The sequence below is a fragment of the Oryctolagus cuniculus genome, chromosome 1 (assembly GCF_051225735.1).
Source record: "Oryctolagus cuniculus isolate XC-2025 breed Fujian yellow rabbit chromosome 1, ASM5122573v1, whole genome shotgun sequence".
Lineage (NCBI taxonomy): Eukaryota > Metazoa > Chordata > Mammalia > Lagomorpha > Leporidae > Oryctolagus > Oryctolagus cuniculus.
The window spans coordinates 113694216-113982573 of NC_142867.1; the positions used below are offsets into that span (position 1 = coordinate 113694216).

The 288358-nt window shown below is 45.6% G+C and overlaps 2 protein-coding genes and 1 long non-coding RNA gene across 6 annotated transcripts; 2 read left to right on the top strand and 1 right to left on the bottom strand.

The window, feature by feature from the left end:
• Nucleotides 1-864: 864 nt before the first annotated feature.
• On the top strand, nt 865-69652 carry TECTA (tectorin alpha). The gene is made up of 22 exons (XM_051819395.3): nt 865-981; nt 3640-3927; nt 7867-8004; nt 8357-8522; nt 12593-13005; nt 18847-19417; nt 21383-21975; nt 23277-23850; nt 29559-30160; nt 38676-39237; nt 45510-45709; nt 49097-49480; nt 51983-52269; nt 54063-54343; nt 58153-58263; nt 59488-59690; nt 60626-60789; nt 61229-61477; nt 66722-66884; nt 67912-67999; nt 68279-68395; nt 68951-69652. Exons 1-22 carry the CDS (start codon nt 865-867, stop codon nt 69049-69051), a joined length of 6372 nt encoding a protein of 2123 aa, XP_051675355.3. The 3' UTR covers nt 69052-69652.
• A 7708-nt stretch (nt 69653-77360) lies between these two features.
• On the bottom strand, nt 77361-202310 carry LOC103349194 (uncharacterized). 4 transcript variants are annotated; one of them, XR_016221282.1, is made up of 8 exons: nt 202166-202310; nt 201160-201287; nt 188543-188643; nt 105961-106087; nt 87516-94763; nt 83122-83242; nt 79918-80268; nt 77361-78595 (listed from the first exon to the last, which is right to left on the bottom strand). It is a non-coding gene; the product is annotated as an uncharacterized LOC103349194 (long non-coding RNA). The 4 variants fall into 4 exon arrangements; XR_016221289.1 differs by having other exon boundaries at nt 202003-202310; XR_016221283.1 differs by lacking the exons at nt 83122-83242; nt 87516-94763; nt 105961-106087 and having other exon boundaries at nt 77363-78595.
• An 83-nt stretch (nt 202311-202393) lies between these two features.
• On the top strand, nt 202394-221824 carry SC5D (sterol-C5-desaturase). The gene is made up of 5 exons (XM_008260441.5): nt 202394-202458; nt 215083-215300; nt 217027-217159; nt 219869-219969; nt 220296-221824. The coding sequence occupies exons 2-5, from the start codon at nt 215091-215093 to the stop codon at nt 220749-220751; spliced, it is 900 nt and encodes a 299-aa protein (XP_008258663.5). The 5' UTR covers nt 202394-202458; nt 215083-215090; the 3' UTR covers nt 220752-221824.
• Nucleotides 221825-288358: the final 66534 nt, after the last annotated feature.

Genomic DNA, 288358 nt, shown 5'->3' on the forward strand with positions numbered 1-288358 from the left:
GGTCACACCTTGCAACGGTTTGGATGGGAAATGTCCAAGGAACAAGCTGGGTTGCCCGTAGAAGAGGTGGCACTGTCCAGGTGGGGTGCTGGCTGTGTTTTGGGGGTGGCTCCCGCCTTGGACTGGGAGGGCAAACAAGAGCCCTGTACCCTCTTGAGGAGTTCTCAAGGGCCCCCATCCCCCGGACAAGCTCCTGTCTGTCTTTTGCCAACTGGAGCTGGACAGACGGCCTCTTGCCAGGCAGGCCCTCCGTCGATCAAGGTCACTCAGGGGCCGGTGACCAACAGACCCTCTCCTCCCACTTTTGTCCCGGCTCCAGCTGGTGTTTATCTCCTTCTGGGATCTCGGTCTCCTCCTACTGTGTGGCAGGAGGGAGGGGACTCCTTTCAGGAAAAGGCACCACAGGAGTCTTCCTCGGCGAGCAGGGAGCACGTAGCTGTGGCACCTGCTCCTCACCTTGCCATCGAAGGAGGAGCCAAGTCCTCCCAAGCCAGGCCGGCCGTGGAGGTTGCCTCTCGGTCCTCTGCGAACTCCAGGCTGTGGGGGTGTCATGATGTTCCCACCATTGCCACCACTGCTCCTTTCAAAATGCATGCATGCATAGGGAGGAAGCATAAGGAACTCTGCCCTAAGGACAAACGGTATCACGCCCATCCCTGCCTGTCCTGGGGCGGGAGATAAGGCACTGTGTGTGTGTGTGTGTGTGTGTGTGTGTGTGGCTCAGGGTTAGGATGAATGAAGAGTCAGCTGCGCACTCAGCTTTCGAGCCTTGAGACCGTGGGAGGGAAGTGGCTGGCCAAACGGAAGAGGGAGCCGCCATCTATCTAACCCCCATCTCTCTCGACAGCTCAGCCCAGGGAGCTCATGTATCCGTTTTGGCAGAATGACACCAAAACCCCTAAAGTAGACGATGGAAGCTCATCTGAGATTAAGTTGGCCATCCCAGTTTTCTTCTTTGGCGTTCCTTACCGCACTGTCTATGTAAGTGGAGAAGCAGCCCAGCTGTTGCCCTGTGGCTCTCCCTTTTGTTTGTCATCAAGGAAAGCGTTTTAAATACTCTATTCCGGGGCTCTGGGAATGGAGGATTTATCAGCAGCCAAAACGACAACTTCTAAGACTTCATGAGCTGATAGGTTTTATGATTAAGAAAGTCAAAGGTATATTTAATGGCTAATGTTCATAGTAGAGGAGTATACAGGCAATAAATTGCTTTTGTGGGTGATTAAACACAGAAGTGAAGCAGAGGCCCCAATGCCATGAACATTATTTCTGCTACTCGACAAGATAAAAAGATACAATGAACCACAATAGGAGCAATATCATTTTTCTTTCCCTTCTGGGGGTGTGAAAAGTTTAGGCATCTGCTGTTCTTGGGCTTCCTACCAATTCAGAGCGGAGCTGGAGCACAGTAGAGGGACAATCAACTATTATCACATAAAAGTTGTTTGCAGAATTGGCCGCCCTCCTTGGGTCGGCAGCTATGCCAGAGGGTCCCGTTGTCGAGCCTGTGCCAAGCGATGGCACCGTTTGCCATCGGAGCGCTCCTGGGCACCTGTGTTCGCAGGTTATTTCTTTGGCTCATTGGATTTGTCGCTAGCGAGATTTGCATACCGAGAGCCAGGCTCAGAGCAGCTGGGCCCCTTGGTAGCTTTGGCCTTCACAGATTAGGGGAGACATATGGATTATACCATATCCCATCCTAGTGCGTGTCCTGCGTAGGGGAGGTAGGTGGTACCTCTGCCTCAGGCCACCTCCTCCTCTGGAACCCCTTCCTTCCCCACTGTCTGATTTACAGCCCAGGGTTGCATCCCACCAGAAAACAGTTCCCTCTTCCATTACTGACCGGTGGTCCCCGGACCTACTGGCAGTGTCACCTGGACATGTGTTAACAGTGTCTTGTCCCAGGCCCCAACCTGTCTGGGAGGGGAGAGGCTAAGGAGCCCTTCAGGTGACTCCAATGCCCACAAAAGTTGGAGAGCCACGAATCTAAGCCATAGAATATAATCAAAGCACATGTGAGTCATCGCCAGCTTCCTCTGCTAGTCTGTGTGTTTTAATTACACCTATTATTCCCTAGCAAACACATTGCTCTGGCATCCTAAAACGCCTTTTATGTGTTTCTCCCAGCAGGGCCTCCCTAGTCTGTGTTTGTGAGAGCTGCCCATAAGTCTCGGAATATTTTGACCTGATTTTGGAGAAGAGAGGATAGGACTTCCATTCTAAAAGCCTTAGCTTTCTAGGCCTCTAGGATACATGTACTAGGGTACTACAGAAAGTTCATGGAAAAGGAGATTCGAACATGAGTTTGTCTTAGTGCAAAATAATTCTGAAACCCATGAATGCGAGGGGTCTTCAAAAAAGTTCATAGAAACGCTTTTTATGGAAAAGCTATGCAAAAAAAATTTGACTTATCCCCCGACCTATTGTTTGAAGACACTAGATGCTCAGTGTCCTTGTTGCCTGGTCTCTGGCTCTCTTTCCACACCCCTACATCCTGGCTTTCAAACTTGGCCAAGGTGTCCCTCGTCAAGTACAGATAATTGCTTTTAGGATCTGGGTCACTGTGTCCATATGTTATTGATTGCTGGGAACGTAACTAACAGTGGGAAGATCTAGGAAAAGGATCTCCAGTTTTCCCGTGTCCAGGAACTGCAAGTATGTCCACCACAGACATTTCAGCTGCTGAATCCGTGAAAGCCACGAGGTTAAGTCAGGTCATCACTCTTGAACGTGCATACAGAGCCGCAGGTGCAGGCACAGGCCGCTTCTGTGCAGGTCCTGTGTAAGCAGGGGGAACGTACTGGCCTGTGATTTGCAGTAAGATTTCATAATGTAATAAGTTTACTAAGCCACTTACAAATCATGAAGAAATCACCATAAGCTAGTCATTTACATACACGGTGTAAAGCGTTCGTGTCCTGATTTTTATGCAGTGATGGTACAAAGCTATCGAACTACAAGAGCCAGAATGGAATTGGTCATCTCTAGGTCTTGACCTTGTTCTTGTTCTGAGTACAGGAGTGGTTGTGACATCAATAGCAGTCTTTTACATGCCCCGTCTGGAGCAGCAGACGGTTCAGCCTGCGATCTGAGTTCAGTGAAGGAGGCTTTGATTTCTCTTTCTCTGATGCTCCTGGTTGGTCATCAGATAGGAATCAAGGTCTGAGTTAGAGCTCCTCCATTTTAAAATTTAACTTTGCTTCCTCGTTCGCCTATTTCTTCCTGTCTACTTTACATCTGGGACTCTGGATCTGTCTTTATCGCTGTCATTACCCCTGGCTGGTCTAGTTTGTATGCACCTACGCACATATAATGCACACACATTCACACACATGCACACCACAATGCCGTAGCATTGGATAACTATAAATGGAGATAGGACAGAGAACATGAAAATGAGACTGATGATTAATAAGCAACTAAGCTGACGACAAATTGAAAGTGAAAGGAAACCAATGAGTTTGTCTGGAAGTAAACGAACCTCCCCGTTTGAACAATAGAAGCTGATGTTAGGGGCTCAAAGTCAGAGGCTTGAAAGTTGTTCTCGTTCATACAATTAGGCAAACGTCCATCTCGGTTTGTGTCTTTGATGCTGTCATCGTGTCAGAGCCACTGTGCGAGCCTCTCCTGTTTTTGTAGGTCAACAACAACGGAGTCGTTTCCTTCAATGTGCTGGTGAGCCAGTTCACGCCAGAATCCTTTCCCCTGACGGATGGGAGGGCCTTCATCGCCCCGTTCTGGGCAGACGTGCACAATGGGATTCGAGGGGAGATCTACTACAGAGAGACCATGGATCCTGTCATCTTGAAAAGAGCCACCAAGGACATCAGGAAGTATTTCAAAGACATGGCGACCTTCTCTGCCACTTGGGTCTTCATTGTGACGTGGGAGGAAGTCACGTTTTACGGAGGCAGCAGCACCACACCTGTAATCATTCAAACTTTCCACTTTCCACTTCATATCCTGACGTCTAATTCCTGTCCATCCTCAGTACCGTGAAGGAGTCTAGCTGTTAGAGCAGAGACATGTCAGCTCCCCTGAGTTAAACTGACGGGTCTTGCCGCCCACTCTCCGGGAAACAGAGGCAAATATCAGAGCCAGCCGGCCCAGGCAGCTGTCATGTGGCAGAAGATGTCTCACCCCAATCACAGCTCATTACGGGCGTCTAGGAAGGAGCCTTCCACAGGTTCCTTGCAGCAGGTAGCATTCCCATTTCTCGGGAGAGTGACTGAGGCAGTAAGACCTGGTCCGAGCCACGCCGTTAGGGGGCCCATCTAAGATCAGAGGCACAATATCTCTATCAATAGCTCCCTCCCCCCTCCAAAAAAAAATCTGCTGGGAAGAGGAAAATGGTGCTAAATTTGGGTACAAATGGCCCCGCTCATTTTATTATATTATGGTATTTTTTAAAATTGTGACCAGGGCTGAAATTATTCATATCTGATGTTAATTAGAGTGGGCAGTTAAAGCATTTCATGGATAAAGTTTCAACATCTGCTCTGAAATCCCAAATGGGCAGTCAAATAAAAGTCAAATAAGAAAGATTATCACTGGCATTATCACGGAGATAATCAACTTTCTCCATGAAGGGACAGAATGCGGTTTTCCCGAAAGCCTGGTTTTTTTTTTTTTTTTTTTTCCAGGTGACTTTAGCTGTGGGGGTGTTAGAAGCAGAACACGTAGGCATCTTCAACTCTAAAATTCCCAGTAAGCAAAGGCACTCAAAAGCCTGCCCTCTGCTTTCTGAGGCTTACCTCCAGTTCCATCTGTTTTCCACTCGCCCTGGCAATGAGTCCGTTGTTTAGGGGTGGAACTGGAACCCCGAGTTAGAGAGACGGGAGGAAGTGCTAGCCTTGCAGTCCAGGGCTGTGACACAGTGAGCACTCGCAGCTCGAGAACCTTCTGGCCAGGGCGTCACGAAGCACTTTATTGCTAAGAGGTTCTGCAGGACAGAAAGACACTGGTTTAAACAGTGGATGCACTGGCTCGAAATAACCTCTAAAGAAGCATCCGTTTCCCTCTGTCACATTATGGATGGCTAACAACTCCTTGGGTGATGTTTTATGGCCTTTAAGCCTCGTATCTTACAGCATTAGAATGCAGGATGCCAGCAATCCATAAATTTTAGTGTCAGTGGGGGAAGAAAAGAGAAGGAATGCCCATCAAGTGCTGACCACCATTTTTTCAAAGAAACTTCCATTGGCAATAAAAATGGCAAGATAATTTAGATACTTTCTGGTTTGTGCTTTGGAGTAAATTTCTGAGCTAGGTGAGCACTCTTTCTATGAGGATGAATGAGGGAGCATCTAAGTGCTTTGAGCTCCTTGGAGGCAACAGATGATACAGTTTTCTACAGCTCTGCAGTATCCATCCACCCCCAGCCTTGTGACTGGCTCCACCTGTTCCAAACAAGAACGCATACCATCAAGCCAACTGCACGCTGGGCTGGACAGAATTTTTAGAGGCAGAAAGTTCACGGAAGTCCAACAGATAGGAGGTGGGGAGGGTCGTGTGGGCTTCCAGGCAGTATAAAAGCTGTATGAACTGTGGACTTAGCACGCATCCCATGCAGTGATAGGCTACTCCAGGTTTATCACTTATCTCTCACAAAAACCTTTCCTTACAAGTACAATTTCCACTTTCAGGGTAATGGAGAAAACCCAGAGAGGGGCAATAACTTGCCCAAGCAGGAAGAAGGGAGATTTGAACCCCCAGGAGGCAGACAGAGTGGTGGTTCAAAGAAAATCTGCTAACTTTGAATCTTGAACTTTACTCAGCGACCTCCACCAGGGATCGTTGCAAGTCCTTTAGGGGCACAAAAGAGTTTACAAGAATATTAAAAAAATTTTAAAAAGCCCCATGTTTTTGCAAAAACAGACTCAGAAGGATCTTGAAATGAATGTTTAAAAAATATATGCATGTAGGGGGCTGGCGCCGCGGCTCAATAGGCTAATCCTCCACCTTGCGGCGCCTGCACACTGGGTTCTAGTCCCGGTCAGGGCGCCGGATTCTGTCCCGGTTGCCCCTCTTCCAGGCCAGCTCTCTGCTGTGGCCAGGAGTGCAGTGGAGGATGGCCCAAGTGCTTGGGCCCTGCATCCGCATGGGAGACCAGGAGAAGCACCTGGCTCCTGGCTTTGGATCAGCCCAGCGCGCCAGCCACAGCAGCCATTGGAGGGTGAACCAATGGCAAAGGAAGACTTTCTCTCTGTATCTCTCTCTCACTGTCCACTCTGCCTGTCTATATATATATATATATATATATATGCATGTAGGGGTGTGTGAGAGTGTGCGTGGGGGTGAGCCGGCACACCTGTGCATGGCACGCAGCTTCTGGGCATCATTAGCATGGCTGCTTGGTTTGGGTGTGACTTTTGGGTCAGAAACTGGTTGCTCTCAATGTCTGCTTGGGCATGGATGTTTCCAACTTTATTTTGGAGAGGAAATTCACTTCTTGGTCCAGGGTTAGTCCTTTATTTGACCTTGATGTTGCACCTATTCCCTTAAACCTGACCCTGCTAGCGACCTCGGCGCAATCTTGAGCTGATTGCTTGTTCACCTCTGTGTCCCATTTTCTTCTTTTGCTGAATGGGGCCAAAGGATGAAGGCATATCCCTAGGCACCTCTATCGTAAACGCCATCAGCTGTGGCAAGCGCAAGACTGAAGGAGAAAGTTCATTACAAAAAGGGCTTTTCTTTATTTGCACCTTGTGCCTCCCTGGGACTGTATGGGATGGAGAGATTTGGGGCCTCCAAGATCCTCTACCCCAGTTTGATTACACAGGATAAGGGTCTGGGCCTTCCTCTGTGTCAGACAGAATGTTAACTGGGATGGCACCGGGCAGCTGGGGAAAGCGCTGGGTTTGAATAGAGAAAGGTCAATGCAGCCTCTCCTTTTAACTCTATTTTTATTTGAATTTCCTGAAAACACATGTCAAGGGGCTAGGGATTAGCAAGGAGAAATTGTAAAGGATAAATTCGCTACCGATTATGTCTGAGCACTGTTTGCAAGGTTTGTTTGAATTTATATAACATCTCTGTCCCCAAAAGCATCAAATGAAGACAGTGTGTAGTGACAGAGCATAGAGAGAGAGACTGGGAGCCTTGGTGCTGATCCTGGACCACTGAGATTTCCAGTGACTCATTTCCATTAGTCTTCAGTTTTCTTAGCTATACGATGGGAATTGCTCCCCAACAACGCCCTGCCCCCCTACAAAGAAAACTCACTTGTTATAGCATTGGGCTGGGGTGCGGATGAATGCTGAGAATTCTGCAGATATAAAGTGGCACATAAATGCTCAATTAGAGGAGCGATTTCTCCTGCAAACGCTTTTTAAAAATCGCTTCCCAGCTTCCTTTCTAAAAGGAGAGACATCTGTCAAGATTCGTGTTGTCCAGAAACGGCGAAAGCACAGCGCACAGGACCACTTAAGTCACACTGTCCTGCCTTGGCTCGCCTTCCCCTCCCGGTGTCACCCCACCCACCCAGCTGTGGGAACAGGTAGCCTTGGCCTGGGCCTGGTGTGACGGTGCCTATAGTTTATGCTCGTGCTGCCATCTATAGGCGCTCTTGTGTCATCACATGCTTAGCAGAGCCTCCGCATTTTCTCTGGTTGAAGTTAGAGATGTGAGCAGGGGCTGAGTCAGACTCTAGGTTTATCTCAGGCAATTTGTCTTTTAGAGGCACAATGCCACATGTCTTGTTTTTCCCAGTCGAGGCGAGAACAAATTCAGAGAGGAGGCAGAGCGTGAGGGCTGGCTGTAGAGCAGCTCTGAGCTGCTTGGGAGTGGGGAGGCACAGGGGAAGGGGAGATGCCCCCATGGGGTGGAGGACCGTAAGTTATGAGACCATCTTTTCCATTCTTCCAGGTGAACACCTTCCAGGCCGTCCTGGTGTCTGATGGCTCCTATACATTCACACTCTTCAATTATTATGAAATCAACTGGACCACTGGGACAGCGAGTGGTGGGGACCCCCTGACAGGTCTTGGTGGAGTGATGGCGCAGGTACTCGGTTCTCCCCACAACCTCCCTGCAGGTTTAAATCACTGCACTTTGCTTCTATTATGCAGCATCCTGGAGAGAATCCTGCCGGCAGCTCCTAACTAGAGAAGCCAGTCTGATCTGGCAAGTGCCTTCAATGGCTAGTCTCACCCCTGGCAGGTGCATTAAGGGGCTAGTCTCACCCATCGTGGACCTTGGACATGGGTGGGACGAACCAGGCAGGCCTTTCTCATCTGGAATGGCGGCCCCCTGACTGCAGGCAAGGGGCCGCCTGATTTTGAAAATAAGGTGATTGGGCCAGTTAACCAAGGAGGGTGTGGTTTGCTCAAAAGTCTTGTCTTCTTTCCTATTCCAGGCAGGATTTAATGGTGGAAACCTCACCAATTTCTTCAGCCTCCCAGGGTCAAGAACCCCTGAGATTGTGAATATCCAAGAGACCACAAATGTCAATGTCCCGGGGCGCTGGGCATTTAAGGTTGACGGGAAGGAAATTGACCCAGCCAACGGCTGCACTTCCAGGGGTAAAAGCCTTTCTTTTTCTCTATAGCAAAGCAGGGTTTGTTTGGTTTAGATTGACAGGCGAGCTTTTCAGCCATGGGGGCGGACTCATTCCTGATGCCTTACTCTTTTGACATCTCTCAGCTGGGTAATGGAGATCAAGGTAATTTTAGCATGCACATTCATCACCCTGGGAGCTGAAACCTGCAGTTGCTACCCAGCGGCTGCAGAAGCCCCTGCCTGGGGTGCAAGTGCGTGATCAGCGCTGAACAACGGTGTAGTGGACCAGGCTCTTGAGTGATGTCTCAGCCAGAGGGACAGAAGGGAGCCCTCCTGTTGAACATTATTTTTGTTGTTGTTGTCAGCCCTCCCCCCGCCCCTCTGTAAGTTTTTCTTCTCATCCTTACTCTGTCTCTGCCATCTGCACTTTGTAAATCCACCGGAGTGGGCGAATCTGGAGCCCAGCCAAGTCCCTGCGAGGGTAAATCAGTCCTTGCTAGTACTACGAGAGAGAAACAAACAGTGGCACCGTCTTCAGGGTAACTTCTGAAACCCTCCTTGCAGCAGCCGAACCTGCAGGAGCTGGGGAGAGTCCAGGCTGGCTTTCAGGGCTCTGCGAACGAGCTGCAGGTGCACAACGGTGGGCTTCCTTTACAACGACAGCCAACGTTTGGAGCCTTCTGGAACCTTCGACACCTCTTTGGATGTGCAAAGCAGCTCTGGAGTCTCACAGGATCATCCTCATTTATAGAATTCTTGCTTTTGTGTGTGCAGAAGCATTCAGAAAAAGGATTTCTGTCAATATTTCAGGTTGCAGGAATGGAGGACATGGCAGTAAGTAGGAAATTGTCCACATGTCCATCTGTCCCACCATCCAAGCACAAACCCACCCCTACCCTTCCATCTCCCCTTCCGCCCATCTCTCTACCCAACCAGCCATACCCCTACCCACCCATACACCTACCCACCCGTCCATCTACTTCGACCCACTCATCCATCTCTACCAAACCGCCCATCTCTCCATACACTCACTCACCCATTCAGCAGTTGTGTCTTCCCAAAGAACATTTGGGGAGCCCCAGTGGGGTGCCAGTCACTCTGTGAGGAGCTGGAGATGAGGGTGCTGCAGCTTCTGTAACTCTAACATAGTGAAAGAGACGGCCCTGGGGGCAGTGAGGACGCAACCAAGGGAATCGTAGCAGAGCCGTGAGTGCCGGATGCTGTGGAAGTACGGAGGGTTACCCTGGGCTGGCGTTCCAGATCTCCAAGAAAGCCTGGCCTGGACGCTGCGGTCTCTTCCCTCCCTCCGATGGCCTGCATGTTTTGGCAGCCTGGGGAAGCCTGAGGCCTCTCTCTTGGCTCAGCTTCGACTTGTTCAATCTCCAGAAGAAGCTACGTTCACGCGCTCTGGCAGGCCCATGCCCTGAGCCCCCATTCCTGCCCTGTGGTCAGGCTTGTTAGCCCTCCCTCTTTGTGCCAAGGAAAGGTCACGTGTGAAGATGGTCTGTCTGGGCATGCTTACCTCTGTGGGCTCAGTGACGTCGCCCATGTTCAGAATAGCATGAAAAATGTTTTGGAGCTTAGCTGGTATTAAACTGGATAGGAAAGAATCCAGTCCCAAAGCTCACTAGGATTTCTTTCTTTCTTTTTTAAAAAAGATTTATTTATTTATTTGAAAGTCAGAGTTACACACAGAGAGAAGCAGAGACAGGGAGAGAGAGAGAGGTCTTCCATCCACTGGTTCACTCCCCAACTGGCCACAACGGCTAGAGCTGCGCCGATCCAAAGCCAGGAGCCAGGAGCTTCTTCTGGAAGAAGAAGCACTCACATGGGTGCAGGGGCCCAAGGACTTGGGCCATCTTCTCCTGCTTTCCCAGGCCACAGCAGAGAGCTGGATCAGAAGTGGAGCAGCAGGGACTTGAACTGGCGCCCATATGGGATACTGGCGATGCAGGTGGCGGCTTTACCTACTATTCTACAGCACTAGCCCCTCACTAGGATTTCTGAACTAGTGTCCTCCTCCCTTGCACAGCATAAACACAGCATCATTTAAGGTCCATGAACAATACCAACCCCATGCCACATTACCTCCTACCCCTTTCTGGCTGGGGCTACGGCCCTGATAAGTTACAGACTTACCAAAACACTTCTCCTCTTGGTGCCAGCATGACACAGCTGACGGCTGTGCACATGCCATCAAGTGCCCAGTGACAGCCTCTCTCCAAGTCCTAGGGATGGCTTCTATGACCATGGAAAACCCTGGTTTGCAGAGCCGTGGGGTTGATCACATGCCAGCTGTGTACAGGGTCCTCACTTCAACCTCATTCTTTTCCTTCTGAATTATGGGTTTGGGTTTCAAATAGGGGACAAATTCAATATCTTTCTCCAGACCGCTGTGCATTTTCATGTGCCACTGGACATATATCAATCTAATGAGATTGGGGTTTGGCCTGGGTTAGGGCAGGCGAAGCAGCTCTGTAGAGCTGGTTTATTATATCATCATTTCACAAACAGAATTAGCTCAGAGAGGCTACCTTTTGGTCCAAACCTCCCCTCTTCAAAGGCACTTTCCCATCCTTTATCGGGAGCCTGAAAAAGCAGAGACTGGAAACGATGCTGAGTAGAGGCTGTTACAATATATGCAGCTCTGAACTAGTGCCAAAGTGTGTCGAGGACGGAGGGCCTGTTTTCAGGCTGACGCGTCTGACCTACTGGGAAAGTGAATAAATCTATTATCTCATTTTGGAGCTCTGTTCTCAACAGGCAGAGAACATAATTGCCTGTTGAGACATGGGTCCTGTTGGACAGATGTGGAGAGGACTGGGACCGAGGCGGCAGCCATGCCTTCTGCTTGGGCTAACCTCGCAACCTCGTGCTACTCACTAGACACCCGGCAGCACAAAAACCCGAGAAATCTCTGCCAATCCTTTCTCAAACAACAGTGCGTGATGTTATTTGTGTTTCTTAATTTTGTGTCTTTGATGCTTTCCCTTTCAGACTCTGTCGGTTTGCAAATGCTTCCAGCAACCCGTGTCGGCGTGCCACGGCGTCCCTGTCCACATTGTGCAGGTTAACATAGGGAGACATGCGGACATTAGATCAGTCATCTTGGGAGCTTACCGCGGCCTTGAGACCACTGTCCAGTTCTTTTGACCCCAACCCTCAACCCAGAACTGTGTCCCAGCTCCTAACTCAGAGCTGTTTCTCTTGTACTTGGTGGTCGATGCTGGCAGCTGCCAAATTTCAGATATTTTGTGGAGAGAGGTCATTTATGTAGAGAAATGGTTTTAAAGACAGCATGTCTACCAAGTAGTCAGTGAATACATTTTTTCTAAATTGACGCATCCCTTAGCGGTAGTCCCCTCTCTCCACCTCATTCTTCTCTTTCTGACTGAGATCTGTCAAGAAGATAAAACTACTCTCTGTCCAAGGGGCAAGGAGAGGGGCGTCTCAGACTCGGACAGCACTTAGAGAGGGAGAGAAGGCAACCTGTGTGGGTCTGAGTCCTGCCTGAGCAGTGTCTGCAGGATTTACAAGGCTTTGAAAGCGCCAGGCAAGCAGTCAGCGCTTTCCAGAACCTTCCCAGCGAGTCTGGGATTTATATTTGTGCATCTGATGCCTGATTTGTGCTATTGACCTCTACTGGCACTCACTTGGCCCTCAACAAATGTGTTTTGGATGAATGAACAAATTAGCCAGTACACATACAGGATTGCTCAGTTGCCTGGATACATTGGGTCTTCTTTCAGAATACCCTTCCTGCAGTGACTCTGGAGTGTCCCAGCCGTTCCTGTGGATTAAAAACCGTGTCTTTCCTTGGAATGGGTATGCTCCCCAGCTGTGGCAACAGTAAGGCCAAAGGGCTTAGGCCAGGTTCACACAGACTCAACTTGGAATCTGGCCTCACCGCTGAGTTGCTGGGTGACAGTGGGCAAATGTGAGGCTCTTGAGGCCCAGTGTTCTCGTTTGTCAGTGTGGTGACAACACCTGCCCAACAGGGACCTTGTATAATGGAAGTGATCCGTATAGTCCGGTGTCCGGCACAGAGGAGGGGTACTCAAGAAATGTAAGCTCTGATGTCGTTCCTCCCCAGGACAGTTCCTTCGGCGAGGGGAGGTGTTTTGGGACGACCTGAACTGCACCATCAAGTGCCGCTGTCTGGACTTCAACAACGAGATCTACTGCCAGGAGGCCTCTTGCAGCCCCTACGAGGTGTGCGAACCCAAAGGCAAATTCTTCTCCTGCAACCCGGTGGAGACCAGCACGTGCGTGGTGTTTGGGGAGCCGCACTACCACACTTTTGATGGCTTCCTCTTCCACTTCCAAGGCTCCTGTGCCTACCTGTTGGCCCGGCAGTGTTTGCAGACTTCCAGCCTCCCCTTCTTCAGTGTGGAGGCCAAGAATGAGCACCGTGGGGGCTCAGCAGTCTCCTGGGTGAAGGAGCTCTCCGTGGAGGTGAATGGCTACAAGATCCTCATCCCCAAAGGAAGCTACGGGAAAGTCAAGGTGAGAGGGACATGGAGAAGCCGGAGCTTCCCACACTTACCGGTTCTGCTGCTTGTCTCTCTGCCATACCAAAGGGACATGTGGCTCTTCCTACCCGGTGAATGTCTCGCAAAATGCTTGACTAGGCTGACGTATACCTGGCTCCGCAACATGTCTAGCTACTTTTTAATGTCTGCTATACACACACAGTCCCATTTCCCTCAAGAACACCCGTAGGCATGCACACACGTGCACACACACATGCACAGCTCAGAAGTAACCAGAAAGAAAAGGGAGCTTAGTTTTCCACACACCTGCCCTGCAATGGTTGGCCATGGTGCAAACCTAAAGTACAGTACCCCTAATTCTGTGCAGCCTTGCATTAGTCATCCTCACCCCGCCCCACAGTGCTGCTTCACATTCGGAGACAGCATCACAGGGGCTGATGTCTCCTAAGGCACTCCCCGTTCCAGCGCCTGGAGCAACCACACCGACTTCCTTAGAGGAGCCTGGACAGGGAAAGGCCCCTGAAAGTCTCACCCAAACACTTTCTATCAGAATCTCTAATCCCTGCCTAGAATAATGGAGAAAAATATGGGTCTCTGTTGGCCTGTTAAGCATATGAAAATGATGTCTGTCCCTGTCCACCTGCATTTCAAGCAGGGATGTTGTCAAAAGACAGAGAGCAAAAAGCCACTAGCAATTACTCAATTTATGGAGGCCTCAATTTTCATAATATTAACAAAGACCTTGTTGCAAACCATGTATTTATTCAAGCAGTAATCACCAGGACCACAAGGGCTTGATCGTTACAACCCATGCAGTCCTTAATCCCCACACATGGAGGTCATTGCCAAGATGACAAACCAGAACCAATGCCAAGGCAGGGATTTCTTTCTTATTTAAAAAACTAACGTGTTGTAGTTTTAATTGATGTAGCATGTCCAACAAAAGACAGGACCAGGGAACTAATTCTACTTTTTTTCTGGCTCTGCCCTTCTTGGTTCTGTGTAGCTTATCAGTCTCATAATTAGGAAAGTGAGCTATTACTGCAGTTGAAATGCCAATTTGCTTGTTATTTGGTTAGTCTCTCTAGGGATAGAGCTGTATATCAAATCAAGCTAAGAGTTCGGGTACAGAAGTTTGGAGTTCTTCCAATTTAAATTTATATTGTGCTGTTGAACACTATACTTAGCCTTTTAGATAGATGCTAGCATTTCAAGCTAGAAACATTTTCACCAGCTTCCCTCTCCTTGCCTGAATTATGCGGACGATAGGTATGATATCAGCATTTGAAAAAGAAAGCCTGTGCTCTATTCCTACTTTCCATTTTGATTAAAATTCCTTTTCACTCACTCAGAATGTTTTTTTTGAAAGAAAGGGACACTGTCATTTCTTTCAGGCCCAGCAGCTCTGCTAATTTTGCGTGGCTGTGTTCCATCGTCCAGGCGCAGGGCACGGATTCCTCAATTTTCTGTAGCGACAGGAGATGTGGCTCTGAATGTAAATGTTTCAGAAAGAAAAGGTTATGTGACTCCAACTGCAAGCTAACAATGGCTTCCTTTTTCTTTGGCCAAATGGTTTCCAAGTATCTTTGAATACACCTGCTCTGCTGAAGAGAGTGGCTCGATGGACAGCAGAGGTCCAGCCCCGGGTGACTTGGGGACAGGCGGGAGAGGGCTGGGAGGTAACTGACTTCTCCAGTCACTCCGTGCCAGGCCACAAACGGCCACTGAGGTCCACTCTGCCCAGCCATAGACTGCCCTCCTCCAACCGGTCTCCAGAGGCTGGGGTTGGGAACAGTTCTATCTAGGGATTTTTCTCCCCATTAAACTACTCTCAAATAGCAAAGAATGTAGGCTTGTTATTATGTTAGTGGCCCCTCCCCCAAAAAGCTAGGATAATTACAAATTCCCAAATAGTAATCTCTCCTTTTAAATAATGTCAGTTTTCCTATTTCTTCCCCACGAACCTAAGTAGTTTTGGGTGCTCCAGTGACCAAGGTGCCAAGGACAACTAGTATAGGGTGCCAACCAGCTCAGATTCCAGGATGGGGCCTCTCACATCCCTGAGCCACTACTGCCAGTGGGGTGGCCTTGCTAAACCTCATTTTCTCCATCTGTGAGATGGGATGGCAGTGTCTTGCAGACAGGGTACCTGGGCACCCTGGGTGCTGGCACAGGGGAGAGAACAGGGCTCTGGAGCCGGACTGATAGGGGCCAGGCCTGGACACCTGCAAGTGCCAGCAGTCGTCATCCCTCAGCTGTCGTGAGGACTGAGGACCGACCGGGAGGGGTTGGGGTAGGACTTCTCTGGGAGCTCCTGCTCCAGGGCCTTGGGTCACAGCCCAATGACTTTATAATTTGTGGTGAGACCAGAAGGGGGAGCGACAAACAGTCCTGCCAGGAAGCAAGGTGTCCACAGGAACATTACCGGCATCCACAGGAAGGTCGGCCAGAATGGGGCAAGAACAAATGCTGAGGGACGTCCAGAGCAGATGACCCCGTGGTTTCCGCTGTAGGACACGTGGAGTTTGCCCCTTGTCAGCACACCTTGAAGTGAGAGAGAACACTTGGGCATGGATGTATTTGGCATTTAAAATCACACCAAACTTAGGAAGACCCCTTCCCACATCCTAGCACAGAACACGGGTAAGGATTGTTCAGTATTCGTTCTAGTTGACCTTTCTTATAGTATGGCTTTTCTCACCTCTGTGGGCTAACCTTGAACTTGGCAGATAAGGACAAATTAGTCAACTCCTTGGGTTTTTCTCTGCTCTTCTAGTAGCAGGATTTTTTTTTTTTTCTCAAGGCCTCTTTTCCATGTCCCCTTCCTGCACTGTTATGAACTGAATGTCTGTGTCCTCCAGGGGTCAGATGTTGAAGTCCTAACCCTCACGGTGCTGGTTTTAGGAGTGGGGCTTGCGGAGGTCCTGAATGGGGAGCCCCCATGGGTGGGATTAGCACCCAGCTTGTTTGCTCCTCTCACCATGTGAGGACATGGCGGGAAGGTGCCCTCTGTGGGCCAGAAAGTTGGCCCTTAGACGCCAAATCCACCAATACCTTGACCTTGACCTTGGGCGTCCCAGTCTCCAGAACCATAAGAAAGAAATTCCTGTGCCTTATGGTGTTTTGTTACGAAGGACAGGTAGTAGGAGTTGGCTGCTGCTCTAACAAATGCTTAAACATGTGCTAGCTGCATTGGCACTGGGGGAATGGGCAGAGGCTGGAAGAGTTTTGAGGTGCATGCCAGCAAAACCTGCACTGCCATGAACAGCCCACTAAAGGCGAGTCTGGTGCGGGTCGGTGGCTGATCTCTAGAGATGGAGAGCAGCACGTGGCAACTGCCATGGTAAATCTGGGTGCAGTGCTCAGGCCGTCAGTTGCCTTAGCTCCTAGACCACTTGGAGAGTTGCAACAATGGTAGCAGGTAAGATCATTGTCCTTCCAATGTGCCAGAAACCAGGATGGGTGTGAGGCAGCCTGGAAAGTCTAAGTGCACTTACAGCCAAGCCCACTGAGGGCTGTTCTGGGACTATTCATTCATCCCAGTCCACGAAGATGTCTGTAGGTGCCTGGCTTGGAAGTGTGGCAAGAAAATGACCTCTCTCTTTTGGAGGCTCATCAAGCCCCCTACTCATGTGAGCTAAGCGAGTTTCTGCCCACTGCTCACTCCTCGTTACAGAACCCACCAGGGCCAGCTGAGTGGGCGCCGCCAGCTCACGCTACCCTTGGTTGCTGCATCCAGCCTCACCCCTTGGCCTTGTGGCTCCCTGGATTCCTCCTGCCGCAGCTGCCTGTCTGGTTTCTTTGCCTGTAACCTTGATTCACTTTAGTAAGTCCTTCACACTGGCCAGAACCGACTTTCTAAAATGCAGATCTGACAATGTCATTCCCTCCAGAATAGAAATCCAAGTATTGTTTTGTTTTGTTTTTAACATGGCTTAAAAGGCCCTCCAAGATCTGTTCTCGACACAGAAGCCAAAGTGATTCTTTTGAAGCGGAAGTCAAATCCTGTCGATCTTTGCTCTAAACATCCCCTTGGCACTTTGTCATGCTCAGAGTCAAAGCCAAAGTCCTTAGGGTGGCTGACAGACTACTGTTCTTTCTCTGACATTGTCCGCCACTGCCCGCTGTCACCTTCTTCCCCAGCCGCACTGGCCCCTGCAGTTCTGGGAGTGCACAGTCCGGTTCCCACTCAAAGGCTGGCTGTTCCCTCTTGTAAGCCACCATCAACCTAGGCAATGGCTGCTTCTTCATCTCAAATGTGCCCTTCTCTTTTTTCTCAAATGTTATTCTTAAAATTTATTTTCATCTACTTGAAAGACAGAATGACAGGGAGGAGAGAGACAAAAAGGGAGGAGAGAGGGAGGGAGAAGGGAGGTGGAAGAGAGAGAGAGAGAGAGAGAGAGAGAGTTTATTTATATCTGTTGGTGCACTCCCCAAATGCACACAACAGCCAGCACCGGATCAGGTTGAAGCCAGGAGCTCAGTACTCCATCTGTGTCTCCCACATGGGCAGCAGGGCCCCAAGTACTTGGACCATCTTCCACTGCTTTTCCAGGCACCGTAAGCATGAAGCTGGCCCCAAAGCAGAGGAGCCAGGACTTGAACAGTTGCTCCAATATGGGATGCAGGCATCCCCAGCAGCTCTCAACCATCGCACCACAGAGCCTGCCCTGCTCCTCCCCTGCTGAACGTTAGAAACCCCCTTTCCTGACACTTTTGATCCATATTCTCCACTTTCTTTTTCTATGTAACACTGATCTGATGTAGGTAAATATTTTATCACCTTCTGCTTGATTGTTGGTTTCCCCAGCTTACGTAGAAGTTCCATGAGACAAGGGTTTTTGTCTGTCTCACTCGTGGCTAATCCCCACGTGTGGGATCAGCGCTCGCTCGGCACACAGAAAGGCCCGCGTGGATATTGGTGGAATGAGCGGGTCTCGCTACACCTCCAGTTCACGTCCAGCTGCCCCTGCCCTCTGTGCCCAGCGACCTGGGTCCTTGCTCCCCAACCTCATGCTGCTGCTTCTAACCCCCTGCTTTGCTTTTCTTGTTCTGGAATCCTGTGCCCCTCACTCTTGCTTTGGACATTTCTGTTTATCTCTGAAGACCCCGGTCAGATGGAGCTGCCTGTAAAAACCTTCTATGACTCCCCAGGCTGGATTAAGTGCTCATGTACTGTTCTCCTAGTGTGTCATCTATCGATTCCCATTTAAAACAGTGCACTATAAATATCAGTTTGTGTCCCCTTTCTCTGGCAGGCTGGGAGCTCCTTGAGGGGAGCTCTCAAAATCCAAATCCTTTACTTCTTAGCTCCTGACATGGTGCTTGGTGCCTAGCAGGTGCTCAGACTTGCTGTTGTTGAATGCCAGCAAGGGACAGGGCAAATCACATATGAGCTCAAAGCTTAGCTGTGCGGCACACACTTCTGCCAGCTGGAGGACCAGGGAGGGCTGATGGTAGCAAGGGGTTCAAGGAAAATTTGGAATCTAAGCTGAGACTTAAAGAATGGATATTTGGAGGAGAAGCGAGTGGACTGTGTTTTCAAGAGAAGACTTGAAGCTAGCCTAGAGACAGTCAGGGCGGGCTGACAATTGCCCGATTCCCAGAGGAGCTGGCGTGGTACCAGCGATGCCACAGCTATCTTGGCTCAAATGCACAGTGCTGTTCAAAAATTCCCGCCCCCACCCCGCCAGGCCTTGGCCTTCGTAAGAGGTAAGCCCGCTGGAGCCTGGACATTTTGGGTGGCTGTTCTCTCTGGAGCACTGAATTACTTTGCCTTCTTTCCCTGAGCTCTGCTGGAACTCATTGCCCGGGCACCTGCTCACTGGCCCTTTGCTGTTGCTGTTGTTGGCAGGTGAATGACCTAGTGACCTCTTTGCCCGTCACCTTAGACTTGGGGGCAGTGAGAATCTACCCGAGTGGCATGTCTACTGCCGTGGAAACAGATTTTGGGCTCTTAGTGACGTTTGATGGCCAGCATTACGCCTCCATCTCCATCCCAGGCTCCTACATAAACTCCACCTGTGGGCTCTGTGGGAACTACAACAAAAACCCACTGGACGACTTCCTCCGCCCCGACGGTCGGCCCGCCATGTCCGTCCTGGATCTGGGAGAGAGCTGGCGTGTCTACCACGCAGACTGGAAGTGTGACTCGGGCTGCGTGGACAACTGCACCCAGTGCGATGCCACCACCGAAGCCCTCTACTTTGGCTCCGACTACTGTGGCTTTCTCAACAAGACGGACGGTCCCCTGTGGGAGTGTGGCACCGTTGTGGACCCCACGGCCTTTGTGCACAGCTGTGTTTATGACTTGTGCAGTGTGAGGGACAATGGCACGCTTCTCTGTCAAGCCATCCAAGCCTATGCACTTGTGTGCCAAGCCCTTGGCATCCCCATTGGAGACTGGCGAATCCAGACTGGGTGTGGTAAGCTGGCATCCCATCCCTATGAGAGATCTCTTGGGCAGGGGGCAGGGACTGGGTGTCAGGGCTCCTCCAAATGTCTTCGTTAACACTCCTGGCCCCAGAGTCGGGTAAGGCTGAGCTATCACACTTTATAAAGAATGAACTGCAGCAGTCTTTATCCTCCCTTCCCCCAAACCCCACCCCAACCCAATATCCTAGCCAGGAAATAAGAATCCACTGGTGAGCATGAGTGGTCTGGAAATATGCTGTACGCGCAGGACGCACTTGGCTGGAGGAAGACTCTGTAGCCGGGATGGATGGCGGCCCCAGGGCTGAGAGAGGCAGGGGCAGGAGGAGCTGTGTTTGTGGCTATGGAGTCAGGGCAGATGCTGGCCTGGGTGATGAAAACCGGCCTTCAGGAAAACAGTCAGCTCCTGGGTGGAAACTCCAGCCACTGCTCGGGGGTTCTTCACTCTCCACTTTCAGACGCGTTAGGGTTTGTGCGCGTCACTGACCCACTGTTGCTGATTGGAGACGTGGCTGCAGACAGGCAGTGCCCCAGGCTCATCAAGAAGCCCTCTTGTTCTGGAGTGCAAGCAGTGACTAGGAAAAGCCCTGACTCTGGGGGCGTCCAGGCTCTTTTGCTTTGTTGTCCTTTAGTTACCTCCTCAGTTTCTCCTTCTCAGCTGCTAACATCTCTTGTCCTGTTTATCTAAAATTTTACAACGACAAAAAAAAAAAAAAAAAAAAAAAAAGCAGGCAATTTCTCTGAAGCTTGCTTTCTTCCTGGTCCTTGGTTTTCTCTACGTGAATAAACCAGAAATTATAACCCGTGCATTTGAGAGTGCTTTGGAGGTGAGAAGATTTAGAACTTTCTTTGAAGCCCGAGACCAGAGGGAGATTTTTCCCTCTGTAACTATCGGTCTGATTCACATAAAATCATCATGTATTGGATTCAAATCTCAGAGCATTGGTCAAACTGCTGCACCACAGTGTATTTTTCTTACTGTGGGATTGAACAGCCTTTATTATACCCAGAGCAGCCATATCATGATTCAAGTTGAGGTTCAATGTGGCTTCTCTTTGATCCTGACAGATTCCAAGAGCATCCAAATTGCCCAAGGAAAATTTTTCCTATAATAGCTATGTATTTTTTTTCTAATGGTAATACTCTCTCGTCTGCTACATTTCTCTCTCCTCCCTCCTCTCTCTCTTCCTCCCTTGCTCCCCCATCCCATTAGTGGATGAATTATATTTAATTCAGAAAGGTAGTTTACTGAGCTCTGCCTGTTGGATTCAAATGTATGTGTAGACTCAGATGTTCTTAAAATAGGAGTTGCCGGTTCCTAAGGCAAGACAGACATTCAGAAGGCATCTAATTCCAGCCCCTTCTTCCAGTGGAACAAGCACACAGTCTCCTCAGACAGGAGGGTCCTTTCTTCTACTTGGATGTCTCAGTGAATTCGTCCCCAGAGTTCTCTCTTGGCTGCTCTTGTGTATTTCAAGTTCCTCTCACATAGAAATTTCCGATTTTCCAAGCTCCTCCTCCAACAGTTGCCTTTCCCACTTCTCCTGGAAGTTGGATTGAGTTTCTCCTTGGAATGGGCTAGGCTCTTTTAACTCAGATCACCTTGTGTGTTCATCGGTTGAAGACCACTACACATGCTGATGGTTGCAGATAACCAAATTACAAAAAAAAAAAAAAAAAATTGGGTAACAGATCTTGTCAAGTTAGATAGCGACCTGAAGTTTACTTTCAGTCAAGATGATCAAATTCAAGTACAAGTTCATCATCCAACTGCTTCGTAGTCATAGGCAAGTAAGCAAGTGGAAGTTTTTTTTCTGCCCCACCTCAAGCCTCAGCTTGGCCCTCACTCCCAGAAGGAGGCTTCTTTTCTCCCGGGCCCTGTGCTAGTTGATTCTGGCCATTTAGCACGCGGGGTCCACTCACCTTGTGACCACACTCTCTTCCTTTCCCCGCGCCAGTGTCCACCGTGCAGTGCCCGAGCTTCAGCCACTACTCCGTGTGCACCAGCAGTTGCCCCGACACGTGCTCAGACCTGACAGCCTCTCAGAACTGCGCCACGCCGTGCACGGAAGGCTGCGAGTGTAACGAGGGCTTCGTGCTCAGCACCAGCCAGTGCGTGCCGCTGCACAAGTGCGGCTGTGACTTTGACGGCCACTACTACACCATGGGGGAGTTCTTCTGGGCCACGGCCAACTGCACGGTGCAGTGCCTGTGCGAGGAGGGCGGGGACATCTACTGCTTCAACAAGACCTGCCGCAGTGGGGAGGTGTGCGCAGTGGAGGACGGCTACCAGGGCTGCTTCCCCAAGCGGGAGACCGTGTGCCTGCTCAACCAGAACCAGGTGCTGCATACCTTTGACGGCGCCGCCTATGCCTTCCCCTCCGAGTTTTCCTACACGCTCCTGAAGACCTGCCCCGACCGCCCGGAGTACCTGGAGATAGATATCAACAAGAGGAAGCCTGACATAGGGCCTGCCTGGCTGCGAGGTCTTCGGATCCTGGTGGCCGACCAGGAGGTCAAGATAGGAGGAGTCGGGGCTTCAGAAGTCAAGGTAAGCGTCCTCGCTCCCCTGGAGGGTGTTTGGATGAGTCTCGCCAAGTGAAGGAGCTTGCCAGTCTCTGCAGGTGTGTCGTCTGCCTCCTCCGGCAAGTGGATTCTAGGAAGGCGAGAACTCGGAAATGGGAGTGTTTTCTAACCATGTGCCTGGACTGAGATTCTGCCGTGGAGACTCGGAATGAAGCTGGAATTTCCCTAATTAGATAGGCAGAGTGCGAGTAGCCCTCCCTCATGGCCAACACTCACCGACAGCTTCCTGTGTGCCGAGCACTGTCCCAAGTCACACTCAGTCTTCTTAGACAAGATCATTGTCCTCGCTCTATAGATGAGAAAACTGAGTCACAGAGAAGTCACGGTGACTTCCTCAGGGATACACAGCCACAAAGCAGGATGCAAGCCCAGGCAGTCCGGCGCGAGAATCTGTGCTCCTAACCTTTGTCCTAACTAACTCCTCCCTGTAGATGAGAACCCACGTGGGGTAGTGCATGGGGCGCCTCTCACCTCTCTAACCTGCCCTAATAGAGACCTGTCATTAGGCACCCATACCTGTAGACGGTAGTTCTAGGAAGACTATTGGAGATCATCTGGTGCAATTCCTTGTTTCCACATGAACACTCCAAAGGGCTGGTGAATAAGCCCCCATTAACTGTGCTGGCGCTTGGGTGTGGCAGGGGGGAGCTCCCCTATCCCAGTCCAGTGGGCACTTCAATGGTATCACACGACTCCTGTGCAGAGAAACAAAAGTCAGCCCATTTGACTGTCCAGAGCGATCACAAAACACAGAGCCAAAAACTGAAAGGATCGTTTTTGCTCCCATGGATGCATGGACAGAGATGCACTCATTAAAGGAGTAGTGAGACGCAGCTGGGTAGCTGGGCAGTTGGATCATGATAAGTGAACTGTGTGTCTGCAAGGCATAGGGCTCGGGAAAGCAAGTGTTGAAGGGAAAAGAAGGGGCCGGAAGGGTGGGGCCGACAGGGAGCTGTCTGGAAAAAGCTACTGAAATGGAGCTGTAGGGCACAGGAAGCAAACATTCAGAATGATCATTGCGCACATTTTAATTTCGTTTGCTCTGGGCTACCCTAGGGTCTTGAACACACACAAGTAAGTGGGAGTCCCACACGAAAGGAGGAGATGCTTGACAAAACATCTGGTATTTGTGTGCTTCCCCTGGACCGACAGCTTTTCCACATTGCTCAAAGGGCTAATCAGGGGCAGGACCGCCCAGGAAGTGGTGGGGATTGTGTGTCTCCAGAATTCACGCGCGTGATTTGTTTACTTATTTATTTTTTCCAGTTGAATGGTCAGGAAGTGGAATTACCTTTTTTCCATCCTTTGGGGAAGCTGGAAATTTACCGGGACAAAAACAGTACGACGGTGGAGTCCAAGGGCATCGTGACTGTGCAGTACTCAGACACAGGCCTGCTGTACATCCGACTGTCCACCATCTACTTCAACTGCACCGGGGGCTTGTGTGGCTTCTTCAACGCAAACGCCAGCGACGAGTTCTGCCTCCCCAATGGCAAGTGCACGGACAACCTGGCCGTGTTCCTGGAGAGCTGGACGACGTTCGAGGAGATCTGCAACGGGGAGTGTGGGGACCTGCTGAAGGCCTGCAACAATGATTCGGAGCTGCTCAAGTTCTACCGCAGCCGCTCCAGGTGCGGCATCATCAACGACCCCTCCAACAGCTCCTTCCTCGAGTGCCATGGGGTGGTCAATGTCACCGCCTACTACCGCACCTGCCTTTTCCGCCTCTGCCAGAGTGGCGGCAACGAATCGGAACTCTGTGACTCTGTGGCCCGGTATGCCAGCGCCTGCAAGAACGCAGACGTGGAGGTGGGCCCCTGGCGCACCTATGACTTCTGCCGTAAGTGGGGGCTGCGTTGTGGGGGAGGCCGCCTGGGGGAGGAATTGATGCCACACTACGCTTTCTTACTCAGAACTTGGCCCTCTGGTGGGACTGCGCTTACAGCAGACCCTTTATATCCAGGTTCTGCATCTGTGGGATACAACCAATTGTGGATTGAAAATATCCTCCCTCCCCAAAAAAATTACATCTGTATTGAACACATGCAGATTTTTTCCATGTCATTATTCCCAAAGCAATACAGTATAACAACTATTTACATTATATTAGGTATTATAAGTGATCTGGAGATGATTTCAAATGTATGAGAAGATGTGTATAAGTCATTTGCAATTACTATGCCGTTTTTCAAGATTTATTTATTTGTTTGAAAGGCAGCGTGATAGAGAGAGAGGGACACACACACACACACACAATCTCCTATCCACTGGTTCATTCCCAAAATGACCACCCCAGCCGGATCTGGCCAAAGTCAGGAGCCAAGAACTCCCTCCTGTTTTCAACACAGGTGGCAGGAGTCCAAGCACTTGGGCCATCTTCCAGTGCCTTACCAGGTGCACTAGCACAAGCTGGATCAGAAGTGAGTAGCCAGGATTAGGACAGGCACTCTGATATGGGGTGCTGCTGTCACAAGTGGTGGCAGCTTAACCCACTGCAACACAGCACAGTTATGGCCCCTGCTATGATCTTTGATGTAAGGGGCTTGAGCATCCGTGGATTTTGGTATCCACAGGGGATCCTGGAACCAATCTCCATTGGTTACTTGAGGACAATTGCATTGTGGATCCCTTCCCTAGTCTCATGCTTCTTCTAGAAGGCTCAAACCAGAAAGTTTTTCACCTATGTTTTCATTTCTAGTTATACAATAACTTTTTAAAAGATTTACATATGTATTTATTTGACAGGCAGAGTTACAGAGAGTAGGGGAGAGAGAGAGGGAGAGAGAGATCTTCCATCTGCTGTTTCACTCCCCAAATGGCCGCAACAGCCAGAGTTGGGCTGATCTAAAGCCAGGATCCAGGAAATTCTTCTGGGTCTCCCTCATGGGTGCAGGGGCCCAAGGACTTGAGCCATCCTCCACTGCTTTCCCAGGTGCATCAACAGGGAGCTAGGTGGGAAGTGGAGCAGCTGGGACTTGAACCAGTGCCTGCCCATATGGGATGTCAGCACTGCAGGCGACAGCTTTACCCATTACTCCAAAGCGTCAGCTCCTATACAATAACTTTTAATTGAAGGGCAATTAGCCATCCCATTGACTTGTTGTTTTATCTAGCAGAGGTACAAACTCTGTATCAAAGGACTAGAAACCTTTGTGTTGGCTCCATAGGTACCTTCTCCTTTGGCCAAAAGGGCTCTCTTCATTCTGATAGGAGACAACCAGCCAGGGAGCTTTCCAGGCTGTAGAGATTAGCAAGCTAGACAGGGCCACTAAGAGAGCCCCATGCTGCAGGTTTTTCATTTTGTCCCCACAGTTACCTCGTCTCTCTCTGCAGGGCTGTGGCAGCACCAGTAGCCACTAGGATGGCTGCTGGCTGGGGAGGGTTGAGGCAGCCTGGCTCTTGGGAGCAGAGCACAGGGAAGAGCAATCGGGGTGGGCAGAAGGAGAAGGAGTGGCTGAGAGGGTGGGACCCGAGCCTGGAGCACCAAACCCCTCACCTGGATCCATGGACCCAGCCCCTAAACCAAACCGAACGTCGCCATTAGATTGCATCCTGCTCGGCTCTTTTTTTTTTTTTTAAGATTTATTTTATTATTTGAAAGACAGAGTTACAGAGAGAGGTAGAGACAGAAAGAGAAAGATCTTCCATTCGCTGGTTTACTCCCCAGATGGCTGCAACGGCCGGAGCTGTGCCAATCTGAAGCCAGGAGCCAGGAGCTTCCTCTGGGTCTCCCACACTGGTGCAGGGACCCAAGCACTCGGTCCATCTTCTACTGCTTCCCCAGGCCATAGCAGAGAGCTGGATCAGAAGAGGAGCAGCTGGGACTCGAACCAGCACCCATGTGGGATGCTGGCACTTCAGGCCAGGGCATTGGCCCCCTGCACAGCTCTTAAGCTCTGTCCTTTTACCTTGCTTCTGAACTTAGTTTGCTTGACTTTTATTTCAAAGTAATTTAAAAGTTGCCAGAGCACTCACGCACCCATTCCCTGGATTAACACAAGTTATCCCGTTGGCTTTCTCCTCCCCTTGCCCCCTTCTCCCTAAAACCTGCAAGTGTGCTTCCTACAATAAGCACACCCACTCACGTAGCCACGGTACAGCCGTCAGTCTTTGGAGACAGACCCGCATGCAATAAGTGAGCATGCATGCCCCACTGCTGCCAGCTGACACAGGAACATCCCTCGGGGTGCTATGTGGGTATTTTCTTCCCTTCAGTAGAGATCCAGTCCAGGACCACACGCTGTTGCATTGCGTCGCTATGTCGTTTCCGTCTCCCTTAGGAGAAGGGTCCCTGAGCCTTCTTTGTCTTTCACGACCTTGGCATTTGGAGGAAGGCAGCATCCCCCACTCGGTGGCCCTCACCGGCGTCTGACGTCTCCCCGGGACGAGCTTCAGCCATGCACACCCGCTCAGCCTCCTGCCTAGGCTCTGTTGGGTTTCTCATGGGGTCCTGCCCATGGTGATGCGCACACTGGTCCCCTGCTCTACAGTCACCGTATTTCCCCTTACAGATAATGAGCTGGCTGTGTGGATACTTTAGGATTGTACAAGTATCCTGTTCTTCATCAAAACTGCCCTCCTGGATCCAGCGCCCAGCATTGATTTTTGCTTTGCTTCAGTCTTGTGCGTGAGGATCACACACAGACAGTTCCCAGGCCAGCCCCTTCCCCACTGCCACCAGGCAGCAGTTGTCATTCTACTGTAAGCGAGAGCCCTCCCTTCGTCTGCCTATCACTCGATCCGTCCATCCTATGCTTCTCTCTCATCTTATCAATGTGGACGGGGATTCCTATTTTTCCAATGACTTCATATTATACTTGTTGACTACTTTTGGCATTAATACATTGTTTCAGGTTTGGCCTGTTGGAGCCCCTCAAGCCAGCTCTTGTGTCTCTTGGGCACACTTCTGTCATTGTTTCTGAATACTTTCTTACTTTCTGGTGTAATAAGATGCTTCACACTCACCTCTTGACCTTCTTTGCCCAAGAATGGAATGAACATTACTCCAAGAAGCCCCAGTATATGCTGGGGGAGGGAGCAGATCTTATTAGAAACCAAGATCTGGGTGAAGGGAACCCCTTGCTCTTGGAGTGTCTTGCTTTGCCACTATATTTTCTCTCTCTCTCTCTCTCACACACACACACACACACACATTTTTAAATCTATTATTTCTAGCTTGGTAAGTCCAAAGGCTTGGTGGCTGTCATCTCAGAGGAGGGCAGCTATGCACCGGGGAAGGGAACAGCAGAAGCTATGGATCCTACAGCTGGAATTCTGGGAGCCCTTGTAAATAGTCACCAGCAGGGGGAGCGCTTCCGTGGTCTCTGTTGACCACCACATCCAATGGGACCATATCATACCTTCCCAAATCCTTCTTTTCAGTCCACTTCTCAGCATCTTCCTTTGTCCTATCCCTGGCTTACCCAACGCGATCTCTACTCCTGCCTTCACACCCAGCTTTCTAGTTGTATTTCATAGGATGCAGAATGACCACGTCTCCCCCATACCAAGTCTGTTTCGTTGCTGGGCCATTCCTTAGGACTAGTCATTCCTGGCCAGCGAGGCTTGTTTCTGGATTTTCTTTGCACAGTTTGGTGGCAGCATGCGTGCCCAGTTACAGTGACACAGTGCCGATGCTCCTCCATCCCCTGGCTGTTGAGGAGAGCTTCTCACTCCGCCCCATCTGGGCCAGCAGAGCGGGAGCAAGTGCTTGGAAGTGCCTGTCTTAGAGACGGCTTGGGCAGAAGCAGCCGCGTAGAACAGGGCTTCCTCAGATGGAGGGCCAGGCTTCACGCTTGGGATGCTCCCTAGGACGTCTCATCGAGACTTGGTATCCTTGGGTCCGGTGACGATGGGTGCATCGAGATTTGATTAATCATGTCTCCAGGTACAAGGGGGTTAATCTGGCCAGGGGCTTTTGGAGTGAGAATTGGATTGGGCAACAGCTGTCAATCAGGCACGCGACCTCCTTTGAACCTAGAGCCACAACCACTGCTTTTCAGTTTTTTTTTTTTTTTTCAGTTATTTTTAACCAGCCCTCCCATTGGCAGAGTCAGGCTGCCCAATTAAATGATTTTACAGAGGCATTTCAGGGGCTGGGGGAAGTTTTATTACTCCATGTCTGCATGTTCCAGACTTTGAGACAAATTCAGACAACACAATAAGTCATAAAGCGAGAGCCGTTTAAATAAGTCATGTTATTTGCTATCACCATAAACCTGCAGTCAGTGTTACAACATTCATAATTTAGAGACAAATGTGAAAATCCCTCTATACAGACGTATATAATCAGTGCTGAACTAGCCTTCAACTCCAACGCCGTACAGTATTGTAGTCAATGGGAAGGGAGATAGTCCTTTAGCCCAGAGGAAAAAAAGATTGGCTTCCAGTACACAGTGCAGAACTATTGAGTCGGTACTCGTGGGCAGAGCTATTACTGCCGTGCAATTTATTTCTCTGTAGTGTCCTCCGTGTCCTTGGATTATAAAACACTATTAAGGCCTGATGGTATGTACAAGAACCAGAGGAAGTTTTAAAGGAAAGATCTTATCTTTCCGGAAGGTGGTGGGCACCTTGGCGGATCCGTAGGTTACAAGGACCTGTAGGTTGATTTCTTCTGTGCTCCTGTCCCTGCCCCCTTCACGCCGGGACCAACCTGCGTCGGGGAGACAAGTGGGAAGTGTACCCCGAACCCCATGCCGTGCCAGTGCATGGGCTCTGCTTTTTGGTACAGAGACTTGATCTAGCAAGGAGGGCTTCTAGTGCAGTCTGAAAGGAATCTTTAAGGATGGGTGGGAAGCGGCTTTGCAGAGGGCCATCAGGAGTGCAAGTGCAGGTGGTGCGGGTGAGTGTGTGCAGAGGATGGTGAGGAGGTGCAGGAGGCCCGAGGGCAACAGCAGCAGAGAAAGGACCACAGAGGCCACGACACTGGGCCGGCTTGCAGAGTCAAGACCCCTCCGTTCGGCCTCTCCGTGTGATAGAAGGAAGCGCTGAGAGGGGGCAGGGAGTGCTGTGTGTTGAGACTCCAGGGCCTCATGCCAGCAGTCAGTGTTCAGAACAACACTAGTCGGTAAATACGCTCCCTGCTGAAAGAAGGAAAACCCGGAGCTCAGAGATGTTAAATACCGCGGCCGATTTAAGGGCGTGGTGCAGGCTCCCTGACCCGGAAGCGCTTGCCCCTTCCCGCACAGCCCGCTCTCCAGAGCCTGCCTCCTTCTCTGCGTTAAATCGCTGAACTGCAGGTTCCTCACGCAAAGATAGGGCTGGTGAGATCTGCCTTACTTTCCTGGTTCTTGAGCTAAGGTACACAGGGACTCAGCACCCGCACCAGCCGGGCACGCGAGTGAGGGGTTCGCTGGACGAGGTCAGTCTCCCTGCCTAAGGAGGACGCCAGTGGTTCCAGCCACACGGCACTCACAGAGCATCCTGTGCTGTACACACTCACGTGCACGCTCACACACACGCACACAATGTACACACACATGCACACACATTCTCTCTCTGACCTCTGCCGCTTACTAATGTCCGTCTTTTCCTTGGCCACTGTAGCTCTGGAATGCCCGGAGAACAGCCATTTTGAGGAGTGCGTGACGTGCACGGAGACCTGTGAAACCCTGGCCCTGGGGCCCATCTGTGTGGACAGCTGCTCCGAGGGGTGCCAGTGTGACGAGGGCTATGCCCTGCAGGGCAGCCAGTGTGTCCCCCGGAGCGAGTGTGGCTGCAACTTTGAGGGGCACCAGCTTGCTACCAACGAGAGCTTCTGGGTGGACCAGGACTGCCAGATCTTCTGCTATTGCAACGGCACGGACAACAGCGTCCACTGTGAGACCATCCCCTGTAAGGAGGATGAATACTGCATGGAGGGCAGCAGCCTGTACCACTGCCAGGCCCGCACTGACGCCTCCTGCATCGTCTCCGGCTACGGCCACTACCTCACCTTCGATGGCTACCCGTTTGACTTCCAGACCAGCTGCCCGCTCATCCTCTGCACCACAGGGAGCAGGCCAACTTCAGACTCTTTCCCCAAGTTCATGGTCACAGCCAAGAATGAGGACCGGGACCCGTCATTGGCCTTGTGGGTCAAGCAGGTGGACGTGACTGTATTTGGCTACAGTATTGTGATTCACCGGGCCTACAAGCACACGGTGCTGGTGAGTAGTCACGGGCTGATCTCAAGGAGAGTCTAGGGCGTGAGGATGGGGCGCCTGGGTCGGCAAGACAGGTTGTAGCTGAAACCAAGAAAATCTTAGCTTGGTAAAGCAGAGAGAGACCCTGGGGTTATTTCTTTGACTGTATCTCACAGTAAGGGAAACTGAGGCTGAAAGAGGAAGATTTGCCCGAGTTGCAGGAACAGAGTCGGTGGCAGAAATGACACCTGTTGTATTGTAGCGGGCTGTGCTGGAGGTGGGCCACCACGTGCAACCTCAGGCAGTCACGTCACATCCCAGTTCGGTTCATCTGTCCATGGGAACTCACGCCTGGCACGGTCTAAACCTCTCTAAGTGTCCTCTCTGTTGTCCCAATCCACCCCTTTTCCATTTTGGAGATCAGAATGACAGGAGCCTGCTCTGGCTTCCCCTCCCTCTCCCAGTCTCCGTGCTGGTCCCATGGGACCCAGAATTCAAGAGCCACTCCCCTATCAGGAGCACTCGGGATTTCTTGACTCACCTGGACTTTGGGTCCCTCTTCCTACCTCTGCCACCCCTTCAACCAAAGAGCACTGCCCTGCCTGTGAAGAGAGGGGAGCAGGCCTGGGAGTCGTCTGTGTCTGCCTGAGCAGGCTGACAGCGGCCGCCCCGCAGCTTGGAGGAGGCCCGCAGCCTCTGGCCCCGCAGCTCGGAGCAGCTGATTTAGGGCGCTGGCCTTCTCGACATTACACTCACAGACCTGCATCAGCATCTATCTGTCTCTGAGGGGACTCTTTTTCATTTTGTGTACATTCTCTTTAAAATTCTGAGCCAAACGGAGCTAAACTAAGTACGCCGAACTAAAGAGATCCCTGGGCAGTGCTACTGTGCTCTCCTCTTCCTTGGGATTTCCTTAACCTTCTTCTCCGACAGAGAGAGCTTTGCACGCTCCTTAAATTATCTTCCTTTTCAGGTTTATTGGAAGGTCTGCCTTCTTAGCATGGAAGGTAGAAGGCTCACCACACTCATTTTCTTCCCCTCTCAGAGAGTATGAACCTGTATCCCAATCCCAGTTGTTTTCCTCTATGCTTCTCATAACAGTTTATTCCTGTATTTATTGTTGCATTGATCATATTGTATTTTTCCCTCCATCTCCCTAACTCCCTCATTTCTAATTGTGGGCTTCTCAGGGGCAGGGACCATACCTCGTTCCCCTTCATGTTGGATGAATGTGCGGTGCTCTGCACATAGCAACACTCAAAACACTTGTCAAGTGAATGAATGTGATGACATCATAACCCTTTCTCCCAAGGTGCCTGTGACTTTCCTGTAACTGCCGGTGGCCTCTTTGGTGATCTGAGAGACTGAATTAACAAAGAGGCGAGTTGGGGATTCGGCAGATGCCCTGCTTGCCGTCACTCGGGCTATGTAGCAGATGCCTGAATGGTCAAGGCTGCCCTTCAGGGCGACTTCCCTCGACTCCGTTTTCATCCCAGGTTAAAACCAATCCATCCGGCCGGCGCCGTGGCTCACTAGGCTAATCCTCCGCCTTGCGGCGCCAGCACACCGGGTTCTAGTCCCGGTCGGGGTGCTGGATTCTGTCCCGGTTGCACCTCTTCCAGGCCAGCTCTCTGCTGTGGCCCGGGAGTGCAGTGGAGGATGGCCCAAGTCCTTGGGCCCTGCACCCCATGGGAGACCAGGAGAAGCACCTGGCTCCTGCCTTCGGATCAGTGCGGTGCGCTGGCCACAGCGCGCTGGCCGCGGCGGCCATTGGAGGGTGAACCAATGGCAAAAAGGAAGACCTTTCTCTCTGTCTCTCTCTCTCACTGTCCACTCTGTCAAAAAACAAAAAAAAAAAAACAACAAACAAAAAACAAACCAATCCATCCATCATTGTGTCCATGGGCTTGCGTCATGCGTGTCCTTGTCTCCTCACCTGATCTGTTTCCACCCTGAGATCGACACATTTTCATGAAGTCACTTGACGTGCAATACTCTGCCATCTTTCAGATTTTCTTCCTTCCTTAAAGAACAGGATCTCGTCATGGAGCCTGCTTATTCTGAACCCCACTCCCTGCCTTGCGTTGCCTGCTCTCAGCCGCTGGGTAGATAGCTAGCTGAGGGTACACATGTAGCTTTCTGGCTCCTTCCTGGCTGTTTCTGCATGGAGGCCGATGGATCTCAGCTTAGCCCTTCCTTCTCCTTCATGGTAATCGATTCCCCAGTCTTTCTGGATGTTTCCTTCCCTTTCCCTCCCCGTCAGGCTTAAGACCCTAATAGGTCAGCTCACCTTGCAGGCATGTGCCCTGGCCAGCTTCCTGAGACTGCCTCATTGCTCAAGCCGAAGGTCGCAAGAATCACACAGCTCATTTCTTCCTCACGTGGAGAGGGAGGGCGTGTATGTATTTCTTAAAGTTGCCAGAACAAAATACTGCAGACTGGGTGGCTTAAACAACAGAAACTTAGTTGCTCTCAGCTCTGGAGACGCAAAGTCCAGGGTCAAGGTGCTGGCAGGGTCCTGTTCTCTGAGATGCTGGAGCGGCATCTGTCCCTTGTCGCTCTCCTAGCTTCTTGGTGATCGTAGGCAGGCCTTGGCATACCTTGACTTGTGGCTGCAAAACTGCAGTTTGTGCTGCCATCTTGACATGGCTTTCTCCTGCCTGGGTCCAAGTGTCCTTGTCCTTTGAGGACACCAGTCACTGGATTTAGGGCCTACCTAATCCAGTATGACCTCACTTGATTACATTTATGTATAGCTGATTTCCAAATAAGGCTGTATTCACAAGTACTGGTGGTTAGGACCTCAGCATACCTTTGGGGTGGGGGGCACAATCGAAGCCACAGAACAGGGTCAGGAGAACACAGTGGCCATTGTGGGGGAAAGTACTGAAGTGGCCAGGGCCCTTCTTTCCATGTCACCTAGAAGCACCAAGTGCCCAAGCTGGGAACAGAACGCATTGCTTTGTAATGCCTGCCGAGAAGAGCGAGAGCAGGGTGCACAATGTTCTTCTCTCCTTCTGGGACCTGGGGGGTAGATGTAGCAGTTACTTTGAATTATTAATATGTGGTACAGGATCTGCTTATTCGATGATTTGCATTTGTTTTTCCCATGATGTTATTATTAGTCACCCTCCACCCGTGAGCCTGAAGAATAATAGCTGTTGTAATAACAGGGTGAGTGAAGTGCAGGGCAAAGCCAGAGCCCAGAGCTCCAGGTCACTGCTGGGGCCTGCAGAAGTGGAGGGGGCCGTGGGAGGGATTTCTTGGGACACAGGGTGCTTGCTTCTATGACTCTGACCTTACTCTGCACTAAGCAGCCCTGCAGGATGTGGGAATATCCACCAAGCCAAAAGACGCTGAAAATAAACACACTATCTATAGACCAGACAGGGTTATGGGGGTGAGCGACAGAAAGCGAGCCACTCCCGGGGGGCACTGCTGAGCCCAGTCTCAGCGGCCAGCGCCGGAGCTCAGCAGAGACGGCCTCTCTCCTGCCACCACTCCCAGCCGCCAGCACGCCACAGCCTTTACAGACAAGCCAACAGGAAGGATTTCAGGGCCTTTACCGTCTGTATCTTTGTTCTGAGCATGAGCCTGGCACAGTCTTGTTCCGTAAGCCTGAACAGATGCCGACTTTGTGGCAAGAGATGAGGAGTTTTGGAAAAATGGTATCAAACATGAAAAAATAAATAAAGGAGGCCGGCGCCGTGGCTCACTAGGCTAATCTTCCGTCTTGCGGCGCCGGCACACCGGGTTCTAGTCCCAGTCGGGGCGCCGGATTCTGTCCCGGTTGCCCCTCTTCCAGGCCAGCTCTCTGCTGTGGCCCGGGAGTGCAGTGGAGGATGGCCCAGGTGCTTGGGCCCTGCACCCCATGGGAGACCAGGAGAAGCACCTGGCTCCTGGCTCCTGCCATCGGATCAGCGCGGTGCGCTGGCTGCAGCGCGCTGGCCGCGGCGGCCATTGGAGGGTGAACCAACGGCAAAGGAAGACCTTTCTCTCTGTCTCTCTCTCTCACTGTCCACTCTGCCTGTCAAAAAATAAATAAATAAAATAAATAAATAAATAAAGGAACCAACACAGCTTCTGTATTAGTTAGCTTTCCATTGCTACAGGGGAATCCTGGAGGCACCTAACTTTGTAATGAGAACAGGTTTGCTCATCTCCTGTTTTGGAGCTTCAAGTTCAAGATCCAGTGGCCCCCTTGGGTTGGCATGTGCTGGGGAAGGCAGGTGGCAGTGGTGGGGCACTTGTGCAGGGAGGACCCCGTGGTGAGCTGGGGAGAAAACAGAATGGTTGGACCTACGTCAGGTTTGTGTAATAACCCTCTCATGGGAACTACTTTCTGGGGACATGCCCCCAATGACTTCACAGCCTCCCCCTAGGTCCCATGTCCTGAATGCTGGAATTGGATTATGTTTCCCCGCTCTTAATGCCATGAACTTATGAGTTTGAGGTTAGTGTACTATGTAAATTCAGGGGGTAAGCCCCTTTAAGACCATGGGGAGGGCCCGGGAGTCTGTCCTAACTGAGCTCAGAGCCTAGTGGGACAGAAGGACTTGTTAACAGGTAACACCCAGAGGGGTACAAAAGCACAAAGGAGGAGATGTTTCAACCAGATTTCTAGAAAAGGTGACCTAGAGTTGAGCCCTGAACCTCTGTGTGCATCTACTGGGTGAGGACAGCCAGGAAAAGGGAGCATCAGTGCACACCCCACAGGGTAGCAACACAGCGGGAGTGAGGGCGGATGAGGCTGTAGACGGAGATAGGGGCCTCCTGTGTAGAGGAAATCTCTACCCAAGCTCTGATGTGTGGTCTTGTTTCCCATGGAATCAGCCTTCCACGTATGTGGGTTCTGCATCCATAGAGTCAGCCAACCAGCACTGAAGCCACTTGAAAAAAAGCCGTACTGAATGTGCAGAACCATTTTGTCTTGTAATTTTTGTATTAATGATATAGTACAACAACAATGTACATAGCATTTACATTGAATTAGGTATTACAAATCATCCAGAGAGGATTTGAAGAATACAGAAGGAAGTATGTAAGTTTCATGCAAATATGGCGCCGTGTTCTACTAGGGACTTGCGTATCCATGGGTTTTGATGTCTGAGGCAGGTGCAGGAATGAATCCCTGTGGATCCCGAGGGGCAGCTGTACTACAGCACATGAAGTACCTTCTCCACACTTATTCTCACACTTCCTCCTGCCCTCTCTGTGCCTTCCTCCTCCACCTGCCAAGCTCCACTGTCGTACTAACCTCCTCCTTTCCCTCCGATCTCCGCTCCCTTAACAGCTTCTTTCCCTCCATTTCCTCTCACTTGCAGAGAGAGACTCGGGACAGTTGTCTGGATGGAGACCACAGAGACTGAGCAGAGCCCCGCTTGTCTGCATTGGAGGCTGTTTCTTTCTCAGGGCTCTCCTTGGCAAGGACCAAATTTGCAAGCCTTTTAGCTTGACTCTCATTATCTTTCCTCCCCATGGCGGTGCTCCTGCCTGACACTAGAATTTGGAATGAAGCGAGACTTGGGAAGCAAGCGAGCCACACGCATCAGCCCTGGAGTGCACAGCTTCCAGCTGGTTGGTTATGAGCCCGCAGGGCAGGGCAGGGTCTCTATACCTCTGCTTCCCTTGCTGATCTGCTGAGCCTGTGCTGTGTGTGCTCCCAACAGAGAAAGCTGTGCTCACCTGGCAGTATCTCGCCTCTGTCCCCACCTGCCTGCACGCTGACACTGAAGTGGTGCATCGTAGCATCCTCTTCACATGCTCTCTTCCAGGCATGGAGAAGGCAGCATTCTCCCCACATCACTTTCTGCCTATCACTTTCTGCCTATACCCATCTCTCTCTCTCTCTCTCTCTCTCTCTCTCTCTCTCTCTCTCTCTTTTGCCTTCCCTGGGGTCTTGCCTATCTGCCATCCCCCCTCTTTCCTATGTCTTCAATCTTTCCCCTTCTGCGAGGTCCCTTTCTATGAGTCTCTATCCAGTCTCTCTCCTTCCCAAGCTCCCTGAGAGCACCGTCTCTGCATCTGATTCTCCAACTGCTACTTGCTTCTGCAGTCTGACTTCTGGCCTTGTGTTCTACTTAAAAATCCTCTTATTAAGGTCACTGCTGCCTTTTCTTTTTTTGAAAAATGAATGAGTAGATTTCAGGCTTTATCTCACGGGCCCCTTGGCCATGTGCGGCACAGCATACAAGGCCCTCCCTGGTGCAGGCCCTTGCCACCTCCATCTCCATCCCTACCACTCCCAAGGCCACACTTGGTGCTCTGGCAGCACTAAATTGCTGCAATTCTTCATATATATTGGGACCTTTTCCTCTTATCCAGGCTCTTGTTTGGGCTGAGCTCTTTTCTTGGAACTCGCTTTTTTTTCCCCCTACTCTCATTCTTGCTTGACTGGCCAACCCCTACCCACCATTTGGGACTGATCATCTTTTTCAGACCTCACTATGCTGTCCCCAGGCAGAGCCTGGTGCTTGAGCACCTATTTATCTCTATTGTGCTTTATTGGGTGATGCTACTATCTCCTCATGTGCTGTGTCTGCCATATACCCGTGAGGTCCTGGAGAAAAGGCTCTTTGCTTTACCCCAGCATTTAGCACAGTCCCTGGCACACAGTAGTGCGACGATGCTGTCTGTGGTGGATGGATGGATTCTGCCTGGGTAGACAGTCATAGAGGAGGAGATTGTTGAGCTGTGTTTGGAAGGGTGAGTACGGCCCTGTGGAGGAGGGGTAGGAGGCAGGAGCATCTTTGCTATTTTAAGTCAGGTCCGAGTTGGGGCTGCCTGAGAAAGCAAGCAGGGGTGGGAAATGGGGGCAAAGCACCAGGGGAGAGAGTTTGGAAGGTACATGGTCTAGGATGAGCCCAGTGTTAGCAGGGGCTGCTGGGAGAGCTGGTGCATGACCTATACCACAGAGTTGATCAGTCATTAGCTAAGGACTAGCTTTGAGGTGGAGTGATTAGAGCCTGACTTACAACCCTTTGGACAAAGTAGTTCCCACCGAACCAAGACCAGCTTTGAATGAATCATTATCCTCAATCACGGTGATTAGGAATTTGGGGAGGGGCTGGTGGGATAGAAAGCTTCATATGTGTGGCATAGGAAATGGCAGGGTAGAATGACACAACTTGGCTCATGTGGGGTGGCAAACTGTTGGGTAGTGCAAGCAAGGAAGAGGCATGTGGCTGGGTCTGAGAGGCGAGGCCAACTCCTGGAAAACCCAGCGGGTTGTGCAGAACATAGCAGACATTTGCCCAAACCCTGGAGAGGGCCTTAGGTACTAGGCTTACTACTTCCAATTGTGTGTAAAAATGTTGGACTAGTAGTGATGCAGGAACGGAGGTGAAGGGCAATCCTGGAGCCAGGGTGACGAGTTAGTGGGTGACTCAGTAGTCAAGGTAAGAAGGGACAAGGATCTGTACCACAGCAGGACCTGGGGGGTAAGGAGAGGTGTCAGCTGGGAGACAGTGGAGGCCGGTGGAAAGGATTCTGGTCGGAGAGCAATCCCGAAGCACCTGCGTCTCCAGAAGAAGGCCAGCTCTCCTTCTGCCCTCACTGCTGTGAGCCAGCGGGCAGCCTCTATTTTCTATCACGTACTAACCCAGCCACAGGCTATAGGATGTGACCCATCTGAATCAAAACATTTCAAGGTCAGCGCAGTTCCAGAGTTTACTGTTAAGAGATTTCCTTGCTGTCTGAAATTAAAAAGATATGGGAAAAAACATGTGTCTAGTTCTCCTTCTTTGTGAGGCATGGTGTTGGGAGCTTGGGGGATCACCAGGGGATGGTAGGTATAATGGCCAATAAAATGCGACTCCTGCCCACTGGTTGCTCATAAACTTGTAGTTGAGATAGAGTGTATGTAGCTAATTGTAATATAAGGCACACTGTGGTGTGTGTTTCAATGGCAGGGCGCACAGACTTGGGCTTGGCCAAATGACACAAGAGAAATATAAATAACAAGCTCTTGTTGCCCAGACAAAGGAGTGATTCATTCTGACCATAAGCTCGGGCTTGGAAAATCTTGGCTTTACAAAGGACACGATGTTGTGGGGTGAGAGGGATGGTGGCAGGTGAAGAATGGCATCCCAGGCCGAGGGAACAGCAAAGTGAAGTCATCCTTCAAGGAAAAAAAAAAAAGTCCTGAAGGAATTAATAAATTGGGGCTTACCCAAAATAAATCCCCAGTAGAGCTGGAAATAGAAACACAGGAGTTTTAGATTTGGGTATTTTAGTCTAAACTTTAATTGAATTCTTATTACCCTCTCATTACCTTGGAGAAAACAATTTGAACTCCTGGGGAAAATAACGCTGTGTAAACAGAAGGCACCAAAATGAATAGGTATATTAGTGTACAAAGGATAGTCATTTAAGTCTGTTCGAGTCCTAATAATAATAGTTGACTGACAAAAAGAACCTATATGCAAAGACTGTGCTCAACCTGCCCAAGGTCCCTTCTGGAACCTGCTTTTCTAGAGATGAATAATTAGAAATTTCTGGGCCAACTGTATTCTCCACTGCAACTCTCCTTCTCTCACAGGTCAATGACGAACGGCTGTATCTGCCCCTGAAGTTGGGACAAGGGAAGATAAATATCTTTTCCTTTGGCTTCCATGTGGTAGTGGAAACTGATTTTGGCCTGAAAGTTGTGTATGACTGGAAGACCTTCCTGTCCATCACGGTCCCTCGGAGCATGCAGAACAGCACCTACGGCCTATGCGGCCGCTACAATGGCAACCCTGACGATGACCTGGAGATGCCCATGGGTCTGCCTGCACTGAGTGTCAATGAGTTTGGGCAGAGCTGGGTGAAGAGGGACACCTTCTGCCAGGTGGGCTGTGGGGACCGCTGTCCATCCTGTAACAAGGTCGAAGGCTTCGCCAAGGTGCAGCAGCTGTGCAGTCTGATCCCCAGCCAGAACGCTGGCTTCTCCAAGTGTCACAGCAAAGTCAACCCCACCTTCTTCTACAAGAACTGCCTGTTTGACTCATGCATTGATGGGGGCGCGGTGCAGACCGCCTGCAGCTGGCTGCAGAACTATGCCAGCACCTGCCAGACCCAGGGGATCGCAGTGACTGGCTGGAGGAACTACACGTCCTGCTGTGAGTCCTTCTCATTATCTCTCCTTGTGGCTTCCCCTTGATCTTGATCGGCCTGGGAGTCAACTCCATAGCGGCCACAGTGAATTGAGTAAAGCAATTGAAGTATGCACTGTGGCCATGAGTTTGTCATCTGAGTTTGTCATCTGAACGAGGATAAGTAGCCCCTTGGAGCCTCCATCTCCTTATCTGTAAAATGGTGCTACCACTTATTTCATGCATTGCTATGAGCATGAAACAAGGTCATGTGTCTAAGGCACAGAGCAGCACAGGTGACATTTGGACTCAGCAAGTATACAATGCTAGTAAGAGACTAATGGAGGAAGAATTCATTAGTCAGCTCAGTGGTTCTAGAAACTCATGGAGCCATCAGTGTACTGATAATTTCATGTTTTCTGTTTGGCTCATATAGGTCACATTCTAGTCTTTGGGCTTCGGAAACAGAAGAATATAATGAGCATTAGGGAGGGACTGAGCTCCTGGAGTCTGGCCTGGACTCTGTCCTTAAGGATCGGTGTAACCTTGGGGCTGTTCACTTTTCCTCCTTGGTTCCCAGCTCCCACTCTGCAGCAGGATGGTGCTGCCTATACCATTTCTGCTCCAGGACTGTGAGAAGGGTCATCTTAGGCGCCTGAAAGCCCAGCATGCTCTACACATGCTAAGTGGTACTAGCACAGCAATGGCCTGCTCAGAGCCAAGCATGGTGCTAAAGACTTTGTCAGCATTTTGTCCTTTCTTCTTTGCAATTACCCAAGTGGGCAGGGAGAAATTGAGACTCAGAGGAGTTCAATAACTTGCTTGAGGTCACACGATTTCCATGGCAAAGTCAGGACTCGACCTGCTAACCTCCAAATCTGTGCTCTCCACTCCTGCCCTACACTGGTGGAATTGTTTGCTTGCCTTTAGCACAGTAGAACTGGAAAAGGCTGGAAGGAGAACCACTGTTGCTCTTTGGCTAACCTGCCCTGGTCTGTTTTCCTTTCTCGATAGCAAATTTCTTTTGGAGGGTCTGACTGTATAAAATAGGCTGCAAATCAAGGCTGAATACATAGAACCCTAAGTAAGAGACATGACAGTGCTCCTGGAGAGTGGACTCCCATTCTCATCCAGGAAGAGGGAAATTCAGATAAAAACCCGGAAGCAGTGCTGAGGTTTAGTGTCCACACGGTCAGCTTACATCCCACACATGGGAACTGGATTCAAGTAAACCTGGTGGGGAGGCGGGAAAGGTGCCAGTGGCCTTTCACCCAGATTTCAGTCTCAAGAAAGATGGGTGGGGGAGATGCTGTCACTAGGGGTGACTGTCCAGAAAAACTGGCCCCTGGTGATTTCAGTAAAATAACGAGGCCTAGAAAAAGACTCGAAGGCTGGATAAATCTCCAGGGCTACCCTGGATTCATTGCGGCCAGCACAGCAGGACCAGAGAGCTCGCCTTCCTCTAAATCAGAAAACCAGGCTCTGCACCCAGAGCACTAAACCTAGCGCCGGACGAGAAGGGAGGTGCGGGAATTGCTATACAGAGTTCCCTCTTTCCTTGTAGCTGTGTGTAAGGTCTTACTGCTCTACTGCTCTCGTGGGTGGCAGGGCTGGAAGCCAGCACGGTGGATGCCAAAAACCAGGGCTTCTAGCTTAGGTGAACATGGCCACTGCCAGGAAGCCTCACTCCAACTGCCGGGTCTCAATTTGTGTCACTCGTGGGAAAACAAAGGAATTGAGTTTCAAGTCCCATCACCAGCCCCCATCACCTTATGTCTGGGGAAGAGGGTCAGCCTACCCTTACGGGTCTCAGCCAGGAATGAAGAAGATGAAGATGAGTTTTCGTTTCTTATCTTCATGTCCCCTCTGCCAGTGACCCATCCTACTCCTGTCCTTAAGACATGGGCTGCCTTCTCTCTTGGTGGCTAAATTCATCATGGGGAACTCTACCCATGGCATTCACAGGCAGTCCTGCCTCAGTCTTGGGGGCCATCCCCACCTGGGACCAGCTGCCCCCGCCCTCCATCTTAGCCTGGTGCCCCAGGACCAGCAGAGAATTTAGACTCATCCTCATCACAAAGAGGTGTAGACCTTCTCCTACTTTGTCATTTAAGGAGAGGGGAAGAGCCTGAAAAGACAGAGCCCCTGAGGGTATGGTGGTGATGAATGGCAAAAAGAAAAGAAAAAAAAAAGCTGCAGGAGACTGTGTCCTAACTTAGCCACCCAACCCAGAGATGGGTGAACACATTCATCCAGCTTGCGCGTGGCTGTCTATCACCGGATTTGATTGGACTTTCACTTCTGGGAGGTGAAGACATGACACACACACACACACACACACACACAATTTCACTGAAAATCAATCCAATCCAACACTCCCACGTTGAGGGAGCAGCAATGGTGCTTTCAGAACAGAGGTTAAACCATGAACTTGCACGTTCTTGGGAACACAGCAGGACGCTGGTGTTTTCCAATAGTATTGGCTGTCCCTATCAACGGCATAATTTATTACTCAATTATGGCGTTTGTAAACACATTAGAAATCCTCGGTCACACAAGCTGAACAAATAGGCTGGAGACAGAGGTAAATTGTCTCAATTAGGAGCCCTTCCTTAAGCTTCCTACAGCTGTCTTCAGTCCCTCAACGGGAGGCATAAAGTGAGTCCTAGATGGTGAGGGTACAGTCAGAGAAAACACAACTAACACAGAAATAACTGTTCCTTGGCTCCTCTTATGTTCCACCAGTATTGTTTTTTTTTTTTTAATTGTTTACTTGAAAGGCAGAGAGAGAGAGAGAGAGAAAGAGAGAGAGAGAGAGAGAGATCCTCCAGCCGCTGGTTCACTCTCCAAATGGCTGCAGTGGCAAGGGCTGGGTCAGGCTAAAGTCAGGAACCTGGAGCTCCATCCGGGTCTCCCACATGTGGGGCATCTTTGGCAGCACTGCACCACAACCTCTGCCCCCTCTGGCACTATTCTAAGTGGGATATATGGATTCATTTACTCCTCACACCAGCCCTGAAGACACTAGCAATGATCCCATTTTCTAGAGGAGGAAACGGAGAACTAGAGTCACCTTCCCAGGGAACATGGTTTGCATAAGTTGGAACTGGGCTCCAGAGACAGCACACTCCCCGCTATGCAAGGTGGGCCTCTCTGACCCTGGGCACCCACTGCCTGGTGTGTGGTAAGAGGTCAAAGTTACTTACCACCACCATTTTCCCTTCTTTGAGAGGTGGTTTTGCTACTTCAGACTCCTGAGTCCAATGTCTGGTAATGAGATTTTTTTAACTGACTTCTCTGTACATCGGTATGGCTGCCATTACTAGCAGAAGCTATCACTCAAGTACCAGGCAGTGTCCGCGGATCTTTCTCCATTGCATCTCACTTCCTCTTAACAATGGCTTGATGAGGGAGGCATTATAATCCTCCTTCTTACAGATGAGAATATAGGGTCAGAGCAGATTCCTCACCTGCCAAGTGTGACACTGCTCGTTAGTGGTGGAGCAGGACCCAATCTCATCTCAGATCCAAAGCCCCAGGGGCATTTCGTGGGGGCTGTTCATCCTGCCAACTCCCGAGGCGCTAAGGTGGACACAGCAGTAGACCCAGTCCTGACCATGGAGTAAATGCAGGTGCAGAGCCAGTCACTCCAGAGCTCTCAGGACTTCATCTGGAGGGAAGGGGAAGCAGCAAGTCAGTTTTAGAAATTTGAAAGTTTGTTTCCAAGAACCAAATGTTTATTAACCATCTGCCATGTTCTCAGCACTGTTTTGGGTGCCATGGAAGAATTGCAAGTATAAAATATGGAGTTTATAGTCTAGTTAGAAAAAGACCTGCTTGAAAACTTAAAAGAATGACAAACATCGTCAAATCCATACTACATCTTCCAGGATATTACAATGCATTGTAGAGCTTTAGTCACTGTTAATATTGGCACATGGAACAAGTTAATAATAAAAATCAAACAAGTTAGTACTGGCATAGGAACAGAAAGACCAATGAGTGAGAAGATGAGAAAGCTCAGGAACAGGCCCAAACACTAAAGAGAAATTAGGATGTGGCAGGTCTGGAATTTCAATCACTGGGCACAAGGCATTCATCACCCAGTGAGCTGCAGAGGCAAAGGAGACCCCTGTGAAGAGCTGAAATCCTTCCTTCATTGCCCACTCCAAAATAAAACCCAGAGAGAACAAATATGGGACATGAAATATAAAAAAATAGAAAAGTATTAGAAAAAAACACAGGCTTTTTTTTTTTTTGTAATCTTGCAGTGGATAAGGCCTTTCCTTGTTTCATGAAAAAATCAACACAAAATGTACATATAGTGGGAATACCACATGATGTCTCAATACATGTATGCATTGTGCAATATGGAAGTCAAGATAGTCATATTTGTCATTTGTGCCAAGTGAAAACATTCAAAATCCTTGTATGAAATGCGTAGTATGCTGCTGTTATCTAGTCCCCTCACCATGCACAGCACACCAGGACTGGTTTCTGCTGGCTAACTCTAACTCACTGCTCAGTGACCAACCTTCCCCATCCTGGAGAGGGGCTCTCTGACTTTTCCATAAAGGAAAAGCTGATACATTTGACCACATTAAGATTTTCACATTTCTATATATCTAAGACATAATTTTAAAAAAGTACAAAAATAAAAGAAAAAAATGAAGCAAAGTCAAAAGAGAAATGATAAATGCTCTGTAGCACATGCAGTTTCTTCGTAATTTGTGAAGAATTTCTATAATTTGATAATGAAAAATTTCAACAACACGTGCAAAGGACATGAAAATGAAGTTCACAGAAAAAGACAAATGGCTGATAAGCAAAGGAAAGATGGCCAGCCTCACAAGGACAGGCAGACGAGAGAAATGCAGATAGGGCACATTTGCCTTTCCTATCTCCCAGGATCAGAAGGTTTGCTGGTTAAGGGCCAGTGAGGTCGAGGACGCGGGAAGGCAAACCTCTTGTATAGCTCTGCTGGGAGAGAACCGGCATCGCCGTCTCAGAGGGCAGTTCAGTGGCATTCACACCCTTTGACTTAGAAATTCCACTCGCAGGAATTGATAGATTCACTTACTCCTGAGGACAAAGACGAATGGAGAGGGGCATTGGCTGTAGCAGCATCATAAACATAAAATACACACACCACGCAACTGTGCACAAACAATCATTTGAGGCTAAATGGGAGAAAAAGCCATGAGCAGAAGAGTGTGTCTATTATGTTCCAGTTTATGTAAAAAAAAAAAAAAAACCAAAGTGGGTATGGGATACACACCTTTGTGTGCATACACACACACACACACACACAGGTGCTTATACATGCACAGAATATTTCTAGATGAATCCACTACAGTTTGCTACCAGAGGGTGCCTTTTCAACACACTTTTAATTATATGTCTTGCACCACAGGCAGGTACCATAGGCAGGTCTTATACGTCTTGTACCATAGGCAGGTACTATCTTTTAAACTGAAAATGTTTAAAAATATAGATAGCACTCATGTGTTGTGGCTACATGAACCTACACATGTGTGAAAATTCACAGATCTGTGCCCTCTGAGAGTATATGTTGCCCCACTAGATGATCTACAAAACAAAATAACCCCCCAAATAATACTGTATATTATTGTGTAGAAGAGAGATCCCACATATTGGTGTTTGAGCTGTTAGTGCGTATTGATATAAATAGTAGCCCCTGCACTGAGTGATTGGCTACTGTTTCGAATGCACAATTGCCGTCTCTTACAGCCAGCCACGCCGTACATATCATGATGTCTGCAGTGTATCGGCAAGAGGGCTGAGTACTCCCTCTGTGTCTCTGACAGCTGGCTCCAGGGCCCCTGCTCCTCACCAGCCCCCTGCCTTCCCAAAAAGCATGTCCCTGCATTGGAAAAACTGTAGCACAGCCCTGACATGAGCCAGTGTGCACACAGGTGCGTGTGCACGTACACACGGTGCACGCTTGCCTTCGCAGAGGGCGGGAGCTACCGCTGATAAACTTATGGTTTAAAATAAGGTTCTGTGGATGTTCTGGGATGAAGACAATCTGGCCACGGGGTAAGAGGAGGGCACCATATGAATAAGACTGGGGCTTGAGGAACCGGGATTTGGAAAAGGCTGGAAGGACCAAGCAGGGCAGGAATAAGAGAGATCCCTAGGAGGGTGGCCCCGGGAGGACCCCAAAAACCAAGGCTGGAGAGAGAACAGAGGTTGTGAGAGCAGGACTGAGTCCGAAGGCGGCTCTCCCCGGGCAGAGGGGGCCGCCGTCAAGTCCTGACCCGCCTCTTCCGTTGCAGCGGTCACCTGCCCTCCCAACAGCCATTACGAGAGCTGCGTGAGCGTCTGCCAGCCCCGCTGCGCCGCCATCCGCCTGAAGAGCGACTGCAACCACTACTGCGTGGAGGGCTGCCAGTGCGACGCCGGCTACGTGCTCAACGGCAGGAGCTGCATCCTGCCGCACGACTGCGGCTGCTACGCCGACGGCAAGTATTACGAGGTACGGACGGGCCCGGCCTGGTCCTCGCTGCCGGCCACCCGGTGGTCTCCTGCAGCTCCAGGCGGCCGGGCCGCATCCAGCCGCGTGCCCACCGTGTGCCCCGCTTGTTGGCAGGGAGCAGGGGCGGGCCGAGGTGGTTACCTGCTGGGTCGGTGGAGCGTCCTGCGCACTGCGCATTTCCCCCCCCCCCCCCACCTCCCCTCTTCTCGATGTGTGGGTCTCTCTCTGGAGCTGAGACCCTTCAGGATTCCTCTCCTGTCTCGGGAAGCTCCCCTGTGGCTCTGCTTTGGAAACACAGAGGCTGGGAAGCTGACATCCGTCCGTAGCTGTCTTGGCTGAGGACGCTTGAGGGCGGGCGCAATGGCCTCGCCATTCTCTCTGGCTGCCGGACTTGCGCGAGAGGGAGCCGTGGCTCCACCTTCTGCACGTTGCCCTTGGTCATTGCCTTGCTACAGAGTCAGGCTGGCCTGCTTGGGGCCGAGCACCCCCCTCGCTCACCCCGCAGTGTCCCCCGCCCCATCCCCTGCCTCCCTGGCCGTGGGGTGAGGGGGCTGAGACACCCTCTGTAAAACACAGCAACTCACTAAGTCGTTCGGCTGTTTGGACTGTGCCATGGTTCTTCAAGTGCCACAACACTGTACTAGGAAAGATCTCGCTCAAAGACAACGTCAAGTTCAAGATTCTGCCTGCAGCCTAGTCTCTGTTTCAGTGACATCAGAGCCTCCTGTGGGTGCGCAGACAGCGAACAGCCGCAAATATTGAACCTCTGCTGTTTGGCAGTCACTCTGCTGGGGGATATTGTGGGGTGAGCGTATGCTCCTTGCCTTAAGGAACTTAAAAATCTATTTAGCAGAGGGGGGGGAAATGTACTCTAAAGATCAAGAGAACAATTACAAAATAACATATCAACAAGTGAAAAATAACACCCTACAGAACCAATCCATTGTAAATGGAAAAGAATAGTTGCATTTAAAAGAAACCTCATTGAAATGCCTGAACTGGAAATGTAGTAGGCGAAAAATAAATAAATAAAAATAATGTCTGTATCTGGTAAAAAATGCATTCACTTGTTCAAGAGCTACATTGACTGTACTTTAAACAAAAGGAAAGCCTTGTGGAGGTTGCTTTTAATTTCATTTTCAATGAAGAAAAGTCAATCAAAGAAGGCTTCCTGGAAGAGGTGATGCTGAAGTTGGCTCTTAGAAACTAGTATTTGAAAGGAAAAGGCAGAACATGTGGGAGAATGTACCAATCAGTGCTGTTTTCCTACAGTTGGGAGGACATACAATGAGGCATAAGAATCCAAACACACTCTTCTAAACTCTGAGCTGGGTCCCGCACCCCTCAGCAGGGCTTCTGGGTACCAGGGCGGTGTAATGGAACAAGATCTGGGCTTGGTCCTGGCTGTCCCACCTGTGCCAGGGGGGGCGTGACACTGAGCACACTGTGTCCTTTTGCAGTTTCAGCCGCCCCACGAGTGAACATGGCTGCCAGTACCAGCGCTGCAGGCTTGTTGTGTCGACAGTCCGCAGCAGGTGCCCAGGCTACAACCTGTCGCCCAGTTGTTCAGTCACTGGCGGCTGTTACTGTTATTGTTGTTGTTGCTGTTCTCTTGGGAAACATTTTGTAAATAAAATCTGCAGGCATGTAAATGCAGCCATGCATAGAAAAGCCCTTGGCGCTCTCAAGAAAGGCACAGGGCAGCTCTCGGCAGCTATTAGTAGGAGAAACATTATTATCTGCTTTTCGTCTCAGTCAGTGAGTGGGTTTTGACAACAGTTTATATCTAGAAAGTAGCAAACTCGCAGAACAAATAATCCACATCTACTTGCTACATCACATACACGCTTGGGGGCTTGTTTACATAGCGGATTTCTTTGGAAATAAAAAGGCGACACATCTAGCCACTAGCATGGAGGGTAATCACCCAGTTGCTGTTGTCACGTCTAATGAAAGTACAGAAAGTGGCAGCGGGCCAGCCACGCTCCTGGGGGGCTGAGTTCAAGATCGAGCTCTCCTGCGAATGAGTTATTTACCTTTGATCGTATCCACACACGCCAAGTTATTTTTCTTTTTCCACCAATATAATGTCTGACTTCTTATCGGAGAGAGGTCAGACCATCCACTAAATTATTCTGTAAATCTGATAAGAGCAGTGGAGTCGGTGTGTGATGCTGTGGAAGGGGAGAAAACTGGGTTCCAGGGACGACTTCACTGTGATGGTGACAGAATCAGCGATGGCATCTTGAAGTGCACTGGACTGGAAGATCTCCCGGCTACCCGGTTACCCTCGATCCTGAGCCGTAGCTGGAGCTGATATCCAGGGTTTCAATAGTCTTTAGGTCAAGCAGAAAACAGTGGCTAGAGAGAAGATTACTACCACTTTTCTGGTCAGCACTGCTTTGGTAAAGGGATACAGGCTAAGACTCCCGAATCAAAAAATCCAAAATCCAAAATGTTCCCAAACCTGAAACTTTTTGAGCACAAAGAAGATGCCACAAGTGGAAAATTCCACACCATGAACATTTGCTTTATGCACAAAATTATTTAAAATATTGTATAAAATTACTCGTAGGCCATGTGTATAAGGTGTATGTAACACATAAATGAATTTCATGCTTACACTTGGGTCCCACTCCCAAGAAACCTCATTATGTACATGCAAATATTCCAAATTCCCCACAACACTCTGGAAACTTTTTTCCAAGCGTTTTGGAAAGAGTTACTCAGCCTGTGATGCATTGAGTGCCACATCTCTGGCATGGTTTATTTGTCCGGATAAAACCACACGTGGACAATCACAACCCATTTCCAACAATGTGCCAAGCAAGTACAAGATCAAGAATACAAATGCCACCAACTAGGGACGTGTCTAGAACAGTTGCGCATTTGGGGGAAGATCAGCAAATTCTGGCTGCCTCCAGCTAAGGGTAGGCTTTGTTGTGGGTGTTGTGTGTGATTTAATGTAATCCCTTCACTCTGAGTGAGGACGTGTGGCTCTTCTCCTGTAATGAGAACAGCTGCTCTTACTTAAAGAGTGCCTGCTGCATGTCGGGAAATGTGCTTTATACAAGTGCCCTGCAAGTTATCGTTATTATCTCCACTTGAGGCATGAGCAAACTGACGCTCTGGGAGGTTGGCTGCAGGGCTGGGGTGGAAACCCTGGTGCTCTGATCCTGAAGTGTCCCTTCACGGTCCCCGCCTGTTCCCTGGATGCCTCACAGGCAGGGCATAGAGAAACAGAGGTTCTGCATTGCAGCAGAACTCAGTGCAGCCCCAATTAAGTCAGGCCAGTGCAGCCTGGAAAAGAGAGCAGATGGACCGGCCTTTGGGGCTTCCCGACCCTGAGCACAAGCCTGCCTTTGACGCCCGGGGTCTCTCTTGCAGCCCAAGCAGCTGTTCTGGACCAGCGACTGCACGCGCCGCTGCCGCTGTTTCCGGCGCAACCTGATCCAGTGCGACCCGCGCCAGTGCAAGTCGGATGAGGAGTGCGCCCTGCGCAACGGGGTGCGCGGCTGCTTCAGCACCAAGACCTCCTACTGCCTGGCGGCCGGCGGGGGCGTCTTCCGCACCTTCGACGGCGCCTTCCTCCGCTTCCCGGCCAACTGCGCCTTCGTGCTGTCCACCATCTGCCAGAAACTGCCCGACATCTCCTTCCAGCTCATCATCAACTTCGACAAGTGGTCCTCTCCCAACCTCACCATCATCTCTCCCGTCTACTTCTACATTAACGAAGAGCAGATTCTCATCAATGACCGCAACACTGTCAAGGTAGGAGCTCCCTAAGGAACGTGCCCTGGGGAAATGGGGGCCGGGCTGGTCGCCTGATTCTTGGCGATTGTCCCGGATGGCTCAGGCTTAGGGGCCGAGATTGGCATTGGCGCTTCCACTGCACCTTACCCAGACGACCGGACCTTGGACTCACAGCACATTTCTACAGGTGTAAGAACGGGCCACAGCGGCCAGTGTAATGGGTGGCATGGGTGCTAATAGAACCTCAGGTGGTAAAATGGTAAGTCTGCTTTCGCTCTGGGTGAATTTCCACAAAGCATCCCGTTTGCTTTGAAAGCCTTTTATTCTTGGAGAGTGGGCATTGGGCTTGCTGGTTAAGATGCCCACACCCCACATCAAAGTGTCCTGGTCTGATTCCCGGCTCCAGCTTCCGACTCCAGCTTCCTGCCTATGCAAACCCTGGGAGACTGTAGAGATGCTTGCGTAGTTGGGTCCCTGCCGCCCACATGGGAGACACCTGGATTGTGTTCCTGGTTCCAGCCTCAGACCAGGCACAATGGCTATGGACATATGGAGAGTGAACCAGCAGATGGTCTCTCTCTCTCTCTCCCTCTCAAATTTAAAATCTTTTAAAAATTATTCCTGACTTTTCCTATGTGTGCTAAGACCAGCCTTTCATCTCTGCCGTGTTTTCTGTAGGCATTATTTATTTATTTATTTAATTTTAAAGTCAGAGTGACAGGGTTGGGGGAGGAGAGAGAGAGCGCTTCCATTTTCTGGTTCACTCCCCAGATGCCCACAGCTGGGACTGGGCCAGGCTGAAGCCAGGAGCCTGCAGCTCCATCCAGGTGTCCCATGTGAGTGGCAGGGGTCCAAGTATTTGGGCCACGCATCTTCCACTGCCTCCCGAGGCAGACTAGCAGGAAGCTGGATCCAAAGCAGAGTAGCTGGGACTCGAACTGATAGCCTGCTATGGGACACAGACGTCTCACGCAGTAGCTTCACCCACTGCATTACAGTGTCTGCCCCTGCTGTCCTTTCTAAAAGCTAAGAGAAGGCAAGCACTTGCCTATAAAAACAACTGCCTGAATACAACCCAATGGCACATCCCCACTAGCTGCGGGCCCCATGGTGATGTTCCAGTGGCAGGAAGTGGGGCTGAATACAGTGACTTTCTCTTCGACTGGCCCCTCCTTAGTAAGGCCCCTAGCCTGGTGTCTTGTGTCTCTTTCAACTTGTCCCCTGTCTACCCCATAACTCATATTTGGTTTATATTTCTCCCATCCCTTCGATTTAAGAAGATAATCCACTCTGATGAAATAGTAACAGTGCTCCCCATTCTCTGAGCCAAACCACGCTGTTCAGAGCAGGTAGAAATGAAAGACAGAGCCAGGCCCCAGTGCTGTAAGCACAGGTAGGGAGAGACGAGACGAGAGCCACGCTAGCCTTTTTGGAATTGTTATTGTGTGTGTATCTGCTTTTTCCCGTCAGCTCAGATAATCAGGAACTGAGTACATTTTTATTTGAAGAGTCATCAAGTAGCTTAGTATCCCAGTGTTAGGCAAAAAAGCCTGGCAGTGTTTTGCAAGGTGAAAAGGAAGAGTCTGGATTATAATAGTGGTTTTTAACTCAATGAGAGCCGCTACTGTTTGTGACATTCCAATTCCTTTTGCAAATTGGCCTATACAGACACGATTGCACTGTGCAGAATACAGGAGCTAGAAAGTGAAAATGAGCACTTGAGAGAGCAGCACCTGACTCTGTGGCAGAATGAAAGACCCCCAGCCAGCCAACACAGTGAAGAGCCACGTGTTCTGAAAACCTGTCCTTTTTTTTTTTTAATGAAACAAAAGTTACTAATAACCTGGGGAACGTAACCAATTTATTTTGTAAGTACAGGAAAAGCACATTATATTCTGTCCCCAGGGCTAAGGAAAGAAAATGTTATAAAGCAGGAAAATGACGAATGGGGAGAATACTGTGCCGATAGGACCTCTGGGGGGACCTGCGGTTTGAACATTATAAACAAGAAAACAATAAACATGGCAATGACCCCCAGATTTATTTTAACCGTAATAGACTCTCCTTGGCACAGGATTGGGATTCATTTTCAGTAATTGGTTTGTGCTGGGGAAAGTTTTATACATGATTGCAGTTCTTCCTGGTAGACTGTACTTTCCCAATGCTTTCTTCTCTCTCATCCCCTCCTCATCTGCCCACTTAGTGGCTTCCGTTGTAGGGGGAACTGCAGAGAGCAGAGGGAGTGAACGCCCTTGAACTCTAGGGCTGAGGTTGGCAAACCATGGCCTGCAGCCAAGTTGCTTTCTGCCTGTTTTTGAAAATGAAGGTCTGTTGGAACACAGCCCCACTCACTTAGTTACACATCGTCTCCAGCGGCTGTTGGGCCACAAGGGCGGACTTGAGTAGCTGGGATAGACATGGTTGGGCCTGCAATGTCTATAGTTTCTCTGGCCCTTTCCTGAAAAAATTGCCCAACTCCACCTCTGATTACTACCCCTTCCTCTCCAATCCCCCTTATAGGTGAATGGCACACAGGTGAATGTCCCGTTCGTAACTGGGTTGGCAACCAAGATCTACAGCAGCGAGGGCTTTCTGGTGATTGACACGAGCCCCGACATCCAGATCCACTACAATGGCTTCAATGTCATTAAAATCAGCATCAGTGAGAGGCTGCAGAACAAAGTGTGTGGCCTCTGTGGCAACTTCAACGGAGACCTAACGGATGATTACGTGACCTTGCGGGGGAAGCCGGTGGTGAGCAGTGTGGTGCTGGCCCAGAGCTGGAAGACCAATGGCATGCAGAAGAGGTGAGGGTGTCCCAAGAGTTTAGGTCACTGGACTCAGTGGCCCAGACCCTCCCATCTCCATGGAAAGTGTTCTTTGAGAATATACTGCCCTCAATATGGTCCACCCTCTTCTACAGAGCAAAGTCAAGGGGCTTAGGGTTTGTGATGGTACAAATAGGCACTTCAGAAGTCATGGTGGCCGGCGCCGCGGCTCACTAGGCTAATCCTCCGCCTTGCGGCGCCAGCACACTGGGTTCTAGTCCTGGTCAGGGCGCCGGATTCTGTCCTGGTTGCCCTTCTTCCAGGCCAGCTCTCTGCTGTGGCCAGGGAGTGCAGTGGAGGATGGCCCAAGTGCTTGGGCCCTGCACCCCATGGGAGACCAGGAGAAGCACCTGGCTCCTGCCATCGGATCAGCGCGGTGCGCCGGCCGCAGCCCGCTGGCCGTGGCGGCCATTGGAGGGTGAACCAACGGCAAAGGAAGACCTTTCTCTCTGTCTCTCTCTCTTACTGTCCACTTGGCCTGTCAAAAAAGAAAAAAAAAAAAGTCATGGTGATTCCTTGAGCTGCAGAGGAAGGAATTGGGCTTAACGCGTGTCTGCCTGGGAGCCAAGTACCCTTGCTGGGGTGGAATGAAGAGCTGTGTCCATGCATGCAGAAATGGGTGAGGATCAGGTTGGCCTTTTAAAAAATCAAGTCACAAAGTTGTCCTCAGGCCCACCTCTGGCTGGCGGAGACAGAATGACCTAAACAAGTTACCGCAAAGGTTCTGAGTGTGGGGCTCCTCCAGGCTGCTGAACCACCATGATTGCTCCCCAGGTCTGTGGCTGTGCTCCTCCTTCTTGGTTTCTCTTTGCTTGTAAAATGGTTTGATCCCCCTGTGCTTTGTATGCCAGATGACAGCTGAATGTCCAGTTGTGGAAATGATGCCCCAAGCTCTCTTGGATGCTGCTCCACGCATAGATTGAGTAATGTCTTGCACATTAGACTATTCTGTGAGTGATGGGATCCAGAGTGGAGAAGCCTGGGCAATATCTATTCCAGTCTCTTGCTTTCTTTCTTGGGTGAAACAGAGGCTGAAACACTGACGAATTTACATGAGGAGCCCTTGTAAATGACAAAGGCAGGGCCAGACTCCAACATTCTTCATTTGATGCTTTCTCTAGAAAGCTACTCATTGACTACAGATAGGAAAGAAGTCAGCTTTGGACATTTAAGCCATGCTGAGCATTCCAAAGATAAGAAAGGTTCAGTTTTTTTCTGAGAAGTCGAGATTCTGTTTGAATTAACTCCTCCACTCCCTCGCTTCCTGCACAAACTATCATCAGCTGGATCCCAATTTTGTTGTGGAGGTTTTGTCTTTGGTTTCTGATGGCTGAACTAGAACCAGCTTAGAAGGCTTCTTGAATTTCTTTTGAATCTACCAGCTATCACTCATGTTACTATTGCTGTTGGCTATTAAACCAACACATGTCAATGGTTTTATATTAGTTATATCAATCAATATTAAAGGGTTAATGGTTGTTCCATCAATACCTGCCTTTTGTGAGGCACTTAGGCCACTAGTCCATTCATTTATCTTGTCCTCCTTGTATCCTAGTGCTATGAACAGGAGCACCCGTTTCACTTCCTTAAGGTAGACGGAGCCCAGTAGTACCTGACTTTCCCAGGGCCCCATAGCTAATCAGCCTTGGTTTGGGCATACTGCACCAACTCCCGGGATGGCAAAACGGATTCGGATGTGGTCTCACCTTCCGCCGGATGTCTCAGATCACCATCTTGGCTTCGCTTATTCTGACCAGACTTCTTGTCCCCAGCTGCAACGAGCTGCAGTTCTCCCAGTATGCAGCCACGTGTGACAACGTGCACATCCAGACGATGCAGGGAGACGGCCACTGCCTGAAGCTCACCGACATGAAGGGCTTCTTCCAGCCCTGCTACGGGCTGCTGGACCCCCTCCCCTTCTATGAGTCCTGCTACCTGGACGGCTGCTACAACCACAAGAAGTTCCAGCTCTGCGGCTCCCTGGCCGCCTACGGGGAGTCCTGCCGCTCCTTCGGGATCCTCAGCACCGAGTGGATTGAGAAGGAGAATTGCTGTAAGAGAATCGTGTTGTTTGTGGCTTTGCTGGCGTGTTGCTTTGGCTCGGCGAGGCTGGTCCTCTCCGGCATTTCTCATAGCTCTGCCTCCAGGGCTGGAGAGCAGCGTTGTGAGCTGTAGCGGAGGTGCAAGGAGTGGTGTTTCCCATGGAGCCTCATTCCCCTGCAGCTCCTGTCCAATTCCAGATATTGGCAAATGCACTTGGGAAGCTGAGGTTCCCCATGTTAGAGGAGCACCAGTGCAGGGACTTGTGAGGTGGAGGGACATAGCCTGGGACTCCTGATTGATTTAACTCAACTCAGCTCTCCTATGGCTCCTTAAATGTGTGTGACAGGGAAGGCCTATGGCGAGAGGCAAGCTGGGTTGGAACTGAGCTGGCTGGACCTGCCTGAGCTGGCGGGAAACTACAGCTGGATTTGTGGATGAATCAGGTAGTCCAGGACACTTCCAAAAGTTTGTGGAATGCAGAATTAAGAGAGAAGTTTATTTGGATGCAAAATATTTTGAAACCCATGCATTTGAGGTCATCTTCAAAAAGTTTATTGAAAGTTCATCTGAGGGCCCGGCACTGTGGGTCACTTGGTTAATCCTCTGCCTACGGCGCCAGCATCTCATATGGGCGCTGGGTTCTAATTCCGGTTGCTCCTCTTCCAGTCTAGCTCTCTTCTGTGGCCTGGGAGGGCAGCAGAGGATGGCCCAAGTGCTTGGGCTCCTGCACCTGCTTGGGAGACCAGGAAGAAGCACCTGGCTTCTGGCTTCGGATTGGTGCAGCGCTGGCCATGGTGGCCATTTGGGGGGTGAACCAACAGAAGGAAGACCTTTCTCTCTGTCTCTCTCTCTCACTGTCTATAACTCTACTCATCAAATAAAAAAAAAAAAAGAAAGCTCATCTGAAAAGACTGCATGGAGGCCTGGCATCATGGTGTAGCGGGTAAAGCTGCCTCCTGTGAGGCCAGTATCCCATATTGTGCCAGTTTAAGACATGCTGTTCCACTTCTGATCCAGCTCCCTGCTAATGTGCCTGGGAAAGCAGCAGAAAATGGCCCAAGAGCTTGAGCCCCTGCACCCATGTGGGAGACCTGGAAGAAGCTCCTGGTTTCAGTGTGGTCCAGCCCTAAGCATTGTGACCATTTGGGAAGTGATTCAGTGGATGGAGGACCTCTCTCTCTGTCACTCCCTCTTTCTCTGTAACTCTGCCTTTTGAATAGATAAAATTAAAATATTGGCACAAATAATAATAGTAATAATCAATTCCTATGAGCTTTATGAAGTACTTTTGTTTAAGTTTGTAAGACTCACAGATTCATATATATTTTTCCTATAATAAAACCATATTGATGTATGCAGCTGGCCCTTGATATTCATGAAGGCTTGATTCAAGGGTCTGCCTCAAATGCCAAGTTCTGCATATGTTCAAGTCCCTTGTATTTAGTGATGTATTTTTCGCATCGAGCCCACCCAGATCCTCCCATAGACTTTAAATGATCTCTCTGTTACTTACATCATGTAATACAAGGAACTGTAAGTAGTTGTCATACTGTGTTGTTTAGGGAGTGACAGGTAGGAAGTCTGCTCATGTTCATTACAGACATCGTTTTTTTTCCCAAATATTTTCAACCCATGGGTGGTTGAATCTGCAGGTGCAGAACCTACAGATACAGAGGGGCAAGTTCATCGCCATTGTTCAATTTGTTCCTTTCCTCACCATGTTGATCACATAGATGTGGCAAATATAAATGCATATAAACACGTTCATATGTCATAAACACGTATGTGTGTCGATGTCCATGTTGGTCTCCTTAATGTACTGAGTCTGTGACCCACAGAACATGTGTGTGTAACCTGACTCCCAACACAAACCCAGTGTATGCACAGGCTTCACTGTGAGACGGGCCCATTCCAAGGCTAGATGCACACATTGGTAATCTGCAGTCTAGTCTACTTGTGCCCGTGTAGGAATTCACTTAATTTAGAGCCTAAAAGTTATGTTATTGATTAAAGTATGTATTCAGCAATTTCAAAAATAAGCGAATTAATGGTCTCTGTAGGAAATGGTTTATTTGATAACTTTGCTGTCTTATTCTCTGTTAATAAGCAGTTTTTTAAATAACCTGAAAATTGTCTGATATATAGTTTCAATTTTTTTTTTTTTTCATTTTTAAACCTCAGCGCTTCTCTGTCCGTGGCCATGCTGTATTTGCTGGCTGGCAGATGGACCACCTCACCTGTACATGAGCTTGCTTTCTTCCTGCTGGCTACAACTTCCGCACAGTCTTTCTGTTGTTCTCTTTGGACCTTCCCATGCTGTGTTCATCAACCAGGACACTTGCTGACTGCCTGCTGTGTGCCTCGCACTGTTAGGGACTGAACACCTTGGACAAATGAAGGGGTCTTTCAAAAGGAAGTCTTTAAAAAGTAAATATCTTTGCATGGTGCCATGACTTTCCTTCAGTCATCTTGCCAGAAACGCAGACAGACAGAGATTAAGCCATCCATGTGTGCCCACATGGTACAATTAGTTACCAGGAGGCTTGGCCACTGAGGCAGACATAGGCAGTGTAGGCAGCTGTGGGACAGTGTGGGTTTTTTTTTTTTTCAAAGCTCTTTTATTTGCTATGTGTCCTTTTGTGTGTTGAGAACACTTACAATGCACTCTCTTAATAATGTTCAAACACACACTATATTGTTATTACCTATATTCTCCATGGCGTATCATCAATCTCACGAACTCATTCCTCTTGGCTAGCTGAAATGTTGTGTCCTTTTAAAGCTCTCTGACAAAAACTCTGGAAGCCTGCTTGGTACCTGCTGGGAATGGCAAGTTGTTTCTGTAGCACTAATCTTCGTCTGCCCTGATGTACAGGAAGATGATTCTGTTTGATAGAGAGAAGCTGTAAATAGTGTCTAGAAGAACATGCTTTCAATTAGTGGCTTTCAAGCCGAAGTGTTGAATATCTTGCAGGTGGAGTCATCTGTTACAGGAATATTGTCCATAATACCATGGTGAGGATATGTCACCTGCATTGATATCTTACTTACAGTTTTGTCCTTTTGACAAGACAGCACCATTAATCCAAGTCAATGCTGATGGAGTTGTGTGCGGGTTTTTAGTTTGTCTATTTTTATAAAATTGAGCAAAAGTTTATGGGGAAGGTGGGCCGTGAATCAAAACAGACTAAGAAGCCCTGGTGTGAGGGACTTCTCAGGGATCATATTGGCTCTAAACTTTTCATGGTTGACAAAGATTTACTGAGCACCAACTGTAATGTCCAATTTGATGACAATGGCAAGTCAGAGTGGAACCAAATGCTACTGTGTGCAGGTGTGAAAATCATGTTGTATGGCTTGAGTGCTGGGAATATAGAGATAAGTGATTTGAACTCTACTCTTCATACAGGTATAAATGCAAGTAATTGTAGTCCAATGTCATAGGTGCAGTCATTGTGGTATATCTTGGCAATTGAGTGTCTTTGTATTCCATCTTCACCACCTGTCTTCACTTGTGACCTTGGATGAATTTCATCTATGAAATAGGGTTTATAGTATTTAGCTTGAGGAGTATTTATTAAGGGTCAAAGAGGCCAACAATTCAGCTAAAGCATGAAGCACAGGGCCAGGCCCAACGCAAGCACTCAGTTTCTATCTCTTGTCATTATTTTCTGGAAGGCTTCCCTGTCTGCGCTCCTGCAGCTGCCATTTCATGATATCCAATTTGATGAAAGTGGCAAGTCCAGAGTCTGACCTCATGCTGCCGTGCGTAGGTGTGAAAATCAAGTTGTGTGTCTTTCCGTGTGTTTTCCTTTTTAGCAGGAGTGGTTGAAGATCCCTGTGTGGGGGCGGACTGTCCCAACCGAACCTGTGAGCTGGAGAACGGAGGGGAACTGTGCGGCTGCATTGAGCCACCTCCCTATGGAAACAGTGAGTGACAAGGGCCACCTCCCAGTCCGAGAGGCCCAAGGCGGGAGGTCTGGCAGCGCCATAGGGAAGCTCCATGGAGGGACCCGATTCGTCCCACTATGTAGGTTCCAACCCCAAGTTTTCAGGAGGCATTTAGCAGAACAAAGAAACAGTTGGACTGCCTCAAGGTAGATGTTCTTTCTTCAAAGCCACATTCTTTTCTCTAATAAATCATAGGTTGCAAATTTGTACATGAATGGAGCCAGCCAGTTCTGTCAGAGGCCAAGTTCAACATCAGAGAATGCCAGGTTGATATTTTAGACTCAGGAGGGAGTCAAGTGGTTTGACGCCAACATGTAAGAATTAGGACGAGCGTGCCAGGCGCTGTAAGGCTGGTGTACAGCCTGCTTTAGCTGACCCGAAGCTATTTGGTCTTGAAGATGCAACTGAAATGTTTGAAGCAAGAGGGCTAGGTCTCGTTCCTAACTGTAGCTCCCTGAGGTTGGACTGGCTTTGTTCTCAGCTGAGCCCACCTGGATGTCACTTGAAGGGGAGCTGCTGCTTCTCCCGCCCTGGGTGCCTTTTCCTGAGCCAAGGAGCTCAGACATCAGGGCTACATTTAACATCACTGAGAACGAAAGCCTAATTGACTAAAAGGCTCCATAGGAGGTGACAACATTGTTGTTCAAGGGCTCAGCTAAGCAGATGAAAATGTTTCTCTGTGTTGCCACGGTGCTTATCACCTAGTGTTTATATACTCAGAGAAAATGTCAATGGCTGCATTGCCGTGGCAAAAAGCCAGCTCCTGGTGCTCGCTTGGGACTTGCTAGGGTTTCTGCTGAGCTAGACTCAGTGAAGGGGGTGGTGGTGTGGTGGGAGGGTGGCCAGGCCAGTGCTGCTGCCCGTGGAGTGGGTGACCTTTAGCCAGGCCACAGTGTACCATATTCCCTGTGTCACTTACAGAAAATTAGCTGCCACAAGTGTGGGAGGGATGAGGGGGGCTGGATTTGTAGAGGAAAGATAAAAGACAACCTTATTAGCATTGCCTTTACCGACGCCCAAGTTATTGCTTGGAGTGAATTCGTGTACTCATTTGGTCTGATCAAAGCTTAATTAGAAAGGCAGCAGCCTCTGAGCGGGGATCATTTGCGTCTTCTGGCGGAGAGTGGTATAGGAGGCCTCGCTCCCACCCCTGCCGCAGGGCTCACTGCCACTGGTGTGCCTCTGCTCTGACTGTTCCCGCAGACTCACATGACATTATTGACGCGGAGGTGACCTGCAAGCCAGCCCAGATGGAAGTGTCCATCTCTAAGTGCAAACTCTTCCAGCTCGGCTTTGAGAGGGAGGGTGTGAGGATCAACGACAGGCAGTGCACCGGCATCGAGGGGGAAGATTTTATCTCCTTTCAGATCAACAACACCAAAGGGAACTGTGGAAACATCGTGCAGGTGAGAGCAAGGAGCAGGCTGGGGCACCCCGCAGAGATGGTGACGGCTCTTAGTGCTTGCACGGGGACTTTCTTAAGTCTAACTCCGGGGGTGGTCTACGTAGAAATAGGCTCTAGGGAGAACAGCGTAAGTTGTTATCAAAATGAGAGGCAACAAGGACAGTATCCTTCGGTGCTTACTGGTTGGTTGACCCAAAGGTGCTTTAAGTGACATACTTCTTTCCACGCTTGCTCTTGTCCCACTCTCCTCCCTTGTATGTTCACAGAATTGTTGTTTGTCTCTTAAGTTTCTGTCGTTCTTCCGGCTAAATACAACTGGGCTCAGCTATTGGGAAGCGGGGGGTGGGGGGGGGTGAGGTCAGGTGTCCCAAACATTCAACAATTGAGAGTAGATCTGTAGCCAAGCTTCAACTTGGAGCTATTTGGGTTAGCGATGCATCCTGCTTCTCATCTTGCTTCTCGTCTTCTTGCTTCTCCCTGCTGTGTCTTTTATTCATGGCTCTGTTTATTAACGTTCTTATCAGAGAGTGAAAGGAGTCAGAGATCAAACGTGCACCTGTTCATTTTGGCAGTTGTAAGTGCGTCTCGTAAAAGACGTGGTGGAAGGGAGATTTCAAATTAAGGACTGAAGATGTGTGTTACCTCACAACGGCAGTTCTCCCTGCTGTCTCCAGCTTGGGGGCCTGCAGATCACTGGAAGCCAGTTGTAGACAGAATTCAGTGGAGTAGGAAATCACCCAAGGTGATCAGACTGGAGGGTGCTGTTGACATCCATCACAATACTTTCTTCCCCTGCTGAGGCTAGTTCCATGCTGATTTATGATGGATTCTGGGTTATGTATGGAATGAAGCCATTTCTCCACTCCATTTGAAATGCAAGCCCCATGCCCACTCCAAGGTTTAATGATTTCTGACCCCCCCCCCTCCGCTCTGCAGTCCAATGGCACTCATATCATGTATAAAAACACAATCTGGATCGAAAGTGCCAACAACACTGGCAACATCATCACCAGGGACCGCACGATCAATGTGGAGTTTTCCTGTGCTTATGAACTGGATATCAAGATCTCCTTGGATTCTGTCGTGAAACCTATGCTAAGGTAAAGGATCCCATGCAGTCTCAACATTGCTTTGTCTTTTCCTTGACAGTTAAGGTTGGTGTAGTCAAGGTTGCTAGCATTTGTCTTTGAAGCACTAGTGGAGATATAATTCAGAATTCCTGGACCTAAATATTTTAGACCAGCACCTTCCATAGAACTTTGTAGACTATTCCAATATGATAGCAACATGCAATCACTGAGCACTTGAAATGTGACTTGTGGCTTGGAGGCAGGGGTGAGGAATTGAATTTTTAATTTTTTTCATTTCCATTTGAATTGCTCCTTGTGGCTAGTGGGTACCAGATTGCATAGCAAGGCCTTAGACCCTCCTGCTACTTGCTTTGCCTTCTGTCTGCATTGTCGGCTGGAGACGTGCTAGGCACGTCTGAATTAACACAGTCGTCTGGCGTTCCCTGTCCTATGGTTGTTTCCCTTTTAGTGTCATTAACCTGACAGTTCCAACCCAGGAAGGCAGCTTCACCACCAAGATGGCACTGTACAAAAACGCCTCCTACAAGCATCCTTACCGCCAGGGCGAGGTGGTGTTGACAACTCGAGACGTGCTGTATGTAGGCGTCTTTGTGGTTGGAGCTGACTCCACGCATTTGATCCTAACGCTCAACAAGTGCTACGCCACCCCCTCCCGCGACAGCAACGATAAGCTCCGGTACTTCATCATCGAAGGGGGGTGAGTAGTTCCCTAATAGGCGCTGTGTTATCTGCAGCCTTTTCTGGGGGGAAGGGAGCAGGACTGAATGCTTGTTGACAGGACCAGCCCTTTATGTCTCTTAATTCATCTCATTCTCATAGCAACCTGTGAGGTAGATGTGATAAACTTCACTTTACAGATGGGATCAGGCCACATATTGACAGTCACACAGCAGTTTAGTGGTGGATTCCCCCCAGGCTGTGTGACTTGATGACAAGATGCTCTATTCTGGGTGTGATCAAAGCAGGGATTGTGATCTGCCTACTTCGAATGTGGAATTCTGCAAAAGAAAGGATGTAGTAAGAAAAACTAAATGTTAATGACTAGGAAGTCTATCAAATTAAAAGAGAATTTAAAAGACAGTGGTTCTCCATTGGTCTTAGGGATACATTCCAAGATCCCCAGTGGATGCCCGAAACCATAGGTGGTACTGGACATTTGTGTGTGTATATTATATATTTATATAATGTATATATACACATTTCCCAGTACATATATTCCAATGATAAAGTTCAATTTGTAAATTACTCATAGAAAGAAATGAACAATAATTACTACCATGAGTAGGTGTGGAAATCAAGTTGTGTGTGTTTTCACATGTTTTCCTTGTTAGCAGGCATGGTTGAAGATCCCTGTTTGGGGGTAGACTGTCCCAACCGAACCTGTTATAAAGAGAAAAATTATAATATTGCACTATGATACAAGTTACCTGAATGTGGTCTCTCCCTCTCTCTAAAGATCTTATTATGCTGTAATCCCCCTTTCTTGTAATGATGCGAGATGACACAGTGCCTACGTGATGGGATGGTGTGTGATGGATGACATAGCATTGTGCTGTAGCGTGAGGATACTACATGAGGATTGTATGTGATGAGATGACGTGAGATGGATGACACAGCATTGTGCTGTAGTGTGAGGATACTACATGAGGATCATACATGATGAGTTGGTGTGAGATGGATGACACAGCATTGTGCTGGAGCATGAAAATATTACATAAGGGTCGTACATGATGAGTTGGTGTGAGATGGATGACACAGCATTGTGCTGTAGCGTGAGGATACTACATTAGGGCCATATGTGATGAGATGGCGTGAGATAGATGACATAGCATTGTGATGGGGTGTGAAGATACTACATCAGGGTTGTTAAACACAAGCACTTAGGTATGTGACAGTCTATCTGATAAAGAGACAGCTACTGAGTGACCAATGGGTGGGTGGCACGGATACAGTGACAAAGGGATGCGTTGCATCTTGGGCAGAGTGGACTGGGACAGCACGAGGTTTCATTGTGCTCTCAGAATGGTGCATTTAGAATTTGGCGATTGGTTCTTTCCTGGAATTTTCCACTGAATATTTTCAGACTGTGATTGATCATGGGTAACTGGAATTGGGAAAGCAAAACCATGGATAAGGGCTGCACTCTGATAATACCTTGTAAACTCAGCAAGTTTCCTTTTACTCACCACTGTAGGCCCACCACGTAATGTACTTCCTAACACATAGTGGTTGCACATTAAAATTGACAAGGTGAATAAATGACAAGAAAAGTTTATAGATCAATCAACAATAAGAATGGCTATCTTTCTTTTTTTAAAAAACACTTCCTGGTTCTGTCAGGCAGTTTGCACGTATTATAATTGATTTTACAATAATTCATTTTTAACAGCTTTATTGCATGCAGACTTTATATACAATAAAATGTACTTGCTTTAAGTGTAAAATTCAATGATTTTTTAGTAAATCTGCAGAGGCGTACAAACAGCACCATAATCTAATTTTGGAACATTTCCATCACTCCAATACAAAGAATTCTTAAAGCAGGTGACGATGTTAATCAGAATTCTTTCAATTGTAAATGGCAGAGACCAATTCAAACCAGCTTATACAAAAAATATAAATAAAAACACAAAGCATTTGCAACACCAAAGCACAGGACACAGCTTCTGGGATGATGGCATCTGGGGCTAGATGCTGGCCAAAGCCTCCTCTTGCTCTCTCTCTCATCTCTGCCTCTTTTGTCTCTCTCACTAACCTTGGTAGATCCTGGCAACCCTAGATTCATCTCCTTACACTGTCGCAACTTGGGAGAGAGTACTTCTTCTACCTCCAATCCAGGCAGTCCCAGGGAAGGACCATGAGTAGCATGTCTGGGCTTACATGGCTAGCCTTTGTTCTGGGCTGGGGATGCTTGGGTCAGCATCCACTTGTGTAGCATGCAAAGTGCTGTGGACACTGGAATTAGCTTTATGGCTGGCAGTGGAGGGTGGAGAGGAATGGTTCTCCAAGGGAAAAGGGGTGTGGTTCTGGGCAAATAATGGACATCTGCTATGTTGGAGATGAAACAGTCTTGGAGAGGTGAGCGACATAGCTGACCCAAAGCCACCCACGCAGCAAGGGACAGAGAAAGACACACTGGCTCCCTCAGTGATACGGCGTGGTGCATGGCAAATGTTACCAAGGCATATCGTGGAATCCTCAGCAAAGAACCCATTAGGGCATTTGCCTTTGTGAACTGAATTTAGCTTTCAGAAGCAAAGGGAGGCCGGCACCGCGGCTCACTAGGCTAATCCTCCGCCTTGCGGCGCTGGCACACCGGGTTCTAGTCCCGGTCGGGGCGCTGGATTCTGTCCTGGTTGCCCCTCTTCCAGGCCAGCTCTCTGCTGTGGCCAGGGAGTGCAGTGGAGGATGGCCCAAGTGCTTGGGCCCTGCACCCCATGGGAGACCAGGAGAAGTACCTGGCTCCTGCCTTCGGATCAGCGCGGTGCGCCGGCCGCAGCACACTGGCCGCGGCGGCCATTGGAGGGTGAACCAATGGCAAAAAGGAAGACCTTTCTCTCTGTCTCTCTCTCTCTCACTGTCCACTCTGCCTGTCAAAAAAAAAAAAAAAAAAAAAAAAAAGAAGCAAAGGGAGAGAGTTGGTGACTGCCTGGTGTCTCACAGGCCTTGATGCGTGGGTGGACATCACAGTTCTCCTTCTCCATGTCCCTTTCTTCCCTTAGCACTTTCCTTTCTCAACATAAATGGGCTAAGACAGAAGCCACTGCACAAATGCAAACCCAACTGATAGGGCTTGGGTGTTCTTTGAAAGATGAGCTGGCGCTTAGCATTTTAAAAGGCGTTTTGGGGGAATGGACATTTAGCCTAGTGGATTAAGGTAGCTGTGTCCCATACTACAGCACTTGGGTTTGATACCTGGCTCTGGTTCCTGACTCCGGCTTTCTGCTAAGGCAAATCCTGGGAGGGAGCAGTGATGGCCCAAGTAGTTGGGTTCTTGCCCCCCAGGATGGAGTTCCCAGCGTCCTGCCCTGCTCCTTCCCTCCCCAGCCACTGCAGGCATTTGGAGAGGAACAACAGGTGAAAGCCCTCTGCCTCTCATTGTCTCTTCCCTGCCCTTCTGTCTTTCAAATAACTAACAATAAAATAACATTTGACAGACTTGACCCAGAGAGGGGGAATAAACCAGCATGTTCATAAATCTCAGCGCCCCCTAGTGTATGTCTGTATAAAGATCTTCAAGTCACACTATTGTTGGGTGGGAGGTGACGTCATCCTGTAGGAGAATTTGACTCCATTGGTTCTTTTTTAACCTTTCTTGGGCAGATGGGTTATTGCTTTGTTCAAGTGAACTTAAGGGAAAACGGATATTCACTGGTTAATAAATGAATAGTAAGGTGTGTCCAGCTTGTGGGGGGTCAGTTGTTTCTTCCCATCACCAGCGTCTACCAGTAGCTCCGAAGTGTGAACACACACAGGACACCTGTCTTGTCTTTTTGTGTACCCTGAAAGAGGAAAAGACAGGTGTCCCTCTGGTAGTGGATAGAAGACACTTGTGCCTGGCTTATTCGCTTGCTCTGAGAAGGCGCCCAGCCAGCCCTCCTGCTCACCTGGACCCCCTCCTTTGTATCCACGCTCTTCTGATACCTAAACCTCAGGTCAAGTCCCTGGCAGAGAGCTGGTGGTCAGGAGGGAGAGTCTACGTGAAGATTGGGGGCTGCTCCCACTTTAGAATCCCTGAGCCAGTTTAGACCATCGAAATGACTAACAGCAACGAGGAAGAGTACAGCATGTGGGTTTTTGTTTGAAAGCATTTAAGAGACAATTGCCTGGGAAAGCAGCTAGCATTTTGCCTACAAGACTAATTACCTAACTTAATAGGTGTGGGAACGCTGAAGGCTAACTTCAAGTTTTAATTTTCCTTATTGCTAAGCAGCTTAATCCTTGGGTTAGGGAAAGGAAACAGGAAAAAGAGTGCTTTTATCCATATCATGTTGAAGAACTTCTTGGCTTCCGTGGGCCCACCTTGGCTATGGAAACACAAGGCATTTACCCACTCACCCAAGGAAGATTTTTGAACACCTGTGACGTGCTGTGTGATGGCTGGTGCCACGGTGAGGGCGTGGTTCCTGCGCTGAGGAGTTCAACGAGGCGCTGTTGGCAGACCCAAGAAAGGCCACCTGTCCCTGGGCCTTTGAGGGCACCGGCAGGCATCTTTATAAAGGAGGGCACGTGACTGGGTTGAAGAACGAGCAGGAGTTATGCGCGGGAAGAAGAGCAGAAAGATCTTCCAGGTGGGGAAGCTGTACATGAAAAGACACGGGAGCGTGCGAGACTGTGAGGGGGATTCTTAAGGAGTTGCAGCAAGATGTCTGCGCCGGAGGGGTGTCTCGGCGGTGACTTGGCTCCAAAGCACCAAGAGGAAGGGAGTTTTTCTCAAGAGTCTGTCGCCTCCATTTGAACGATTCTAACCTCCTCCCTAGCCACTCTTCTTTCCCCTCTAGCTCCTACCTATTCTAACGCGTGGGAAGATTTCCCAGTAGGGTTTGCATCGGGGGCTCCTGCCAACATTGATAATTAACTGAAGAAAGTACAGAAGAAGTAAGAACTAATCTTGTGTTTGTTAAATTGTTATCAGTAAAACACAGCATTATGAGGGGGAGGAATGAGAACCGGAAGTGTGGGGAAATTAAGTGCCATTCCTGCAGTCATTTAGCTTCTAGCTGCAGCTGGGATACTAATTCGAAGTGGAATTCAGTGTTCCAGAGCTTCAAACCATGAACCCACGAGGCAGTGGTAATAAATGACAGACCCATGCAGATCAGAGGTCGCTTTCAAAGGCAGACATTTTCACCCTTCATGATGGTTTGATGTGAAATGTGAACTTTTGAAAGGAAGATGAGGATTGAAGCCAAGATCCCATTATTTTTTTTTTTCCAATTAGGTGTCAGAACATTAAAGATAACACCATTGGCATCGAGGAGAACGGAGTGTCCCTAACTTGTCGCTTTCATGTCACCGTCTTTAAATTCATTGGGGATTACGATGAAGTCCATCTGCACTGTGCCGTGTCGCTCTGTGACTCAGAAAAGTATTCTTGTAAAATCGTAAGTGAGAGTGAGAGAGTGAAGTGCTTAGCCCTGTTTCTCCCTGGCCCAGCATACAGTCCTGAACGCCAGGTGACTGAACCGGAATCACCCACAGGTGCTAAGGATGGATGCTTTGTCTTCTTTCGGGGGACACAGAGAGAACAGTACGTTGAATCTTCTCTCTTTGAAATGTCAACTGGTCATTGAACTATCACTAGACAAGGGTTTCTCAAACCTTGGCACTCTTGACATTTTGAACCCAATAATTCTTTGCCATATGGGACTGTTGTGTGCACTGTAGGGTGTTAGTAGCGCCTCTGGCTTCTACCCACTACATGCCAGCAGCTTCCACACCCCAGTTACAGCCCTGAAATGTCTCCAGACATTGCGACACGTGCCCTGGGGATGGCAGGTTGACCTGGTTGAGAAGTATGCTGGGAGCGTATGAGTAGAGCCACCTGATTTTAATGACCATTGGGTTGAGCTGCACTCCACTACTGAACCAAACTCCTGGGCACAGGGTCCAGTTTACCCAGGGGTCCTGTAGACCAGGGTCACCTGATCTGCACGCGAGGGGCAAATAGGATGAGGTGGCAAGCCCATCATCTCTTCCACACTAGCATCACATCCCTACCACGTAGGGCTATCTCCTTATGGTTGGATTGCCCTGGAACCTGGCCTCTACCATTCAACATTCCAGCATTATGCTCACCCTGTGTTTGCAGAATCAAGATATGAATTACGGTCAGAGCTACTTACAGATGATGCCGCATACATTAGCATCCGGTGAGACACAACAAGCCTCCTTCCAAGCACAGAGGCCCTTTGAATCTCATTCTAGTGTGGAGAATATATTTAATTCTGCTCAACCTAAAGCCTGGAGTCCCAGTGGGCTCAATGATCAAGAATGCATTGGTTCTAATTAATCGGAGTAGCGACAATGCTCCAGGCTGAAGCCACTGCCTCTCTGGAGGTGGAAACATGGTGAGGAATAAGTTATCAGCTTAATTGTGTGAAATTTCCCCTCTGGTGTTCTGTTTTTCAGAATTGCCCACAAAATTCCAGGATTGCCACAGATTATACAAAAGAACCCAAAGAACAGATCATTTCAGTGGGACCTATTAGGAGAAAAAGTATGTATGTTCCCTAAAACCCACGATAAATATTAAAGCAAGGGGCCGTGAAGACGTGGCGGTCTCTCTCCTGTGCTGTGAGTCTAGGGATGAGGAGGCCGGTGCTGGGGGCACCGGTGCGAGAGGCTGCCCACCTCCTTAAGGAAATCTTTTCCTTGTCCTCAAAACTCCACGACCTTGGCCTTTCCCGAACCCTTTCCTCTCTTGAAACCTTGCCTCTAGGGAGCAGTTGGAGGGTGCCACCGCCTGTACTGAATTCGCTCCTCTGTCCGTTTTCAGGGCTGGACTGGTGTGAGGACAATGGGGGCTGTGAGCAGATCTGCACGAGCCGCGTGGACGGGCCTCTGTGCAGCTGTGTGACCGGAACCCTGCAGGAGGACGGCCGGAGCTGCAGAGGTAGCTGCGCCTCTGCTTCCGGGCAGGCAGCTGGGGGACACAGGAAGTTCTTTCACAGGCGAGGCAGAAAGTCCTAGTTGAAGCCCATTCAGTCAGACCTTACGGTGAAAGTTCCAGCGACTAAGACGGAAAGATGGGGAATATGCCCAAGGGATTCTAGCACCCCCTCTTTAAACCTTTGAGTCCCTGCTCTTTCATTGAAAAGATGAAAGTAATTTTTTTTTTTTTAATAATAAAGTGAGTTATCCCACCACGTAAGGACCTTAATTGGCCTTACATCTGTCTGCCCAGGCTGCATGGGCTGAGGTCGGGAATGAGATGTTTGCTCCAATAAATAAAATCCTGGCCCTCACCCGGGATCTCGCTGCACCTGTGATGTTAACAGGACGCTCCTCCAGGGTGGATTAATTCTGCCTTAGTCAGGGCCATTTGGATCGAGTGGGTTCTTGGCAGGGACATTTCCTTTACTTAGTTGGGTACCACAAATATGTCTGCAGGCTCACTCACAGGTATTTGTTTTCTCATGGGATTTCCTATGTTCCTCTCCGTTTACAGCTTCCAATTCTTCAGCTGAACTTCACGTCTGGACACTCCTTCTCATCATGACCCAGATTTCATTATGGCATTTTGTCTATAAATCAGGCACGACCTCATAAGGAACTCAAGGTTGCCATTTGAAGTACTGTAATTTACTGACTTCAGCTCCCTGTAGGATAGAACGTGTGTGCCCCGAAGTCCAAACCTATTTGAAAGTGTCCAGCACCTAAACGTGACGCCCCCTGTTCCCAGTGGTCACAGGTCTGGAAGTGAGTGAAATCCCAAGCTCCTCTTTCAAAGCACAAAACAGGGCTTTTAAAAGCCAGTTGTGGAAAGCGTGTGTCTTGCCGAAAATTCCCAAATAGTTGCCACCGGAACCTTTGGTTCCTATGAAAAGTCATTAAAGGAAAAAAAAAAAAAAAGAATAAACAAAACACCTGGTTAGCCAAGACAGAGCAGAAATTTGACCAGAGAAATCTTTGAGCCAGTGTCACTTTGGCATCACAGCTTGTACGGAGAGAGGGCCTGTGGCAATGGTTTTGAAGCAATGACTGGAAGGTCTGACTCCCTCCAGGGCCTCTTCCTGCTGTTTTGGAAATGTCTGATCTGTGATACGCATGCGTTGCTCTCTTCTGTTTGTGATGAGCTCCTTCCCCACCCACTGTGCCCTCACCCTTGCCATTGTTTGCAAACCCAGCCCCTTCTCTTTTTACAAATCAACCAAATGATTTTTAATGTGTTTTATCTTTAAATAAACTTTGTGTTCAAATATTCTCATTAGTAGGTGGCTCGAATCATTCTCATTGACGCTAAGCTTTGCATACTAAGTCGAATGCTGTAATTAAAAAATATAATACACAAAAGAATAAGCCGCAGCCATTGGGCCTGGTATGCAGTGCTGGTCCGAGCTGTAGTGCACTGTGTTCTGGTCCCGTGTGTACTTCCAGAGCATTTAGGTGCCATGCACAAGAGAAGCAGGCAGTGCCCTCTCTTATAAGCGGCACATAAACACACATTTACCACAATTAACCACAAAATTGAGGGCCTGCTAAATATATCCCTGGAGAGGCTCTCCTCTCTACAGTTAAAAGCAGTCACACCGACTTCACATCTATTCCACAGCTGTCTTGCCTTGAAGCCGACAATATTTTTGTATTTTTCTGGGAACTCCAAAAAAGCAGAGCCAAGCTGCTTAGCACCCTTGGGCGTGGGTGCGAGTGCCATGGCTGTTGTCTTGTGTGTCGAAGGCAGCAGCAGCCCACGGTCATGGGGCTGAAGCGGCAGGTGTACACGGTCTGTTCTCCCAGCCCCGGGAGGGTCAGAGAGCCCCAGCTCAGCTTGGCAGCCACACAGGACAACCAGCACAGGTGGAGGACAATGAGCATCTATCTACTCCTGCTGGGTCTTTGCGAGATATTTTGGGAAAATGCTGAGCACGGAGATGAATCAAGGAGTCAACCATCTACGCTCGCTGCGATGCCACACTGCTCCTCCAACGTGCTAGAAACGGGTGTCGTGCACATGTTCTTTGTTTACATGAAACCTCAACTCCCCGCCACCTCACGTGTGGAGAGCTGAAGATTCCAAGGAGTTATTGCACCTGTTCCGTTCCCACTGTTGAAGGCGTAGGTTCTCAAAATCTGACAGATGCTGAGCTGAACACAATAACATCACACCTAGTGTTTTGCTTGAGTTCCTTAGATGAAGTTTACACAAAAATATACAAGGAGGAAATGATATATTACTTATTTCATGACTTCTCTGTTGATTCTCATATCAAAGTCATTAGAAATGACCAGGTTAAAAACTATATAGATTTTGGGGTCCAGCATTGTGGCGTAGTGGCTAAAGCCATTGCCTGCAATGCCAGCATCCCATATGGGCACCAGTTCGAGTCCTGGCTGCTCCACTTCTGACCCAACTTCCTGCTAATGTGCCTGAGAAAGCAGTAGAAGATGGCCCAAGTTGCTGGGCCCCTGCACCCACATGGGAGATCTGGAGGAAGCTTCTGGTTCCTGGTTTTGGAATGGCCCAGCTACAGCCATTGCAGGCATTTGGGGAGTGAACCACTAGATGGAAAATCTGTGTGTGTGTGTGTGTGTGTGTGTGTCTCCCTCTCTCTCTCTAAGTCTGCCTTTCAAATAAATAAATCTTTTTTTAACTTTTATTTAATAAATATAAATTTCTGAAGTACAATGGCTTTTCCCCCCTCATAACCTCCCTCCCACCCGCAACCATCCCATCTCCAGCTGCCTCTCCCATTCCATTCACATCAAGTTTCATTTTCAATTATCTTTATATGCAAAAGATCAATTTAGTATATATTAAGTAAAGATTTCAACAGTTTGTACCCACACAGAAACACAAAGTGTAAAGTACTGTTTGAGTACTAGCTATACTGTTAATTCACATAGTACAACACATTAAGGACAGAGATCCTACATGAGGAGTAAGTACACAGTGATTCCTGTTGTTGACTTAACAATTGACACTCTTGTTTATGGTATCAGTAATCACCCTAGGCTCTTGTCATGGGTTGCCAAGGCTATGGAAGCCTTTTGAGTTTGCCAACTTCGATCTTATTTAGACAAGGTCATAGTCAAAGTGGAAGTTCTCTCCTCCCTTCAGAGAAAGGTATCTCCTTCTTTGATGGCCCGTTCTTTCTACTGGGATCTCACTTGCAGAGATCTTTCATTTAGTTGTTTTGTTTGTTTGTTTGTTTTGCTAGAGTGTCTTGGCTTTCCATGCCTAAAATACTCTCATGGGATCTTCAGCCAGATCTGAATGGCTTAAGGGCTGATTCTGAGGCCAGAGTTCTGTTTAGGACATCTGCCATTCTATGAGTCTGCTGTGTATCCTGCTTACCATGTTGGATGGTTCTCTCCCTTTTTAATTCTTTCAGTTAGTATTAGCAGACACTAGTCTTATTTGTGTGATCCCTTGACTCTTAATCCTTTCATTATGACCAATTGTGAACTGAAACTGATCACTTTGACTAATGAGATGGTATTGGTACATGCCACCTTGATGGGATTGAATCGGAATAAATCTTTAAGAAAAACTATAGATTGTTTATTTGCTTTTTAATGAAATCCGTTCTTGCCACACCTTTATTCCTGGTCATTGGTTTGCTCACTTGATTGACATCCCTCACTTGTCTACCATGGGACTGGGCCAGGCTGCAGAAAACTCTAGGGTCTAATTGGCTTAGCAGCAAAGATTTCCTTGTCACTCATGTGAGCAGACTCTGCTCCTCACTGTCAGCCTGGCATGGAGGTCGCTCAAGGTGCCGCTGTCGTCCGGTGCTGCCGATTCCACGTGTGGATTTCAGCAAGGGAGGTGAGCCTGGAGAAGCCCAGCCCGGCTCTTTCATGCCTCTGCCCAGAAGTGACACGTGGTGCTGCTGTTTCCATTTTGTTGGCCCACACAAGTCACATCGCTGCAGCTTTCAGAGACTCGGAAGTACAAGTTTCCCCTCTACCCGGGAGGGAGAAGATGCAGGCATCGGTGGTGATGGCTCTCAGGATGCCTAGGAGGGCACCACACCTGAGTTAAAGACAAGCACGTCTACAGAACTGGTACCAAACAGCCCCTTAGGTGACTTCCTGGGGTGGGGCAGAAGAGTGTGGAGATGACCCTGCCCCTTCTACTAATTCTGTTTGCAACACAAACCATTCAACGTGCCAATGCCTTCCTTTTCTCCTCTATAGCATGAGCACACTAAGAATTTTTTTCTCCAAATATTCTTACATTAGGAAATGAAACTAGACAAATATTAAGCGATATGATAGTATAAAGAAAGAAAACTCCAGAACATTGCTTTTTTCCTTGTGCTCAAAAAAATTTGCCTCAAGGAGGGGAGACAAAAACGTACAAATTTAGCAAAGGTTAAAATGGAAGTTAATTGGGAGTCTTGTTGGCTTGGTATTTGTCTGATGTGAAAAAAAACAACATCTTGGGGTCTGGCATTTGTGACAATAGGGAGTTCTATAATTAGTTTCTAACCAGTATTAGGTATGTGTGCTACTCAAAATCCTAATGGCAAAACTTGAGAGCACTAATTGTTTAACATTGTCTAATATTCTAGCTATTTTTAGAACCATTTGACATTTAGTGAGAGCTTGAAATCTAATAAAATTTCTTTCAACCAAAGGAATTAAGTAATTATCAAAAGATGACGATCATACAGGGTTAGGGTAATGAAGAATTAGTTCTTTATTAATTCTGAATTAATGAAGCCTCCACCCCATTCTGAACCTTCCAGTTCTCTCTCTCTCTCCCCAGACCCAGGGCACTTCTGTACTTCGCAGGGCCTGTTTAGAAGAACATGATGGTATTCTTCAGGGCCCCAGTGTGCTGCACAGCCCTGTGAAAAAGAAAATCAAACAGCACCCTCTAGTGTCTGCTTTTTATTTCCGCACGAAACCCAAATGTAGACTAAATCACACCAAATTATGATTCCCGCCCCACCCCCTGCCTCACCGCCGCCCCAAAACCTTAGATGCAGAACATTACCAGAATATAGCTTTGGAAAACACATCAAATGCCAAGGACATTTTCTGGAGAACAGTATGAGATTTATTTTTATGCACAATGTAAGCATCATTCCAGGAAAATACCAGCTCTTGGCATCCCATGCAAATTTTGCCCTTAATATCTATTTCTCCAACATGAGGACAGAAATAGCTGTCAAGAAAAATTAAGTGTATGTCTTTAAAATGTTGAGAAATAAACAATCTGATAAAAAAAAAACATGAAATATTTAGTGGTCTCCCCCCTCCCCAGTAGAATGTGAAATACTTTTGTATGCGTCTACAGCACGGCAGCGATAACTCTGGTCTGACTGATGCCAGGCTGTGTTTGTGATGGTTTAATTATGTTTGCTGAAATATGACTCTCATATAAGACAACATCTCCACGGCAGAGGGACAGATCTCAGTGTCTATAGATAGAAATAAAATACAAAAGACTCATCGTTCCATGAAGAACTCAGCAATCAAATTCTATTTGCTAAGGAAACAAATGGAGGAAGAATAGTCACTGTACATTTTGATGTGTGTTTCTGTTTGCCTATAGCCTCGAGGTTAGCGATTGTTTTTTGTTGGCTTAAGAGACTGATTGTGAAATATTTTTGAAACTAAGATATTCTCCCATTAGATGAAATGACAGAACCTTATGCTAATGTATTATCTTCCATACCTAGCACTGTACTACCTGTGTTTAATATGGTTTGATGCTAAATCATGCTGCATTTTAAATATTTATTTATTTGATTTGAAAGGCAAAGAGAAAAGAGAGAGAGAGAGAGAGATCCATTTCCCATCTGTTGATGTATTGCCCAAGTGTTTGTAACAGCAGGGGTTGGGCCAGGCCAATGCCCAGAGCCCCAAAATCCTTCCAGATTTCCCATGGAAGTAGCAGGGACTCAAGTATTTGAGCCATCACCTGCTGTCCCCTAGTGTGTGCACTAGCAAGAAGCGGGGAGCTGGGGAAGGGAGCTGGGACTGGAACCCAGGCACCCTGAGATGGGATGCAGATAACCTGAGCAGCAGTGTAGCTGCAGCACCCAACACCTGCCCCTCATGCTGCATTTTGACAGAGAGATTAGAGAAATCTGAAGTTGAAGTAACATTATATATGGTACAAAGTGTTAAATAAAGAGGCCGGCACTGTGGAGTAGCAGGTAAAGCCGCCACCTGCAGTGCTGGCATCCCATATGGGCGCTGGTTTGAGTCCTGGCTGCTCCACTTCTGATCCAGCTCTCTGCTATGGCCTGGGAAAGCAGAAGATGGTTCAAGTGCTTGGGTCCCTGCACCCGTGTGGGAGACCCAGAAAAAGCTCCAGATTCCTGGCTTTGGATTGGCCCAGCTCCAGCTCTGTTGTAGCCATTTGGGGAGTGAACCAGAGGATGGAATACATTCTCTCTTTCTCTCTCCCTCTCTTCCAAATAAATAGAGAGAGAAACACAAACCCACTCATGTATGTGTGCTTGTGCGCATAGGTTCATTTAGCAGTTGTCAACTTCTAATGGGACATATTAGAATGATAATTGCCTTTTCAGACAAAACCTGGGAAATGGAGTTCTTGATCTTCTGCCCTTAGCTCTTGAATTTCTCTGTGGAATAGTTTAGGGTGCAAAAATCCATTGATATTACCCTATTTCATTTAGGTAAAAATACATTATTTTACTGAAAAAGACAGCATACTTAATTACTTTAAGTCTTGAAAAACCTTTGCATAGGATATACCCAGAATCAGTAGAGTTTTTTTTTTTTTAAGATTTTATTTATTTATTTGAGAGGTAGGGTTACAGACAGTGAGAGGGAGAGACAGAGAGATAGGTCTTCCTTCCATTGGTTCACTCTCCCAGAGGCTGCCAGGCCAAAGCCAGGAGCCAGCAACTCCATCTTGACCTCCCATCTCCCGTTGCCACCTTCCATTGTCTTTATAGGCACGTTAGTATGAGTCTGGATTGGAGGCAGAGCAGCTGAGACTTGAATCAACACTGTGATGTGGCGTGCTGCTTCCACAAGCAGTGGCTTAGCCCGCTGTGGCACAACAGAGGCTACCGTCTTGGTCTTTAAATAACATTTACATTTGCTATGGTTTGAGTGTCCCCTCTAACACCCATGTGATGTAATTGCTGCTATGATAGTACAGGGAGGTGGGGACTAAAGGGAGGTAATTGGGAAAGGGCTCCCAGAACAGGAATGGATTAATGCTACCACCCCAGGAGGGGACTAGTTATCATGAGATGGGTTCCTGATTAAAAAAAAGATGAGTTCCCCCTTTTTCCTTCTTGCTTCTGCTTTTCCATATACCCTGTCACCAGGCAATGCCCTCCCGGCTGTTGTGGCACAACCCAGAGACCCTCACCAGAAACAGGCAGCTGTGGACTTCCCAGCACCCAGGAGTGCGAGCTAAACACATGTTCTTTCTAAGTTACCCAGTCTGCGGTACTCTGTTACAGCAACAGAGCAGGAGCTGAGACAACATAAGGACATGGATCATTCAAGTCAAGGACTTACAAGTGTGTCCTCTCTAATACTTTCCACGTGTCTTGGCGCTGGAGACTGCAAAATGTGGCTAAGGCATATCTCCACCCATGCAGGGAGCAGAGTCTGCCCTCCTGAGGAATCAGGATCAGAAAGCAATTTGGCAAACTAATTTGACATGGGGGAAGTGATTTAACACATAATGTGAAAGTGTCTAGGTGTCCTCTCAGAATATTCAAGGCAGAAAATAAGAAAAAGAACTGTGGATCGCACAGAACACAATTTTTTCCCTTAGAAAAAAAAATTCCCAGTTTCTAAATGCTTCCTTTCGACCTCCAAGAGAGAAGCAGTAGAAACATTCAGAATTTTAATTTAAGATTAGCAGCAATGTAGTGAGTTGAGAGATGCTCAGTCATGATATTTTATTTATTTTTTAATAGATTTATTTATTTGAAAGTCAGAGTTACACAGAGAGAGAAGGAGAGGTAGAGAGGTGTGCCATCTGCTGGTTCACTCCCCAATTGGCTGCAATGGTTGGAGCTGCACCGATCCAAAGCCAGGAGCCAGGCACTTTTTCCAGGTTTCCCACATGGGTGGGTGCAGGGGCCCAAGGACTTGGGCCATCTTCTACTGCTTTCCCAGACCATTAGCAGGAAGCTGGACCGGAAGTGGAGCAGCTGGGACTCGAACTGGCGCCCATATGGGATGCTGGCACTGCAGGTGGTGGCCTCACCTGCTATGCCACAGCACCGGCCCCAGCCATGATACATTTTAAAAAAAACTTTCTTATTTATTTGAAAGTCAGAATTAGAGAGAGAGAGAGAGATTGATTATTTATCCACTGGTTCACTCCCCAGATGGCATACAATGACTGGGGTTTGGCCAGGCCAAAGCTGGGAACCAGAAGCTTCTTCCTGGTCTTTCACGTGGGTGGCAGAGGCCCAAGTCCTTGGGCCATCTTCCTTTGTTTCTCCCAGGCCGTTAGCAGAGAGTTGGATTATAAGTGGAGCAGCTGGGACTCAAACAGGCGCTCATATGAAATGCAGGCACCACAGGCTAGGGCTTTATCCACTGCGCCACAACACTGGCCCCTCACCATGATTCATTTAATTGGTGTTGTGCATGTTGTTGTTTTCTTTAAGATTTGTTTGTTTATTTTGAAAGGCAGGAGAAAGAAGAAGAGACACACAGAGAAAGAGATCTTCCATCCACTGGTTCTCTCCCCAAATGGCCACAACAGCTGGGACTGGGCCAGGCCAAAGCCAGGAGCCCAGAACTCCATCCAGGTCTCCTACGAAGGTGCAGAGGCATAAGCACTTCGATCGTCTTCTGCTGCTTTCCTAGGTGCATTGGCAGGGAGCTGAATCAGAAATTGAGCAGCCAAGATGTGAAATGGTGCTCATGTGGGATGCCAGTGTCACACTGTGACTTACCGCATGATGCACATGTCAACTGGCCTGCGTTCTAATCACGTTTTTAAGCCTGGTCCTTCATGCAGATCAAGTCCCCAGAGAATATTTGTCTCTTCCCCTGTCCATCAAGGAATCTGAGATCACAGACTTTTTCCTAAGGACAACACTCAATGATGAGTTTTTCTTTTTAACTTTATTAGAATTATACAAGTTTCATGTATTTCATATGTACAGATTTAAGAACATAGTGATACTCCTCACCCTACTCTCCCTACCATCCATGCTCCAACCCTTCTTCCTCCTCCCTCTCCCATTCCCACTCTTAATTTTTACAAAGATCTACTTTCAGTTTACTTAATGATCATAAGGTTAACCCTATACTAAGTAAAAGAGTTCAACAAATAGTATGAAAAAAAAAATTGTTCCTCAACAGAAGAGACAAGGGCTGTAAACAATCATTGAATCTCACAATGTCCATTTCACTCCAGTACATTACACTTTAGGTACTCTATGAGTTGCCTCAGATCAGGGAAAACATACGATATCTGTCTTTTTGGAACTGGCTTATTTCACTAAATACAGTGGCTTCCAGTTGCCTCTATTTTGTTGCAAATGACAGAATTTCATTTTTTTTACTACTGAGCAGTACTCCATAGTGTATATATACCATTTTACCATAATTTCTTTATCCAGTCAACATTTGATGGACATCTGGCTTGATTCTCTTATTCCCTATCTTAATTGAGCTGCCTTCACTGGCCTTTACTTCCCTTGGGACCCTGAGAGAGCCAGATCAATCAGAAGCCATCAAACAAACCTCCTCTTCCTCCTCCTTCCAAATGCCAAGCAAGGGAAAGTTCACTAAAACTCTGACGCAGATTTTATTAGCAGAAATAGAAAATGATCTTAATCCTTTCTAAAAACATGATTGATTGATTTATTTTGAAAGTCAGAGTTACAGAGAGAGCAGGATCCTCCATCCACTGGTTCACTCCCTCAGATGGCTACAACGGCCTGCGCTGGGCCAAGCCAAAGCCAGGAGCCAAAAGCTCCATGTGGATCTTCCATGTGGGTGGCAGGGGCACAAACACTTTGGCCATTTTCCACTGCTTTCCGCAGCACATTAGCAGGGAGCTGGATCAGAAGTGGAGCAGCCAGGACACGAACCATAGTTCATATGTGATGCCAACGTCACAGGCAGCTTTACCCACTATGCCACAATGCTGGCCCCATTACTTCTGAAGTATTTGGAAATACTACAAGAAGCAGAAAAATGACTTTTTCAGATATAATACAATGAGTAAAATCTATTAAGAACCAAGAAATGAAATATGAAATAGAAAGGATTCTCCTGGAGAAGAAAGCTTGAATTTAACAAAATAATTCATTGTAGACACTAAACTAATACAAATGAAGGACCAAAGTATCTTGACATTATTGCCTTTGAATAAACATAAGCTATCACAAATGAAAAAAAATCAACTGATTTCCTAGAACAATGAGGAAATAAATATTAAAGTCAACACATAGGACACACAAAAAACACTAATAATTTTTCTTTAGGATGTTGTAAAACTATTTCCTTGTCCATTCCCTTTAGCTCAAATCCCATCATGAGGGAAGCCAAGATTCCATTTTATCTTATTTCTTCTTTCTTTCTTTCTCTCTTTCTTTCTTTCTTTCTTTCTTTCTTTCTTTCTTTCTTTTTTTTTTTTTGACAGGCAGAGTTAGACAGTGAGAGAGAGACAGAGAGAAAGGTCTTCCTTCCGTTGGTTCACCCCCCAAATGGCCTCTGCGGCCAGTGCTGCACTGATCCGAAGCAAGGAGCCAGGTGCTTCTTCCTGGTCTCCCATGCAGGTGCAGGGTCCAAGCACTTGGGCCATCCTCCACTGTACTCCCGGGCCACAGCAGAGAGTTGGCCTGGAAGAGGGGCAACCGGGACAGAATCCGGCACCCCAACCAGGACTAGAACCCGGGGTGCTGGTGCCGCAGACAGAGGATTAGGCTAGTGAGCTGCAGTGCCAGCCAACAGCCATTTTATCTTATTTCTTCAGGAGGGAAGAGAGAGAGAGAGAGAGAGAGAGAGAGAGAAAGAGAAATTCAACACTTCAGGATAAGTTACAAAGAAAGAAACTCATTCTGATGAGTCTTGAGATTTTTAGGGCTTTAGCTCTAAGCCTTCCTTCACTAAAATATGTGACTGTTTGGTAGAACTTCGTTCCCTGTAAGTTAGAGGGCACTAGGATCTATGTCTCAACATCCATTCATCTTCACTTATTAGGTTTTCAGGTTCTCAAAGAACCTCTGTGGCTTCCCCCACCAACTCCTCTGCATTTGTCCAAATACCATTCAAAACCTGAGACAGGAGAGCCACTTGGAGGGTTTTATTTTTTCATGAATGAAATATGGTCCTCTCAAAGTGATCTTGAAGAAAAATGGGACCCAAGACTTTCATTAAACCGCATGAAATAGAGCACTTGGCAAACTCTGGGTAACAAAGTCCTCTGAGACCAAAAATAAATAAATAAATAAAAGGAAAAAAAGAAATTCTCGTCACTGAAAAAATCAGTGTTCTTACCTTTTCCCTGTTGTTTAGACAGGATCCATAAACTGAATCAAATTTCTCTTTAAAAGTAATTTGTGAGAAAACATGTTTGCTGCTATTATTCCTCTTGTAAAAAGAAGTTATACTTCGGTGGGAAATGGAAATGCATGACGAGAATACAAGTCCCAAGAATGTACCAACTTCAAAGTGGGACTGTAGCTATCCTTTGCAGCGGTTGCTGAATATGAACCCCGTGAAAATGTTGAGCCCGATTCATCCACATTTAGAGATTGCCTGTGGTTCCCCTATGGAGGAATTCTGCCAATTTTCCCCATGTTTCATTACTCTTCAGTGATGGGACATGTCAACCCAGCTCTTCTGGATCTAGAAACACAAAAGGAACCCTGGTTAGTTGACCTTAAAGATTTGTCTTTCAATCAACTATACATTTTAGGAATCTCAGTGTATGTGCTAAGTCCTGTGTTGAGGACTTGGCCTCCATCACTTCCTTTAGTCCCTCTCGATGGTCCTGTGGAGTAGTTACTTCTCTGGTTTACAAATGAAGAAGCACTGGTTTGAAGAGGTTAAGATCAGGGTTATTTTGTTTGGGGCTGACGCTGTGAGGTAGCAGGTAAACCACAGCCTGTGATGTTGGCATCCCATATGGGCGGGGCTCCCTGTTAATGCTCTGACAAAAGAAGAGGAAGATAACCAAGTGTTTGGGTCCCTGCCACCCCAAAGGGAGACCTGGAAGAAGCTCCTGGCTTTGACTTGGCCCAGACATGGCTGTTGTGGCCATCTAGGGAGTGAACCAACACATGGGAGATTCTCTCTGTCTCTCTCTTTCTTTTTATAACTCTGGCTTTCAAATAAATATATCTTTTTAAAAAAAACAATAGATTGTTTTGTTTGATTTCACAGAATTTTTGATAGAGTTGAAAGAATGATTACAATCTTGTCAAGGCATCTTAGTAAACAAAATGTCAAATAACGGTCCAATATCCAGCACCACTGTTGATCTGGAGAATAAAAATCAGTCAAGTACATGAGTTCCAATGGACGCTTATTCTATGGATATCAAATCTTAAAATAATTCTAGAATGTCATAATACTATTAAAGCGAATCTCACATTGGGAATGGACATTTGTGCAGTGGTTAAGTTGCTGATTGGGACACCTGCGTCCCGGATCAGAGTGCCTGGTGTGAATTCCCATTACTCCACTTCCCCTTTAGCTTCCTGCTAATGCGCACCCTGGGAAGGAACTGGTGATGTTCCAGGCACTTGGGCCCCTGTCACACACATGGGAGAGTTGGACTGAGTTCTGGACTCTCGCCGTTAGTGAGGTCCATCCCTGGCTGTTGCAGGCATTTGGGGAGTGAGCCAATGAATGATTCTCTCTCTCTCTTCTCTGCCTTTCAAATAAAATGAAAAAAATTTAAAAATTGAAATTAATTTCATATCAAAATTCTACAAATGTGAACTAATTTTGCATACATTGTAACAGTTAAGAACAGAGTCTTGAGTTAGATCTAGATTTAAATCATTTTCACCACTTAGTCATGTGCACTTCATTCATTCATTTATCAAATATTTATTGATTGTCTACCTAGAAGCAGCTCTCAGGCCTGCATTGGTAAATAAACCAGAAATAATCCCTGCCACAATAGAATTTATAGTGCAGTAAGGTCGAGCAATAATAAACAAATAAACAAACCAATAAAGGTATGTCACCATCAATGGCACAAAGTCCTATGAAGAAAACAAACAGGGGTTATGGAAAAAATGGGGTTAGAGAACTCATTTAGATAAAGTGGCCAAGTAGGCCTTCTGAGGTGGTACCATTCCAGCTGAGAGTTGAGAGAAAAGCAGGAACCAAGTACAGATGGAAACGGGGGTCCAGGGGTAGGGGTTTCAGACAGAGGTCAGAGCAAGGCCCAGGCCGGAAGTCTTCAGAGTGGATGTTTGCAAAGATGAGAGGCAGCCAGTGTGGGTGGGATCTTCTAGACTGGCACACGCTAAGGTTGGAGAGGTAGGCAAAGGCCTGATCAGCCATGAGAAGGAGTCTGTTTCTTCTCTCAGGGACAATAGTGAGCCACCAGTAGACTGTACAGAGAAAAGTGATATTACTCAGTTTACATATAAAGTAACTGTAGATATACAGAGATTGGATTCAGAGGGAGAAAGCGAGTGAGCAGGGGAAATCAATGATTATTGTAGTGGTCCAGGGCTGGAGTACAGTCAGCCCTCTCTATCAGTGGGCTCTGCAGCTGCAGATTCAAGCAACCATGGTCGGAAAATATTTGGGGAAACGTTGTGTCTGTACTGAACACGCAGACTTTTCCTTGTCATTATTCCCTAGACAATATCGTATAATGCTATTTGTGCAGTATTTACATCCTATTAGGTATTAGAAGTCATCCAGAAGCGGTTTAAATTGTATGCAGGAGGTGCATTGGTTGTGTGCCCGCACTACACATTTCATAGAAGTGAGATGAGCATTTGCAGATGTTGGTGTCTGAGGGGAGGTACCAGACCAATCCCTCACCAATACTGAGGGACAACTGAATTGGCAGAAGCCCAGGAACATGGGGTCTGGGATGAAATGAAGGGCTTTGAGCTCTGTTTCAGAGGGACTAAGTCACATCTTGGATTTGAAGAGAGGGGAAAGAAGAATTCAAGGTGCTTCTGGTTTGTGTAGCTATGAATGAGGATACCCTTCACTGAGATGGGAGAAACAGTCCCAAGGAGAAAAATCAAGTGTTGGGTTTTGTGCACGTTGAGCATGAGTTTGTAAGGCTCCAAGAGGAGGTGTCAGGTGGGGCATGAAGATGTGTGACAGGAGCTCATCAGACCAGGTGGGGAGGGTGATAAACCATATAGAGTAGTCACATTCACTCAGGTGGTATTATAAATTTAGGACAGAATTCAAAGAGAGAGAGTAGACAAGGCCTTGATTGCAAGAGAGCTAAGAGTGTGTGGAATCAAAATTTAGAGGTTAGGAAGAGAAGGAGAAATTGCAAAGGAAGAAATTAGTAAGAAAAAGCCAAGGACAACTGGCGAGGGCAGTGAGGCTAACACACACAAGGAAACTCTACTGCAAGTAGGGCAGAGCGGTCATCACAGCGAGCAGGCACAAGCGCCCACCTAGTTTATAAAGCAGACTAAAAACTAAACACCACTTATTCCCTATGGTAGTCCCGAGTGTTGAATGAAATGACAAAGCTAAGTTACTTACCGTGGGTTTCTGTGTGCATTAACTGTACACTAGGTTGGTGTTTGTGTCTTCCATTATCTCGGGATCATCAAGCATTGTCATATTACAGATGGGCCGAAGATGGGCTGGTAGAGAACTGTGTCTAAAAGAACATCAAATTAAGCTAACTTTGACTTTTTCTCTTTCCTTATTGAATTTATAAATCATTAAAAAGCATCATAAGGGGTGGCTGGCACTGTGGGGTAGCGGGTAAAGCTACTGCCTGCAGTGCTGGCATCCATATGGGCACGGGTTCAAGTGCCGGCTGCTCCACTTCTGATCCAGCTCTCTGCTGTGGCCTGGGAAAGCAGTAGAAGATGGCCCAAGGACTTGGGCCCCTGCACCCGCGTGGGAGACCCGGAAAAAGCTCCTGGCTCCTGGCTTCGGATCAGTGCAGCTCCGGTCACTGCAGCCATTTGGGGAGTGAACCAATGGATGGAAGACCTCCCTCTCTTTCTCTTTCTCTCTCCCTCTCCCTCTCCCTCTCCCTCTTTCTGCCTCTCTGTAACTTTGCCTTTAAAATAAATAAATAAATCATTATAAAGAAAAGTCATGAGAATAAACACCTTCACTTAGGAATGCAGGACATTTCAGTGTCAGTGAGACAGTGTATGGTTAATTACCTCAAAGCCTACTTTACTTGTCCATCATTCCGCAATACTGTTCGGCTTTCATGTAAAATGTATGAATGTTTGTTGTTGTTTTTCAATTAATTTTAATGGCAACCTGAGGAGGGACCAAATCAGCGAAGTTATTAACATTTAAAAATACTAAGCCACTCATTGCAAAAGCTTTTCTACAGCAGTCTCTTAAGGGAGTAGGCTCCAAGGAGCTTGCAGGTGCTTCTGAATGCTGACGTGCTGGGTAGAAAGGAAACGCATCAAGCGTGCAGGCACTACCAAAAGGCAAGGGAAATTGAAAGCTACTAAAAACAGTAGTGCGTTAATGAAAAGAAAATGAGCAGCTTCCATTTATTAAAAATTATGTAAACACACTCATTTCAGACCCATTACTATTACACTTGGATCTTTTCAGGAAGAGATATGAGAATGTTTTGGGCGAGCATTAGAAAAACCGAAACTTCTCAAAACAGTGATCCTCACAAAGTTCTATTAAGACTAATTGGTCAGGGCAGGCCAGGTGGCGTAGCGGTGAGGCTACCACCTGCGGTGCCGGCAGCCCATATGGGCACTGGTTCAAAGCCCAGCTGCTCCACTTCTGATCCAGTTCTCTGCTATGGCGTGAGAAAGCAGTAGAAGATGGTCCAAGTCCTTGGGCCCCTGCACTGGTAAGAGAGACCCAGAAGAAGCTCCTGGCTCCTGGCTTTGGATCAGCATAACTCCAGCCGTTGTGGCCAACTGGGAAGTGAACCAGTGGTTGGAGGATCTCTCTCTCTCTCTCTCTCTCTCTGCCTCTCCTTCTGTGTTACTCTGACTTTCAAATAAATAAATAAATCTTTTTTTAAAAAAAGACTCATTGGTCTTATAACAATGACTTTAGCCTATGAAAATTCAACCATTGGAAATTCAGATGAAAATAAATTTTCTAAGTTCTCTAAAAGAAACCAGGAGAAATCGAAGACGAGCTTCTTCCCTATCATTCACCAAACTGAACACTTGGGGAGATTCCCCACCTAACTAAGAGCATGCACCTTGTACTTTTTATTAGGCAAGGGAGACCATTTTATAAACCAAAACAACAGGTCATTCTCCATAAAAGATTGTCGCTCCCCCTCTTCGTGGAGGAACGACACTAAACCCTGCCTAGGCTTCATATCCGAATCACGGCACCATTATGCCTCCTAGGCTTCATATCCGAGTCACGGCACCATTATGTCGCTCCCCCTCTTCGCAGAGGAATGACACAGGACCCTGCGCTGTTCTCTTGCCTGCTCGGCCCTCCCTGGTTGGCTGCCATCCTTCCACCTCCGTGGAAGGGCGGTTCCCCCTGCCACTTTCCCCACTTCCGCGGGGGAGCGGCACACCGCCGGCCGGCTCTCTCGGGGGCTGCTCAGGCGTTCCTTCAGATAGATGTTCCTGGTGCATGGTGTCTCTCTCCTCCTTTATAGTCCTCTTCCACCAATCCCAACTCTGCTACCCACACACCGAGTACGCTGCTCTCCTCCAATCAGAGTCAGCTCCTGCTGCTTATTGATTGAACTGGAGGCAGCTGTGTAGAAGCTGTTTCCTCCTCTCCCAGCGCCATATTGTGGGAGAGCAGATGCATAGAATAAGTCTTAATTCCAGTAACAGTCTAGTCCGAGTTGCTCCCAGTTGCTCCCCACAAAATATATCATTAGTCTGGGAATATTTACCTAATGAATATAGAACTAGTGGATAAATAACTCGAAAGAGAAATATTCATGAAAGACTGTAACAGGGTGAATTGGATACTTGGACAAGTGGCGCACACCTCTGACTGTAACACCTGCTATCTAGGAGCTTGACCTGAAATCATTTAGGTCCTTTCAATCTACTCTCTTTTTTATCTTTTCATTCATGTTGTTGCTCTCACTTTCTTCTTCCCCTCCCCCTCACTATATTCTAACAACTCTTTAAGGCAAAAACAAGAATTTAGAAAACTTTTAAAGACCATCATTTAGAAACAGGTGAGGAAAAAATATTTTTAAAAAAGTACAAAATTAGACACTATTTCACCTTCCAAGAAATTTTACATACATGCTAAGGATGGGCCACTAACTTGACTGTAAGCTCTCCAGCAACCAATCCAAAAAGTCTCCCAATTGAGTGTCTATAGGATGAACACCTGCTTAGGAGAACTGGCAAGTGAACTAGAAAAAAAATAGATATAATCATTCAGTAAACCCACCAATGATTCACTTCTTCTGTTGAGATCTACATTATCTGTGGGAGGCAGCTTTTGTCAGTTCTGACAGCCATTTAAACAAAGTATCAGACTCAATTGAACAAAGCAGCAGCCTGTCAAATCGCTGCATTATAAAGAAGAGCATAATTATTCCCTATACTAGGAACAGAAAGAACCGGCTCCTGAGTGCTCCCAGGAGAACATGGTATTATAGCAATAAGAAGCCCCCATTTAGAGTCCTCATTGGGTACAGCTGTTAGGATCTACCCTCTGCATACAATGTCTCATCAATTACACTGTCATTCTCGTTACTGGCATGAACTGAAAGGGTGCAGGTCCATGATATGAAACCCAAGTTTTGTTCAGGAAGATCAACTCTGTAGCGTCTAGGGACACAACTCACGAGAGATGTGCCTTAATTTGCAGTCTAAACTTAAGCAAAATGGTGGTGCGTGAATGACTTGCAGCGGAACGGCCTGGAGTGTGTATTAAGGATGTATAATCCATGCCCCTCTCGGGATCAACTGAGTCACCTGGGGTGACGGTCAAGAGACAGAATCTTTAACAAGCACAGGTGGGTCTCAGGAACCCGCGGTTTGAGAGCTGCGGCTCGCAGGTGCCTTGAGCAGTCAGGCCCTGGTGTTTGGGTTGTCCAGGAAGAAACTCTTCGAGCACAGTTCTCAGGTGTTTCTGCACCAGTCAGCTGCCAGGACTCGGCTGGTCAATATGCCACGTATTAGGACACAGACATACGTTTTTTAAAAGATGACTTTTGTTTTTTTAAGGGAAAGAGTTTATTGGAGAAAACCCAGCAGACTGGAGGGAAGGGGCAAAGAAGGAGAAAGAGGGAGAAGGAGAGCGTGTGAGAGGGAGACAGAGACAGAGTTCAGGAGACAGAGAGGAAGAGAGTGAGAGCGAGAGGAGAGAATCAAGTGTTCAGGAACAGGTTCTTTTATTTATTTATTTATTTATTTATTTATTTATTTATTTATTTATTTTGACAGGCAGAGTTAGTGAGAGAGAGACAGAGAGAAAGGTCTTCCTTCCATTGGTTCACCCCCCCAAATGGCCGCTATGGCCGGCGTGCTGCGCCGATCCAAAGCCAGGAGCCAGTTGATTCCTCTTGGTCTCCCATGCGGGTGCAGGGCCCAAGCACTTGGGCCATCCTCCACTGCACTCCCTGGCCACAGCAGAGAGTTGGACTGGAAGAGAAGCAACTGGGACAGAATCCGGCGCCCCAACCGGGACTAGAACCCGGTGTGCCAGCGCTGCAGGAGGATTAGCCTAGTGAGCTGCGGTGCCGGCCATGAACAGGTCCTTTTAAAACTTTGCCAGGGGGTGGGCAGGGAAGTAGGGCAGTGAATCCCATTAACATGGGGGTGGAGCTTGACACCGGTGGTTGGGCCACATAGCCACCTGGCTTCAGGAGGTTAGAGCTTAGGATGGTGTCAGGGTGTAGACTGCGCCATAGATAAGACTGCACCATTTTCCTGACATTCCCCCCCCCCCTTTTTTTTTTTTTTTATAAAGCAGGAGTTGTATGCAATTACATTAGTCCCAAAAGTCCAGGAAGGGTAGAGGGATGATGATCTGCCTTTAGAGCTACTTCCTGGTGACCTGGGGCGACGAGGTACTCTTTACTTGCACGGGGCAATGTCTCCAGCCACAGTCTCCTGGGTGGGGAGCCGAGTATATCCCTGAAGAAGCATTTGGTTGACTGCTGGTTCCTGAAGGCCTTGGTTCGTTCCATTATCACCTGTTGTAAACACTTAAACAGACACTGTTGTATAAAAGATAGGGTGAGAATAGCAACCAATGATCCTAAGAGTGGCATTAACCAGGTAATGAGAGGATTTCATAGAGGAGAGGAAATGAAATGAGGGGGTCTCTAAGATGACTTTAAATAATTATTGAATTATTGAATAACAAATTAGCAGAAACACAGTACAAGTTTCATTAATTTTCGGCACTTTTACCCAAGAATTCTGTAATCAAGAGACAAATATTGGCACATTAATTAGGTTTTCTTGTGTTCATGTGATTTTTGCTTGTGATTGTGATTTCTAATGTGTCAGGTTTTGACAACCATATTTGTAAACAGTCCAAGAACACATCCAAGTATTTACTTTGGAAAATTGTAAATGTTTAATTAAATTGTAAATGTTGTGAAATACAGCATATATAAGAGTATATAAATCTCATCTTACAAGGATTATAATAAATTGAACACTCATGGAGCAGTGTTAGCCAACAGGGCATCTATAGGCCTTCTCGTTTGTTTGCGTAGCGCTTCCTATACAAATCTCTGCCCACGCCCTCCTCAAGGGGACCATCATCTCATTAGTCAGCCATCTGCTTTGTCTTGTAATTTTGACACCCCTATTTGTACCCCAAACAATCTATTACTTCCTTCATTCAAGCTATAGACAGAAGGGGTCGTACTGGATGCATGTGTTAACTTGCTATTTCCACTCAGCACGAGCATTTTGAGATTCATCCAGGCTGATGTGTGTAGCTCTGCTTCTCTTAGGTTTCCTTCTGTACACTGGTCTGTTACAGGAATAGCCCACAGCTTGTTCACCATCTCATTACAGATGGACATTTGGATTGCATATAGTTTTGTTTTGTTTTGTTTTTTATTTATTTGAAAATCAGAGCTACAAAGAGGCAGAGGCAGAGAGAGACAGAGACAGAGACAGAGAGATCTTCCATCTTCTGGTTCACTCCTCAAAGGGCTGCAACTGCTGGAGCTGGGCCAGGCTAAAACCAGGAGCCTGGAGCTTCTTCCAGGTCTCCCACACAGGTGCAGGGGCCCAAGCACTTAGGCCATCCTGTACTGCTTTTCCAGGCCATAGCAGAGAGCTGGACCGGAAGTGGAGCAGCTGGGACTCGAACTGGCACTCATATGGGATGCTGGCACTGCAGGCAGCGGCTTTGCCCGCTATGCCACAGCATCAGCCTGTTTGTTTTTAATACAGAGTGCCACCATGCACATTTCTGTTCATGCCTTCTAGTACACAGAACTAGCAGTTTCTCAGTTATATCCAGGAATGGATTTTTCTGCTTCGCTAAGAAACCCAAGCACTTTCCCCAAGTGATGGATCCATTTGTTCTCTTTGCAGCAATGTTGGAGAGTTGCCTCTGCTCTACCTCCTGGCCCACACCTGGTTTTGTTTTTATATTTTTGCCAATCTTTGGGGTCTTAAAGAGCATCTCATGTTTTAGAATTAAATTTGTTTGACGTCTATTGAGGTCATGAGTGAATTAATGTTTGCTTCTTCTCCTGTGCCATCTCCTTGTGTCTTTCCTCATTTTCCTAATAAGTTGGTTGTCATTTTCTTATTGATTCATGGAATTCTTGTATCTTCTGGATTCTAATCTTTATATTTACTTGTACTGAAAACGCAGTATCCAGCGTGACCTGCTTTTACTCTCTCTGTGTTGTTGTTAAGGAACACAGTTCTTAAATTAAAAAAAAATACTTATTTAGTTTCATTTTATTTGAAAAGCAGAGACAGAGGAACAGAGAGAGATCTTCCATCTGTTATTTCACTCCCCACATGCTGACAGTAGCTCAAGCAGAAGTCAGGAGCTTGAAACTCAATCCAGGTTTTCCACATGGGTGGCAGGGACCCAACTCTTGAGCTGTCACCTGCTGCCTCCCAGAGGGTGCATCAGCAGGAAGCTGGGGTTGGGGCTCCAGGACTCTAACACAGGCACTAGATATGGGGCAGGGGCATGCCAAAGGGCATCCTCCTTAATTTTAATCCACTGATTTGTCTGTCAGTGGTTAGTTTCATCTATGTGTGTGTGGTGTGAGAAATTCTTTTTTTTTTTTTTTTTTTTTTTTTGACAGGCAGAGTGGACAGTGAGAGAGAGAGACAGAGAGAAAGGTCTTCCTTTGCCGTTGGTTCACCCTCCAATGGCCACCGCAACCCGCGCACCGCGCTGATCCGAAGCCAGGAGCCAGGTGCTTCTCCTGGTCTCCCATGGGGTGCAGGGCCCAAGCACTTGGGCCATCCTCCACTGCACTCCCTGGTCACAGCAGAGAGCTGGCCTGGAAGAGGGGCAACCGGGACAGAATCCGGCGCCCCAACCGGGACTAGAACCCGGTGTGCCAGCGCTGCTAGGCGGAGGATTAGCCTAGTGAGCCGCAGCGCCGGCCGAGAAATTCTTTTTACCCCAAGTTCGCAACACTATTCTCTTAAAACTTTTCAACTTTTCTATTTTATATGTATGTCTTTAATCCACTCGGATTGGGTTTATGTGAGACTGGGATACGATTTAAGTTTTCTTTTCACCTGTGACAGATAGCCTGAACACTGTTTACGTAACAGTTTATGCTTTCTCCATTGTTTCTCAATGTCTGCTTGATATATGTGGGCTTGTTTCTCCCAGCTCTATTTTATGTGTTGGCTAACTTTTACCCCTGCCCTAGACCTATTACAACTTTACAATAAATCTTGATACCCAGAAGGAGTCATCCATTTAAGAGCATTTTGTTCTTTTTGTCAAGAGTGTCTTGGCTATTTTTGGACATTTGCTGTTATACACAAATTTTAGAATAAGCTCCTTAATTTCCTCAAAATCAAAACCACCACCACACACACACTTACACAAAAAGCTATTGGGATTTTTACCACAATCAAATTGAATCCATTGAAAACTGACATCTTTGTAAATATTGAAAATTCCCACTAGTTTTGTTTCCTTGTTTTATTTTAATTTTTGGTTGAAACATAATTGTACATATTTGTGGGATGTAATATGATGTTTTAATTCAAGAATATATACATTGTGTAATAATTACATCAGAATAATCGGCATTCTATTCATTTTATTTTGATATTTTCCCAAGTATTGATGTTTTTTTCATCCTGAAGTTTCATGAATCTCTTTTGAAAATTTTGTTTTTATTGTCAATATAAATGGTATTTATTTCTTAATATATATTTCTTAATATATTTTATAATTGTTGCTGATATTGGAAAACCATTGCTTTTGAATACTGAATGTCTAGTAATCTTGATAAGCTCTCTAGTTCTAGTAATTTGTCTTTTTTAAAAAAGATTTATTGGGGCTGGTGCCATGGCGCAGCAGGTTAATCCTCTGCCTACAGCACCGGCATCCCATATGGGTGCCGGTTCTAGTTCCAGCTGCTCCTCTTCCAATCCAGCTCTCTGCTGTGGCCTGGGAAACCAGTAGAAGATGGTCCAAGTCCTTGGGCCCCTGCACCAGAGTGGGAGACCTGGAAGAAGCTCCTGACTGCTGGCTTCGGATCGGCGCAGCTCCAGCTGTTGCGACCACCTGGGGAGTGAACCAGCGGGTGGAAGACCTCTCTCTCTCTCTCTCTCTCTCCTTCTCACTGTCTGTAACTCTACCTCTCAAATAAAGAAATAAAATCTTAAAAAAAAAGAGAGATTTATTTATTTTATTTGAGAGGCAGAGGGAGAGAGAGAGAGAAAAACATCTTCCAGCCACTAGTCCACTCTCCAGATGGCCACAATGACTAGAGCTGTGCTGATCAGAAGCCAGGAGCTTCTTCCTGGTCACCTAAGCAGGTGCAAGAGTGACCACCTTCCACTGCTTTCCCAGGCCATTGCAGAGAGCTGAATCACAAGTGGAATAGCCAGGACTCGAACCAGTACCCATATGGGATGCCAGCACTTTAGGAAGCAGCTTTACACACTATGCCACAGCGCCGGTCCCTTAATAATTTATCTTGAAATCTTTGGGTTTTCTACAAATACAGACATATAACATGAAAATAATAATTTTACTTTTTCCTTTCTAATCCATATACCTTTTATTTACTTGTCTTGTTCACTGTATTGGGTAAACAGTTTGTGGGAGTGCTGGAAGGTGCTTTTGTCTTGTAACTATCTCAAATGAAAATTTCGTTGTTTCTCCACTAAGTATGACCTTTGCTTTTGAGATTTTTGTGAATTTCCTTTACCCGTTTACCAAAGTTCCCTCATAGTTCTACTTTGCTAATAGTTTTTGTCTTAACTGGATGCTAAACTTTCTTAAATGCTTTTTCAGCATCTATTGAGTTGTTTATATGGTTTTTCTCTTTTCACTTACTAGTATGGTCAAGTGCTTAATTTTCTAATTGAATGCCAAGCTTGCGTTCTCTGCATGAATATAACTTGCTATGAAATAGTATCTTTCCTGAACATTGTGCAGTTGCTGATCATTAGTTCATATGAGCCTGTATATTCTCTTTTTTTAAAATTTATTTTATTTTTATTTTTATTTTTTTTGACAGGCAGAGTGGACAGTGAGAGAGAGAGACAGAGAGAAAGGTCTTCCTTTGCCATTGGTTCACCCTCCAATGGCCACCGCGGCTGGTGCGCTGCGGCCGGTGCACCGCGCTGATCGATGGCAGGAGCCAGGTACTTATCCTGGTCTCCCATGGGGTGCAGGGCCCAAGCACTTGGGCCATCCTCCACTGCACTCCCTGGCCACAGCAGAGAGCTGGCCTGGAAGAGGGGCAACCGGGACAGAATCCGGCGCCCCGACCGGGACTAGAACCTGGTGTGCCGGAGCCGCAAGGCGGAGGATTAGCCTAGTGAGCTGCGGCGCTGGCCATGAGCCTGTATATTCTCATTTCCATATGCTCCTCCTGGGAATTTCAGGCCAAAATTATGCTAGCCTCATAAAGTGAGTTCCAGAACACTTCCTGGTTTTAGAACTTGCCTACAATTGTTTTTGGAGATTAGAGTTCCTTTTTCTTTTGATGTCTGGAGAAGCCCTGTAACTCCAGTTTGCTTTGTGGAAAGGATTGTTAAACCTCTGATTCCGTCTGTTATACAACTTTTCTGGCTCTTAATGTCGTCCTATTTCAGTTTTGATGTTGTATTGTATTTTTCCAGGAATTTTTCTGTGAAAAAATTTTAAAATGTGACTGGCATACAGTTATTTAAACCTATTTATTCTATTTTTAATGTCTATAGCCTTCATAATAACATTCTGCTTTCATTCCTGATATTATGGTTATTGTGGCCTTCTCTATTTTTTTTTCTTTAATCTATCTTGGCAGAGGTTTGTCAGTTTTATTAGTCTTTTTAAAAAGTCAACCTTTGGTTTTGTTAATCTTTTCTTTCTTTTTTTAAAAAATAAGATTTATTTTTATTTATTTGAAAGAGTTACACAGAGAGAGAGAGAGAGAGAGGTCTTCCATCCGCTTATTCACTCCCCAGATGGCTGCAACGCCGGAGCTGTACCGATCCAAAACCAGGAGCCAGGAGCTTGTTCTGGGTCTCGCATGTGGGTGCAGGAGCCCAAGGACTTGGACCATCTTCCATCACTATCCCCAGCCATAGCAGAGAGCTGGATTGAAAGAGGAGCAGCCATGACTAGAACCAGTACCCATATGAAATACTGGTGCTTCAGGCCAGGGCTTTAACCCAACCTGCTGCGCCACAGCACTGGCCCCAATCTTTTCTAATTATATTTATGCTTTCTGCTTTAGTCATTCCTGCTCTAGTGTTCACTATATGTTTTCTATGAATTAATTTTGCAGGGCCGGTGCTGTTGCGTATAGGGTAAAGCTACTGTCTGCAGTGCCGGCACCTCATATTGGTGCCAGTTCAAGTCCCGGCTGCTCCTCTTCCAATCCAGTTCTCTGCTATGGCCTGGGAAAGCATTAGAGGATGGCTCAGGTCCTTGGGTACCTGCACCCGTGTGGGAGATCCGGAAGATGTTCCTGGCTTCGGATCGGCACAGCTCCGGCCATTGTGGCCATTTGGGAAGTGAACCAGTGAGTAAGACCTCTCTCTCTCTCTCTGCCTCTCTAGGTAACTCTGACTTCCAAATAAATAAATAAATCTTTAAAATTTTTTTTGCTATTTAAATTGCATTTTTTCTAACTTCTCAACATATAGGCTTTGCTAATTAATTTTAAATAATCCTTTTTTGTAATATAAGCATGTATTTAAATTTCTAAGAACCACTTTAACACAATCTTAAAATTTTGATAATTAGTATTTTTAAATATCCATTAAAATATTTTCTCATGCCTATGACAAAATTTAACATTGTTTAGTGAAAATTCTTAAGCTATATATAATACACCATTATTCTAAAACCCATTATTCTTCAGGTTGTTTTCCTGTTATGGATGCTAAATTGTCATCTCCTTGTTGCTGCTCACTTGTGTTTTATCTGTGTTTTGTTTCTAGAGATCTCTCTTTGCCATGTTCATTTGGAAACCAGAAATTTCCCTTAAATGTGTGACAAAGAACTGTTGACGTTCACAATGTGATGAAAGGACGGCTGAATGGAGGGACCATGGCTCAGCCTTCCTAAGACGTTCAACATGACCTTCCCGCCCCTCCCTCAGGACACTCGGGCCAACTCTCTCCCCATCGTCATTAACTGAGGTACCGATGACTAAGGAAGCGGGCTTCCCCTCCCCTGGGGATGAACCGCTGGTGCTTCCTCACGCTCCTGCATCCCGTCCTCGCTGGGAGGCAGTGGCCTTGAGCGCCTGCTGGGGACGGACGTGTCAGAGTCTGACTCAAGGAAGCTGCGCGTCTAGGGTGGAGGAAGTGTGTGACGCGGATGAGGCGTGTAATTCACAGCCTCCCGAGGCTGGGAGAGCGGGAGGTCCTCGTGCTTCTCCCAGCGGCCCGGGCAGTAAAAAGGCTAAAATCCGCTGGTACAGTTTGGAGCATGGCTGGCACGCACAAACGCAGCTTTCCACCGTACATGCGCTTTCCCTGCTAGAGCCACCTGTGACGCCGGCTGTGGCGGACTCCCGGGGCCAAGCCTCAAGCATCAGTTCATGCACTGAGCTGAAAGTAAGCAGAATTCAGTAGGTTTATTTTGGGGCAAAAACAAAAATTGCAATCCATGTATAATTGGTTCATAAGATGCATTTTCTACAAACTTTTTTTCAAAGATTTATTTATTTGAAAGGTGGGGCGGGAGAGAGAGAGAGAGAGAGAGAGAAACAGAGGTATCTTCCACCCACTGGTTCTCTCCCCAGATGGCTGTTACAGCTGGGGCTGGGTCAGGCTCAAACCAGGAGCCAGAAACTCCAGCTTGGTTTTCCACATGGTGGCAGGGACCCAAGTGCTTGGGCCATCCTCTGCTGTCTTCCCACGCATGTTAGCAGGGAGCTGGAGTGGAAGTGGAGCGCCTGGGCCTCCAATTAGCACTCTGAGATGGGATGCAGGAGCTGTAAGCAGCAGCTTAACCCCTGAGCCACACCACCAGCCTCTCCATGAACTTTCTGAAGTGCGCCCCTATACTGATACATGTGCCATTATAACCCCCTTCTCCCACCACAGTTACTGTATTTTCTCCTTCCATTTTTTCCCGCATGTACATTACAAATTATGGAAGGACGCGCAGAAGCCAGGGACATCATGACAAACGAGGGCCATGAGGCTCTGGTCAGGAAGTAGCTTTTATTCTTCCAAATGGATGTCGTGTAAAGTCATTTAATGACTGGTGTCAGCAAATGTTTATGAGGTGTGCAAAACTCCTCTTCTGTGGAAAATACAGTATAAAGATGCTAAGCATATTTAAGCGTATTTAAGCCAGGCAAGCTCTCATGCTTCTAATTCAATGCCCACCACCTAAATGACGCTTGAATGATTTATTCCAGAAAACTCAGTCTCATGCATTTTAATCATTCTTATCTACTCTTTCAGAAGAAACATATCAATACGCTGTTTACCAGCAAATAGCATAACCTACCCGATAGACCAGTCATTCTAATTACACTTTAAAAGGAATAGAAATGAAATCCATTTACAGGAACCTCTCTTCTTACTGTTCTTACTGCTCAAGCACAGAAAACAAAAGTCTCCCTTCCGCATCAGCTTGTACAGACAGTCACGCTCCAGGACTTGCCAGAAATGCGTCTTGGTTCTTGGAACAGTCAATATAGAAAAATGGAACTGAATTTTAGACTCAATGACAACATCATTTTGAGAGATACAGAAGGTAACCACAAGCAAATACAACCATGTATCAAAACATCATGTTGGACAAGATAAATATAACCAATTTTCATTTGGCAATTAAAATAAATTTATTATTACTTGTTAAAGATTTACTTATTTATTTTGGATGTCAGAGTTAAAGAGGGAGAGACAGGGAGAGAGAGATCTTCCATCTGCTGGTTCTCTCCCCAAGTGGTCACAACGTCCAGGGCTGGGCCAGGTGTAAGTCAGGAGCCAGGAGCTTCTTCCAGGTCTCCCATGTGGGTAGGAGGGGTTTAAGCACTTGGCACTTCCTCCACTGCTTTCCCAGGCCATTAACAGGGAGCTGGACTGGAAGTGGAGCAGCCGGGACTTGAAATGGCATCCACATGGGTTGCAAGAGTCACAGGCAGCAGTTTTCCATGCTACGGCACAATGCCGGATCCCAAATTTATTTTTCTAAAGAAAGAGCAAATGACTTCTTCCTCAAGAACCTTCCCTGAGCCCCAAAGATGGTGCAGGTCAGAACCCACATAGGCGTCTCTCACTTCTCACACTTATTTCTACTGTCCTTGCCACAGTTTGCAATTGCCTGGCAACTTGTGTGGCTCCCTCTGAAACAGAATCTTCCTCAAGCAGAAACCTTTCCTCTTTTCTTTTTTGACAGCAGAGTTAGACAGTGAGAGAGAGAGAGACAGAGAGAAAGGTCTTCCTTCTGTTGGTTCACCCCCCAAATGGCTGCTATGGCTGGCGCGCTGCGCCGATCTGAAGCCAGGAGCCAGGTGCTTCCCTCCTGGTCTCCCATGTGGGTGCAGGGCCCAAGCACTTGGGCCATCCTCCACTGCACTCCCGGGCCACAGCAGAGAGCTGGACTGGAAGAGGAGCAACCGGAACAGAATCCGGCACCCCAACCGGGGCCAGAACCCAGGGTGCCAGCGCCGCAGGCAGAGGATTAGCCAAGGGAGCCGCGGCGCCGGCCAAGCAGAAACCTTTTCACTCTTTGTACTGAGCACAGTGCTTTGTGGCCCACAGTAAGAACTCAGTCTATGCCTGTTAAACTAAATGAAATTAAATCTCCAGATCTCACAGTCCTGCAGGCAGTCTTCCACCTGCTGTGCCGGCATCCCATATGAGCGCTGGTTCTAGACTCGGCTGCTCCTCTTCCGATTCAGCTCTCTGCTGTGGCCTGGGAAAGCAGTGGAAGATGGCCCAAGTCCTTGGACCCCTGCACCCACCTGGGAGACAAGAAGCACCTGGCTCCTGGCTTCGGATAGGCTCAGCTCCGGCCACTGTGGCCATTTGGGGAGTGAACCAATGGATGGAATACCTTTCTCTCTCTCTCTCCCTCTCACTGTCTGTAACTCTACCTCTCAAGTAATAATAAAAATCTTTAAAAAATAAAAACAAATCCCTGATGTTACAGCCGAATCACCCCACCTGCTCTCATCCCCTGGTAACAGTGGTTTTCAGCTCAGCAACAGGCGCTTCACCCTAGGGCTGCTTAGAAAGGCACATTCTTGGTTGCACCCGATTCCCGACCTGCATCCGGTGCTGGGATCAACAACCGCTAATTTAACAAGTCTTCCAGGTATTTCTAAAGTATATAAAAGCCCGAGACCCATTATCCTTTGTGATTTTTGCTTTTCAAACAGGTATATTGAGCTCACAAGGTAGTTTCCTAAACATACACATTGATGAAATCCCTGGTTGAGCTTACAGCTTTGCATGAGGCAAAAGGGACAGATTCCAGGCCGTATGTTGAGTTTGCTGAAGATACTTAAAGGCTGGGCTGGATATTGGACTGACACAGGTTTATATACACACAGCTTGCCAAGGAAGTTAAAGAATGTTGACATTGAAATAAGATGACTGAATGGTCTACTGGCTTCCAAACCGTGTGCTTTGAATTTTCTGCAACCTCAGCAGCAGCTGATGCAGACAGATGGGTGAGACGGCAGAGTCCCTGTCTCCAATACAAACCGACTACCTTCTGTTCGTTTCTGCTTTCTACATTGGGTTTCTCCATCAGATGTCACATGAGCAAAGGGGCGAAGCCAAGTTTCACAATAACGGGCACAGTGCCTCGGTCACGTGGAAGAGCCTGCTCAGCTACTGGTAGGTTTGTAAGGGCCTTGAACATCTCTCCAGCAATGTGCTGTAAGTTACAGTGATTTGCTCCAAACTAGAGAGTGCCCACTGGAAGCAGCAGTGTTAGTTCTTAAAGTACGTTATCTCAGGGGTCTTCTCAGCTGCCTTAGGACACAGCCACGGTTACGACTGTTGGATGGATGGGGGAATCCATCACCATTGATCACAAACAGTCCTCACTACAGATGGGAGTCCACTGTTAGGACAGCTACAACTGATCACACCAAATGACTTCCAAATTTGGGAGACGTCTGTCAAAAAATGAATGCCCCCATGATGATGCTTCTCTCATGAGTTGTGGGTCAAGTGCAGTCGCGGTAGCAAGACAGGTCGAGCTCTGCCTGGTGCTTAGAGGGTGCCCCTGCCCTTGTACTGAGCTGAGTTACTGACCAGTCAGAGGATGGAGGGACCCAACACACCATGTAAGACTCTAAAATGTCTGGCCGGCGCCGCGGCTCACTAGGCTAATGCTCTGCCTTGAGGCACTGGCACACGGGGTTCTAGTCCCGGTCGGGGCGCCGGATTCTGTCCCGGTTGCCCCTCTTCCAGGCCGGCTCTCTGCTGTGGCCAGGGAGTGCAGTGGAGGATGGCCCAAGTGCTTGGGCCCTGCACCCCATGGGAGACCAGGAGAAGTGCCTGGCTCCTGCCATCAGATCAGCGCGGTGCGCCAGCCGCAGCGCGCCGGCTGCAGCGGCCATTGGAGGGTGAACCAACGGCAAAGGAAGACCTTTCTCTCTGTCTCTCTCTCACTGTCCACTCTGCCTGTCAAAAAAAAAAGAAAGACTCTAAAATGTCTGAGAGCCGGACATCTTAAAAAGAGGTAACAAAATTAGAGGGGGCCTGGCATTGTGGGCAGTAGGTTAGGCTCCTGCTTGCATCACTGGCATTGAATACCAGAGCACCAGAAGTCCCTGCTGCTCCATTTCCCATCCAGCTCCCTGATAATGTGCTTGGGAAGGCAGCAGATGATGGCTGAGGGCTTGGGTCCCTGCCACCATGCAGGAGACCCAGATGGTGGAGTTGCTGGCTCCTGGTTTGGACCGGCCCAGGCCTGGGGTGTCTGGGAGTGAACCACCGAATGGAAGATCTTCCTCTCCCTCTCTAGTTCTGCCTTTCGAATGAATACAACGAATAAATCTCTTTAAAAACAATGCACAGGAGTTTTCTTGGTGAGCGCTCGGCTCAGAGGTTTTTTTTTTTTTTTTTTTTTTGAAAGATAAAATAGGCAAACACAAAAGTGAGAGATGAGTTTCAAGTGCTTTATGCAGTGAAGTTTTCAAAGGAAAATATTCCTCCATCATCTTTAACGAAGACATCCAGGCTTCCTTATTTCGGAACATTCCCGATTTTTCATTAATGATGCTTGGGGAGCACAGACGTCTATCTCTACTCCACTTAATGCATAAGCAAAACTGCCTCCCTGCTGGTATTCCAGCCCAGTCCCACCACACGGACCACTTAAGAGTCAGGATGTAAATCACGCACAGCACCCCTCCTTGCCTGCTCTCCGGCAGCTCATTGCACGAGAAAATATTTGGTTTTTGAGGACCCACATGAATATTCCTTATACACAGTGCAAGCAATCACTGAAGCCTCTTCCCCAGCATGCAGAAACACATTTGACAACATTTTCATTTTAAAAAAAATCTGAATTTAAAAAAGACCATAAGGGGGACATCCATGAAAATGACAGAAAACGGATCTCCAGAAGTTCTCTCCTCCATAAAACGGAATGAGAACTTGGTAAAAATTGTCAGGATCAACTTTTTTGGAACTCTGGAAATTCATCAAGGACTTGAAATAGTCAGGAAGGTGCCAGTGCTGTGGCTTAGCAGGTTAAGCCTCTGCCTGTGGTGCTGGGCATCCCACATGGGTGCCGGTTCGAGTCCCAGCTGCACCTCTTCCAATCCAACTCTCTGTTTATGGCCTGAAAAAACAGTAGAAGATGGCCCCCAAGTCCTTAGGCCCCTGCACCCACAAGAGAGACCCAGAAGAAGCTCCTGGCTGCTGGCTTCGGATCAGCCCTGCTCTAGCTGTTGCTGCTGTTTGGGGAGTAAACCAGTGGATGGAAGATCTCTCTCTCTCTGTGTCTCTACCTCTCTCTGTAACTCTGCCACTCAAATAAATAAATAAATCTTAAAGAAAAGAAATAATCAGGAAGTATCTTTTTAAAAATAAAATGGGATCTTAAGGGAAACAAATAACAATGGGCATTGTGACATCTTATTTTTAAAGATTTATGTATTTGAAAGGCAGAGTGACAGAGAGAGATAGAGATCTTCTATCCCCTGGCTCACTCTCCAACTGGCTGCCAGCAGGCCAAGTGTGGGCCAGTCAATTGCCAGAGCCAGAAACTCCCTCTGGGGCTCCCACACGGCGGGTAGGGACCCAAGCATTTGCGCCAGCTTCTGTCGCACTCCCAGGTTCATTCACAGGAAGCTAGGTAGGAAGAGAAGCAGCTGGGGCTCCAACAGGTGCTCTCATATGGGATGCGAGCCTCACAGGGGCAGCTTAACCGCTATGCCAGCATTGTGACATCCTACCTTGCCCTGACATTCCCCACCTGCTCTGGTGCTAAGGTAGCCATGAAAGCTCACAGCCCACAGTCACAGTAGCCAGCCAGCCAAGGGAATACCAGGGGGAGGTTTGTGTCCCATCAAAGCACAACACTAAACCCAAGTTAGAGGTGAAAGGAGATATGAGATGTCTGTATGGGGTCTGTATTCCTGGGCTCCTAGAAGGTTGTGTGCAAGCCAAGGGCTATAGCGTGAGCTCAGGAAAGACTTGTGAAAGTCCTAGGATCCCACTGCTGGCCACATGCGAGCAGGAAGTGGGGTTGTTAACTAGCTGGCTGGGTGTGGAAGGCATGCTGCCGCACGCGTGGAGCTCCTTGACAAAGCCTGGGAGACTTCAGGTTCCAGGCATGGAAGGGTAGCCCCATGCAGTTCCTGGCTCTCCACTAAGCTAATCAAGCACAAGTCTCAGGGCCATGCCCGAAATCAGGCAGCTGAAATATGTTCAAATAAATAAAAACCAAACTGCAGTTGTGGAGGCAGAAGTCTGAAACCAAGCTGTCACCAGGTTGTACTTCCCCCACCCCCACCCCCAGCTCATGCCTCTTCCAGCCACTGGGGGCTCCAAGTGTCCCTTAGGCTTGGGGCTGCAAGACTCAAGTTCAGCCTCTGTCTTCACAGGTCCTGGTGTGTTTCTAAGTCCCAAACCTCCTCCCTGTCGTCTCAGGATAACTCCTAGGATTAGGGCCCTCTCTAGAGCCAAGCAGGATGATATCATTTTGAGATCTTCAGCTTAATTTCGTATGTAAAGAATGCCTTTCCACCAAATTTCACATTCATCGTTTCCAGGATTCAGGCCATGAGATGCCTTTCTCTGGGCTACCATTCAGCTTAGTGTGACCTACAGATTCAAAGCCATCCTTTACTGACATTCCAGGTTTTTTATCCCCAGAAGCAGAGACATGCATATGCAAATACAAGGGACCTAGATGGCCCAAAATATCGTGGGAAAAAAAAAGGACAAAGCTAATTTCAAACTTAAGGCAAAGCTATAGTAATTAAGGCTGTGTGGCACTGAAAAAAGAAGAGACATACACAGGTTGATAGACTAAAAAATCTAGAAATAAGCCTATACATTTATAGTTTATTGTTTTTGATAAAAGAGCCAAGAGGTTATCTCTAGAAATGATAACTGGGAAAAAAACAGTTTTTTCAAAAAATGCTGCAGGAACAACTGGATGTCCACATGAAAAAGAAGTTAGAACCTTACTTCACATCATATGCAAACATTAACTTGGAGCACAGACCTAATGAAAGGGCTAAAAACTATATTTTGGAGACCAGGGCTTTGGCGCAGCGGGTTAAATCCCTGGCCTGAAGCACCAGCATCCGATATGGGTGCCGGTTCTAGTCCTGGCTGCTCCTCTTCCGATCCAGCTCTCTGCTATGGCCTGGGAAAGCAGAGGAGGATGGCCCAAGTCCTTGGGCCCCTGCACCGGTGTGAGAGACCTGGAGGAAGCTCCTGGCTTTGGATTGGCACAGCTCCGGCCACTGTGGCCATCTGGGGAGTGACCAGCAGATGGAAGACCTCTCTCTTCATCTCTACCTCCCTCTGTAACTCTGTATTTCAAATAAATAAAATAAATCTTTTAAAAATATATTTTGCAAGTAAACATTTAGGAAAAATGAATAAATTTTCATTCCCTTGCATTAGGCGATGGTTTCTTAGACTTGATGTCCAAAGCTCAACAGCATAAGACAAAACATAGTTGAACTTCATGAAAACTTAAAACTTGTGTGGTTCCAGGACACCATAAAAAGTGGAAAGACAACCCACAGAATAGGAGATGGCATTTATAATTATCTCTCTGATCAGAGACTTGTTTCCAGAATATATAATGAACACTTATACTCTTCAACAAAAAGATACAAGCAATCCAGCTAAAAGGGGGAGCTTTCTGAACAAACATCTCTCTCAGGAAGGTGTACACATTGCCAGGAGCAACATCACGAGTCCCTGGCAGCCCCTTTGTTTGTCTAAAATACCAAAGTCCAACCTCATCTGCCACCAAAGCCTCCACAGTGCTGAGGGCCTTCAGTGTGAAATGCACAGGGGAGGCAGATCTGTAGAGACAAAAAGGCCATTTGGATCAGAGCTATGGGGAAATGTGAAGTGTCTGCCAATGGGTGTGGCATTTCACTGTGACGTGTTGGCAGAGTTCTGAGAGTGACTGTTGTGGTGACAGCTCCACTCTGTGTATGTACTCAGCAATTCACAGTGGCATACAGGAGTGATGTACAAGAACACTAATCACAGTGTTGTTGAAAATGATAAAAAATTAAAGCAGTATAAATGTATACCATAAGAGATTATATAAATGTGGTAATAAAACACTCAGAAGCGGGAGTGGACAATTAGCCTAGTGGTTAAGATACACATTGGAGTGCGTGGATTTGATTCCTGATTCCAGCTTCCTCCAATGCAGAGCTTTGAAGGTAGCTAGTGATGGCTCAAGTAATTGGGTTGCCGCCTCACGTGGAGAACACCTAGACTGCACTCCTGGCTTCTGGCTTCAGCCCCGGCTGGGGTCCTGTAGGAATTTAGGGAGTGAACCTGCTGAGGGGATTTCTCTCTCTTTCTCTCTCTCTCTCTCTCCCACCCCCATCCACACACACATACACACAAACTGCCCTTCAAGAAAATTCAAAAAAATAACAATAAAGTATTAAGTAGCCACTTCAGATATGAAAATGGATATTTGTTCAGTTCTTTTAAATATAATGAAAAAATTCTGGAAATATATCTAACAAACTATTAATTATTTATAAAAGGGTGTTAGGGTTACAATTTATTTCTTTTCTCTTTTCTAGCTGTATTTTTGTTTGTACAGATAGCTTTATTATTTATCATCTTTTTCAATGTACATTTTTTAGATTTACATGAAAGTTGCAAACATAATACAGTTCTCTGCATTTTTGTTTAGTTTCACCTATTGTTACTTTTCATTCATTTATTTTTTAAAAAAATTTTATTTATTTATTTATTTATTTGAGAAGTAATGTTCCAGGCAGAGAGGGAAAGATAGAGAGAAAGGTCCTTCATCTGCTGGTTCACTCCCCAAATAGCCTCAATGGTTGGAGCTGATCTGATCTGAAGCCATGCCTATCGAAGTCAGGGGCCAGGAGCCAGGAGCTTCTTCCAGGTCTCCCATGTGGGTTCAGGGGCCCAAGGACTTGGGCCATCTTCTACTGTTTTCCCAGGCCATAGCAGAGAGCTAGATTAGAAGAGGAGCAGCTGGGACACTAACTGGCACTCATATGGGATGCTGGCACTACAGGCGGAAACAGCTTATTATGCTCAGCGCCGGCCCCTCACTCATTTATTTTTAAAAGATTATTCGTTTATTTGGAAATCAGAGCAAGAGAAAGAGCAAGAGAGAGAAAGAGAGAGAGAGACATCTTCCATCTGCTGGTTCACTCCACAAATGGCCTCAACAGCCAGGGCTGGGCCAGGATGAACCAGGAGCCCAAGCACTCAGTCCACCTTGCTTTCCCCAGGCACATTAGCAAGGAGCTGATCAGAAGCGAAGCAGCTGAGGGCTGGCATGTGGTGCAGTAAGTTAATCCTCCACCTATGGCACCAGCACTCCATATGGCTCCACCTATGGCACCGGCACTCCATATGGGCTCCGGTTCAAGTCCCGGCTGCTCCTGTGCTGATCCAGCTCTTTGCTATGGCCTGGGAAAGCAGTAGAAGATGGACCAAGTCCTTGGGCCCCTGCACCCACATGGGAGACCCAGAGGAAGCTCCTGACTCCTGGCTTCAGATAGGCCCAGCTCTGGCCATTGCAGCCATTTGGGGAGTGAACCAGCGGATGGAAGACCTCTCTCTCTGTCTCTCCCTCTATCTATAACTCTACCTCTCAAATAAATAAATAAATACATATTTTTAAAAACTAGAAGTGAAGCAGCTGGGACACAAACTGGCACCCACATGGAATGCCAGCATTGCAGGTGGTGGCTTAACCCACTATACCACAATGCTGCCACACACCTCCAGTGTTACTTTTTAAATAATAACTTTATTGAGATATAATTGGTATGCCACATAATTCACTTATTTAAAAGCTACATACAAATAAATTAAATAATTTATTTGATTACAAATTAGACTGGACATCTCCCTCCACATGATACTGGAGGTCCTGGCTAGAGCAACTGGCCAAGAGAAACAAGCAAAGGGCATCCATGTTGCAAAGGAGAAAGCCAAATTATCACTGTTTACAGATAGTATAATTTCATACATAGAAAACCCCCAGACTCCACCAGAAGGCTGACAGAACTAATATCCCCAGCAAAGCTGCAGGCTACACGGTAAACATAGAAAAACCAGTAGCACTGTTGGTTACAAATAGAGAACATCTTGAAAAGAAATCAAGAAAACAAACCCGTGTCCATCAGCTACACCAAAGAAAAGGCAAATTCTTGTATTGAAAAGGTAAGATTTCTACAATGGAAAGTATAAACCATTGATGAAAGCATTATTTATAAATATTTAAATATTTTTAAAATTGGGATTAGCATATAATACTTCTAGTTTTATGGGCTACAGCACAATATTTCAACATGTACACCAGCATTAACTGATCAGATCAGAATACTAGCCATACCAGACATCTTATTTCTTTACAGCTTGGATTTCCTGTCCAGTGTGAGCCTAAAAACAGCCCATTCACATAGGGCAGGTGCAGCGGTGGCAAATGTCCACACCCCTCCTAACTTCACATGGAAACTTCAAGCTCGATGCCACAGTATTAAGAGTTGGGGAGGCTAGGAGGTCAAGGTATTTCGTTACAAAAGCCTTCAACGCAAGATGTCTAGGAACTCCTCCATTCCTGCCTACTGTTGTACTGACAGTTTTGGAGGATGTAGATTTCTCGGCTGAAAATAACTTGGGTTTTCATATTTAGATTATATCAACCTGCTGGTTTTAAACTTGTGATTCTGACTTTGAGAGCTTAAACCTTATTAGGACGATGAGTTTTCATCCATGCTGAATGGAAAACAGTCCCCAAAGTCTTCATACTCTATTGTTCTTTCAGCTTATTTAATAAAACTGTAGTCAGAATTCCTGGGGTGCTGGTTCTTTCCTCCCAGCCTTGAGGCAGGGACCAGCACTGCAAGAAATCACAGAGAAATCGCACCGTGCAATGTCCCTGGGCAACCAGAGGAGGGGTCATCTCCCCAGGGAGGGCTCCTCTTCCAAGAGGGCTTGGGCAGTCGGTGCAGAGGGACCACCACGTGTTCTTGGCTGTGCTGGGCCCTGGGGGCTCCTCAAGAACTGCAGGAGACACCGCTCACCTGCTGTGTGGGGCGGGGTTCCCGGGCTCATTTCCTACCTGAGAGGAGGTTGTGGCTTCCTCCGGAGAAACACTGGTCCTGAGGGCTCAGCACGAGGCTGTCTTAAGGAGACAGATCCGAGGCTGTGATGCGGCCAAGTCTCGTCGTTTCTGGGCTGTGCAGGTCCTGAGGAGTTGAAGCAGGGAGTCCCTCTTTTCTAAGTTGTATTCTATTTGTGTGAGTGTGAAGAGGGGAAAAGAGAGTGCCAGTGAGGGAGAGGGAGAGGGAGAGGGAGAGGGAGAGGGAGAGGGAGAGGGAGAGGGAGAGGGAGAGGGAGAGGGAGAGGGAGAGGGAGAGGGAGAGGGAGAGGGAGAGGGAGAGGGAGAGGGAGAGGGAGAGGGAGAGGGAGAGGGAGAGGGAGAGGGAGAGGGAGAGGGAGAGGGAGAGGGAGAGGGAGAGGGAGAGGGAGAGGGAGAGGGAGAGGGAGAGGGAGAGGGAGAGGGAGAGGGAGAGGGAGAGGGAGAGGGAGAGGGAGAGGGAGAGGGAGAGGGAGAGGGAGAGGGAGAGGGAGGAAGCTCCTCCAAGCTCTGATACACCCCATAAATGACCTCCAAGCCTTGGCCAGGCTGAAGGCGGGAGCCAGGAGTTTTGGTTGTTGTTGTCACAGTAGGGGAAAAACCCCAAGTGCCTGGCAGAGCCTCGAGTCCTCCCTACCAGGCGGAGGACAGTCTCGGAGGATGTAGCTTTCTCGGCTGCCACTGACTGGGCCTTCCCTGTTTGGACTGCACGGACCGCACTGCCTTCTGGGCTTCGGGGTTTCTGCCGAGAAATCTGACCATGACTTAGGGGAAAGGGTGACAAAGCCACCTTCCTCTCAGCTCTAGAGATGCGGACAGTGTACCTGGCGGTGTCTTGGGCAACAGAACACGTGTTGAGTTTACTGAGGCCAGAGAAGTTGTTCCATCACTCACAGACCAATCACTCAGAGGGTAAAGGCAAAGGAGGGGATATACTAAGTGGAGACACTAGGAGATCTTCAAAAGACCCAACTTACCATCATTTTATCATTTTTTAAACTAGAAATTGAAGGCCACTGAGGCCTCCTACAGGTTTGAATTTCTCAAAAATGAAGTATTAATCCCTATCACCAATCAAAGGCAAAAGCTTTTAGGGTATCTTTTTAATTTAATTATAAAATTCCTGCGAAACCCCCCGTGAATTATCTGCAGCCGTGATTGGTCAATTTCTTGCTCTGACTTCATAATGCCTCACTGTTAGGAAAGTCGTATTATTACAGAGCCCCTGGCTGGGCTGGGATTGGTCCGTTTCTCGCTCTGACTTCATAAGGCGCCACTATGTGAGGTGAGCCCCCAAAAAGTATATATGGCCGCTGCGGGGCCTGGGTTTTCATCCGCCTTACCCAGAGAGCACTCTTTTGTGATCTGCGTAACTAGGACCCATCTAACCAGCCTTTGCGCTCGTTGGTGTTGCTTGTGCTTTTTCTTGGTTGTTTGTTTCTGGGTCTGTTTGGTTTTTGCTTTTTCCTGTTTTGTTTAGTTTGTTGTTTTCCTCCTCGTTGTTGTTTTGCCCATTTGGCCTTATTTTGCAGTTTTCTTTATTTTTGCTTCCCCCACTCTAGTCAGCTAGCACGCTCAGAAGTATCAGCGTTCGAGGATTTAGTGGCTTTTCCTCTTTGTTGTTTTCTGCTTTATTGAGATAGTCTTGCGGCTTTGCCTCTAGAGTAGTGAGAGTAGCTGGTGCTGTGTCTTAGTCAGCTGGGCAGTCAGGCCCCCGTGGTCCCTTTGTGTTGTAGGCAGTGCAGTGAGGGTCGGTGATTAGCTAGCGTGTGTCAAGCGGGTTAGGGAGTCGAGAGAGCGTAGTTAGGTGACCGGCGGCATGGAAGGCACCTTGGACGTCCATCCTGCTCTGGACGGGTACTGCTTCGTGGGCGTGCTCGGCCGGGGCGGCTTCAGCCTGGTGAAGCTGGCCCAGCACCTGGCATCGGGCAAGTACGTGGCAGCGAAGATCCTGTGAGACGCCTCTCCCAGCAGCCCGCTGTCCGAGCAGGGGGAAGCGGCCATCCTGAGGAGCCTGAGGCACGACAACATCGTGCGGCTGCTGGAGGAGCGGCACACGAGGACGCACCTGTTCCTGGTCATGGAGCTGGCGACCAGGGGCTCGCTCCAGTGCTACGTGCTAGAGCAGGGCAGCCTGGCTAAGGATGAGGCCAGGGCCCTGTTTGGCCAGGCGCTGGCCACCATGAGCTATTGCCATGCCCAGCGCGTGGCGCACCAGGACCTCAAGCTGGGCAACCTGCTGCTGGACAAGCACATGACCATCAAGCTGGCGGACTTCGGGCTGAGCCTGTGGCTGGAGCAGGGCACGCTGGAGCAGGGCACAGAGAGGTTGACCTGATGAAAGTAGAGCATAGAGTGATGGATCCCAGAGGTTGGTCCAGGGGGAGAGGGAGGGAGAGTCTCCAAGCATCCTCAGTGGCACAGGCACAGGAGGTTAGGAGTCTGAGGTCTCTGGCACAGCAGGGAGGTCCCAGTCTACAGAGCTGTGCATTTCAGCAGAGCTGTCCGTGTCCATATGGAATGTTCTCCCCATTGTCAACGGTGATTTGACCTCATGGGGTGCAGGATCACCTGCTCTGCAGTCCAACCCTTGCAGGTGGAGCCTGGCTGGACACCCATGCTACTGTTGTCTTGACCATCCAGTGTGAGGCCCACACTGGGATTTTTTCCAACCTGTTCAGGTCAATATGGCCCCTGGCAGCACTATGACATCCCAATTTGCCTGTGCAAAGCATGTGGGAGGAGAAAGCAGCTTTGGAGGCTGCCTGAGGAAACAGGACTGTCTGCCCTTTCCCTGGGAAGCAGTGGGATGGGGCCCTCCCCAACCCCGGTCAGCTTCTCTTCCACCAGGAGAAGGGGTAGAGAAGGGGCAGCGGGGCTTAATGAGTGACCTTTCTTCCAGATCAGAGCTTACACGCATGCTCCCCCAAGACGGATTACAGCTCCTTTGCTGATCTGAACCCTCCTGGCACAGAACTGGGCTGCGTGGGCTCCAGCAGGTGCTCACGTCACACATGCAGTGCCTCTGAGAAGTTCCATGGGGAAGTGACTCAGAGAGTTACAAGGTCACCCCAATGAGTGACCAGTGCTTCACGGTTGTCCTAAGTGACAGGGCTCTGAGCCGTGTGCTGGGCATAGGAGACCCTGTGACCCCCCCAACCTGCACGTTACCTGGATCCCACTGTCAAAAGGTCCCGTGGGAACTCCAGGTCCTGCCGGCAACTGTGTCCTGCCCCAAAGGCCCACCGCACAATGGCAATGGCCCAGGGACCAGGCCCTGTCGGGGGTCACAGAGGTGGCCTGGGCGAGGCCTCCAGGAGGCCGGGTTGCTGACTGCACTGCCGAGTTCCTGACCAGGCCCTATCCAATGTCTGCGGTCTTTCCACGCTGGCATTTCAGCTTTGAGAGCTGTGGAAAGAGCAGTCCCTCTGGGAGGCTTGGCCCTTGTCTGGGCATCCTTCTGCCTTCCTAAATCATTCAGAAATCGTATTCACTTTCCTTTCTCCTTCCTCCCTTTTACCTTCTTCCTTTCCTTTCTTCCTTTTCATAATGTTTTCTTCTGAGTTGACTATTATTATCCTTTTATCATTTCTTATTGGAGAGATTGTCTTTTCCTATTGGTTTGTAAAATATTAAGAACATATCTAAAATCAATACACAAACATACTGCAATGTTTATTTTTAGGTTATTTTTACTTTGTGTATGGGGTTTTAAAAGTTATACTTCAGAGTTGTTTTTCTAAGATTTATTTGTTTATAACAGGCAGAGTTAGAGACATCCTCTAGTTCACTCCCTAAATAGCCCCAATGGCTGGAGCTGGACCAGGCTGAAGCCAGGAGTCTGAAATTCTATCTGGGATTCTACACTTGGACTTTCTTCTCCTGCTTTCCCAGGCGGGAAGCTGCATCAGAACTGGAGCAGCAGGGATTCAAATTAGTACTCTTAAGGGATGCCAGTGTCACAAGTTGGGGCTTTACCCACTGAGTCATAATGTCAGCCCCTCCCTCCCAATTTTCAGTTTTATACTGTCAAAGCTTTCTCTCTTTGATGTCATATTCAGAAATCTTCTCCCTCCTCCCTCATTATATAAATATTGACCCATCTTCATCTTAGATTTTATAGCTTCTCACTTAAAGTCTAATTCCAATTGATTAACTATATCATATATTTGATTCATGGTAAAATGACTAAAAACCATAAACAATCAAATGCCCTCTATTACGGGTTGAGCAGGTCTTGTCTCCTCAAAACTCATGCAGATGTTTAACTTTTAAGGTCTTAATATTAGTTGTTAATGGATTCATGGTGGTGACTTGATGTACTTGTGGCTGCTAGGAGGTAGGGCTGCTAGGTGGTCTTTATGTTGTTGGGGTGTGCCTTTTGGAGGGCAGTTCTAGCAAGACAGTTTGTGGGTGATCCTGTGCCTACCGGGGAGTATGCCTGCCTAGCCCATGTAGTTAGCCAGGCACATTTCCCTCATCCCCAACCAGGTAAACTGCTCCTGGGTGTGGCCAGGCCCATCAGGAAAGCTACAGTAGCCTATGTGACCTTCAAGCAGGTTGGAGAAGCACAGCAGCACCAATATTGCCTCTATCCTATAGAATTAGTGCTGCCCTGAATTAGCTATGCCCCTTCTGCCTGCTCTTTGTCCCCTCTGCCTGACCTTTAAAAGGTGTGCTTGCTCGTTAATAAATCGGACTGTCGCTCCCCCTCTTCGTGGAGGAACGACACAGGACCCTGCGCTGTTCTTTTGTCTGCTCGGCCCTCCCCGGGTTTGCTGCTGGTTCTTCCCGGGTTGGCTACCGATCCTTCCACCTCCGTGGAAGGGCGGTTCCCCCTGCCACTTTCCCCACTTCCGCGGGGGAGTGGCACACCGCCGGCCGGCTCTCTCGGGGGCTGCTCAGATGTTATTCAGATGTTCCCCTTAGATGTTCCTGGTGCATGTTGTCTCTCTCCTCCTTTATAGTCCTCTTCCACCAATCCCAACTCTGCTACCCACACACCGAGTACGCTGCTCTCCTCCAATCAGGAGCAGCTCCTGCAGCTTGTCAAGTTGGTGAGAAGCAGCTGTGTAGAAGCTGTTTACTCCTCTCCCAGAGCCATATTGTGGGAGAGCAGATGCATAGAATAAGTCTTAATTCCAGTAACTTAGTCTAGTCCGAGTTGCTCCCCACAGCGGACATGTTCACTGAAACTTGTCTCTGGTGCCTCTTGCTGAAGAATGCCATCACCCCACCCATGCCAACAGTGCACAGAACTCGTATGGTGAGCCTGCAAGGGTTCGTTATTTTGAGTTCAAGTTCAGCTTCACTTCTCTTTCTCTGCTCATTGTATGACCAGTCCTCCAAACCCACCATGACCAGCCTCCATAGACACCTGACCATATGTGCAGCCACTTGATCAAGAACTGTAACCTCCAAACTATAGTTCCTCTTGGAGTGTTTTGGTTAAGGTAACAAGAGTGGATTAACACAGCCTTGATACCACAGTGATTTTTGAACTCTGTATCCCACACAAGTTCTGTCAATCTCCTCTTTCTTCCCCCTGAAGAACACTTTGTCCTGATATCTTCATCTCTAATTCCTTGGGGGACATCTCCCCTGGGTTTGCTCTCATTATGTGACTAAAACATCTTCAAAAGGTGCCACTGATTTCTTAACACTGCATGAGGCTGAATTGTGCCATCTGCTCCCAAAACACTTTCAGGTCCTAATTCTGCCTTCCTCTGTGTATGTAATCTTATTTGGAAATAGGATCTTTGTAAATCAAGGCAAGATTAGATCATAAGGGATTGGTGAAACAATGGCTTGGTGTCTGCCATAATAAGGAGAGGGAAATTTGAATACAGAGACATGGATGCACAAGGAGGGAGCCCACAGGAAATGAAGGGAAAGACAAGTCCAGTAGTCTCAAGGCAAGGCATGCCAAGGGTTGCCAGCAGCCCCTACAAGCAAGGACAAGGCAGGAAAGTATTCTTCTCTGGAGCCTTTCCAGGAAGCATTGCTTTGCTGACAGATTGACTTTGAACTTATAGCCTCTAGAACCAGCCACTCAGTTTGTGGTAATCTGTTATGGCAGACCTGGCAAACTACCATGACTACAGGCTCCTTGACCTGAATTCACTGGTCCAACACATCAATCAACACAGTCTTTCTAAAACTTCCTTCTCTTGTCCAATGGATATTAGTAAGTATAAAAAATACATTAGTAAGTATAAGAAATACAGTTTCAGGAGAGGATTAAGATGGTGGAATAGGGAGGGAGCCTGCTGTTCTGGTTGAGGAGAAGACAGTTTTTAAAAAGTAGAAAGCGTGCAGTCTCAGTGAGGAGTTAGGAGAAAACAGCAGAGGAAACTCTACACATATTGGAGGGACACAGTGGACCTACATGGAGGGCAAAGACACGTACAACTCAGGACGCCAGCAGCCGCAAGCCTCCACAACAGTGTTGGAGAGTGAGTTGGGACCAGACTGCAGCAGCCCACTGGTTTAAAAGCTGCAGGAAGAGCCTAGAGGGAATCCAGCTTGGAGCCCCATGGGTGATAGTGTACCTGCCAAACTAGAGGAGAAAAAACGAAGAAGGGGGCACGTTTTCTCTCTCCCCAACAACCCTACAACTGCATCCTACGTAACAAGCTGACAAGAACAGGTGCCACTTTGGACATATGTAACAGCTGTGACAGTTCATGTCAGCACTCAGCTACCAGCCAAATGGAGACTCCTGAGTCTGGTGGGGAGAACAGACAGGGGACTGGGTGCTTGTGACTGTGGGAGGCTTGTGTGCCAGGACTGTGAAAACACTGAGGTTGTGTGGGAGGACTCAGGTTGTGGCTGGGACACTGGGCAGTCACTGTGGGGCTCCACATGATCAGGGCTCCCTGGTTATCTGGCGAGAGACAGTGCTGGGGAATCTGAGGTTACACTGAGGACTGCACAGATCCTTTTTGTGGTCCTTGTGGCAGAATGGACGAATAATAAACCCACTGGGGCTAATGCCCAGCCACTGGTTTCCTTTGGGGATAGGAATACAGCTGAGTCTACACCAACAGGCAAGAACAAACCTCCCTTCTGATTAAAAAAAAAAAAAAAAGAGAGAGTGTGTGTCAACACACCAAACCTGGGTGTGCCACCTCAGACATGCCTTTCACTCTGGAGAACTAAACAGAGCTCCCTGGACACACCCACCACATGCCTCTAGATATTCCCTGAAAGCAGACACTCCACTAATTCGCACAGACTTAGTCCAAAGATAAAAGCCTCCACAGAGGAAAAAAAATAAAGAAGAAATCATCAAGGATCTCCAAAAATGCTGAATAACAAACACCAATTCAAGACACCAGAATAAGGAAGACAACATGACACCCCCAAAAAAGAACACAACACTTCAATACTAGATTGTGAAGATGATCAGATTGAAGAAATGCCAGAAATGGACTTAAAAATTTGATCATAGGATTACTTATAAGCAATCAGAAGCAAATGTACGAACTAATGAAATCCATACATGACATGAAAGAAAATTTCCCCCACAAAGATCTTAAAGAGAAACCAAAATGAAATCTTGGAAATGAAGAATTCAATAGAACAAATAAAAAATGAAGTGGAAAGCCTTAACAACAAAATCGGTGAAGCAGAAGAAAGAATATCTGACCTAGAAGACAAAGCACATGAAATTTTACAGTCAGATCAAATATGAAGAAGAAATTAGAAAACTAAAAACACTGTTAGTAATCTACAGGATACTATCAAATGACACAACATACAGGTTCTAGGAGTTCCTGAAGGCATGGAAAGAGAGAAAGGATTAGAAGGCCTTTTCAGTGAAATAATAACAGAAAATTTCCCTAATTTGGAGAAAGAAAGGGACAGCCAAGTACAGGAATCACATAGAACTCCTAATAGACATGACCAGAAAGATCTTTATCATGAGACATTGTAATCAAACTCTCCAAAGTGAAACACAAAGAAAAGATTCTATAATGTTCATGAGAGAAATACAAGATTATTTTCAGAGGATCTCCAATTAGACTCACAGTGGACTTCTGTAAAGAGAATGAAAAAGTACTGTTAAAAGTAGAAAGAAAAAGTTTGACTCAAGGACAAGAAGTAAACAAGATAAGGAGTTGAGCCTGTACAACCTTGGGTGAGCACAGAGTCTGTTTGGGGAATAGAGGGAGTCCTCTGTTCTTCCAAACAATGTTCTAACCAAGTTATGTGGAAATACGGCCCTGGGCAGGCCAGTTCACAGACAACTTTAAAAACATTTGCTTCTGGCCGATTTGCAAGCACTGCTAAGGTTAAGGTCAGGTAACGGGTTACATAAGGAAAGGATATAAAAGTAAAAAGAAAAACAAATGAAGGGGATACTGATTGCTTCCTGAATGCTACATGTGTTGCCCATGATGCTTTATTCTGGTGCTGTGGTTGTAAGTTTCTAACGGACAGGAGTCTTTGTAAATAAATCTTATCTTTCTACTTTCATGGGTATTTGGATGCTTATTCGTGAATTGAGCCTCTAATATTAAAGTCTGTACACAGCTCTTGGCCATATCACTATCTGGTCAAAATAACTTCTCATCAGAAAGCCCACAGGATAGGAGAGAACGGTAAGCTATACTCCAAGCCTTAAGAGAAAAGAACTGTCAACCCAGAATACTGTACCCTGCAAAGCTCTCATTTATGAATGAAGGTGAAATAAAGACCTTCCATGACAAACTGAAATTTGAGAATTTGCCACTACCCGTCCAGCCCCACAGAAGATGCTTAAGAATGTGTTGCACACAGAAACACAGAAACATGGTCATCACTACAAAAGAAAGTAAAGGAAGGAAATCTCCCAGTAAAAAATATAAAGGAAATCCAAAGTAAAAAAAAAAAGGAATATTTATGGGAAAATGGCAGGGCAAAATCATTTTTTATCAATAGTCACCTTGAATGTAAATGGCCTGAACTCTCCAGCTAAAAATCACAGACTGACTGAATGGATTAAAAAACAAAACCCATCTATTTGCTGTCTACAAGAAACACATCTCACCAACAAAGATGCATGCAGACCAAAAGTGAAAGGATGGAAAAAGATATTCCACGCTAACAGAAACCAAAAGAGAGCTGGTATAGCCATCCTAAATCAGACAAAATTGACTTTAAAACAAAAACTGTTAAAATAGACAAAGATGGGCACTATGTAATGAATAAACGATCTATTCATCAGGAAGATGTAACTATCATAAACATATAAACACCTAATGACAGGGCACCTGGATATTTAAAAGAAATGTAAAGGGATCTAAAGGGAGACAAAGACTCAAATACAATAGTAATAGGGGACTTCAATACCCCACTTTCAGCAATGGACAGATCAACCAGACAGAAAATCAGTGAGGAAACAGCAGAGTTAATCAATACTGTAGACCAAATGGAACTGAGATATACAGAACTTTCCATCCTACAATTGCAGAAAACACATTCTTCTCAGAAGGCATGGAGCTGTCTCTAGGATTGACCACACGCTAGGCCATAAAGCAAATCTTAGAAAATTAAAAAAATCAAAATCATACCATGCATCTTCTCGGACCACGGCTCAGTGAAGCTGGAAATCAGCAACTCAGGAATCTCTGGAGCATATGCAAACACTTGGAGACTGAACAACATGCTCCTTAACGAACAGTGGGTCATAGAATAAATGAAAAGAGAAATCAAAAAATTTCTAGAAACGAATGAAGATGACAATGCAACATATCAAAACTTATGGGATACAGCAAAACCAGTGTTAAGAAGAAAGTTTATAGCAACTGATGCCTCCAAGAAGAAATTGGAAAGGCACCAAATAAATGAGCTGTCAGTGCATCTCAAGGATCTAGAAAGACAACAGCAAACCAAACCCAAAACTAGTAGGAGAAAAGAAATAATTAAAATTAGAGAAAAATCAACAAAATTGAATAAAAAATAGAAAAGATCAGCAAAATGAAGAGCTGGTTTTTTGAAAAAATAAACAAAATTGACACACCATTGTTTCAACTAACCAAAAAAGGAGAGGAAAGATCCAAATCAATAAAATTAGAGATGAAAAAGAAAATGTAACAACAGACACCAGACATAAGAAGAATCATCAGAAAATACTACAAAGAGCTGTATGCCAACTAACCAAAAAAGGAGAGAGAAGATCCAAATTAATAAAATTAGAGATGAAAAAGAAAATGTAACAACAGACACCAGACATAAAAAGAATCATCAGAAATTACTACAAAGAGCTGTATGCCAACAAACTGGGAAACCTAGGAGAAATGGATAAATTCCTGGACACATACAACCTACCTAAATTGAGCCATGAAGACACAGAAAACTTAAATAGACCCATTACCAATACCAGATGGCTTCCCTGCTGAATTTTACCAGACATTTAAAGAACTAACTCCAATTCTTCTCAAGTTATTCACGAAAGGGAGGGAATCCTCCCAAATTCTTTTTATGAAGCTAGCATCACTTTAATTCCTAAACCTGGAGAAGATGCAACAGAGATAGAGAACTACAGACCAATTTCCCTCATGAACATAGATGCAAAAACCCTCAACAAAATTCTAGCCAATAGAATCCAACAACACATCAGAAAGATCATTCACCCAGATCAAGTGGGATTTATTCCTAGTATGCAGGGATGGTTCAACATTCACAAATCAATATGATACATCACATTAACAAACTGAAGAACAAAAATGGGCAAAGGACTTAAACAATCATTTTTCAAAAGAGTAAACCCAAATGGTCAACAGATGCATGAAAAAAATGTTAGGGATCACTAGCCATCAGGGAAATGCAAATCGAAGCCATAATGACATTTCACCTTACCCCAGTTAGAATGGCTTTCATACCTAAATCAAAAAACAACAAATGCTGGTGAGGATGTGAAGGAAAAGGTACCCTAATCTACTGTTGGTGGGAATGTAAACTGGTAAAGCCACTATGGAAGACAGTTTGGAGATATTTCAGAAAACTAAATATAGACCTACCAAATGACCCAGCCATCCCACTCCTGAGAATTTACCCAAGGGGAATTAAATCAACAATTAAAAGAGTTATTTGCACTCCCATGTTTATCGCAGCTCAATTCACAATAGCTAAGACATGGAATCAACCTAAATGCCCATCAATGGAAGACTGGATAAAGAAATTATGGGATATGTACTCTATAGAAGACTACACATCAGTGAAAAAAAATGGAATCCTGTCACTTGCAACAAAATGGATGAATCTTGAAAATATCATACTTAGTGAAATAAGCCAGTTCCAAAGGGACAAATACCATATGTTCTCCCTGATCTGTGATAACTAAAAGAGCACTTAATAGGAAATCTATAGAAATCTGAAATTGACCCTTTGAGAAGCAATGACTTGAATAGCCTTTGTCTTGACTGTTGAGGAAGGTATTTTTTTTTCTCAAATTCATACTATTTGTTGAAGTCTTTACTTAACATAGAGTTAATCATATGTGTATAAAGTCAATTGAAAATAGATCTCAGTAAAAAGAGTGGGAATAAGAGAGGGAGGAGGAAGTTGTAACTGTATAGTTCTGCATACATTCTTATGGACTTACTTCTTTTTTTTTTAACTTTTATTTAATGAATATAGATTTCCAAAGTACAGCTTATGGACTACATTGGCTTCCCCACCTCCGATGACTTCCCTCCCACCCGCAACCCTCCCCTTTCCCGCTCTCTCTCCCCTTCCATTCATATCAAGATTCATTTTCAATTTTCTATATATACAGAAGATCAGTTTAGTATACATTAAGTAAAGATTTCAACAGTTTGCACCCACATAGAAACACAAAGTGAAAAATACTGTTTGAGTACTCGTTATAGCATTAAATCACACTGTACAGCACATTAAGGACAGAGATCCTACATGAGGAGTAAGTGCACAGTGACTCCTGTTGTTGACTTTACAAATTGACACTCTTGTTTATGGCATCAGTAATCTCCCTAGGCTCCAGTCATGAGTTTCCAAGGCTTGGAAGCCTTTTGAGTTCTCCGACTCTTATCTTATTTAGATGAGGTCATAGTCAAAGTGGAAGTTCTCTCCTCCCTTCAGAGAGAGAAAGGTACCTCCTTCTTTGAAGACCTGTTCTTTCCACTGGGATCTCACAGAGATCTTTCATTTAGGTCCCCCCTTTTTTTTTCCAGAGTGTCTTGTCTTTCCATGCCTGAAATCTGGGCTTTTCAGCCATATCTGAATGCCTTTAGGGCTGATTCTGAGGCCAGAGTGCTGTTTAGGACATCTACCATTCTATGAGTCTGCTGTGTATCTCGCTTCCCATGTTGGATCGCTCTCCCCTTTATTTATTCTATTGGTTAGTATTAGTAGGCACTAGACTTGTTTATGTGATCCCTTTGACTCTTAGTCCTTTCATTATGATCAATTGTGAACTGAAATTGATCACTTGGACTAGTGAGATGGTATTGGTACGTACCACCTTGATGGGATTGAATTGGAATCCCCTGGTATGTTTCTAACTCTACCATTTGGGGCAAGTCAGCTTGAGCATGTCCCAAATTGTACATCTCTTCCCTCTCTTATTCCCACTCTTATATTTAACAGGGATCACATTTCAGTTAAATTTTAACACTTAAGAATCACTGTGTATTAATTATAGAATTAAACCAGTAGTATTAAGTAGAATAGACAAAAAAAATACTATGAGGGATAACGTATTAAGTTGTTCATTAACAGTCAGGGCTATGCTGATCAAGTCACCATTTCTCATAGTGTCCATTTCACTTCAGCAGGTTTCCTTTTTGGTGTTCAGTCAGTTGTTACCGATCAGGGAGAACATATGATATTTGTCCCTTTGGGACTGGCTTATTTCACTCAGCATGATGTGTCCCAAATTCCTCCATTTTGATGCAAATGACTGGATTTCATTGCTTTTTACTGTGGTATAGTATTCTACAGAGTACATATCCCATAATTTCTTTATCCAGTCTACCGTTGATGGGCATTTAGGTTGGTTCCAGGTTTTGGCTATTGTGAATTGTGCTGCAATAAACATTAGGGTGCAGACCGCTTTTTTGTTTGCCAATTTAAATTCCTTTGGGTAAATTCCAAGGAGTGGGATGGCTGGGTCGAACGGTAGGGTTATCTTCAGGTTTCTGAGGAATCTCCAGACTGACTTCCATAGTGGCTTGACCAGTTTGCATTCCCACCAACAGTGGGTTAGTGTCCCTTTTTCCCCACATCCTCGCCAGCATCTGTTGTTGGTAGATTTCTGTATGTGAGCCATTCTAACCGGGGTGAGGTGAAACCTCATTGTGGTTTTGATTTGCATTTCCCTGATTGCTAGTGATCTTGAACATTTTTTCATGTGCCTGTTGGCCATTTGGATTTCCCCTTTTGAAAAATGTCTATTGAGGTCCTTGGCCCATCTCTTAAGTGGGTTGTTTGTTTTGTTTTTTGTGGAGTTTCTTGATCTCTTTGTAGATTCTGGTTATTAACCCTTTATCTGTTGCATAGTTTGCAAATATTTTTTCCCATTCTGTCGGTTGTCTCTTCACTCTCCTGACTGTTTCTTTTGCAGTACAGAAACTTCTCAATTTGATGCAATCTAAATAGTTGATTTTGGCTTTGACTGCCTGTGCCTCCCAGGTCTTTTCCAGAAACTCTTTGCCTGTGCCAATATCTTGAAGGGTTTCTCCAATGTTCTCTAATAACTTGATGGTGTCAGGTCGTAGATTTAAGTCTTTAATCCATGTTGAGTGGATTTTTGTGTAAGGTGTAAGGTAGGGGTCTTGCTTCATGCTTCTGCACGTGGAAATCCAGTTTTCCCAGCACCATTTATTGAATAGACTGTCCTTGTTCCAGGAATTGGTTTTAGATCCTTGATCAAATATAAGTTGGCTGTAGATGTTTGGGTTGATTTCTGGTATTTCAATTCTGTTCCTTATGGACTTACTTCTACGGGTACAGTTTAAAAACTTGTCATGGGACCCCAAATCCCATTAAGCTGGGTGGTAAAAAAAAAAAAAAATTAAGTGTTAAAGTGACCATATTGTTAAGTGATCATATAGATAGGATTAAGTGTTAAAGGGATCATATAAGTAAGATCAAATGTCTGATAACAATAGAATTAAAAAGGAGAGAATGTTCTAACATGGGAAGCAGTCCCCACAGCAGACTCATAGAATTACAATTGCTTTCAGTAACGCTCTGACCTCAGAATCAGCCCATAAGACATGTTGGTCTGGCTGAAAAGCCTATGAGAGTATTTCAGGCATGGAAAGCCAAGACACTGGCAAAAAAATGTCCTACATGAAAGATCTCTGAGAGAGACCCCAGTGGAAAGAAGTGGCCATCAAAGAAAGAGATACTTTTCTCTGAAGGGAGGAGAAAACTTCCACTTTGCTTATGGCCTTGTCTAAAGACTGACAGAGATTGTGGATTCAAAAGGCTTCTATAGCTTTGACAGCTCATGTCAAGAGCCTCAGGTGATCACTGATGTCATACATAAGAGTGTTAATTGTTAAATTAACAACAGGAGTCACTGTGCACTTCTCACGCAGGACCTCTTTCCTCAATGAGTTGTATTATGAGAATTAACTTTAAACTTGTTCTCAAACAATTTTTTTTGTGTGTGTGCATGTGTGTGCAAACTGTTGAAATCTTTACTTAGTATAGAGTTGGTCTTCTGTGTTTAAAGTTAATGGAAAATGAATCTTGGGCTGGTGCCGTGGCACACTAGGTTAATCCTCTGCCTGCGGTGCTGGCATCCCATATGGGTGCTGGTTCTAGTCCTGGTAGCTCCTCTTCCTGTCCAGCTCTCTGCTGTGGCCTGGGAAAGCAGTGGAGGATGGCCTAAGTGCTTGGGCCCCTGCACCCGGCATGGGAGACCGGGAGGAAGCACCTGGCTCCTGGCTTCGGAACAGTGCAGCTCCAGCTGTTGTGGCTACTTGGGGAGTGAACCAACAGAAGAAAGCCCTTTCTCTCTGTCTCTCCCTCTCACTGTCTGTAACTCTGCCTATCAAATAAATAAATAAAATCTTTAATAAGAAATAAAAAGGAAAATGAATCTTAATGGAGAATGGGACTGGGAATGGGAGAAGGAGGAAGTGGGATGGGAGAAGGGGTGGGAGTGTGGGTACAGTGGGAAGAATCACTGTATTCCTAAAGTTGTACTTATGAAATTTGTACTCATTAAATAAAAGGTTTCTTTGGGGAAAAAATGAACTATACATAGTGAAGTATTTATGAATGAAATTCCACGTCAATGATTTTCTTTAAGATGCTGCAACAAGAAAAAAGTTTTGAGAGGAGCGATGAAATAAATATGGTCAAATAAGATGTTAAAAAATAAATATAGTTTTATCTTTCTGCAAATGAACTCAGTTTCTCCAGAAGGGACCATCTGAACCTGACTTAATTCAAGGTAATGCCAACCATTGTAGAGATTCTCACTCTCTTTCCCCTGATTTTCACACAATGATAAAATCACCTAACAACATGTCTCTCAAGACATATCCCCATCATTAAGCCATGAATGACTGTATCAGTATGAACTCATAGGCATTTATTTCATACCTTGAACTATAATCCAATACTGCTTCCTTTATTTTGATGTTCAAATCACTTCAAGTTCAGCATTAGGAGTGCCATCACTTGGGTCCTGCGTCCTTTTATTTTGTAGTTTGAATCATTTTTCATATTTAAATACAAAAACTGTGTACTGACATTTTACATGCACATACACACACATACACAGGTGTAAAAGCTAAAGAAGTGAGCTCTTGCTCTGGTGAGTACAGTCCCCATCCTGTGGTTGAGGCTGCTACTGGCCTAGCCTGCTCTCCAACACACTTGGGAATCCACAGTGCCTCTCTCCACAGCAGCTGTGGTGCATTTGGTCTGCTGTTCCATGATGTGTGCATGCCCCTCCCCCATCACCTCCATCCTTCAAAAAACAAAAGCAAACAACTGTTCAAGACCAGAGGTCCTTCCGTCCCACTGGCTTCAAGCCCATACTGAGATAGTGAGATCTCCTGGTTCAGAGCAATGTAGTGAAAGTGGTAGAGTAGCCAGAGTAGAGTAACCCTTGGCGTGGCTGCAGTCTGATGCCAGAGAGAGGACAGAGGAAATGAGGGCAGTATGAAGGTTACCATGGCAAGTTGGGAATCTCTCTAAGACACAGCATAGGGAGAACTATACCAGGTTAAGATAGATCAGTGTGTCAAAGTTTTTTTAAAAATCCAAATAATTAGCAGTTCAAACACTATTGAACTCATCCTTCTCCCACCGAGACAACTGGTATGTAACAGCAACGGTCTAAATTCTTCCAGGAAGTGAAGGGAGAGGCCCAGCTATTCCTGCGGACAACCCTGTAATAGGCACTGGAAGTACCTGCCGCTGCCATGGCTCTATTAGCAACAGCTCAGTCTCAAGGACAACAGGAAGAACCAAAGTGGTAAAAGACATGGTCTCAATCCACAGGGCTTTCCTGGAAAACCTGTTCATGCTTTGAGCCACAAAGAGGAAAAGATATAAAGTGGTTCTGGCTGTGGCCCACACACTCTTTGGGAAAATCTCCATCAGGCACCAGTCTTTCTGACAGATGACAGGGTCTCATCTAGCTTCTCTTCAGCCTTGGAACTCCTGCTCAGTCTTCCCAGCACCAGCTTTTGAGAGCAATCCAGCTAGGTCAGGGTGCCAAAGGGCTAGCAATGGGGGTAAAGGCAGGGGGCATGGCTGTAGGAATGGGCCTGTGTGTAACTGACACCATCTCATCACTGTGTGTCCATTTATTTGTTTAGCACCTCCTTGCTTCCTGACATTCTAAGATGCTTCAGTCCCAGACCCAGCCATTTCTCCAATAATCCCTGGTTCTATTATTTGGAGAATTTTGTCCCAGAAACACAAGATGTAGTTGTAAGGGGTGCTTCTTGTTTGTGTGCTGCTGTTGCTTCTAGGCCATCACAGCAGTCAGAAGAAAATACATATACACCAATATTTATGCACATATCTATAAGTATTTCTATATATAACCATCTATGGCCTACAGAATAATGCTGCCCATTCAAGATGCCCACGTCCTGTTTCCTGGAACCTGCAAATCCATTACCTTACCTGGCAAAGGGAATCACATATTGATTAAATTAAAGATCTGGGCGTGAGGACATTCTCCTGAATTATCAGAGTGAGCCAGATATAATCACAAGGTCCCTCCTAAAAAGGAGGTCAGGAGGGTAAAGCCAGAGCAAATATGATGACAGAAGCAAAGGACAAACAGGCAAAGACTGGAAGACACTGTGCAGCGACTCAGAAGACAGAGGGAGACACTATGAGCCAAGTGAGGCAGCAGCCTCTGGAAGCTGGAAAGGTAAGGAAATGGACTTTCTCTGGAGCCTCCATAAGGAACCAGCTCTGCCATCACCTTGACTTTATCTCCAGAGACTGAGGATTTCTGACTTCCAGAATTGTCAGAAAATGTGTCTGTCAAAGCCACTAGATTTGTGAGGATGTATTAAAAGAGAAACAGGAAACATACACATGATCTGTACCTCTTTCAGGCTAAATATGTCTCCAACTGATGTCTCCAACTCAAATCCATTTCCACATAGATCATTTCATCTGTAACCCCGGACTCCAACACTGAGAAACCTGACTCCCACCATTTGCCTTCTACTTCCTTGTTTATTTCTAGTACTCATGCATGATGGTATCAGGCTGTGGAGCCTGACCTCTAAGGAAAACACCTTTATTAACATGGTGCTTATGAAAAATACCCTTGGCCTTGGCCGACAGACTCCACTTAGTTCAGCACCTTCCCCCACCCCTTTCAGTGAAGAATTTTTTACATTTGTAGCACAGTGAGAGGTTTAGTCATGCTCTGAATTCCATCCTGGGATCTTTTAACTCTCTAAAAGCTTTTTAAAATTTTTCATACATTAAGGTTTCACTCTTTGTGTTGTAAAATGGACAAAGGCATGGTGTCCTATATTCACCATGAGTGTAACATTATAGAATTGTTTCACTGCCCTAAAAATCCCCTGTGCTCCACTTGAGCCCCTGGCTACCACTAGTCTTTTTATTATTCCTATATTTTTGCTTTTTCAAGATATATTATGATTACTATCACACAGGATGTAACCTTTTCAAACTGACTTCTTTCACATAGCAATATGCATTGAAGATTCATTCATGTGTTTTGTGGCTGGAAAGCTCATTTCTTGTCACTGAATAACATCCCATGGCATGGATGTACTAGAGTGGTTTGTTTATCCCTTCATCTACCAGAGAACAACTTGATTGCTTCCAGTTTGGAATGAAGTTACTATAGCCCTTCAGTGTGGATACATATTTCCTATCAGCTCAGTAATATTAGTTGATCAAATAAACGTTGAAGAGTTTATACAAATGATAAAAGCCAACTAAAAGCATTACATAAGATACGTCCACAAAACATGTTCAAAATTGCTTATTTGCTTTTTCTTTTCTTGTAACTTATCTCTCCAACTATCAGAAGGATATAAATGTATACTCTTTAGGACTACATTTGCCTGTTTTCTTTTCTGGTTTTATAATATCAGCCTGAAACTTTGTGTGTGTGTGTGTTTGTGTAATTGCTCAAGAAACCCATGGCATGTGACTTTCCCTGAACATATGTAAGCCCTGCTGAACATCTAGACTTAGGTGGAATTGATCAAATGATGAACATTTCAATTAGGCCATTAAATTACTTATGTATTTATTTATTTTTAAAGATTTATTATTTTTATTTATTTGAAAGGCAGAGTGACAGAGAGAGAGCGAGTGAGCGAGAGAGAAATCTCTTCATTGATTCCCTCCCCAAATGGGTACAGTGGCTGGTGGTGGGCCAGGCTGGCTGAAGCCACCAGAGCCAGGAACATGGAATTCCATCCTTGTTTCCTACAGAGTGGCAGGGGTCCAAGTAGTTGGCCACCATCTATTGCTGTTCCAGGTGTCTCAGCAGGGAGCAGGATTGGAGAAAGAGCAGCTGGGACTTGAACCTGCACTCCATTATGGAACATCAGCGTTGAAAGGTTCATCTTAATCTGCTGTGCCACAACACTGGCTCCCAGTTATACTTGAAAGGGTATATATTATTCCTCAAGTGTTCACATACTTAACAAATAAACCATACTTAATAAGCCATTCCCTCTCACAGTGTTTGGATGTCACATGTTTTACATTGTGGTCATGTAGGAAAACATGCCCTAACTTCCCATCTTCCCACTGCCTGCTGTTGCCTATGACTCTCTTTCTTAGGCGTATGCTCCGTAGTTTGCAATGCAGACCAAGCCCATAAAATTCCCATGGGGTAAAGAAGAATTGGCCCTCAGATGGGAAAAAGCCATAGATGTTAGGTGTAAGAGCTGCTGGTGGCATGTGTCTACCAGGTGAAGGGAGCCAGTGTGGGACAGGAGATTGTCCACATAGGAAGGAGGTCAGTTACTAGGAATAGGAAGTTTAGGACAGAAATTTCCATGCAAGAGTTGGCATGGATTTCACAAAGAAGAGGGGGAAGTACAAACTAAGCACAGATGTTTGGACACAGCAATAGGCAAAACAGAGCATCAGTACAGGTTAGGCACAGGTGTTTCAGGAAGATAACCTCCAGCAATGATACTGAGGATGGTACAGAAGAAAAGTCTGGTGACAGGAGCTCACCACCCATCTTAGTCTGTGTTCTGTAGCTATACTTGAATACCACAGCCTGGATGATTTATAAAGAGCATGGTGTAGGCATCTGGTGAGGGCGTTATGGCTGCATCATAATACAGAAGGCATCAACTGGTGAGACAGAGCCAATTCATTTCTTAGGAAACCACTAATGCCTGGTGGAAACCACACCCTCATGATCTACCTCCCAGAGACCCCACCTGAAAATATCAACATATGAATCTGAGATTAAGTGTCCAACCAGGAGTTTTTGAAGAACTCCTTCAAATCACAGCACCACCCACAAGGCTGTGCCATAACTAGGCAATGAGCCAATTGTTAAATACTGACTATGTTTCCTTCCAAAGTCTCATGAGTTCATCACTTACTAACTGCTGCCATAATCAGGGCCCACATTTTAGTGCCCATCATATGGTTTTCTACCCATTTGCTCACAGGTCCATCTACCTTCTTCTACTGGGCAGTATCCTTCATGAAAACCATTCATCTGAAGAAATTCATCTTTGTATGAAGTGTGGTGCAGAGCAAAGGCAGATATAGCACAGTGTTAATGCATAAACTTCAGAGTCAACCAGACTTATAAATTCCAACTTGTATTCAGTGTTTTTTTTTTTGACAGGCAGAGTGGACAGTGAGAGAGAGAGAGAGACAGAGACCAACTTGTATTCAGTTTTTAATAACTGTGAGATCTCAGCCAATAATTTTTGGGTCTTAACCTCTATCTTAGCCTTAATCCTTCATGGCTGCTGCAAAGATTAAATTAGATTACACAATCCAAGCAGAAGTGCCCTGAACATAGTAGAATTCAATACATGTTACCTGCTGGTATTCTAGCTAGTGCAGTGTCTGGCATATAGCAGTATTCAACAAATGGTAATGATTATATTGCATTTATTATTAATATGTTTTTTTTTATTTGAATGATACCACAAACAGAAATAAGGGACCTGTGGATTAGAGTCTGTCCATGGAAGGTAAATGGAGTCTTGAAATAACACCAAGAAAAAACTGGTGGATCTTGAGCTACACATAAAATAATCAGCAAGGTTCAGCAAAGTTATTTTTGGAAATATCTCTAATCCCATCAGCAGAGCGGTCTCTTGAAACTTTACTCATCCAGAGTGGGTGTTGGGGTTCTGCAGCTTAAGCCATTGCTTGGAATGCCTGCATTCCTTATTGGAGTGCCTAGTTTGAGTTGTGGTTACTTAGGACTTCTAACCCAGCTTCCTGCTAATCTAGTGGGAAGGCAGCGGATGATGGCCCCTAATATTTGGGTCCTTATCACCTATGTGGGAGACCCAGACTGAGTCCCTGTCTCTCTCCATCTTCAAAACTTTATTAAGCGGGAATTAGAACCTAGTAGTCGGGCCGGTGCCATGGCTCACTAGGCTAATCCTCCGCCTAGCGGTGCCAGCACACCAGGTTCTAGTGCCGGTCGGGGTGCCGGATTCTGTCCCGGTTGCCCCTCTTCCAGGCCAGCTCTCTGCTTGGCCCGGGAGTGCAGTGGAGAATGGCCCAAGTGCTTGGTCCCTGCACCTGCATGGGAGACCAGGATAAGCACCTGGCTCCTGCCTTCGGATCAGCGTGGTGCACGTGCTGCAGTGCGCCGGCCGCGGCGGCCATTGGAGGGTGAACCAACGACACAAGGAAGACCTTTCTCTCTGTCTCTCTCTCTCACTGTCCACTCTGCCTAGTAGTCAGGAAACAGTGGTTAAGATTAAGGACAAGCAACCCATCAGAGTGTACCATTGCTCCCACCTGAGTGGAATGAACCTACTGATTCAGCAGGTTCTTCACCCTCCTTTCTTAGCCCTGGATTACTGCTCTCCTCCTCTTCTATCACTGTCCTTGGTGATTTCAAAGGCATGCAGGAGATCTACCCTACCTCAGATACTGCTCTCATAGTCATATCCCAATTCTTATCATGTGAAGAATAGAACTGAGTCTGAAATCTTGACTTTGAGCATCACTCTGCCTGACCATCATCTCTAAGCCTGCCAGCTCAGCTCATTTACCTACACCCCATTCTCTGTTGACCTGACCACTTCTCCAGCCAACACCCTGCTTGTCTTCACTTTCCTCATCATCTGACTTCAGGTCTAAAATGGTCTCTTCTATGACCGCTCTCTTGAAACCATGCTCAAATCTTTTGCCCAGCTCTTCTTGTGTAGTTCCCTGGCAAATGCCTACCTTAGTTAGACAGAAGACCTTGTGTACTCTACTCTGGGTCTTAGATCCAGAAGCTGAACACTGCTCAAGAAACACTTGCCTATTGGTTTCTCTTTCTATGAATGAACCGCCTCTTTCCTACTGCCAAAAAAAAAAAAAACAAAAAAAAAAACAAAAAACACCTCAAATGGCCAGTCATCTACCTCAATAAGACAATCCCAATATATTTTTTTAATTTTGCTGAGTAAAAGCAGCAATCAGAAGAGCCATCCTTCAGTGTCCCTGTCAAACCGCTGTGGCCATTGGAGGGTGAACCAACGGTAAAAGGAAGACCTTTCTCTCTGTCTCTCTCTCTCACTGTCCACTCTGCCTGCCAAAAAAAAAAAAAAAAAAAAACTACCAACCTGCTGGCATCTGTACCCAGTTCTTCAGCCTCCTCAAAATAGAGTGGGCCATGCACTCCAGCTCCTATTGGGGAGAAACACCTCCCGTGCTCTGTATCCCACTTTCTTGACAATTTTCTATTATGCGATCAATCTCACATTCTTCACTGGATCACTCCCAGCAGTATACGGATATGCCTTAATAATACCAATCTCAAAATTAAAAAGCCTCTTAATGCCCCTCCCCCAAATCACCACTCCATTTCTCTGCTTCAGTTCTGAGCAAAAGTCCTTAAAAGAACTGTGTATTTCTACTTCTTCAACTCCATTTCTCTCTTCAGCACATTTCAATCAGGTTTTGGTCTTTAACCTTCCATTGAACCTATTCTAAATGAAATAGTTATGACTTCTAATATTGTCAGTCCTTTTTCTGTCCTTGACTTACCTAACTTCTCAATATCATTTGGCTCAATTCTTTTTGTAATATTTGTATTTATTTATTTGAGAGGTAGAGTTACCCAATTCTTGAAAATCAAGCGATTGATGTATAATTCACAAACAATAAAATGTATATACAGTTTGATGAATTTTGACAAGTGCATATATCTCCATAATAACGCTCACCACACTCAAGATACAGACTACCTCTTTCACCCCAGAAGTTACCTTTGTGCCCATCCAATCAGTTCTTAGAATTATCCAAACTTTTCTATTACCTTACTTCAGATTTTTCTTATACAGAATCATATACAAGTACTAGGAACTAATTTTTTCTTAATTTTTTAAAGATCTGTATTTATTCACTTGAGAGGTGGAGTTACAGACAGAGAGAGAGAGAGAGAGAGAGGTCCTCCTGTTGGTTCACTCCCCTAATGGCCTCAACTGCCGGAGCTGTGCTGATCCAGGGGCCAGGAGCTTCCTCCAGGCCTCCCACGTGGGTTCAGGGGTCCAAGCACTTAGGCCATCTTCCACTGCCTTCCTAGGCCATAACAGAGAGCTAGATTGGAAGACGGTCAGGTGGGAGTTGAACCGGCACACATATGGGATGCTAGTGCCGCAGGTAGAGGATTAACCTACTGTGCCACAGTGCCAGCCCCCTTAATTTTTTAAATATAGCATAGTTTTTTAGATTTATATATTTTATTAAGCATTGTAGTAGTTCAATCATTTCTACTGATGTGAGATATACACAGTTCATGAGTAGACTTCAACCTAACCTGCTTAATCATTCACCTGTTGATAGACATTCAGAATATTTCCAGTTTGGGTTCCTGCAAATAAACTTTCTTGTGCCAGTCTTTCTGGGGATATATATTTTCACTTAACTAGGATAAATTCCTAGGATTTGAACTGCTGGGTCATAAAGTAAGTGTATGTTGAAGTTTGTAAGAAAATCAAGCTTTTTCTAGGGTGGTTGTATCATCTACATTCTTGTGAGCAATAGTGAGAATTCTAGTTGCTCCACTTCCTCATCAACACCTGGTATTGTCTGTCTTTTCCATTTTAGTCCTTCTGATGGTATCATATGGCAGCTCATTGTGATTAGGGTTTACATTTCTCTGACAATTAGTGATGGTGAACATCTTCTCATGTGCTCCTTGGTTATTTGTGTATCTTCTCCTATGCAGTGTTCATTTGCTCACTTTTTAAAAATTTTTTTAAAGATTTATGCATTTATTTGAAAGAGTTACACAGAGAGAGAAAGAAGGGCTGAAAGAGGGAGAGAGAGGTCTTCCATTCGCTGGTTCACTCCCCAGTTGTTTGCAACGGCCAGAGCTGTGCCAATCCATAGCCAGAAGCCAGGAACTTCTTCCAGGTCTCCTACGTGGGTGCAGGGGCCTAAGGACTAGGGCCATCTTCTACTGCTTTCCCAGGCCATAGAAGAGAGCTGGATCAGAAGTGGAGCAGCCAAGATACGAACCAGTGCCCATATGGGATGCTGGCACTGCAGGCAGCAGCTTCACCCGCTACACTATAGAGCTGGCCCCCATTTGCTTATTTTTATAAGAGCTGGAAAGTTTTCATTTCCCACTTACTTGCTTTTTCAGTTTAATGATATTATTCAAGAAGCAGAGGATTTTAATTTTTATTAAGTTCATATTATGAAGATTTTTCTCTTACTGTTGATACTTTCATGTCCTAGCTAAGAATTCTTTATCTGCTTCAAAATCTCAAAGATTTTATTCTGTTTTCTTCTAGAAGTTTTGTAGTTTATGCACTTACATTTTGGCCTATTATTTCTTTTGAGTTGATTTTTGTGTATGGTGTGAGGTAAGGATTGGAGTTCTTCGTTCCCATATGGGTATCTAGCTCTTCTAGCATCCTTAGTTGAAAAGGCTTCTCTTTCATCATTTTGCTACCTTATCTCCTTCATTAAAAATCAGTTGATGGGGGCCGGCGCTGTGGTATAGTGGGTAAGGCCGCCGCTATGGTCACCGGTTCGAATCCCGGCTGCTCCACTTCCGATCCAGCTCTCTGCTATGGCCTGGGAAAGCAGTAGAAGATGGCCCAAGTCCTTGGGCCCCTGCACCCATGTGGGAGAGCTGGAGGGGGCTCCTGGCTCCTGGCTTCAGATCAGCGCAGCTCCAGCCATTGCGGCCAACTGGGGAGTGAACCAGCGAATGGAGGACCTCTCTCTCTCTGCCTCTGCCTCTCCCTCTCTCTGTGTAACTCTGACTTTCAAATAAATAAATAAATAAATAAATCTTTTTTAAAAATCAGTTGATGAGATAAGCATGGGTCTATTTTTGGATTATATTCTGATCCATTGGTTTATAATTCTAAAAATTTGTTTTTCTTTCTTGCTTTCTGTGATGCCATAATCTGGCTTTCCTCTTTGGCTGTTTCTCAGTCTCTTTTTCTACATTCTTCTAAAAACTGAAGTGCCCAGAACTTGATCCTAGGCCTCTTCTCCTTTTTCTATCTATGTACTCTCCCTCCATCAAAGATCAGTAGAAGTTAATTGGGAAACAGGAGTGAGAGCCAAAGTGGAGACACAGAGGCGAAAAGAAGTAAAATGTTAGACTGGCCACAATGTGCAGGATCCAAGAGGTGATACAGAATGCCATACATAGAAAGTGGTTGGACATAACTGGAGTCTAGAATATGAAAAAAGCAAGGGATGAGGTAAAGGAAAATTTAAGAATAGTATTGTAGGATCTGCCAACATTGTACTTAAACCTGAAAGCAACAGGACAACTGTTAGAATCTGATATGTATGACAAGTAATATTTAATGGCTGCATATCATAAATAAGTAGTCAATCATTAAAATGAAGTTTCAGAAAAATAGTCACTTCAGAAAATTCATATTATGCATCATTTGAGAAAAAAGATCTGTAAAACTATATACAATTTATATTTGTAGGAAAATATTTTAAAAGCTGAAAGAAGACTGTACCAAACTGCTAACAGTAGTTCTTGTTGAGTGTTGAGATTACAGATGGTGGGGACAGCACTGTGGCACAGGCACAGTAGGTTAATCCTCTGTCTGCGGCGCCGGCATCCCATATGGGCACTGGTTCTAGTCCTGGCTGCTCCACTTCCAATCCCGCTCTCTGCTATGGCTTGGAAAAGCAGTGGAGGATGGTCCAAGTGCTTGGGCCCCTGCACCCACATGGGAGACCTGGAAGAGGCTCCTGACTCCTGGCTAAAAATTGGCGCAGCTCCGACTGTTGCAGCTATTTGGGGAGTGAACCAATGGAGGGAGGACCTCTCTGTCTCTCCCTCTCACTGTCTATGACTCTACCTCTCAAATAAAATAAATAAAAAATCTTTAAAAAATGTTTTTTAAAAAAGATTACGAATGGTTTCATTTCCTTCCTTTTACTTTTTTATATTTTCAATTTATTTTACAATTAACCTATATTAATTCTGTTAGAAGGCTTTTTTTCAAAAGCATGCTAGAAAATAAATACCTTATTTTAGAAGAGGTACAAAGGTCCTATTAAGAATAATTAAGCTGGAGCCGGCGCTATGGTACAGCAGGTTAAAGCCCTGGCTTAAAGCGCCGGCATCCCATATGGGCACCGGTTCTAGTCCCAGCTGCTCCTCTTCCGATATGGCTCTCTTTGGGTACTGGGAGAGCAGTGGAGGATGGCCCAAGTGCTTAGGCCTCTGTACCCATGTGGGAGACCTGGAGGAGGCTCGAGGCTCCTGGCTTCGGATCGGCTCAGTTCCGGCTTTTGTGGCTGTCTGGGGAGTGGACAAGTGGATAGAAGGCCTCTCTCTCTGTCTCTACCTCTCTCTGTACCTCTGTCTTTCAAATAAACAAAATAAATCTTTAAAAAAAAATAATAATTAAGCTGAAATGCTGCTCAGATGTGCAGAAGTATTTATCTTAATCCACTGTTGGTGGGAATGTGAACTAGTACAATCATTATGGAAGACAGGATGCAGATCCCTCAAAATTCTGAAAATTGATCTGCCATTTGACTTAGCCATCCCACTCCTAGGAATCCACCCATCCCACTCCTAGAATCCACCCAAAGGAAATGAAATCAGCATATGAAAGAATTATCTGCACCCCATGTTTACAGCCACTCAATTCACAACAGCTAAGATATGAAATCAACCCAGGTGTCCACCAACTTATGACTAGATAAAGAAAATGTGGTACATGTACAAAACGGAATACCACTCAGCCATAAAAAACAATGAAATCCTGTCTTTTACAACAAAATGAATGCAACCAGAGACCATTAAGCTTACTGAAATAAGCCAGACTCAAAAAGACAAATATCATGTGTTCTCTGATTTGTGGTAGCTAATATATACTGTACAAAAATGTATGTATATGAGTGAAATTGACATCTTGAGATTTGATTGTTGGTTATAGCCTTGTCTATATTCCTTCAGAACAGTGGTCTTTCTACTTGTTGAATTCTTTATTTGGTGGAGGATTAAGTCTTTAACTATAAAGTAAATTGAAAGTATATTATCCAGGCTGGAGGTGTGGCACAGCAGGTTAAAGCCCTGGTCTGAAGCGCCTGCATCCCATATGGGCGCCAGTTCTAGTCCCGGCTGCTCCTCTTCCAATCCAGCTCTCTGCTGTGGCCTGGGAAAGCAGCAGAAGATGGCCCAAGTCCTTGGGCCCCTGCACCCATGTGGGAGACCCAGATGAAGCTCCTGGCTCCTGGCTTCAGATCAGCACAGCTCTGGCCATTGCATCCATCTGGGAAGTGAACCAGCAGATGGAAGACCTCTCTCTCTCTCTCTACCTCTCTGTGTAACTCTGTCTTTCAAATAAATAAAATAAATCTTTTATTAAAAAAAAGAAAGTATGTTATCACAAAAGTTAAAAGAAAAAGAAAGGAAGGAGGAGGGAAAGAGGAAAGTATCATTATGTGACTAAAACTATACACTACATACATCAAATCAGTTCTCTTTACATAAATATGCTTTTTAAATTTTTAAAAGAATAATTAAATTGTAAGTTTATTCTGTGGCAAAGTTTGTGTCTTATGATTTTTTTCATTTCTAGTTTCAAGTTCAATGTTTGGTAGATCTTGTACATAGCAGATTATGAAATAAAAATTGATGTGATTGGAAACAATTAGTTGATGAAAAGCCAAGTTTCTGAATTGGAAGAACTATTCTCCAGTCACAAAGAAAACACAACATCCACGTCTGGCTCAAACTAACAGACTGCTGGGGATACTTTTATGAAATCATGCTTTTAAAATATTTGTTGATTTTTCCCAGGCTTTGATATTATGGTGGAAATGAATGAGATAATATTTTGAAATGATCTGAGCATGGAGGACAAGTGTTTTACTTACATAAATATAAATTTCAGTTATTATCTTTCAACTTTACTCCAGAGTCCTGAGCTGGCTTTTGAAATATTATATAGAATTTTGTTCATAAGCTGATGAGCCAAATGGACAAAGCTGAGGCCGAGAGCCAGGCAAATCTGCATCTGGACTCTCTGTCTGACTAAGGGAGAGTGCTGTCTTGTGGTTTCAGAAACAAATTTATTTGTGTGGGACAGATGGTTGCCTCAAGAACCATTTATACCAAATTGCTATTACAGTGTGCCATTCTCATTCATTTAAGGCCAGATCAATTTTTCCCAAGTTACATGGAAAAAAAGTCTGTTCATTTCAGACTTTCACTAGTATATATATATATATATATGTACATTAGTAAAATATATTATACATATAACTTAAACTATATCTTAAATTCTATATGTTTTTTAAAAGATTATTTTATTTATTTGAAAGGCAGAGTTAGAGAGAAAGAAAGAGAGATCTTCCATTTGCTGGCTCATTTGCAAATGGCTGCAATGGCTGGGGCTGGGCCAGGAAGAAGCCAGGAGCCTTAGAACTCCATCCTGGTCTTCCATGTGGGTGTCAGGAGTCCAAGTACTGGGGCCATCATCTGTTGCTTTCCTAGGTGCATTTCCCAGGTGGATCAGACATAAGCTGGGGGCCCATGTGGGATGCCAGCATTACAGCATCGGCTTAAACCGCTAAGCCGTAACACTGGCCCCAAAATACATCTGCCTTAACCCAAGAAGCAGAGTAAGGACGTGAGTGATTGTAACCCGAGTGGTTACCACTGTCTTGGGATGAGGGCCTTTCCTCCAGTGGACATTCGGGGTTGCTACAGCTGGTGCTTGGTCCTGTCTTCAGTTTTCTGCTTATTTCAAATGCATTCATAACTTGGAGCTCTCAGACTAATTGCTCTTATACAAAGCTGTTATGGCCTAAGAGTGCCTCGGGGGTTATGCTCAGGTGGATTCAGTCAGATGGACAGGACCATGAAAGCTGCTGAGAGCAGGCATCTCCTGAGTGCTGGCTCAGAGGATGTAATGGAAGAAGCCAGGCTGATGAAAATTCCCTTTAGAGAAGGGACAGCAAGGAGTACCCATGTACACAGGCAGAAGGGTGAATCTGTAGCTGGACTCCATCAACTGACAGCCAGCACACAAGCAGTTTGGGTAGCTGGAGTTAGGAGACCGAGCAGGGACAGGCAGGAGAGGGACCTAGAGAAGGGAGCAGATCACCTGCTGAGCCTGTTTTCCAGATTAGGCAGTGTTTGCAGAATTCAGCAGGGCTGACAACTATTCCCCTTGACCTCATGTTTTTATTATTTCCTTTACTGCTTGATTGGAATCTGCCTCAGTCCTCCCACCTGGCCCTTCCTGGCTGGTCTTTCTGCAGCTGGGGAGCCAGCAGCTTCATTCTGTCTCACCTAGTCAGCAGTTGTTCTGACAGCGTTCTGAAATATTCTCTGTCTTGGTCTGTTTGTGTTGCCATAATAGATACCACAGACTGGGCAATATATATATATATTTCTCACAGCCCTAGAAGCTGGGAAGTCCAAGACAGAGGAGCCCACATCTGCTGAGAGGCTTTGGGCCATGTGACCCCATAGTGGAAGGCATCATGTGGTGAGAGACAGAGAGAGGGGCAAATTCACTCTTATAAAAAAGCCATGCTCACGGTAGCAACTTTGACCCACTTGTGACAGTGGAGTCCTCCTGGCCCAATTGCCTCTCCACACTGTTAAATGAGGGATCAAGTTTCCAGCACATGAACTTTAGGGGAGACATTCACAGTACCCTCTACACATGTCTCACGTTCTCCCAGGATCAGCTCCCAACAACTTCCTAATTTGCTCTGTACTTCTGAAACATAATGTGTGTGTGTGTGTATGAGAGAGAGAGAGAGAGAGAGAGATTCCTCTCTTTTGCATTTGGCAGAGCTTTCTGTAACAGACCATATCATGAGCTCCTAGCCCGACCTTGGATTGGCTGCCCTTGGGTCAGACCACAGAACAGAACGTGCCTGCCAAAAGCTGTTTCTTCACCAGGGATCGTCAACAAGTCCTTCCCCTTTGATCTGGCCAAGGGTGAGACAGGCACCGTCACTGGTATGCAATAAAGCCCAGCTCCACCACTTCGCTTACTAGCTATACTGCCTTGAGTAATCAGTTTAATCTTGTTAAAGCCCTAGACCTCAAATCTTTAAATTGAGAATGAAAAATACTTAACTTGCAGAGTGATTATGAGAATTAGAGAGTTTATATGTATATCCAAACCACCTGCTTCACAGCAGGTGCTCAATAAATGGTTTAATTTTTAAGAGACACAGAATGTTTAACCCGGTTTTAAAATGATATTCTCCATGATCATTAACTTTAATGTTGAACATTTTCAGTGGGTTCCAATTTTCCATTTTTATTATTAATGTTGCAATTAGCATGATCATGAATCTAGTTTTACCTTTTGAGCTTTTAAAAATAAATATTTATTTACTTATTTGAAAGGCAGAGTTCCAGAGAAAGAGAGAGAATGAGAGAGAGAGAGAGCGAGAGAGAGCACTTCCATCAACTAGTTCACTCCCCAAATGGCTGCAAAAGCCACGGCTGAGCCAGGTCGAAGCTTGGAACCTGGGGCTCTATTTGGGTCTCCCACAGGGGTGCAGGGGTCCAAGGACTTGGAACATCTTCCACTGCTTTCTCAGCTGCATTAGCTGGATCAGAAATGGAACAGTCGGGTCTCGAACCAGCACTCATATGGGTTGCTGGTATTACACGCAGTAACTTACCTGCCACACCACAACACTGGCCCCATCTTTTGAATTATTTTAAGATAAGTTCTTATGATATGCTTCCCTAGAACAAAGAATACAGATATATTTATGGGTTCTAATGTACATTGCCAGATAGAGAACCTCCAAAACAAATAAATAATCCTTAAAAATTTTAAGTTTACCAGTTATTTTAAAGACATACTTGAAGATTACACTTGGTGGGTATTTTTTTCTTAGTAGATGTAAATGAGATTTTATTAATATTCATCTTGGTGCTATGATGACTAAAATACTAGATTTTAAAATGTCTATTAGTTAATTTTCCTTTAGTGTGACTGGACTGCAGGTACATTCTATTAATGAGGTTACAAAGTGTATTTTTTTTTCTTTTTTTTTTCTTTATTTATTTAATGAATATAAGTTTCCAAAGTACGAATAATGGATTACAATGGCTTCCCCCCCATACCGTCCCTCCCACCCACAACCCTCCCCTTTCCCACTCCCTCTCCCCTTCCATTCACATCAAGATTCATTTTCGATTATCTTAATATACAGAAGATCAGCTTAGTATACATTAAGTAAGGATTTCAACAGTTTGCTCCCACACAGAAACATAAAGTGAAAAATAATAGATGATTTTTTTAATGATGATGAAATCAGATCAGACCTATTGTCATGTTTAATCCCAGTGAGAGTCAAGTTGGGAGTTGATAGTTTCCTTTTTTTTTTTTTTTTTTTTTTTACAGAGGATCAGTTTAGTATGCATTAAGTAAAGATTTCAACAGTTTGCACCCCCATAGAAACACAAAGTGAAATATATTATTTGAGTACTCGTTATAGCATTAAATTTCAATGCACAGCACATTAAGGACAGAGATCCTACATGAGGAGTAAGTGCACAGTGACTCCTGTTGTTGACTTTACCAATTGACACTCCTGTCTATGGCATCAGTAATCTCCCTATGCTCCAGTCATGAGTTTCCAAGGCTATGGAAGCCCTCTGAGTTCTCCGATTCTTATCTTGTTTAGACAAGGTCATAGTCAAAGTGGAGGTTCTCTCCTCCCTTCAGAGAAAGGTACCTCCTTCTTTGAAGACCTGTTCTTTCCACTGAGATCTCACTCACAGAGATCTTTTGCCAGAGTGTCTTGGCTTTCCATGCCTGAAATACTCTCATGGGCTTTTCAGCCAGATCCGAATGCCTTTAGGGCTTATTCTGAGGCCAGAGTGCTATTTAGGACATCTGCCATTCTATGAGTCTGCTGAGTATCTCACTTCCCATGTTGGATCACTCTCCCCTTTATTTATTCTATCGGTTAGTGTTAGCAGGTACTAGACTTGCTTATGACAAAGTGTATTTTGTACATACATATACAGATACACCAGAGAACTTCACAGAGTTCATGGAGGGGTAACATTTGGCCTAACAGTTAAGACACCAGCTTTGGATGCACATATCCCATATCACAGTGCCTGGGTGTGGGGAGCAACCCGGACTGGACTAAGTTACTGGAATTAAGACTTATTCTATGCATCTGCTCTCCCACAATATGGCGCTGAGAAGGGAGTAACAACTTCTACGCAGCTGCCTCTCGCCAATTTGATTGACTGAGCTGCAGGAGCTGATCTTGCTCCTGATTGGAGGAGAGCAGCGTACTCGGCGTGTGGGTAGCAGAGTTGGGATTGGCGGAAGAGGACTATAAAGGAGGAGAGAGACAACATGCACCAGGAACATCTAAGGGGAACATCTAAGAGGAACACCTGTGCAGCCCCCGAGAGAGCTGGCCGGCGGTGTGCTGCTCCCCCGCGGAAGTGGGGAATGTGGCAGGGGGAACCGCCCTTCCACGGAGGTGGAAGGGACGGTAGCCAACCCGGGAAGGACCAGCAGCCAACCCGGGAAGGACCAGTAGCCAACCCGGGAAGAACCAGCAGCAAACCCGGGGAGGGCCGAGCAGACAAAAGAACAACGCAGGGTCCTGTGTCGTTCCTCCACGAAGACGGGGAGCGACACCTGGGTTCAAGTCTCAGTTCTGCTCCTGATTCCAGCTTCCTGTTAATATGCACCCTCGAAGGCAACAAGCAATGGCTCGAGCAGTTGGGCTCCTGCTGCTCATATGAGAGACTTTAGTTGAGTTCCTAGCTCTAGGTTCTGACGTGGTCCAGCCTTGGATGTTGTGGGCATTTGGGGAAGTGAACCAGCAGCTGGGAAATCTTTCTTTGTCCTTCTCTTTTTCTATTTCTTTCTCTCCTTCTCAAATAAGCAAATAAATAAAGTTCTTGGGCAATTTACATTATCTAGTAATTCTATTTCTCCACAAATTTTTCAAAGTTCCCTCATACAAACATACACATGCATATATTTATGATCCTCATTACATATTACATTTTTGTATATAATTTCATATATTTATGGATTTCCCATCCTGTCATGCAACTTGAATTTTCTTTTTTATTCATCAGTACCACATTAACAATGCATTCTAAAATATGAAAAGCACAGGGGCTGTTCCTGTGGCAAAGTAGGCTAAGCCTCCGACTGTGGGCTAGCATCCCATATGGGCGCCAGTTCATGTCCTGGCTGCTCCTCTTCCAATCCAGCTCTCTGCTATGGCCTGGGAAAATATTGGAAGATGGCCCAAGTCTTTGGGCCCCTGCACCCACATGGGAGACCTGGCAGAAGCTCTTGGCTCCTGGCTCCTGGCTCTTGGCTCCTGGCTTCAGATCGGCCCAGCTCTGGCCATTGTGGCCATCTGGGGAGTGAACCAGCAGGTGAAAGACCCTTTTCTTTGTCTCTCCCTCTGTCTGTCTGTAACCTACCTCTCAAATAAATAAATAAAATCTTTTTAAAAATATTAAAGGGATAGACTTTTCCTTATTTTGAAATTATTGTCATTAACTGCCAGATAATTCATCCAAAATAACTTAAGAATTATTTTATTCAGTTCTACGAAATGATTATGTTGAAATTTTCATTGATGTTGATTAATACAATTTGTACATTAACTGAGAAAATGTTTAATTTCTGTATCAGAGAATAACAGACCTCTGAAATACTCCTTTCTGAATCCCAGTATAATTTTGTAATTTATCTTCTGTAGATATGTACATCGCAGGGTAATTTTTAATTTATAGTTTTGGTTTATTAAGTCTTTATTGGAAATATCAGTTTTAAGCTAACTTCTTAGGTTCTTTTTCAACTAAAATTAATGTCTTTTCATTTTTTTCAGGTAACGAATGCTTGAAGTTTTAGAAAGAAAGGGAGGAAATAGGAAGGAAAGAGCACAGTTTCAATATCTCAGTTTATATCCAGTCACATCCTTTTAAAAACAATACTTGTATATTTTAAACACAAAATACAATTATCTTGTATATATTCCCTTGTGGGATTTTTCTGAATCTAATTTCTACACTAATAATACTTTTTGTTTTTTTCAAGTTATAACTTTTTGTAACATTTTGTGCCCTTACTGCATTATCACTTTGAAAACAATGTAATGCAAATAGGAATAGATAAAGGAGGTGGGGAGGTGTGCAGCCCCTTCCTCCACATTTCTCCTCACAGCTACATTTCTTCTCCATTCTAGGTTCATGCTGGCAGTTCAGAAGAGTCTCTGGTACATGCTTTACCAAGGGAAGGAGTGCTCTATTAAAAGAAGATGTTTGTCTTTACAACCATGCTCTGACCCAGTTCCCCTGCCTGAAACTGGATGAACCGACAGACTGTAAAGGAACAAACCTGCAAAGGCTGCCTGGTTGATGCTGAATTCTCCAGCACAGCTTAATAATCCAATTTATACCACATACTTTATTATTAACAGATATTTTGTTTCATACAGTTTTCTAGGCCCAAATGTTTACCATATCCATGCATCCATGAGTCCATGCACCAATATGTCCAGAAATTAGCATATGGGAATATAGTGCTGTGTACAGAACTGTTACTAGCCCACATGGTGTCTTGTATATCTTGGAAGATTCCCATGCCTCTGCCAGAATGTTTTATTTTAATAAGTGTAAAGGCATGATGAATAAAACAGGGATGGAGTTTTATAAGTTGTTCAGTGCATGCCTATTACTGAAAGCTTGGTCCCTGCACCTGATGCCAGATCACAAGAACAGGGACAAGGGTTTCAAGTGAAGGAAAAAGGACATTTAATCTGTGGACGGATGAGGGGGTAGCAGACTTCGGCCTCAAGAACTACCACTCCGGAAAAAGAAGGTGTTTGGGGGTTTTGAAGAGGTTAGGAGGAAAGGGGTACTGGTGTGGTGAAATCACAAGCGAGCTGTAGGTTTCTGGTGTGAGGTGCAGAGGCTTGGCAATACATTCCTCCTCTGTTGCATCATGGTGGTCCTTGAGGATCATGAAGTCTGGCAGGGGTGAAATGAGACTCAGCCTGGCCAGGTCTTCCAGTTCTTCAAACAAATTTGAGATAAGGAACAAGGCAATGTGCACCCTAGGACATGGTAGAGCAGGAAGCCAGCAATCCAGCCCCAAAGCATCAACTTCCCAGGTTTACATTTAATATAAGCAGTTAAAATTGTTTGCTTCCGTTATTTTATACCTGGTTACACAACCTGCCAACTGAATGTGGTGGCCTGATAGGTGTGGAGATGGAGATGGGGCTGAGGTGTCACGAGTCCCCGACACAGCTGAGCTGACGTTCTGTGGGCAGCCTCCTCCACAGGCTCCCACTGTCATCACAAGTGCAACCGATTGGCAAGAAAACAGATTCCTTTTGATGTCAGGAAAGTGCTGCCCAAGATCTCAAACTGAGCAGAGTTCTACTGTTAGATAGATAACTTTTTCCTGGGGTACAGGTGGATGTCCTGGGGACTTCAACTCTAAGAGGAAGCTGCAGTTTTTGTGGATTCAGAGTGCAGAGAATTAGGCTACAGCTAGAGCCAAGGAGGCTCGCCTCAAAACAAGCCTTAGCATGCATGACCCATAGGGGTAGAATGTGCAACTCTGGAAATAGGATTAGTCATTTTTTAAAAGATTTATTTATTTATTTATTTGAAAGTTAGAGTTACAGATAGTGAGAAGGAGAGACAGAAAGAAAGGTCTTCCATCCACTGGTTCACTCCCCAAATGGTCGCAACGGCTGGAGCTGCGCAGATCCTAAGCCGGGAGCCAGGAGCTTCTTCTGGGTCCCCCACATGGATGCAGGGGCCCAAGGACTTGGGCCATCTTCTGCTGCTTTCCCAGGCCACAGCAGAGAGCTGGATTGGGAGTGGAGCAGCTGGGACTTGAATTGGTGCCCATATGGGATGCCAGCACCGCAGGCACTGGCCTTACCCACTATGTCACAGCGCCAGGCCCAAGTATTACTCTTTATGAAATGAAAGTATATGAGGGGGTCTTCAAAAAGTTTGTGAGAAATGTATATTATGAAAAGCTATGCATGGATTTCACAAAAGTTTTGTACCCAAATCAGTTTACCTTCTAATTTCATTTTTCCAAAACTTTTTGAAATGCCCTCATACACCTAAATGTATGTAGATACATACAGAAATGCATATGTGCACATAAATGTATATTTCTTCTCTCTCATGTTCATTTACCAGCCAGAGCTGTTAAATTTTCTTGGCGTGGGTATTTGGCACAGCAGTTAAGACTCTGCTTGGGATGCTCAATCTTATATCCAGGTGCTTGGGTTCAAAAACCTGTCTGCTTCCAATTCCACCTTCCTGCTAATGTGCACTCTAAAAGGCAGCAGGGGATGGCTCAAGATCTTAGGTCCCTGCCACTCACAGGGGAGGCCTGGATTGAGTTCCAGGCTTCCAGCATCCCCTTGGCCCAGCTCCAGCTGTTGCAGCAGATGGGAGATTCTCTTTCTCTCTCTCTCTCTCTCTCTCAAATACATAAAATAAAGGTGACTCTTGTCCCTACCCCACCATGTGCTACCAGCCAGGGCCACATGGCTCATCACCCACCATTCTCCGTCCCAACCAGTTGTTGTGGCTATGGACTTGGTAGTTCCCAGGGTGCTCTCTAGCACATGGGGCAGAGAGGACTCAGACATAAAGAACGGGCATGGGGGCTCCAAGACCCTTGACTGCAGTGTCAGTCCCACCCCCCAGCACCTGCTTGCCCTCTGGCCATCTCAGGGGAGTAGCAGCTGCTAGTGCTGTCTGCCTGGGCTGCTGAGTCTGAGGCAGGGCAGTAGAAATAGCCATCATGCAAACTGGGGATCCTTCCTCAAACTGCCAGTGCTTAGACCTCCGGTTTCTCCTGCAGACAGTTGTACTTGCCCTTTAAGCACTTTCCCAGCTAGCAGTACTCTAGGTTCCTGATCTGTGGGGACTGTGTGGAGCTGGCAGGGTGTGCAGGGCACAGCACGGCAGGGAGGGCTTACTGTGTGTGAGAGCTAACTGCTGCCTGTGTCCCAGATGGAACACTCACCTTGTCCTGCACTGCGTGCAGCCACTTTCCCCACTTCCACGCCCTCTACTGGGTGGGTGATGGTTCCTTCACCCAGCACTTCCCTGGGGGCGGCTACAGGAGGACAGCACAGGGTGAGGGGCTGGTGGGGAGGCCAGGGGGAGGGAGGCCTCACCCTGCAGCCTTCTCAAGGCTTTTCATTCCCCTCCTCCCCCAGGGCAGCATAGGAGCTCAAGCACCTGGCTGTGGAGAGCCTTGCTGCTGGATCTGGAAATGCTAGATAAAATACGACAGTCGCATTTATAAAAGATGGTCTCATAAGGAAGGAAAAGAAACACGCCCCCCATTTAAAAATAGAAGGAAGTCAGAAGTCAAAATAGAATGCTGACAGTGAGATTTTCACTGCCCTCCGTGCATTTGGCAGTTGTGTTGTAAAAACCAACTGTCCTCTCTCACACACAAAATGAATATAGAAAACTGCCATGACCCAAAAAGTGTGGGGACACACTCTGGGCATCCAGTTCAGTTCTGGCACTCTCTACCCAGAGATGAGTCTGAACCCCCCTAATGATTCTCAACTATCTCCCTTAGCCCAAGGTTTCCTTGCCTGTCCTTTATTACAAAGATCATTGAACTGAGGGAGTGCTACAGGTGGCCCAGTAAAGTTCTAATCACCGAACTCAAGAAGTCATCTGCTTCTCTAATACATAAAACCCTGATGGTCCAGTGTGGTCCACAGGGGTGTTTTTAGGGAAATCCCAGGTTTGGGGCAAAAGGTAACTACCACTTACATAACTCTCTCAGACAGAATGAAGCCCACCTGGCCATCATAAAAATTCCCTAAACAGCACGGCATCACCAACCAAAGGAAGGCCACAAGCACCACTGACCAAGAACTTGGACATGAGCTGAACATGCATCTCTCAGGTCCAATTTCCATCCATGAGAACCTTCACCCTAACTCCCTGGGGAGCCTGGGAATAAAGCAACAGCTCCCCTGCTCCATGCTCTGCACTTTGCAATAAATACCCACTTTTCTTCCAACACCAGGGTCATTATTGGCTTTCTGCTCATCAGGAGAGTAGGACACAGGTTTGGGGTTTCTATAGCAAAACTTCCAACTAGTTAGGGGCTTGTTTGGCAACAGAGGAAGCTTCAATCCCACAGGTTGAGGGCTTGGTCCCAAGGCTGTATTGTCCCCCTGCTCTCCACCAGGATAACAATCACAGCCCCCAGGTAGCTTCTGATCAACCAGCTAGGAATGACACTCTAACAACATCCTTCTCAGGATCAGTTAATTTGGTAGAGCAGCTCTCAGAATTCAGGAAAACACTTGCAGCTGGTGATTTATTGTAGAGGCTATTACAAAGGAAACAGATGAAGGGGTGGACAGGGTAAGGCACAGGAGGAAGGGCACAGAGCTTCCAGGCTCTTGGTGGACTCACTGCCCCCCAGGAACCTCCATGTGTTCAGCTATCCAGAAGCTCTTTGAACACTGCACCTTTGGGTTTTCAGAGACTTCACCGCACAGGCATGGTTGCTAATGGACTGACTGAGAAGCTCGGCAAGGCCCATCTGTTCAGATTCCCCAGTATTTCTGCTTCGAGAGTAGAGGGTAGGACCCCTCCATAGTCAGTAGGGTCTTCTGACCCAGTTTCTGAGTTTCTGTGGACTGCCTGGAGCAAGGAGCTATGAGTCAGGAACTGTGGACAAAAACCAAAATATGTAGCTCAGAATACCCCAGCAGTGTTGACAACCTAAAAGTAGGATTTTACTGGGAGACGGAAACGGTACCTTCATAGCAAGTTAGGATCCTGGAAGGGCAACAGCCATGGTAAAGATGGGCCCACAGAGGAGCAAAGGAAACCCCTCAGGGAAGTGAGTCACTCCTGAATATTTGTACTCGCAGATCTTCTGGAGTGGTCTGGGTTTTGCATTTTACATTCACTACATGACAGAAGAAACCACAAGGTGGTAATTTTTTTTTACACAAAATTTAAGTTTAAGAGACATGTAGAGGGGCTGGTGGTGTGGCATAGTGAGTAAAGCTTCCACTTGTGATGCTGGCATCCCATATTGCTATTGGTTCATGTCTCAGTTGCTCCACTTCAAATCCAGCTCCCTGCTAATGGCTGGGAAAGCAGCAGAATTTGGCCCAAGAGCTTAGGCCCCTGCACCCATGTGGGAGACCCCTATGAAACTCCTGGATCCTGGCTTTGGCCTGACCCAGGCCCAGCTATTGGTGCCAGCCAGGGGTTTAACCAGTGGATGACAGATCTCTCTCTCTCTGTTTCTCCCTCTCTGTAAATCTGCCTTTCAAAAAATTAAATAAATAAATCTTTTTTTTTAAAAAGAGAGAGTCATGTAGGACAGATAATGGAAAGAAAAAAATAAATCAGTTATAGTTGTTAACAATTTTGCAAAAGAGATTTATGGGTAAGCAAGGTGGCTGAAGACAGGTACCTGGCATGTTCTCCTGCACAAGGGTTCACAAGAAGGAAAACGCAAGAACTACTGCAGTGGACATGTGATTATAACCATACTGAGTACATCTTCCTTTTGCTTTTCACATTCTAACCTCCCCAGCTGATATCTGCAACTGTAATTACATCTTTTCCTTTCCTTTTCACATTGTAAGTAACAATAGCTAACTGCTAATCTTGTGGCTCGTCAGAATGTTTGCTCAGGGGCCAGTGCTGGGGCAGAGCCAGCTAAGCTGCTGCCTGCAAGCCAACATCCCATATCTGCACCTGCATCCCATATCTGAGCACTGGTTTGTGTCCTGGCTGCTCCACTTCTGATCCAGCTCCTTGCTAATGTGCCGGGAAGGCAGCAGAAGACAGTCCAAGTACTTGGGTCCCTGCTATTCATTTGAGAGACCCAGATGGAGTTCTAGGCTCCTGGCTTTGACCTGGACCAACCCCAGCTGTTGCAGCCATTTGGGGAGTTAATCAGTGGATGTCACTCTGCCTTTCAAATAAAATTTTAAAATTGTTTTTAAAAAAAAGTTTGTTCAGCAAATGCTGACCTAAGAATTTCAGGGGCAGACCTCAGATAAGGAGGGAATTTATGACTATTAGCCAAAAACAATCAAGCTGCACATCAAAGAAGCCTCTACGTAAGTGGGGAGTACCAGATACAACCCTGGAAGACTGACAAATTCCTGTAACACCCCTTTCTCCTTTAAAAGTCCTGCTAACTTGCAAATGGAGAAGAGCACCTTGGGAACTTAAGAGGTCCACTTTCCCTCCCTAAGACATTGGCCTGTTGAATAAACCTGTTCCTTTGCATCAACTCTCATCATTGGTGAGGTGACTGTCCAGCATGGAACAGCTCTGGCCCATTTGTAACTGTAACACGATGTTCCTTTAAGGGAGGAAACTGCTCCTTCTGGAGATCCACCCTGAACCAGGAGGGACTTGGCTCAGTTGGAAAAGGGTAAGCAGGGCCCCCAGCAGTCGCCACTCACAGCACAGACACCGGAAGCATTGGCTGCTACAGAAGCAGGCAGATTCACAAGCCCTGGGCCTGGTGTGGGGCGCTGCGGGGTTCCTGACCCCTAAGTTGCTTTGGACAAAGAGCCCAGCCCACATTATACCCTCCTCCATCCAGGTTCCTGCCGTACAGCACCATTTTGAGACTCCACCTACCCAGAAGCCTGAGAAGCAGCCAAGTACCTACCCCCAGAAGTCTGGCTGACCTACCTCTGCATGCCAGTCAGGTGGCTGCACCCACTCTCCCAAGGCCCTGGAAAGCACTTGGACAGCCCACTCTGAGGGTTCAGCTTCCAGGTTCTCCTAGTGAACAATTAGGTTGCTGAACAGCAACAAAGCAGCCCCGCTCCTGCACCTTTGGCCCCTGGAAATATCTGGGCTTAGCTTACAGAAGGCCTGGAAAGCAGACCCCTGGCAAGTGTCCGAGTGGCCTTCTCTGAGCAGTTTGACCCCTCGGGCTTCCCAGGAAGCTGCCATCCTCCTGCAGTTCGAAGAAGCAGCTGAGCAATTGATCTCAGAAGCTCAGTGAGTAAAGACTGTGAGAAGCAGACAGCCCTATACACCCACTCTTGGTTCCACAAAGCAAAAGGGAAGCCAGTTCTGAGCAGACTGGCTGCCAGAGGCCCCACAGAGTCACCCTGGCCACCCTCAGACACTGATAGGTATCCAGTGGGGCTCACTCGGATGTTGGCAGGCACCATACCTTGCTGTTGGGCATCCACCTACTCCCACACTACCTGCAGAACTGATGGATGCTTCATACCTGCAGCTGGGTTCACCATGCTCTGAGATGGAGTATCCAAGTATGCAAAGCAAACATTACTAAACTAAAAGGAGACACAGATTCTAATTTTAAAAAATGTTGAGGGTTTCAACACTCTACTTATATCAATGGACAGATCATCTACACACAAAAACAACAAAGAAACATCGGAGTCAAACTCTACTCTAGACCAAATGGGCAATGGATGCTTATAGAACATTGCACCCAACAGCTGCAGAATACACTTTCTTTTGCATTGGCAAACGGAACATTCTATAGGACAGAAGACACAGTAAGGGGCCGGTGCTGTGGTGTAGCAGGTAAAGCTGCCGCCTGCAGTGCCAGCATCCCATATGGGCACTGGTTCAAGTCCTGGCTGCTCCACTTCCTATCCAGCTCTCTGCTATGGCCTGGGAAAGCAATAGAAGATAGCTCAAGTTCTTGGGCCCCTGCACCCGGGTACATGGGAGACCTAGAAGAAGTTCCTGGCTCCTGGCTTAGGATAGGCCCAGCTCCAGCCACTGCTGACATTTAGGGAATAAACCAGCAGATGGAAAACTTCTCTGTCTCTGCCTTTGCCTCTGTAACTCTCTGCATTTCAAATAAATGAATAAATCTTTAAAAAAAATATACAGTATACACAGCCACAAAACAACATCAGCAAGTTGAAAAAAGTAAAAAGAAATCCTAGCATATATCTTCTCTGATCACAGTGGAATAAAAGTAGAAATAAACAACAAGAGGAACTTTAGAAATTATACAAATACTTGGAAGTTTTGCCCTTAAATGGTGACCACGGAGGCCCAAGTCACTCAAGATGCTGTCTGGGCTGTGAGGATGTGCTGAAGCTGGTTCCCAAGTAATGCAACCTTTCAGCAAGTCTCAGCCATGCCAAGGAGACCTCTGGGCAAGGAAACATCTGCTGTACCTTCAGACGCAGTGAGCTTCACTTCTAAGGGGCACTGTGGGGGCAGTGATTAATGACCCCATTGTTTGCTTCTCCCCGCATACAGTAACATGAGGGAATGGGGGGGGGTGAATGCACTGTAACCCCTTAACCAACAAAGTCTGTTAGCCATTACCAGGTATTCTTCCATTTTCCATGAGGTATTCTTCAGTTTTCAACATGATTGATAGCCGCACGTAAATCTGTATTGTTTTAAACCTGACCTAATGCACGTACTCACCCTGTATGAAAAGTATAAAACCTGTAATGAAATTCAGGCTTGCAGAACAGCCAGCTCAGGCAAGCGACTTGTTTCTGGGTTCAAATAAACTTCAACTTTGATTTTTCAATCAGACTTTGAACCTCAACCTTGATTTTTCAATCAGACTTTGATTCTTTCAGTTAACAAAGTTAAATAACATTTGCTTGAATTAACAATGGGTCGATGAAGAAATCAAAATGGAAGTTAAAAAATGTCTTGAAACAAGTGAAACTGAGAACACAACATACCAAAACCCATGGGATATAGCAAAAGCAATACTAACTTTATAAGAGTGCCTCCATTAAAAAAAATTCAAATTAACGACCTAATGATGCCACTCAATGAACTAGAAAAACTAAAACAAACCAAATTCAAAATCAGTAGAAGGAAAGAAATAATACCAGAGCATAGGGTAAAGACTTATAGATGGGTGCTAGGTTATAACTATTTAGTAGTAAGTTCTGGGTTACAGCATATGTCTCTATAAAAAAGAAAGAACTTTTGAATATTTTCACTATAAAGAAATGTGAAATGCTTGAAAGGATAAATACATTTACCCTAAACATGAGGTCATTGCAAATCAAAACCACAATGGGAAATCATCTCACCCCAGTTAGAATGACTATTATCAAAAAGACAAAAACAAATGCTGGCAAGGATGTGATAAAGGGGAACCCCCCCACCCCCGCCGCCATTAGTGGGAATGTAAATTAGTACAGCCATATGGAAAGCATTATGGAGGCTTCTCAACAAACTAGAGATAGCACTACTATGTGATCCAGCAACCCCCACAGCTGGGTAAATACCCAAAAGAAATGAAATCCGTATGTCTGAAGAGACATCTGTACTCTCATATTTATATATACAGCACTATTCACAATGGCCAACATTTGGAATCAGCCTAAATGTCCACCAACAGAGGGAGGTACACAGAAAATGTGGTATATATGTAAATACTGGAATATTACTCAGCCCTAGGAATGAAATTTTGTCACTTGCAGCAACAGGGTTAGAGCTGGAGGAGAAGAGCTGGAGGAGACTGTGTGAAATAGGTCAGGCACAAAAAGAAAAGCACTACTTGTTGTCACTTACATGTGGAAGCTAAAACGTGGATGTCATCCAGGTAGAGCTAGAGCCTGGGAAGGAGTGGAAGAAGGAGGCAATAAGATTGCAGCTATACAGGAGGAAGGAGTAACTTCTAATATTCTATAGCACAGAAGGATAATTATGGTTAACAACAATTACTGGAATATTTAAAAACAGCTTCAGAGAGGACTTGAACATTCTTATCAGAAAGAACAGATGAATGTCTGAGGTGATGGATATGTCAATTACTCTGATGTGATCATTACTCATTGCATACATGTATTGAAATGTCCACTGTACCCTATAAAGGTATACACTTTCTATGTGTCAATTTTAAAAAATACACATATACATTTTTAACAATGAACTGTCAAGTTTATTTATTTATATTTGAAAGGGGTTTACGCCTCAAATGGCCACAATAGCCAGGGCCAGGCCAGACTGAAACCAGGAGACCAGAGTTCAATCCTGCTCTCTCACGTGGCTGGTAGAGACTCACATACTTGAGCCAAAACCTGCTGCCTTCCAGGGTGCGCATTAGTAGGAAGCTAGGATCAGAAGCAGAGCCAGGACTAGAATTTAAGCAGTCTGATACAGGATGTGGGTGTCCCAGGAGATGTTTTAATCACTGCATCCATCACCCACCCTCAAAATATCTTCTAAAAAATACTTTGAAAAACAAAAGAAAATGATTTTGAAAAATTGATGAAAGGCATGAATCTTCAGAAACAGTGCAAAAAAACAAAAACCATCACACTTACACAATAGAATGAAACTGCATACTGGTAATGAGACTGTCTTAAAGGCAGGTAGACTAGAGACAGATTAATTACAAAGAAACAGCATTTGACTCACAACTGACTTTTAACAGCAAAAAGCTGTGGAAAATCATTAAAACGCCGGAGCGTGGTGGGGGCAAGAGGTGCGGAGTCACCACACAGACCCCTGAAGTCAGGTGAAAGTAGGCCAGAGGCAAGCAGCCTGCAGACTTTATTTCAGTTGGTACAGCAGCTTAAATAGCCAAGGCAGCCAATCCGGTCAAGGGGAGGACTATGCACTAACCAATCACAGCCTGTTGCCAGGCACTTTCCAAAGCTATCCAATCACAGCCTGGCAGGCTCTATTGTCATGTGGTTTCCAAAGCCATCCAATCATAGCCTGTTGCCAGGCAGGCTCTGTTACCATGTGGTTTCCAAAGCCATCCAATCACAGCCTGTTGCCAGGCAGGCTCCATTGCCAGCAGCCATCTTGGCATGGCCTTCTCATTCCAATACATTTCCCCCTTTTCGTTTATTTTTGAGCAACAGGAGGCATGATTCTTGGCCACACCATTGTTGACCCCGTTTCCATGTGGTCTTCGTACGCAGCTGTGCCTGTCTTAGGTTGTCCCCCAGGGGATCTTACCCATCGTTGACTAACCAGCGCTCAAAACGGGAGACCACAGGAGTGCTTGCTCAGATAGGGGTAGGAATGAGGAACAATGGTAATCAGGAATGGCGTGACTGCACACAGGCTGTGGGCCGTTCAAGTGGCTGACCAGAGCTAGTGGGGTATAAAACAGTGGCGGATGTGGCTATGGGCAGTTCCTCAGGTAGGATGATAAGGCAGGTGCGTCCGCTAACAAGGTGGACTCTCAGTCTTGTTCAGCTGATTCTGGTTGACTGTCAGTTGCAGGCTTGATGTTTCTGGCTGGTACCCAAATGGGTTGTCCCACATTCTTTGGAAAGACACAAGCGTATCCTCGGCCGTTGGTTAGCAGAGGGTGTGGTCCCTTCCATTCTCCTGTCAGGGGGTCTTTCCACCTAGCCATAGGGGCTGGGGTCTGGGATGGAAAGGACCCCCTGTGTTTATAAGCTGGGCTGACCCCTTGGAAATCAAAAGTAAGAAAATTGATGGTGAAAAGGACCTCAGTCAAAGCAAGCTGTGGGTCTGGGGGGCATATGATTGTTTTTCTGTCTTTGTAAGAGATCTTTAATCATCCTATGAGTTCTTTCAATGATTGCCTGTCCCTGTGGGTTGTATGGGATACCTGTGGTAGACTGTATGTTCCAGGATTTCAGAAAGAAATTAAATTCCTGTGATGTATACGCTGGCCAGTTATCAGTCTTTATGGTCCAGGGGACACCAAGGACCTGCATGGCTGACTTAACTAACCGCCTTTATCACATTACTAGCCTTTTCTCCGGATTGCGCTGTTGCAAATACAGCCTTTGAATTAGTATCTACCTCCACATGAACAAACTTAAGTTTACCAAAGGAGTTAGTGTGGGTGACGTCCACTTGCCAGAGCTTATTAGGAGCAAGGCTTCGTGGGTTCACTCCTGCTTGTTGCAGTGGGCCTAACGGGGTGAGGGGTGCACAATTCTTGCAAGAGTGCACTAGGTGTTTACACTGGCTCATTGTTAGCTCTGGAAAAAACAATTTTATGTTGCTTGCTGACATATGAAATTTTTGGTGCAGAATACAGGCATGTTCTAGGTGTCCGATGGAAGCCATGTTGCAGGAGATAAGACGATCGACCTTTGTGTTGCCTTGGAAAATAAAGCCAGGTAACCCAGTATGTGATCTTATGTGTGAGATATACCATGGGTGTTTTCTATTCTCTGTTAGCTCTTTAAGTGATGTGAACATCTGGTCAATTGGCTTATTGGTCGGGTTAAAAACTGCAAAAGGGATTGTCTTTGCTACCTATATTGAGTATTTGCTGTCCAAAAATATATTTACCGGCCCATCCTGGCTAAAGAGTAGAACCTTGACTATTGCCCTTATTTCTCCCAAGCGTACTGATCCCCTGTGGGGTCCTACATGGATCTTATCTTTTTCTGTTGAGGATTTAAATACCACTAAACTGAATGTGCACATTAAAAATTTCAGAGAAACTACCAAAATAGTGGAAGTAAAATACTATCTTCCAAACAAATAAAAGGAAAAACAAGGAGTTAAAACAAGGAAGCATAGAAAAAGAATAAATAGCACAAATCATATTCAGAAATCAGTCCAAGAAACCTGAATCACAATATTTACAGGTGAACGAAGCTTATGGGCTAAAAGAGTTTTGCTTGAACTTTTTGAAGTTCAATTTTATACTATTTATAAGAGATGATCGAAAATATAACAACAGGAAGAGGTTAAAATAAAAATCATGTAAAAAACATGGTGGGCAAATGTTAACCAAAGAAAGCTGATAAGAGGCTGGCGTTGCAGCCCAGCTCCACATCGGAGTACTATTTGGAGTCCCAGCTGCTCTGCTTCTGATCCAGTTCTCTGCTAATGCACCTGGGAAAGTGACCCATGATGGCCCAAGTAAATTGGTCTCTGCTGCCTACATGGGAGACCCAAATGGAGTTCCTGGCTCCTACTCAACCCCTGGCTGTTGTGGCCACTGGAGGAGTGAACCAGCAAATGAAACATTTCTTTCTCCTTCTGTCCTTCCCTCTCTCTTTTCACTCTGCCTTTTAAAATAAACAAAATAAACCTCTCTTTAAAAATAAGTCATCTATGTGGCTGTATGCTTAACATAACTATCAATGAAAAGCAGCAGCACACATTAAAATAAAACACTGATGAGGCTATCTGTAGCAAATTACAATAGGATGGCTTTAAGGATAAGCATTACTAGAAGGTAAAGTCACCACATTACGATAAACTTTCACATCATCAAAAAGGTATAAATAATCTCAACTTGGAAGAACTTGTAAGCATGGCCTCAAAACACATAAAACAAAAATTGACAAAACAGAAGGGAAAATTGCAAATCTCTTACCATATTTGAGATTTTAATATATTTTTAAAAATTTATTTATTTGAAAGTCAGAGTTACAGAGAAGGAGAGGCAGAGACAGAGAAAGAGATTTTTCATCTGCTGGATCACTCCCCAAGTGGCCACAAGGTAGCAGAAGCCAGGAGTCAGAAGCTTCTTCCAGGACTCCCACATGGGTGCAGGGGCCCAAAGACTTGGGCCATCTTCCACTGCTTTCCCAAATTAGCAGAGAGCTGGATCAAAGTGGAACAGCCAAGACTTGAACTGGTGCCTATAAGGGACTCCAGGGTGGCAGATAGCAACTTCACGTGCTATATGACAACACTAGCCCCAGGATTTTAATAGATTTCAATAGTTAATTGGCAAATTAACATAATGAAAGATTAGGAAGGAAGCGATCTGAACACCACAATTAACAAACTTGCTCTTGTTTAACAAATAAAAATATGTGTATATTCTTTTTAAATAAATATTTACTTGAAATCAGAGAGGGAGAGAGAGAGAGAGAGAGAGAGAGAGAGAGAGAGAGAGAGAGAGAAATCTTCCATCTATTGGTTCACTCCCCAGTTGCCCACAACAGCCTGAGTTGGACCAGGCCTAAGTCAGGAGCCTGGTACTCCATCCAGTTCTCCAACATGGGGGGCAGGGACCCAAGTACTTGGACCACCTGCCTTCCCAGGTGCATTAGCAGGAAGATGGATCAAAAGCGGAGCAGCTTGGACTTGAACTAGCACTCAGATAAGGGACAATGGCATGTCAAGCAGTGGTATAATCCATTGCACTCAAACCTGCCGCAACGTGCACATTCTTTTTAAGTATGGAACATGATGAAATGTGACTATGTGCCAGGCCAAAAGTAACTATGCACAAACTGCAAAGAACATGTATCATTCTGGGCATTTGGGGAGCGAACCAGAGAATGGGGGTTCTTGCTGTCTCCATGTCTGCTTCTCAAATAGATTTTAAAACTTTTTTACTTAATTTTTAAAACATTAGAATATAATGAATTTCTATGATCTAAGATTGGCTTTATTAAAATTTGAAAAAGCCTGCAAGAGATTTCTAATAGTATTAAAATGATAATTCACATTTACAAGTCTCTTCTTTTATCAGCATAAACAAACTGCTTTTTCTAGCACTCAAACACCAAATTCAATTATACTCTAAATATTAACCTTTACAGAAGTATTGTGGAACATTGTTATAGTCACAGGATTATTATTCTCAATATGACAAGTAGAAAAAAATCAAATATATAACAAGTTGGTAATATTTTCATAATTTTTATCTAGTAGGATCTAATAAGAGATGAAGAACACACTAGGTATTGCTGAAAGCATTTTGTTTTGCCTGCCTCAATGTAATCCTCTAACAGTTTGAAATGTATCTGCTGGACTAGTTAAGGCCAATAACTCAAACATAACCCAATGGCGCCATCCCTATACCCTTCTATTGATTAAAATCAAGAGCTCAAGGGTCAGTTATCCAAATCAGCAGATGAGTTACAATGCTAGCCATTATATACTATGTTTACTCTTGAGAGAAGCAAACTTCTCCTGCCATAAGACAAAAATTTTGTGATAAATCATGGTACATAAGTTTGTGATATAGGTGGGCATTTGACTGAGGTTAAGATGCAGGTTATGCAGCCTGTGTCCCACGCCAGACTTCTGGGTTTAATCTGGCTCTGCCTCCTAACTCCAGCTTCCTGCCAATGCATGGGAGGCAGTAGGTTATTGCTCAAGTAGGTGGGTCCCTGCCATCCATGAGGGAGACCTGGATTGAGTTTCTGGCTCAGAACTGGCTGTTGTGGGCATCTGAGTAGTAAAGCAGGGGGTAGTAAATCTCTCTGTCTGATAAATTTTAAAAAATTTTGGCTGGCGCCACAGCTCACTTGGCTAATCTTCCGCCTGCGGCACCGGCACCCCGGGTTCTGGTCCCAGTTGGGGCGCCGGATTCTGTCCCAGTTGCTCCTCTTCCAGTCCAGCTCTCTGCTATGGCCCGGGAAGGCAGTGGAGGATGGCCCAAGTGCTTGGGCCCTGCACCCACATGGGAGACCAGGAGGAAGCACCTGGCTCCTGGCTTCGGATCGGCGCAGCGTGCCGGCCGTAGCAGCCACTTAGGGGGTAAACCAACTGAAGGAAGACCTTTCTCTCTGTCTCCCTCTCTGTCACTAACTCTGCCTGTCAAAAAAAAATTTAATTTTAATTAGTTTTTTAACAGATTCAATGTGATTTGTAGATACAATTGTAAGAACATAATGATATGCCCTCCCTCCCTCCCCAACTCTTCCTTAAAAAATTTGTGACAAAACAAATGTGATATCTGACGACATCTTCAAACTAGCCACTCACCATATCAAAGGAAATGGCTTTTGAACAATGCATACTGAAACGGAATAGGCCAGATAAGAGCAATCACAAAAAACACTGCGAAAATGAAGTGCGGCACAATCAGTTCTGTGGTGCCTCTTCCCTTGTCATCCTAAGCACGTGCTTATTTCACTTGATGGTTGTCCTAGGGCTCTTAACCGAGACTGATGTTGAGCACTGTGCCATATTTCATCATCCCTAATACAAGAGATTGCAAAATACAGTTCCCTTTACAAATATCTACTCTCTGGAATGTTTACACTTCTACAATTACCATATTCATGAAATTCAACAGAATGGTACTCAAGTTCCAAGCTAGATACTGTGAAGCTATTTTTTGAGGGCTTTTCTTACTTCTCTATTCAAATATGATCAGTTAGGGTGCCTTCAATTGGAAACTATAGAAAAACCAGTGCATGTGGACTTACACAATTTGAGATTCTCTAATTCACCACTAGATGGACCTATCTGATATTTTGTCCCATATGAAGTAGAACAGTTTTAAATTCAATGAGGTCTTTATGACAGACTACTTTTCTTAAAATAAGATTACTTTGAGTTTTTAAAAAATAATTTACACAAAATATTGAATAAAATATTATCATATATTTAAATAATGTTAATAGAATAAAAAACAAAATAAGATAAAATAAAATAAATACAATAAAATATAACAAAATAAATCTTTGATGCCAACTGAGTTCCTTCTCTTTCTCCCTCTCTTTCCCACCCAGACAACCCATCATTCTGAATTACACATCATCAGTTATATTTAAAAAATAGTTTCACAATACATGATGATCCCAAAACAATACAATGTTTGTCTGTTTTGAAATTTATAATAGAAAAACTCATTTATGTATTTTTCTCTGATTTTCTTTTTTTCCACTCATTATTCTATTTCTGAGATTCATCTATGTTGATATTATGGCTGTAATGCATTTTTTAATCACCCTGTGGTATTTGTGTTACATAAATGGATAAAATTTGCTTATCCATTTCTCGAATTTTAGATTTAGATTTTTTCATTCAACATGATTTTAAGATTTTTCCTATCTACTCACACAGCTAGAATTCAAATAGACACTCTGGATCTCTAACATGTATTTAATAATTCCAATATAAATAGTAGAGTTTTGATCATTTGGTTCATTTATTTTTTCTGCTGACTTGTGTTCTTTTAGGCTTGTTTCCTTATATATTTTAGTAATTTAAAAAATTATGAGTGCAAATTCTTCCAGTGGAAATTGTCTAAAAATAATGTGTTGCTTATGTTTTTTCCTCTGAGAAATTTTATCTTTATTTAGCCACAAGTAGTCCTCCACTTCTCTCAGAGATCATTTCACCCCACGCTCTGGCTAACAGTCTCTCTCTGTCTTCGGCCATGGTGAAGCAAATGCCCTTTTGTTGGCACAGGGAATCCATGGTCTGCCATCTTCTCTAGTGATAAATATGTTGGAAAGCCTCGTGGCAAAGCTAATGCCTTTGATTTCTTTCACATGAGCCACATCCAAAGAGTCTAGTGGCCTGTCTGTATGCCCCTTTGGTTATCACACCAATCTGTCCTCAGTTAGCACTTTCAGTCAGCAAACATAGTTTACCAGAACTTGATGAAACGTACAGTTAATATGACCAAGCTCCAAATGTCAGTTGGGGTGGGACCAGAAAGACTTTTCTCATTTCTCAAAACTTAGGTGGCCGTCTCAGACATAACTTGATGAACAGCAAGATAACCCTTGGGCCACAAATCGAATAGAAATTATCACTGGTTTTATCGATGCTGATGGCATGCATAAAACTAACAGCAGTGTGCCAGTTTTATCCACGTGGACTCTGCCATCAGTCTTAACGAACCACTGCCTGCAGAATTCTGACTGCTCTCCTGTCTGAGCACACTTGAGCCTGTTCCTTGGGAAAGCAAAGGGAGGGAGCAGTTTGATGGGGCAGTCGTGGTACAGAGGGAAAGCACAGTCACTCTGTCCAGTACCCAGTGCTTCACAACTGCTGTGCCCCCTCAGGACCACGAGTCATGGATGTTTAAGGTACAGAAGAACTGAAAGCAATGAATTCTACAGGCAGGATTTGCTCAGACCTTCCTCCAGTGAAGGCAATGGCCCAAGGAAGTATGGGAGCAGTGCAGAAAGAAGAGACCAAGGTATTGGAGGCACTTTGGGCTTTCATTGAATGCAATGCAGCAACTTTCAAAAGTTGGAGGAAGGGCAGGAGAGCTAAGAGAAATCCATTCAACTCTAAGCCCAAAGCAGTGATCCTCCAAAGACTGGAAGTAGGGCAGTAGGGTACAGAGATCATATATAAAGGTAGGAGCACAACTGAAGAGCAAAGACCAATTCCCAGGGACTCAGCAAGATGTCCAGGCTGTGAAGCAGAGAGAAATCTCTCATGGTTCAGACAGGTCACGTCTGTGCTATAAATCAACAAAGAAATTTGATGGCTTACTGGCATTTGATGCTTCTGCAGGGCATGAGATTCACAGCAGCTGACAGAAGAAGGGCTGGGTAATTTTTTCTGGATAAAGTAGAATCTACATCAGTCACCACTGTTCTTTTATGGACTATGTTCAATGTACAATTAAAACCATGAGATACGTAAGAGCCAGCATTGTGGTAGAGTGGTTTTGGATGCTACTTGTGATGCATCCCATAACAAAGGGTTGGGGGCCTGGCTGCTTTGCTTATGATCTGGCTACCTGCTCGTGTGTCTGGGAATGCAACAGAGAATAGTTCAAGTGCTTGGGCCCCTGCCATCCATGTCAGAGACTTGGGATTCCTGGCTTCCACTGCGGCCATTTCAGGAGTGAACCAGTGGACAGAAGACCTCTCTCTCTCTCTCTCTCTCTCTCTCTCTCCATCTCTGTCTCATCTTTCAAATAAATAACTAAAAAATAAAAAAGGAAAACCGTAAACATGAAAACACAGAATTGGTGCCCCATAAACGGTGTATCCCATGAGATATCCATGTTAATAGTGGAAATGATGGCTTAGGTTACTGTAGGTAAATCACTCCAGAGACATCTGCTCAGAAAATTAAGGTCTCTCACATGGGTGCCAGTAATTGGGCCATCTGCTGTTCTCCCAAGTACATTACAGGGAGCTGGACTGAAAGTGGAACAGTCAGGACTCAAGCCAATGCTCATCTGAGATGCAGGCTTCGTAGGCAATGGCTTAACCTGCTAAGCCACAATGCTGGCCCCACTGTGCAGCTTCTTAAAAACAAAACACCTCTCTCTATCTCTATCTTTCTCTGTAACTCTGTCTTTCAAATAAATAAAATAAATCTTTTTTGTTCTCCCTGATTGGTGACAACTAACTGAGCAACAAAAAGGAAACCTGTTAAAGTGAAATGAACACTATGAGAAACGGTGACTTGATCAGCCCTTGCCCTGACTGTTGATGAACAACTTAATATGTTATCCCTCTTAGTATATTTTTTGTTTAGTTGTTCTACTTAATACTTTTGGTTGAATACTGTAATCAATACACAGTTATTCTCAAGTGTTGAAACTTAACTGAAAAGTGATCACTGTTAAATATAAGAGTGGGAGTAAGAGAGGGAAGAGATGTGCAATTTGGGACATGCTCAAGCTGACTTACCTCAAATGGTAGAGTTAGAAACATACCAGGGGATTCCAATTCAATCTCATCAAGGTGGCATGTACCAATGCCATCTCACTAGTCCCAGTGATCAATTTCTGTTCACAATTGATCATACTGATAGGACTAAGAGCCAAAGGGAGCACATAAACAAGACTAGTGTCTGCAAATACTAGCTGATTGAATAAAAAGGGAGAGAACAATCCAACATGGGAAGCGAGATACACAGCAGACCCATAGAATGGCAGATGTCTTAAACAGCACTCTGGCTCAGAATCAGCCCTTAAGGCACGTGGATCTGGCTGAAAAGCCCATGAGAGTATTACAGGCATGGAAAGCCAAAACACTCTGGCAAAAAAAAAAAAAAAAAAAAAAAAAAAAAAAAAAAAAAAAACACCCTACATGAAAGATCTCCACGAGTGAGATCCCAGTGAAAAGAACAGGTCATCAAAGAAGGAGGTACCTTTCTCTGAAGGGAGGAGAGAACTTCCACTTTGACTACGACCTTGTCTAAATATGATCAGATTTGATGAACTCAAAAGGCTTCCATAGCCTTGGCAGCTCATGACAAGAGCCTAGGGTGATTACTGATGCCATAAACAAGAGTGTCAATTTGTTAAGTCAACAACAGGAGTCACTGTGCACTTACTCCTCATGTAATACCTCTGTCCTTAATGTGTTGTACAGTGTGATTTAATGCTATAACTAGTACTCAAACAGTATTTTTCACTTTGTGTTTCTATGTGGGTACAAACTGTTGAAATCTTTACTTAATATATGCTCAACTGATCTTCTGTATATAAAGAGAATTGAAAATGAATTTTGATGTGAATGGAAGGGGGGAGGGGGAGGGAAAGGAGAGGGTTGCAGGTGGGAGGGAAGTTATGGGGGGGTGAAACCACTGTAATCCATAGCTGTACTTTGGAAATTTATATTCATTAAATAAAAGGTAAAAAAAATTATACCAAATAAATAAATAAATAAAGTCTTCTTAAAAGGAGAGGAAAAAAAAAAGGGAGGGGGCTGTGGCACAGCAGGTTAAAGCCCTGGCCTGAAGCACCGGCATCCCACAGTGGTGCCGGTTCTAGTCCTGGCCGCTCCTCCTCCAATCCAGCTCTCTGCTATGGCCTGGGAGAGCAGTAGAAGATGGCCCAAGTCCTTGGGCCCCTGCACCCAAGTAGGAGGCCTGGAAGAAGCTCCTGGCTCCTGGCTTTGGATCAGTACAGCTCTGGCTGTTGCGGCCATCTGGGAGTGAACCAGTGGATGGAAGACCTCTCTCTCTGTCTCTACCTCTCTCTCTAACTCTTTCAAATAAATAAAATAAATCTTAAAAAAAAGAGGGAAGAAAATGGAATCCATATTCATGAGAGATAAGAAACTAGCACCAGGATGGACTTGATGTTGGGATTATCAGATGAGGACTGTAAAAGAATCATAAAAATGTTAAAGAATCTAGTGGAAAAGCTGGATAATGTTCGTGAGTATAATGTGAGCAGAGACGAGGGGACTATAAAAATGGACCAAATAGAAGTGATAAGAAAGGTAAAATACACCATAAGTGAAGAATTCATTCAATGGGATCAATAGTAGTCTAGACAGACACAGAAGAAGAAAAATGCATAAATTTGAAAGTAGTAGAAAATATATAAACACAAACAGGGAAGATAAAACAGTAACTCAGATCTGCAGGATACATATATTTAATTAGGGAGAATGGGGTAGAAGAAATATTTGAAGATATAATTTGGCTTTCCAAAATTATTAAGATATCAATCGGCAGGGCCAGCGCTGTGGTGCAGTGGGTTAAAGCCCTGGCCTGCAGCACTGGCATCCCATATGGGAGCCGGTTTGTGTCCCGGCTGCTCCACTTCTGATCCAGCTCTCTGCTATGGCCTGGGAAAGCAGCAGAAGATGGCCCAAGTTATTGGATCTCTGTAGCCGCGTGGGAGACCTGGAAGAAGCTTCTGGCTCCTGGCTTTGGATCGGCTCAGCTCTGGCCATTGCAGTCATTTGGGGAGTGAACCAGTGGATGGAAGATCTCTCTCTCTTTCTCTGGCTCTACCACTCTCTGTAACTCTTTCAAATAAATAAAATAAATCTTTAAAAAAAAGATAACAGTCAGCAAACTCCACACAAGATAAATGCATGCTTATGTGTACGTGCAGACATGCACATTATGTAGCGCACTTCAACACATCAAATTCAAACTGATAAAAACCAAGACAAACAGCAAATCATAAAAGCTGCTATTACATATTACATTACATACAGGGAAACAATATGAACTATTTCTGAATTCTCATCAGAAACCATGTAGGCCATATGACGATGGAAAGATAACTTTTAAATGCATGAAGAAAAATAGTACACCTACAATGTGATATACCACAAAATAAATCTTTTAAAATTAAAAGCAAAATAAAATTTTTTTTAGAAAAAAGTAGAGATATTTTATCTCCAGAACTGTACTACAAGAAATGCAAAAAGAGTTGTTCAGACAGAAGAGAAATTACACCAGATGGAAGTTTAGAGCTGAAAGAATGTTTTCATGTTTCTCAGAAGGAACACTCCTGCTGAGAGTTTATGTGATATAATACTATGATCTTTGGAAGGAAAAAAAAGCACTTTGTGGTATTTTACTAGCTGGGATACTTTGGGCCTAATGGCTTTTGGCTAGTTATTTCCTCATAAGTTGTAGATTATTTACTTATACATCCTTTGTCACAGGATCGTTGCATCAAGATGTTGATGTCTTAAACTAGTATTTGTTTCACTGACCCCCTTCTCCAATACAATCTACAGCTTCTCTTGCTATTTCAGGGAGTTTTCAGCATCTTGGTGAAACTTTTGTATTTGCAGACTGCATTAATAATTACCTAATTCAGTAAACACTGATTTTTCCTAAAAAAAGAAGCATTTCCATCCAGAATCATCAAATACTTTTTCTCAATGTATGAGAAATTTTATATAATATATACATCCATAAATGGAGAAGATAGTATAAACATAAGTTGAATGGAAAAAACAGAATAAGCTAATGTTTCACAACAGTAACAATAAGATGGTAAACTTTTTTTGTTTTTTAAAATTCTGAATCTAAAACTGTATGTTGGAAAGCAAACCATCTTCCTTTGCTCAAACAATGATTATCTTAAAAACTACAACTTTAATTAAAATATTGTATTAGAACTTTTTTAAAAGGAAACAGAAAAAGATAAACTTAGAAACAAATAGGAAACAGGAACAAAAACAAATCCTGAGATGATATTTTAGTCTGATAGTATCAATAATCACTTTCAAAAAGCCCATGAGAGTATTTCAGGCATGGAAAGCCAAAACACTCTGGCAAAAAAAAAAAAAAAAAAAAAAAAAAAAAAAAAAAAAAAAACACCCTACATGAAAGATCTCCACGAGTGAGATCCCAGTGAAAAGAACAGGTCATCAAAGAAGGAGGTACTTTTCTCTGAAGGGAGGAGAGAACTTCCACTTTGACTACGACCTTGTCTAAATATGATCAGATTTGATGAACTCAAAAGGCTTCCATAGCCTTGGCAGCTCATGACAAGAGCCTAGGGTGATTACTGATGCCATAAACAAGAGTGTCAATTTGTTAAGTCAACAACAGGAGTCACCATGCACTTATTCCTCATGTAGGATCTTTGTCCTTAATGTGCTGTACAGTGTGATTTAATGCTATAACGAGTACTCAAACAGTATTTTTCACTTTGTGTTTCTATGTGGGTGCAAACTGTTGAAATCTTTACTTAATATATGCTCAACTGTGTCGCGTCCCTCGACCAGCAAGGAAGACGCAACCCGAACTCTTCTTCAAGCAGTTTATTCAGGAACCTTGAACAAGCTTCTTCTTCCGCCTCCTTCCCTCTCCCATCCCTCTTATAGCCATCAGCACACCAATCAAAAGCAGCCAAATGGCAAGGATTGATAGGTACAGCAATGCGGAAGCCGGAAGGGAGCTCAGCCATCTCCTTATTAGGAGTTGTTTGTTTCTCGCCAGTCCTTCCGAGAGAAAGGAGCCGACGCCATCTTTAGGGCGTGGTGCAATGGCTCCCCACAGTTCCCCCTTTTTGTTTTAGAACCAGGCATCTAAGGATTACAGGAGAAGGTAGGGGTCTGTCCCCCACTGCCAGGCATCCACCTGGAACAGCATCCTTTTCGCAGGGGTGGGATCTGGGATGCCAACCCACATGCAGACAGACTTGCCTTCCAGAGAACGTAATGGCTCGTTCTCTCTGCAGTGCTTTGCCTTGCACCCTGCACCCATGCCTAGCATTCAAGGAAGGCCAGCCATGCTTGCGGCGATTGTCCAGCCTCAAGGGCATAAAAGGCTTGAGCTATCATGGCCAATTCCCGCCGATGAGCTGTCCTCATCCTGCACAAACACCACAGGCAAAATAACACAACAAGTAACAGCAACCCCGTCAAAGCTCCAAGTCCCGCCCACTCCTTCAGGCTGGAGACAGCTGTGCGGATCCAGGATGACAATCCAGATGCGAAGGAGACATCCACACGCGTGGAGTTGATGGTGACCACGGCAAGGCGCAGTTGCTCCAAGGTGTAGTCAAATTCTGCGGACCAATTCTGCAAGAGCATCTGAGACAACTGTTTAGAGTAATTTGCTGCCTGAGTCATGTTATCGTACTGAACAGAGGTCACACACAACCCTGAAAATTTCCACTCACATCCTAGCTGAGCAAGCTGCCAGAGAGTATCCACCTGCTCCTGTACCAAATCCACACGTTGATTAACAATCATCAAGCCTCCCTTTATTTGTGCATTTAAGGATGTCTGAGTATCCAAAGCAGCAGCCACGGAGGCCGTCAAATTATTCAGGGTATTAGCAGTTTGAACTGTCCCTGTGAGCGCTATAGCAGCTGTTGTAGCGCCCACAGCTGCAATGGAAATGGCGGTTATAACGGCTGCAGTAACGATCCCAATCAGCAATGTTATAATGAAGATAGAGAGGCTGCTTTGTGACATTGTCTGTTTGCCGCACCAGTCGCTCAGGTAACCATCGAGAATATAGAAACATGTCCACGTCCCCATATTAAAACAGGGTCAGGTCCATACCATTGAGCAGTTAGAGGGTCTTTCCACTTCACATAGACTTGTTGTCTTTTGGTTTCAGGATGCCAGTGACGATCAGCTGCAGATTTCCCTTGATTATCCAGTATTAGAAAATTTAAAATGAAAAGAGCATGTGATAGCCATTTTTGTGGGGAATATGCCATGGTCCCGTATTCCCCCTTTTTTATTTTTTGTAAATAATTTTTTAATGTGGCATGTGCTCGTTCCACAATACCTTGTCCCTGGGGATTATAAGGAATCCCGGTGATGAGAGATGTGGAAGTTAGTACAGAAGTGCTTAAAAGAGTTGGAAGTATACGCTGGGCCATTACTAGTTTTTATCTGTATAGGGGTTCCTAGAACAGCAAAGGCCTGAAGGCAATGAGAGATGTTTGGCAGCCTCGCTGCATTGCAGGGTGGCAAAAACAAAACCTGAACATGTATCTAAAGAGACATGCATGTATTTTAGTTTACCAAATTCAGGGAAATGGGTAACATCCATCTGCCAAAGCTGATTAGGCATAAAACCTCTAGGATTTACACCATAATAAGGGACCAGGAGAAATGTGACACAGGAAGGGCAGGATTTTACAATTTGCCTTGCCTGTTCCCTGGTGATTCCATATCTTAATCATAAGGTCTGGGCATTGAGGTGATGCAAATCATGACCATGGGATGCTTCTTAGACTTTGTCAGTCCCTCTTTAAAGGATCTGGCTACTGAGCCAGAGACTGGAGCAGCTAGAAAGAAACACGTTTATAAATGAAGTTTAGCATCATTTCACATCTTGGCACCACTTTTAATCTAAACAGCCCAATTGGTTATTATCTCTGCAAGATGAGAGATATATCTTTTGACATCTCCAGGGGCCCTCTGGAGATACCAAAAGTCCAGAGAATTTAGAACTTTGATTTTCAGAAAGTCTGTTAAAGGTGCCAAGAGAACTTAGAGTATCTGGTCAAAATAGAATTCCTTAACATTTAGTCAGGGCGATTTTAACACTTTTAGACCAGATCTGATCATAATAATATTTAACATAACTTTTTAAGACAATACTTTTTATCAATCATAACTTAACAGACAGTAGAGTACACATTTACTTGGCAGAACATGAATTTTTAGGTAAACCAGAAATACAAAAACCTTGAACATAAGAGTTAGCACATGAAATTATCACATAACTCAGAACTATTTAACAGAGTTAAAAAGAGCTTACACGACCTAACTTTAGAAATGGCAGAGTAACTGATTAAGCAGACACTGTTAAAAAGAGACGTTACAGTTTTTGCAACAACAGATTTTAAGATTTACAATTGAGACCATTTCCAGATAATTAATAACATTAGTACACATTTTAAAAAATCCCATTGTTATAACAGAAGATCAGACTTCAACTTTAGGTTAGTGTAATTTTGGCATTAACATTTAACTTATAGAAAACTCTGTAAACAATGCTTTAAAATCGTAAACTTTTTACAACTTTTCATGACTTGCTCACACCTTCTGAAACTTTATACCTGTAGTTACTTTTACAGTCTTGAATTATCATGTATGGACAACCTATGAGAATACATGCTGGCAAACTTAAAAGTCTCTCTTATCAAATTTAAGATGTTAAAAGTACACATAATACATTTTCCATATTTTACTTAGCACCGACGCCTGGATAACTTAAAACACTGAGATATTAATGAATACCACACCATTATCTGAATTAAAAGTCAAAATTACATTTCCATGCTTTTAAGTAACATAAGGATAACACCACTTGGGCAGCAACAGTCACTAGTGCATATTTACAACTTTGAAAACATCTTCATCCTTAAGAGGAACAAGTTTAAAGCATATCAAAGACATGTAAATGTAAAACTGAGCAAGTAAACCAAAGGGCGTTTGCATTAACCCAATTTTCTGAACCAATCTGTATTGGCTTACTTGAGTTAACAACATAAAGGCTTGTATACACAGAATTTACTCTCATTTTTATAAGACTACCCTAGCTGAAAAGCAAAAACATGAATACAACATAGATTTGACATCATTTACTACATTTTAATACACTTTGTATAATTTGAATTGACTCAAACAGCTGTTACTTTAACAAATTTAGAGTCCCATCCTTTGAGAGTTCCAGGGATCCAACTGGAAGCCCCAAAGTTGAAAGACTCGGTTTAGAATTTAAACTATCAGAGAGTCAAACCATTTTAGTCAAAAATTAGTACGTTTAACCAAGGCTGTGGACTAGATCTGATCAAAGTTAGGAACTCACTCAAACATTAAAGATATAACGTAAACAGCTTCATGGTGCAGTTTTTCCAATCAAGACTCATACTGGCAATAGAAAAATGCGAAACCTTCAAGACACATGAAAACTCTCATTAGATAAGTTAGCTACAGCAGCACAGAAAAGAATTGATTATTAGCGTATGAGCCCATTGCTTAAGTTTTTATTAACTGTAAAGAGAAAAACCCATCAAGTTGGAAAGGGTTATCGAATTAAGACTTTTCTCTAGGTCAAGATACCTGTGGAATTTTTCCTCTCTCTTTCTCCTGGCCTGTTGCATCCCCCTTTTTGTTTTAAAAGATATTCTTTCAGTGTGCGGTGTGCTCGCTCAATTATGCCCTGGCCCTGAGGATTGTACGGCAATCCATGGACAAGTTGAACCTCCATTTTTTGGCAAAAGGTGGTAAAGGTTTGAGATGTATAGGCCAGGCCATTATCAGTTTTTAGCACCTGGGGTCTCCCCCAGGCGGCCCATGCATCCAGACAATGAGCAATCACCTGACATTAGGGATACAATTGGGCTAGAAGGTTTAATCGGTCCTGCGGTTTCCAATATCTTTAATGCGTTCACCACATATAAGGAATCTGACAACAAGTTAAAGGCAAAAGAGCACTGCTTAAAGACTTCAATAACTATTTTTAATTCCACAACTTGAGGTGAGCCTGGCTGAAACTGATGAAATACCGGGTCATTACCCTCTACCATATAAACCCCACAGCCTGTTTTTGACCCATCCGTAAATATATTTGGAGCACCTGGTAAGGGCTCAGCGGCTGTAATTTTTGGAAATCCTCATTTGCCGATTCAATTCCCGTACTTGCTTTATACCAGACTCTTTGTTATCACCACACTCTTCAGACTCACTGCTGCTTTCTGAGCTACTTTCTGCACTTGTACTACTTACTAAGGAGGGGCTGAGCAACTCGGAAAGATCGGGGTACAGTTTTTTCCTAGTTCTTTTCTGACTCTCCTTCAAAGTTTTCCCTTTTTCACTGGCAGCTCTCTCGGAGCGCTCTTCCTGAAGCTCCTCCAAGGCAGCTTGACTGCTCAGAATAGTTTCACTACACTGCTCATCCTCGAGGCATGCTCGCACTAACTTCCATATTGGTCTCACTCCCCCTTCAAGATTACCCTGTTTGAATGCAAAATCCAAATCCCTGCCTAGTTTGTCCCATGAAGGGATAGTAAGGCTTCCCGAAACCCCATACCAGGGTGCAATGGTATCGCAGTTACGTAAAAACCTATGCAATGTACTAGGCTTAAGTTTCAAACTGTTTTCTCAAAGCAGCGCATTCAGCGCCAGAAAAATTGGATGGGACTGTGAATTACCCATCGTCAAAAATTTTACTCTTTCCCTGGCCACGGGTCAGAGTCCTTCTGCTTTTGTCGCAGAACTTCCTCTGCTTTAATTGCAGAGCTATCCTCCCGCTATTGTTGCAGGACTGCCCGCTCTTATCGCGGATCCCCACCTTATTTTCCTGGGGGACTTACCAGCACTGCCCTGACTGCAGGAAGTTCTGAGTTCGCGTTTGAGATGGTTCCCCGTACGGGCCACCAGTTGTCGCGTCCCTCGACCAGCAAGGAAGACGCAACCCGAACTCTTCTTCAAGCAGTTTATTCAGGAACCTTGAACAAGCTTCTTCTTCCGCCTCCTTCCCTCTCCCATCCCTCTTATAGCCATCAGCACACCAATCAAAAGCAGCCAAGTGGCAAGGATTGATAGGTACAGCAATGCGGAAGCCGGAAGGGAGCTCAGCCATCTCCTTATTAGGAGTTGTTTGTTTCTCGCCAGTCCTTCCGAGAGAAAGGAGCCGGCGCCATCTTTAGGGCGCGGTGCAATGGCTCCCCACACAACTGATCTTCTGTATATAAAGAGAATTGAAAATGAATCTTGATGTGAATGGAAGGGGGGAGGGAGAGGGAAAGTGGAGGGTTGCGGGTGGGAGGGAAGTTATGGGGGGGTGAAACCATTGTAATCCATAAGCTGTACTTTGGAAATATATATTCATTAAATAAAAGTTAACAAAAAAATATATATATCCAAATTCTAACAAGCCTTGACAATCCAGACTAAACCAACATCACCTTTCAGCTAACATATTTAATATGTTCTGGAATTGTAGTAACATCCAAAATGGATACTTTGGGGGATTGGTGCTGTGGCGAAATGGGTTAAAGCCCTGGCTTGAAGTACCAGCATCCCATATGGGCACCGGTTCTAGTCCCCACTGCTTCTCTATAGATCCAGCTCTCCGCTATGGCCTGGGATAGCAGTGGAAGATGGCCCAAGGACCTGGGCCCCTGCACCTGCATGGGAGACCTGGAGGAAGTTCCTGGCTCCTGGCTTCAGATCGGTGCAGCTCTGGCCATTGCAGCCATCTGGGGAGTGAACAACAGGATGGAAGACCTCTATCTGTGTCTCTTCCTCTCTCTCTAACTGTGTCTTTCAAATAAATAAAATAAATTAAAAAAAAAAAATACAAGTGGACTAAAACCCAAGGCAAACATCAGCTGGGGGAAATGCTTGTTCTGGGATTCCTTTTTTCTTGGGAGATCACCTTTTCAAATTTCTGTCCTCTGGTGATAGATAGAAACATTGAGAGATACATAGATAGCAATCCTACAGCATTGAAAGCAAGGTGTCAAGTAAATTTTCATAGAGTAATATTGATAGTAGCATTATTCCCAATAGCCAAAAGGGATAAATAATCCAAATGTCCAGTAACAGAGAAATGGACAGAAATGTGGCAAATACATACAATGCAGTATTAGCCATAAAAAGGAATGAAGTTCTGAGGTATCCTAGATAACATGGATGGAACTTAAAAATATTATTCTAGGTGAAGTAATGCAGACACAAAAGGAAGATATTGTGATTCTACTTATATGAGCACCTAAAACAGCAAATTCATAGAGATAGAAAGTAAAATAGAGGTTATCACAGGCTGGGACTAGTAGGACGGGGAATTATTCCTTAAAGAATACAGAGCTTTCACCTGGAATGATGAAATAGTTTTGTTTTTTGGTTTTTGTTCTTTTTTTTTTTTTTTTTTTTGACAGGCAGAGTGGACAGTGAGAGAGAGACAGAGAGAAAGCTCTTCCTTTGCCGTTGGTTCACCCTCCAATGGCCGCCGCGGCCGGCGCGCTGCGGCCGGCACACCGTGCTGATCTGATGGCAGGAGCCAGGTGCCTCCTCCTGGTCTCCCATGGGGTGCAGGGCCCAAGCACTTGGGCCATCCTCCACTGCACTCCCTGGCCACAGCAGAGAGCTGGCCTGGAAGAGGGGCAACCAGGACAGAATCCGGTGCCCCGACCGGGACTAGAACCTGGTGTGCCGGCGCCGCAAGACGGAGGATTAGCCTAGTGAGCCGCAGCGCCGGCGATGAAATAGTTTTGAAAATGGAGAGTGGTGATGGTTTTACAACAATGTGAAATACTTAATATACATTAAAATGGTTAAAATAGAACTTTAATTTTATGTAAATTTATGAATTTATATATTTATTTATGTAAATTTTACCACAAAAAAAGTTGGGGAAAAATTCAGAGCTCTGTTTACTTCCCCTGCATTATACTCCAGTTGTTATGTTTTCAAGTATTTTTCATATTTTATTTGGGCATTTATATGTTTTGCCATACTGCTGAAAATGGCAGAGAGAATCCTTTTAAATTTTTTGACTTAAATTCCTTTAAAAATTTTTTAAAATGTATTTGATAGACAAAAAGACAGACACACACAGATCTCTCTTCTACTGGTTCAATTCCCAAATGTCTCAATGGTCAGGGCCAGGCAGAGGCTGGAGCCAAGAGCCAGGAACTCAGGCCAGATCTTCAGTGTGGGTGGCAGGGACCCGACTCCTTGAGCCATCATCTGCTGCTTCTCAGAGTCTGCACTGGCAGGCAGCTTGAATTAGAAGCCAGAGCTAGGAATTGAAACCAGGCACTCTGAAATAGGATGCAGAATCTTCATCACTAAGCTAAAGTTTAGCCTGCCTCTAAACGTTCTTGAGTTTCCTGAGTGCACAAGCATGCACACACATCCTTCTATTACTCCTTGCTTTTTCCTCTCTCCTGTTGTAACTTATCTACGATAACCATTAACTCTTCTTCCTAGCCTTTCAAACTCTCTCACCTCGGCCATTCTCCTCTCCCTCCTCTTTGGCCATCAATAACATTTCTATTTCCATTGCCCAAGCTAATGTTCACTTTTTAGGCCTTATCTTAATGGATTTCTCTAACACACTTGGCAATTGTGATCATAACTTCATTTGCTAAACACCCTCCAGCCCTGTGCCCATGAAGGCATACTCCCCTGGTCTTTCTGTCTCAGTTTCTCCTAAGATCCCTTTACGGGATCCTTTCCCTCAGCTCAACCCTTTGGTTTCCATACCTCCTAAGCTTCTATTAAAAATATCTTTGATTTTGATTCTAGAGTTTCCCTTGGAATACTCACATCTCCTCTACTTTTTTTTTTCTTTTGAACTACCACACCTATCAAAGTCACAGACTGTTGATTATGGGCCAAATGCAGTACTCAGAAAAGAGGGGTTTGGTTTTGGTTGGTTTCATTTGTTAAATTTAATGTCCTAAATAGGGTGTGCAATTTCTAGTTCATCATAGTCTCTACCACGCCATATATATGTTTGTGACCCTTAAATTTAAAATTCTAATCCTGATAATAACTTTCCTCAGCCCCAGACCTACAATTCCCATTGCTTAGTACATTACTTAGCATGGGATGCCTTTTAGAAAATGTTCAAAATTGAGCTCCTTATCCTTGTAGACAAACCTGCTCTTCCTGATACTGCCACTCAGTTGAGTAACTCCTACCATTAATCGTAGCTTGGAAGTCATTCTTGACTTTGAATGTGAGATGATCAATTATCCAGTATTGCCTAATGTACCTCTGCAGTAACTCCAGATGGAAATTCTTTTGTTTTGTCCTTGTAATCACTACTTATTTTAGGCACTCGCAATCAATCCCTGAGTTATTGAAATAGTGTCCCAATTTGTCTTCCTATTTTCACTTTTTCCATCCTAAAAATTTCCCTTCAGGTTGGTGCCATGGCTCACTTGGTTAATCTTCCGCCTGCAGCACCGGCATCCCATATGGGTACCAGGTTCTAGTCGCAGTTGCTCCTCTTCCAGTCCAGCTCTCTGCTGTGGCCCAAGAAGGCAGTGGAGGATGGCCCAAGTGCTTGGGCCCTGCACCTGCATGGGAAACCAGGAGGAAGCACCTGTCCACTGGCTTTGGATCGGCGCAGTGCGCCAGCCGTAGCAGCCATTTGGGGGGTGAACCAACAGAAGGAAGACCTTCCTCTCTGTCTCTCTCTTACTGTTTAACTCTGCCTGTCAAATAAAATTAAAAAAAATTTCCCTTCACACTGTCTTTAAAATCATTGCTCTAGGCCGGCGCCGCGGCTCACTAGGCTAATCCTCCGCCTAGCGGCGCCGGCACACCGGGTTCTAGTCCTGGTCGGGGCGCCGGATTCTGTCCCGGTTGCCCCTCTTCCAGGCCAGCCCTCTGCTGTGGCCAGGGAGTGCAGTGGAGGATGGCCCAGGTGCTTGGGCCCTGCACCCCATGGGAGACCAGGAAAAGCACCTGGCTCCTGGCTCCTGCCATCGGATCAGCGCGTTGCGCCGGCCGCAGCGCGCCGGCCGCGGCGGCCATTGGAGGGTGAACCAACGGCAAAGGAAGACCTTTCTCTCTGTCTCTCTCTCTCACTGTCCACTCTGCCTGTCAAAAAATAAAAAAAAATAAAAAAAAATCATTGCTCTAATATACAAATATTTTTCCTTCTCTCCTTTCCTTAAGTTTTCAGTAGGTATTCTCTGTTCACAGAATTAAAATGAAATTTTTTAGTTTTTTAAAGATTTATTTATTTATTTGAAAGTCCAAGTAACGCAGAGAGAGGAGAGGCAGAGAGAGAGAGACAGAGAGAGAGAGAGAGAGGTCTTCCATCTGCTGGTTCACTTCCCAATTGGCCACAACAGCTGGAGCTGGCCAATCTGAAGCCAAGATTCAGGAGCTTCTTCCAGGTCTCCCACATGGGACAGGGGCCCAAGGACTTGGGCCATCTTCTACTGCTTTCCCAGGCCACAGCAGAGAGCTGGATTGAAAGAGGAGCAGCTGGGACTAGAACCGGCGCCATATGGGATACCGGCACTTCAGGCCAGGGTATTAACCGGCTGTGCCACAGCGCCAGCCCCAAGATGAAACTTTTAACATGGTTTAAAACCTTCTGAGGTCTGACCTCTACCTATCTCTTTAGCCTATCTCCTATAGTTCTTTGTCTTACCCATTGTATCCCAGTAATTCCAAACCATTTAAACTTTCTGTACATATCTTTTAGTTATGGATCTGTACCCTCTCCTCTTGTGCCCAGTAGTTTATTATTCAAAAACCTGTTCAAGTGTGACCTGTCCTCTGCATACTTCCTTCATATAGTTACCACTCACCCCATAAACCTGTATTTTTGGATATATTTATTTTAATACATGTATCATGTGTGGTATGTGGTCTGAATTTTTCATATTTTTTTCAATTAGGTATAAAACACATACCATAAAATTCATCTTTTTAAAGTATACACTTCAGTAGCTTTCAGTTTATTTGGAGTTGTGTAACCACCACCACTATATGATTTCAAAACATTTTAATCGCCGGCACCGTGGCTCACTAGGCTAATCCTCCGCCTTGTGGCGCCGGCACACTGGGTTCTAGTCCCGGTCGGGGCACCGGATTCTGTCCCAGTTGCCCCTCTTCCAGGCCAGCTCTCTGCTGTGGCCCGGGAGTACAGTAGAGGATGGCCCAAGTGCTTGGGCCCTGCACCCCATGGGAGACCAGGAGAAGTACCTGGCTCCTGCCATCGGATCAGCGCAGTGCACCGGCCACAGCGCGCCGGCTGCGGCGGCCATTGGAGGGTGAACCAACAGCAAAAGGAAGACCATTCTCTCTGTCTCTCTCTCTCTCTCTCACTGTCCACTCTGCCTGTCAAAAAACAAAACAAAACAAAAAACAAACAAACAACAAAAAAAAAAAAAAAAAAATTTTAATCAACCAGAAAGAAACTCTATATTCATTAGCGAACACTCCCCATTCCCCCTGCCTGCAGCCCCTGGAAAACATGATCTGATCTCTCTATATAGATTTGCCTCTCCTGAGCAGTCACATAAATGGACTCATACAAAGCATGGACTGGATTCATGTTTTCAAAATCCATCCAAATTATTGTGTGGACCAATACCTCATTCTTTTTTATGGCCAAGTAATATTCCATTATATAGATGGCTAAACCTCACTTGGTTTATCTAGTCATTAATGGACATTTGGGTTTGTTTCTACTTTTTTTGCTATGATGAATAATGTTATATGACCAAGTTTATACATGGAAATATTTATGTTCAATTCTCTTGGATATAGCCTATGAGTGGAATTACTAGGTAACAGACTAATTCTAAGTTACCATTTAGAGGAAATGACATTGTTTCAAAGCATCAAGACTATTTTACATTCCCATCAGCAATATGAGGACTAAAATTTCTCCACATCCTTATCAACACTTGTTATGACCTGTTTGCTAACAGCCATCCTAGCGAGGGCGAGTAGTATCCCACTGCGCTTTTGTATAGTATTTCTCTGATGACTCATTATGTTAAGCATCTTTTCATTTGCTTATTGTTCATTTGTATATCTTTTTTGAGGAAATGTTGATTCAAATCATTTGCCTATATTAAAAATTGAGTTATTTGGGGGCCCAGTGTTGTGGTATAGTGGGTAAAGCTGAAACCTACAATGCTGGCATCCCATAAGGGCACCAGTTCATGTCCTGGCTGCTCCACTTCTCATCCAGCTCCCTTCTAATGGCCTGGGAAAAGCAACAGAAGATGGCCCAGGTGTTTGGGCCCCTGCCACTCATGTGGGAGATCTGGAAGACTCTTCTGGCTTTGGCTTGTCCCAGCTCTTACTGTTGCAGCCATCTAGAGAGTGAATCAGCAGAAAGAAAATACCTCTCTCTCTCTTTCTCTCCCTATTTCTCTGTAACTCTTTCAAATAAAGAAATCTATATTTTTAAAATTTGGCTTTCCTTCCCTTTTTTCTTGAGTTATAAGAAGCCTTTAACATCCTTGATAAAAAAAAAACTATCAAATATATAATTTGCAAACATTTTCTTTCATTCTGTGGTTATCTTTTCATTTTCTAGATGGTGCCTCTTTGATATTAATGGATTCAAATTTATTTACTTTTTTCTTGTGATGCTTATGCTTTGGCGTCATATCTAAGAAACCATTGCCTAATCCAAGGTAGCAAAGATTTATTCTCATGCTTCCTTCTACAATGTTATAGCTTTAGCTCTTACATTTAGGCCTATGATCCATTCTGAGTTAATTTTTGCATCTAGTGTGAGGTAGTGGTCAAATAACATTCATTTGCATAAAGATATCCAGTTGTTCCAGAATCACTGGATTAATACTATTTTTTTTTCCAATTGAATTGACATGGCATGCTTGCTGAAAATAAATTGATCATTAATGCATAAGCTTATTTCTGGAAACTCAATTATATTCTATTATCTATCTTTAGGTCTATCAAAGCCACACAGGTTTATTACTGTAGCTTGGTAATAGTTCTTGAAATTGGGAAACACAATTCCTCCAACTTTGTCCTTTTTTTAAAAAAAAAAAAGTTTGTTTTGGCTATTGAGGGTCTCTTGTGTTTCCATGTAAATATTTGCATCAATATGGCAATTTCTGCAAAATTAATATATATCAACATTACATTCAATCTATAGATCAAGTTGGATGTACTGCCAGCTTAACAAAACTGATATTCCAATCCATGAACACAGGAGATCTTTCCACTTGTTTAGGTCTTAATTTTTCTCCTTGATATTTTATAGTTTTAAGTGTGAAAATCTTGCACTTCTTTTGTTACATTTATTCAAAGGTATTTTATTATTTTGATGGTGTTGTAAATGGAATTCTCTTCTGAGTTCCATTTTTTTGATAACTAGTATATAGAAATTCAATAGAGTTTCAAATGCTGATACAGTATCTTTCATCCTTGCTGGACTCGCTTGTTAGTTCTAACAGTCCATAAATCCAGAGAGTGAGATATTCATTCTGTACATTCATTAATCTTGCTCTGTTTACCACATGATTCTTAACAGTTCTTCATCCTAAGAAACACATGACAAATTCCCCAAATAAACCATGGACAAATATCACTGGCTGAAGGAAAACAGGTAAATAGCAAACATAAAGGGGCATCAGTCCAAAGCATATCCCATCTTTTTCATGACACAGATACTAAATTAAATAACAGAACCAGTTAAACTAGTGACCATCAATTTACTGATTCAACTTTCTGGCAATGAAATATCCAAGTCATCTAATATGGCCAATCCAAGTTCTATTAATTGGGAAGAATTTCCTTGACAGGTTCCTTTAAGTTTATGCCTGAGAGGCTCCCAGGAATGTCCAATAGAAACATGCACTATTTCATCAGTATTTCCTATGGATGTTAGTACCTGAGTTTGGATATTGCCTTAAGGACACATTATACATAGGTTTTTTTCCTCACACTGCAGCTTCTTCAATAAGTGGCACACTGATTTTATTTTGGAGGGAAATAAGTCTTAAAGGGTTCTCAGTCATTAAATCTAGAGACCTTAGTTCAATAGCCTCACTTGTTGGTATAGTTGGGTCAATACTAAGACTCTCCCCAACTCCCCATATGCACACCCTTTATAATAGGAAGCAGTATTACTTTTCACATAGGATACACACACACATATACACAAAGTGAAAAGTAGGAATGCGGGGCAAAACTGTCCTCTGATGGAGTGACGGGTGACTTCTAACACGACTCCCAGTGGTATTCCTACCCTCCTGGGCCTAGATGGGATTCACTTCTCCCAAATAATGCATGACGAAGGGGGTGAGATGTTACTTCTGAGATTAGGTTACAAAAGATAATGACTTCCAACTTGTTTATGTACTCTCTGGCACATCCCAGGGGCTTTCTCTGATGAAGCAACATGCAGAGGCCCACATGACAAGGAACTCAGGGTGGCTCCACAGAGACCCTCACTCCACCAGCCGTGAGTATTTGCATCCTGACAACGCCCTGTGTGCATAATTTTGGAGGCAGATCCTTCCCGAGTTGAGCCTTCAGCTAAGATTATGGCCCCAGCTGACACCTCAACAGCAGCTCTGTGAGTCTGAAGCAGCGAATCCAGCTAAGCTATGCCTAGATTCCTGACAGAAATGTTCAGATAATACATACGTGATTATTTTAAGCTGCCGACTTTTAGGATAATTGGTTATGCAGCAAGATACTTAACACATGCGGTTATGCAGTTCCAGATTACTCACATGCCATCCCAGCCCATCCTTGCTAACTTCAGGATGCCATGAATAATTTGGTTGCTGAAACAATTTATATACCATAAAATTAACCAATTTAAGGTGTACAATTCAGTGACATTTAATATATTTACAATGTCATACAACCATCATCTTCATCCAGCCCCAAAACATATTTATTACTCTAAAAGGCACCTTTGTACACAGTAAGCCATCACTTCCTGTTTCCTTCTCCCCCTCAAACCCTAGCAACCAAAAACCTCATTTAGCAGCCAGTGATGAATCCCTGTGAACAGAGAGCTCCTTCCTCAACAAAGTGACATTTTTGTACTGCTGTTGCCTACAGGCTTAATCTGAACTTCTCAGTAAACCAGTCTTTCTCTCCCCTTCTCCTGCATATTTCCTCTCTCTTCCTACCTCTCTCCCCTCTTCTCTTTCATGATTTTTTTTCACTATAGTCTGCAAGAAAGAGTTAACATCCCAATTATGACCTTTCACTCCAGCTTGGTGGACTCCCTGTCTAGGATAACCAAGAAAACTGACAATACTTCAACCAAATTTTTGGTTTTTTTTTGGCACATACTAAGCTCTGCTGGCTTTCCCAACTAGTATGGGGTGGGGGAGGTTTCCTGGCATCTCTCTCATATCATCATGACTTAGTGTATTTTTCCATTTTAAAAATTGAGGTAAAATTTACATACCATAAAATTAACCAATTTATGGTGTACAATTCAGTGACATTTAATATATTTACAATGTCATACAACCATCATCTTCGTCCAGCCCCAAAACATATTCATTACTCTAAAAGGCAACTTTGTACACAGTAAGCCATCACTTCCTGTTTCCTTCTCCCCTCAAACCCTAGCAATGGGGCCAGTGCTGAGGCACAGCCGGTTATGCTCCTGACTGGAGCACCAACGTCCCATATAGCACCAGTTCGGGTCCTGGCTGCTTGACTTCTGATCCAGCTCCCTGCTAATGTGCCTGGGAAGGCAGCAGAGGATAGCCCAAGTGTTTGGGCCCCTGCACCCACATGGGAGACCTGGAAGAAGTTCCTGGCTCCTGGCTTCGGCCTGGTCCAGCCCCTGCCATTGCGGCCATCTGGGGAGTAAATCAGCAGATGGAAGCGCTCTCTCTCTCTGTAATACCAACTTATTAAAAAAAAACCTAGCAACCACTAGTCTGCTTTCCCTCTCTACCGATTTACCTGTTTAGCTTCGTTATATAAATGAAATCATACACTATGTGACACTGTGGTCTCTGGCTTCTTTACCCAGATTGATTTTTATATTTTAAGATAATTTTCAACAATCGATTTTTGCATTGGTTAAGACTTTTCAGTGGCAAGTAATAAAACACAACTTGAACTAGTGTTCATCCCTGTATCAGAACAGAGTCACATCACACACAGACATGATCAGAAAAAGCTCCAGGAGGTAGATTTTTCAGAGGTTCTCACAGCTTTATATTCCAGTGCTTTGCCTATAGACTGCCAATGCAATGTGCTATTAAGTGTCTCATGCTTCAGAGAATGTGGTGAAAAGAGCTCCCTCAATTGTGTCTTTCAGGCAAGCGGGCATTCATTAGAAGATAACAGTTTAAGTTCACGGTGGAATCCCACTATATTGCTTCTTATGTATAAACTGCTGCAGTAAGAGTAACATCTCACTACTTTCAATATTGCTTCAGTCTATTTCAAATATTTTGGCTTGGGATTTCTGTTTTTGCAATTTCTTATTTCACTCTTTATACTCTTAGTGAACTGTAATTTAATACAATCTTGTAAAACTAAACAAAGAAATGGTTCATCGTTGGCCTTTATCTAAGTATTCCTCAGGATGTTCTTCAGATACTGGTGCGTAGTTAACAATGTCAGGAAATGCATTATTAAGAAAACTTATGGTGTCTTAGATTGCAAGTTGTCTTAGCTCCTTTGACTGTATTAACCAGAATCCTCTAAGAATAGGTCTGAGTTTCCAGCTTTTCTCGAATGTCTTTGTCTATCGAATCCTTTATTGAATGATGATGTCACAGTATCAGTATTCTGTGGGATATCTTGGGAAATATGTATTTATGCAGTGTGTTGGATTGACTGCTTTCAGCTGGACGCCATTTCCTTTATCCATTATGCTTTCTGTTGAAATGTCTCGGGAATGGTGTGGAAGCTTTCTTCTCCATGTGATATTCATTGTTGCCTCTCATATTCCTCAGTGGCATCTCAGTTCAATATGATTCTTTTACAGAAGAGTCACCACATTTCCCAGGAAAATTTGGAAGCATATACATTGCATCTCAAAGAATCCTTTGCTAGGGCGATTTTAGTTTAGATTCTGCCAACAAAAGGTGCTTGTACAGTATGCGAGAAAGAGAAGAGATGCAGAAGTCATTACTTACTAGCAATGGCAGGCAGAAGGCAGATAAGGTTTGCAGCAGGTTCTAGGCAGGCTTCTGTGAATGACCTGCTTCAGTGCTACAGGTAGCTGATATCTATGGCAGCTTCCTAAAATCCCTTCATTCTTGACTTTTCCGAAAGTTCATAGCAGTTCTACCTGACCTTCAGTCCCTCCCAGTCTTCCAGGAAGCATCTGAATATATGCATTAAATTCCCTCCAAATATCTACAGTAGTTTCCGACTTCCTGTGTGCACTCTGATTTCAGAATATGGTATCAGTATTGGTGCCAGGAAGCAGACGCTGAAAAATCTGCAATTGGTTGCATTATCTGATTACACAACATCACCAGGGATGACCTCACCACTGGCAGAAAGGGAATGCTAGTAATCCACGGCATTCTGTGAAAAACAAGTGCTTAGAATTTATTACCGGCCGACGCCGCGGCTCACTAGGCTAATCCTCCACCTAGCGGCGCCGGCACACCGGGTTCTAGTCCCGGTCGGGGCGCCGGATTCTGTCCCAGTCGCCCCTCTTCCAGGCCAGCCCTCTGCTGTGGCCAGGGAGTGCAGTGGAGGATGGCCCAGGTGCTTGGGCCCTGCACCCCATGGGAGACCAGGAAAAGCACCTGGCTCCTGGCTCCTGCCTTCGGATCAGCGCGGTGCGCCGGCCGCAGCACGCCGGCCGCGGCGGCCATTGGAGGGTGAACCAATGGCAAAGGAAGACCTTTCTCTCTGTCTCTCTCTCTCACTGTCCACTCTGCCTGTCAAAAAAAAAAAAAAATTATTACCCATAGTTGAAGCAATAACACTGCCAGGCAGAAAAGAGGACCGAAACAGCTGTCAAGTGGAGCTGGTAGCTTCATATTATGCTGAACATCTCACAGAAGAAAAATGACAAACTCACGCTTTAAAATCTTGAGGAGAGATTAGGAGCAGTAGTTAAGATGCTGCTTTGGGACACCTGTACCCCATATCAGAGTGCCTTGGTTTGAGTCATGGCTCTACTTCTGGTTCCAGCTTCTTGTTGATGTGTACCCTGAGAGACAACAGATCATGCTCAAGTACTTAGGTCCTACCACCTGTGTGGGAGACCTGGATAGAGTTCCTGGTTCCTGACTAGGTAGGCTCAGCTCAGCTCTGGCAGGCCATTTGGGGAGTGAACCAGCAGATGGAAAAATCTCTCTCTGCCTTTCAAATAAAACAAAAATAAATAAATAAAAGTTAACTCTTGGATGAAAGTATCTTTAGAGAGGCAGAAAACTTGTGGCAGTTCCTGGAAAACTGTCTCCTATTTCTTGTAGTTTCAGAGGTTGATAGGTCTGAAAAAACCCAACAGATCTGTGATGCTGAGGATTGCAGAATTACCATATAAACGATGGCCAGAGTTTCGTCAAGTCTCTTATGTAACCAATCATTAAAAAAGAGCTGGATCCTAAATATTGCAATGTTGACATTCTGTGTGAATTCCAAGAACAACGTGAAAACCCAAATTCCTCCCTTTGGCAGAAACAGCACTCCCGTCTGAGGTTAGCTTCCTGGGCTTAACAGGCCTGTAACGTTCTCCTGCGAAGCACATTGGGATTCCCCTCGAATGCACTTGCACCATTTCTCATAGCACCTGGGCCTATGATGAGGGGAGGTATTGGCCAATTTTTCTTAAAGGGATACCTGGTATATTTTTTTTTGATAATTTTTGACAAAACAACAGAAATTTATTGTCTCACAGTTCTGGACTCTAGAAGCTTAAAATCAAGGTGTTGGTCTAGACATAGATGGATGAAAGCCTCCAGGGAAAAATTCTTTACCCCCTTCTTGCTTTTTTAAAAATCTTATTTAAGTTGTACAAGTTTCATTTATTTCATATATACAGATTTAGGAACACAGTGGGACTGCCCCTCCCTCCAGCCCAACTTCTGGCCTTTAACCCCTTCCCTCTTGGATTCCCATCCTTAATTTTTTTTTTTTGACAGGCAGAGTGGACAGTGAGAGAGAGAGACACAGAGAAAGCTCTTCCTTTGCCGTTGGTTCACCCTCCAATGGCCGCCATGGCCAGCGCGCTGCAGCCGGCGCACCGCGCTGATCTGAAGGCAGGAGCCAGGAGCTAGGTGCTTTTCCTGGTCTCCCATGGGGTGCAGGGCCAAAGCACTTGGGCCATCCTCCACTGCACTCCCGGGCCACAGCAGAGAGCTGGACTGGAAGAGGAGCAACCGGGACAGAATCCGGTGCCCCGACCAGGACTAGAACCTGGGGTGCCAGTGCCACAGGCAGAGGATTAGCCTATTGAGCCATGGTGCAGCCCCTGTTTCTTGTTTCTTTTTTTTTTTTGTTTTTTCATTTCCCTGATGACTAGTGCTCTTGAGCATTTTTTCAAGTGTCTGTTGGCCATTTGAATTTCCTCTGTTGAAAAATGCCTGTTTAAGTCCTTAGCCCACTTTTTAACCAGGTTGTTTGCTTTGTTCTTGTTGAATTTCTTGGGCTCTTTATATATTTTGGTTATTAATCCTTTATCAGTTGCATAGTTTGCAAATTATTTCTCCCATTCTGTCAGTTGCCTCTTCATTTTGCTGAGTGTTTCTTTTGCAGTGCAGAAGCTTCTCAGCTTGATATAATCCCATTTGTCAGTTTTGGCTTTGATTGCCTGTGCTCCTGGGGTCTTTTCCAAGAAGTCTTTGACTATGCCAACGTCTTGTAGAGTTTCCCCCATGTTCTCTAATAATTTGATGGTATTGGGTCATAGAGTTAGGTCCTTAATCCATTTTGAGTGGATTTTTGTTTAAGGTGTAAGGTAGGAGTCTAATTTCATACTTCCGTATATGGAGATCCAGTTTTTCCAGCACTCTTTGTTAAAGAGACTGTCCCTGCTCCACAGATTGATTTTAGCTCCTTTATCAAAGATAAGTTGACTATAGATGCATGGATTGATTTCTGGAGTTTCTATTCTGTTCCATTGGACTATAAATCTGTTTTGCACCAGTACCAGGCTGTTCTGATTATAACAGCCCTGTAGTATGTCTTGAAATCAGGTATTGTGATGCCTCCAGCTTTGTTTTTGCTGTGTAAGACTACTTTAGCTATTTGGAGTCTCCTGTGTTTCCATATGAATTTCAGCATAGTTTTCTCTAGATTTGCGAAGAATGTCCTTGGCATTTTGATTAGGATCACGTTGAATTTGTAAATTGCTTTTGGTAGTATGGACATTTTGATGACATTTATTCTTCCAATCTATGAACATGGAAGATTTTTCCATTTTTAATATCTTCTATTTCTTTCTTTAGTGTTCGTTAATTTTCATCGTAGAGATCTTAGACATCCTCAGTTAAATTTATTCCAAGGTATTTGATTCTTTTTGGAAAGGTGTGAATGGTACTGATCTTAAAAGTTCTTTCTCAGCTGTGACATTGTCTGTATATATAATGGCTTTTGATTTTTCTGTGTTGATTATATCCTGCCACTTTACCAAACTCTTTTATCAGTCTCTCAGTGGAGTCTTTTGCATCCCCTACATATAGGATCATGTCATCTGCAAATAAGGATGGTTTGACTTCTTCTTTTCTAATTTGTAACCCTTTGATTTTTTTTTATTTTATTTTTTTCCTAATGGCTCTAGCTAAAACTTCCAGGACTATATTCAATAGAAACGGTGATAATGACCATCTTTGTCTGGTTCTGGATCTTAGGGAGAATGTTGCCAGCTTTTCCCTGTTTAATAAGATGTTTGCTGTGTGTCTGTCATATATTGCCTTGATTGTGTTGAGGAATGTTCCTTCTATACCCATTTTGCTTAAGGTTTTTATCATGAAAGGTTGTTATATTTTATCAAATGCTTTCTCTGCATCTATTGAGATAATCATATGATTTTGGTTTTTCAGTTTATTAACATGGTGTATCACATTGATTGATTTGTGAATGTTGACCCATCCTTGCATACCAGGGATAAACCCCACTTGGTCAGGGTGAATGATCTTTCTGATGTGTTGTTGGATTCGATTAGCTAATATTTTGTTGAGGATTTTTACATCTATGTTCATCAAGGATCAAGGATATTGGTCTATAGTTCTATTTCTCTGTTGCATCTTTTCCAGGATTAGGTATTAAGATGGTGCAGGCTTCATAGAAGGAGTTTGAGAAGATTCCTTCCTTTTCAATTGTTTTGAATAGCTTGAGAAGCATTGAAATCAGTTTTTCTTTAGAGGTCTGGTAGAATTTAGAAGTAAAGCTGTCTAGTCCTGGGCTTTTCTTTGTTAGGAGAGTCTTTATTACTAATTCAATCTTCATCTTGGTTATTGGTTTGTTTAGGTTTTCTATATCTTCATGATTTAATTTTGGTAGATTGCATATTTCTAGGAATCTATCCATTCTTCTAGGTTTCCTAATTTGTTGGCATACAGCTTTCTGTAATACTTTCTGATGATGCTTTTTATTTCTGTGGTATCTGTTATTATATTTCCTTTTTCACCTCTGATTTTACTGATTTTGGTCTTTCCCCTTTTTTTGCTTATTTTTTTCTAAAGAAAAACAGCTTTTCATTTCACTGATTTTTTGTTTCAATTTTGTTTATTTCTTCTCTAATTTTAATTACTTCTTTCCTCTTACTAGCTTTGGGTTTGGTTTGTCATTGAAATGCACTGATGCTCATTTATTTGGAACCTTTCAGTTTCTTCATGGAAGGCACTAATTACTATAAACGTCCTTCTTAATACTGCTTTGGCTGTATGTATCCCATAGGTTTTTATGTGATGTACTGTCATTTTCATTTGTTTCCAGAAATTTTTTGATTTCTCTTTTGATTTCTTCTGTGAACCACTGTTCTTTACGGAGCATGTTGCTCAGTCTCCATGTGCTTGCATATGTTCTAAAGATTTTTGGGTTGTTGATTTCCAGCTTCATTCCATTGTGATCTGAGAATATGCATAAAATGATTTCAGTTTTTTTGAATTTTCTGAGACTTGTTTTGTGGCCTATCATATGGTCTATCCTAGGGAATGTTCCATGCATTGATGAGAAGGATGTGTATTCTGCCAATGTGGGGTGAAAGGTTCCATAGATAACCATCAGGTCCATTTGGTCTATAGTGTTGATTAACTGTTGTTTCCTTGCTAATTTTCTATCTGGTTCATCTGTCCATTGCTAAAAGTGGGGTATTTAAGTCTCCCATTACTACTGTGTTGGAGTCTATGTCTCCCTTTAGGTCCATTAACATTTCTTTTAAATAGCGAGGTACCCTGAGTTGGGCGCACATATATTTATTATAGCGATATCTTCCTGTTGGATTGATCCCTGAATCATTACATAGTGCCCTTCTTCACCTTTTTTAAGAAAAATAATAATAATAACACAAAAAGAAGACAAATTGTTTAGAAGGTAATATAACATGTCTGTGAATCTGGGGCAAGCAAACACTGCTTAAACAGGATCCAAAGAGCACTAAATATAAGACAGTAATAATCTGAGTACATTAAAATTAAGAATCATATCATTTTAAGTAGCATTAAAAATCAAATACATAGGAATAAGTTAACAAAAGGTATATATGAACATATGTCATTAAGACAAAGAAAATGTAAGCTGTAGTTTGAGAGAATATGTCTGTAATATAAACAAGTGACAAATGATATATCCAGAATAAATAAAGAATGTTCATGACCCCAGGGTACTATAAAACCAAATAAGTAAAGGAATTCAAATATTGGTACAAAGCAAAGGAAGAAAAATCACTGACAGATTAGAACTGGAAGTCAGCTTTTACTGAAATTACAGCTCTTGCCATGTTCTGGCATTAAAAACCTCAAAATGAAAATTTAAATGACAGTGATCCTGGACTAGAAGTATCCCCAGAAGGCTGGCTGAAGCAAATTAAGTTCCTCCATGGAGAAATTCATCCCAGGTCTCAAAGAAATCCAATAGAAATAATTTATCCTTGTGCCTAGTTTATAAAATGATTTCTAACTTTAACTTTATATAGTATCCTTATCACATCACAAAACACACTCCACTCTCTCTTTTGTCATCCATTGCATAGGCAATTTCCTCCACCTTCTAGTCCTATCACTTGGCCCTGGTGAACTCCCATTTTTCCTCTGCCTTAGCATGGGCGATGAAGTTTCTCTGACTCCCTTAGCAGAGTAAATCAATATCTTCTATGTGCTCCTGTCCCATTTTTGCCAATATTTTGAATTTGCAACCCAAATTTTCCCAGGCCCCACCAGTCCATGATTGTGAATAACAACACATCAACATTAATAGCTCAAATGTCACAGACTAATCATTCCTTGACCTACTGGTCCCACACACAGTTATTTCTGGAGATTTATGGGTGTGCCCTATATGTGTATGTGAACACCTCTGCATTCTGCTAAAGGAGTTATATCACCAGCTTTTTGTAAGAGTACTGCTCCTTGCCCAGACTCCTAACCTCAGAGCTCCAAAGTGAAAAAGCATAGAGATACCCAGCAGCACAGCAGGTATGATTTTTTTGTTTGTTTTAACAGAAGTAAATAGCAGAGGTGGAGCAAGAGGGCAACTATGATCCTCCACTGATTGTCTCCCCACAGAGCCACCAATTAGAATAGCTATCCACATGCCAGTCTACCTTTACAAGAGCTGGGGATGCCAGATGAGAGGCCATAGTGCATAGTTTTAGTATAGTAGCAAGCAAAGAGAGCAGGAAGGAAAGAGTTGCCTGTGTCACCCATGCCCCAGCACCAAGCTGCATGGGGCCTTCCTCTTAGTGGGGGGAGAGGGAATTAAGTCCAGCCATTAGTACCAGGCCTGCCATGGTGAAACTCAGTACCAGGCAGAGCCCCACTGTCCAAGCCAGCACCTGTGAACTGAACCTCTGGAACTGTGTTAACCAAGTTGTAAGGGATTGCCTCTACCACCCTCTCCCTCAACCTTGGGCAGCACAGCTTGGAGGAAGACTCCACTCACTGAGAAGTGCACCAAGAAAGTGAACACAGGATTAGATCCTGTAGAGTAAGGAGATAAAAAATATCCTCAAAAAAAATCCTCATAAAGAAAGGAACTGAAGCCGGCGCCGTGGCTCAATAGGCTAATCCTCCACCTTGCGGCGCCGGCACACCGGGTTCTAGTCCCGGTCGGGGCGCCGGATTCTGTCCCGGTTGCCCCTCTTCCATGCCAGCTCTCTGCTATGGCCAGGGAGTGCAGTGGAGGATGGCCCAGGTGCTTGGGCCCTGCACCCCATGGGAGACCAGGAAAAGCACCTGGATCCTGGCTCCTGCCATCGGATCAGCGCGGTGCGCCGGCTGCAGCGGCGGCCATTGGAGGGTGAACCAACGGCAAAGGAAGACCTTTCTCTCTGTCACTCTCTCTCACTGTCCACTCTGCCTGTCAAAAAAAAAAAAAAAAAAAAAAAAAAGAAAGGAACTGAGTACCTACTGTTCTGTATTTTGAGATAAACCTTGAACTAAGAAGGATATGGCTCAATGGGAAAAAGTTCATCAAGAGGACCCTTGCAGTTCCCATTCACACATGGACACATGAGGTTTTCATTGCTGAAGATCCTGGAGCCCTCAGAGAGATCTCGAACCTGTCTGGGGAGCTGCTGGATTACCATACCTCTGCATTGCCCTGGAGAAAAGAATTGAGTCCTTGTTGCAACCTACTCCCCCAGATTCTTGTTGTGTGGAGCCATCTTGAGACTCCAATCACTGGGGTATTGTGAAGAAGCCTCTCCCAACAGTTCTGCAGGTCTGGATCTATGAGTCAGCTGGGCCCTGCCTCACCTCCCATGGCTCCAGGAAGAACTTGGATGGCACACAATGAGTGATTCAGCCTGCAGAGGCCCCCAGAAAACAGCTGGACAACCCTTCTAATACTCCTGCTGCCCCAGAAATGGCTGGGTGATCCCATTTATACACCCATAGGAACCAAATATATATCCAGCCCAGAGCAGCTCAGTCAACAGAGGCCTAGGGAGTGAACGAATGGCCCTGCCCACCTACTTATGACCCTGGGAAGCATCCAAGCAGCCTTTCCTCCGTGGCTCAGCCCCTCGAGGCACCCCAGGAAGCAACAGGGTGGCCCTGCCCATCCTCCTGTGGCCCCAAGAAGCAGTTGAGCAGCCTGTTCTCCAAAGCTGAGTACACCGAGGCACTGAGAACAGATGCTCAGTCTTTCCCACTCACCTTCTGCCCTGGGAGGCAGTTGGAATGGTCTCCCTAAGCAGGTCAGCCCCCTGGGGACCTGTGAAGCTACCTGAGCACCACTCACATACTGACAGGTGCCCTGTTCCACTACCAGACATGTTACACTACACTCACTGGGCCCACAGGTTGTCCTGCACTCACACAACTCACAAAAACTTAAGAAGGCCCACACCTGCAGGTATGTGCACCACACACAGAGTTGCCAGTAACCTGCTATGCCAAAGTGAGGCACATCTAACTTGTGAAGCAACCACACAGCCCCTGCAGCCTAGGCCACTGAGACACCTGCAGACATTGAAAATGTTGATTACAGCTGAAGAAGCTAAACAGACACTACACTAAAGCATCCACCTGGAACCAGAGGCAACACAGCATATCCAATCAACACCAAGACACTGCCAGCAAAATGTCTTTTGGCTATGAAAGCCACCCCATTACATTGATGGAAGCAACTGACCCAACAGATGCTCGACAACCAGTGGAGGGGCACAAGAAGCACAAGGTCTTTTGAAATGAGTTGAAGGAGAAGGAGGAGGAGAAGGAGAAGAAGGAAGAGGAGAAGGAGGAAGAGGGGGAGAAGGAAGAGGTGGAGGAGAAGAAGGAGGAGGAAGAAGAGGGGAGGAGGTGAAGGAGGAGGAGGAGGAAGAGGGGGAAAAGAAGGAAGAGGCAAAGAAGAGAAAGGAGGAAGCGGAGGAGGAGAAGAAGAAAGAAAGAGGAAGTCACTGAGAATTCTCGGTACAACTAAGTGAGCAAGCATTCAGATATATGGGTATGCTAGAAAGAGAAAATAAAGCAAAAGGCATAGAGAAACTTACTTAGTCTTGGAAAAGATACCAACATTCAGCTTCAGGACGTCCAAAGGACCACTGATCACTTCAACCACAGAAGATCCTCTCTGAGGCACATTATAGGCCAACTGTCAAATAAACAAGAAAAAGAATTCTAAAAACAGCAAGAGGAAAGTGTCAAGTCACTTACACGGAAATACCCATTAGATTAACATCCAGACTTCTCAGCAGAAAACTTATAGGACAGGAGAGAACAACATGAAATACTGGAAAAAAAAAAAAAAGTGCCAGCCAAGAACACTATACCCAGCAAAGCTACTCCTCAGAAACAAAGGAGAAATAAGCACTTTCTCCATGACAAGAAAATAACTGAAGGAATTTGTTGCCATCAGATCAGTCCTATAAGAAATGTTTAAGACAAGAAATTGTAAACCACAACATGAAAACATGCAAAAGTACAAGTCTCAGCAGTAGACCAGATGCACAAGAGGGAAGAAAAAAAAATCTAATTACTCATTTTAGTTTTACCTTTTTCTATATTTATTTGCTACATATTTTGTTAAGGTTTTGTCACTTAAATGAATTATTACTATAGTTCTATAAGTTAATTTTCTTGTACTCATTAAACTCATTAAATTTTTATATCAGGACTATGATGGTCTCTTTTTCTTCTTTTTTTTTCTTCATGTTTTTTAAAGATTTATTTATTTATTTGAGAGGCAGACTTACAGACACAGAAAGAGAAGTCTTTTATCCATTGGTTCACTTCCCAAATGGCCACAATGGCTGGAGCTGGGTCAATCCAAAGCCAGGGGCCAAGAGCTTCTTCTGGGTCTCCCACGTGGGTGCAGGAGCCCAGGGATTTAGCCATCTTCCACTGCTTTGCCAGGCCATAAGCAGAGAGCTAGATCAGAAGAGGAGCAGGCAGGACACGAATCATTGCCCATATGGAATTTTGGCACCACAGACAGGTGGAGGCTTAACTTGCCACATCACAGTGCTAGCCCTTATCTCTTAAATTAAGGTGAAAAGCATTTGTTCCTTCTCTGTTTTCTAGAAAAATATATTACTGTGCAATTATTTCTTCCTTAAATATTTAATAGATTCACCATTGAAACTATCTAGATGTGTAGTTATCTCTGGAGGAACATTCTAAAAATGAATTCAATTTCTAAAATTCACATGAGGATATTCAATTTTTTTCTTCCCATGTCACTTTTCTGAAATTGTGATTTTGAAAACTCAGGTGCATTTCATATAAGTTGCTGAAGTTACTGGTATGAAATTGTTTAGCATTCTTTATTTTAAAAAATAAATAGAGATAAACCATGATACAGCAATCCTACAATCCTCTCAGTCTGTTGAGGAGATATCTGCACTCCCAAGTTTATTGCAGCTCTATTCACAACAGCCAAAATATGAAATAAACAGATGAACTGATAAATAAAATGTGATATTATATACTTAATGTGTGAGATCTCTATTGTAGGATACTATTCAGGCCTTAAAAAGTTGAAATCCGGTCATTTTAAATAGAATGGATGAACCCAACAGGCATGTTAGGCGTAGTAAGACAAATACCACATATTTTCACCATATGTGGAATCTCAAATAAAGCTGATGTTAAAGAAATTGGGAATAGAACAATAAGCGGAAGGAGGAGGAAATAGGGAGAATGAGAAGAAAGATTAGTCAGTGGGTATAATGTCACAGGTAGATCAGAGGGCCTGGAACTCCTTAGAGGTTACTCTAACGTTCTAGTGTACAATGGATTGACTACAATTAATGATGATGCACTGTATATTTCAAAATAGAAGAGCATTCTCAATACTCCTACTACAAAGAGACAAACGTTTGAGGTGAAGCATATGCTAATCATTCTAATTTGATCATTACATAATGCATACATATGCTGAAACATCACATTGTACCTGGTAATTTACATATGTAGGAGTCAAACTTTTTTTAAAGATTTATTTATTTATCTATTTATTTCAAGATCACAGTTACAGAGAGAGGATTCAGAGAGAGAGAGAGAGAATTGATCTTCCATCCACTGATTCACTCCCCAAGTGGCTGCACAGGCCGGAACTGGGCCAGGCTGAAGCCAGGAGCCTCTTCTGGGTCTCTCATGTGAGTGCAGGGGCCCAAGCACTTGGGTCATCTTCTGCTTTTCTCAGCCCATTAGCAGGGAACTAGATCAGAAGTGGAGCAGCCAGGAATCAAATCAGTGCCCATATGAGATGCCGATGTTGCAGGCACAGCTTTACCCATTACTGCACAATGCAGGCCCTGAGTCAAACATTTTATAAGAAGAAAGAAAAATATTTGAGAGAAGCTGAAATAAAGGGCAAATTATAGAGAGATTATAGAGATAGAATGGTAAAGAACAATTGCCTCCGCAGAGCCTGATGAGGAGGTGGGTACTGTGTTTTGTGTTTCCTGTGTAAGTTATTATGTATTACTTATGTTTTTAAAATTTATTGGGGCTGGCACTGTGACGTAGTAGGTTAAGCATCCACCTGCCATGCCTACATCCCATATGGTCTATGGTTCAAGTCTCAGCTGCTCCACTTCTAATCCAGCTCCCTGCTAATGGCCTCGAAAAGCAGTGGAAGATGTCCCAAATGCTTGGGTCTCCACCCACATGGGAGACCTGGAAGAAGCTCCTGGCTCCTAGCTTCAGATTGGCCCAGCTCCGGCCATTGCAGCCATTTGGGGAATGAACCAGTGGAATGAACCTCCCTCTCTGTCTCTCCCTCTGTCTGTCTGTCACTCTGCCTCTCAAACACATAAATCTTTTTAAAATGTTATTTATTTATTTGAAAGGCAGAGTGGCACACACACAGAGAGAGAGAGAGAGAGAGAGAGAGAAATTTTCCATCCACTGGCTCACTCTCCAGTGAGGTCTGGGCCAGGAACCTGGAACTCCTTAGAGGTCACTCCTGCAGGTGGCAGGAACCCAAGTACTTGGGCCAACTTCCATGCCTTCTGAGGTGCATCAGCAGGAAGCTGGGTCAGAAGCAGAGCAGCTGGGACTTGAACTGGCGCTCATATGGGATGCCAGCATCATTGCTGTGCCAACAACACCAGCCCCTATTTGTATTTTTAAATATGCAGTTATATCTTTGCTAGTCTAAAATAGTCTAAGAAGTTTTTTTAAATGGCACAGTGTGCTTTTCAGTTGTCCCTGTACTGCAGTCAGATTGTGTTCTCTGGGGCTGGCAGAGGTTAGGCTGCTGACTGCAACACTGGGATCCCATATCTACTTCTGATCAAGCTCCCTGCTAATGTGCCTTGGAAGGCAATGGAAGATGGCCCAAGTTCTTGGGCCCCTGCACCCATGTAGAAGACATGGATGGAGCTCCAGGCTCCTAAGTTCTGCTTGGTCCAGCCTGGTGGTTGCAGCCATTTGGGGAGTGAACCAGTGGATGGAGGATTTCTCTCTCTCTCTCTCTCTCTCTCTCTCTCGCTGCCTCTGCTCTGCCTCTGCCTCTCCTCTGTGGCTCTGATTTTCAAATAAAAAAAATAAATCTTAAGGGAAAAAAGTGAAATTATGATTATATAAGACACTTAGAAACATTAATTCTTGGCCAAAAGGACTGCAGGCTCAGGGTGAACAAACAATTGTTGGGCAAATGCCCTTGCAGAAGTATTGTTGATGCAAGGTTGTGGTTCTGACAGAGTCATTTATGAAAGATTCTTATTATCAGGCATACATGAGTGAGATCCTCATCATCACAGCCTCCCAGCCTCTTTTGTTTACTTATTTGGATTTTGGTTAGGGATTAACGAAAGTTATTCCATTTTGATTCTGACAACTTTCACAGTCCTCGGTGGGGGTGGGAGTGGGGGTCTGAGGGGAGTATGTGGGCTGCAGGGGTAGAGTGGGAAGGGCAGTGGCTTCAGATGAGGGGGAACAGGGCCCAACACTCATACAGAGGGCCAACCTACTCAGCAGCTAGATAGGAAAGACTCACAATTTGGGCTCCACCTACATCTTAGTCCATTTAGAGTATTACAAGAAAACACCATAGACTAGGTGGCTTACAAATAACAAATTCATCTCTCAAAGTTGTAGAGTCTAGGGTCAGGTGCCAGTAGATGTGCTGTCTGGTGAAGGCCTGCTTTCTGTTCCATGGCTCTCTTTTTGCTGTGTCCTCACACAGCAGAAAGGGGCAAGGCAGCTCTCTGTTGTCTCATCTACAGGATCATTAATCCTATTCACAAGGGCCTCACCTCTTGATAGCATCACATTGCTGATTAGGTTTCAACATATGATTCTATAGATGCCGCAGACATTCAGAACACAGCAACCTCTTAAGTTGTATGCCCTTCAGAAAGTTATTTATGTTCCCTATGCTTTACAAGCAAGGAAATGAAGATCTGAGCAGAAATCATGGCAATATAGACTAGGAAGATAATGAAACAAATCAACCAAACTAAGAACAAGTTTTTTTTCTTCAAAAGATAAAACAAGTTGACAAATCTTTAACTATATTAACTAAGAAAAAAGAGAGAGCTCAAATGAAATTATGAATGAAAAAGTAAATGTCACAATTGATACCACAGAAATATAAAGGATCCTAAGAGACAACTATGAACTACTATATGCCAACAAACTGAATAACGTAGTAGAAATGAAAACATTCTCAGAAACATGCAACCTACCAAGAAAGAACCATGAAGAAACAGAAAACCTGAACAAACCAATACCAAGAGCAGATACTGAGGCAGTAATTAAAAACTTCCTGGAAATGCCCAGGAACCCATGGATTTGCAGGTAAACTCTTCCAAACATTAAAGAACACCTACTATCACTCCTTCTCAAACTATTTAAAAAATAAAAAAAAAAAAAAAAAAACAATTAGTCTAAGGGAAACCAGTGGCCATGTTGTGAGCAGTCCTATTGGGAGGCCCACATGGCAAGGAACCAATTTCTCTGGTAATGGCCAACAAAGACATGGTGGCTGCCAACAGCCAAATGAGCAAGCGTGGGAATGGATCCTGCCCAGAAAGAGCCTTGAGATGCCCACAGCCCTAGTTATCACCTTGACTGGGGTCTTCTGAAAGATCTAGAGCCAGAGCACTCAATAAAGCTTCACACAAATTCCTGGCCCACAGAAACTGAGACTTTGCAAATGTTTATTTATTAATTAAATGTTATTGTAAGTCACTATTTTTTGAGTAATTTGTTAGAAAGCATTAGGTAAGTATTATAGTAATAGAAACCCCGATTTTCAGCTGAACAAACAAATGACCAGAATAAAGACAACGGTAAAGGTGTGACCATGTGGCTGAGTGGTCCTAATAGAATATGAGAGGTAATGTGTGAGTTTTCAGATGGAGGCTTTAAAAGAGGTCTCTGCACACTTCAAACCCTTCTTCCTATGTCTCCAGTTAAGACACAGAAGTTGGGACCAGCACTGTGGCATAGCGGGCAAAGCCGCCGCCTGCAGTGCCGGCATCCCATATGGGCACCAGTTCAGGTCTCGGCTGCTCCACTTCCGATCTAGCTCTCTGTGTGGCCTGGGAAAGCAGTGGAAGATGGCCCAAGTCTTTGGGCCCCTGCACCCATGTGGGATACCTGGAAGAATCTCCTGGCTCCTGGCCAAATATTCATTACCCAGCCATTAGGGTCTTAAAAGAAACAGCTCCTCTTATTGGAGTTCTGGGTGGCCTTTTTATGCAAATCACACCCCTAGTGCTTTGCCTTGGTGCTAGTTTCATTTTACTCAAAAACCAGGAACAAAATAAATGTTTCTGCAAACAAATTGAATGCAGAACCTTACTCCATTTAGGGTTTTTAAAAGATTTCTCTAGTCTTTTATTACTATTATTATTATAAAGATTGATTTTATGTATTTGAAAGGCAGAGTGACACACAGAGAGGGAGAAAGAGAGAGAACTTCCATCTGAAGTAGGCAGGCATACAGGTTAAAACTGATCAGATTTGGAGAAGCATCTGGCTCCTGCCTTCGGATCAGCGCGGTGCACCGGCTGCAGCGCGCCTTGCCGGCTGCAGCACACCAGCCGCGGCGGCCATTGGAGGGTGAACCAACGGCAAAGGAAGACCTTTCTCTCTGTCTCTCTCTCTCACTGTCCACTCTGCCTGTCCAAAAAAAAAAAAATTGATCAGATTTGTGAACTGGAAGACCACGCCTTCGCCACGCCCCTGTGTGACCTCATGCCCCTAGCTGATGCCTTTGCCATGCCCCTGTGTGGCCTTATTCCCCTACCTGGCCACACCTGGGTGCCCAACAGCCAATCAGGTTAATTAACCACTCCCCTTTGGAAGTGGGTTAAAACCTGGGCCACAGTGTGGCCTGGCCAGCTCTTTTCCCCTGGCCTCTTGCTAGGAAGGGGCTTGCTGTAGCCCTGCGCCTCCAGGGTGCATGGCCTTTGAGCCATGTGCTCTAGGCTTCCTGGCCTAGATGCTCTTCCACGTGGCTGGTTCCTGGTGTTTGGTATGAACCCCTAATTACCTCTCTCTCTTAAATAAAGCTCTCACTCTCCTATGCATCTTTCTCACTAAATAAAAGCTTAAAACGTACCATGCTGCCTCATTAATCTGTGTCGGTATTTAGAATTCTTCTCTAAATATTAGGCAAGAACCCTCTCGGGCTTATTAATATCGGGGATTTAGTAGTAAGCCCATGGTGAAATCGTAAAGCACCCCAAATTCCGGTAGCGCATGTGGCACCCCCGATAGCATTTCTATGGAACTTTAAGGGGCCACATTCCAGGGTAAAATTTAGGGGTCTCCTCCGATTTCACATCCACTGGTTCACTCCCCAAATGGTCACAACAGTTGGGCCCAAGCCAGGAGCCAGGGATTTCATCTGGGTTTTTCCCATGAGTGCCGGGGCCCAAGAACTTGCATCATCTTCTGCTGCTTTCTTTCCCAGGCACATCAGCAGGGAGCTGTATCAGAAGCAGAGCAGCCAGGACTTGAATGTCACTCTGATATGGGGTGACAGCATTGCAGGTGGCAGCTTAACCTGCTCTGCCACAACACCAGCCCATTCCCTCTCTTGTCTTATATTACCACTTTGCCTATACCTAACCCAACAACTGTTTTTATCAGCACTCACCTTTATTCACTTTTTCTAAAGCATTCTTCTTTGGTTTTCATAAAAAAGTAATCATTTTTCTTTACAGAGTCACATATCAATTGATGTAAATAAACCACACAATTATGAGTAGAAACATGTAAATCAATCATCTGGGAACAAACATAATAAAATAAAGTGGTAAACATTCTACTCAGCTGGTGGCAGCAGGCACGCAGGGGTGAACCAAGGGACAGCTACCAGCTGCTAGCTTCCAGTGTCTCCTAGGATCAGTTGGCATATTTCAGAAAGAGGATGGAGAACGTTAGTTAAGTGGTAGGTGGTTATATACATGCACTTCTCTGGGGCCAGAGTCCTTAACTGTCATCTAATTTTCTCAGGGATATATGATCTCAGGACCATACTACAAACTGAAACCTAAGCCAGGGGGCCAGGTTGAGGAATAAACTTTCTCTTCCTGTGATCTGCTTTTGGACACTTGTATATCTATATTTTGTCTTAAAGAATAAATTTGTGCTATAAGCAGGTACTGTGAGCCAGTAGCCCTACAAATTCATCACAAACACGCAGACCCTAAACAGCTTAGGGCTTAGTTTCTTAGAACAGAACAATGTCACATAATGAACATGAGTTGATAAATTATGGATGAAATAACAAACGAAATGCCTACATTGCCTAACTTCAGAAGCTACAGTCTTCTTATAGACAATATAACTATCAGGTGTCAATCAAAAAACATTTTTTAATAACTTAAGGAGACGGAAATGCTATGTGATTGGATTTGATCTTCACACATTGCCCCTAAATATGCACAAATAAAAATTTTTAGAAATAAGAAATTTTGTTGTCAGTTTTTAAAATATTTTATTTATTTGAAATGCAGAGTGACAGAGAGAGAGGGAGAAACAGAGATAGAGAGATCTTCCAACCATTGGTTCTCTCCCCAAACGACCACAACAGCCAGAACTGAACCAGGCCAACGGCAGGATCCAGGAACTTCATCTGGATCTCCCAAATGGGTGGCAGAGGCCCAAGTACCCAGACCATCTTCTGCTGCCTTCCCAGGCCCATTAGCTGGAGGTTGAATTAGAAGCAGAGCAGGTAGGATCCTGATAGGGGATGCCTGTGTCATAAGCAGAGGCTTAACTGGCTGTACCACAATGCTCTTAGTGCTCTTACTTAGTGCTCTTACTGTACTACTTAGTGCTCTTAGTATGATATAATGCCATGTAATGACATGGGCTGGTAAATTATTGACACATTTAAGGGAAGTCTTTCATTTTAAAACATTTAGATTGTAAATCTTAGAATTTTCTCAGTCAATGTGGTCCTCGTAGAGAAGCTGAGTCTGACCAATGCTGTCTGAAGCAGCAGCCCCATCAGTTTTGATCCCCTCATCCTGTTTTGTTTTCTTCATTGTCCTTATCCCTGTATATATCCCTATATATTGTGCTATATATCTATTTACTTATTTTATACCTCCTCACTAGTATAAAAGCTTTATTTTTACAAATCTCTATTTTCACTTTAATTGAAAGGCCGAGAGAGAGAGAGAGAGAGATTCCATTTGCTGGTTCACTCCCTACATTTCTGCAAAGCCAGGGCTGGGCCAGACTGAAGCCCATAAGCCAGGAACTGTGTTCAGGTCTCCCATGTGGATGACAGGGACCCAAATGCTTCAATTGTCTTCTGTTGCCACACAGGTTGTACATTAGCAGGAAGCTGGACTGGGTGCAGAGTAGCCTGGACTTGGCCCAGGCATTCTGATATGGGATTGTGTCAACAACTGCTCCAAACTCCTATCCAGTATAAAAACTTTATGAAGACAGAGGCTTTATGTCTTTTGATCACCAATACATCTCCTGTGCATAGAACAGTGCTTGGGTTTATTTTAATTTCACAATTATTTAGTCAGTAAACTGAATGGCTTATTTCCATGTTTATGGTCCAATCAGACAAGGAGAGGTGGGCGTTGTGGCTTATGTTTGAGTTCCTTGGCACTGGCTGTCTATACAAAGCCTTGCAAACAGTGAATAAATTACCCTGATCTATGTGCCTGGAAGGAGAAACACAGACATGCTGCACTAAGGGTGTGCTATTAATACATTTTAAATTGATTTTTAAAAAATGTTCTGCCTGTTTTGGGGTAGGAGGAATAAACCAGTGGATGGAATATCCTTGTCTGTGTCTGTGTCTCTGTCTCTATCTCTATCTCTCTGCCTTTCAATTAAATAAATAAAAAATTTTGGAGTGGCACTGTGGTGCAGCAGGTTAAAACCCTGGCCTAAAGTGCCGGCATCCCACATGGGCGCTGGTTCTAGTCCCGGCTGCTCATCTTCCGATCTAGCTCCCTGCTTATGGCTTGGGAAAGCAGTAGTAGATGGCCCAGGTCCTTAGGCCCCTGCATCCACATGGGAGACCTGGAAGAAGCTCCTGGCTCCTGGCTTCAGATTGGCACAGCTCTGGTCATTGCGGTCAATTGGGGAGTGAACCAGCAGATGGAAGATATCTCTCTCTGTCTCTCTCTCTCTCTCTCTCTCTCTCTCTCTCTCTGCCTCTCTTTATTGCTGTGTAACTCTGACTTTCAAATAAATAAATAAATCTTTTAAAAAAATTTTTAAATGACTGTTCTTAGAAGTTTACCAGGAACAGATTTCACATTTTCATACCTTGGAAACTTTGAAGCCCCTAAGAATAAAAGACTACTTATTACAACTAGAACATATTCAACAATAAAATTCTAGCTAATCAGGATATTATATAAAGATTTATTTATTTGAAAGGCAGAGTTACAGAGAGGCAGAGGCAGAGACAGAGAAAAAGAAGTCTTCCATCCACTAGTTCACTCCCCACGTGGCTGCAATGGTGGGAGCTGGACCGATCCGAAGCCAGGAGCCAGGAGCTTCTTCCAGGTCTCCCATGTAGATGCAGTGGCCCAAGGACTTGAGCCATCTTATACTGCTTTCCCAGGCCACAGCAGAGAGCTGGATTGGAAGTGGAGCAGCCAACTCTGAAACTAGTGCCTGAAGTGCACTTCAGGCAGCAGCTTTACCTGCTATGCCACAGCGCTGGCCCCAGGAAATTATATTTGAAACTTGTTTATAGCATTTCACTTTGGAGCTTTCATTCACTCAATAAATGCTTTCTTTGATCACCTTCCATGCTCAAGGAAAATATAAAGTATTCATTCAAGGCACGCCATTAGATAAAACAACATTCTTTCCTGATTTCTTCCATTAGAATTAATAGCCACTTTGTCTGTGTTCCCAGCCTCTACTACCAGTCATTGTTTATTGCCTATCCTTGTAATAAATGACACAGTCATTCATACATGCTCAGTTCATGTATAGGCCATAAGCTCTTTGAGGTTGTGAGCCATGGCTTTGCCATTATTTTAACACTCCTTTTTATTTCCAGTATTTAGTACAATGTATTGTACACAGTAAATACTCAAAAATTTTGTTAAAATTATTTTTACTTATTCCATCTGAATAATTTCTAAAAAAATTCACCTACAGTACTTTATGTAACCCAGTATCCCATATAAACACAAAGTTTAACTACCAGAAAAGTCTTTGCAAAGGTAGATTGGATCATGTTATTTTTTTCTTAATATCACTTACATGATTTATTTTTCACATTATCATTTATTTAAAAAGTGAAGTGGTTTCTCCCCCCAAATATCAAGATGCTGGGTCGGAAAATACTCACTCAAATGTCTACAGTTACCAGGGAAATGGTATAATCCAGCTAGGCTGGGAAGATAACAATGAACTAGGGTCTACTGAATGGCAAGGCCTACGCCATCTTAAAGGGACAGCTGACCGCAGGCAATTATCACCATGCAGAAACCAAGGCTCACTGTGGTCACACTTTCCAAACTCCAAGAGAACTGTCTCTGTGTGTTTTAAATTTTTTTCATGTTTTCATTTTATTTGAAAGGCAGAGAGATAGAGACAGGGAGATATTCCATCTACTTGTTTAACTCCTCAAATGCTCTCAACAGCCAGGGTTGATCCAGCCTGAAGCCAGCAACCTGGAACTCAATCCAGGTCTTCCACGTGGGCAGCAGGGACCCAAGTACTTGAACCCTCACCCACTGCCTCCCAGTGTTGTGTGCATTATCAGGAAACTGAATCAGAAATGGAGCTGGAACTTGAACCAGATGCTGATATGGGATATGGGAGTTCCAAGCATTATCTTAAGCCACTATGAAATTAATTCAAGTAGAGGAATTATCAAAAGATAAAAGTACAAGTTACATTTAAAGATTTAATTGACTTTTATTTGGAGTTCTAGAATCTGGCAACATTTCATTCTGTAAAAACAGAGTGAATGCTCCACTGGGCAAGACAAAACAGTTCATTTTTATAACATGGGAACAAAGAGACAATTCAATAGACAAAAGCAGACTGGTTAAGTTCAGGCTGCTTTGGTTTACTTTTCTTGTAAACATTAAGCAAAAGAGAAATCATTATTTTACTAACTTAAGCTTTTCAATTGGTTGCTGTAAATTGTTTCAAGAAAATTTAGTCTAGAATCTATTTGCTTTTATGTTTCAGTTTGATTACATAGCACTTAGCATCAGTGACTCCATTTTAGTTTGGTTTGGTTTGCTCAGGCCTAGTGCAGGAACTCAGTCCAAAACAATGGCTCCCCAAAACAATGGGAAGAAAATATTTATGGATCAGACTCCATGCTCTATCCATATCAATATGCCAGTTTGGGCTGCTCAGCTTCCAATCTAGCTCCTTGCTAATGTGCCTGGGAAAGCAGCCCAGGTGCTGGGTCCTTGCAACCCATGTGGGAGGCCTGGATGGTGCTCATGACTTCGACTCAGCCAAGCTAAGGCTATTGTGGCCATTTGGGAAGTAAACCAGAAGATGGAAGATCTCTTTCTCTCTCTCTCTCACTCTGACTTTCAAATAAAATAAAATAGATCTTTAAACAAAAGAAAAATGAGGAGGAATAGAAAGAAAAGAGGCAAGCAGCCTCTTTTTAGCACAATACTCTCATAGAAGGAACCTATAGTTTAACACAATACTCACATAGGAGGCTCTAACAACAGGAACCTAATAACTTCTCCTTACATTGTTTTACTTCAGGTAGCTCTACCAGGAAATAGAAATTATCTTTGACAAACTTAAGTCACCTCCCATGCCCCAGTACTTCCCATTTGTCACTTGGGAGGGAACAAAATTGAATGACGAATCAGATGTTCTTATCAGTCAAGTCTACTAGAGCAATGGCTCTCAAACTTTTACCAAACATCAGAATCATTGTGGGACTTATTAAAACAGACTGTGAGGTCTCCCAGAATTTCTAATACAGAAGTTCTGGGGTAATGTCAAAGAATTCACAATGCTAATAAATTCCCAGAGGCCGATGACAACCACACTTTGAGTCACTCCACTGGAAGCTCCCAGAAAGTCTGCTTTATCATTGTGACTGTGTAATCCATGTTTAGAAAACCTAAGGACCACAAAAAATGGAATCGAAACACCTGCACACTAAAGCACGCCTCTAGGAACCCACAGATACTACTGCTTATACTGCAGACACTGACTTTACCTTGTTAGATGAAATTTAGAGGGGTCTGTCATTGCGGAGTGGCAGGTTAAGCTGTGATACTGGCTTCCCCTTTGGGTGCTCGTTCCAGTCCTGGGTGCTCCAATTCTGATCCAGCTCTCTGCTAATGCCTGAGAAAAAGGAAGAAGATGACCTAAATACTTGGCCTCTCCCTGTACCCCTGTTGGAGACCAGGATAAAGCTCCTGGCACTGGCTTTGGCGCAGCCCAGCTCTGGCTGTTGCCGCCATTTGGAGAGTGAACCAGAGGATGGATGACCTCTCTCTGTGTCTCCCCCTCTCTCGGTAACTCTGCCTTTCAAATAAATAAACAAATCTTTATGAAAAATGAAATTTATGGAAGGCCATTTGGGGTCTTAAGCCCTAGCAGACCAGATCAAACCAGAATGGAGTCACTTGTGCTAAGGGCCCTAATCAAACTGAACTCTGAAATGGACCAGTTTTCCCCACCCTCAAAATATGAAAAAATCCACAGCAAACTATCTGAAGGGGCCGAGTTACCCAATTGGGCCCGACAAGTAAGTCCTTTATAAGGAAAGCAGCTGTGAAAACTGGAACTTCTGTTCTCACAAAACGCCAATAAGAAACCAATTTGGCCTTTAAACCGAATTCGTTGTCATGTTGCTCCCGAACAACTCTACTGTGCGAAGCTGTCTGCTCTTACCCTCTTCCCAGCACCATTTAAACATCCAATCAACCGGTTTAGCCAGCTTCTGGCCAGTCAGCGCTCCATACAAAAGGGACGCCCGGGGTAGAAAAATATTAGCAACCCAAATCTTTTATTTGCGTCTCCCTCACTCGCGTGGGAAAATGCCGCCGCCACGCACTTTTCAGGTGATGCCAAGGTAGAGCGTCATTTCTCTCCAGGTAGAGCATCATTTTGTAGGACTGTGCGCACAAATAACGTAACGTAAACCTGCTGAGTACAACCCTGAGCAACAGACGCCTGCGCCGGTTTCACTGCGAGCAAACTAATCCGCACACACGAACCTTGACGCTCCATCCTCCCGCGGTCGGGTTCCCGCCCTCTCTTTCGTCAGGGAGCACCGAGGGGGCGTGCCGGGGCGCGCGGCACTCACGTGACCACGCAGGGCCTGGCCCAGCCGAGTCGCGCGATCCGCCGTCATATCAGCTTATGCGGCCGGCCCCTGATTGGCTGGCCGCGCTGTCGCTCAGCGCCCGAGCTCCGGTCCGCTGCACCCGGCCGATCAGCTCAGTGACTGCTGCCGGCCCTGGTAGCCGCTGGAACGCCGGCGCCCGGAGCGGCTGCGGACCCTCTCCAGGTAGGGACGGGCGGCGGAAGCAGGGGCGAACACACCTGAGCGGGCCGCGGGGCGGAGGGGCCTAAAAGCAGGTGTAGGTAAGTCAGCCCTGCTGGACCAAGATGGACCTGGACCTTTGTCCACCTGGGTTCAGCCTCCTAGCTGCCAGGTACGGGCCGAAAACCAGCCGGACTCCTGCGCTGGCCCGGGGGAGAGGCTGGCGGGTATCGGGGCATCTTTAAAACAGACTGTGCTGGGACGAGCCGGGGCGCAGGGGACGTGCGGGGCCCGGGCTGGCTGAAGGGGGCGAGGCCAGAGGACAGCTGGCATTTCGGGGCGGGAGAGGAGGCCCGGACCATAGAGAGACAGGCACGTGGACGGGGCTTGACCAGAATGCAGGGTTTGAGGTGGGCTTCTTATCCAAGGGAGGCCAGGACGCCGAGCAGTAGTGCTTCCCTTTGCCACGAATTTCCCTCCGCTCTTTGGGAGGGGGGAGGTCTCCAAAGGGGCCCCCCGAATCGAGGAACCTGTGAGTGTCCGAAATTCTGACCATAGCAGCGCAAGCCTAGGTTACCGCAGCGCGCCAGGGGTGGACGGACACGCGTCCCCGGCCTGGGAAAACAGGAAGGGAGCAAACATCTCTTGTCAGCAGCACGGGAAAAGGAAGCATCCTACATAGCGGCGCCCCTGTGTCACAGCAGGTGCTGTAAGTGAGCTAGACATGACCTTGGTAGATCGAGTTTCCAGCCTGCAAAGTTTGTGGCAGCCCGGTGTGTTGGGCTGATCACCTGTCCTGATATCACCGTCATTGTTTAGCTTCTAATGATACGTACCTAGTAAATAATCAATGCGTGCCTACGATCATTTGCCGTGTGCTTTCCCAATTCGTGTAATGAGATTAGCCTGCGGTGGTACTCAGGATTCCCTGTGTGCACAGGTGACAGCTTGAGAAACTCATGTCGTAGTTAAAGGGCCACACTGGAGTGTGCATCACGGAGGTTACCATTACTGAGCAAGTTCTTCATGCATTCCTGACCTCAGGTTCCCTGTAGTAAAGTGGAGATTATAGCAGTATCTGCTTCATAGAGTTGGGAGAGTCTGGCAAAGTTATCCCAAAAAAGCACTTAAAATAATGCCTGGTTCTCAGTGAGTCTTAGCTATTATTATCCAAAAGTTAATAGTAGACTCAGTCATTCTAAGCCTTATAGTGTTTTTATTCATTGTGTTTTATGAAAGATTTTATTAAAAAAAATTTTATTGGGGCTGGCGCTGTGGCACAGTGGGTTAAAGCCCCGGGGTGCAGCTCTGGCATCCCATGTGGGTGCCAGTTCAAGTCCCGGCTGCTCCACTTCCCATCCAGCTCCCTGCTAATGCACCTAGGAAAGCAGAAGATGGCCTAAGTCCTTGGGCCCCTGCACCCATGTGGGAGACCCAGATGAAGCTCCTGGCTCCTGGATTCAGATGGGCTCAGCTTTGGTCGTTGTGGCCATTTGGGGAGTGAACTGGCAGATGAAAAACCTCTCTCTGTCTCTACCTCTTTCTGTAACTGTCTTTCAAATAATTCTTTTAAATTTATTAAGAGGTTAATTGGGCAGGCGCTGTGGCTTAGCAGGTGAAGCCGCTGCCTGCAGTGCCGGCATCTGATACGGGCACCAGTTCCAGTTCCAGTCCTGGCTGCTCCACTCTCGATCCAGCTCTCTGCTATGGCCTGGGAAAGCAGTAGAAGACGGCCCAAGTTCTTGGGCCCCTGCACCCACGTGGGAGACCCAGAGGAAACTCCTGGCCTCAGATCAGTGCAACTCTGGCCATTGCAGCCAACTGGGGAGTGAACCAACAGATGGAAGACTTCTCTCTCTCTGCCTTTCCTCAAAGGTGTAACTCTGACTTTCAAATAAATAAATAAATCTTAGCGAGAGAGAGAGAGAGATTAATTTGAAAGGCAGAGTTGAGAGAGATATCTTCCATCCGTTGATTCACTCCTCAATCGGCTGCAATGGCTGAAGCTGCTTCCGTACAGAGCCAGGAGCCCAGAGCTTCATCCGGATCTCCCACATGGGTGCAGGTGCCCAAGGACTTGGGCCATCTGCTGCTGCTTTCTCAGGCACATTGGCAAGGAACTGGATGAGAAGTGGAGCAGCAGGGACTCGAACTAGTACTCATATGGGATGCTGGCATCACAGGTCGACCCACTATGCCACAACACCTGCCTCGGGTTTCCTTTATTTCTTTAAAAGTAAAATAATATTTTATAAGCTTCTGTGTTATACAGTGATACTTAGGGTCTGTGGACCCTTGACTTCAGGGGGAGAAAACTTATCAAAAGTATATGCAAAATTATGTGAGCTGGTAGAGTCGATAAGAATTCAAAGAATTAAGGAGCTGAAGAGTAGAGCTAGTGATTGTGAGGCCGAAGGCCCCCGGGAGAGTTCACGGACTTTGCAACCAGAGTACCTGTGCTCAGTCCTGTCTCCAGCATTTGTTGACTCTCTAACTCTGAGCAAGAATTTTCTGTATCCGCTTTCTTCATCTATAAAATCCAAATAACACTTGTACCTAACTCTTGTGGTGTCTTGAAAAGGTTAAATGAGTTCATATGTGTAACGTATTTATAGCAGCTAGCATTTAGCAGATCATAATATTATCCACTATCAATTTATTTTGAAGAAAAATCAAATAGCTCCTGTTTCTGCTTTATGTTGAAGTAGTCAGGACGATTCAGGTTTGGCTGCCGTGACAGTAGTTCATAACTCCTGTTTGTTGAGTGCATCCTATTTGTCTGCTTGCGTCAAAAGACTGCTTAGTCTCTAAGCCTGATGAGTCTGTAACATAGGTGTGTAATCTCCAAGTCACGGAGCTGGGTTAACTTTAGAGTGTACTTGCAGTTGTGAGATCTTCCTGATTCTAGAAGATTTCATGTGTTAGACGCCAAAAATTACAGCAGTAGGAGAAGCATGCTTCGAAAGTTCATGGAAAGTGTAATTAAAAGGTTTTGGTACAAAAAAAATTTTTGAAATCCTTTTTCATAATACACATTTTCCATAAACTTTTTGAAACCTCATGTACACGTGGATTCCAAACACTTTTGCTGCCATTTAAATTTTTAAAAATTGTTTTGTAGTGCCGAATATGTTCATGAATACCTAGTACCACATTCAACCAAGAGCGTTAATTGAAACCAAACTTCTGTTTTTAATTATTATTATTTTTTTAATTCATTTGACAGATAAACAGTGAGAGAGAGAGACAAAGAGAAAGGTCTCCCTTCCGTTGGTTCACCCCCCAAATGGCTGCTATGGCCGGAGCTATGCTGATCCAAAGCCAGGAGCCAGGTGCTTCCTCCTGGTCTCCCATGCGGGTGCAGGGCCCTAGCACTTGGGCCATCCTCCACTGCACTCCTGGGCCACAACAGAGAGCTGGACTGGAAGAGGAGCAACCGGGACTAGAACCCGGCCCCCGTATGGATGCCAGTGCCACAGGCGGAGGATTAACCAAGTGAGCCACGGCACCGGTCCCCAAAACCAAACTTCTAAAAGTTCTGAGAACAGGTTTAATTTGTCTGTATCTAAACTGCCTGTAGACTGGCTGAGGTCCACTTCCTCCTGCCTTCCAGGCATGGGTTTACTGTTAGAACAATAATGTGCAGGGAGCATGAACATAACACAGGTAGTGTGGTTTTCAGACAAAAGCAACATTAGAGAGCTTTTCGAAGTTAAGAACTAAGATCTTATTAAGGTTTTTACTTACGTCTGATATTAAGGATTGAGTGAAGATGATTTGTAGTACATGTTTGAGTTCTTGTTGCCTATACCATACTGTTCCAGGTACCACATTGAATTAGGGGTCTTGGGCATTATGGGTAACATGTAGGTTAGTCCATCAACTCTGACCAACCTTTAGCAGTGTAGCGATGACCTTTTCCCTGATTAAATGTTTGTGTTCATGGGTTTTACTTAGTGTGTTTCCCCTGCTACACTGTTGCTTGACAGTCTTCACCATTCATGACTTCGACTACTGCCTCTACATTGGGCTCGCTTTTCAATTTCAGATTCCTATCAACATGTGGCTACAGCTTCTAACTAGGAGTCTAGATGAGCCACGAGAGATCAGGTTCAGACCCACACTGAACCTGTCATTCCCTAGCCACCCTGTATTCCTGCATTTCCCAAATCTGCTAGCTCTCCCCATATTTATTATTCCAGTTATACTGACGCCACCAGCTACTCAAGCAAGGTGAAATCTCACAGTCATCCTAGATATCTCCCCCTTCATATTCCAGGATCTGGGAGTTATCAAAGTCCTGTGGGTTTTTTCTACCTGCTAAATCTTCAGTGAGTATGGCTGTTGTCACAGCCACTACCTGAGGTCCAGCACCAGAGTGACCGCACTAGTCTCCCTGTTCCTCATCAGTACTTCATCTTCCCAATGTGTTGCTCCCCCTCTTCGTGGAGGAACGACACTAAACCCTGCCTAGGCTTCATATCCGAGTCATGGCACCATTATGTCGCTCCCCGTCTTCGTGGGGGGAACGACACAGGACCCTGCGCTGTTCTTTCGTCTGCTCGGCCCTCCCCGGGTTTGCTGCTGGTTCTTCCCGGGTTGGCTACTATCCCTTCCACCTCCGTGGAAGGGCAGTTCCCCCTGGCCACATTCCCCACTTCCGCAGGGGCGCGGCACTCCGCCAGCCGGCTCTCTCGGGGGCTGCACAGGCGTTCCTTCAGATAGATGTTCCCCTTAGATGTTCCCGGTGCATGCCGTCTCTCTCCTCCTTTATAGTCCTCCTCTGCCAATCCCAACTCGGCTGCCCACACGCCGAGTACGCTGCTCTCCTCCAATCAGGAGCAAGTCCTACAGTTTATTGGTTGAACTGGAGGCAGCTGTGTAGAAGCTGTTTTCTTCTCTCCCAGCGCCATATTGTGGGAGAGCAGATGCATAGAATAAGTCTTAATTCCAGTAACAGTCTAGTCCGGGTTGTTCCCCACACCAATGGAATGATATTTATGAAACACGAATCTGATAATACCCCCTTCCTGCTCAGAAGCCTCTTATGGGAGAGAAGTTTGAAGTCCTTAGGAAGGCAGCAGATCACTTGAGAGTCTAACACTGCTTTCCTTTTGCCAGGTTTGTCCCCTAACGTTCTTTCCCCTGTCCTTCACCCCGTCACACTGGCACCCCCCAACCATCCCCAGTGAGGAATGAGTGTGCAATGCTCTCATCTACTTGAAATGGCTGTCCCTAACACTTTTCTCTGACGCTGTCCTCTGACAATGTCTTATCTGTTACGAAGCCTTTTACAGTAAGAGTAGCTGTGTTATCTTTCTGACTCCATAGGATTTAGGTATACACCTTTGTTACAGCACTCTTCATGTTTCTCCAGTTTTTTTTTTTTAACTTTAGAAACAATTTAGACAGGATCTTTTTCATTTCCCAAGCTCATTACCTAGTATAGTGTTTGCCTCTTAATAAATTGCCATTTGGATGAATCGACAATGGTATATATGATGGAAGCTATCTATCAATATCTGGCTTTGGACATTAATCAAATTTTTATTCCCCAACAAAGTGAGAAAAATGTTTGTAATTCATGAGGAAAGCATATCATAAAGCAAAATTTTAAAAAGTTCCTAATACATAGAAACTTCTAGAATTTGATTTTTATGAAGAAACTAAAAGCCCAGTAGGAAACTGTACAGATGATAAAAACATAATTCACTGAAAAAAAATGTTATTTGAAATATACGAAGTGATGACCACCCTCACTCATAATAACTTAAATGTAGATTAAATACACACTGGGATTCCTTTCTTTCCCATTTGGTGACTATCCAGCAGCTTGATGATAATCCCATTGATCAGGTTGTAGAGAAACTGGCACTGTCCAGCACTGTTCTGGGACTGACACAGTAGTTCTCCCTGATGGAGCAGTTTAGCCATGTCTACCAGAGTTAGTAGTGCAGGTCCTCTTTTCCCATAGAGGTGTACACAGTACTGGAGTAGTCACAATCTCAAAGTCTGGAAAACTCTGAAAACCAAAAGGTTATTTATTTCTGTCAGGTTTAGTACTCAGGCTCGTTTGGTGAGAAACCCCAACTCCTGCTGACTGAGGTGCCCGTTGTGTCTCCATGCACCTACCAGGAATTTTTGCCTGTTGTTTGCTGATACTGTTTTGCTTTTTCGTTGCTTTATTACTTTGGATGTAATCCCATGTAAAAATATCAAAAGTAGGCTAAGACAGCCTGGTGGGTACCCATGAGAGTAGGTGGAAACGTCTGTGATGGTTAGTAGCCCAGAGTGTGGAGCTTGCCTTGGTGCATCTGTGGAGCACCCCATTGAAGGAGCCAGCAGCAGCGACCACCAGGTGTGACTTAAAGACTAGAAAGACAGGGGCCTACGCTGTGGCACAGTGGGTTGAGCTTCAGCAGGCATCCCGTATGGGATTTCTGGCTGCTCTGCTTTTGATCCGGCTCCCTTCAGTGTACCTGGGAAAGTGGGCCACCTGCCACACCCATAGGAGACCCAGGTGAAATTCCTGGCTTCTGATTTCAGCCTGCCCTAGCCCCAGCTGTTACAGGCATTTGTGGAGTGAGCCGGAAGATGGAAGGTCTCTGCCTCACCCTCTGTCTGTCACTCAAATAAGTAAATAAATGTGTTTTTTTTTTTTTAAAGACTAGAAAAATAGAATGACATTTTGTAGTGGCAACAAGGACCAAGAACTAATGGGAGATAGGAAACCATTGCATGGGATGGACTGAAGATCCTAACCATGTCTTCATTAAGTAGATTGACATATGAAAGGAAGCAAGTGCCACTGGCTGCCTTGTTGATCGTGCAGCACGCTAGCATGGACAGAGAACCAGTACTGAAGATAAATATTACTGTTAGGAGGCAGGATTCAGACATTTAGGAAGCAGTGTGCTTAAAAATATCCAGAAGTGTGGCAAAAGACGGTTGAAAAATTGTATTACTCTTAGAAAACTCTTGTGTTTTCTCGACCTCAACTTTGTGTAAAAGTAGTGCTTAGGGCATTTCCCTTCACCCTACCATCATTAGAATACAGCAAGGAATGTTGTGCTCTAGGAAAAACAAGGGTTAAACTCATACACCAGTGCAGTTAGCAGAGGTCCAGGAATCAGAACTTCCTGTACAAGGGTAGTTATAAAGATCCTGTTCTCAGAATTACTTCATGCTTGAGATGATGTTGATAAATCAGCATTAATAACTGCCTAACATTTTAGGCTGACAGTGAAGTTTGGAAGTGAGCATGCAAATTTTTGGAAGAATTTCCTGTCACTAATGAGAAGATGATACCTAACCTCATTTGTTACACCTTGGATTTAATGGCCAATCCCATAAATAAGCCAGGAAAAGTCGAAAGTGAAGAAATAATTAACATTGATCCTGACACTTCCATGAGGCGTTTCGTGAGTAATGGGAACATTGCTGGAAGGTTGTTCAGCACACACAAGTTTGCGGATAGTGTGACAGCGATAGTGATGACAGCAGTGGCTGCATTGTGAACCCAGATGGGAACATCGCTGAAGACATTACGGTGATTAATTAAACACCAGTTGTTTATGCAGAAACATGTGAATAAGATGACATTGGTAGAAGTCTTTTCAGAGGGCCGTCTAGGGTAGTGTTACTTTGTCCCTTGAGAATCCTCATCCCAGCCCATCCTCAAGGTCTGCTTCCAGCCCAGTAGACCCTTCTCTTGAAGATTTTCATCAACCAGATGCAACAAATATTTATTACGTGCACTCACATATATGCATGCATGTGTGGATTTAACTTTGGAAGTTTACTGTTTGTGTGGATTTAACTTTGATTTTGTATATATTTGGAAGTTTACTGTTTTCCTTGAAAAAGAGAAGTACTAAGGTATTTATAGTCTGCACCAATTCTGTTTTTCATCTGTCAGTTATTAAACTATATAGGTAATTACATTGCATATATAATTACTACATGAATATCATACAAATAAACTGTAATACTGTTTACGTTTTTATCCTACTTGAATATTCATACTTTTGATAAACTGATGTTAAGGTATTCACTGATTGGCTTATATTATGGCCCATAATTTCTAGATTTTACAATCTAGAAATTCTGAATTCCAAAATATATCTGATGCTAATTTTTTTGCCATTTTTGTAAGCTTTTATTTTTATTTGAAATGCAGAATTGCAGAGACAGGGACAGCCATCACCTGCTGCCTCCAGGGTATACATTAGCAGGAAGCTGGATCTGAAACAGTGAAAGGACTTGAAGCCAGGCGCTCTGCTATAGAATACCAGCATCTTAACCGCTGAACCAGACGCCAGCCCTGCTGCCATGTTTTAAGTAAGAACGGTACTGTAAGAAGTAGGGGTGGGCATTGTGGCGTAGCAGGTAAAGCTGCTGCCTGTGATGCCGGCATCCCATATGGGCACCAGTTCGTGTCCCAGCTGTTCCACTTCCGATCCAGCTCCCTGCTAATGGCCTGAGAAAAGCAATGAAAGATGGCCCTGCACCCATGTGGGAGACTTAGAAGAAGCTCCTGAGTCTGACTTTAGCCCAGCCCAGCCCTGGCCATTGCAGCCATATGGAAAGTGAACCAGTGGATGAAAGATCTCTCTCTCTTTCAAATAAATAAATCTTAAAAAAAAAAAAAAAAAAAAAAGTAAATACTTACTTTAGGTAAGAACTTTCACTATAAAAAAAGAAGGTGATGGCTTCCACAGTAGCAGAATGGGAACCTCCTAAAATTTGCTCTATAAAAGCAACACAAACTGACAGAAGTTGTCAAAATGAACTTTAAAAACAAAAATGAAAAAAACCTCTGGGAGTTAAAGGTCTAGGAGCATTTATTTGAGAAAAATGGCTAAATCCCAGTAAGAACAGGGAGCTTGGTGGCATTTTTACCTTGCTCTCTTCTCCCGCCCATCTTCCCCCAGCTAACAGCCTTGCGACATGGTTTCCGTGACAGACAACAGCCTACCCGCTTGGGAGGGACAGAGCAGCTCTAGCGCTCAGCTCCCCCTGCCCTGTTCGCAGGACGTCACTGTCTGGCCTCTCTTCCAGGTCTCTGAAAAACTTCGTTCTCAAGCCTTTTCCTTCTTCTGGCTTGTCAGAGCTTACTCTTTGTGAATGGTTCTGTCCAGGGTTTTTGTCAAGAACAATCCTTGTTTACAATTGAGCTTCTGGGGCACTGTGACCAACTGGCACCAGCAAGAACCTGAACCTCACCCCCCAAATCCATCCCCCAGCATATAAAGTGAAAGGAAACACCACCATGAAATGGGATGTCGCAGGAGGTGCTTAAAAGCTCTGACTTTCCTGGGGATTTAGAATGATTCCCATGAGCAGGGCTGTGCAGATACCCAAGAAAGATGGGAGAAGGCCCTAACCTCTCCTCTGTGGCTGACCTCAGGGGTCCACACAAGCAGGAAGCGAAGGCTAGGGCCAGAGGTGTAAATTCCCCACACAAGCGATGAAACCAGAGCTGGGAGGCTGATTGGTTCCCGACATTCAAGGAATCATAACAATAGACGCGGGTGTCAGAGTTCAGGCAGATAGCTCGCTGATCAACAGCAGCGGCATCGAGCCGCGGGGCAGGCACGCAGGGAATCGCCACTTTCCACAAAAAATGACAGGGCACACGAAGAAACAAGAGAGGGATGGCCCGTGTACACTGAAAGGACACTGAGTGGAAACTGTCCTTAAGAAACAAAGATGTAGGACTTTTATTGTTTTAATTATCTCGTCTACTAACCTATATATTTCTTTTTTGGAAAAGATTTATTTAATTGAGAGGCAGAGTTACAGACAGAGAAAGAGGTCTTCCATCTACTGGTTCACTCCCCAAATGGCTGCAATGTCAACCTTAGCTGACCCAAAGCCAGGAGCCAGGAGCTTCTTCCGGGCCTTCCGAATGGGTGCAGGGGCCCAAGTACTTGAGCCATCTTCCCCTGCTTTCCTAGGCCATAGCCGAGAGCTGGATCAGAAAAGGAACAATTGGGACACGAACCAGCACCCGTATGGGATGTGGGTGCCACAGGCAGAGGCTTAACTTACGACGCCACAGCACTGACCCCAAGATGTTGGACTTAACTGACCAGAGACTCTAAATCAGCTACTATAAATATAAATGTGGTGAAAGAATGAAAGAACACTGTGTTTAAATAACTAAAAAAAGTATAAGAGCAGTTTCCCATAAATTAGAGAATATAAACTGATAGAATCACTTTTAAAAGAATCAAATAGAAATTTAGGAGCTGGAAAGTACAGTAACTAAAATTAAAAATTGTCAAGCTCAACAAAAGACTTGTGTTGACAGAACAGAGAGTCAGAGAACGTGAAAGTAACACATTTGATTACCCCAGCTGAGGAACAGAAAGAAGAATGAAGAAAGATGAAGAGGGCCATGTTTTTCTCTGTGAATAACGCAGTGAAGTATGAGTGAGTCTGTCATAAATGATGAAAGCCAGCCATAATTTAATAATATGTGAATTATATCTGAGAGCTGTTTTAAAAATAAAGAAAGACAGTATTCTTTACATAGAGGTAGACCGACTTCCAAGACATACATGTTATGTAAAAAAGAAAGGAATGTCACAGTGTGTATATATATATTGCCATTTTTTTGTAAGGAAGATCGAAAAGAAAAAATTTGTAGGTGTTTGCTCTTTCATTAAAAAATACTACAAGGCTTCATGGGAAACTAATAAATATGGTTGCTCCGAAAGCCAAGAGAGAGATGACAGTTGGTATCCAGAGTCAGTTTAACGTTGTAAACTATGTGGGATTTACTGGGGGGAACAGGTTACAAACGATAAGTGTTTTAAGAGAAGCAGGCGGCTGGCGCCAAGGCTCAATAGGCTAATCCTCTGCCTGCGGCGCCAGCACCCTGGGTTCTAGTCCTGGTTGGGGCACCAGATTCTGTCCCGGTTGCCCCTCTTCCAGGCCAGCTCTCTGCTGTGGCCCAGGAGGGCAGTGGAGGATGGCCCAAGTGCTTGGGCCCTGCACCCCATGGGAGACCAGGAGAAGCACCTGGCTCCTGACTCCGGATCAGCGCGATGCACCGGCCGCAGCGGCCATTGGAGGGTGAACCAACGGCAAAAGGAAGACCTTTCTCTCTGTCTGTCTCTCTCACTGTCCACTCTGCCTGTCAAAAAAAAAAAAAAAAAAAAAAAAAAAAAGAGAGAGAGAGAGAAGCAGGCATTATGGTGCAGTAGAGTAAGTCGCCGTGTCCACATCCCACACCAGGGTGTCTGGAATCGAGGCCTGCCTGGGCTTCCAATTCAGCTTCCTGCTAACGCACTTGAGAGGCAGCAGGTGATGGCCCAGGCGCTTGGATTCCTGCTGTCCGTGTGGGAGACCCAGTTGGAATTCTGGCCCCTGGCTTCAGCCTGGCCTCACCCTGGCCTCACCTGATTGTTACAGGCATCTGGGGAGTGAACCAACAGATGGAAGATCTCTCTCTCTCCCTCCCTCTCTCTCTTTCTCTTTGTCTCCCCCTCTTTCTGTAGATTCATTTCTTTTCAAATAAATAAATCTTAAATGATTTTGCTTTCCTCAAGGCTATTTTATTTCCTAAGTCAGTGTTCATTTACACAGTTCAGTATGTGGCAGATGAAGGCCACTTGAATACCTGAAATATAAGGTGGGTAGGCAGTTTCAGGATCTCAAACGGGTTTTTTGTTGTTCAGAAATTTCAATTATCAATGAGATGGTTTAGAATGCTGAGCACATTTTTCTCTGTGGCTATTGCAAAGAAAAATGGGCCCATCCTAAATGATAAAAAGCTAGCCAGAGTGTTGCTGGCCTGTGTTGTAACAGGAGGGTGAGTGTGGAACAGACTTATTTTTTCTGAAGTGTGCCATCTGGAGTAGGAGCTGGCAGTCTTGCTGGTACAGGTTAGCTAGCTAGTGATTTGGGTTCTGTGGGTCACACTGAGTGCACGGGACTCAGCCTCCTTTGTGGATGAAAAGCAGCCCCAAGCAATCAGTGAGCATCCAAGTGACACTGTTCCAATAAGCTTTCCTACCAAAGCCGCCTCTGCATTTGGCCTCTGAGCCACAGTGTGCCAGCCCCTGAAGTAGAATATTGACTAGGGGGAGAGAAATAAGTGTATGCTGGCTCTCACCTCCAAGAACACTGATCCCTTTGTTCCATCGTTGCAAGTGGTGACCCTTTCCTCCTGTCAAAGAACAGATTGTCCCCATGGCTGTGGGGGCGGCATCCTAGGTCTCTGCCCTGAAACAAAGCTCTGGGAACTGGGAGTCCTTGAAGGAGAGAGACGCAGCTGAAGGAAGAGCCGTTTGTCTGAGCTTCTGGTGCCCACTGCTGGCTGTGTTGCCGTAGCAAGTAATAGGAAAGCACAGTACGTGGACTCAGAGCGGGGCGGATGCCGCTTGCCAGCCTGACCCTAGGGGAACACTTCCTGGGTCTCAGTTCCCCCCACAGAGCTTCAGTATCCTCATGGATAATGAGGAGATGGGCTAGAGATGACATTTAGATCAACGCCGGCTCTAAAGGTGGCATGTAGGGGCGTAGGACGGTGGCAGACTACCTAATTGCTCTTAAATCAGGAACCTCATTCATAGTCTTTCTGAGCGTTGCTTAGAAGCACGTTCACCTGGTAAGTGACGGTGTGTGTGCCTCTCCCAGGAGCGGAGATGGACCTTGTTCTCGGCGCGGCAGATTACTACTTCTTCACGCCGTATGTCTACCCAGCCACGTGGCCAGAGGATGACATCTTCCGGCAGACAATCAGTCTCCTCATTGTAACGAACCTTGGTGCTTACATCCTGTATTTCTTCTGTGCAACCCTGAGCTACTACTTTGTCTTTGATCATGCATTAATGAAGCATCCACAATTTTTAAAGGTAAGAGATTTCTGTGCCTGTGTTCCAACAGCTGTTACACTCAAAATAGCAGTATGTTGTATTTATGAGATTCTTCAGGTTAAATTGCTTATATGTAACCTTTAAATAAAATTTTTGAAACCAACGCCAAATGGGTTATGTGGTTTTGCGAGGGCTAGTCGCCTCTCTCCTTTCCTTACTTTAACAAATAAATGAATGCCTCTTAAAAAAAAACTATAAATTTAGAATCTTTTACTAGATACATAGGTGGAAATTTCTTTGATAATATTTGCAAATAAATAAATATACATCTGATGTGATTTTACTGTTTAACTCTCAAAAGCTGAAATGTATTTTTACCATGGGTATTTTTGTTTGACTAGATAGGGGTTTCAAAGTTTTTTACAATCATTTTTTTTAAAGATTTCTTTCTTTATTTATTTGAAAGACAGACTGACAAAGATGGAGATACAGAGAGAGAGAGGGAAGAGGGAGATCTTTCACTTCCTGATTCATTCCCCAAATGCCTGCATCAGCCAGGGCTGGGCCAGGCTGAAGCCAGGAACTCCATCCAGATCTCACACATGGATGGTAAGGACCCAAGTACTTGAGCCACCATCTGCTGCCTCCAGGTGCATTGGCAGGAAGCTGGATTGGAGGCAGAGGTGAGACTTGATCCCATCTACTCTATGGGATATAGTTGTCTCCCGGGACAGTTAACCTCCTATACACAGTGCTCACTTCGATAATCATTTTTCTATTTCAATTATTTGTATTTATCAGTTACTCCAAGGACTGGGGAAAAAATAGCTTGAGGAATGGAAGCTAATTATGAAAGAAATGACTATTGCGGGGCCGACGCTGTGGCGCAGCGGGTTAATGCCCTGGCCTGAAGTGCCGGCACCAGTTTGAGACCCAGATGTTCCACTTCCAATCCAGCTCTCTGCTATGGCCTGGGATAGTATAGAAGATGGCCCAAGCCCTTGGGCCCCTGCACCCACATGGGAGACCCGGAAGGAGCTCCTGGCTTCGGATCGGCACAGCTCCGGCCGTTGTGGCCAGTTGGGGAGTGAACCATCAAAGGGAAGACCTCTCTGTCTCTCTGCCTCTCCTCTCTATGTGTAACTCTGACTTTCAAATAAATAAATAAGAAAGAAAGAAATGACTATTACATAAATAGAAATTTAAAATACAGAGTCTAGGGGCAGGCATTGTGGCATAGTATGTGAAGCTAACACCGGTGACACTGGCATCCCATATGAGTGCCAGTTTGTGTCCCAGCTGCTCCACTTCTGATCCAGCTCTCTGCTAATGGCCTGGGAAAAAGCAGAGGAAGATGACCCAACTATGTGGGTCTCTGCCACCCATGTGGGAGACCCAGCTGAAGCTCCTGACCCAGCCCCGGTTGTTGCGGATATCTACGGAGTGAACCAGGGAAAATCTCTCTGTCTCTCTTTCCTTCTACCTCTCTCTCTGTAACTCTTTCAAATAAATAAATACATCTTTTAAAAAATTGCAGATTTTGTGGAAGGATAAAAGGTTTCAGAATTTAAAATATATATCACATTTACTCAACACAAAAGGGATGTTTTTCTCATACATCCTTGCCCTTCTATTAAAATTTTGTAGAAACTGAAGGTGAGTCCCTTAATAGAAAAGAATTTTAAAAGTCCTGTCAAACAATTTTATGTTAGCTCTATTTAACAGAGATTTTTTGATTTTGAAGTATTGGAAATTTCAATTTCAGAATCAAGTCTACCGGGAGATTAAGTTTACGGTCCAGTCATTGCCATGGATAAGTATTCCCACTGTTTCATTGTTCCTGCTGGAGCTAAGAGGTTACAGCAAGTTGTATGATGACATAGGAGAGTTCCCAAATGGTAAGTAAACAGTAAGACCGTCAGCTGGAGAATAATATATGCACAGGTTGACTTCTTTAAAGAACTAAGTCTAAAATCTGTTGTAGATAAAATTGTGCCTGAGTGAAGATCGGAGTGATTAGGGATGGGACCTTGTATGTGTTTTCTCTTATCCTTACTGAATTCAAACTTAAGTCAAGTAGTAGATGATAATTCCTGAAAATCAGAAAATACAGATTTTTTTAGAAGTCCATTATCCTGCTCCCTATAAGCTGTTCATCGTTTGGCATTCAGTCTCTCACTTTTCTACGCCTGTGTATTTCATTATTTACATTACAAAATGAGATCCTGCTATGCATGCTGGTTTGGGACTGTCACGTTTTTCTTGTGACAGTAAATACAGCTATATTTTTATGTCAGTGAATATTGATATTATACTAGCATAAGTATTTTAGTTATAGTGTTCCATTGGATGGATAGCAGTAATTTATTTCAATGACTTTTACTTGTTCAGCTGTGGGATTGTTCCCTTGTTCTATTATAACCAGTCCTGTATGACAACTTTTGTGAAATTTTGAAAATATTTCATTAAGATATGCTTCTAGTATATAGAAAGAATAATAGCTAGCATTTAGCGAATGTTCATATGTGCTTGTCAAAAGTTCGTAAGTTCTTCATATGTGTCAATCCATTTTTTTCTGTAAGAATTCTAAGATAGGTACTAGTAAGGCATTTCAAAAAGTTCATGGAAAAATGGAATAAAAGCTAAGTTTATTTTGATCCAAAAAAGTTTTTCAGATCCATGCATTACATAGGATCTTCAAAAAGTTCATGGGAAATGTGTATTATGAAAAACCTGTTTATACATTCAAAAAATTTTGCATCAAAATAAAAACTTACCTTTTAATTCTATTTTTCCATGAAGTTTTTCAAGTACCCTCATTATTATTTTTTTTCTTAAAGATTATTTATTTGAAAGGCAGAGTTACAGGGAGGCAGAGACAGAGAGAGAGAGTGAAGTCCTCTATCCACTGGTTCACTCCCCATATAGCCACATTAGCTGGAGCTGGGCCAATCTGAAGCCAGGAGCCAGGAGCTTCCTCCAGGTCTCCCACACAGGTGGGGCCTAAGGGCTTGGGCCATCTTCCACTGCTTTCCTAGGCCATAGCAAAGAGCTGGATGAGGAAGTGGAGCAACCGGGACTCAAACCAGCACCCATATGGGATGCCAGCACTGCAGGTGGTGGCTTTACCCACTTACACCACAGCGTCACCCCCGCCCCCCCATATTATTTTACTCCTTTTATAAGTGAGTAAACTAGATGAACGGTTCTGGGAACTCACATGGGTCACTCAGCAAACAGGTGGTGGCTCTGAGACCGGAGCCTAGGCTTGCTGGCACCAGAACCCTGCTCTCTACTAGGTTAAATACTTAGGGGAAGGAACAAAAGCTGTCCATGGTGGTGCGGAGTGCCTCGGTCTTGAACAGTGAGCATGATTGTGAGGAGAGGTGAAGGGCAGGAGGGCATTCTAGCTTTGTAGAACAGTTTGCATAAAAACATTGGGAAGACGCCCAAGAAAGCAGGCGGATTAGAGCAGGATCATAAGAATAGTGAGGTTGGCAAGGTAAGACAGGGCTGGGCCCCGGAGTTAATTCTGGGCTTAAGGTATTTAGTGGAAAATAAAGTTCTAAGCAAAGAGATAATATGTAAAGATTTGTCTTAGAAAGATTAATAGGAAAGAGATGATTAATTAGCATTATTTCCAGAGATTTAAATAATAAAGATAGCTTGAGTGTCCTTTTCTTGTCTCATAAATATCTTTATAGTTTAATGAAGAAGCATTGTAGCAGGACGTTTCAGGTTACTGTGAGAGGGAAATGAAGAAATGACTATGTTCCAAGGAGTCAGGGGAGATTAATTTCTAATACAGTGAATTAGCCCAAACAGGTCACTTGCAGATTGTGAGTTTAGGATTGCAGTTGGAACTGGGGCGGATGTGTAACAAATAAACTCCTGGGGCAGGCGCTGGGTGCAGGTGCCCCTTGGGACCTCTGCCTCTGAGTCCAGCTTCCTACTGGTGTGCAGCCTGGGCGGCAGCAGTTGATGGCTCAGGTATTTGGGTCCCTGCCACTCAGGAGGGAGATTTTGATTGAGTTCCTGGCTGTTAGCCTCAGCCTGGTCCTGCCCCAGCTGTTGTGGGCATTTGGAAAGACATCTCTTTCTCTCTCTCTCTCTCTGCCTTTTAAATGGAAAAAAAAAAAAAAAGAAAAGAAATAAATACATTTTTTTAAAAATGGGGGCAGGGTGTGGCACAGTGGGTAAAGTTGCTGTCCGCAGGCCAGCATCACATATGGGCACCAGTTTTAGTTCCGTCTGCTCCACTTCCCATCCAGCTCCCTGCTAATGTGTCTGGGAAAGCAGTGGAGGATGGCCCAAGTCCTTGGGCCCCTGCACCCATGTGGGAGACCTGGAAGAAGCTCCTGGCTCCTGGCTCCTGGCTTGTCTGGCAACAGATAGAACAGTTTCTCTCTCTCTCTCTCTCTCTCTCTCTCTCTCTCTCTCCTTCTCTCCTTCTCTCCTTCTCTCTTTCTCTCCTTCTCTGTCCCTCACCCTCTCTCTGTAGCTCTGCCTCTCAGCTAAATAAAATAATTATTAACAAAACAAAACACACAAAAAAGTAAACTCTAATCCTGAGAGCCAAATCTTGGTTCTGCTATTCTGTTTTCTAGGCTGGATTCAGCTCACTTTCAGTGTGATATCCTTCCTCTTTTTCACTGACATGCTTATCTACTGGATTCACAGAGGCCTTCATCACAGACTGGTCTATAAGGTAAAGTCCTGTGTGGGGGAGAGAGGACGGATTCCACACACTTCAGCAGTGTAGGAAATGTGTTCTCATTTCTAAAAATTTCCATTACTCTAAGTGCCTGCCTACCCATAGTCAGGTCAGGTGCCAGGTAAATTTTGTTCCTATTCTTTATGGGACTTAAGTTGTCACCATTTCGGGGTAAAGAAGAAGGGCATTTTATAAGGTGATGTTGCTAGATCCGAAGGGATTTTTGGTTCAGGGTGTTTCCACAACAAGTGTGCAGAGCTCCGCTGAACTGCAGGGCAGAGTGAAGTCGGTGTTGCTGACTGTGTGCTCCTCTTCTCCAGCACATACATAAGCCTCATCACGTCTGGAAGATTCCCACTCCATTCGCAAGTCACGCGTTTCACCCTGTGGATGGCTTCCTTCAGAGTCTGCCTTACCACATCTACCCTTTTGTCTTTCCATTACACAAGGTGGTTTATTTGGGCTTGTACGTCTTGGTTAACATCTGGACGATTTCCATTCATGATGGGGATTTTCGCGTCCCCCACGTGTTAAAGCCATTTATTAATGGCTCAGCTCACCACACAGACCACCACATGTTTTTTGACTACAACTATGGACAGTATTTCACTTTGTGGGATAGAATTGGAGGCTCATTCAAAAATCCTTCCGCTTTCGAGGGGAAGGGGCCTCTGAATTATGTGAGGAAGATGACCGAAGAACAATGCAACAGCCATGCAGAAAACGATCCTAAGAATGACAAACTATCCAATGGAGAGTTTACCAAGACTGAATAGATTATTGTCCAGTTCTTCTTAGATATTTTTAATAATGAAAAGTAACCTTCGTACAGCCAAGCTACATAGCAAGTGAATGGTGTCATTTGAGAATGAGCAGTGTGGGTGTTGCTGAGCAGTGGTCATTGATGGTAGACCCAGGGAAGATGCTGTGAGCACCAGGATTCTAATCTCACTTACCATACCCCGTGTGGGTCCCTGGGACGACTGGTCTTTCCAACCCACAGAGCTGTCATTTGTACAGCCTCAGCAACAATTTTAAACAAGCTAAAGAGTAAACAACTGAGGGGGCAGGCTGAGTTCTTTTGCCTTAATCCTCCCATGTTCTTTAAGACAAATTCTTTGTGCTTAATAATACCAAGACTAAGCACTGTAATAAGAAATACTAATGTCAAGATGGTTCCTTCCTTCAGGAACGGTTCATTCTTCAGTGTTGGCATGATAATGATTGTAGTATTTTGTTCAACTGGAAACATCTGTGTGAGAAACAAGTTCTACACTACTGGCTGTGTAAATGAACTAATAGCAGGTGTGTGATAAGAGTGTCCTCTTCCTACACATAGGCTCTTTCTCTGGGAATATTACCAAGTATTCTGTTTTACTGATGAATAAATAAATGTGAATTTTAAAAAATACCAATACTACCATGACTTAATCCAGAGCTGGGATTATGTAACTAAGATTTTGATGGTTACTCTTTGCAACCATTATTTAATAAGTGTAAAAAATGTGTGCATCTGAATATATTTAGAAAGGGAAGTTTTGATGCCCAGGTATTATATTTGGCACAACCGATTTTTTAATTAAATTGATGCACTGCACTTTTGGTATGTTTTGAAGTTACAAACTTGTAATTTTTTATGAAAGGAAATTATTGCCAAATATATATATGCCTATCACTGAAGGTTTGTTTTGAAATCTTACTGTTGCTTCGTTTTTCTCCACTTCCTCAGCAAATATACTTTCATAAAGGAATGTGTGTTGTAGCATAAATATTGGGAAAACATGGTTTGTAAAGGCATTCTATAAACTATTTATGTAAAAATCAATAAAAGCCGATCATGATTATTAAACTGTATCAGTTAAATATGATAGCAGAAAGTCTTGTTTGTACCAAGTTTGTGTCTATTTGAAACAGTAGAAATTATGTGGATTGTTAGAACTGAGTTCGAACACCCTCAAGATGTTGAGTATCAAGTTGAGAAAGAGAGAGAATATTCTTTTGAATTTCACGTCTTTATTAGATTGAAATTGAATGTCTGAGATCCAGAAGAAAGTGCTTTCTTGTTTTTCTGTTTGAGTGATTGTTACGAGGCCGTCTTACCTGTCCCAGTGCACAGTTAGTGTTCTCAGCTGGTAAATGCAGATGGGTTCTTTTCACTCACCCCGCCTGCCCCCAGGGCTCGCTTTGCCCAAGAGAAAGAAGGCAATGAAGGAGTGAGATAAACACACTGTTTCCTAGTAAGAATAAGAACTGATGTGCGGGAGCTTTTCCTTTTGGACAGGCGTCCATACACACAAGTCCTCAGCAGGAGGAAGCTGGGACCCCCGGAGAGGTGAGTGGCTTTTCCAAGCTGTTCCTCTCAAGTCCCCTGTGGACGTTTCTGGTCTGGTCAGTGGACGACTTTCCACAGGCTCCTTCCATGCCGGGGCGCTGCCTGTCTGTCAGTGCCGGGAGCTCTTAGTTGAAGGAGCACTTAGGGAGAGAAGGAAAAGTGTGTGTGGAAAACAGGTGCATGTTCTCTGGACAAGACTCAGTCACGTGGCCCGCCTCCCTGGAAAAGGCTCTGGGAAATGCATCCATCGTGTACCTGGCAGGAAGGGGAAGTCAACTTCCTGAATCGCCAGCCGGTTTGCCACATCCATATAATTTATTACCTTCTTCTTGGGGGGAATAAAGGAAATAAGGGTGCTGAGCTGGCGAATGAGCTCAAAAGCCCTGAAGTCCCTCCGCACTGGCTGTCTTACTGTCCAAAACACTAACCACCTTGAAGGGTGCTGTTGTCTCAGTGTGTCCCCCTAAAGTTCATTTATTAAAACTTTATTGTGACTGTGATAGTATTAAGAAGTAGGGCCTTAAAAAAAGATTTAGTTATATATGTATTTGAAAGACAGGGAGAGACAAAAAATCTTCCATATACTGGTTCACTCCCCCAGATGGCCACAACGGTCAGGCTGATCTAGGCCAAAGCCAGGAGCGTGGAACTCCATCCAGGTCAAGGGCCCAAGTACATGGGCCGATGTTCACTGTTTTCCCAAGTGCACTAGCAGGGGACTGGATTGGAAGCAGAGCAGCTGGGACTTGAACTGGCACTTTGATTTGGGATGCCAGCATCACAGGTACAGTTTAATACACTACACCACAATGCTGGCCCCGAAAGAAGTGCTTAAGTCATGAGTCCCCATGAATGAGAGTAATGAGCCTATAGAAGAGGTGTGGCGGGGCCAGCGCTGTGGCGTAGCAGTGCCTGCAGTGCCAGCATACCTTATGGGCACTGGTTCAAGTCCTGGCTGCTCCACTTCCGATCCAGTTCTCTGCTATGGCCTGGGAAAGCAGTAGAAGATGGCCCAAGTCCTTGGGTCCCCACACCCATGTGGGAGACCTGGAAGAAGCTTCTGTCTCCTGGCTTCAGATCAGCACAGCTCTGGCTATTGTGGCCATCTGGGGAGTGAATGAGCGGATGGAAGACCTCTCTCTCTCTCTCTCTCTCTCTCTCTGCCTCTCTATAACTCTGCCTTTCAAATAAGTAAATCTTTAAAAAGAAGAAGAGATGTGGGGGCACTATTCATCTCTTTTGCCCTTGGATCCCTTCCACCATGTGAGGCCATAGCATTCATTCCTTCGAGAGGACACAGTAAGAAGGTGCCTGTTTGAAGCAGAAACAGGCCCACACCAGACACCAAAACCACTGGCAGTCTTAGATTTCCCAGCATCCAGAATGGTGAGAAAAATTTTCTACTTGAAAATCAACCACTCGAAGGTATTTTGTTAAAGCAGCATGAACAGACTAAGACAAGGGGAAAAGGACTTCCTTTGGTTGACTTCCTACCTTCTTCAAACACAAAGCACTTGATTGGCAGCCTTATTTCAGCACTTCCTGCTTTCTGTCAGCTGTTGTTGTGTGCATCTTATTAGTTCCAGACCCCAGACTCCTTAAAAGCAAAGACCACATCTAGATCAGCATTGTAGTACACCCCGCATTCTTTCAAGGTACCCAAGATGTGGTTGAGGTTGCATAAATAATGTAATAATGAAGTAGTAGAAATGTCATTCTCTTCAATACATATTTAACGAACACTTAATAAGTGCTAAACAAACAGTAACCCAGAAACTGACCACACATGAATCTGCAATATGAGTATGGACTGGAATGCCTAGTGAATCTATACACCCAACAATCAACTCTGTACTTCGGGTAAAGTTAAAAAATTCCCAAAGACGTTGCTTGATTTACACCAAGAAAGGGCAGACCTAGGAGGCTGATCTGTAACCTCACCCCAGGGGAATTGTTGCTAAGAGCCTTTGGAGTTGAATAGCCAGGTGTGAGTCCTGGCTGTGCGGCTTACGGATTGCATGACCCTGGTTTTCCCATCGGTACACAGATGGGAATACCGCCTACCTAATAAGACTAAATGGGTTAGAAGCCCTCAGTTAGATGTCAACTGAGGCTATTAATCATGTAAAATGTGCTGAATGCGTTTTCTTTCTAGGTTCACTGATTATTATCATTATACCTTGGCTAGGCCCTCAGTAGAAATCAGGTGCATGAGGGAAAAAGGATTCAAGGCTAGCATGGCTCTGAGAAGAGAAATAAGTTCAGAAAGAATTAAAGTAGGCTCAAATGAAAATTTAATTAAAAAAATATGAAAATCAAAATACCATAAAGAAAAATTAAAATGGCCAGAAAAATTGTGAGTGCTGGCACTGTGGTGTAGTGAGTAAAGCCACTTCCTGCAGTGCCGGCATCCCATATGGGCACCAGTTCGAGTTCTCGGCTGCTCCACTTCCAATCCAGCTCTCTTCTGTGACCTGGGGAAGCAATAGAAGATGGCCCAAGTCCTTGGGCCCCTGAACCCGCATGGGAGACCCAGAAGAAGCTCCTGGCTCCTGGCTTTGGACCAGCCGTTGCAGGCAACTGGGGAGTGAACCATCAGATGGAAGACCTCTCTCTGTGTAACCTTGACTTTCAAATAAATAAATAGATCTTTTTAAAAAAAATTGTGAAAAACGATGAAGACAAAGAATTTTCAAATTCTGGTGTCCTAAAAGAGGAAAAGTAAAGCAACAGAGCAGAGAACATAGTGTTCACTCTAAGTCAAAGCAGGAATGAAGATGCGAACGTGCACATTGCAGAGTCATAAAACCAGGTATTTGGTCTAGTGGTTAAAGTGCCTGCATCCCACAAAGGAGTATATAGGTTCAAGTCTCATTTCTGCTCCTAATGCTAGCATCCTGCTGATGGCCACCCTGGAAGCCACCAGCAGGTGATGGATTAGCTAATTGAGCCCCTGTCACCCACATGGGAAACCCGAGTTGAAGTAATGGCTTCCAGCTTTGGGCTGGCTCAGCCCTGGCCCTTGTGGGCATTTGAAAAGTGAAGCACAGATGGGAGCTCCTTCTGACTGTCCACCTGTCCGTCTGTCCGTCTGGTTTCCCTCCGTGTGTCTGAGTGTCTATCTCTTTGTATTACAAATGAAAAATAAGTAAATGAAGCTGGTTTGAACATTCCTGTACAAATTTTTGTATTGTCTCTTGCTTTATTTCTCTTATGTAAACACTTAGTTAGAAAACAGCTAGAACATATGGTGGTTTTATGAGAATGTTTAACTTGTTAAGAAAATGAAAAACTATTTTCCAAAATGATTATGCCTCATCCTCCCCAACACTTGATAAGGCCAGTCTTTATCATTTAGGTCCATTGAACATTATGATACAATAAAACTGGATTTTGGAATGGGTACAATTATGTGTCTTCTATTAAATGAAAAGTTTCATTTGTGTAGCTTTACTTGCAGTAGTAAATCACAAAAGAGATATCATATATGTTTTTCATCACATTTGGTTTTTTAGTCCTATTGTGGCTTAATTTGCATTTTCCCATGACCATAATGATGTTAAACACCTTTTCTGATACTTTGTATATTTTTACTGTTTTTATATGTTCTTTTGTGAAATATCTATTTTACATCCCATTTTAAAAATTGGGTTGTTCTTTGTGTGTGTGTGTGTGTATAAATAAATAAATCTTTTTTTAAAAGATTATTTATTTATTTGAAAGGCAGAACTACAGAGAGGCAGAGGTAGAGGCAGAGAGAGCGAGAGATCTTCCATCCACTGGTTCAGAGAGAGAGAGAGAGAATCTTCCATCCACTGGTTCACTCCCCAAATGGCTGAAATGGCTGGAGGTGGGCCAGTCCAAGGCCAGGAGCCAGGAGCCTCCGCTGGGTCTCCCACATGGGTGCAGGGGCCCAAGGACTTGGCCATCTTCCACTGCTTTCCCAGGCCATAGCAGAGAGCTGGATGGGAAGTGGAGCAGCCAGGACTCGAACAGGCACCCATATGGGATGCCAGCACTGCAGGTGGTGGCTTTACCCACTGCACCACAGTACCAGTCCCCTTTTGTGCTATTGACATATAAGAATTTTTTATATATTGACAGAAATCCCTTGTCAGATCTATGTATTACAAATATTTACTCCAATCTGGCTTGCTTTTCATTTTCTTAATGTCTATTGGTAAGGGAAATTTTAAAATTTTGATTGACCAATTTATCAACTTTTGTCTTTCATAATTACTGCACTATATGTCCCACCTAAGAAATCTTGCCTTATCCACAGAGCAAGCTTAGATTTTTCTTTGTGGAAAGATTTTTAATAGTAAATTCAGTTTCTTAATAGGAATTATTTTATATTTTCATTTCTCCTCTTGTCAGTTTTAATACACTGTTTTTCAAGAAATTTTTTCATTTGAGTTATGAAATTTGTTGCCTTAAGGATGCATGTAACATTCCCTTATAACCCTTTTAATCCCTGTGCAACGTGTAGTGATACTTCCTTTCTAATTCCTTGTATTTATGAGAGAGAGAGAGAATCTCCCAACTGCTGGTTCACTCCCAAATAACTGCAATAGCTCGGGCTGGGCCAGACCAAAGACAGGAGTCTGGAACTCCATCTGGGTTTCCCACGTGGGTAGTGGGTGAGAGTAGTTAGACCATGTTCTGCTGCTTTCCTAGGCACATTAGCAGGGAGCTGGACCAGAAGCAGAGCAGCCAAGAGTCAGCCCAGCACTCTGATATGGGATGCCTGCATCTAAGCAGCGGCTTAACCTGCTGTGCCACAATGCTGGCCCAAGATTATCAACTGCACTGATTTTTTTTTTTTAATTTCAGTTGCTATGATCTGAATGTGTCCTCAAATTTCCTGTGTTGAGATTTAGACACCAATGTGATCGTATTAAAGGGAGGGCCTGTAGGATGTGATTGGATCAAGAGGGCTCCACTCTGGTGAATGGAGTTAGGGCCCTTATGTAACAGCCTTCAGAGAGCTGCCTATGGCTTCTCCATCCCTTCCACGTGGAAGGGCCAGTGTAGACCCCACCAGGGCACACAGCATTCAAGGTGCCATCTTGGAAGCTGAAACCAGGCTCTTCCCAGACACAAACCTGCTGGTGCCTTGATCTTGTGCTTCCCAGATTCCAGAACTGAGAAACACCTTCCTGTGGTTTATAAACTACCTACGCTTGGGCGTTTTGTGAAAGCCAACCAAGGAACAAAGATACCGATGTTGGGCTTGGTTGATTTTTTTCTCTGTTGTCTGTCGTTCTGCTCCCATCCGTTTTTTCCCTTCTACTTATTTTGTGTGTAAGCTGCTCTTCTTTCCCCACTTGCTCCTTCATGGAAATTCCGATCATGGATTTCATTTTTTTCCTTTATAAACATTTAAAGCCCCAACATGCCCTATGTGAACTGCTCTCTCTGAATCCCACAGACTTCGATAACTTTCATTGTTATTTATCCCAAAGTGATTTTTGTCTCGCATGGGATTTCCTCCTTGCTAGCGTGGTGGGCTTGTATGGTGTCACCTAACAACTACTTCCCTGCACGGTTCTAGGTTATCCAGGGCTGTACACGTCATTTTCTGTGAGATTTAGAAGGTAGCCAGGGAGCAGCAGCCATCCTCATGCTTGGGAAGACGGAGCATACAACTGTGCTTGAATCGTGCTGTCACTTCTCACCTGGTGGGCCTGAGGCACCAGATGGGCCCCAGCATCCACAGCCCCCATCTGATTGTCCTCCAGTAGGGCCCTTCACTTGCATCATCTCATTTAATCTTCCCAAAAAACGTTGGGATAAATTCTATCCAAATGAATAAACTTGAGACTGGAAGGATTAAGGCAATGGGCCCTAAATCGCAGAGGGAGTATCTGACAAGGGCAGGAATTGAACGCAGACCGCACACTCCGGTCTGGCGCGTTCCACAGCCTGTGGCTATGCACTAGGATGCACTGCTTTGATGCTAGGAACTGAAATAAGATTTGCAAAGTACCCATCCCAAGGTCTGATGGTTGGCACTCTGTATGTGGTTGTCATTGTTAGGATTCTAAATCTGCAATCCGAAGCCCTTTTACTATTTTATGTACTCCCCTTTGATGGGAGCGGTCTTCAAGCTCTGTTCAACTTTTTAGTGTGTTAGCTCTTTCTCCAGGTTAGAGCCCCTGTGAATAATTCACACGTAGCAGTGAATGACAAACATCTTAACCCGCCTTTGAGAACCTTGTATGGAATCACAAAACGATGGACCTATTCGAACATTAGGCATCCTGAGTCCAAGCTTTTATTTGCAGAAGAAGAAACACGTCCACAAATGCGACCGTGAGATGCTCAAGGTCTCGGGGTGAGCTCTTAGGCTGGAATGATCACTCTCGAGAAGGTTAGGGGAAGGACACAGTGCCACCGAGGCAGGTGCTCCAACTCCCTCTGAAGCGGCTATGCGCATGACCTCACGCAGGCAACTCCAACTGCAAACCTTTCTCACAGTAACTGAGTTGTGGGAAAAGCTGTCCCTTGATGACTGTGAAGTCACTTACCAGGTTATTACAGATAATCCTTACAAAATTCTATTGCTCCTAGCACTGTCAAACAGGGATTAGGAAATGTGTTAATTATCTTTTTGAGTTAGCAGCTGCCATGGAAGTCCCCGCTACTTTAAGGGTGCCAATATTCCAGCTGCTTGAGTAACAATTTGAAATTGAGCACCTTGTTGATGGGGAAAGGCCCCCATAGAACCCGGCCTGAGAGCTTGAAGGACCACCTGGTTTCAGAGCGTTTCCTCTGGTTCTCTCCCTGCTTTCCTCCTCCTCAGGAATTCAGCCCTTCAGCTATTCGGTGAGGTCAAGCAAGAAATCATCCTTGTCGGCGATGTTGCCGATGAGGTACAGTTGCTGCTGTCTGTGCACAAATCCAATCTGCGGTGCTAAGCTTTTGGGAAAAAGAAGGCTTCAGATGTGTGGCCGGCCAGCATGGAGACAGGCAAAACTGAAATCTTCCCCTCAGGGTCTGGGGAAAGTTCTGTGGGTTCAGGAAAGAGAAGTTGTGACATTTGCCACATGCACAGGGAAGTGTCTGATGGGCGGGGCCCGCAGTAGGACCACGTGCTGGTTGACATGTAGAAGGTTGTGGGCAGTGGGTACCGTGACCTCTGGACTCCTTAATGCACAGCTCTTCTGCTTCTGTTCGCTCTCCAACTGTGGTTCCTTGAGGGGGACACAGCTTTGGCTCCAGGCATCATCTGTAGGTCAGTCTCTTTTCGCACACATGCAGCTCAGCTGGTCAGTTTCAGTCTGGTTGAACTGGACTTAGGGCACCTTAAGAAATAATGGTTTAGAAACTTGCCTTTTATGGCAAGAACCTTTTGTTAAAGAGCAGGATGGGGACGTTTTCAGGGAAGGAAAGAGGAAACACAGGGGGGACTTTCGAGTTTCTGGGACATCAACAAGAAGCCTCGTTTAAAGGACAACACCCCAGTCTCAGTGACAGCCCAGTGTGAGCGCTGGACCCTGGCAGGTTGGGGAGGGCTTTGTGCCTCGTGCACTGTTCAGTATCCACATCACGTTTGGAGGTACATGGATGTTTCATTGATCTTTAAAAAAATAACCAAGGGAGACCGTGGGGTGATGTTCTTGATAAGGTGGCTGAAGGAGCCCAATCCGAGCAGACGGCTGAATGGGAGAAAGAGGAGGCTGTGTGTGTGTCTGAGAGAAGAGGCCTCAGGGCAGGTGTTTGGTGTGTTTGAGAGACAAGAAGGAGACAGTAGTGATCCATGTCTGATCAGATCTGGAGAGTTACAGAAAGGGGAAAATGTGTAAAGATAAAGGTGAGGAAGGTAAGAAGGCCAAAGGGGACAAGGTGTGCTCAGGTTGCCTGAGACATGGAAGAGGGAGCCATGGGTCCATGGGTGAGGGGAGCAAGAATGTAAGGTATAAAACTGAAGACAGCACCGAGTGTGGGTCAGCCCCAGGAGCCGGGGAATCTTCACACCGGTGTCCTGCTTGTCGCTGGAACACTGGGTGTTGGCTTGGTCACCGTGTCACCTTGGACCTTTTCAAGGCTTTGTTCCCACCTGTCAAAGGAACAGCCAATCTTTCCATCTCCTTTGTTCTTGGGAGCTCTGTCCATTAGACATTAAATGGATGAAGGAATAATTGCTGATAACTGTGCAAGACAGATGGTAAAATTACAGTCACTTTGAAGAGCTCAACTAAAATTAAGCGTAGATACTTGCAAATATCCTCCTCACCTTACTCTGAAGTTGCATTCTTTCTAGCAAGTTTTCCCTCCTCTGACTTGTTTGCTTTGTTGTTTTTTTCCTGCCAAAGCGGAGCAGTTTCTGGGATCAGACTGTAGGTGGAGCAGTTAGACTTCCCCCATATTGCAGCCATAAATGCAGAAGCATCCACATTTCATGTCTAGACAGAGGACGTGCACAGAATCATAAAACCTTGAGATTGGAGGGTTCCAGAAAGGTCATCTACTCCCTTCCTTGTCTTCAGAACATCATGCTCCTATCAGCCTGGTGGTGATGCAGCATCCCTGCTGGGCTCCTTTGAACCGCATTTAAAGCTCCACTGGCCGTTTATTTTAAGCTCGACAACAACAAAACGACAAATCCCAAATAAAACCCAATATGTGCATGTGCACACGATTCTTGGCACTGCAGGGTATGAGCACAGTCCTCGATATTCCTGCTGTTTATAGTAAATGTTGGATTCTGGAGAAACATTTGGCTTATCCTGGCCTGAGATTTCAGGTCCTGATACAGACAAGAAAAACACTAGGAAAATTTCTATACCAACAATGGGATTAAAAATTAGTTCAGATGCCACCCCACCCCCCTTTCATATTCTGGGAAGACTCATTCCCGATTACTAGTGTCTCACCCAGAAGGAGGTGCCTTTCTGAAAAGATTTTTCTCCATTGCATGAAATTAGTATGCCCCTATAAGATTTCTATGCAGTTAATGTCTGCATATCTAATGCTATTTTTCCATTAGAACTTGTAAGGGTTTTTCCCTTTGGAAAAACCTAGATCTAAAAGTTAATGAAGCTACATCTGAGGTTATAATAATTTTTGAGACGTCAAAAGGAAAATGTTTTCATGATCTGCTGTTGGTCAACATACTCAAAGCAGGTTTCAGAGCATATGTGCAAATACCAAGCAAGTCTGAAGACAAGAATAGCGGGAGTTGTTTAATTCCAACGTGAGACACCTTTTCAATTAAACTCACACCCAGTTTCTTGCAGTAGGAGCACAAGGCAGCCGTCGGTGGATGCCGCAGCCCTTTTCTCCACACTGTTATGAAAGTGCCTGGTTGCTATGAATGAGCAAGTTGCTTTGGAAGCAGAAGTTGATGGGCAAGTGGGAGAATGCGCCAAGAATCACCATCCTGAAGGGATGCGAAAATTCTCAAACGCGAATGTTCAGATAATTGTTGATATTATTTAGGTAAATTCACTCACTTAACAAATAATTTTCATTTTCTGGTGTATATCCAGGCTTAGTCTAGGAGATGGGATGGAGTGGTAAACAGTCAAATGAGAGTATCAGTGAAGTAGAGTGACTATTGGACAGGAAATGTACAGAAGTTCTATAAGATCCTAAGTCAACAGGCCTTGAGATATCTCAGGGAAAGTTCTCCCAGAGGTCAGATGGTAACAGGCAGCAGGGCCAGGAGAAAAGAGTTCCAGTTACAATGAATTGGGTGGAGGAAGGCTCTGAGTTGAAAGAGCATGGGCTATCCAAGACATTGAAGGAAGTCCAGCATGGCCAGACTGCAAAGTCCGCCAAGTAGTCGGGGGAGAGGTGGACGCTGGAGAGCACAGGCTCCATTGGCTCTGCTGAGAAGTTGGCTTTATTATAAAGGCAATCAGAAGACACGAAGGAGGGTATCCAGTGATGTGACTGGAATAGCTTTCTATATGAGAAATCCTGTGCTAACTGCTCTGGGAATGGGTCGGTGGGTGGGTGGCACCAGATTTGGGGCTTAGAAACATAAATGTGAACAAAAACCGTGAAGAGATAGCTCAGAGAGTGTATTTTGAGTGGTTCAATGAGAGTAGAATCCTAAGGAATCTGTAAACATGCAACAGAAGAGGAACTAACAAAGAAACTGAGACATGAGGGTGAGTAGAAGAATGTTGCTTTGCAGGCACCAAAGTAAGAGACCAAGGAGGAAGCCATCAGTAGTGACAGATGTCACCAAGAAGCCAAACAAACAAAGGGTAGAGGAGCACCTAACGCATTTAACACGAAGAGAGCAGGGGTGAGCTTGATAAACCAGCTCCACAGAAGTGGTGGGAGTACACACCGGACTATCATGAGTGAATACAATGAGGAAGCAATGGCAGTGGCTCTTCCAGCTCAGGTACAGGGACAGGTGTCTGGCGTAGCAGCTAACACAGCAGCTAGGACATCCGTTTCTAACACTGGAGTACAGGGTTCAATACCTAGCTCTGGCTCCAGACTCCAACTTTCTGCTGGTGTAGACCTTGGGAGGCAGTGGCAGAGACAGCTCAAGTGTCTGGGTCCCCGCCACTGAAATAGCAGACCTGGATTGCATTCCTGGATTCCAGTTTCAGCCAGGTCCAGCCCTGGCTATTGTATGTATCTGAAGAGTGACCCAGTGGATAGGAGCATTCTCTCTCTCTATCTCCCTCCTTTATCTGCCTCTCAAAAAAATATTTTTAAAGTTTTTTTTAAATATATATTTGAAAGGCAGAGTTATAGAGAGGCAGAGACACACAGAGAGAGAGAGAGAGAGAGAGAGAGAAAGAGCGAAATCTTCTATTTGCTGGTTCACTCCCCAGATGATCACAACAGCTGGAGCTACGCCAGGAACCTGGAGCTTCTTCCAGGTCTCTCACGTGGGTACAGGAACACAAGGACTTGGGTCATCTTCTGCTTTCCCAGGCTATAGCAGAGAGCTGGATCGGAAGTGGAGCAGCCAGGTCTCGAACCGGTGTCCATATGGGATGCTGGCAATGCAGGTGGTAGCTTTACCCACTACACCACAGCACCAGGCCCTCAAAATATTTTTCAAATATTTTTTAAATGAATGAATAAAAGAAGTGCATCTTCAAATGTGAGGAGAAATAGAGCCATTGGTGGATTGTCGGAGATTGGATCCAGGTGGGAGTAGTTTTACAATGTGAGAAATTTGGAGGATATTTTAAGGACTGAAGGAAATGACAGATTGCAGCAAGGTTTGAGGAGGCTGAGATGGGACTCACTGAGAAGGGTGGGGAGGCTGAGATTCAGAGAGCATGAGGAACTTGGATGGGAGGAGGAGAGAGCTTCTGTCATCCTGGGAGGCAAGGAGGAAGGGATGGGTGTGAATGCTGGTACATTTGTGGGTTGAGTGGCAAGAGTTTGAGGTCACTCCTGTCTGCTGTCTCTCATTGTCTCCATAAAGGACATTAAGGGATATTTTTTCTACCTACCTTTTATGAAAGCTTAGAATCTCATAGACGAGGAGTGTACATGAAATACAAAGTATTCGTGAAGTTGAGAAAAGGACCTAGAATTAGTAAAAAATATGGTTTTAAAACACAAATTCAGGCAAATGAAACTCATGGCCAAGGCAGAGTATGAAAGTAAGAAACTCATGAAAATTCTGTCTGTGACAGTCGATGGTAGTTGTGCTAACAATGTGAGTTAAACTAAAACTGTGCATCCTTAATAAATATTTTATGGGTCAAATCTAATGATTAGGTGAACTGCAACAATTTACCTTACATATCAAGATATAATTTTTTAAGTGTGAGCAGTTGAAAGATTCCATAATCACTAATTGTGGTAACATTATATTAAAATCAGATAGTTTAACAAATTTTGTAGATCTGACTGATAATTAACATAATAATATCCTAATCTTCATGAGGCATTTGCACTAAATGTTGGCACCAAGGAAGTGCTTTCTTGGATGCCCACTTGAAGTGCCTACTAAATATCACAGCATGGTCCAATAAGTGTATACTCAAATAGAGCCAGTGGCACCTGATGGAAGTGGACAGGATGAGTACACATTCACACAGATCCCACCCTGGGGAGGGCAGAGGGCAGAGGAACGTGCACATGTTTCCTTGGCTAATGCCAGTATGCAAAATCCTACCTCCCGGACCATAAAGGGTTCCCCCTGCTCACCTGAGCTGATCTTTTTCGTAGCATCATTTTGTTGAGAGGAGGGCACACTTGTCCTCTAGGAAAGAACGTACAGAGCATGAAGAAGGCGGGAACCAAAGCTCTCTGTGTTACAGCTCAGCCGACCATTCTCTCTTTCCAAGCCAGACACATAGACAGGAAAATAGGAATATGCCACCCAGATTGCATAGACAACTTCTCCAAGTCATCATCAAACTCCCCCCACCCCCCATCTGAGCAGCATGGGCATCTTCTCTGTAGGAAGATGCTCATTGTCCTCTCTTATTTGTTTGCTTGTTTGTTTATTCTAAATTGCTTTAGAGGTATGATTGACATGTGTCCCTATTTAATGTGTGCAACCTGATGCCTTTGGACATGAGACCATCACTGAGATCAAGGGAAGAGACATTTCCATCACTTTTCAAAGTCTCCTTGGCTCTCTTGGTTTAGATTTTGGCTTTTGTGGTCATCTTACATAAATGGCAATGACTTCAGATTTGGTGCAGCTGTCTTGGAAGCCATCCTCAGTTCCAGGGGAAGTGCCAGGAACCGCTGACATCAGCCCCATGTCCCTTCATGACACTGGAGCAGAGGGGACACAAAGACCCACTGCTTCCTTGAAGGTCATCCCTGTGCTTCCTCAGGGACCTCAGGGATCTTGACTCTTATAGGCCCACATTGGCTCCTAGGGCCCTCGATGCCTTGAGCTCCCCCCACTCCCCGGCTTTATCTCGAGCCAAGCCCCAAAGGCTGTAGAGCCAATACTGGATGTTGTTGGAGGGGCCAGGTGTGAGGACTTAGAAGGATGCACTGACGCAAATACTTCCTCCTCCTTCCTCCCTCCATGAAAACCCAGCTAATTCAATTCAGCCGAGAGGCTTTCTCGGCCCTGCCTATTGCTCTCAAGTCCTTCTTCTTGACCTTCATTTATTTAATTAGAAATAGCACGCTCATCCTTCACTGGTGCAGGTTAAGAGTTTTTTGTACGTGTTTGATGGGCTGGCCCAAAGAAAGAGAACAACCTGAGTAGCTCTCTTTTCTAGAATGCCAGTTCCTGGCTCTTCGCTGTTGATGGTTGCATTGTTTGCAGTAAGAGGTTAATTACTTGAACTTTGCCATGGAACAAAACTGGCTTTGGATCCTGGCTCTTGCCTCTTGCTTAGTCTGAAGACCTGGGGAAGCTGTTTAATTTCTCTGAGCCCCACTTTCATCATTAATAAAATGAGAAAAATACTCATAATGCCAAGTATTATTGTAGCATTATTGCAGTGCCTGGCGGACAGTGGGTTCTCCATCCAACTGTTAATGAGAGTCTGCACTTCATCTTTATCTTTTACAGTTTTGTAACAAAGACACCATGATTTTTGCCTCCATGGCATGTAAGATATCCAAATGTCATTGATATCCGAGAGAGGAAGGGGCATCCATGGTGAACAGCATTTTTATTTCTGTTTTCAATGGTGAAAAGACTTCCTGACTACCCAAATAGAAATGAGCTTCAAATCAAACTATTTACTTCAGTTAGTAGATTTCAACAATCTTATACTAAACCTGGAATAAGCCAAGATCAAATGTCACCCGTCTTCAGTTGCTTTAATCTCCTACGTGAATTTAAACAGAGTTGAGAAAGAACGAATGTTCTAGATATTCATATTTTCCATATGTGTGTTATAAGCTAAGAGAACTTGAACTTCCACTCATTTAACCAGAATTTATTAAGCTTCTCCTAGACCTCGGGCACTGTGCTAGGTGCTGAGAAATGAGACAGTGCTGGTTTCTGCCCCCATGGCATTTAGAATCTGGTAGAGAAACAATTAATCAGAAAACAGATCAAATAAATGAAGCAAGGGGTGCCGAGAAGCAGACAGCTCCCCACAAGCCTGAAGAGTGTGGACAGAGTGGGTGGGAAGCGCATCTCTTAAGGGACAGTATTGAACCTGGAACTTAGAGAAGGGCTGACCACCGAGAGCAGGGGAAGGGAGAAACCGCTGGAGAAAGAGGGAACTGCAGGTGGGAAATTCTGAAATTGGAAGCCCTGGGTACGGCTCTGGGAAGGGAACAAGTGGGAGATCCTGGAATTCTGGTGGCTTCAGGAGCCTGGGGAGAGGGGGAGAGCCACTTCCTAGGAAACTCCATCTTGTTTCCCCTGTTGTCTCCTGAGTATTACAGGAGCCCCTACAAAAGTGCTCTTAGTAAGCACCTACTATAAAACAGTTTAGAAATTGTATTAAAACAATGCTCAGAAAGAACTTGTAAGATCAATTCCATTCACAATAGCTACAAAAAATTCAAAGGCCTTGGGATAAATTTAACCAAGGATGTGACAGATCTGTATAATGAAAATGATAAAACATTAAGGAAAGAAATAGAAGAAAACACACAAAAAATGCAAAAAACTTTCATGTTCATGGATTGGAAGAATTAATATAAAAATGCCCATACTACCTAAACCAATTTACAAATTCAATGCGATCTCAGTCAAATACCAAAGAAGTTCTTCTCAGATCTGGAAAAAATAACCTAAAATTCACATGGAAGCACAAGAGACTCCAAATAACTAAGCAATCCTAAATAATAAAAATAAAGCTGCAGGTATCACAATACAGATTTCAAGACATATTACAGGACAATTATAATTAAAACAGCTTAGTACAGGCACAAGAATAGATGTGTGGATCAATGGAACAGATTAAAGACCCCAGGAATTAATCCACACATCTACAACCAACTAATCTTTGACAAATGAGCTAAAATCACTCCCTGGAAAAAGGACAGTCTCTTCAACAAATGATGTTTGAGAAATTAGGTTTCTGCATGCAGAAATATAGAACAAGACCCCTACCTTATATCTTATACAAAAATCAACTCACAATGGATCAGGGATCCAAATATAAGACCCAAAACCATAAAATTACTAGAGGAAAACATAAGGGAAACACTACATAACATTGGCATAGGCAAAGACTTCTTGGATAAGACCCCAGAAACACAGGCAATAAAGGCAAAAATAGACAAATGGGATTACATCAAGCTAAGAGGTTATTGCACAGCAAAGGAAACACTCAACAAAGTAAAGAGGCAGCAGACACAATGTGAGAAAATATTTGCAGACTATACTTTTGATAAAGGATTCATATCCAGGATATATAAAAAATTCAAGAAATTCAACAACAACAAAACAATCTAGTTAAGAACTGGGCTAACAACAATATATATTCTACTTAAAACTATTGGTGCTAACAACAATACAAAAGTTGCATTGTATATTCTATTTAAAACTATTGGTTGAACTCTGTAATTAATACACAGTTACTCTTAGGTGTTTAATTAATGCTATAACTAGTACTCAAATAGTATTTTACACTTTGTGTTTCTGTGTGGGAGCAAAATGTGGAAATCTTTACTTAATATATGCTAAATTGGTCTTCTGTATATAAAGATAATTGAAAATTAATCTTGATGTGAATGGAATGGGAGAGGGAGCGGGAGATGGGAGCGTTGTGCGTGGGAGGGAAGTTACGGGGCGGGGGAAGCTATTGTAATCCATAAGCTGTACTTTGGAAATTTATGCTCATTAAATAAAAAAAGAAGAAGAACTGGGCTAAGGATATGAGCAGGCATTTTTCAAAGGATGAAATACAAATGCCCAACAGACATGTGAAAAGATGTTCTGGATCACTAGCCATCAGGGAAATGCAAATTAAATCACAACAGGTTGTACCTCACTTCACTTAGAATGTCTATCATCCAAAAATCAAAAAGTAACAAATGTTGGTGAGGATGTGGGGAAAAGGGTACCTAATACAGTGCTGGTGGAAATATAAATTAGTGCAACCATTATGGAAGACAGTATGGAGATTCCTCAGATCTGAAAATAGATCTACCTCATGATCCAGCCATTCTACCTTTGAGAATTTATAGAAAGGAAATGAAATCAAAATATGAAAGAGTTGTCTGTACTCCCTTGTTTATGGCAGCTCAACTGTCAATAGCTAAGATATGGAATCAACCCAGATGTCCAACAGCTGATGACCGGATAAAGAAATTGTGATATACATATATACATATATATATATACATACATACATGATGGCATACTATTCAACAGTAAAAAAGAATGAAATCCTGTTTTCGTCAACAGCATGGATGCAATTGGAGACCATCATGCTTAGTTAAATAAGCCAGTCCCCAAAAGAAAAGGATCATATGTTTTCCCTGACTTGTACCAATACACAGAGTACAAAAAAAGTAATGTATATGAGCAAAATTGACATTTGAAATTTGATTATTGTTTATAGCCCTTGTCTATACTCTTGAGGAACAGTAGTGTTTCTACTTACTACTTCTTGAATTTTTTGTTTAATGAAGGGTTAAGCTTATACTTATAAAATAAATTGAAATACATCATTGTAAAAATGGAAAGAAAAATGAGAAAGGAAGGAGGAGGGGGGATGGGAGTGAGGGTAGGGTGGTAAGTATCATTATACTCTTAAATCTGTATATATGAAAACCATTCCCCTTATATAAATGCAATTCTTTAAAAAAAGAAACTGATATGTTAGGAATTGGAAATACACCAATTTAGGCAGAGCACTGTAGGTTTGAGGGTCTGATTTGGTAACTGGAATCCCACTCTTCTCTTTAAATGGCCCCCTGCCCCCTTCTGCTAGAGCGCTGCTACCAGCTGGCTACTTGCATCCACAAGCACCATTCATATACAACCTATCTTCTCTTACAGGAATTGGATTGCAGTTTTAGTCCCGAAATTTTCTACTGCTCCATTTTCTTTAGTGATTTTGAAAATAAAAATGGTATGTTATTGGCAATTTGCAAAATGGTCTGCGGGCTCAATGTTTCTGGAGCGCTTTGACAACACTATCTACATCATTGTGTGGCTCAAGTCAGTCTCCTCACAAGGCTGGGTCTGTCTGACCTGCTATGACTCTTCTGCAGGTTCAAAATGCTCACCCATCCCTGCCTGCCTCTCACCCCCACCTCCGGAGAGCCATGTGCTTACAAACCACAGAAGCTCTGCCCAGGGCGCTGCTGGCTGCCTGGCTGCCTGCTCCTTCCATCCATTCCTCCTTGAGCCACTCCTCTTTAGTAGAATTAACCCCAGCCCCCCACATGGACTTAGATGCACCCCACTGACTTTAACAACCAAGTAATGGCTCCTCCAAGAGGAAAATCGCTTTGTCACCCTCCTCTGTTATTCAAATCTGATAACAGTGATGATAATGAAAGCAATAATCTCATCCACCATTTTCTGTTAATGAGTTAATTTATGTTCGGCCCTTCTTAATGTCTGACATACTAAATGGTCAATACAAATTAAATGTTAGCTAAGGTTATCATCATCAGTGTCACATCTCAAGCACACAGTTAGACCCAGGGCGTTATGCGACATCCTTTCCAGACATAACTTCATCCCATTTTTGCAAGAATCCTATTAGCCAGCAGATATTTTATGTACGTTTTACAGATAAGGAAATGAAGGCTTTCAGAAACCAAGTACTCAGGGGCTGGCCAGTGTTGTGGCACAGCCGGCTAAGCCGCTGCCAGTAGCCTATATCAGAGCACTGGTGTGAGTCCTGGCTGCTCTGGGCAGCTAGCTGACCTCTGAGGTCCTTTCCCGTCCCAGGTCCCAGCGCTGCAGGATTCATCCGCCTGAGGAAACACCAGGCTTTTTCTTTTCCTTCCATGTTGGATGAAAAAGCAGAGATTAAATCAGCAGAAGCAGAGAGAAGGAAGACTTTCTCTAGGAGGGAGGAGATGTTCCCAAGACAAGGCCGAGGGCGGCGTCACAGGAGTGACAAAGGAAGCACAGTGCCTGGGAAGGAGCAGCCTGTCCAGGATGGGGTTGGGAGGACAGGTCAAAGGAAAGAGGCCTCTGATGGCCAAGGGCCATCGCTTGCATTCAGCAACGCGCGCAAGCCAGGTCTCTGCTTGTGGCAAGACTGTCCTCTAATGAAACAACCAGAATGCATACGAAGTCATCTGAGGATCATGCATCTTTAACAAGAAAATAAGCGCTCAGCCCTGCCTCAGACCTCCACCAGCAAATATCCATTAGAGTGTCCACTCTGTGTCAGGCACTGTCCTTTGTGCCGGAAATGTGCAGAACAGTTCTCAACTGCTGCCTCATGGGCCAGGCAGAAAATAAACAAGGCATGTAGTACTCCTGGCAGCGTGGAGCAATGCGTGGAAAATAAGCCCGAGAACTGGATGGGGAAAATCAGAGGAAGAGGAGGAAGTTGTAATGTTTGATACATGGTCGTGGTTGGTGATGCCCTCCTGAGAAGGAGACACCCAGGAGGAAGAACCAGTGGAGGAAAGCGGTAAGAAAAAGAATGAAATCAGGTGGGGTGGACTTCTAGGCAAGGGACTGCAAAGCATCTAGGGTGGGCAGGGGATCTGGTGCCTTAAGAAAAAGGGAGGCTTGGGGCTAGCATCATGGTGCAGCAGGTTTAGCTTCCACCTGCGACTCTAGCACCCAACACTGGCGCCGGTTTGTGTCCTAGCAGGTCCACTTCCAATCCAGCTCCAAGCTACTGGTCTGGGAAAAACAGCAGAAGGTGGCGCAAGTGTTTGGCTCCTGCCACTCACATGGGAAGAAGCTCCTGGCTCCTGGCTTCAGATAGGTGCAGCTCTCGTCTTTGCAGTCAACTGGGGAGTGAACCAGCAGATGGAAGACCTCTCTCTCTTTCTCTCTCTCTGTCTCTATGTGTAACTCTTTCAAATCAACAAAAATAATGAAAAAAAAAAACAAAGGAGTAGAGAAAATATATGCTGGAGATGAGTAGGCAGAGGACAACATATTTGGGAGGTAGTAAAAAAGCTCTACTGCTGTGACCCTGCTCTGTGTGTCCTGTAGTGACCCTGCCCTGTGTGTGCTGTAGTGACCCTGCTCTGTGTGTGCTGTAGTGACCCTGCCCTGTGTGGGCTGTAGTGACCCTGCTCTGTGTGTTGTAGTGACCCTGCTCTGTGTGTGCTGTAGTGACGCTGCTCTGTTATGTTGTAGTGACCCTGCTCTGTGTGTGCTGTAGTGACCCTGCTCTGTGTGTGCTGTAGTGACCCTGCTCTGTTATGTTGTAGAGACTCTGCTCTGTGTGTGCTGCAGTGACCCTGCTCTGTGTGTGCTGTAGTGACCCTGCTCTGTTATGTTGTAGAGACCCTGCTCTGTGTGTGCTGTAGTGACCCTGCTCTGTGTGTGCTGTAGTGACCCTGCTCTGTGTGGGCTGTAGTGACCCTGCTCTGTGTGTGCTGTAGTGACCCTGCTCTGTTATGTTGTAGAGACCCTGCTCTGTGTGTGCTGTAGTGACCCTGCTCTGTGTGTGCTGTAGTGACCCTGCTCTCTGTGTGTGCTGTAGTGACCCTGCTCTGTGTGTGCTCTGTGTGATACTCTGCAGGAAAGTCCTCTGTGGGATCCACTCATCAGAAACCGTGGAGTACACAGTGGCCAGGTTGAACCTGCAGCTGAGCATTTGGTCCAGTGGTTAAGACACCAGTATCTCATGTGGGAGTTGCTGGGTTCAAGCCCCGGCTTCACGTGCCATTCCAGGATTCTCACCGGTGCACACCCTGTGAGGCCGCAGGTGATCGCTCAGGAGATTGAGTCCCTGTTTCCCCTGAGTGCCCTCTTCCTGGCTTTGGCTGAGCCCAGTCCTGGCTGTTGCAGGCACATAGAGAGTGAACAGAAGATGGGTGATCTCTCTATCTCTGTATTTCAAATAAATAATGGTAAAAATAAAGAAATGTTAGAAGAAAATAAAAATATGAGCATTTTTTCTTGGATTTCCTCTCTGTCGCCTTCACCCCAACTAGAATACAAGCATACTCACAGGTCACATTGGAGTGTGCAGTGACACGACCCTATTTGATAGTCGAGCTATGTGACTTGGGAACCTGGCTCTCCAGGGAACCTATGGGGCACAGCGCCTCACATGGTCACCAGTGTAGACTGTTCACACTGCGAATGCATTTCAGAAAGGCAGGTGTTCCGCTTGCCGTTTAACCTTTACCTTACACTAGATGAAATGAATGAATGGATTTATACCACACTGTAGCTCACAAGGCCATTTAAGGTAGATTACAATGGTTGGCGAGGCAGATTACAACTCAAAACCACATGGAGGAGGGCCAAGTAAGCAAGACTTTATGTACTAGAAGCAGAACAGTATGTAAAAGCATCTGGGATTACATAGTTACCGCATTAAGCAACAAGTTTTATTCAGAAATGCCTGGAAAATGAGGCGAAGGGAGAAACACATGTTCTAACTCATGTCGGATGAAGAGAATCCTTATGCACTTTTTCCGGTATGATTTCGGATGTGTTTCCTGGGATTATGTATTTATAGCTGCAGGGTCCTGTGAGGTGTGGGAGGGGGAGGAAGGAAATTTGCAAGCAGTCATAGAAGCATCGGCTACAGTGTTAACCCCTTGCTCGCTCCCTCTCCGGGGTGCTCCTTCCTATCCTGTCCTATCCCCACCCTCCCAGTCCACCCCTTCCATAGTTTCCAGGTCAGTTGCAACCCTGCCACCCCTCCCTGGGAAGCAGGGTTTCTGATCGCCATTCCTTGGAGAGAAGAAGCAATGAGGTCAGCACTCAGGAGCCCATAGAGTGAAGCCTGCATCGCTGTGAGGATGGACTTTCGACCTGGCAGTGGAGGAAGTCACTTGATCTTTCCAGGCAGCTCTGGGGAAAGCAACACATCTATTTAACGCTCACCTTAATGCACCCCTTCATTCAGCATAATCTCTCCGCACCTCCCCAAAGAGATCTGTTTGCTTGGAGAAAATCAGCCTCTAGATGGCTAGGAGCTCGGGGAGTTGTTCCTTCTCTCTGCCCGGCTCTTCCAGGTAACAGAAAAACTCCGGCCCTGGGAGGAAAAGCAGGGCACGGAAACAGGGTGGCTGTGGATGATGAAAGAGACTCTGTTAATAGGGTGACATTTTATTCGCCAAGTTGCTGTACTAAGGCACCGGTTCCAAATGACTTGAGCTCTATTCATCATTTAAATTGAAAAATGCTTCCAATAGATGTGTATTCTTGGAGACTACAGACACAAGAAAAATACCTTACCACCACCACCACCTAATAGCCATTCTTAAGATTTCAGGGTTTAGTCTTTCTTTCAGCCTCCCTACATCTCTGTCTCCCAATTGCTTGCTGTCTCTCCTCCTCTCTTTGTCTTTCTTGCTCCCTCCCTGTTGCAAAACTGGGACCTTAAAGCACGTTGCACTTTGTAACTTGCTCTCTTGGTTGAATTGTGCCTAGGAAATGGTTCTTCCGTCTTTAAACACACACAGCCGCCAAAGCGGGATTCAGCTCCAAGCTCTTCGTTGAGGCCATGTTGACATACAGCAGTCACAAACATTCTCCGAGTGCTCATCCAGGGCTTGGCTCTGTGTGGGGCCTCATGGTGATGGGGGAGCCCTGGTCTCACGGAGCGGACAGTTCCATGAGAATGCATGCTAAATGACGCCCAGCATGGGGACCTGCAGCCGCCAAGTGCCTTGGCATCAGCAGCTTGGGGTCTGGCTGCCCACTGAAAAGCCCTACAGCGGAGGTCAGCTATTCCAGGGTGTGGGGCGAGACACACACCAAGTTCGCACAGTTCTCCCTCCGCATTGTGAGTCAGGCTGCTTAGCCAAGAGAGCTATTCCTGGATGCCGGCAGTCATGCAGTTGGAGAATCCCCTTCACTTCCCTTGACTCCTGATGGACAGGCAGGTTCTGACAAAGTGTGCTGTGTCCTGGCCCCCATCACCCAATGCTCCGTGAGAAGGAGCTGGTCACTGTCCCCCTCCAGACAGCAGCCTAAAACAGAGGAACTTTGGTCAGGCTCCCCAGCCGCAGCCCCTGGAATTTTATAAGATGTACCGAGTCCCCCTTTTGTCCAATGCCTCGTCTTCAGGGGACTCACTAGATGGAGTACAAGGGACAGGGGCCCATGTGAGTCGTGTGAGCTGAGTTCCCCTACTGACTGTTCTCTGGCTTGTGATCCACCATGCACCCGACTTCCTGTCACCTGTGCACCCAACATTCATCCTGCTGTGTACAGTGGAATCAACCTGCTTGCCTTTGTCCCAGCTGAAGAGCAATGTGGTGGTGTCTGACGCACCCCTTCTCCAATCAGAGGGACCCACTGAACCGCTGAGAAAGCCCAACTGCTGGCAGCTACCCTAGATTTATGGGTGTGTGTGGGCGTTCTCCCTGAAAATAATGAGAGCTCGTGTCTGTGGGGGCTCTGCAGTCAGGGCAATAATTTCAAAGCTGGAGATCAGCAGAAAAACTAATGAGTCCATGTGAAGTGTGTGTTAGTGCGCAATGTGTGTAAAATTAACAACCACCCTCCCGAGGTCAACCTGGAGGTCACAGAGCCGGCTGTGTGTGCGGGGCCATGTGCCAGTCAACAGTGGGGATGACCCAGCTGTATCTGAAAATTAATACTGTGTTAAATGAGCCCCATGCAAATACCATTTTGTAACAGCTGCCTGGACTGCTTGTGGGAGCCACAGCTGTTAGGAGAACACAGGGCTCACCTGGGGACCATTCTCCCCAACTTTTGTGAATCCGTGCCAAGCAAGCATGGCAACACCACCACCTGAATTCTATCAACTGTAGCCACCACTTCTGGAGTGCTGAGTGTGTGCCAATCTTCACATTTTATCCTTCCAACATCACTGTGATATGACTACCGCTCTATCCTATAATTTATTCATTTTATTATCTGGTACTTGGTATGTGTTCATATTTATGGGGTACAGGTGGATAATTTGATATGTGTATACAATGCATAGTGACGAAATCAGGGTAGTTAGCATTTCCATCTTCCCCAACGCTTAGCACTTCCATGTGTTGGGACCCTTCAGAGTCTTCCAGTCATTCTGGAAAGAATGACGCGTTGTTGTAGACTATGGCTCCCCTGGTGTGCCGTAGCATACTAGAACCAAGTCCTCCTCTCTAACCGTGTGCTGGTACCCATGGAAACTGATGCTGCCCTGTCTCACAGGCAAGTCAGTGAGCTGGGATTTTTCACCTGGTCTAGCAGATGCCCCCTTGGCTTGCAGAGTGTACTTCCTTCTTACAAAGGGTGGGGAAGGCCTCCTTCATGGGGGCCGGGTACCCACATTCCATTTCTAGCCATCAGATGGTTGTCTGCTCTGACGACAGACTGGGTTAGAGACACTCACGTTTGGGCAAAGCAAGGTCTGCCCCGGATCCTACCACCAGCAACAGAACGTAAGGAGGCTTTCCTTGGGGCAGGCTCTTCTTGAAATGCACCCCAAGGATTGGGAACATCTTCCAGAAGAGCATCCTCTCCAGGAATCTGGGCATCTGTACAGCACCCAGCACTGACTGAGCCGTCACGTCTGTGACCTCATCCTAATGGCCTGGCCTCGTGAGGAAGAGGAGGTCGCCCAGCTTGCTCACACACCACACACCCCACCTCACACAGGTGTGTTCTGACTCCTGCACCCTTGGTTCTATTCCAGGGACCCCTGAAGGGGAGCAGGGGCTGCCTTGCTGACCTGAGCTTCCCAGGATGCCCTGGGTGAAGACTTGACACACACGTACCAGCCACACGAGTCTCAAGGAAGCCAGCCTCTGCCAGCCGAGAACTTAAGGGCCTTTCAGAAACCATCAAGAACCCATCCCTTCCCTTTAAGAAGAGGAGAAAGAGAGCAGTCAGTTACAAGAAGGGACGCTCCTGGCAAGACGTGGAATCCACCTCCCAGTGCCAGGGTGGAAGGGAGAGAGAAGAATCAAGAAAGAGTCAGCACTTAGGCTTCTTTCTGTTTTCACAGACAACATCCCCTGGCCAACCTTTCCCACCGGCTGGGAAATTATCCCACAGACCGAGCAGGCAAACAGGGCCCACACTGTGTCTCCAGCACACTGTCTACCGCTTGCTCCAAAGACCTTGCCTAGTCCCCTGGGGCTGCCTCCGTTACACCGAAAAAATCCAAAATGGGTCCAGCCTAGCAGGGGAGTAGAAATGAGGCCAGAGGAACCAGCAATGTGGTGTAGTGGGGAAAATTTCCGCCTGCTATGCTGGCACTCCAAACGGGTACCAGTTCAAGTCCTGGCTGCTCCACTTCTGATCCGGCTTCCTGTTAACATGCCTGGGGAAAGCAGTGAAAGATGGCCCAAGTGCTTGGGCCTTGAACCCATGTGGGAGACCTGGGAGAAGCTCTTGGCTCCTGGCTTCAGATTGGCCCAACTCTGGCCATTACGGCCAGCACATGGAAGGTCTCATTCTCTCTTTCTCTGTCTCTCTTTCTTTCTCTCTCTAACTCTGCCTTTCAAATAAATACATAATCTTTTTAAAAAAAAAATGGGGCCAGAAATAAGGATTCCTCTGAGGCCAGTGGGCTAAAATCCCTCTGATTAACAACAGTTAAGTCCCTTAACAACAGTTGAGTCCCTGTTAAGGGGACAGGCTCAACCCCTCATGCTGAGGGCAAGAGAATGCCAGCCTCATGGCAGTCCGCGAAGAGTGTCACCATACAGGAATCCAGGGACTCAGGCCACTCACCTCCTCCCTCTCTCAAAAGCATGGCCCAGCAGACAGGTGTCTGATTGTCTTTGGGGTTGCATTTTTTCCCCACAACCCAACACATCTCTATCACCTTCAAATCCAATGCTGGGGCAAGAATTTGATGACACTTAAGAGGCTGCTCGGGAGACCTGCACTGTGGTGTAGTAGGCTAAGCCTCTGCCTGCAGGGCTGGCATCCCACATGGGCGCTGGCCCCTGCACCTGCGAGAGAGACCTGGAGAAGCTCCTGGTGCCTGGCTTTGGATCAGCCCAGTTTGGGCCATTGCAGCCATTTGGGGAGTGAACCAGAGGATAGAAGACCTCTCTATCTCTCCCTTCTCTGTAACTGTATCTCAAATAAATACAATCTTTATTTAAAAAAAAAAAAAGACTGCTTGTGACCCTGGCATCACATGTCAGGGTCCCTAGCACCCACATGGGAGGTCTAGATTGAAAATCTGGGCTTCTGCTCCATCCTGACCCAGCCCTGGCTGTTGTGGCCATTTGGGGAATGAATCAGCAGATGGGAAGATGGGAGAGTCTATTGATCTACCTATTTATCCATCCATCCATCCACCCATCCATCCATCCATCCATCCGTCTTTATCTCTCTGCCTCTCTCTGTCTTTCAAATAAAACAAATAAATTAATAACTTTTAAAAAATCCAATTTCAACCAACACTCTCCACCATCTGGCTTAGCCTCAATCACACAGTCTATCTGCAGAAAGAACCAATATGAACAAATCTCTGTTCTCTGATCTCCTATGAAACTGTCTCTGTTGGAGCCCTCACTGTGCCCGGCACACTCTTCTCACCTCCTGCCACCTGTATGTGACGCTGTCCCTCAAGTTATCTATGAAACCTGGATGGTGCCCCCACCATGGCTCCTCCTACATGCTAGCACACATTGCACATATGTACTCATGGGGTTCTTCCCCTTGGCCTTTACCTTGAGTTCTTTTGTTCAGGCAACATTTTTTGTACTGCTTAGTGCTCCTCCCATCATCTAATCCAACACAAGGCAGACAGTCCTTCTCGCTGCTCTATCACATCAGTCCCCACCATTTAAATTACTAAATTGTAAGTAACTTTTATTATAATACAGTGTCATAATTTCTACATTTCATTATTAAGTCTCATGGTGCCTGATTTATAAGTTGAACTTTATCATAAGTATATATAGAAAAATATATATTTATAGACAGTATCCATTAGCCATAGTTTCAGGCATTCACAGAGCATCATGCAACATATCCTCCAAGGCTAGGGAAGACTCATGTGTGTGTGTGTGTGTGTGTGTATATATATATGTGTGTGTGTGTGTGTGTGTGTGTATTATATATATCCACATTTAGAACTTTAGTTGGTATATAGTAGGTATTCAGTTCAAGTTGCTGATTGAGTTAATGAACTGCCTTTGAAAAACAGGACTACTAGATTGATAGATTTTTTTTAAAGATTAGTTATTTATTTGATAGTCAGAGTTACACAGAGAAAGAAGGAGAGGCAGAGAGAGAGAGGTCTTCCATCTGCTGGTTCACTCCCCAACTGGCTGCAATGGCTGGAGCTGTGCTGATTCAAAGCCAGGAGCCAGAAGCCTCTTCCAGGTCTCCCACATGGATACATGGGCCCAAGAACTTGGACCATCTCCTACTGCTTTCCCAGGCCATGGCAGAGAGCTGGAATGGAAGTGGAGCAGCTGGGACTTGAACCATTGTCCATATGGGATGCCGGCACTGCAGGCGGCAGCTTTACCTGCTACGCCACAGCACTTGCCCTGATTGATAGATCTTATATGTGCTATATCTTTTCTTCCATCAATGCATTTGACAAAAGCTGTGATTTCTTCATATCAAACTCAAAGCCAGTCGAAGAGGTTAGTTCCAACGGTGTTGATTGGAGATGAGTGAGATAAGCCACTTTCAGGAAGAAGAGTTTAAATGACTGTTTTCACTGAATCTAAATCACCATCTATTGTCAACGCACTAGTATTTTATATACAACTCCGAAAAATACTGCCAAATAAGCCAAGACCCACCAGTGATTGAAAGGATTGAAAACAGCCATCCAGTTTCAGAGAACATGTGGGAGAAATGTGTCTTAGAATCAATGCAGTACATCATGAAAGCCCAGGGCAGGAGGATGATTTACTCTTGTGAGTATTCTCACCAGACCTCGCCTGGACCATACATGGGGAGCCTGGGGTTTTGTTTCTTTTATCCTCTTCACTTAACCCTGGTACAAAGCTTTTTTGAGGAGGGTAGGGGTGGGGGTAAAGACATAGTAAAATGGTCAATGTTTTTGTGTCATAACTATTTGGAAATATGCCATGTGAGATGTTCAAAGGTGGTACAGGGATTGACCCATTCTAAGAAATCTAGAACATTTCAATGTACTTCCATGACAGAAAGAAAGGAATTTCATGCATTCCTCCAAGGAGGATCCAGGAAATATTGTGCGTGCAGTGAAGAGGTAGGGACATCAGAGAGAGAAGGGGCACTATGAGCCTCTTCAGGAAATGGAATGAACAAAAACATCTTCCGCAGAAAGCAACACTTTGGATCCCCAGTGGGTACTGTGTGGTTGTGGTGAAATGATAGGAATGGCTTTCATTCTCTCTCTTTTCTAATATTTAATTTATTTTTATTTGAGAGGTAGAGTTATAGACTGAGAGAGAGAGAGAAAGAGAGAGAGGGGGAGAGAGGTCTTCCTTCCATTGGTTCACTCCCCAGATGGCTGCAGCAGCCAGAGCTGTGCCAATCTGAAGCCAGGAGCCAGGATCTCTTCCCGGTCTCCCATGCGGGTGCAGGGGCCCAAGCACTTGGGCCATCTTCTACTGCTTTTCCAGGCCATAGCAGAGAGCCAGATTGGAAGAAGAGCAGCCCCGACTAGAACCGCTGCCCATATGGGATGCCGGCACTGCAGGCGGAGGATTAACCAAGTGCGCCACGGCGCCGGGCCTGGTTTTCCTTCTTATCAGGGATTACGCCTGCATCCTTCCAGAGGTTAATGGAATAGGAATCACTTTTGCTTCTACAAATGAAGAGAAAAATGTCCAGACCAATAATTCTCCACCAGTGGCTTGCAAACTGTGAGCACTGGGGACTTCTTGCCACTGTATACTCACTGGGGTAGGGTCTTAGAGCTCCATCCTAGCTCCTCTTTTGGTTTTCTCTGATTTCTAAACAGGTTTTCAAATAGCCCAGTGAAGATGACTGGACCATTTTCAAACTGTAAGACCCTTTACACACGGGTCTCTTTTCCCATCTTTAGAGTCAGCTATTAGAAGTCAATAGGCTTAATCAGATCTAATATTCATGATCAGACTTAACCGTCATCACTGGACAATGGCCTATATTTGACGACTCCTTTAATTTAGAGCTCTAAATTAATGGCCCTCCACTCTCTGGCCTCCCCAAAGGTCCTGCTGCTATGCCATATTTTGTTTCCTATCTATGGGCTACTTGACTGAAATAATTTTAGAAACCCCTTATCTGACACAGTGGTTCTAAAACATGGTCAAAATCATTGTTATGACTTGATGACACAACACTGATAGTACAATCCGGGTTCTTGGGTCTCACCCCAGATCTACTAAATCAGATGCTCAGGCTGTCGTCTAATGGTAAAGCTGATTGCTAGGCCATCAGGTGAGTAGTCCATCCCTGGGCCTGTTTGAATGTCCTAGATGATCAGATTTCAGCAGTCAATGCAAGTTCCTCTGTGGGAGTTACTTGGAATTAAAAAAAATTCTCTAATAGCACCCCCAATGCTATGAGTCTTCTATTACATAACCAGAAATCAAGATTTCACCCCAGATCCTCTGCCTTTAGAGCAGACTGGTGGGCTATAAAAGCAGGGGTCAGGCACTCAATGGGGGTGCTAACTAGCCTAGGAATATTTCTAGCTCTTTCATGGGAATAAGGCTTCTTCATGGTGATTATGCATTGGTTCTGATATATTTTTCAGGCACAAGAAATCAATATAACCAATTAAGGAATGGAGAGAAACAATGACAAGGGTAATTCAAATGCATCTTTCAGATAGAAAGACAATACATTCTTACATTTGAATATTGAGCACCTACTGATACATTACAAACCCAATAATGAAACTGAATTCACAACAGGCAGCTCAGCAGCAGCTATAATGCCTTCCAGTCTCCCCTCCCCTTCTTGCTACCTCATGTTTTCTTCCTCCTCATATTATAGCAGGGGTAAATGGCATTAACACTGAATATGTCAGGCCCAGCGCCCTGGCTCACTTGGTTAATCCTCCACCTGAGGTGCTGGCATCCCAAATGGGTGCCGGGTTCTAGTCCTGGTTGCTCCTCTTCCAGTTCAGCTCTCTGCTGTGGCCTGGGAGTGCAGTGAAGGATGGCCCAAGTGCTTGGGCCCCTGCGCCCACATGGGAGACCAGGAAGAAGCACCTGGCTTCTGGCTTTGGATTGGCACAGTGCCGGCTGTAGTGGCCATTTGGGGAGTGAACCAGCGGAAGCAAGACTTTATTTCTTTCTCTCTCTCTCTGTCAAAAAAAAAAAAAACAAACAAAAAAACAAAAAAACAAAAGACTGAATATGTCAGTCTCTGCCCTCTGCCTCTCTGAACAGTAGGATTTACACAGGCTCAGGGGAAGGCATGTAGCCTATGTGTTAGGACACCAGGTACCCCATACTGGAGCACCTGGGTTCAAATCCTGACTCTGGCTCCTGACTTCAGCATCTTGTTCATGTGTACCCTAGGAGGCAGCTGGGACAGCTCAAAAAATTGGACTCTTGCCATTAACATGGGGGGTGCTTGATTATGTCCCTGGCTCCTTGCTCCTGGCTTCAGCCTGGTCCAGCCCCAGCCATTGGCAGGCATTTGGAGACTGAGCCAGCACTGTATCATGTATCAGTCACTCTCTTTCTGTTTCTCAAACAAATAACAATTTTATCACTTAGGTTCAGTCCTGTCCTTCTCCTGAGCCAGTCCTAACCAAGTTGTGCATGCAAGTGTTCCTTCAACCACACATGTTCATTGAGACCTTGTTTTGAAACATGCCCTATACGTGATGGGAGTAAAAATGGGAAGGACATAGTGCTTACTCCATGTTTAATTCATTCAGCAAGATTTCTGCCCCCATTTCTCAGTACCACCCCCATCCCATGCTAGCGTTGTAAACAAGCCTTGTGCCCATCTCCCTTGGTTGAAATCCTGCTAAAAGATCCCACTTACTTCTTCCAGGGCCAAACCTTACATCAAGATAGACCCGGAGGTTACCTCCTCCCCATCCCCAACCCCGAACCTACTGCTGCCACCTGCCTGATTTTCATATAAGCACGATTTCCTGGGACCCATTCATCTGAGGGTATTGGTGGAATCACAGTGACCACAATAACTCACTTTTGGTATTATTTGGTATAGATTCTGATAGGTGCTAGTCTGTTTTCCATTGTGGTAACAAAATATCTGAAGTGTTATACTTTATAAAGGAAAAGAGATTCATTTAGCTCATTGTTCAGATTCTGAAAGTCCAATATCAGGCAACCCCACCTGTTCAGTATCTACTGGGGGTCTCTCTGGCTGCATCACAGTATGATGCAGGAGGCGGAAGGGGACCGGAATGGTGCAGAAGGGGACAAGTGCATCGGGTGGCCTCTCTTTACAACAACTCACTCCTGCAAGAACTCCACTTCGAAGGGTCAAGTCCTATGACCTAATGACCTCCCATGAGACCCCACCTCTTTAAAGGTCCCACCACCTCAGAACTGCCACCTCGAGACCAAGCTTCAGTGTATGAAACTCTGGGGGCAAAACATAGAGTTTTTCCCATCTCGCCCTGCATGTTAGTCACTGGTGGACATGGAGGCAATCTAAGCAACTGGGTGGGTGCTTTTCTCAAAACTGCCCCTCTTCCTTTCTGAACAAGGCTCCCCAGGGTCACAGTCTTGCTTATTTCCTCCTTTCGGCTAAGTCCTCAATCTTGGTACCTTGTGAAGGCTATCTTCTGACCAGCTGCCCATGCTGAAACTCATCTGCTATCTCCACACACCCATTATAGCAAGGCATGCACATTGCTTCAAGTCAAGCTCACAAATGCCAACCGGCCATGGACACTGCCTTGGTTTGAGATATTCCCCGCCCCCCCCCAATCTCTAACACACAGAACCTCTAGCCCTCAGTATCTCAGAATGTGAAGTATTTGGAAATAGGATCATTGCAGACAATCAGAGTCCCATTGGATAGGGGGGGCCCCTCGTCCAATAGAACCGGTGTCCTTTATAAGAGGGAAATTGGATAGAAGCAGGCACCCATGGAAGGTGATGTGCAAACACAAGGGGAGGTCACCAAGGGAGAACCAAGGCGGAGAGTGGAGTCAGTTGCACACTGAGGAGCACACGGGCCCACCAGAAGCAAGGAAGGAGTCTCTTCTACAGCTGTCAGAGCCGTCGTGGTCCTGCCAACACCTTGATTTTGGGCTTCGAGCTTCCAGGACTGTCAGACAGTAAAGTGCTGTTGTCCTAAGTCCTCCCTTGCAGGTGCATTGGTATAGCAGCTCCCGGGAACTCACGCGGGTGTCACGCACCCTCCTGGCTGTCCCTGCAGGGCGTGTGACAGAAGGAAGTTGCAGACCGTGGCTCTGCTGAAAACTTTGCAGCAAACTTTAGTTCTGTGGACCCCGCAGCTGGGCCCTTGCCCCACAGCACCTGGCCCACCCCTGTTTCTTCCCTTTCCCATTTGATGCGCAGCATCGGCAAAGATTTTCAGTCTTCCCGGCTCCTGTCTGTCTTCCCATAGACGTAATGAAAAGCAATCGCTTTTGTGTACGAGATTCATATTCCTAGCATCCCCATGGTTGTAGGCTGCATGAAGAGGAAAAAGGAAAAAAAAAGCAAAACCCCAGTTAGATAATGTGCTGTCAATCATAGTCCGAGATAACAGATGCTCTCTATCACAAATACATTCGCCTTTAAGCTGTTTATCTACCAGTGGTGCTGATCCATACCTCCTTTCTCACCTTGTGAAGACAGACAAGATAAATGATGCCTTCAGGACTGAGCAAAATTAATTTACCTACGGGGAAATGGACTTGACAACACGGTTGCAACAGATTATGTGGTAGACCAACTCAGAAAGCTTAGACAAGGTAGAATTCTTTGTTCAAATTTAGAAGCTGTCTGAAGCTGGTTTAAAACAACGACAAAAAGGATTCATTATTATTTTGTTTTGAATACTGGGTGTGTCCAGAGCCATGGACCAGGGGAAGGGACACAGAAACAGAGGTAGGGAAGCCCTCCGTTGGCCTTCCAATTTCTTTTTCTTTATTTTTTTCAAAAGTTTTATTTATTTACTTGAGTGATAGAGTTACCGACAGAGAGATGGAGAGACAGAAAGAGAAGTCTTCCATCCGCTGGTTCACTCCCCAAATGGCCTTAATGACCCGAGCTGTGGCGATATAAAGCCAAGAGCCAGGAGATTATTTCAGGTCTCCCACGCGGGTGCAGGGGCTCAAGGACTTGGACCATCCGCTACTGTTTTCCCAGACCATAGCAGAGAGCTAGATCGGAAGTGGAGCAGCAAGGACTCGAACCGGTACCCGTATGGGATGCCGGCACTGCAGGCAGCAGCTTAACCTGCCACAGTGCCAGCCCCTGCGACTTCCACTTTCATGTGCACTCCTTTCTCTGCAAGTGATTGTTTTTTTTTTTTTTTCTATCTAATGCACAGCTCTCTTAATGCATTTATCTGGTTGTTAGCAATGGCTTTCAAGTTCATACCCTGTAGGTCCAACTATTAACCTCTGCTCACTGCCAATTCCTAATTCCTGGAACGGGATCCTGACTGCCCCAGCTTTGGTCGAGAGTCCTGCTCTATAGGAACAGACATTGTGGGAGGGGACAAGGCAAGGAGGGGACATCAGCTTAGAGCCAGAGCAGCACTGTGAATGGCAGTGTCAAGGAAAATGGGCTAGTCAGGAAAACAGCCCCGAAGGTACCTTCTGCTATGACGCCCTAGCAACATTCTCTAACAGCCGCATGGGCACAATGGAAAAGTTGGAGAATGGAAACAGACTAGGCAATTAGCTTTCCCCTTGTTCTCTGCGTGACTCAGAAGTGGAACCAGGGATTCTAGTGAACACCAGGCCATATTAGGAGCGCGCCTCTTCTGGCTGCTCTGTCCCTTGGGGTAAACTCCAAAAACTCTGGTCACAGAGCCCTCAGTGCTTTCAGCAGGCGGGCTCTGATCACACCGATAAGCCACAGGGCAAAGAGAGTGACAGGTCGCAGGGCTCCCTGGGTGTGGGCCCTGTGATTGCAGCTCATGAAGGAGCGGGGTTCAAAGTGGGAAACAGTTCTCCTAACTCAGAAGACAGTGTCTTTTTTTTATTTTTTAAGATTTATCTATTTTACTTGAAAGTCACAGTTACTCAGAGGAGAGGAGAAGCAGAGAGAGACAGAGAGAGAGAGGCCTTCCATCCGCTGGTTCACTCCCCAGATGGCCACAATGGCTGGAGCTGCGCTGATCTGAAGCCAGGAGCCAGGAGCTTCTTTCGGGTCTCCCACATGGGTGCAGGGGCCCAAGGACTTAGGCCATTTTCTACTGCTTTCCCAGGCCATAGCAGAGAGCTGGATTGGAAGAGGAGCAGCCGGATTTGAACCGGCACCCATATGGGATGCCGGCGCTTCAGGCCAGGGCTTTAACCCGCTGCGCCACAGCGCCGGCCCGAAGACAGTTTCTTAAGAGGACAGGTTAACCACAGGTGCCTGCACCCTGCTCCTTTCAGTGAACAAGGTTGGGTGTAAGAACATGGGCTAGTGTATAGAATGATCTGGATTCGAATTCGGAACCCATGCTGACGTGGACGTGGGCAGGTTATTCAAGCACTCACAGATCACAGACTGTTCAGGATTAAATGAGGCCATCCATGCCAAGAGCTTAGCCCAGTGTCTGGCTCAGTACTCTTAGTGCTATAGTCCTGTCTGACCCAGTGCCTCGCGTTGGCTCTCCCACAGCCCCGGCACTCTTGTCTTTTCCGATTTGATGTCTTGTAGTAGAAATGACATCCATTATGTAAACCCTCAAATCTCAGGTGCAGGCTTGTTTTAACGGAAGATGCTCCCCTCCGCACCACCACTCCAAAATTAGGGCTTAGGGGAAACCGCCAGTGCCTACCGCAGTCTTCCCATAAAGCCGAACACCATGAGGTGCTGCGGGCTGTGATCCAGCCTCCTGCGACTGAGCCGAGGATACAGAGTTAGGGAAGAAATGTAGGATGCTTCAGAGAGAAAGCAGAGGACAGAACATTTTATCAGCGCTCTACTCGATCAATCACAGATGGCCTTCAAAATTTAACCCCAAAGCGGAACGCTCACTTTCAGAAAGCACTTGCCTTCTTGAAATAATCTGGAAAAGTCCCAAGAACATCTCTCATGTAAGGGCTTTGACAGTCACTGCTTCAGCTGGAAAAAAAAAAAAAGCCTTTGTCCTTTCCATCTTTGCTGTTCTTGCTTTCTTGGACAACAGTGCACAGGGGAGTATCACACAATGATTCCGCTGGATATAGTCCTCCCTCCCTGGGAAGGGCCCCGTCCGCTTAGAGCTGAGCTTTCCTACAAGAGGGTGAGGAGGGGAGGGCTTGTCTCCCGGGGTGCAGGATGTGACCATCATGCAAAGGGCGCCCGCACTGCCTTCCCTGTCCTCCCGCGGCAGTGGCCCTTTCTGCTGAAGCGTTGTTTATGGTGTAATTAATGAAAGGTAATGGCCCTTGCACATACTTTGCCAGGGAGACCAAAATTTAAACTCATGCTGTTGATTAAGATGGAATCTTCTCTCTGACTCTTAATCAGCCGGCCCTGGAAAACATGTTTAAAGCTCACGGGCCTCTGAGGGTATTGTGGGTTATTAATCTCGGCATCAGCACTGTTTTCTCTGCAGAAAACCACAATGCGGCCTGCTGGGGAAGGGGAAGTGGAGGCACGCAGTTGCCCCTGGAGGCCTTGGACCTGCTTTCTCCTGGGGAAAAGGACTCAGCCACAAGTTCCTGGCTGGCTGACCAGGGCCCCCAATGTGGCTTCTGCTTGGAACTTCCAACAGACAGCTAGCAAACATAGCTTAGTTTTCATGGAAATAAACATTTCCAAACCACTTGCTCTCTGCCTCGCCAGAAGACTGCGTTTCACGCTTCCAACTGTGTCAGACTCCAAAAACCTTAGTGACTTAGATTCTGTGGCGGGGTTTATGATCTTGGAGCAGGGGGTGGAGTGATGGATGGGTAATATAGGAAGTTGTTGCAAATTAAAAAAAAAAATGGAGTGAGTCCCACTTTTTCTACTCAAACAGCCTAAGTCCAGTTCTATGAATCTTATTCACAAGTACTTCAGCATCCAGACATCCAAGCGGCCAATGTCACCAGTAAAATCACCTCTCATCTTTGTGTTTCTCTCTACACGGCCTCCTCCCCACATCAAATTCCACTGGGGTTTCTGCTTCCTTCTCTGCTGTGGCTCCCTGCATGGACAGATGCAGAGGACCCCGGTATTTACGGTGGCTCAGCTCTCTTGGAATTCCTCCTGTCAGTCGCAGCTCTACCTGAGAACCAAGCGGAGCAGAGAGGCAGCGTTCTCCAAATCCTTTTAGATTCGTGATCTTAGTTTCTATTAAGCCCACTGCGAATGGTTTCCAGGCCTTGTGCTGAAGACAAAATCAGGATAGTAGGTATTTCGGTGTCTCGTTGCCTTGTGTTTACTGTTATTTTCTTATATATAAGAAATAATCTGTATACATTCAAGAAAAATTAGAGTCAGAATAAGGAAAAGAAGCCATAATTCAACACACACACACACACACACAGAGAGAGAGAGCACCCTGAGTCTTACAACACAGAGAAAACCACTATAGTTGTAGAATCTGAAGACACTTGAATCCCTTTTATAAAATGGCATAAAATTTGCATAGAACCTATACAGTCTTCCCACATACTTCAAACTGTCCCCAGATTACTTGGAGTTGTCTCTAGTACAATGGAAATGATATGCAAATAGCATGGTATACTGACATATATTGAGTAATGACAAGAAATGTATATACATGCTCAATACAAAAGCAATTTCTTAAATGAAAAAAATTTGCGTGTGCATATGTGTGTGTGTGTGTGCATGTTTAATTTGAGAAGCAGAGAGAGACAGCGAGTAAGGACTCCCGTACATTGTTTCACTCCCCAAATGCCCACAATGGCCAGGGCTGGGCCAGGCTGAAGCCAAGAATAAGAAACTTAACCTAAACCTTCCACTTGGGTGGCAGAAGCCCGACTGCTCCTTGAGCCATCACCACTGAGCTGTGCATGTTGGTGGAAAGCTAGAACCAGGAGCTGGAACTGGGTTTGAAGCCCAGGCACTCTGGGGTGGGATGTGGGTACCGTAACCTCTAGGCCAAATGCTCAAGAGATCAGAGACATCTGGTGACCTTGTTTGGGTTCCTGGATCCAGCTCGGCCTTATGCCTTTCAATGCTAATATATGACTCACTATCTGTTTATATATTTAACTTAAGCTAATTTGAATTGGGCTTTTGTGAATTATAACCAGAACATTGACAAACACCCCCACTTCTAGTCCCTTCCTCTAGTCTCACTCCCACTTTCTTCCTTGATGTTAACAGGAGGGACTGTATAAAATGTACTATGATTTACAAAATAGAAGCATAGCTGCTATTCCCTTGTTTAAGAAACACCAGTGACTCTCTGTTGTTGAAACCATACTTTTCATTCTTTACCTTGCCTTGCTGTTTGCAAATATTTGCCCTGTGCTGTTGCTTCTTGTTTGCCTGGTGAACTCATACCTACCCTTTATAATTCAGCTCAAAAGTTGCTAACTTCTTTAGATAGAGTTGGTCAATCTCTCTTTTGTTCCCCTCCATATCCTGCACATATCTTTATTATATTGTATGCAAATACTTACTTACATGACAATCTCCTCTAGTAGCCTAAATGGTCATTGAGGGTTTAGTCTTAGTTCTTACTTGATTTTGACCTTCAAGCACTTAGCACAGTGTCTGGCACATAGTAAGCACACAGTAAATGTTTGATAAATGAATAATTGAACAAATGAATGAATAAAAGCTAGCTTATGAGTGTACCCTAAGGACAGTCATTTCAACAGTCAAATGGGTCCTACAATTTGTTTTTTTTTTTTTTTTACAGGCAGAGTGGACAGTAAGAGAGAGAGACAGAGAGAAAGGTCTTCCTTTTGCAGTTGGTTCACCCTCCAATGGCCGCCGTGGCCAGCGCGCTGCGGCCAGCGCACCGCACTGATCCAAAGGCAGGAGCCAGGCGCTTCTCCTGGTCTCCCATGGGGTGCAGGGCCCAAGCACTAGGGCCATCCTCCACTGCACTCCCTGGCCACAGCAGAGAGCTGCCCTGGAAGAGGGGCAACCGGGACAGAATCTGGTGCCCTGACCGGGACTAGAACCCAGTGTGCTGGCGCTGCTAGGTGGAAGATTAGCCTAGTGAGCCGCAGTGCCAGCCACAAATTTTTTTTTGCACATCCTTCTTCTCCACTCCCTTCTCCACCTACACCCTGTATTGTCTGAAAACTGGGGAGTATTGTAGGGGATAACTGAGAAAGCAAATTATGACATAGCAGGTAAGCTGCTGCCTGCAATGCCAGCATCCCATATGGGCACAGGTTGGTGTCTTGACTGCTCCACTTGTTCCAGCTCCCTGCTAATGCCATGGGAAAAGCAGCAAAAGATGGCCAAGCACTTGGGGCCCTGATACCCATGTGGAAGATCTGGCAGAAGCTCCTGGCTCCTGCCTCTGGCCTGGCACAACCCTGGCTGTTACAGCCAGCTGGGGAGTGAACCAATAGATTGAGGATCTCTCTCCCACCGTGTCTTTCTCTCTTTCTCCCATCCACCCTCCCTCTCTGACTTTCAGATAAACATCTTTAAAAATAAATAAATAAAGTTTGTCTCCTTGATACTCAAAAAAATTGTAGAAAAAATATCACTTATTTGGCTTTTCATCATTCAAAACCCTTTCTCGACAGGCCAAAAGTAGCACAGACAGAATGAACATCCATTGACCCTTGGCTCTGTGGGGACCAAGACCCTGTCTGTCATCGTCAGGATGATATCCCCAGACACTTAGAAGGCATCTACCAAGCATTACTACACCCCTGGCTGGCTGACTGGCTGGTCATACGCCAAAGGCAGAGCAGCAACGAGGAACACTGCACCTCCAACGTACCGGTGCTCCAACTCCCCTGCCCCTGTTAACACCCGTTGACTCCTCTTTGCCTACTCCACCACTTTTTTTAACATTTATTTATTTATTTGAAAGAGTTACACAGAGAGAGGAGAGGCAGAGAGAGAGAGAGAGAGAGAGAGAGAGAGAGAGAGGTCTTCCATCCGCTGGTTCACTCCCCAGAGCTGCGCCGATCCGAAGCCAAGAGCCAGGAGCTTCCTCTGGGTCTCCCATGTAGGTGCAGGGGCCCAAGGACTTGAGCCAACCTCTACTGCTTTCCCAGGCCACAGCAGAGAGCTGGATAGGAAGTGGAGCAGCCAGGACTAGAACCAGCGCCCATAGGGGATGCTGACACAGCAGGTGGTGGCTTTACCCACTACGTCACAGTGCTGGCCCCCCTGCCACTTCTAAGCACAGTCCGAGCTGAGTCTCCAGCGCTTGGTGTCAGCAGTTTCAGCCTTGTGGGCCGGATTGCACCACCATGCGAGTGATCTGGCTCTCTTCGCCCTTTTGGGTGATGACAACACCTGGAGATTGATCTACACTCACATCAGTCTGACACTCTCTCAAAAGAGGAGAATGGGACAGAGAATCACCCTGGCAGGAGGACTCTGAGTGAAAGGCTCAGTCAGTGACGCTGATGGGGGACCACTGGAGACCACTGGAGAGGACCAGTTTTGCAATGAATAATATATGCATACTAATCCTTGATCCTTCAGCCCAAAGGAACTTATACAACGTTAAGTGAGGCATGGGTGGGGGGGAATAGACTTCTATTATTGCAAATGCAAGTAAATGAAATCACTGGGACAGGGAGGACTTATAAGATGCTAACTCCACAAGGTCACCAAATTAAGGATTCATTTAAAAAAAAAATGAAACTCAAGGAGAAGCTGATCCCTTTCTCTTCTCTGTCACTGACTGACTGGGCTTGTGGCCTGGAAGAGAGCAGAGGCTCACAGCGGTTCAGGAAAGGAATAAAACAGCAGGGAACGTCGTGGTTCAATCACCACTCGAGCCATCCAGCCAACCCTCCTCCAGACCTCCAGGCAAGGGGAGGGCTGGGCACAAGGACACCCAAGAAGGGAGACTTTAGTAGGTGGTTGCTGAGCTGTAGGATGGTTCCTAGACAAGAAACAAATGCTGGCACCGGAAGACGGAAGGAAGTAGGGGAGGAGGCCCATGGCACGCAGGGCTGAGGGCCAGACCTGCAGCAGTTGTGAGCAGGCCTGGAGCAGGCGGTTCCCAGTAGCATTCCTTAGAGAAATTCAGAGAGTGGAGTTGTCCACATCAAACAGAACAGGCACTCGGCATTCGGCACAGCAGTGAAGAGGCTGCTTAGGACGCCCACATCCCACATCAGAGGGCCTGGGTTTGAGTCCCTGCTCGGCTCCCAGTTCCAGCTTCCTGCTAGCATGCACTCTGGGAGGCAGCAGGTGATGGTGCAAATACTGCGTCCCCTTGAGGATGCCTGGGCCTATGCAGAGGGACCGTCTGACTCCACACCTGTGTGCTGGGCAACATGGCACACAAGTGAGTTGGAGCTGTGTGCAAGGTTGCTGAGATGTAAGGCAGGTCCCACGTAAGGAACAAAATACAGTTTGGGATACATGTGCAGCTGGCAAACCCCTTTATCTCAGCTCTAAAAAATATTTATTCATTTATTTGAAAGGCAGCATTGCAGAGAAAGTGGGAGAGAAAAACATCTTCCATCTGTGGTTCATTCTCCCACGTGGCCACAACAGCCGACACTGGGCTAGGCCGAAGCCAGGAGCCAGCAATTCTCCATCCAGGTCTCCCACATGGGTGCTTTCCCAGGCACACCAGCAGGGAGCTAGATCAGAAGTGCAGCAGCTGGGACTCAACCCAGTGTTCATATGGGAGGCATTGTCACCACACCTCAATGCTGAGCCCTGTACAATGCTGAGCCCTTCCTTAACTGCTGTTTCTGGGGACTTCAGCACGACTTTCACACCCCGCTGACCCTGAGAGTCCTCCAGGACTTTTTCAGAATGAGATTTCTGTGGCCCACCTCCAGAGCAGCGGACTTCACGGGGCTGTGGGTATGTGTTAATAAAGCGTTCCTTGGGTGATTCCAGTGCACATCTACCTGGGGACTCTTGCAGACAGTGATGCATACAGGAGGCCATGAGGCAACAGCCGCCTTCCCCACCCCCGCTCCCCATAAGAGGGAGGCAGAGGCCCACAGGCAAGGCCAGAACCAAGGTCAGTTGATCAGACCTCAATGACCCCATTTCTTTATCTCAAGCGAGAGTGACACTAACCATCTCTTGGTCTTACCGTGGACTCCCCTTCACAGGGATAAGGTAGAAGAACTCCCCAACCTTCCTACCTCTGGTCGGACCTGTATCAACATCTACCTGCCCGGGTGGGCATTTGGTGCACGGATTAAGCTGTTGCTTGGGATACCTGTGTTCTGTATCTGAGTGCCTGGCCTTGAGTCTCAGCTCCACCGCGTTTCCCAGCTTCCTGATACTGCACACCTGGGGAGGCAGCAGATGCTGGCTCAAGGACTTGGGTCCCTGTCCTGCCATGTGGGAGACCGGGGCTAAGTTACAGATTCCTGGTTTTGGCCTGGCGCAGCCCTGGCTGTTGTAGGCATTTGGGGAATGAACCTGTGATGGGAGATTTGTCTTCGTCTCTCTGCCCTTCTCTTTTTGTTTCTCTGCCTTTTAATTAAAAGATCTTTAAAGAGATCTGGCCACTCACAGCCCTTCCTATCCCCTCTCCATTTTCTCTCCCACAGGCATTTCTCTTAAGGAAGTCCTTGTATGTTTAACCCTGTCTTGGCACCTGCTCCTTGGAGGACACAGACTAGCACAGGCACTTAGGAAGCTCAGCAGCTCTGAGCTTCAGGCATCCTCCAGACGTTTTCAAACCTAGGCCTTGGAGCATTGAGGCCATGGGTTTCCAGAAACCTTCAGGCTAAGCCAGCCCAGGCAGGGTCCCGAAGAGAGAGGCAGATACCAGATAGTCAAGGACAAACCTCCATGGGTATCTCAGAGTCAGAGATAGGAGATCTTTGCTTGTCGTCCTATATACTTGTTACCGTGTGGTAGGAATTATATTTCTCTTATGGATAATTCAACCTAGGCTCAGAGAAGTTGAGTCACCTGCTAGAGATTACTCAAGAAGGGTCAAGCCCAGGCTATCTCTGACCTCAAGGCCACGTTCTTCCTACTAAACCACAGTGATTGTTCATGAGTAAGTAGCTTAATGTGGTGACTGAGAACATGATGTTTGGGACCAGAGTGCCTCGGCTTCCTCATCTTTAAATTAAGCAGATTGTTATGAAGAGAGAATGAGTTACTATCAGTTAGTGCTAAAGAAATGCCGGCTGATAGTAGTGGCGCAGTCACAGGCTGCATTTTCCTTCCTGTGTGTCAGTTAGCAAGTTGAGAACAGTGGACAGAGTTAGGAGGCTTGTGGATTTCAGCTGCAAGTGTGCAGCGTAATAAACTGGAGAGCAAGTGGGGTACCTGGTGAGGGGAGCAATGAGGAGAAAGGTTGTGCTGGGTGCCAGGCTAAGATGTCCGAGCTGCTCCAACCACACCTGCCCTGGTGCAGTCTTGAAGGATGGATGGAGTCTGCAGGCAGCATGATGCCATGCTCAGTGTAAAGTTGTGGCTGCCAGGGCCAGGGACCCCCGACAGCGGGGGAACCCCCCAGGGTGGGGCATCCGGGAAGGGTAGAAGAGCTGAAGCTGGACCAGGCCCTTCCTGGAGTGGGCATCAAGGGACAACCTGAAGGACTGAACGGGGCCTGCCTCCAGCATTCCTCAGACCCCCCCGCCCCAGCCAAGAAGAATCTCACAGGAGAACGGATTTTTAAAAGTTGATTACTAAATGCCTGGTCTTTTTTATATTTAACATTATGACTTGTCTGAAAAGTCCCAGGCCTTTCTGAGGGAAAACGATTAGTGAGTTAGATTTGTGGGAAGCAGATCTTGGAAACCGACAGCTTTCAAATTCTTTCTGACAAAAGAGGGAAGGAGAGCAGGTTTAACGTCACTACAGTCCTACCTTGTTTGAAGAGTTTTGCGTCAATAAGCTTGCAGGCTACACACATCTGAATTATTGGTGCATGGAAGTCCTTAGAGGTGTTCTCATGTCCTCACGCATGCACGCAAGGTCTGCTATTGCTGCTTCCTAGGGTAGCAACAGCACAGCTGTCACTTCAGCAGATTCAAAGACAGGAGATGGGAAGAGTGCTAGGGAAGCGACAGGCACCAGACAAGGCCAGAGCCAGGGAAGCGTTTGGTGAGCTCTGGGGTCATAGAGACAGATGTGACCTTCCAAGAGCTCCTGGGCTGGTGCTGAGCAAGAAATAGCTGGACATACCATGACTAATAAAAATAATACACAAGATCATGCTCAAGGCTCTATCTCTGCTGAACCTTTTTAAATTTCTCCAGTAGATTACTCCTCATCTTCCAATAATTACACATTCTTCTCTGTGCCTGGAGTCCTCTTTCTCCCTTGCTCTGATTAAACATCCATTAGATCTCAGCTTAAATGCACTTCCTCAGAGAACTTCCCTGACTCATAACACTAAGCATCTCTATCATCTACTCTGGAATTTGACTCTTTTCTTAAAAGATTTACTTTTATTTATTTGAAAGGCAGAGTTACAGAGAGAGGGGGAGAGAGAGAGAAATCTCCCACCCATGTTGCACTTTCCAGATGGCCTCAGCATGCAGGGCTGGACCAGACCAAAGCCAGGATCCAGGAGTTTCTTGCAGGTCTCCTACATGGGTGGACTTTGCTTTCCCAGGCACATCAGTAGGGAGCTGGCTCAGAAGTGGAGCAGCCAGGATTTGAACTGATGCCCGTAGGGAATGCCAGCATCACAGGCAGTGGCTTTACCTGCTATGCCACAGCGCCGGCCCTATCGTTTTCACTCTAAGCTCCATGGGGAGTGGGACTGCTTTACTCACTATTATATTCCCAGATCATAGCCAACCACCAGACAAGGGAAACTGGTCAGTAAATCTGGCTGTGAAATAATGCAGGGGGAACTGGGCAGAATATGGGAGTGTCTGCTAATGGTCAACAGCCAGCCTGTACCAGGTACAGAGGACCAACAAACCTGTGGTTGACTTGAGCCAACCTGGTGTCCTGAGTGGGCAAAGCTGGCGAGTGAGGGACAGCAGCAGAAAGCACCAGCCAATCTCAATTTACAGTTGAAAGAGCATTTTTTAAATAATATAAATAAATGCTTAAATAATATAAAATGCTTATTATTAAATAATAATAAGTATTTTTTAAAAAATACTTATTTATTTGAAAGGCAGAGGCAGAGAGAGAGAGAGAGAGAGAGGTCTTCCATCCGATGGTTCACTCCCCAAATGACCACAATGACCAGAGCTGTGCCGACGCAAAGCCAGGAGCCAGGAGCTTCTTAGAGTCTCCCACGAGGGCGCAGGGGCCCAAGGATTTAGGCCATCTTCTACTGCTTTCCCAGGCCATAGCAGAGAGCTGGATTGGAAGAAGGGCAGCCAGGACCCGAACCAGTGCCCATATGGGATGCACCACTGTGGGTGGCAGCTTTATCTGCTATGCCGCAGCACCAGCCCCAAGAGCAGTGGCATTAATACATACACAGGTTAGTCTCCTGGAGCAGCAACAGTACAGAAGCCAGAATCCAGCTTCTACAGGGAGGGCTGACAGGGGCAAGGCATGATGTCAGTGGTGTCAGCCACGTCTGTGAAGGCTTGAGACAGGGTTTAACCTGTGGCATCAGTGTCAAGGGCAACTATTCCAAGGGTACAGACTAGGTAGGGATATGTAGAACGTTTCAGCTCAGTGCCAGTCGCATCCAATTGCTAGTAGTGATGTGCTGACACAGGCTGTATGACAGACAGCACTTTTCCATAAAGAGTTCTGGGATTTAACAGCAATGACTTTTCACGGGAACCACAAGCTGGGTGGAGGTATTCGCCATAGGTGGCTGGCAGGGTGGAGGACAGTGTTTTGTTAGCTCCCTACCCCCACAGTCTCTGAACACAGAGCTTAGGATGTGGTGACCAAGAGGGGTTGGTTCTCTTCCACTGTTCTTAGGAATGGGTAGGGGGAACCTGCTTCGCGTGGGAGAGGTCAAGGAAAGCAAAGGACAGAAGATGATGGGAGACCCGACCACCGGTCAGAGCTCTTCTCCAACTATGCTTGCCCTCACACCTCAAACTAAACCTCCCCTCTCTCCCAGAAGACTCGGGGATGCGGTGCCACCTGTTCGCCTCATTGGACAAGGTAATTGAATCTCCACTGCCTCATTTGTCAGATAGAAGTCAGAATGTCTTTGTTGCTGGATTCTTATGAAGATCAAATTGGTGTCAGAATATGAGGATTCTCCATAAAGCCCATGGACAAAAGAAATCAAAAGGATGAGTTTATATTAGTGCAAAAAACAATTTGAAATCTATGCGGAGTGCTCTCAAAATGTACATTTTCCATGTATTATGGAAAAAAATGTTTTGCACCAAAGGAAACCCACGCTACTAATTCAATTTTCCACGAATTTGTTTGAAGTGCTCTCGTATGCGACACAATGCCTGTCGTCCAGGAGGGGTTCTGTTGACAACAGTTGCTCGGCTGTGTCTAGCTGGTTGAGAAGACGTTTGGTCTTTAGAATTCTCACTCGGTTCATGCGGGGCCCTTCTCCCACCCACCTCCTGCCTGTCCCCCAAGTGACCTCTCCTTTCATGTTGCTGAAAGCCCTCTCTTCTTGGTTCTCAACCAGGTCGGTGGTTCCCACATCACCCCACGTCCCCAGATCACCTCTTGCCCTTTTCCCTCTGCAGAGTTCCCGCACGCGGTTAAACTGAATCTCAAGTATTCAGATGCCGTGACTTCACATCAATGCCCGAGTGCTTTGTAAATGAGAATGCCTGGAAGTCTGTTCCATGGGACCGCAGCTCTGATGGTGTCCGGCAGGAAGACTAGAGCGAGCAAGAGAGAGAGCAAGCTCACACAGAAACGTTTTCATGATCCCCTCGCATTGCACCACGACTCCCGAACCTGCTTGTGTAGCTAAATCATCCAGAGAACTCCGAAGAAAATACAGGGCCTCTGGCTTCACCCCCAACTTTCTTCCTCACAATCTCCAGGGATGGAGACAAGACAAAGACCCAGGTGACGACTTGGCTTGCTCTGATGATGGGACCCATCTGGGGCTGCACTGCCTGGACCACTGAGGAGCCCTCCTGGGGCCATCAAGTGGGGGCACTGTGACTCTGAGAGAAGAATGACAGCTCCAGCCTGGCGTCCTGAACGAAGCCATTCTTTCCCACTTGTGCCTCCATTTCCAAGGCCACTGGCCGGGGGCGGTGGTTGGGGGGACCCTCCACCTGCTACCATCCCTATTTTCACAGACTCTGTTGCTCCACATACAAATGTGGGCAGGTTCTATCGAATGCATAATCCTGGGAATTACACCCATCATTCCACTGAATCATCACAAGCAGATGAGGGAGTCACTACTATTACTCTCGTTTTATGGACAAGGCCATTGAAATCAAAAGGAATTAAGAAATATGCCTAAGGCAATGTAGCCTCCTCATTCTCAACCCCTGTGTTTGCTAACTTTACTTTCTTAACTAGGAGGCCTCCACAAGTAACCCTGTCTCCTTTGAACCATGGAAGCATGCTCCGTTGTGTCTTGGATCCTACACGTTCCATCCTGAGGGCTGGAGACAGATGGATCAGCGGCTTGGAGACCTTGGCTCTAGCGAGAGAGTGACAGCTCCTCTCCTCCGCAGGGAGCCTTCAAGACACAGGCTGAGTGCACCAGCTCCTGTCTCGAAGGCTCTTAAATCTGGCTTCTGAAGTGGTTCCCATGGGGCTTATGTCCAGCCAGAAGGCCACATGCTTTCATAATATGGTGGCTGGGGCTGTAACCCTCTGACAGAGCAAGCACATGGCAGGACACCAAAAACTATGGAGACTTTCTGTACTTTAGCTCCCTTGGTCTAGCCAAGTTTGAACCACTAGAAAGATCCCAAAGAGGATGCAGCATGCCAACTATATTTCTGCGATGCTACTCGCCAACCCTGGGCATACTTTCAAATGTCAAATGACAAAATTTCCAACACATTCCCTACAGATCAACTTGACTTTAAGTTGAGATTCGGGAATTGGGCACTTGCATTCCACAGATTAGAATGAGAGCTCCCGCCCTCTGGGGAGCGGTGGATTTTGCAAGGTGGGAACAAGGAAGCAGAACAATAGAGCGAAAGCTGGTTGGTTGGGGCCTGCATCGCGGTGCAGCAGGTTAAGCTGCTGCTTCAGACACCAGCATCGGTTATCAGAGCCAGGTTTGAGTCCCAACTGCTCTGCTTCCAATACAGCTGCCTGCTAGTGGGCCTGGGAAAACAGCAGATGAACCAAGGGCTTGGGCTCCTGCCACCCATGGGAGATCAGGATGAAGTTCCTGGATATTGACTTTGAACTGGTCCAAACCTGGCTGTTGCAGCCCTTTGGGGGTTCAGTGAACCAATAGATGGAAGATTTCTCCCTTTCACTGTCTCTCTCTCTCTCTATTGTCATTCTGCCTTTCAAATAAACATTTTTTAAAGCTGATTCATAAACACCAGCTTACTCTTTTTAAAGGCTGGATCAGGGGAACTTCTTTATTACCTTTCTCTCTCTCCCCTGACTTCTCAGAAAGTCTTAGCTTTGACTTAGCTTTACCTTGGTGGCCTGGGACTTCAGCATGAGGAACTGTGTTTGCCTTGGTGCAGTGGGTCTAGCACAGGAGCTAAGCCCAACCAACAGTCTCCTATAAATTCCACCTCACACGAATCAACTGGGGAGCTCTTTAAAAATACCACTGCCCGGGCCTCACTGCTCACACTTTAATGTTTTATTTAATCGGACTGGAATGAGGCCCCAGATCCCCAGTGATTCTAATAGGCACAGGTCTGAAACCCGGCCCTAGGGCACCGCTGCTGCACTGGTGCTCAAAATGCCTTCTAGATGCTGTGGGGTGGTTTCCCGTTCTCTTTGAGAACATCCGATTGCTAGGAGTAAAGGGGAGAAATTTAAGAGCTTTTTCCCAATGAGAGGGAGGTAGCCGCTCATTTTGGAAGATGACTGTCTGTCTTCCCCTGCCCCTTGAGAAACAGGACCCCTGTGGCTGGAGTCCAAGTCCACCCCAGCAGTCACGGTGAGACCCACACTAGGGCCAGCCACAGACCTCCCCTCATTAGCCAGGGGAATGAGTCGAGAACTGGCTTAGCCTCCAAGGACTGGGTTCTGGTTACTGATCCTCCTGCAAGCACCCTCTTTGGCCAACCCAGAAAGAGAATGATCTCAAAAATCTTGAGAGAAAAAAAAGATACTGCCACTCTCCCTGGTAACTCATTGCCTGGTCTCCGAACAGTTGGACTCATTCAATCTTTTCTCACATCTACTCCAAATCCCTCCCGCTGCAATTGGACATCGCTTGCTTGTCCTTGTCTGAAACAGAGGACGCTGTTCTCACTCGGGCAAAGCTCTTGAGGACCCGTGGAAAGCTGGTGGTGGTGGGGTAAATGCAGAGTTGTCTGACCTTGCTTTTGACAGCCCTCTGGTAACACTCTCTTCCTCCAGGATCCTGATGAGCTAAACAGAAGGGCATTCAAGCTGAAAACGAATAACGGTGACTTGGAGTTGTTATTGTTGTTCATCTGTGGTTCATTCATAAAGTCAGAGAAAATCGTCTTGCAGAAAGGCCACGTGTAATGAGCAAATCTTGTTCTTTGCATGCATCTTTGCTGCTCCTCCCCCCCCACCCGCCACATCCCACCGCCAACAGCTTTGCTTGAATTTCAGGAACAAACAAGAAGGAAGGAGAATGCCAGTGTGTGACCTGAGTGTTTTCTGCAACCTGCAGAGACTAGGACAATGTGGCCAGCGCAAGGCTGCTGCACTCCGTGTCTGCGGATTTCTTCCAGGGGACACGTTTGGATTGATAAAGTGAACAAAGGCAGTCATCTGTGTCCCTTAGGGGACTTCCGCTGAGTGTCATGTTCCTGTTTGTTTGTGATTTGCAGTCTGTGTTCACTGCTTGGCAGTCACTGCCAGGACTTGGAGGGAAAACTCATACCCCACCAGCCTGGGAAGCCTGCAATCTGCCAGGCAGAAGGGCTCACCTCCTCCCCGCCTTCCTGCCTTCCTGCCTTCCTGCCTTCTTCCTGCCTTCCCGCCGTGCGTTCGTCTCTTTCCAGTTTCCCCGCAGGGAGAGCGACATCCTCAGTGTTGTCTTCGGCAAACCACCAAAATAGAATTTATGACTCATTGACCCAAATGATGTCCCCGCTGACAGCATCTGCAGAGATTCGGCTGGACAATGGCTTGCTGACTGTATAGAACGCAAACGTCACTCCCTGGAATTCACCCACCCCAACAAGGCCAGCAGGCGAGCAAATTAAATCTTATCTCTCGGAAGTCCTTGATGAAGAACGCCCAGGTCTTGACAATTCACTGCAGATTGTCAAAAAGCATTGAGAAAGCGACAGTCATAAGGTTCCTCTGTGAGCTGCAGCCAAATCCCCAGGCTCATACCGGAGCCTCGTTTCCCTAAGCCACAAGGCTGAGATTAAGGTCCCACGATTACGTCATGCTCTGAGCACCCAAAGGCATCGGATTTTTCTCAGCAGGTGATGTAGAGCCCAGGGCGGCCAGGCTCTATCTATGATTTCTCTTGCCTGTGATCTGAAACAAAGTAATCTAAAAAAGCTAACAAACCAGACATGTTTTACTTCCCTTCCCAGAGAAGTTTCTGGGGCTGGTACTGTGTTGCGGAGGATTAGGCTGCTGCTTGCTACGCCAGTGTCCAAGCGCTGGGAGTGCTGGTTTAAGTTCCAGCTGCTTCACTTCCAATCCAGCTCCATGCTGACGTGCCCAGGAAAGCGGCAAGTGATGGCCCGAGTATTTGGGCCTCTGCCTCCTATGTGGGAAACCAGGATGGAGTTCCTGGCCTCCTCGCTCCAGCGTGGCCCAGACCTGGCTCTTGTGACTATCTGAAGATGAATCAATGGATGGAAAATCTCTCTGTGTGTCTCTCCCATCTCTGTCTGTCTCTGTGTCACTCTGCCTTTCAAACAACTAAATAAATCCTTTAAAAAAGAGAAAAAGTTCTCTCTTAGTGATGTTTGCTTTTGTGAATCTGTCCCAGAGTAAAAGAAAATGAAAGTTAAAAATGTAGCTCCTGGGGCAGGTGCGATGGCACAGTGGGTTAGAGCTCTAGCCTGCAGCACCGGCAGCCCATGTGGGCGCTGGTTTGAGTCCTGGCTGCACCACTTCCAGTCCAGCTCCCTGTTACTGCGTCTGGGAAGGCAGCAGAGGATGGCCCAGGTGCTTGGGCCACTGTACCCATGTGGGAGACCTGAAGGAGACTCCTGGCTCCTGGCTTCAGCATGGCCCAGGCCTGGTCATTGCTGCCATCCGGGGAATGAACCAGCAGATGAAAGACCTCTCTCTGTCTCTACCTCTCCCTGTAACTCTGCCTTTCAAATAAATAAAATAAATCTTTAAAAAAGAAAAATTTAGCTCATCATCTTATAATCTGTCAGCAGAGCTAGATCAAATTTGCACAAAGCAAAACACAGACGCTCCTCAACGTATGATAGAGCGTTGTCCCTATAAACTCATTGTAAATCAAAAATAGCGTCAGTGGAAACCACATTTGATACATCTGGCCTTCCGACCACCCTACTTTGGCAATTCCATACACCACAGAGTGCCTGTCATGTCCCATCATGGTCACGTGGCTCACTGCAAGCAGCACATGGAGTCACTGTGCCACATATCACAAGCCCAGGAGAAGATCAAAATTCACAGTTGGAAGTACAGTGTCTACTGAACGCGGATTAGTTTAAAACATGGTACAGTTGCAAAATCACTAAGTCAAGTCATCCTGAGTCAGAAACTCTGTACTGACGTCAAGGAAGGAAGCTTCCACCTCCCTGCCCCCCGCATGGGTGCAGCTATCACACCTGGAGGGAGGACCGAGCAGCGGCCTCCCTGGGAAATGGAGTTAAAGGACAAGTTTTTTATAAAGCCCTGCACAGGTTTTTCTTGCTATGCATTCTCCGTGAACTTTTCAGAGAACGCTCACATTTAGCAGCTGGATAGGAGAGGGGACCGGAATTGGCAGTGCCCCAGAACCGGCAGTGACTTGTCCCCCACCCGTTTTATCCCTTGTTATCCACTTGCCTGGACTCAAGGGAACCTGAAAACTGGAAGCGAGAAGCAGAGAGAGAGAGTTCCAGAAATCCTCTACTTTGGGCTCTCGGAGCAGAAAAGGGGCCCCCACACACTCAGGGGAAGTAGCAGCAATGGTGCACTTTCTTTTCTTTCTTCCCGAATGTCATTGTGTTACAGTCCCCAGACAATTCAAAGGTGTTGGTGACAGCGGGGTCTGTGAACACCTACAACTGGGAGGAAGGAACCTCCCTCTCTAACTGAAGGAGCTTCTGTCCCAGGAGGGTAGACACAGGCTTGCATTAATCAGGAATCTCTGGAGAGGCAGAATCAGTAGAGGGCCTGCGCTATAGCGCAGCGGGTTAAAAGCCCTGCCCTGAAGCACCAGCATCCCATATGGGCGCCAGTTCTAGTCCCGGCTGCTCCTCTTCCAATCCAGCTCTCTGTTGTGGCTTGGGAAAGCAGTAGAAGATGGCCCAAGTCCTTGGGCCACTGCATCCACGTGGGAGACCCAGAATAAGCTCCTGGCTCCTAGCTTCAGATCAGCGCAGCTCTGGCCATTGCAGCCATCTGGGGAGTGAACCAGTGGATGGAAGACTTCTTTGTCTCTACCTCTCTCTGTAACCCTGTCTTTCAAATAAATAAAATAAATCTTAAAAAAAAAAAATCAGTCGGAATGGTATTGAGGTTTGCAAGGGGTATTGGTTAGGGTAATTGGTTCATGTGAAATGGTAGCTGAGAAGTTTCACGCCAGGTCATCTGTAGGCTCCAGGCCCTGGGAGGCAGGTTAGCGTGGCTCAGTCCAAGTTCGAAGGCCTCAGAACTAGGGAAGCCAAGGGTGTAGCTACAAGCTACAAGCCTGGGTGCCAGCCACAGGGCCCTGGGGTAAGTTCTAGTGCTCAAAAGCAGCAGCTGACACCCCAAGCAGAAGTCAGCGTGTCCCAGCTCTCAGAATGAGAGACCAGTCTGCCTTCTCTACTTAGACTCTACAGACTGCCAGCCAATTCATGGTGCCTGCCCCATCAAGGCAGAGTCTTTCCACCTGTCCACTCACACTCACTTGCAGATCTCATTTCAAAACAGCCTCACAGAAACACCCCCAAATAATGCTTTCTCAGCTTTCTAGGTGTTGTTTAATCCAGTCAAGTTGACACCATAAAATTAACCAGGTGGAGCCAGCATTGTGGTGCAGTGGGTTAAGCCACCATCTATGATGCCGGCATCCTATATTGGAGGGCTGGTTCGAGTCCTGTCCACGCTGCTTCTGCTCCAGCTCTCTGCTAATGTGCCTGGGAAGGCAATGGGAAATGGCCTAAATATCTGGGTCCCTGCCACCTGCCTGGGAAACCTCGATGGAGTTCCTGGCCCCTGGCTTCAGGCTGGCCCAGCTGTTGTGGCCATGTAGGGAGTGAGTCAGGGAATGGATGATCCCTTCCTCTCTGTCTCTGTCTCTCTCTAGTGAGGCAGAGGATGGAAGATGCTCTCTCTCTCTCTCTCTGCCTTTCAAATACATCATTAAAAAGATATTAACCAACCCAATCATGTTGCTTTTCTGTCTTTTTTTTTTTTGAAGATTTATTTTTATTTATTTGAAAGACAGAGTTACAGAGAGAGAGGAGGAGAGATAGAAAGAGAAAGAAAGAAAAATCTTCCATCTGCTGTGCTGGGTCACTGTCCTAGTAGCTGCCATGGACAGGGCTGGACAAGGCCAAAGCTAGGAGCCCGGAGTTTCTTCTGGTCTCCCTGTGTGTGCAGGGTTCCACACACTTGGGTGATTTTCCTCTGCTTTCCCAGGCACATTAGCAGGGAGCTGGATTGAAAGTGGAGCAGCCAGGTCTCAAACCAGTGCCCATATGGGCTACCAGTGTGGCAGGCAGAGGCTTAACCTGCTGAGCCGCAGTACCGGCCCCACTTTTCTGTCTGTCTGTCTTCCTTTCCCTTGGCCCCAGGTGCAGGTGCATTCACAGAAGTGTGCAGCAGCGTGGAGTAACTAAAGCCCCCGCCTTCTGACCAGAGGAACAAAGAATGGAATCGCAGAGAGCCAGAAGGTACTGCAGAAACCACAGAGGGAGGAGCTTGGGAGAGTTGTTCATAGGCTGCCCATGGACTGGGCCCTAAACATCACACCCTTGACTTTGAAAATGGAACTATGGGATCAGCAAAACGCTCGGTCCCAGAGTGGCCACTGAGTGATGTGCATATGGGCTCAGATCTGAATAGCATTGCAGAGGCTTTGAAACAGGGCTGACATTGGAATCACACATACAGAAGTGGGGATGGAACATGTGGCTTGGATCTAACCAGGTTGACTGCTTAGGAAACAAAAGTATCAACTCTCTCCACAGAATTTCATCAAGACCCAGGCTCCTAACAATGTTGAAACTATCTACAACATGAAATAAAATTGGGCATACAATGACCCATGAAACTTTCAATTTGCACAGGAAAAGATAACCGCGGATTCCAACAATGTGGTGACACAGATGTTGGATCTACTTCAAAGCAGCTTATAAAAATCCTCCAAGAAGTGTGATTGGGTTCTTTTAGGCCAAATAGAAAGATGTAAAGTCTTAGCAAAGAAATTAAAGATAAAAAAGCACCAAATATAAATTTTAAAACTAAATAATAAGTAGAAAATTTTAAGGGACACATTGAATGGAATGGTAATGACAGGAAAGAATCGATGAATTTGAAAATGGATGAACAGAAAATACCCAGTCTGAACAACAGACGGGAAATGAACATGGGGAAGTGAACAGAGGCCTAGGGATGCCTACAGGGCAATACCAACAGTCTAACATTCTGGACCTGGACCTGGAAGGAGAGAAGAAAGAATGCAATGCAGAAAAGAAGTATTTGGGGGCAGATGTTAGCCTAGTGGTTAAGATGCCATTTAGGATGCTTGAATTCCACACTGGAGTTCTTGGGATTGAGTCCTGGTTCCAGTTCCTGACTCTGGCTTCCTGCTGAAGTACACTCTGGGAGGCAGCAGTGATGGCTCAAGTGCTGGGCCTTTGCCACCCATGTTGGAGACTGAATGGAGTTCCTGGCTCCTGGGTTTGTCCTGGCCCAGTCCCAGACATTGTGGGTGAGTGAAGCAGCAAATGAAAGGTCTGTGTGTGTCTGTCTGTCTTTCTGACTCCAAAATTCAAGAAGAAAGAAAAAAACATTTAAAGAAATAATGGCCCAAACAGTGCAAATTTGGAGAAAGACATGAACGTGTGGATTCAAGAAGCTCAGTGAACTCCAAAGGACATAAATCCAGGCAATCTATACAAAAACACATTATATTCAAATTCCAGAAAAACAAAGTAAAAAGAAAGAAATCTGAAGCAGCCAGAAAGACAGAAAGGGGAAAGAGAGAGAACAAATGGCAATAATAAAGGTGAGAGCAGAAATCAATGAAATTTAAAACAGAAAATCAATAGAGAAAGCTAAAAGCTATTTTTGGAGAAAAGCAATAAAATTATTAAAGTTGGAGCTGGCGCTGTGGCGTAGCAGGTAAAGTTGCCACCTGCAGCACTGGCATCTCATATGGACACTGGTTTGAGTCCTGGCTACTCCACTTCTGATCCAGCTTCCTGCTAACGCACCTGGGAAAGCAGTAGAGGATGGCCCAAATCCTTGGGTCCCTGCACCCACGTGGGAGACCTGGAAGAAGCTCCTGGCTCCTGGCTTCGGATTGGCGTAGCTCTGGCTGTTGAGGCCATTTGGGGAGTGAACCAATGGAAGGAAGACCTCTCTCTGTCTCTCCCTCTCACTGTCTGTAACTCCACCTCTCAAATAAATTAATAAAATCTTTTTAAAAAAATGGCTAAGATGGTAAATTGAATTTTTTACCATAATTAAAAATATTTTAGAGGCTGGCATGTGGCACAGCAGATTAAGTCCTAGAGACACAGGCATTCCATATCGGAGTCCAGTTTGAGTCCTGGTTACGCCAGGACCTCCCAGCCAACTTCCTGCTAATGTGCCTGGGAAAGCAGTAGAAGATGGCCCAAATACCTGGACCCCTGGCATGTGGGGCACCCAGATGGAGTTCTAGATTCCTGGGTACAGCCTGGCCCAGCCTTGGCTGTTGCGACCATTTGAAGAGTGAACCAGAAGATGGAAGATCTTTCTCTCTGTCTATCCTTCTTCCTCTCTGTCTTTCAAATCATAAATAAAAAAGTAAATAAAAAGTAGATATTTTAAAAATGTTTTAAACTCGAGAAAAAAGCAAACGTGGGAAAATCTTAGCAGTTGTTCAATTTAGAACGGTGGATATAGGAGTGTTCATCATATGGTCTCCACATTTTCTTTTTTAAAAAATGTATGTACATATTTATTTATTTATTTATTTGAAAGAGAATGAAAGAAAGAGCGAGAGTGAGGGAAACTTCCATCTGCTGGTTCACTCCCCAATGGCTTCAATGGCCAGAGCTGGGCTGGACTGAAGTCAGGAGCCCGGAATTCCATCCAGGTCTCCCACATGTGCAGGGACATGAGCACTTGGGCAATCTTCCACTGCTTTCCCAGGTGCATCAGCAGGGAGCTGGATCAGAAGTGGAGCAACCAGGACTCAAACTGGTGATCATATGGGATGCTGGTGTTGCAGGAGGAGGCTTAACCCACCTTACCATAACAGCAGCTCCATCTCCATTTTCTTAGTTTTTTTTTTTAATATTTTTATTTATTTATTTAAGAGGTAGAGTTACAGACAGTAAGAGGGAGAGACAGAGAAAGGTCTTCCATCCGCTTGTTCACTCCCCAAATGGCTGCAGTGGCTGGAGCTGTGCTGATCTGAAGCCAAGAGCCAGGAGCTGCTTCCAGCTCTCCCACGTGGGTGCAGGGGCCCAAGGGCTTGGGCCATCTTCTACTCCTTTCCCAGGCCATAGCAGAGAGCCATAGCAGAGAGCCATAGCAGAGAGCCATAGCAGAGAGAAGCAGCCGGAACTCGAATCAGGGCCCATATGGGACAGTGGCGCTGCAGGCAGAGGCTTTAGCCCACTATGCCACAGCGCCGGCCCCCTAGTTTGATTTTTATAATGTTTACATTAAAAGTATAAGCATGTAGGAATGGTTACTATGTTCTGAGTGCAACTATGTCTCCTTGGGCTGGTTTTTCTCTTACACTATGTTTGCTGTGAGGTCTCCCATCCAAAGCACATGTCTCATCTCACAGTGCAAGCACCAACCCAACTCTGAGAACACTGATGAATGACAGGGACTTGCTGGAGGTTTTGTGTGGAGACAGAGAAGGTGATGCTGTCACTGAAAGACCTCTTTCAGCTCTCCCTCTGCTTCCTTCCCTACTGCATGTCCTCCTTCCTCCAAATCCCCACTCTGGCAGCTTCTTTATTCCCCTCTCTCTGCATAGGCCGTCTTCTCCCTCTGGGCTGCCTTGTTTTTTTTTCCTCTCCTCTCCCCCTCTCTCACACCTCCTAGAATCCTGTTCCTGCTCTTTCCCTGAATACAGCACAATAAAACCTCGTCACTAGTCTGCTCAGGTCTCTGCTCGCTTCACGAGACCCTAAGTCCAGACCACTGAGAACTGCAGGGCAGTCCCTCCCTGCTGCCAGGAGTTTCACGAGGGATCAGTGCAGGGTTCTCTTGTTCTTGCCAAAGGATTTACCTAAAAGGCCTTAGCCCACGAAGACTTTCCTGGGCTGGGGCTCAGAACACAATACCCCAAAGTGAGGCACTTGGGTCTGCTGAGTACTTAGAACTGAAGGGCATTGGAAGGCACTCAGAGGCAAAGTCTCTGATCTTCTCCCACCCTTATTTTTCCTATGAGGCAGGACACAGGACCTAGAATTCCTCCTCCCCGGGGGGGAGGGTCATAAAAAATAGAACCCGACTCCCCCAAAGCCAGGGGTAAGTCTAGAAACATTGCTCCAGACTTCCCCTTGCCTCTCTGTGCAACAGCTGGCCACAAATTCTCTGACCAACCTTGTCTGATAGTAAGGTCCTAAGATCCTTATTCTAGAAGCGTCCTCCCTCTCTCCAGGAGGAGGAGGTGCCACACACAGTGGCCAAGAAGACTCTGGACAGACAGGCCTTGCTGAGCTTCCCGGCTCTCAGTCTATTGCAGCAGTAAAAATCCTATGTTTTTTTGTCCAGTGATGTTTCTATATGGAGGTGCATTTCCCACCAAATAGAAGCATAAAATTTATTTCCACAGGGTCTTTAAAAACTCCAGGATCACATTAAACTTTTTCTTTTTAAAGATTTATTTATTTATTTGAAAGGTAGAGTTACAGAGAGGCAGAGGCAGAGAGAGAGAGAGAGAGAGAGAGAGAGAGAGGTCTCCCATCTGCTGGTTCACTCCCCAGATGGCTGCAACATTTGTGCCTATCTGGAGCCAGGAGCCAGGAGCTTCTTCCGGGTCTCCCATGTGGGTGCAGGGGCCCATGGACTTGGCCAAGCCTGCACCTATATGGGATGTCAGCGCTGCAGGTTGGGGCTTTAACCCTCTGCACCACAGTGCTAGCCCCTCATTAAACTTTTTTTTTTTTTGATAGGCAGAGTTAGACAGTGAGAGAGAGAGACAGAGAAAGGTCTTCCTTCCGTTGTTTCACACACACACACACCCCAAATGGCCACTATGGCTGGCACGCTGCACCAATCTGAAGCCAGGAGCCAGATGCTTCCTCTTGGTCTCTCAAGTGGGTGCAGGGCCCAAGCACTTGGCCATCCTCCACTGCCTTCTGGGGCCACAGCAGAGAGCTGGACTGGAAGAAGAGCAACCGGGACAGAACCAGAGCCCCAACCAGGACTATAATCTGGGGGTGCCAGTGCCGCAGGCAGAGGATTAGCCTAGTGAGCCATGGCGCCACTAGTTAATTCAATAAATTTACTATGCTTTTCTCCTATTAACCTGCCTTTGGTTACAGTGACCTTGGCCATGACCCTCACAATGGTTGAGGGAAGTAGCATGCCTTTCTGCTCCTGATGGGTGAACCTTTTATGTGTTTATTCCTTCACAGAAGTGGCATACTCTCAAAGCACAAAGAATTATTGCAAGTCATGGTGAGCAAATGTTCTGGCATGGACTAGAGAGTAGGAGGATCTGACATGTCCCCACATCACAGGAGAGGCTGTCTCTCTGCACTTAGATGTCACTTACTTTCGGGGTGACCATTGACCTACTGTCATTAATTTACCACACATTGATCATGAACCATTCTGTGCCAAGCACTGTAAGGATTTTGAGCAACTGCTCTTGACCTTTAAGACAGGTATATTTGCACAGCTTCATCTGGAAATAACAAAGTGTTATTGCCTGCTCTCTAGAGTCATGATTGGAGTTTGGAAATTAAACCTTTGCTGCACTTATGTAGAAAGAGGAAACACCCCGCCCCCCCCGTATGCAAGGGCAAGTCAGGTCTGGGAGAGAATGGCTACCACTGGCCCACAGCTCCATTGCAGTCAGGCGCATGCCACCAGACACCCCCTTAGACTCTGATTGGATGAAGAGATGTAGTTTCTCTCCAGGAATGCAGAGCTCCTCAGAAGTTGAGTCAATTTTAAGACCCAGGAATCCTCTAGTTCCTCTCCCCCTGCTGCTGCCCAGTGGCCTAAGCCTATACCAATTCCTGAGAAAGCAGCGGCTCTTTCTTGGACAGTGCCACATGCTAGGAGCAACCCCTGCCTCCCAGGTACCACTTCCATAGCTTAAGATGTTGTATCCGTCTTCAGACCAGCTTTCTTCTTCTCAATTGGGCCAATCCCAGTGCCTAATCCAACCTCTTGCTACCACTGGTTTGCTCATTCTGCAGGACTGTGTCTACCAATATGTGACGAAAGCTTGGTCTTCTGGTTGGTGTTGCCCTATTATATGCTCCTTTGTCCCATGCAGGGTCCTAGTCAGAAAGCTGACTGATGAGAAGCCAGGGGAAGGCAATGTTTCCTAGTTGAACCTTCTAAATCTAAAGAGGATGCTAAACCATTTCCACGGCTGAGCATCAGCCTAGCAGAGCTCAGAACATTTGGTGTGTTCATATATAGACTCTGGAAGGTCTGGGCTTCCTGGTTTCTAAATGCAGTCATAATTATCGGCACTGTTGCCTTGGTAGAGTTCCTAGTTCTGACAATGCTTCCGAGTTACCTAGGGAGTTTCTTACGGATCCCAGAGAGGCGGATTCCATGGGTCTGATGAGGTGGAGCACAGGAATCTGTTACTTAGCAATGCACATGGGGTGATTCTGAGGGGCAGGTGCACAAGCTAGCATTTAGAAACAATTGGTATATGCCATGACTCTGGAGAAATGAAGAACCGAGTGGGTCAGCCCTCCCTGAATCTTAGATGATGACTGTGTCACTTTTGGGCTATTCTGAGTTGATCCCCAAGAATCCAGTAACCGTGGCCATAGCGCAGTTTCCCCAGAACACGCGTTCTGCACATCTGCAGTCCACGCTGCAGGACAGACAGCGCCGCCACCGGGAGCAAAGCAAACTCGCTAAAGTGGAAAAGAGATACTTGAAGTATACTTTATAATTAAGCTTAAAGAGATCCTTGAAAGAGCTGGCATTTCCCCTTAAAGAGTTCTCAACAGCCACTGAAAAATGCAACAGAGCTGATCATATTTTTCCTAACCTTGCTCCCTTCCCATCTCCCACAACCCCTTATGGCTCCCTCTGGAGGCCACTTAGAACATAAAGTTCCAAAAACCCTGGGCAGGTGGCCAAACCAGCATCTTCATGGAGTGTTCTGTTTGTCTTAATATTGCAAGCTTACAGCTGAGACAAAGACTCCACTCAGAGGGAAATAGAACGGTCATCGGCATCAGTCCAGTCAGGAGGCCAAATCTGAGATCCGCCACTGTGGTACCGCAAGTCCTTTCTACATCGAATTAGATAGTAGCAGAATAATGGCAGCAGAGTAAATGACCATCAATCGGGTACTGATGAAATGAGTCATGATACGCACATTCGAACAATGGGAAATCAGGCAGCCCTACAAAGGAACGAGAAGTTTCTATGCCCTAATTTAGAAAGATCTTTATAGAAATAATGTTTATTGAAAAAAATGAAGGCAAAATGCACACTCAAGGAGAAACATATGTATATATTTGTTTATATCTAATTATATGTGTGTTTCTGGAAGTATATATTACAAAATGACATCTGTGTCTAAGCAGAAGTAAAAGGCTGGAGGAGAGAGTAGGAGGAATGATTCCCATCTAATCTTCTGAACTTTGGTCAATGTATTACCTAGTCAGAATATTGTATTTAAAATACATGTACACATGAGCAACTCAGATATTTGCATTGCTTGTAGGAACACAGGTACTCTGGATGGAGCTAAACTTAACCGTGTTTATATGTATTGTCTGTTCGGTTTTGCTTTTTTTATGCAACAAATTAGCCTCTCTAATCGTGTTTTGCTCACTCTAATTTTAGACCAAGCCTGGATTCCATGAACACACACCAGCTGGACAGTAGGAGGAAGCAGTTAAGAAGCCAATCTGAGAAAGAACATTTGCTTTGGGTGACTGATGTTCAAATAATGAAGAGTGCCATGGTTTACAGCCCAGTGGCCTCCTGAATTCAAGACCCAGGAGGCGGACATTTGGTGCAGTAGGTAAGCTGCTTCTTGGGATGCCTGCCTCACATATCAGAGTGACCGGGTTCAAATCCTGGCTATGCTTCCGATTACAGCTTCCTGCCAATGTGTGCCCTGGGGGGTAGCAAGTGGTACCTCAAGTACTTGGATCCCTGCCACCCACATCGGAGACCCAGGTTGAGTTCCAGGCATTTGAGAAGTGAAACAGTGGCTGGAAGATTCTCTCTCTCTCTCTCTTTCTCTTTCTCTCCCTCCCTCTCGCTCTCTCTCCCACTTTCAAATACATTTTAAAACAAAGTCTAAGGGTGCCTGAAAGTTTACATACTCTCTTACTAACAAAGGGTCCAATTCAATGTAACATTATGGCAGTTGATTAAAAAAGAATGGCCCTCATTATTCCCCTTTTTATAATCAAGCCTTATAGCCTTCTTGTTAGAGTTTGGCTTGCAGCTTTCTGTAACAAGAGATAGAATCCTTTCCCCTACCTCTTGACTCTGGGCTGGCCTTTTGACTTGCCTTGGCCAACAGAAGGCAGCAAAAGTAACGACGTGTTATATCCAAGCCCAGCATCAAGAGGACATTCACACTTCACTCCTTTACTTGGATACCTGCTTTAGACATGAGTCCTGCTGGGATGAGACTATGTGGACCTGTGCTGAGGCCCTTCACATATGAAAGAACCCAGCCAAGATTTGCAAAGCCAGCCTAGGGCTGGCTGACCCGCCAATAGAGCAGAGACACTTACTAGGGTCAAAGTGGGATCACCGCTGCCTTGGCTGACAATATGCTCATGACTCCAAAAAATGCTACTGTTGTAAGCTGCTGGGGTTCATGGTTACTTCTTACAGAGTGTTACTGTGGCAAGAGATGACTGGTACAGAATTCCTCTGCTGTTCTAGCTACTTCCTCTCTACCTCTAAAACTATACCGTTGCCTTCTTACTATTGATTGAAGGAGTTCAAATATAACACCCCAAAATGTGCTGCTCTGGCCAACTGACTATTTTGAGTTAAAGGGACTTAAAGAATAGCAGGTACAAGATCACTCTAACCTTCCTTAAAATCAGGAGATGTGATTCCCATGAGAAAAATGTCCTCCTTGTACTAGAAGGAAAGCACCCTTCTTAGAACCAGGGGCAGAAAGTTGAGTGTACATACAAGCCTTGTTAGACTAAACTTCTCTTCCTAGCTATTTCTCCATCCAATTAACTACCCAGCTTACCTAGTCCAAGGCCTTTTGTTATAATTGATTGCTCTTTGTCTAATTCAGAAGTTCAGTGTTCAATTCTATGGATTTGGGTCTTCATGTCGTAGGGAGGCTCGTGTGCCATATAAAGCTTGCCATTTTTGTCACTGATGGAGCGCCTATCTGAAGGCAGTATCATAAGATTATTACGGAGCTGAAGCACTCCTGTCACTTAGTGATGTCATATCCATCATAACAAGCACCCAGTAGCATTCCTGTTTGTGCAATGCTGGTGTAAGTACACCTGCTGCACTGCCAGTCTTAGGAAAGCACGGTACATGCGATTATGTGCAAGACACATGGCTTGAATAAGATTATGTCACTGGTTTGTGTATTTACTATACCACCCTCATCATTGTTATTTTAGAGCATATTCCTCCTTGTAAAATAAGTTCACTGTAAAGCACCACACCACACAGCAGCCTCAGAATGTCATGTGGACCTCACCTCTTGATTGCATCATTGAGTGATTTGACCTCTGCCATCCAGGTTCAAGTCTGAACAGTGTGTGATGTTTGCCAACAAAATCGCCCACCAGTGTGTATCTCAGAATGTGTCCCCAGCATCAGGTGGCACAGTGACTAGATTCAATACATTCATATGTTTTTCTCCCCTTGATCTATTTTATAGCAATTGAATCCTCAGGCCAGCCAAAACCCCTAAGAGGTAGAGCTCACTCCCCTTCCAGTTCCTATCATAAGCTCATCTTATTACAGAGTACCCACCACACGTCAGATGATTCATGCTGGCTCCCTGACCTCAAGGAATGGACTCTGATGTGGCGAAGCAGACAGACAGACAGAAGTGTGACCATTGTGAACATACAGGGGGTGAGCACTTGGCTCACCCCGGAGGTGCAGCAAAGCTTGCTGGCAGTGATCTCTGACCTGCGGTAAAGGATAAGTCAGAGTTCGCTGGACAACAAAAAATGTGCAAGGGGTTTTCTGGCACAGGGACCAACAGAGGAAGAGGCATGGAGGCCTGCGTGTGAGGCGTCAGCCAGCAGTGAAGTATTCACTGCCCTCTTCTCCCATTGCAGAACCCCGCTGGCCCCTGATCGCGACAACCCCCCTCTAGCTTCCTTGCTGCCTCTTAGCACCTTAGGGCTGCAAGTGTGGCCGGCAGCTGTAACACCACCTGAGAGCTTGTTATAAGTGTAGATCCTTGGGGCTGGCGCTGTGGTGCAGTAGGTTAATCTTCTGCCTGTGGCACTGGCATCCCATATGGGCACCGGTTCGAGTCCCGGCTGCTCCTCTTCCAGTCCAGCTCTCTGCTGTGGCCTGGGAAAGCAGTGGAAGATGGCCCAAGTGCTTGGGCCCCTGCACCTATGTGGAAGACTGGGAAGAAGCTCCTGGCTCCTGGTTTCAGATCGGCGCAGCTCCAGCCATTGCAGCCATTTGGGGAGTGAACCAGCAGATGGAAGACCTTTCTCTCTGTCTCCCCTCTCATTGTCTGTAATTCTGCCTGTCAAATAAAACCTTAAGAAAAAAATATAAGTGCAGATCTTTGCGTCTTGCCTCAGACCGGCATCAGAATCTGCATTTTAACGAGATCCCAAGGTGGCTCACACACGCATTAAAGTGTGGGAGGGCTTCCTCCTGGCGCTGCTGCTGCTGGGAAGGCTAACGACTCCCCCGTAATCTAACCCGGCCATTCGAGCCCATCAGTGGTAACGCTGGCAGACGTGGGCCGGTGATTGCACCAGTACTCTTTTGGACTGCCTTCTCTCACAACCATGTTTCTGGATAATGCGTCTCCTTCACCTAATTAGATTGCAGCCAAGGTTTGCATCTCCTTGATTCATAACCCTTGAGCACCTCAGGGCAGAAACAGCGAGACAGAATCTTTGCTTTAAGGAAAGGATGAGCTTTCCTGTGAACTGCAACCCAGGGCTTCATGCCTTGCCCTGCTGCTTGCCAACGAGTACCCTTGGGTGAGTGTCCAGAGGCCACTGAGCCTCAGTTTTCTCATCTATGAAGTGGGGGGAACGCCTGAGTGGCAGGTTCATTCTAAGGATGAAGAGATCAGGTGTATAAAGTGCTCGGCGTGAGACCTGGAAGTCTGTGCAGCACAGCGCTCTCTGTGATGGCCAGCAGGCACATTAGGGAGGAGCAAACATTTTCTAACATCACAGAAAACGGAGTGGTCACATTTTATTGAGGGAATGGCAACAGGGAAGAGACCTTATGAAATGGCAGGGAAGGGTTCGACGGGCACAACTGTGGACAGACAGCTTTGCAGGTGAGGGAAATTAAGTCCTCAGAGAGCAGATTGCACAAGGCATCTTTGGGAGCCCAAGAACTCATCTGAATTCCCCCCCGCCCCGCCCCGATTTATGAATTTATTGATAGGAACATTCTCTTAAAAGTAAACAATTAGATCACTTTTAAAATATTTACACATTTTATGCATTTAACAAATTGCACTGGCTGTTATGACGACAATGACGGGAAATAAGATCTCCCAGAAAAATCTGGGCCATATGTTACTTTGCAGTGTGGTTGTACATGCAGATTCAGCCGTTGTGTCGGCTGCCTGCTGCCCAGACGTCGCGGGGTGAGCTCAGGACAGAGCCCGGCTTCCCCTGCTCACACACCCCCTCCACCACTTAAGAATGCATGCAGCATCTGCCAGGTCGGGACTGCCTGGCTATGACAGCACCATTTGCAAAGTAAAGAGTCTATTTATGAAGATCATGGCAATGCCCAGGCCAAGCCCACCATGGGAGAACCTTGCCTCCTAATTAGCAAGAGCAGTGCATTTTAATGAGGAGATCTGGGCAGGCGGCTGGCTCCTGCCTTGACTGCCAACGAATCTGGGGCAGAGGCGATGTTGGCAGAGAGAACACTGAGCAGGTGAGGAGAACAAAGCAGAGAAATGCACTCATCTCTCAGAAACTCTAAGATTTAGAATTATTCCATTTTCTCATTATTCTGGCTGTCATCCCACAGGCTATTTCTCTGGAGCAAACGGCTCTTCCAAGAAGCCAAAGATCCTGGGTGTGTGAGCAACCCTGGCAGCCTTGCTGGTAAGGGGAGCAGAGGCCTTAGGGGCACAGAGCCCCAAGAACATGGGCATGGGACCCCTCTTGAAAAGCTATGGCACCAACACCAAGAGGCCTCGGGAGACATCCAAGTCCTTTGGATTCTTCTGGATGAGCAACAGGGAAGAGCCATGTTCTCTGAACAGCCGTCAGTCTGATGGAGGGGAGCTCTGATACCATCCCAGGGATCTAAGGCAGAACACCAGGGTCTGCTGCCGGGTGCTGATGGCACACTGCTGCTGTGGGGGCAGGAAGAAAGCAGAACTGGTCGGCATCTAGTTGGGTTCTGAATTCTGTGTCAGGAGTGTCCTGCTTGGAAAAAAAAAAAAAAAAAGAGGAACGGTCGTTCACGAGGAGCAGGGAGACGAGCGTTGAAGATTCATGGGAGAACTGTGAGAACACACTCATGTCTCATGGGCTCGTGTCTGGAGTCCCAGCACTTAGGCCCAGACACCAAGGGAATGCCTCACTCATCAGGGTGAGCCGTAGTGCTTGTCCCTGCTGCCTCTGGGACAGGCAGAGGAGTCCTGGAAAATGGGATGATTTTCCGAAATAGAGGGGATTCCCGGAACTGCAGTACCTGTGAGCTTGGCAATGAGCCCAAGCAAAAGGGACTTTGGAATTGTCAAAGGAACATCGTGGCAATTTAGAGATAAAGACTGGGATCTTTAGGAGTGGGCATGAGACCATTGCCAATAAGAAAGTCGTAGAGATGCTGCTAATCATCCCCAGTACCCGTTTGCTTCTTTTCCCATAGTGTAAGGGATTTTAGCAGAGCAAATGGGTGCTATATTAGTTTCCCATTGCTGCTGTAATAAATGATGACCAACTCAGTGGCTGAAATCAGCACTGCTTTATTGCTTCATCATTGTAGAGGGCAGAAATCTAAAACAGACTCGGAGAGCTGCATGCTTTCTGCAGGCCAGGGCGAGAATCGCTCCCCTTGCCTTTTCCAGTTTCTACCGCTGCCTGCGTTCTTTGGCTTGTGGCCCCTCCTTTCATCTTCAAAGGCAGCAGCATGATATCTTTAACCAACTCTCTCTCTCTCTCTTTCTCCTTCCCTCCCTCCCTCCCTCCCTCCCTCCCTCTCTTCTCCTTTCTCCCACTGCATTGTCTCACTCTGACGCTCTGTCTCTCCTAAATCCCTCTTAGAAGGACCCTTGTGATGACATTGAGCCCACCAGGTAACCCAGGATAATCTCCCCACATTAAGATCCTTAACCTAATCGCATCTTCAAAGTCCCATTGCCATATAAAGTAACACATGCGCAGCTTCCAGGAATTTGTTTTAAATTTTTTGTTTTAAATTTTTTTTTTGACAGGCAGAGTGGACAGTGAGAGAGAGAGAGACAGAGAGAAAGGTCTTCCTTTGCCGTTGGTTCACCCTCCAATGGCCGCCGCGGCTGGCGCGCTGTGGCCGGCGCACCGCGCTGATCCGATGGCAGGAGCCAGGAGCCAGGTGCTTTTCCTGGTCTCCCATGGGGTGCAGGGCCCAAGCACCTGGGCCATCCTCCACTGCACTCCCTGGCCACAGCAGAGAGCTGGCCTGGAAGAGGGGCAACCGGGACAGAATCCGGCGCCCCGACAGGGACTAGAACCCGGTGTGCCGGCGCCGCTAGGCCGAGGATTAGCCTAGTGAGCCGCGGCGCCAGCCAACTTCCAGGAATTTGGATGGAGCATTTGGGGGAGGGGCATCATGCAGCCTCCCTCAGCTAGCAAACAGAAAGGCAAAATTTCTCAGCTTCACCTGTTGCTGGGTTTAGAACTTGTGACCAAGTTCTGATGGTGGCTCTGAGCTGTGAAAGCTGTCAAAATAGAGCTGCTGTATCAATCTCAATGACAACAGCGATAAACAAAGCCAGGAGGCTAGGAAGGTGGGGATGTGGTTCATGAATGCCTGAGAGCAAAAACTGTTCATAACCTTGCCCAAAGGCCACTGCACCCTTGCACAGGAAAGACCTGAGCACAGACATTTGCCTAGTAACGAATTGCTTATTTAGTCTTGCATGGACACCACCCTTGTCACTGAACCTTGCAGCCAAGGATTCTGGTTTCTAAATAATTCATGTAATCCTCCTCATTTTGTTTTTGAAGCCATCCCTTTCAC

Bases quoted from the DNA above. Each gene is read 5' to 3' on its own strand.
- TECTA (XM_051819395.3), top strand. From the start codon at position 865: ATGTATCCGTTTTGGCAGAATGACACCAAAACCCCTAAAGTAGACGAT. The intron at 13,006-18,846 runs GTGAGAGGGACA...TGTTGTTGGCAG, and splicing joins GAAGCTACGGGAAAGTCAAG to GTGAATGACCTAGTGACCTC. The intron at 59,691-60,625 runs GTGAGAGCAAGG...TCCGCTCTGCAG, and splicing joins ACTGTGGAAACATCGTGCAG to TCCAATGGCACTCATATCAT.
- SC5D (XM_008260441.5), top strand. From the start codon at position 215,091: ATGGACCTTGTTCTCGGCGCGGCAGATTACTACTTCTTCACGCCGTAT. The intron at 215,301-217,026 runs GTAAGAGATTTC...TTTCAATTTCAG, and splicing joins AGCATCCACAATTTTTAAAG to AATCAAGTCTACCGGGAGAT. The intron at 219,970-220,295 runs GTAAAGTCCTGT...CCTCTTCTCCAG, and splicing joins ATCACAGACTGGTCTATAAG to CACATACATAAGCCTCATCA.